Genomic DNA, 288,358 nt, shown 5'->3' on the forward strand with positions numbered 1-288,358 from the left:
GGTGATCGAGCAGGCCACTCCACAGGTCCACCTCGACCTAACCACCGCAAAGGGAAGGTCGCGTTAAGATAATTTCGGACCGCGATGCTGAAATGTGGTGGTGCACCATCGTGCATGAACCACATTCTGTTTACCAAACCTAAGGGTACGTCTTCGAGTAGTTCCGGTAAATCGTCCCGTAAGAACTGCAAGTAAGCCACACCGTTTAACCTGGGCTCTAGGAAATATGGCCCAATTAAATTGTCACCCACAATACCACACCACACGTTTAAACTGAATTGTACTTGGTGACTTCTAACGCAAGTTGCGTGGGGGTTTAGCTGGGACCATTGATGTTTATTATGTAAGTTAATAATACCATCCCGTGAAAAGTTAGCTTCGTCAGTAACCAACAAATCCCGTGGGAAATCGATATCGTTTACTTTAGCCAGAAACCACTGACAAAACGCCGTGCGTCGTGGGTAGTCCGCTGGATTCAAACCTTGAACTTTTTGAACATGGAAAGGATGAAACCGGTGGCTTCTGAGGATTTTCCACACGAGCGTGTGGTTTACGCCTAATCGGCGACCAACTTGGCGGGTACTTGATTCAGGCTCGTCCTCGAAAATGGTGAGAACTTCGTCTTCTACGGCCTCTGGGATGGCTCTCGCTCTAGGTTGAGGTCCAGCCGGTTGGATTCGTCCATCTTGCCTCAAACGTCTGTCCACAGCCTCGAACGTCAGTCGATTTGGTAGTCGCCTCTGCGGAAATCTTTCCTGATACAAGCGTACAGCTGCAGCGGCATTCCCCTCGGCTAGTCCATACATTAGGTGCATATCCGCATATTCGGCATTTGTGAAGAAAGGCATTGTAACAGACTTCGTTGAATTATGAGTTTAATAAAACAAACACATGTACGTGAAACCTCTTTTATTCCTTTCTTAAAAAACATAGTGCTCTGTTTTAGTGCTCTGTTTTTTAAGAATAGGCGAAGTTCTCACTATTTTCGAGGACGATCCAAAAACAAGCAGCCGCCAATTGGTTTGCTGATTAAGAAAAAACCACACGCAACTTGCGTTAGAATTCACAAAGTACAATTCAGCTTAAACGTGTGGTGTAGTATTGTGGGTGACAATTTAATTGGGCCATATTTCCTAGAGCCCAGGTTAAACGGTGTGGCTTACTTGTAGTTCTTACGGGACGATTTACCAGAACTACTCGAAGACGTACCCTTAGGTTTAATAAACAGAATGTGGTTCATGCACGATGGTGCACCACCACATTTCAGCATCGCGGTCCGAAAACTTGTCAATAACATTTTCTTCGTGCATTAATCATGGCGTTTTATCTATGACACATGAAACACTTACTGAACGAAACAAATTAAAGTTTGTTCTTGTTTTTGGGACCACCTTTGTGGGCCATTAACGCCGAAACGTGGCTCTGCATTGTAATTGTTCTCTGGGCGAGTTTACTCTGTTGGAAACAAACAACACGCCCCTTAATTGGAGATGGGTTTTTCAAATACATTCGAGATGTCCTTTTAGGTTTTCTCAAGGTCATACCTAACGTACAAGAGTGTTGTCCGTGATGATGAAGATTTGCGTAGCTTTTTACGGTTTGAGATAACAGGAACAAGCCAGGGATCTTCCAACATGTCCAAGTATCATTCGAAAGACTGCCTCGTTTTTGTAATGCCGCCCGTGGACATTTGGACTAATTCCTGAAAATAACGTTGTTTACGCTGTGCTAATAAAAGTCCCTTCAATCAGAACCATTTTACTTGGTGCTGGGAAGATCTTGAAACATCATGTCACTTGGGATTAATTTTACATTACCACCGTAGGCATACTTCTACTCATTTATACGCTTCTGATTAGTAAAGGTAGAAATCAATTGTTCGATTAAAGGCTATTGAAATTGTCTAGTAATTTTAAACAAGCTGGTTAGTCGGTCTTAAGTGTTACTCCTCATTTTTGGATATTTCCTTGTTTTAGGGGCGAATGTTTGGAAGGCCATATCTCCGTAACAAAATGTTGTACACCCCATGTTCTTTGGTACTTTCCGCTCAGTTTGGTCCCATAAACACGCCCCTTAATTTGTGATGGACTTTTCAGAAACACCCTGTATAAGGTGTTATGATGAGAAAGAGAGGAAGTACGTACCATCAAAAACAAAAAGTTATATCGCGCTATTCACCTGCGCTACAACTAGAGCCGTTCATCTCGAACTTGTGTCAAATTTAAGCGCCGAAAATTTTATACTCGCGTTAAAACGGTTCGTGGGTCGTCGCGGTGTTAGCAGACTTTTTCTGTCGGACAATGCAAAAACTTTCCAAAGAACTCAGAAGGAATTATCGAAATTATGGAGCACTGTTCTGACTCCGGAAACAAAACAGTATTTTGGAAAGAATAAGATTGTTTGGAAATTTATAGTGGATTATGCTCCCTGGTGGGGAGGTATGTGGGAAAGAATGGTGCGAACGGTGAAAGATTGTTTAACAAGACGGCCCAAGGGCTCGTAATAGTAGCCATATCGTACGAGTGAATAGCCCCTCTATACCCTACCCTAATGAGTGGATAACCCCTCTATACCTTACCCTAATGAGTGAATAGCGCTATCTTTTTCAATGCTTAAATGATCTACCGTGCATAAAATCAGAGTGAATAGCCCCTCGATTCCCTACTCTCTAAACAGTGATTAAATTATAACCGTATAAATTTACTTATGGTTTAATTCTAATATTCCGGCGAATCGAAGAACAGATAGTTTTTAGTGATAATCCCCTCGATGAGCTTACAACATAGACTTATGCCGAATTTGCCGATGCACACTTATCGCATCTTATAAATTTCTAACAAGGACTTATGCCCAGAAACTTTTGAAAGAGAAAGTTTAGTTATAGTGATTACGCATTTTAGTGATTATCCCCTCGAATTACCTTTAGTAATGCTAAATGATCAAACGCATAACGCTCATTTAGCACTATGTTAGCTCTATCTAAACCCACATTTGAATTAACCGCCAAAACGTTCCAGTCAAACATAACATAGATGACGATAGCTACTGAACGAGAACGAAACACATGAGCGCGGTAGGAAACGGGGAAAATCGTTATCTATTTAATTAGCACATACATAAAAAGAAAATAAATATAAAAACCCCAAACATACAAATTCATAAGTATCCGACCCCACAGATAAAAATTCAAAAGTATCCGACCCCACAGATTATGAGGTACCCCACCCCACATCACCCCGACATTTTAGAGATAAAAATAGATAATAAAAAACTCGAGGTTTCTATCAAGTCTCTATGGTTTAGTGGTTAGAATGTTTGTCTACTGTGCCAGCGTCCCGGGTTCGAATCCCGGGTCTGACCTGAAAAAATTTTAATTGAAATTAAATCTCTAACCGAGCCCAGTAACCCCTATGGGTGGGTTGTGGTAATATAAAGTTCCTTTTAAGCTAAAATCTGACGATAACGAAGCGACAACCCCGGCCACTACTACTACTACTACTACTACTACTACTACTACTACTACTACTACTACTACGGACGGCTCGGGTCAAACTAAGAGCCTATCGTATACTACGATATGGCTAAAAAGGGTACTAGGCAGAGCGTTATTGTCTTATGAAGAACTAGAAACTATTCTCATAGAAGTCGAATCCGTAGTGAATTCGCGGCCTATTACTTTCACTAGCAACGACAGTAACGAATCTTCGCCCCTAACACCTTCGCACTTTCTTATTGGAAAAAGACTTGATACCCTTCCTCCGAGAAAATTTAAGATGAGTGAAATAGAATTACATAGGCCCGACTTGAGTAAAAGATGGAAACACCGCCAAGAACTTTTAAATAGGTTCTGGGTGCGATGGCGAAAGGAATACCTATTGGAATTAAGGACTGCCCAAAAAGTAAAGAGCATAAAATCAGGTTCCCCCTTAATCAACGAAAACGATGTAGTTTTGGTACGGGATGATAAATTACCACGACACCTTTGGAAAGTGGGGCGTATCTTGGAACTCCACTCAGGACGAGATGGAATTAGTCGGTCAGCTACCATAAAAACGAATCAAAAAATAATTAAGCGTCCATTACAATTGCTATATCCTCTTGAAGTTTAAAAAAAAAATAACTAAATTAATTGATTAAATTTTATTAAAAAAAAATGTGATTTCTTTGAACTCTCATTTTTGAGGGGAATGTAACGAAATATTAGACCAAAATTTTAGACATAGCAAAAAATATATTTTAATTGTCGTGTTAAAGATTATATTGTGTAAAAAATAAGAATGAGAATAAGGAATTTTAAAAAAAAGTAGACTATTGATAAGCATTTTCTTTTTTTATTATAGTTAACATTTTAGATCTAAGCGGGGAATGCTTATCAGTTGTACCGAATTTGTTAAACGAGACAGTCACTGTACTTAACAGTAGCATTAAAAATAAATTGTTGATTTTTAACTGTTAATAATGGTTTTCCGCTTGTGTTGATTTCAATCCGCCAAACATAAATAGATTTCAGTTGTTAGACTTTCTAAGTGTTCGATTAGAAAAAATAACATTACTATAATTTCTTAAGTATAGCTGTTGAAACATCTTATCTGTTCTTAGCTTATCAACAATTAACAACTACTGCTCTACGATTCATGTAGTAGGTAAACACTTAATACCTATTAATTATAACTTTACTTGACCAAAAATTTGACATTTTCTCTTCTCGTATTGAGAATATACGATAAATTGATCAGTACTACTTCAATTTTAACAATATATTTCGAAAGCTACACAAATAGAGACTACTTCTAATGTAACAGGTTGTCGCCTTTTTGCTAGGTGTGGTTATATAACCAGACCTAGCTTGATGATTTGTGTGTGTGTGGGTGTGTCTGAATGTATGTGGCCGTTATACCATGAATTTATTTATTAACATGAATATATATCTGCATTGACTAGTTAAACTACATATTCAGGGATGGGAGGGGCTTAGTTTGAGTGACGTCAGAGGATTTCTGTCGGTTTGTTTTTAAAGCTAAAGCTCTTGTCACGCGGAAGGCTAATTATGCTTGTAAATTGATCAACTACCGCATTAATTTAACTCCAACAGCAGAGAAAACCCAGCATCATCAATTCTCACGATTTAAAATGTTAGTAGTTTACTTTCAACCGTTACATCAATTTTCTTAATGGCCAAGGCTTAGCACTTTACCAACAGTTTTCAGTTTCAGATTAGGAAAAACATTGCAGGCACTTAATATAATTTCCTCTAAAAGATCACTATCACTTTCGGACATCGTGTTGAGATATTTATTCACGTATTGGCGATCATTTTTAATATTCAGTGGACGCAGTTTGGTAAACCTAACCGAAAATTGTATCCCTCATACAATTTTGTTAAACTGGTCGTCTGCTGTTCGAATTTCCAGGTGTCTCGATTTTGATTGGCTACCGCGATGACGTTAAACGCGTATGTAATAGAAGGGTCCCTCCCATCCCTGAATAACATGATAGAAAGGCTAATGATACACATATATATTCATGTTAATAAATAAATTCATGGTTATACGCCATGAACAAGTGTGGCTAGAAACCGATTAAGACAAAATCCGTTCTTGTAAATATCACTCTGGTATTGTTTATAAAGTCGGTTTAACATTAAGCCTTGGCTAAAAAATATTCCGAACCACTACAGACAAATTTAACGGGACATTTGGCGACAAATTGCGGTCGGTAGACGAGTGAGGGCGCGTGCTACGCATTGCCATTTGATAACGCGGGTTTAACACGGCTTTGCCTGTCCTTGGGTTAGGTGGTCTGAGGTTTAACAGAGTTTTAAGCCCTTTCCCATGCATGCAATCAGATATAAGTATGGGTTCTCTGGCCTATTAAAGATTCCAAGAATTTGATCAATAAATCTATGTATCCCTGCTCAACTTCATACTCCGTAGGTGGCAATTGAAAACATTCTAGTTATGTTAACATCTTCTGGTCGAAAGTATTTGACCAGAAACGTGTAGTAAGCGTAGAATGTGGGCGGTGCCAGTTGATAACTAGTATTGTACTCTTTGTTGTAAAGAATATCCTCCCAAGTACTAACCAAGTTATATCTCAAATCCGCATTCTAAAATTAGATGATTTAATAATTCACAAAAATATTTTTATCTATATAAATCAAAGTCCTGACTGATAACCAACGCCCAGCCCAAACTACTTGCCCTAGAAGGCTGAAAATTTGCAGGAACGTTACTCATAAGTAGAAGGCGCGTATTAAAAATGATTTCCCAATCCGCCGCCCAGAAATGTAAAAAATCTTCTCTATGCAACAAAGTTCGCGCGTTTCAACCGATTTCACAAGTATTTAGTATGTTCTAAGTTCAACTAGCTAATTGGACCAAGTCATCTTGCGACTTATTGCCACTTATCTAACGCCTTTACAATGCATAGAGGGGTGGTGCTGGCTAGCCCCTATGCCACAGCTAACCGACAGCGCCCTATACTAACTATTACCGTTAACCTCTGCAAGTTTTGATGGAAAGGAGAAACCGGGTTAGACCGCGGAGGAAAACTCCTTTGACAAGCGGGGAGAGAACTTGCAAACTCTACGCAGAAGGATTTCTTCCCACCTTAACCTATACACGTGCTGAATGGTCTTTTGGGTTCGATTTGGTGCCATCTTTTTAAATGGCGGCCAAAAACCTTTAAACCCTTCTTTTTGGAATAATGTCCCCAAAAGTAATCTGACGGGCAACGCCGAGTGCCGTCGCTCCTAGGGTGCTACAAAAATATTGGGCATCAGTAAAATCTACTCATTCTGTATACTATTTTGATGGGATTTCTTATTACACGCGAGCGGAAAAACTGAACTTCGAAGTAAGTTATGCGAATTTTTATGGCAAACCTAAGTTTTATTCAAAACTTTCTTTGCCAAAATTTGGAAATGGTATGGTAAATTACCATTGTAAAAATACGTTATGACCTCAATCGGTAATCAGTGAGCCGACTCGCATCTTTAAGAGAGACTTTTTTATTAGCCACATTGTAGTATAAGATAGGCTATTAGTTTGACTTGAGCCGTAATAGTAGTAGTTGTTGTGGCCCGAGTTTTTGCTTCGTTCTCGTCATATTTTAGCTTAAAAGGACCTCTATAATACATTGACCTTCCAACTGGGGTCGATTAGTGATTTTATTTTAAATAATATTTTTTCACATCGCACCCGGTATTTGAACCCGGTTCGCTGGGCAGCAGTAAGACACCCTAACACCAGGGAGGAGGAATGTTGTAAAGGAGTGGCTGAAGGTATTACGGAGAGGTCTCCATTTAGCGGTCTGGAGAGAGAGATCTACCCGAGGACGACTAGTAGCTACTACGCATCAGCGGTGCGCAAGTACGTCATCACTGACGTTAGAGAGAGAAAAAACCAAGTTTCAAATTTCTAAGCCTAACGACTCGCGCCGTCGCGACTCACGCGAGAGTAAATTTTAGCGGCCGACGGTCCGGAGAAAAAAATCGCGCATGCGCCTGAAAAAAAAAGATCCTCGGTTAGGTCTCAGAGCTCTAACCCGGAATCTGCGAGAATTCTCTCTCTTTTTACAACGTGCGTAGACCACTCCTTTACAACATTCCTCCTCCCTGCTAACACCGCACCTTAGAGACTCGGTAGGAAGTCCGAGTTTTCATCCTTTAGTTTATCTCTAAAGTGTCGGGGGTCTTCATATTTATTTTCTTTTTATTTAAGCGCTAATTAAATAGATGACGATGTAGCTACTATTTTGGCCCAGCCCTTGGGTCAACTTGTTTATTTAAAACTAGCTGTTATCCGCGGCGTCGCTCGCGAGTAATAAGAACTTTCATCAAAATGATATAAAGAATGGGTAGATTTTACTGATGACTAATATTTTGGTAACACCCTTGGAGCGGATTGCACTCAGCGTTGCCCGTCAGCCCGTCGGGACATATTTTGTTACTTTTCATGTGGGCATTATTCCAAGGATTTTAAACTTCTGTCCGCCATTTAAAAAGATGGCAACAAATCGAACCCAAAAGACCATTCAGCCCGTCTATATTTTAAATTAAACCAGTGTACTGTAAATTTGAGAAATCGGTTGAAACGCGCGGGCTTTGTTGCATAGAGAAGTTTTTTTACATTTCTAGGCTCCATTTATTAAGATGCAGCATTTTGGAAAAATCTTTCTTAATACGCGCTTACTAGTTATGGGTATCGCTCGAGGGGTCGGACGTTTAGGAAAAAGTGTACGGGATTTCGAAATCCAATTTGATTTCGTCGGATTTCGTTTGATTTCGTCGGATTTCGTTTGATTTCGTCGGATTTCATTTGATTTCATCGGATTTCGTTTGATTTCGTCGGATTTTGTTTGATTTCAGAATTCGATAAAATCCAATGGATTTCATCGAATTTTGAGATTTTTCCCGTGATTCCGTCGGATTTTGTGATTTCTTTTGATTTTGGATTTCGTGAATTTTGTAATAGATTTCACGATTTCTTTACTGATTTTGCTTCTGATTTCGTGATTTCTTTGTTGATTTCGTGATTTCTTTGTTGATTTCGTGATTTCTTTGTTGATTTTGTGATTTCTTTACTGATTTTATGATTTCTTTACTGATTTTGTGATTTCGTTGCTGATTTCGGATTGTTTATTTGATTTCGAAATCAGCATTGATTTCGGATTTCTTAAATTGGATTTCACGGGTAGCGTACGGGATTTCATGAATGACGGACCCCTCGGTATCGCTCCTGCAAATTTTCAGCCTACTAGGGCAAGCGCTTTGGGCTGAGCGTTGGTTATCAGTCAGTCAGTCCTTTGATTTATATAGATATCGATTGCATTTTTACTTACGAGATCTCTACGGTCGGGAATCAACTGAAGCTTATTTCTAAAATTCGACGAAATTAAAATGAGATAAATTATATAATTATAGTACTTGTAGTTACGTTTTGAATTTGGTTAGAAATTCCGTTGAAAGAGCGAGATGGGATGGAGCGGAGGATAAGTTGAATTCGCCCGTTTTTGCGATAATGTGTGACTGGAAGTGGAGAAATTTTTAATTTAAATCATAAAAGTAATCGCTGAATTTTATTTCTCTAGTGTGTTTTCGAAACTATCAATATTTCCAGAGAATATATTTGAAATCTTACCCTTGTCAGTGCCATCCTAAGGGTAACGTTCGAGAATAACATGATGCAAAGACTTGCTAGATAACTCGTTATTATTTGGAAAACTCAGACGCTTTAAGAAAATTTAGTCTTTAGAAGACTGCGAGTATTCTAAATTTAGGAGAAGTTCGCCGGCGCTTGCTTTCGATGGACACTCGAATACCAAATGTCATTTAAGACTATGAGTTTCGCACAAAGACGATCGTTATTTCATTTTAAAGAGACTCAACATTTACCAAATGAACTGCACTAAAACGATAGCTTTTAGACAAAGCTTACGTGTAGTTTAGAGAATGCTCCGGGGTATTGAGACACAATGTTAAATGGCGTAATAATGAAAGTAGTCCATATCAAGTGCGCTTGAAACGGCACGATTATAGATTGCTATTAACGTTACTATTTTCAGAAATTTCAACAAACACGCGATCTGACTTTAATCTTCTCGACTTACCACAAAATGCAGGGAAAATTAGAATTTGTTTGTTCTCGAAAAACATGAGATTAACGTTGAGCCCAATAATAATGTTCACATCAACGCATTTTTATTAGCAGTTTAGCACAGAAATCAACACTTTACATTAAAAGCCTCTCGTGTATTGACGATTAATTAATTGTGTTTGTCAAATTTGACCCGTGATGATTATTTCTAACTATATTAAGAACATTGTTACTATATTTATTTTTTGCAACATCAGAGACTTTTGCAATTATTATTAGCTATTAATACTAAAATATTAACATTGATCAATTTTTAAAGATTTACTAAACATCTACAAAATGTATTCGTAAATGTTAAAAATTTGTTCCTTGGTAAAATATTCATTAAAAACAGCTACTTCATGGATTTTCTATTTTTTAATTTTTAATTGGTGTCTATTTACAAATAAGATTTTAAAGTACTATCATAAAATCCGTGTGATTTCTTACAAGTTTTTAATTGTACTTAATATAAATGGTTATACGTGAATCATGTATGGTGCTTTACTACGAATCTATGACCTACTTCAATCACTTCATGATAAGCTCTCTCCAGTTTGTAACCAGTGAGAAACTTATGGGATGAACATATCATTTATGAACTTGTGGTGAATGTTAATAACAACAATTAAAGTTACTTAAGTTCGTAGTACGAGGTGTAAAATTTTATCATCTTAGTTATAGGCCTCAATCAACTATCATAGTTACCATAATTACCATAATTACCCCTGATATGTAAACAGGCCCGTCGGGACTAATGTAAACGACATGTTCATCCGCGACCTATGCGACGCAGCGCTGCCTTTTTTGTCACAACTTTTTTTAGCCAATGGGAGATGTTTCCCAGAAGTTTGACTCTGAAGCTCGGTAAGAAGATGAATTTATTAGTGTCTCAGTAAGACTTCTGAGTAAGTGGACGTAGGGTCTGCTACTCTAGTGATGTTTAGGGCTGTGAGTCCACGTGTACTTTATCATGTATATAAAAAAAGAATCACAAAACTCCGAATGGCCTTGACTGTTCCCAAATTCTCAGCCCCCATCCCTTCCCCCGATGCTATGCTAGAGAGAACTTGGTTTGAACAGTGTGAGGCGGGCGTTTTCCGGTCCCTCTAGAGATCCAGCGTTCATTTTCAGCCAATAGCTGTTTCTCTCCCAATAGGGCAAATTTTGGCGTACGAGTCGCACCTAAACCGAAGGTCTGAGAAAAGGCATCGCGAGGTGGCGAATGTGACGCCCTTCTTCAGAATTGCTTCACAAGAGAGGGGAATCCCAAACCCTTCTTTTCGATACTTTTTAGGCTAATTTAATGGACTTCAGGTCTAAGCTACAAATGTTAATGTTAATGATTACTCTTAATTGACCTAAACATAATCTAATATAGTTTCTTCCTAATGAATTAAACTATGAGCTGTCTCTACATTCCAAGGCTTAGTGATTTAACACAAATTATCATGATATTACAATAGATAAATAGTAAAACATTAGCATACATGTTACAATCGTGCCAATGTTTGTTATACCATATTGTAGTGTTTGGTGATGATTAGTTGATTAAATAAAGACACATTATCGCAGAACGTAGGAAAACATTTATTGCGTAGTTCGCTCCGCGAATCTCTCTTAGCTCTATATTTGGACTAGCCTAGATGGCGTTACAAACAATGTAAGTTGTGGCGGCAAATATAACAGATAGAAAACAAATAATAAAAGATAGAACATAACATCTCCCTTTTCTTTAGAAAAATGTACATAACGTTTATAAGAACTAAATCTCATCGATGAGGCGTTTCGGAGCAAATCGATGAGAGCGAAGATTATACCGGGGTTGAGGTTGAGGTACCGGTGGGTTATCTTCGTTAGGCACTGACGGTGAGGTAGCAACTGCTAATGCTTCCGTTTGGAGGTGCGGTGGTGTGTTAGTGAGATCAGAATTATCACATGGTATGAGAGGTGTGTGAGTTGGTAACAGTTTATAGTACGACGCGTTTCGTGTGACTGATTGTCCATTCCGTTCTGCGGTTATCATTGATCCTTTGATTGCTGTGATGGAATAGGGTTCAGGGTCAAAATACGGTGACATTTTGTTGGTGCGAGACGCTTTAACTAGAACTTGGTCGTGCAGCTTGAATTGATGGGGTCGTGCGTTCTTTTTGATATCATGATAAACCTTCATTTTGGTTTTCTCGCAACGATCGGAATCGGCAACCTTCATTGAGCGAGGTGTAGGTTGACCTGGGGATGGTAGTTTTGTTCGTAGAGAACGTCCAAACATGAGCTCTGATGGTGGTACTCCGGTCGTGCTGTGAGGGGTATTGCGATAGTTGAACAGGAAACGTTGGAGTTCATCGCGCCAATCGGTGCCTGCAACATCAGCAGCACGGATCGTTTTGTTAAGTGAGGCCATGAATCTTTCGGCCGTGCCATTGGCTTGAGGCCAATATGGTGTGATCTTTCGATGGTGTTCTCCAAGTATTGACAAATAATCAGCGAATACGTGCGAGTTGAACGGCGGGCCGTTATCCGTTTTAATAACATCTGGTAACCCGAATATGGCGAATATTCTAGACAGAATCTTGACGTTGGCTTCCGCCGAGGTAGACGATACAATTTCTGCTAGAGGATAACGAGAATGTTCATCCATTATGACGAGTAGGTAATGTCCTTTAAAAGGACCTAGATGATCCAATGCAATTTGTGACCAAGGTTTGGCTGGAAGTGTGGTCATTTGTAGTGGTTCCTTCACGGAGTGTGGAACAGAAGACAAACAAGGTACACAAGCTCGAATCACTTGCTCCACTAGTACATCCATTCTCGGAAACCATACTTTCGTACGAAGAAGTTGCTTGGTTTTAACCAGGCCAAGGTGTCCTTCGTGGGCTATCGCGATGACGCGGTTCTGTAGAGCGTGTGGTATATAAATACGATGATGTTTTAAGAGTATGCCGTCCACGACAGCGAGTTCCGATTTGATGGATTCAAAAACCTTTAAGTGGTCGCTGCGATCGGCATCAATAGATGAGCTTCGCCATTGGTTGGTACTAAGACAGTGGATTACTGCTTGAACGAGTTTATCTTCATTGGAAGCTGCTTTGATTTCTTCGTAAGTTACTGCCTTTGGTACTGCGTGATGAGCGATATGACGAATGTGAGCTTCGGTCGTTACGGACAAACACTTGTTTGGTTCTGACGTGTTTCGCGCTGGATGTCGCGACAGATAGTCTGCAGGATTGAATTTTCCTGGTTGGAATTCTAACTTCATGTCATATGGTGCAAGGCGGAGATTCCATCGTTCGATTCTTGCAGATGTTCTTGCCTTGGGATTTCCCAGTAATGTTAGCAGTGGTGAGTGATCAGCAATGACGGTGAACTGAGATCCATAGATGTACAAGTGATAGTGCTCGCAACTCCAAACAACGGCTAACGCTTCCCTTTCAGTTTGCGAGTAACGAGTTTCCACATCTGTTAGAGCTTTGCTAGCAAAAGCGATAATGTGGATTGTGTCTTTATCCTTTTGCGTCAAAATAGCTCCGAGCCCGGTCGGACTAGCATCAACGTAAATGGTTGTGCATTTGGTTGGGTCAAAATATGACAGAATCGAGGCATTGGCAAGATGTTGACGTAAGACGTGTAAGGCAGTGTCCTGTTCGTCGGTCCAATTCCAGGTTGCTTCTTTTTTCGTGAGTTGGCGCAAAGGACGTGTAACATCTGAGAAGTTGGGTATGAAACGAGAACAATACGTTGCCAAACCCAAGAGACTACGGATCTGTGTCAATGGTTTGAAGTGACTGGATTTTCGACTGATGGACGGAAACACCATACCGTCCGAAAACATGACCATAAAAGTCTATTTCCGACTGGCGGAAAGCGCATTTTTCTGAGTTAAGCGTGACCGTCCGTGATCTATGTGATATTAAAAGCACTTAACCGCAAGCAACTAATAAAACGTTTTGTAAAACTGAAAAATATTGACCAGCATATTTCGCAAACGGAAAACGTTAAAGCATTGAAAAAATTTGTCACACTTAAAAAAGGAAAACAAATTTCTATGTCGACGCACATAACCTTTATTTAGTAATAAATCGGTCCAACTATCCCCGCTAAAAACCTTTAAATAGGGGGAAAGCTTAGCTCAGTGCTGTACAAGGGATACATTAAAAATATTCTAGCATGATGAACGCTATTTTCATAACTTGAATTCATATTAATTTCCTTTTCAACACAAGCGTTTAAAAAATACCTATAGACCGCCAATTATTTTTTAAAATCGGAAAAATAAAGTGGACTTCTACTATTATATTCACAACCCAACACTTTGTATGGAACAACTTGTTTCCTTCCACGCTCTTCTCCCTCAAACCTTTCCCCATTGGCTACTAGCCTACCACTTACTTCCGTTTGCTTCGCCCACTTATTAAAAATTTCTTTCGCGCCAAAATCACTCCTCTGGTTTAGTTCACAAATTCGCCCCTGCGTTTCGCATAAACCGTTTCCTCTTCAGTGCTAGGAGACAATGCTGATGCACGGCGATGTTATATCGTCCAGTACTTCTAGGGAGCTGTAATATGATCGGACGCATTGTTGAATATGTGCGTGACTGGAAACAGAACTTCTGGCCAGCCCCACGGGTACACAGACGCAGCCTGTAGATTATACGGAGCCAGAACCTACGGGAGACGTAGATATTAGTGAGGCCTTTGACATTTCAGAGCTTCTTCAAGGAGTCGCTCAATTGAAGTCAGGCAAGGCCGCAGGTCCTGACCACATCTATACAGAACCGCTGAAGGCCCTTGGGCCTAAGGCAAATCTCGCTCTTGTTACCATCATGAATAATCAAAGGACCCAACATATAGTACCCGCAACATGGCTGCATTCCCGAGTGTCTTTAGTTTACAAAGGCAACTCAAAAGAAGAAACGGACCTAGCTTCTTACCGCCCTATCGCCGTATCATCTATTATGTACAAACTGTACGCCATCATGCTTAAAAACCGGCCTAGCCCGTTTCTGGAATGTGGCAACCGCCTACACATGGCACAGGGTGGTTTTCGCAATGGTCGACGTCTCGGTGATTGTCTATTTGTTATAACCCAACTGATCGACATAGCACAGCGTTCGCGTTCTCCGCTAGAAGTAGTGTTCCTGGACATACAAAAGGCGTACGATTCTGTTGACAGGAATAGGCTATGGTCCCTACTCAATGAAAAAGGGGTTCCCACTGCTTTTACCGCCGAACTACAACGTTTATATACAGGGTGTACCTATGAATATATCTTAAATAATTGCAACACACCTCCAATTCCGAGCCACGTTGGTCTTCGACAGGGATGCCCTCTTTCACCGGTTCTCTTTCTCGTGTATATCGATATACTGGCCGTCCACCTATTATTATTATTGTTGCTGAGGAGGGTACGCGCCCTAGCACCGATGCCAAAGGCATATTGTGCATCCTCGTATTCAGGCCTTGAATAGGCCCGTAGCTACAGCGTAGCGAAGAATTCGCTCCACCGTAATAGAGGAGACCCTTGAGGGCTCCACAGTGTGTGAATCAAAATGTTCTAGTCTAAGCGAGGCGAAGCAGTCGCACTCGCAAAGTACGTGAGCGGATGTTTCATCCTTCTCCCGCCACGACCTGCAGAGAGGGTCGTCAGCAAAACCCATCAGATGGAGGTGTCTATTAAGCCGACAGTGTCCGGTCAGAAGACCGGTGGCCAGCCTAATACCCCATCTGCTGAGCGAAATTAGGTCTCTAGCGCGAGACCTGCAGGGACCATTGACTAACTGGTTTGTCTGTCTCTGGCCCTCCATGTTATGCCAGAGCTGGTTTTGTATGACAGTCAACCTGTCATGCAGACTCCGTTTGACGTGCCCGTAGGGGATGGGGACGGCCGGCTCCGGCCCCAAGAGCTTGGCCTCCGAGCCCCTTTTCGCAAAACTATCGTCTTGCTCATTGCCATAATACCCGCTATGCCCTGGCACCCAATACAACAGAACCCTGTTGCAGGACGCCAGTCGTGCTAGCAGATCAAGGCAGCTGCGCACCAGTTGAGAGGTAATCTCACACTGGTTCAGCGCATTCAAGGTGGCCTGACTGTCAGAGTAAATTCTCACAGTCCGTCCGGTATACCCTTTGTTAATACAGTAATCTGCGCAATAACAGATCGCGGCAATTTCCGCCTGGAACACACTAGCAAAGGTGCCCAGGCATGCAGAAAAACCGACCCTTGTGGTTTGGCAGTAATAGCCGGCGCCAGCGCCGGAGTCAGTCTTAGAACCATCGGTGAACCCAGGAGCAGATGACAAAGGAGTCTCGGACGCTAGCTTCCATAATGTAGAGGGCAATGGGATCGGCGAACGTCACGGTTATTAACCAAAATCATTACGCCAGTGCCACCTCTCGTAGGAAATTTGAGCATTATTTTCATACCAATAGCGTTGCTGCAGAGTCTCGAAAGGAGATCTGGGAAATCGCGTCTGGAGCCTCTCTTTAAAAATACGTATCGTCTGCTTATAATTAGCCTAGGCTTAACGAGTATTAGAGTTAAAAAATGGATTTCAACGACTTTTTAATCTTTTTTTTTAGACTAAAATTGATAATGAAAAGCCCAGCGGGTAACGTATGTACACTATTAAAAAACTAAAATGTGTTTCAGTGCCAAATTTTTCTAAATTTCTTCTTGAATTAAATGATAGCTACAAGAGGTTGGGAAAAGAAATCACTCACGTATTTTTTAAAACCCAAAAAGTAAGAGACAGTGATTTCGTTTCCAACCTCTTGTAGCCGTCAATTAATTCCTACCCTTAAGGTCACAAAATGTAGTCTTATCTTTTATCTTAATACCAACGATTACAGCTGTTTGAATAATGTAATTATATTGTGTATATTTATGTCGCGATCGGGTAAGTAGCCACCCGTTAGTCCGTTATTACAAAAATAAATTCCCAGCAGACTTTGGTGCCAGATATAATCCACCAAAAGCATCGTCTGCTATAATGTCTGATAGCGCCTCTATGGCAAACGATACCGCTACAGCTGTGACGTACGCGGGTCCCATTGCCCTCTATATTGTGGAAGCTAGCGTCCGAGACTCCTTTGTCATCTGCTCCTGGTGAACCAAATAGTTTCACCTCCAGTGCCAAGAGGCAGCAGGTTAGTCCACTCGGCCCGACTGGGAAAGTGGATGCTGAATGGCTTAGTGAAGTCAAAACTGGTAACGGTTTTGTCAGAGCACATCGTAAGCGACGGCTCGAGTGCGGCGTACTCCCGGAAGAGCTTCGTATGACTGTAATCCCAGAGTCTTGGGACCCAACAGCCATTAATGTGGAGCCTGTAGGCCCCCATGATAGCCTCCTCCTCAATAAAAAGATGAAGTGGAAGCATGTCAAGGAGCACCTCCAGGGAAGCAGTTGGGGTTGATCTCATGGCCCCCGTAACACCGATGCAGGCAAGCCTTTGAAGCTTGCGCAGGGCAGCCTGAACCGTCTTAAGCCGGACCCTTGTCCACCAGACAAGTGCCCCGTAGGATAATATGGGTCTGATGATTCCAGTATAGAGCCAGTGTACACCTAAGTTCCCTAAACAGTTGCGCCACTCTCCCGGCGGTAGGTACTGGCGATGCAGTAATGATTTCATGTATATTATACGCCGACGACATTGTGCGCTTTGAAAACACCACAAGAGAGATACAATCACTACTAGACGTGTGTAGCGAGTATGCCAATGATATGGGCCTTAAATTCAGCCCGGAGAAGTCAAACTCCTTGGCCTATCATCGAGCTGCACCACCACCCAGATACCGTCTCGGGGAGTTCATCATCCCAGAAGTCACAACCTATACGTACCTGGGGGTCAGCCTTACCAATATAGACGGCTATCTATCCAGCGCCGCTTCTGACCTCGCAAAGAGATGTAATCGTCTTCGTTGGGCCGTTAGAAATCTAGCGAACGGCTCCTACAACCAGTATACGGTCGGCAGAACTTTATGGAAGGCGGTGGCAGTTCCTGCGCTCACGCACGGGAATGACGTATTGTGCTTCCCTACTACCCTGATATCCACCCTGGATAGAACACAGAACATGGTTGGCCGCACTGCTCTAAACGCTGGTCCGATGGCGGCTTATGCCGCAATACAAGGTGAAATGGGCTGGAGCACCATGGAGGCCAGGGAGGCTAAATCGAAGCTAAGGTACTTAGGTCGCCTAAAGTTCTTGCCGCCAACGCACTTAGCGAAGCAAGTATACGAATCGATTCGCGCTAATGGCCTGACCACGGCCTGGACCCTACGCGTTGCAAATCTAGACCGGAAGTTTGGCAGGGGTACGATACGTGGTAGCGCTACATCGTATAACGAGTGGGAACATATAGTAGACGGGGAGACGAGGGAACACGCACTAAGGATTTGGAAGGAGGCAGTCGCGAAAAAGACCAGTCTACGTCACTATAGCGCTAAACCAAACCCGGCCCCAGAACGTTTCTACGACGGTTCGCACGCCAGTGGCCTCCTATTTCAAGCAAGGTCGGGTTCCCTACTCACTGGGATACGACAAGCTGAGATAGGAGATTGCCCATCCATTTGTCGCTTATGTGGACAGGCCGAGGAAGACACGGAGCATGTCCTATTAGAGTGCCCGGCGACTATTTCCGGCCCGGACGTATTAGCATGGCGGTCACTAAACCGCGGTAAATCCAAAGTCGATATACTTGGTCTCAATGGTACACCCTAGAGCTATCAAGTGGCTAGTCGAAGCCTTTCTGTGTGGTGGGCCAAAAAGCAAGCTTGGCGAAGGGATAACCCGCAGGAACAAAACGCTGGTTTTGACGGATGGGTGTTCTTTCGTCCGTAAGACCACAAGTCTAACTTTAAAACCCGAACATATGCCTCCGTTCCATTTGGATATTTTTAATTTTTTAAAGTCTACAATAGCAGTGTTCCTAATTTTATCTTATATAATTTGTAATATTTTGCACTTGTCTTTTTTAAATATTTTGCTGAGCTCCTCTGATTTTTAGGGAAGCCGCCCCGTTTTAAAGGGGTGTACTATGTACAGCTATCATAATAAACCTATAAACCTATAAACCTATGTCGCTTTACCTCCAATCTATGACCTACTTCAATTACTTCATGACAAGCTCCAGTTTTTAACCAGTGACCAACTTATGGAAGGAACATACCTTATGAATTTATGCTAAAGGAAATGGTACAACAAGTTGGGAAACCAAAATAAACCTCTCCGAGTCGAGACGCAATTAAGAGGTTTTCCATAAATAATTAATTAAATATAATTGATATTAATTATTTTAATCACCAGTGATTTACCTTAATTCTAGTTAAATCGTTTTAAGAAACTTTATTCCTAAAATGATTTTAAACGTAACTATTGTTGACGTTTGAATGTTGACTGGTCAATTCACGCATTGGCCCGGGCCGAGCAGAGCTTGGTCAATGCATGAAACGGGCCGGACCGACCTTGGTCAATGCATGCAACGGGCTGGCCCGGGCCTGGTCAAATAATGCAAAGGAGCCGGGCCGAGCTTGGTCAATGCTTGTAATGGGCCGGGCCGAGGTTGGTAAATTCATATAAAAGGGCTGGCCCGGACCTGGTCAAATCATCCAAAGGAGCCGGGCCGAGCTTGGTCATTGCTTGTAACGGGCCGGGCCGAGCTTGGTCATTGCTTGTGACGGGCCGGGCCGAGCTTGGTCAATTCATGTAACGGGCCGGGCCGAGCTTGGTCAATTCATGTAACGGGCCGGGCCGAGCTTGGTCAATTCATGTAACAGGCCGGGACGAGCTTGGTCAATTCATCCCCAGTAGCACAAGCCTTCCGCATAACAGTCGGTTAAAGGTCGAATAGTCGGTTTACGGTCCAGTCAGCTGTACCATGCTTATTCCGACACTATTCCGACTCATGAAGCCGACTACTTCTTTAAGTTGGCAATGCCGACATCTATCTGACAGTTGGAACAGAGATGGTTTAAAGTAGGCTTGCCTACCATCTAGAAAATTCCAACTTATTTTTTGCCAATTGATTACCGACTCTCTCGCGCTAGTCGGTATTGTGACGTTTAAGAAGAGTAAAATTAAAAGCAAAGTTGTGCTTAGGCCGTTTAGTAACCGACATTTATCCGACAGTTGGAACTGAGATGGTTTAAAGTAGGCTTGCCTACCGTCTAGAAAATTCCAACACATTTTTTGCCAATTGATTACCAACTCCCTCGCGCTAGTCGTTATTGTGACGTTTAAGAAGAGTAAAATTAAAAGCAAAGTTATTCTTAGGCCGTTTAGTAACCGACATTTATCCGACAGTTGGAACTGTGGTGGTTTGAAGTAGGCTTGCCTACCGTCCAAAACATGTAACCCATTTTTGCCAATTGATTACCAACTCCTTCCCGCTAGTCGGTATGGTCACGTTTTAAAAGAGTAAAATGAAACCATGCACGTCATCATCGAAGAGGGCGCTGCTAGTGCGAAAGCAAGTTAGCCTTTCCAGTTTCTCTGACGCGGCTGAGTCGTTAGAATGTTTAAACGAGATTTTTGTGGTCGAAAATGATTAGTTATAGGCTTGCTAGCTTTTAATTTCATCGCTAAGGTTCTTTGTCACACTAAATAAACTAGAAACGTCTTCGCTTGTCAGGTAAGGTTTGCATTTTGTTATTGAATTATCAATTTATCTTAGAGCCAGTTTTATGCACTTGCCTTTGCTTTTTTACCTAGCTTCTCATCTGCTGGGAACCACACCCTAGAAAGTGAAACCAAAACTTAAACGTTTATGTAAACCTTCAGTTTCTTTGATTGAATATAAAAGAAGCAAGTGTTTTGGGGCGCTTGGAGTTCAAAAACCTTATATATTAAGTATTTTAAAGATTTTTGGTTGTGAAAATATTACTGAATTCCAAAATAGATCTCAATTTGTTTTAATTTGAGAATTTTTATGCGGTTTCAAACATTTTAAGAGAAAAATGTGTCAAGTAATACCCTTTAGAATTGTATGTTTTTCTTTTCCTTAAAAAATCTGTAAGTGTATATTTTTCATTAAGATTTTTGTAATTTAAGAGATAGTAATTGGCCACATCGAAGATATTAACAATGAATATTAATAAATGCTTTAATTGATGTAAATATTATACTCGCCCTGAAAAATTTTACTTTTTGTTAAAACCAATTAGCTAGGCAGCTAATATTTTCATTCGACTAGTCGTGTCATATAGAATACATTGTTTAATATTTGAAATTGTTATAATTGACCTGCATGTTACTTGAAACATTCAAAGTACAAATTCTTAAGTGATGTTCGTTGAAAATGTATTAAAGAAATTTCAATACTAGGTATCAGTATTCTTTACTATAAGCGAATGAAGCCTCGAGTTAAGGCTTGATCGTCGCAAAACCGTCGGGCCTCGAGTTAAGGTTTGATCGTCGCAAAAGCGTCGGACCTCTTGCTGACATGCCGTTAAGTCGACTCTCAAACGTGTTGGATGAGGGTCGTATTTCATTCGTGTCGTAACAGTCGGTAAACCAGTGGGCCGTAGTCCCACCGGGCGGACATTTCGACTCTCAAACCCTTACTCTACCAGCCCTTTACCGACGATTTACCGTTCCTATGCTAAAAAGCCGCGAAATCGTCGGATTGAGCGCGGCTTTAGGTAGGCATAATGACGCCGACATATAGTCGGCCAACAGTCGTTTTATAGTAGCCTCAAAACAGTAGGAAAACCGGCGGGCCATCGTCCCTCCAGGCGGACATTTCGACTTTCAAACCATTACTCTCCCGACTTATTAGTGACTTTTTACCAACTCGTCGGTAACACACAAAGCCGACCATGTAGGCCCTACGTCGGCAGTGCTACTGGGGATGTAACAGGCCGGGACGAGTTTGGTCAATTCATGTAACGGGCCAGGCCGAGTTTGATCAATGCATGTAACGGGCCGGGCCGAGCTTGGTCAATGCAAGTAACGGACCTGGCCGGGTTTCGGACTTTATCAAATGTTAAAAATCGGGCCTGAAAAATCGGGCAGTGCAGGTCTCTCATTTGAATGACATTGTCGTTGCTGCAAATTCATACCCCGTAAGATGCAATCGAAAACATTTTAGTTAAGTTAACATCTTCTGGTCGAATATACTTGAAGGCAAACGTGTAATAAACGAAACTTGTGGGCGGTGCCAGTTGATAATAACTAGTATTGTATTCGTTGGGAAATTCCGACCAAGTATCAACCAATTCGTATCTCAAGTCGGCATTCTAAAAATAGAGGATTTCATTATTCAAAATTTATATTTATTAAAGTAAATTCTTTAATTAGAAATGAAAAGGAAGCTGTCTGCCTGAGATGTGAAAACACTTTTAACTTTTTAACAAGTTGGGAAACCAAAATAAACCTCTCCCAGTAGAGACGCAATTAAGAGGTTTATCTTAAATAATTAAATAAATATAATTGATAATAAATTTTATAATCGGCAGTAATTTACCTTAAATTCTAGTTAAATCGTTTCAGGAAACGTTATTCCTAAAATCATTTTAAACATAGCTATTGTTGACGTTTGAATTCAAGCGTATGCCTCTTTAACACTTTTTACCTCTCCGAGTGACCTATGTCACGGAGAGGTTCTGTAACGATCGTGTGTGTCTGTCTGTGTGTATGTCTGTTGTTACACCCACGTGACCGCGTTCGCAGTTTCCAAATCGGAGCAAATGTGTTCGCCATTTCCGAACTGCATTCACAGTCACGGAAATGGCTCCTCTACTTGAGTTCTCACACCACCATCTTCTGGTCTTCGTCCATTCCACACGTACACCAGTCTGTACATACTGGCTTCTAATCACCATCATCTTCTGGTCTTCGTCCATTCCACTTGGACACCAGTCTGTACATACTGGCTTCTAATCACCACCATCTTCTGGTCTTTGTCCATCCCACTTGGACACCATTTTGATATTCCAAAGATATTTTTTAATATTATTATTTGAATTGGCTGTTTATATATTCCTTAAGCTATAGTACATCTGTATATAGAATAATCCTTGGTTTATTGATTTCATGAAGAAAGCAAAGGACTGGACTCTGTCGGGTAAATCATGTAGTATCTGCAATAGGCTTAGTGAAAAAAAGAAAAGCGAGAACACTCAAAATGCCTTGCCAAAGCCGCTAGCTTCAACTCCCCCTCTTTCTACCCTCTTTGATTAAACTATGGGTTTTGATTTTCGTGGCTGTATTGAAGAGACAACGGTTGAGAGTGAGCCGAAAGTTAAATACACGTTTAAATAATCAGGTTTTGATATTATAATAGAAGAAAAGTTCATGGTGGCAATTAGACCAGTGAAAGAGCTATTGGTAAACCAAAGAGGGTAGAAAGAGGGGGAGTTGAAGCTAGCGGCTTTGGCAAGGCATTTTGAGTGTTCTCGCTTTTCTTTTTTATTTATTTGTTATATTTTCCTTCTAATATTAGGTTCACCGTATTTCAACCAATAAGAGGGCAGAGAATTTCTCTGCCCTCTTATTGGTTGAAATACGGTGAAGAGAGAAAGATGCGCGCGCACACCGGAAGCTTAGAGGTAAACTATGAGAGCGAGAACACTCCAGCCAAGCCTTCTACTCCCCCTCTTTCTACCCTCTTTGGGTAAACGGGTATTAGCTACGGAGTTTTCATTCTTTTTATGGTGCGCAAGACTTTCAGTGCGTCTAGCCACAAATCAGCTTTGGTGTTATTTAACCTTAACACGCATGTTGGCAAACTAAGAACATTGTTGAGGTGAGACAAGACGATAGTGTTTACACTGCAAACCAGTTGTGAATGTTGCTATGAGTATATAGGGTAAACGGCTGAAGCGTAGACAATTGGGCCTTTACAAACACATAAAGGTTATATCTCTCCAAAATTTATACACTTCATTTCCTGTTCTTTTCCCCACTGACTGATTTCCATGTGTCCAAGATTTTTCCTCATTGGATGTAAAAAGTCCTCTGCTTTACTGTATATTCGTAATGCTTGGAATACTGCTTCAATAATTCGTAAATTTTTACTTCATAAAAAGAGAAATAATTCCATATCTAGGTAAATAAGTTTGTAGTAGTAGACCTCTTGACTCGGAGAGGTAATATTTTGGTTTTTCCAACTTGTTGGAAATTATATGGCGACTGATTCACTGTTATTGATAAGACAACCCGCAATTGCGTGAACCTTTGGTGGAAGCCCTAACTATCAATGGGAGGCTAGACGTTTCTCGTAACCCTAGCCGATTGCCGCGTACTTCTTAACCCTAATGATCGAAATGAGGTGTAATCAATATTGTTTTTATGAATTGCGAAGGCGGTCCGGGTATTGCATATACTTTTGCTCCGATTTGGCTATTGTGAACGCGGTTCAAGAACACACACATAGACACGTCTAATATATAAACTCTCCGTGACGTCATCGTCACTCGGAGACGTAAAACAGTTATTTACCAATACAAATTTTTGAGGAAAAAATACCGTTCTGCAATTTAGGGTAATTTAATTTTCCACGCGTATATCGTCTATTAAACTGCTCTGAATTGTGAGCACCTTATACGGAGCACAGATGGGCGAGGTAATGGAAAACTGAACTTCAAAGTAAATTAAGCGATTTTTTTTTTGTCTCTGGAAGTTTAGTAAACTTAAGTTTTACCAGAAGTCCATTAAATTAGCCTTTGAAGTGAACAATTTCAATAGTTGGTATAGTGCACGTCTCTGTTGGGGTTTGGTTTCTTCCCCCTTTCCTAAGCCCATTAGAAATATCGAGCTCCTCTCTTGGAAATCTTTCATCACGTGAGCGGGGCGTGACTTCTTCAGCCCATGAACTCTGCATTTCTAAAGGGACCGGAAAACGGGGTAGATTCCTTGTTTTAGTAAAAAAGAAAGACAAAAAAAACGAATGGCCTTGACTTTTCCCAAATTCACAGCCCCATCCCTTCCCCCGATGCTATGCTTGAGAGAAGGTCTGAGAAACGTTATCACGAGGTGGCGAATGTGTCGCCCTTCAAAGAATTGCTACACAGGAGAGGGGAGTTCCAAACTCCGCTATTGGTTACTCGTAGGCTAATTTAATGGGCTTCTAGTTATACTCAAAACTGTTTTGCCCCTAAGAGCCAAAATTTGGAAACGATATGCTAAATTACCATTGTAATATTACGGTATGACTACGGTAGCTCCCTTAGATAAGGCCTGATGACGGCTCGAATGTATAAGGAAGGTTTTATATTGGATTTAACTTTTTTCGTATTAAGTTTATTGTTTTGAAATTTTTCTACTGAACTAAAATCCGGGCCCTTAATATGTGGTAAAAATTTCAAGATGATCCATCCAATAGTTTATTTTATAAAGCATAAAGTTGCTAAGGGTGGTTTTCATTTCCATAAATTTAATCACAGATTTTGGCGAAAAACTAGAGGATCTCCATAGAAATAACATGGGAAAATTTCCAAACTTACCCATTTTGTAACTACCCTTACAAAAATAACTATACGTTTGATAGATTTGAAAATGGTCTTAAATGAAAGCCCTGTTTTTAAAGTGGGCGCCAATTTTTGTTTCATTAAGAAAAACAAAGTTTAAGTATTGTTTTTAATAGTTTTAAGTACCTGCTCTGAATTACGTGGTTTACCTTTAAACTGTGGAACTTAAGACTTTTTTGCTTGGGTTAAGTAATAAAGAAAGTCATTCTAGGACTTACGTTGTTTTACTGCGGATAATCAAATTGGTAGGGCAATTAGCTAGCTTAATTGTCATTATAACTTTTGCGCGTCCAACTAATTTAGTTGCGAAGTACAGATTAAATTTAATTAAACAAAATAAGCAATTAAAGATAATTATAGGTAAATAAATTTTTACACGAGTCTAAACTATAACATCTGTTTGTGTACAAGTCTACGGAATCTGTTTAAGCGCAGACCTACAGAATATTTTTGTGCAAAGGGGTATAAAATCTCTTTGTGCAGAGGCCTATGCAATCTTTTTGTGCACGGGTCAGTGGAATATTTTTGTTTCCAGGTCTATGGAATCTTTTCGTGCACAGGCCTATGGAATATTGTTTTACACAGGTCTACGGAATGTTTTTGTGCAAATCTGCATGGAATCCTTTTGAGTATAGGAGTATGGAATCTTCTGTGCACAGGTCTATGGAATTTTTTGTTCATGGGTCTATGGTATATTTATGTGCACAAGTTTGAAGAATCTTTATGTGCACAAGTTTGAAGAATCTTTATGTGCACACAAGTCTGACGAATCTTTATGTGCACACAAGTCTGAAGAATCTTTATGTGCACACAAGTCTGAAGAATCTTTATGTACACACAAGTCTGAAGAATCTTTATGTGCACACAAGTCTGAAGAATCTTTACGTGCCCAAGTGAAAAATCTTTATTTGCACAGGTCTACGACTACTGTTTGTGCACAGAATTTTTGTGCACAGGCCTACTGAATCGGTTTGTGCAGAGGCCTAAGGAATCTGTTTTTGCAAAGGCCACTGCATCTGTTTTTGCACAGGTCTAAAGAACATTTTTCTGCAAATGGATACGGGATATTTTTGTGCATATGGATATGCAGTATTTTTGTGCACTGGTGTACGAGATATTCTTGAGCATATTTTTGAGCATAGGGGTATGGAATTTTTTTCTGCAGAGGTCCATGGAATCTTTTTGTGTACAGGTATATAACATCTCTTTTTGCACAAGTCTATGACATCATTTTGTGCGCAAGTCTATTACATCAGTTTGTGCTCAATTCTAAGGGATCTGTTTGTGCACAATTCTAAGGGATCTGTTTGTGCACAAGTCTACCACAAATAACCTTGAAATAGTTATAGGAAAATAGGAAATTTACAATTGATTTACAGGAAATTATAGGAAACTAGGTGTTACCCGCGGCATCGCTTCAGTGTAGTAAGAACTTCCATCAAGTATGGGTACATTTTACTGATTCGACTAATATTTTTGTAGCTTCTAAGGAGCGAAGGCACTCGGCGTCGCCCATCAGCTCGTCGGGACATTTTTTATTACTTTACGCGCAGACATTCTATAAAGAAAGGTTTTTAAATATCTGGCCGCCATTTAAAATGATGGCAACAAATCGATCCCGAAAGACCATTCAGCCCGTCTATAGGTTAAAGGAATCCAGTGTACTAAATATTTGTGAAATCGGTTGAAACTCGCGGACTTTCTTACAAAGAGAAGATTTGTTACATTTCTGGGCGCCATTTATGAAGATGGCGGCGGATTGGAAAAATCGTTCTTAGTACGCGCCTACTATTTACGAGTAACGTTCCTCCAAATTTTCAGCCTTCTGGGGCCAGCGGTTTGGGCTGGGCGATGATTATCAGTCAGTCTGTCAGTCAGTCAGGACTTTGATTTATATAGATATGTATAATTAAAAAAAACAGGAAAAGACAAGAGAACTACTCTTGAAAAAATAGCAAAATATAGGTTGCAAATGCTTTGAAAGTAATAAAACAAGATTTACAAAGGAGCTTTGGTTTAATTATAACCATAAGTTCGTAAGATATGTTACATAAATTTGTCACTGTTAACTGAGAGCTTGTCTCGAAGTGACGTAAATGAAACGTCATAGATTCTCGTAAAGCGACGCCTGATGAGGCCCTGTCAAAGGCTTAGTACAGACTAAATAGGAAGATGGAGTAGAAAATCGCGTGTAGTCAATTCTCGCGTCGTTCTCGAACTAGCTCTCATTAAGTCTCTAGCATTTTGAAATATAGGAAGTGTCATACTTATGGAACGTAATCTTAGAAACATATGCTATAAATTTAAAACATCACTGACTTCCGTGACAAATATTTTTAGAGGCTTCCATAGCTTTGGTGATATATAACAAAACCAAAAGTGAGAGCGCACAAAATATCTACAATTTCAAAAAATAGGAAGATATAGGAAAATTATCGAAATTATAGGAACTAATAGGAAGACATCCGAAAATAGGAAAAATTATAAAATTTAGGAAATGTGGTCACCCAGCTCAGGTCTATGGAATATGTTTGTGCACAGGTGTATAGATTGTTTTTGTACACAGGTCTACGTAATAATTTTTTAGCCTAAGTCTTCGGAATCTATTTGTATTATTGCATCCACTGTGCTTTGCACGTGAAAACGACGGGAAGGCAATTTGAGTTGGACTAGGCGTTGAAGCAATCAAGTTCAAACGCGGTAACTAATAAACGAGCAACACCACAGACTTAAATGGAGCGCCTGCTTTTCAGTATACGATTTAAAATACTAGTTTCTAAACAGTTTTAATTCATATTAAGACTGAAGTTACAGATATTAATAAAAACTGTCTTTGTACACAAAGACGCGAAAAAGTAAGAGATAAGTGTAGAAAATTAATTGTTTGAAGTAACAGATATTCAAATTTTTATTTTTGAAGACGTGATTATAAAACATCAATTATTTGAAAAAATTTCTTATCTTAGTTTTTTTCACAAAAATTTCAGAGAAACCACCTTGATACTACTGTTTATTTTCGAGAAACATTTGCTTCGAGGAAGTTCAAATACTCGGATATCTGAAAAATAGAGCTAGAAATATTTATTTTTATATTTTAAAATTGAAAATATTGCGAACCGCAAATTACATTCGCCCTTTGACTGTGATGTAGTTATTAGAGTCAAAAGGATCTGTAGCTTGATTGTGATCTCTTGAGAGATATTCAACACGTCAATTTTTGAAACCTCGAAAAATTCAAAATAAACGAACACGTTTTGTTAAGTTTTCATGCTTGTTTTATTCTGTCTGCTATCAACAATTTTCTGCCCATTTTATTCTCCTTATAGGCCCGAATACTCAAACTAACTCTAAATTTTAAAAAGAAAATAAAATGCATACGTTTTCTACTTTTAAAATGATGCACATAATTAAGGATAAAATATTTTACTTAAGGAATTTTGGTGAAAAAAACTAAGATAAGAATTTTTTTCAAATAATTGATGTTTTATAATCACGTCTTCAAAAATGAAAATTTGAATATCTGTACTTTCTACACTTATCTCTTACTTTTTCGCGTCTTTGTGTACAAAGACAGTTTTTATTAATTGCATAATGGGTTCATTGGAAAATGTGTAGACCTTTAAAACTATCCGTAAATTTGTGTCAACGTGAAATTATTCGTATTTTAAAGATATACAACCTTTCATTGATAAAGACTGATACGGAACCGATTATGAAGGATTTTCACTCGTCTTAGGTTCATTTTTAGCTTTGGTTAGCTTTTAGTCCACACTATTGGGACTCCCTTCGAAAGAACATGAAACATTTTACTTGTCTCCATCTGTTCTTTTCTTCAAAATTGTACAGTATGAAACTTAATGAATCTATCATTATAATTTTTTATATATTGCTACAGAATTTTAGGTTGCTAACAGCAATTTTTGGTAGGGTTTACGGACTATTTTGGGGGGGGGGCTAAGTTTGGAATTTGGGGGGGGGGCTAAGTTTGGAATTTGGGGCAGGCTATAGCCCCCCCCCCCAAAAAAAGGCCTAGCGACGCCACTGCTTCAATCGGTAATTTAAGGCTGTTACGAACTGTGAAAGACTTTTTACCTCTCCGAGTGACGATGACGTCACGGAGAGGTTTTACACTGGACGTGTCTGTGTGTGTGTCTGTCTGTCTGTCTGTCTGTATGTCTGTGTGTGTGTCTGTCACCGCGTTCGCAGTTGGCAAGTCGGAGCAAACGTGTTCGCAATTTCCGGACCGCGTTCGCAGTACACAGAAATTCCGAAAAACTTCATCTATCTTATTTAACGCCAATCATTGACTAGTCGTTACGCCTTCATCTGCTGACTAACCGCCGGTTCTTTCACTCAACACCCTCTGTATTTATTGGCTTCTAACAACAACACCATGCGCTAGTCTTTCGTGTATCCCACGAATCTATCCTTATTGGCTTCTAACTCCACCATCTACTGGTCTTCCGTCTATACCACATAGACACCAATCTGTAACATTGGCTTCTACTCCATCATCGTCGTTAGGCTTAAGATGTACGCGGCGAGCGGCTAGGGCTACGAGAAACGTCTAGCCTCCCTAAGGTGGGATGGCCACCAAAGGTTCACGCAATTGCGCATTTTCATACCACTTAATGTGAATCAATCGCCTTATATACCCTAAATTTACAAAAGTTCTGATATAGGTGTTCCCTAGAGGTATAACGTTAAAGATAGCTATGTTTAAAATTATTTTAGGAATTAAGTTTCTTAAACCGACTTAACCATAATTAACGTAAAAAACTGACGATTAAAATAATTAATTTCAGTTATATTTAATTAATTATTTAAGATGAACTTCTTTCTATGTAATGACACAAGGGAGAGTTTATATAGAACGAGTAATGAAGATTGCATCCGAATCGAAACACTACACGCTTATCAAAGTTAATATAAAGCGAGTAGGATGAAAAGATCTTTTACAAAACGATAACATTTCCTTTTTGCAGAATATTAAATGGAAATATTTTAAATATTTTTCGACATTACGATTCTTTTAGTAGTTGTGTAGCTATAAAGCTGGTTTTTTTTGACGCGTGTCAGTTTTCAGTGGGTGAAAAACGAGAAAATAAACCCGCAAAGTATGAGAACATTGCGGCGATTGAAGTCATTCTGTTGTCTTTTATCCCAAAAGATATGGATACTTCATAATTTTTCCTATTGGCAATTTCGTCGTATAAATATCACAAAGCCACGTGGTTCTAATTTGTATAATTTCGAAATCACAAGAAAGTACCAACCAAGGCTTACCACATACGCTCAGCGAATGTAGATCATAAAATGGCAACACAAATCAAAACCTTTACCCATGTGTTCAATGACGTCAAAACAAGAAAGCATATGATTGGTCGGTTAGTGCGGAAGAAAGAACGAAAAATAGAAATAGAGCCTTCGACGGCAAAACGCGTATTTCCCAAAAAAATGGTAAATTTTTTTACATTTACGCAAAATTTTGGGAAAAACGCCCACTGAAAACCGAGCGTGAGCTTCTAACGGTATTTTCGTGTTTACCCTTTTTGAATTTCCCTCTGTGCGCCGAGGTAGGTGCGCGTGAGAGCCAAGTTGACCGGCCGTTAAAGTTACCTTCCCCTGGCCCCTTCTCTCTTTGACTCTCCTTTCTATTTGTGCTCACTGTCAAAACGAAGTTTAAGTGAGGCAATGAGAAAATTTTAATTTTTCATTACGTGTTGAAGTGAGATACTCTAGTCTGAACTATGAGTCGGACTGAAGTAAATAATAACCGTTCTCTATTCCCACTTTTAAAATTACACAGAAAACTGTAGTTACGTTTTGAATTTGGTTTGAAATTCCGTTGAAAGAGTGCTTAAGTAATTAGCGGATGATAAATTGAATTGGCCCGTTTTTGCGATAATGTGTGACTGAAAGAGCAGACATTTTAAATTTGAATCATAAAAGTCATCGTTGAAATTTGTGAGCCATCAACGTTTCCAGAGAATATTTTTGAAATCTTACCTTATGCAGTGCCATCCTAAGGGTTACGTTTGAAAATAACATGTTTGCGTAGATACCTCAAACGTTTTCGGAAAATTTGGGGGTTTAGATTGTGGGTATTTGAACATGAAATTTGCCGGTTCTTACTTTCGATGGACACCCGAATACCAAATGTCATTTAAGACTATGAGTTTCGCACAAAGACGATCGTTATTTCATTTTAAATGGATTCAACATTTACCAAATGAACTGCACTAAAAATATAGCTTTTAAACAAAGATTAGGCGTACTTTAGAGAATGCTGCGGCGTACTGAGACAATATGTTAAATAGCGTGAGAATGAAAGTAGTCCATATCAAGTGCGGTTGAAACGTCACGATTATAGATTGCTATTAACGTTACTATTTTCAGCAATTTAAGCCAAAGAGTACTGACACGCGATCTGACTTTAATCATCTCGACTTACACGTGTATTACCACAAAATGCAGGGAAAATTAGAATTTGTTTGTTCTCGAAAAACATTGCGATTAACGTTGAGACCAATAATAATGTTCACATCAATGCAATTTTGCTATTTGTTGTTGCGCTGATGATGCGTGTGCTTGTGTGTGTGTGTCTGTATGTGTATTTGTGGTCGGGGTACGCCATGAACAAGTGTGGCTAGAAACCGATTAAGACAAGATCCGCTACCACGTTGGAGCTCGTAATGTGAAAAAAGTGCGAAACGAAATGCATTAGTTCTATGGTATGGGTTAACAGCAATTTTCCGACTTCTGATGGACGTAAAACATGTTTGTCTGGACCCTAGTTAAGAAAAGATCCTCTTCCAGTTCTTGGGAAGTATGGGGAAAGAAACAACATTTGTATCGTCAAAGAATTCACCCGGTTATATTGCGGTAACCCTCAAATTTTGGGTTAGTTTGATGGACGGCTGTGTCGAAGCCCATTTATCGAAAGCGTTTCAAATTAAAATATTTTCTCTTTACTCTGGTTTTAGGGGTTAGCGAGGAGGAATGGGGAATACGTGCAAGGTAGCTAGAATGAGAGATTCAGTTTCAGGCGGAAAAGGCACTATGTGTAAAGGCTGGGTTGCTGTTATTTATAGTTGTCGTTGAAAAATTTAATATATAGTTGTAATAGGTTTTAGCTACGAGTTTGAAAGACTTTCGTTTACGATGTGTGAGTGTGTTTGTTTGTGGTTTGTATGTGGATATTGGATAGATGCAAAGACCTTTTTAGCAAGGCGTGGTAAGAACTTAATTTACCCCAACTGTTACGCCATCTGGAATATTACCTTTGCGACTTAGAAAACATAAATATTGTTAGTACATTAGCGCATACGAAACTAACAAGCCCTCACCACACCAACCACACTTGGCTAATACGTAATTTTTTTGCGTAACTTGTTATTAGTCGTTTCACACAGAAATCAACACTTCAGATAATAAACTATTCTTAATTTTTTTGGTGTTTGCCAAATTTAATTTTCTTATTAAATTTTGATTTTTAATAAAATTTTGAATTTTTATTATTAATAAATTTTTTAATCTAATTAATTTTCTAATTATATTAAGTAATTTCCGCCGCATTGCAATCATTATAAGGGTTAACTTTTTACCTCTCAGAGTGACGATGACGTCACGGAGAGGTATTACAATGGACTTATCTGTGTCTGTCACCGCGTTCGCAGTTGCTAAATCAGAACAAACGTGTTCGCAGAAAGCAATATTGGCTTCTACTCCATTATCATCGCTAGGCTTAAGAAGTACGCGGCAATCGGTTAGGGCTTCCAAAGGTTCACGCAATGGCGGCTCTTCTAATCATCTAATTTGAATCAATCGCCTTATATAGGCCTAAGCCTACTCTAAGTTTCCAAAAATTGTTATAGAGGCATACACTTGAATTCAAACGTCAACAATAGCTAGTTTTAAAATTATTTTATGAATAACGCTTCTTTAAACGACTTAACCAGAATTAGGCTAAATTTATGATGATGAAAATATTTAATATCAATAAATATAAGATCCACTTGTAATCCCGAACAGGTTATATGGTAGCTGGGAAAAATAGAGAATCTGTTACCCTTTAATCAAGAAAGGTGATTTGGCGTCTTTTGTCTTATTTACTTACATCTGAGCACGGAGCTTCTATTTACAGAGAGAGGAAACTCGGACTTTGCCCGTAGCCCTTAGCGTACCTCGGTTCTGCGCAACGCTTTCGCTCCTCGCGCGCACCCCGAGCCCATGTCTGACGTACGTCATTTTCTTGGTGGAACTTCAATTCTTTGCCATTAAATGATGATTTGTACCGTGAATCGCTTCTGCAGCTACGCTATACACATTTCTCCTCCTTCCCCCTTGTGCTAACTATTAGACTGGAATCGCAGTCCATTTAAAAATTAATCCTTTAAAACACCAAGGCTTATGCCTTTCAACGAACGAGTGAAGGCGGCCATCTTTGTTGTTTACACAGGCTCCCTTTTTTGCCAGCGAAAACCGAGGGGGGTTAAAATACGTGCCCCATTTTATGGACAAATAGTGTCTACGTTTCCTAAGAGCGTTTACAGTACTAAAGAGGGAAGAAGTTTCCTCTCCCTCTAAATAGAAGCTCCGTGATCTGAGAGAGAGAGTTTGAAGCGCAATGCTAAGCTATATAAAGTAACTAGGGATGTGGATGACCGCTTTGCTTTATCGATTTTCCTGATGTGACCGGACTAGGCTTAAGGCGCAACGCGACTGTCTTAATGGTTTCTTGAAGTTGTGGTTAATGAATTTGAAGAGTAATAAAGAATATTCGTTTTGGAGTAAATTAGTTATTGCTGAGCTTGGTTTACCTCGATCATTTCTACTTTTATTATCACTATTGGACCACTAGTTAAATGTGTCTAGAGATGTGAAATTGCCGTAATTTTTAAAAGTGGTAATTTAGCGTTTGAAATTACCGGGTAAATTACCGATTAAAGTTTACGAAGTAAATTTACCGATTAAAATTGACCGGGCAAATTACCGATTAATATTACCGGGTAAATACCGATTAATATTACCGGGTAAATACCGATTAATATTACCGGGTAAATTTACCGATTAAAAAAATTACCGAGTAAATTTACGATTTACCGATTAATAAAAATTACCGAGTAAATTTACGATTTACCGATTAAAAAAATTGCGGGGTAAATTTACCGATTAAAATTACGGGGTAAAATTACCGATTAAAATTACCGGATAATTTACCGATTAAAATTACCGGATAATTTACCGATTAAAATTACCGGGTAAATTTACTGGAAAAAATCCTTGTGTCCCATTCGGCCGAATCCCATTCGACCGAACGCGTTTCCCATTCAACCGAAAACAGCCCAAATGTGCGGTTTTGGGAAGATATATATCAAAATTTAAAAAGAAAACGTTTTCACTTTTTTTAAGGAATATTTTTACCCTACAGTTTTCGTTGTATATATATATTGATGTTTGAAATGCAAAATTTAATTTTAAGAGTGATTGATAATGGAGAGAATTGCATTGTTTTGGAAAAGGTGGCAGCTAACTATTAGGAGAATATTTTGGAAAAGGTGGCAGCTAACTATTAGGAGAATGTTTTGGGAAAGGTGGCAGCTAATTAGTAGGAGAATATTTAGGAAAAGGTGGCAACTAATTAATAGGAGAATATTTTGGAGAAGGTGGCAGCTAATTAGTAGGAGAATATTTAGGAAATGGTGGCAACTAATTAATAGGAGAACATTTTGGAAAAGGTGGCAAAGAATTATTGGAACCATTGTTTTGGAAAAGGTGGCAGCTAACTATTAGGAGAATATTTTGGAAAAGGTGGCAGCTAATTAGTAGGAGAATGTTTCGGAAAAGGTGGCAACTAATTAATAGGAGAATATTTTGGAAAAGGTGGCAACTAATTAATAGGAGAATATTTTGGAAAAGGTGGCAACGAATTATTGGAACCATTGTTTTGGAAAAGGTGGCAGCTAACTATTAGGAGAATATTTTGGAAAAGGTAGCAGCTAATTAGTAGGAGAATTTTTTGGAAAAGGTGGCAGCTAATTAATAGAAGAATATTTATGAAAAGGTGGCAACTAATTAATAGGAGAATATTTTGGAAATGGTGCCAACGAATTATTGGAAGCATTGTTTTGGAAAAGGTGGCAGCTAACTATTAGGAGAATATTTTGGAAAAGGTGGCAGCTAATTAGTAGGAGAATGGTTTGGAAAAGGTGGCAGCTAACTATTAGGAGAATATTTTGGAAAAAGTGGCAGCTAACTATTAGGAGAAAATTTTGGAAAAGGTGGCAGCTAATTAATAGGAGAAAGTTGTGGAAAAGATGGCAGCTAATTAATATGATAATAACCTAACCTAACCTAACCTGAAATAACCTAACCAAACCAAACCTAACCTAACCAAACTTACAATTTCCTTCTCTGGGTTTGAACCCGAGCCCCTGAATTAAAAGCCTGATATTCTACCATGCTGCTGTGGTGATTCGAAATCCTCACAGACATTTAATTAACTAATTCTTTCAAATAAATTCCCATTCAGCAGAAACCCGCCATTGGGTTGGAAATTTAAATATATTCTCCTTAAAAAACCAAAAAGCGGTTTCGGTCCAATGGGATTCGGTCCAATGGGACTATACCGAAAAAATTACCGGGTAAATTAAAAAAATTGTTAAAGAGCCATATGCTGGAATTGAAACGTCAACAATATATGTTTAAAATGATTTTAGTAATAACGTTTCTTAAAACGATTTAACTAGAATTAACTTAAATTACTGCCGATTAAAATAATTAATATCAATTATATTTATTTAATTATTTAAGAAAACCATCTTAATTGCTTCTAGACTCGGAGAGGTTTGTTTTGGTTTACCAACTTATTTTCTCTTTACGTTATTTTCTTGTCCTACTGATTTTAAGATATGTTTACATCTTCACTCGGCTACCGCAGAGCAAAAATTAAATAAAAATAATAACATTTCGAACTTACATACATACCCTCGAATAGGCTGCGATAGTCAAGTGACGCTATTTTTTATGTAAACTTCATATACATGGGATTTCAGATATTTTAACGGTTTAGCAGTTCCAAAGCTTGGCATATTTTCACGTGTTAATGATTTTGTTAGGATCAACCTTACCCTCTTAAAGGGAGGGTGAAGTGGAAAATCAAGTGATTTTTTGGTCGATTCTTTGTCAAGTTATAAGACCAGTCTGCATAGTGAAACATCCAGGAAATACAGAAATAATCACATTTACTAGTAATATTTGTAATCACCTTGGTAATCACGCATTTCGTGAAATAATCACACATAATCAATCGAGGAATCCGAAAATCCAAAATAAAAATTGTAATCAGTTGAAATAGAAATAATCACAGCATTCATCGTAATTCACGAAGAATCCAGTGGTAATCGGGGCATATACCAAAAAATCACCGGAATTCATTTGAATTCAAACAGGAATCTCAAGTAATCTGCGGCAATAACGGGAACTCAGTGTAAAGATTATGGAAATCACCTAAAAAATCGTAATCACAGAAACCAAATGAATTCGTTCAGTAATCAACGGAAGTCACATAAATATTCAGAAACCAAGTACAAAATCTTGGCAAATGATTTAGCCTCTGGGATGTTTCACTATTCAGAATGATTTTAAAATTAGTAGAATAATCGATTAAAAAAATTCACTTGGTTTTCCACTTTAACCTCCCTTTAAGTGCGTGACATTCTGATAGAATTTACAAACTAAAGGCAAAAATCCATTAAGGGCTACTAACAGTAAATTGTTGTACGCTGTATGTTGCGCGAACCATTTACTTTTCTATACAAAATAAATATTATTATAACCAAGTGTAAAGTAACTAGCAATATGGAGCCCTGACGTAAAAGTTAAGGCCTGTCCAGACTCACACACTTTGCGCGTTCGCATCTTGGCTTTGCAAACATGTTTGCAAGATCGCACTAATGATATCCACATTTGGTTTCCCATAGAGAAACAAGAGCAACAGTTGAATTTTCACGTTGAGTCCGGCTCAATGGAAGCACCCTATTGGCGCTATACACGCGGCGAGGTAAACTAAAATATTGCTTACACCATCCATGTTAAGACACGAAGCTAAGCAGCATCGAGCGCGGTCAGCACTTGGGAGGGAGACAACGCGGGTTCGAATCCGGCCGGGGACGTTTTATATTTAATTAATTTTTATTAATTTGCGTATTATCAGAAAATGAGATGAGACCGGAAGTACTGAGCTAACCAAATTCTTCACTCGGCGATAGTGAATATTCTTGATAACACACCAACTGTTGGTCCTCTGGTAGCGGTTTCTGAATTTTCCCTCCAAAACGTGAGACGCTCGTGGCGGTAGACGGCCGAACTAGATTCCAGCACCCGCGTCAGTCCGTGCGTCGTTAGGTTGAGGGGAAGGGGGTAGGAATTGTTTTTGGAACTCGACCAATTTTTTTTTCTCTAGTTTTAGCGCGTGGGAAGCGGCATAAAATCCTCAAATTTGTTCACTAGTGCCAGGATCTACTATCAATGCTAGAGCCCTTCACTTCTAGTCTCATCTCACTTCTGGTATTATTTAATGGAAGGAAAAGTGTTTGTAGGATGTAGAGATGTTTATTAATAGAGAATTAAAACTATTCAAGATGAAAAATTACGGTATTTGTTTAATGTTCAAATTTCATAGCTCCTTCGTTCGTCGATAGGGACGCCAAGTATCAAAAACCCTATCTCACACGGGAAAGGGGTGGGATTGTAATGTTCGCCTCAGAATATCGCGGGGCCCGCCTCGTAATAATTTATCTAGGTTCTTAATAGTGTTCTAATGTCAATGGGGTTTTCACTACCTTATGTCCTCACATCGCCAAGATACAAATTTCTCGCTACTAGGCCAAGAATTTCGCGATTTCGCGGGTAAAACACCAATCATTGACGAGATTAAGGGTAGAGCGTGGATAGCGTCGATTAGTTTCGTTTTGAAAATTTTTCATAATGGCGGAAGCAGCGTGACTTAATGCCCTTTCAGACGATACAACTTACCATGGTAATTTACCGATTTAGAACCCTAGGCAGGAGACGTTCCAACATTGACCTAATATGGACAGTTAAAGTTATTAAAACAGCTATAACACAAAATGACCAACGAAACTGAGGCGAGATGGTATTTATTTTACTCCTTTTAAAGGGTATGAGAAGCGTCGTTTGAAAAACCTCTGATTTATGTAACAAAAGATAGAATTAATTTCAAAAATATCAAGCTTTTAATTCTCCAATTTTTCCGCAATGTACATTTGAAAATGCTTTGTATGAAATTATTTGAAATCCACTTTTTATCAAAAGCTAAAACGTTTCCCGTACTCCGACGTGACAGATATATTTTTCACGTGAGATGGAGCCACTCTCTCCGCTATCAGTACCAGAGTTTAGACTGGTGAGAAGCTCGAGACGCGTATACGATTCCCGCGCTTTTTTTCCTTACGTCATACTGATGTCACCAAACGGGCGAACAAGCTCGACAAGACAAAATTGTTGATATATCGAAACTGAGTTTTCGTTTTTTTTCAATGGATTTTAAAAATAGAAACTTTGGTTCAATTATATTGAAAACTTAATATTTTGAAAGTAGAGACTTGAAAGTGTAACGTACCACTTTCGTGGTAAAATAGGACATGAAATTGTAAATTCGCATTCCCTTTAAAATAATCGTTGTAATAGGCGACGGGCTATACTGGAACGCAATACGAGAAAGTTTTCGTTTTACTGGGTGCCTTAAGTGAAACTTCATGTAACTTTCGCGCGACATAAAAGAACAAGAATTCGATACGCTTAAAGCGACGCTTAAAACGGAAAAAGTCGATGTTTGTTTCTGAGCAGCACGGAACGTCATTTAGTCTTGGGAAGGCTTTCCTTTCCAACAATGCCTTCAATCCTACTCGTTTTAACTTCAATATTAAGGTAAATTGTTCTTATTGAAAAATTTTCTATTTTGACAAAAGAGGTTTTCAGCCCTAGCTGTTTGTAAGCATTATTTATATCTGAGAATTTTCGGACTTTAATGCGGGGTTAACCAGTAATAATTTGCCTGTACATTGATTACGTAATCATTGAGTACATTAGCGAGTACGTCATGAGTAAAAGTGATTACATTTTTTACAATTGATTACGAAACGCGTACGAAACGAGTTCGAAACCATCGCGAACGGCGAAACGAGTACCAAACGAGCGCAAAACGAGTACGAATCGAGCGCGAAACGAGTACCAAACGAGCGCAAAAACGAGTACGAATCGAGCGCGAAACGAGTACCAAACGAGCGCAAAACGAGTACGAATCGAGCGCGAAACGAGTACCAAACGAGCGCAAAACGAGTACGAATCGAGCGCGAAACGAGTACCAAACGAGCGCAAAACGAGTACGAATCGAGCGCGAAACGAGTACGAAACGATCGCGACGCGCGAGTACGAAACGATCGCGACGCGCGAGTACGAAACGATCGCGACGCGCGAGTACGAAACGATCGCGACGCGAGTACGAAACGAGCGGGGCACGAGCACGAAACGATCGCGACGCGAGTACGAAATGATCACAATGAATAGGGTATTGTACAGTAATGAATTATAGATGGCTAAACTTTAGGTAAAATAAAGGTGAAGTCAAGTAATTACATTTTGATTACGGATTATTTCGTGTGATAACACATGATTACCAATGATTAAGGATTATTTCATGCGATTACACATGATTACCAATGATTAAGGATTATTTCGTGTGATTGCACATGATAAAGGATTACTTTGTGCAATAACACATGATTAAGGATTACTTTGTGCAATAACACATGATTAAGGATTACTTTGTGCAATAACACATGATTAAGGATTACTTTGTGCAATAACACATGATTACCAATGATTAAGGATTACTTTGTGTAATAACACATGATTACCAATGAATAAGGATTATATCCTACGATTACACATGATTACCAATGAATAAGGATTATATCCTACGATTACACATGATTACCAATGAATAAGGATTATATCCTACGATTACACATGATTTAATTGATTGCGACCCTTTTTATGAAAACCACAAAATATTACAACTTCAATCGAGATATCAAAATGACACATCATCTTGATGGGATTCAGAAAAACCAGTTGAGACCTGTCGTAGGCCTTCACTTCTGCGCATAATATTGTCAGCTTGCGACAGAACTATAATCACAAATGTTCTTTACTTTTGCAGTTTTTCGTGGTCATTGGAAGCCTTAAATTCTAGCAGGACTGTTTATTTTACCGAAGAACGCAAAGGGCCGCCTTTCGAATCATCTGACGGTAAAATCTTTCATACTTTTATTGCGAATTATTACTTAAAAATGAGTTTAAACATCACTAGATCCACCTCTTGAATTGAAATCTGAAGTTTATGTCGAAGATGTGAATTCCTTCAATGCTCTTAATATGGTATTATTCGAATAACAAACACATGACCTCACTAGAGATATGAGAGACGGTAATTTACCGTCCGTAAATACCGGTAATTTGCCAAATACCGCGTAAATTATCGATCAATACCGTAAATTTAAAATGGTAATTTACCAGTAAGTTACGAAAATTACCGCGATAATAAGCCTGTGAAAACATAAAATACCATAAATTACGGTAATTTTTGTTATTCCAAAATTTTAATGGGTTTACCAGCAATTCTAATCGGTAATTGACCAGCAATTTTAATCGGTAATTGACCAGCAATTTTAATCGGTAATTGACCCGCAAATTTAATCGGTAATTTATCAGCAGTTTTTATCGGTAATTTATCAGTAATTTTAATCGGTAATTTATCAGCAATTTTTATCTTTAATTTACCAGCAATTTTAATCGATAATTTACCAGCAATTTTAATCGGTAATTTACCAGCAATTTTAATCGGTAATTTACCAGTAATTTTAATCGGTAATTTACCAGTAATTTTAATGGTTAACTTACCAGTAATTTTAATCGGTAACTTACCAGTAATTTTAATCGGTAACTTACCAGTAATTTTAATAGGTAACTTACCAGTAATTTTAATCGGTAACTTACCAGTAATTTTAATCGGTAACTTACCAGTAATTTTAATCGGTAACTTACCAGTAATTTTAATCGGTAACTTACCAGTAATTTTAATCGGTAACTTACCAGTAATTTTAATCGGTAACTTACCAGTAATTTTAATCGGTAACTTACCAGTAATTTTAATCGGTAACTTACCAGTAATTTTAATCGGTAACTTACCAGTAATTTTAATCGGTAATTAACCCGCTAAATTACCATTTTTAAAAACTACGGAAATTTCACATCTCTAGGCCTCACGCTGTTTTCAGGAATTGTCTTTACAACAATTTTCACTGTCATCATAAGTTTATGAGTGATACGTTCCTTCCATAAGTATGACACTACCTATACTTCGTAATTCTTACTGAGAGACTTACAGCTCGAGATAAGTAGTTCGAGAACGACGCAAGCGAGTCAATTGAAGCTCAACACTCGGTGCTGTTCATTAATTTCGCAGGACTTCCATGTAGCTTCTATTTAGTCTGCATTACTATGCCTTTGACTGCAGCGCCCCAATCACCAGGCGTATGTCGCTTTACCTCGAATCTATGACCTACTTCAATCACTTCATGTAAAACTGCAGTTTGAAACTAGCGACAAACTTATGGATGGAACATATCTTATGAACTTGTGAACCTATTTTAAGTCAAGGGCTGTTTCAATGGCAGGACTTTAGAGTAGACTACTACCTGTACCACGAATGGACTGTAAAAGGGGCTACGTGCGAAAAGTACCGTGATTATGACGAGCAGTTATCAGCGGACAAAATGAACTACTCGGGAGAAGTGCTGGTCAACAGTGTAAATCACAGCCTTTTCTGGATTCCCGATAGCTTCTTGACCAACGCCAAAATGATCGAATCGACCAGCAAGACGCAAGAGCTTCGAAAACTCAAAATGAAAAAAGTCAACAGTACTTGCGAGATGGTTTTCTCGACAAGGCGATACGCAACCGTCGCTTGCCAAATGGCCTTCGAGAAACATCCATTCGACACGCAACATTGTCCTATGACTTTCAGAAGTTGTGAGTAGTACCCGAAGGAGATAATTGATGAAGTGTGACACTCTGTATCCTCTTAACCCTTTAGTTATGTAACATGATTCTTCCCAGGCGAGGGAGCCCTTTCTGTTTGTTCTCCATCTCAACAAACTTCAGATGGGTAACCATCGCACCTTGGGCTGAATTCTAAAATTGTTCGGTATTTTTAAATCAAGTAGACATAAACCATGATTGTCTTGACGTGGGACAAAAACGCACAATCGTATGCGCCTTGGCAAATAGTTACGCAGCGCTAATAGAGTAATGATGAGGGAACTATTTACATGATGTATGTGCATGATTCGGTTTAGTAACCTTGTGCACTACAAATGTTAATTCTGATGCTGGGAAGAATCCTGTTACAATTACCCCGCCCACTTTGTGGTTGTATACTTCTCTCAAAGAGGAGTATCATATACTTCTGGTAGTACCCTTTTCATTAAACAGAGGATAAAATGGAAGATCAAGTGATTTTTATCGATTCTGCTATTAATTACGTTGTGGGTATAAGTCGCGGACTTCAATAATGATTCTGAGCTTTAATAATTAACTTAGTAAAATGGTGCAATTCTCTAACTTTTTAAACAAGTTATCGCAAATGATAACTATGGTCTAAAGGGTTGGTGTCAACCTAGTTCTGTCTATGAGAGCGCGATACATAAATAGGTGATTAGTCATAGGTGTCATCAAACCTTGAACGAAAATCGGCGGATGTCTCGTGAATTATCCGAAATCAGTAACGAAATCACAAAATCAGTAAAGAAATCATAAAATCAGTAAATTGGATTTCAAAACCCTGTACACTTTTTCAAAAACGCCCAACCGCTCGGTATTGCCTGAATATTTCACTATCCAGATTTGACTTATAATTAGTAGAAGAACATTTTAAAAAAAATCACTTTATTTTCCACTTCACCCTCCCTTTGACACTATTAATTCATGATTATTGTCACATTCAGACGCGTATAACAGCAAATTGGTCAGTTACGTCTGGATTGACAAGAAAAAAAGCGCTTTAAATCCGGATCTTAAATTGTTGCGTCATACTTTAATTGGAATTAAAAAAGTTGGCAACGTCACCATTCTAAAAGGTTAGTATCGGCTCCATTTAAACGAAACTTATCCTAACCTTAAAAATTGGGGCAGAGTGGGTCTTGTACGATCCTAATGCGGCCTTTACACGCTCAATATTTTGAACAAATTAAATGGGGAACATCTACAAAATTCATCAACTTATTGGGGCTCCCACGCCTATTTTGATGCTGTCAATGAAATCGGAATCTTCCGAATGGCGTTTAGAAGGTACATAGATACGAGCTTTCTTCATCCAGTTCGATTTTCCAAAAGGCACTTTGAGCATCTAAGACGGTAAATATCTCGACGCCATGCAGGTTCGAGAAACTTTCCTGAGCAGTTGGTGTTGGGTAGGGTTCTAGACATATTGCCTTGTTGAGATTCCATGGGTCCAGGCAGATGCGTACGGGAAATGGCTTGTGCTCTTGTACACCCGATGGTCGTAATCAGTTACGACCATCGGGTGTACCCAATCTGTTGGCTCTGTTACTGGGACTATTATTCCAAGGGCTTGAAGACGCTCTAGTTCTTTGCTAATCCCGGCTTGGGTTTAGGTTGCGCGAAATGGGGCCGAGATCCACTGAAGCTCTAACTCCCAGAATAGGCATGGTTTTCCGTGGAGTAAAGTAAAAACACTGGTCGGATCCGGCGGCAAACGTAGAACATCGGACGTAGATCACTCCAATGACACCGATGCTGTGGCCAGAGTACGCTCGTACTGTGTATGGTGGCTTGTATAATCTTGGTTTAATTGGGAATGAATCTAAGGGCGTGCTCATATCGTGGCAGTGGAGTGTGAGCGCATTGCAATATAATGTTCTATCGGTTTCTTGTTGAAATAGTTCACTTTCGTCTGGGTATGAGCTCGAATAAGGGTCATCGTAGTAGTCTGGATCGCTGAATGTGGTTATGTCATTGACTCCTCGTGAACGGCAGTGTGACGCCCAATGAACACTGCCATTCACACTGGTAGCACTGAGAATTGTATGCTGGACCACGATGCTAAGGATGGTGTCCATTTCCACAATTGGTGCATCGTCTTTGTCGGGTTGTATGCGGGTTTTTCGACGGTTGATAGATGTTGACGGTGCATTTCTGGATGTTCAGTCGGTGCAAGCTGGGTGGAAAAAGGTCGTTGATTGTATGTGGCTATGTGGTGTTGGTCAATATTACGATTACGTTACTGAGGCCGCTCCGGTCGTCTTCCCGATCACAACTTGCGTGCGTATTAGGGAAGACGTCAAGTCGCCAAATTCGCACTGGCGGGCTTTGGTTTTTATGTCGGTGATAAAAGCATCGAATGGCTGATTGAGTCCTTGTTTTGTCGCGAGGAACGTGTAGCGGGAAGCGTTTAGGTTCTTGTGCGGTGCGTAGTAGGCGGTGAACGCTGCGTAGATTCTGTCTATGGTGAGGACCGGCGGTGTTGGAATGTTGAGTGTGTCGTATATACGTCGTCCAGCTGGACCGAGGATATGTAGGAAGATGGCAATTTGAGATATACCGCCCATGATGCGGCAGGATTACTTGCATCTGGGTTGAATGGCTTCGGGCTCTTCAAAGACGTTGATGATATTGTCACGACTGTGTTTTGGAATTGGCTGGTTTAGAGGACGCACAGTACAACTTCTGACACCATTTTATGTTAGCGAGTTAGACAATGATAGAAATTCGGCTTTGGTCGCATTGAACCGAATTCCCATTCGACAGAAGGGGTTTTTTGTGGTGTCCCATTTGACCGAACGTAGCCAAAAGGTGAGATTTTATTTATAAAATAGTCCCATTGGACCGAAATTTTATTGAACTGGAAGAAGACCTAGTGTGTGGTTTTGCATTAAATATATTGTTATCCTCATCACGGCTTATTTTTGTTGAAATGAATGAGAGTTGAAAATGTGTTATTGCACTTATTTTAACTACGTTTTACCTACGGTGAACCTAACCTTACCTCGCGTAACCTAACCTAACCTATACGAAACCAAAATATTAATATTTTAATTAAAAACTTAAAGACATTGTTGAAACTACCATTAAGACTATCCTTCATTGTATGCACAATTTGCTTTTTATTTCTAAATATCCCTTGCCTTGAAAGGAATGAAAGTGGGCGGTTTAATTAGTATCACGAAATATTTACTTTTAATATTATTAACACACCTTCGGAGATTCGAACCAACAATCTATCACTACGCAGTCCAACACCGTATCCACTACACCACCGAATCGCTGACGACATGAGTGTTTCAAGTTATATTGATGTATTTTTTACGGGCATATTCGGACGAATGGGATTTCGGTCCATCGGGAATATAGCCATTTGGGCTAGAAATATAAAAATCATTGCGGGATATTCGGTCGACTGGGATTTCGGTCCATTGGGATTTCGGTTGAAAGGGAACATACCGAAATGCTATGGGTTTAGACAAATTTTATTCGTTCATGGTGAATTACATGACTAACTCTGAAGCGCTTACCATCCATGTGTTGTTTGACTGTTTGTTATCTTATCAAACTGGGTGCCTTGATCTACTTTAGCTCTACTATGAATTTTTTAATATACCTCTCCTTGCGGGAGGTTTACATTTTCATAATCCTATATTATAACATCTATGACCTATGTCACTTCATTTATGACAAGCTCCAGTTTTGTAACCAGTAACATATCTTATGAACTTACGATATAGACCATTCTTTAATTAGCTCAGTGGACAATGTCCTTTAAATTTCACAGTCACAGGGCGAGTCACTGGACACATGTCCTGTAAGAAAATTTTCTTATTTCTGGCCCTGTATTTCTGGCCAACTCGTGTTCCCTCTAGCGTTGCTTCTAGATGCGAGGGGAATAACCCGAATAAGTGGTTTTTCCGAGGGGTAGTCACTTGAATAATCAGGCGTAAAAAACCGTAGAAATCAATTACTTAATTTCTCGAATTCTCAGAAAATCATCAGTAATCACAATAATTTTTGTAAATAATCAAAAGTAATCAGAAATCTTCCATAATCACATAAAATCACGTGAAATAATCACATGATTTACTAGTAATGTCTTCCGTAATCACACATTTCATGAAACAATCACACATAATCAATCGAGGAATTCCAAAAACCAAAATGAAAATCATAATCAGTTGAAATAGAAATAATCACTGCATTCATCGTAATTCACGAAGAATGCAGTGGTAATTACGGCTTTCACCAAAAAACACCGGAATTCATTGAAGTTCAAACAGAAATCACACGTAATCTCCGGCAATAACGGGAAATCAGTGTAAAGATTATGGATTCGGAATTCTCTTAAAAATTCACAAATCAAGTGTACAAAATTTTTGCGAATGACTAGCCACTCGGGTGTTTCAGACTATTATTTTACCTCTCCGAGTGACGATGACGTCACGGAGAGGTATATTGAAGGTGTCTGTGTATGTGTATCTGTCACCGCGGTCGCAGTTGGTAAATTGGGGCAAACGTGTTCGCAGAAAGCACTTTTTGACTTCTACTCCCATCGTTAGGGTGCAGAAGTAGGCGACGATCAGCTAGGGTTACGAGAAAGGTCTAGCCTCCCAATGGCAACTAGAATGCCGTGATTACCACTGGATTCTTCGTGAATTACGATGAATGCGATTATTTCTATTTCAACTGATTATGATTTTTATTTTGGGATTTTCGAATTCCTCGATTGATTGTTTGTGATTGTTTCACAAAATGTGTGATTACCGATTACATTACAAGTAAATCATGTGATTATTTCACGTGATTTCATGTGATTATCGGAGATTTCTGATTACTTTTGATTATTCCCAAAAATAACTGTGATTACTGATGATTTTCTGAGAATTCGAGAATTTCGGCTTTTCTCATCATTTATTGTAAATCAATCGCCTTATATACCCTAAATTATCAAAAATTCTTAAAGAGGCATACTCTTCAATTCAAACGACAAAAATAGCTATGTTTAAAATGATTTTACGATTAAAGTTTCTTAAACTACTTAACTAGAATTAAGGTAAATTACTGGCGATTAAAATAGTTTATATCAATTATATTTATTTAATTACTTAAGAAAAACCTCTTAATTGCTTCTCGACTCGGAGAGGTTTAGTTTGGTTTCCCAACTTGTTTAAAATAACCCTAGATCAGTGTACTATTCTCCAATAATGATATTATACTGAGCTGATGAAGTTAAAGGCGCTATAACCTTTGAAATGATTAACCTTGACGCCTTGGGGCTCTGTTCTTTCAGACACCTACTCCAGCATCGAAGTTTTGTTCTTGTTTGAACGGCACTTGGCCCATTACGTTATGCAAGTCTTCGCTCCTAGTACATTCATCGTCGCCATTTCATGGTTCTCATTCTGGTTGGGTTACGAGAACACCAGTGTCACCGACCGAATAACGCTCTCCATCACGGGTCTCTTGACCCTCGTGACACAGTTCGCCGGATTTCGAACTGAACTGCCACCCGCTTCATACATAACGGTAATAAATACTCTAGATGATTACTCCCAAAGTAATACAGGCAGGGTTAAAAAAATCCGGGTTTTATTTAAAAAAAAACCCAGTCCACCGGGTTTTATTGGGTTTAAACTGTTTTTTTTCTGGATTTTATTGCTTTTCTTTGGGTTTTATTGCTTTTTTCTGGGTTTTATAGTTTTTTCTGGGTTTTATTGGTTTTTTCTGGGTTTCATTAGTTTTTTTCTGAGTTTCATTGGATTTTTGGTTCGTTTTATTGGGGGTTTTTTCATTGTTTTATTGTTTTTTTTCTGGGTTTTATTGGTTTTTCTGGGGTTTATTGATTTTTTCATGGTTTTATTGCTTTTTTCTAGGTTTTATTGGTTTTTCTGGGGTTTATTGATTTTTTCCGGGTTTTATTGGTTTTTTATGAGTTTTTTTGGTTTTTTCTGGGTTTTATTAGTTTTTTCTGGGTTCCATTGGATTTTTTGGATCGTTTTATTGGGGTTTTTTTATGGTTTTTATTGTTTTTTTCTGGCTTTTATTGTTTTTTTCTGGGTTTTATTGGTTTTTCTGGGGTTTATTGATTCTTTCTGGGTTTTATTGGTTTTTTCTGGGTTTTATTGGTTTTTTCTGGGTTTTATTGCTTTTTTTGGTTCGTTTTATTGGGGGTTTTTTCATGGTTTTATTGGGTTTTTTTCTGGTTTTTATTGGTATTTTTTCTGGATTTTATCATTTTCTTTGTGAGATTTACTGTTTTTTTTTTGGGGTTTTATTGTTTTTTTCTGGGTTTTATGGGGTTTTTTCTGGGGTTTATTGGGTTTTTGGTTTTTTATCTTTAGCAGTTGCGTGCATGGTAGAAATTGTCATTCAAAAGTAACTACTCAATAAAAAAAGTCTTAAAATATTTCATAATTATTCTTGCATTCAAATCCATCATCAAAATTGACGATCTTAGTGATTAGGGTTTTATTAAGTGGGTTTTTTATGGTGGGTAAAACCCAATAAAACCCGTGTGATTTTTTAATTCGAACCCTGCTCTTACCCCACACAACGCAGCATAGGGTATATGCGCCTTTGTTAATTCCTAGTAGTGGTTTTAATTCGAGGGGTCGGACGTTTTGGAAAACGTTTAAGGGATTTCGAAATCCAATTTCATTTCTTCGGATTTCGTTGGATTTCGTCGGATTTTGGTATTTTTTCCGTGATTTTGAGATTTTTATTTTGATTTTGGATTTCGCGATTTGTTTACTGATTTTGTGATTTCGTTGCTAATGTTTCTATTTCTTTACTGATTTTTTGATTTTTTTTACTGATTTTGTGATTTTGTTACTGATTTTTTTATTTCTTTACTAACGTTTTGATTTTATTACTGATTTTGTAATTTCGTTACTGATTTTTTGATTTCTTTACTAGTTTTTTGATTTTTTTACTGATTTTGTGATTTCGTTACTGATTTTTTTGATTTCTTTACTGATTTTTTGATTTAGTTACTGATTTTTTTGATTTCTTTACTGATTTTTTGATTTTTTTACTTATTTTTGATTTTTTTTTACTTATTTTTTGATTTCTTTACTGATTTTTTGATTTCTTTACTGATTTTGTGATTTATTTACTGATTTTGTGATTTCTTTACTGATTTTGTGATTTCTTTACTGATTTTGTGATTTCGTTACTGATTTTGTGATTTCGTTACTGATTTCGGATTTTTTATGGGATTTCAAAATCAGCAAAAATGCGTGTCATTTCTTTCCGGATTGCTCATTTTGTTATTGATTTCGGATTTCTTAAGTTGGACTTCACGGGTAGCTACGGGATTTCGCAAATGACCGACCCCTCGCGCAGAATTCTTGTTACCACAAGTACAACTGCTTATATTATTTACTGAAATTTCATTACGTACTTATGACACCAAAAGGGGCTTTAAGAATAATGATTAAATGTAGTCTACTTTTTAGGGCATTGATATTTGGATGTCAACCTGCTTAATATTCATCTTCGTCGTACTGCTAGAAACTGTAATAGGCGGGGTTTTAAATCGCCGCTGGAAAGATGAAGTCCCCAAAATGATCCCTTTTCCACCAGCGACAGCACATGAAAGCGTTCAAGACAACGAAACTTTCATGGAAAATATGCAGAATTTGAACAGAAAACCCTTCAATAATCGAAAACATCATACTCCAAATGTAAGTATACCATCAGAAGTCCATTAAATTAGCCTAAGAAGTAACCAAAAGCGGGGTTTGGGACTCCCCTCTCTTGTGTAACAATACTGAAGAAGGGCGACACATTCGCCACCTCGGGATAACTTTTCTCAGATCTCCGGATTAGGTGCGACTCGTACGCCAAAATTTGCCCTATTGGGAGAGAAACAGCTATTGGCTGAACATGAACTCTGGATCTCTAAAGGGACCGGAAAACGTCCGCCTCCCACTGTACAAACCGAGTTCTCTCTAGCATTGTATCAGGGGAAGGGATGGGGGCTGTGAATTTGGAAACAGTCAAGGTCATTCGGTCTTTCGTGACTCTTTTTTATTAAAAGCAAACATGCTATAGAGAGGAATCTACCCCGTTTTCCGGTTCCTTAAGAGATGCAACATTCGTGGGCTGAAGAAGTCACGCCCCGCTCACGTGAAGAAAGATTTCCAGAAAGGAGCTCGAGATTTCAAACATGCTTATTAAAGGGGGAGAAACTAAACCCCCATCCATGGAGTTCTTACCCCAGCAGAGCGTAATTGTTTACTTCCTAGGCTAATTTAATGGACTTCTGGTAATGTTTGTCTATACAGGAACAATACCGCTAGTAGTAGGATTTTGACAGTTAGACCTGTGGGGGAACCGGGGGATCTGAGTTGGCGCTTGGCGCTTGGTGCTGTTGGAGCCACTGCCGCCGTCGAGATAGTTGGCACCCAAGGGTATCTTATCATAACTGATAAGGAGAAATGTTTTCGATGGCACCCTCTTATTGACTTTGTCAATGTGATGGTGGAAATATATCTAAGTATATTGGCTCGAATGTTTTTCAACGCCATGTTGACTTTTGGTAACGTGGTGGAACCATATGTTAGGCTTAGGTTATATTGTCATTGTGACGTAGGAAAGGCGCCATATTTACAATGTGGCGGGGAAATACGTACGGGAAAATACGTGTGGGGAATTATTTGCTTTCGATGGCGCCCTCTTATTGTCTTTGCCAATGCGGGGGTGAAATATATTTGTGTTTAAATATATCTACCAAACGCCATATTGACTTATTACAACGTGGGGGAAATATTTCTATAGTAAACTTCACCTAAAACTAGAATTGATCATTATTTTGTGGCGCCTTCTAAAGCCAACATGATTAGAGTATAAAGATCCCCCAAAGATTAGAGCATACTTTATTCTGTTCCTGACTTCAGACTTGGATGTTTCTGAGCTATTATCCCTAGCTTTTTCTTAGTAAAATTGTGCAGAGGGTAAGATTTTACTTTCTTTTACAAGTCTTGGGAAGAGAGATTACAAGTTTAATTTCAGATAATATAAATTTTGAGAATGTTTGAATGCAAAGTTTGCAAGCGTCAGTATACTACGAATAAGCTTCTCACGAGGCATCTGTTTAAAGCTACGCACATTTGCAGGCTGGCCGAGTGCCTCTACGACAACCATAGATATATATACGGGTCTAGATAGAATGTAGGACATAATCCCCCCCTGGACATAATCCCCCGGACATAATCCCCCCTGGACATAATCCCCCGGACATAATCCCCCCATTAGAGAAGAAAAGGACATAATCCCCTCAGGTAGGAGACAAAATCCCCCGGACAATTTCCCCCGAATGGATGATGAAGACAAAATACCCCCAGCCCTAGGACAAATTCCCCCCAGCCCCAAGACAAATTCCCCCCAGCCCCAGGACAAATTCCCCCCAACAAATGTAAAAAATAACATTTTGGAAAAGGCATACCCTTGTTGGTCGCTAATATATTTTGGAAAAGGTGGCAGCTAATTAATAGGAGAATATTTTGGAAAAGGTGCCAGCTAATTAATAGGAGAATATTTTGGAAAAGGTGCCAGCTAATTAATAGGAGAATATTTTGGAAAAGGTGCCAGCTAATTAATAGGAGAATATTTTGGAAAAGGTGCCAGCTAATTAATAGGAGAATATTTTGGAAAAGGTGCCAGCTAATTAATAGGAAAATATTTTGGAAAAGGTGCCAGCTAATTAATTAACTACGCCACCAGATCGCTGAGGCTTCCAGTGTTTTAGATAATATTGATAGATAATATTTTTTATTGTCGGGGGATTATGACCGGGGAATTTGTCTAGAGCGTGGGGGATTTTGTCTAGAGGGTGGGTAGATTTTGTCTAGAGGGTGGGGGGATTTTGTCTAGAGGGTGGGGGGATTTTGTACTCTTAACTACGATGGGGGGAAAATGACCGGGGGATTTTGTCTTGAGAGAGGGGGGATTTTGTACGTTATTAAAAATGGGGGGATTATGACCGGGGGTCTTTTGTCTTGGGGGTATTTAGTCCGTATACCGTCTAGATACACTTCCCCTCTGTTAGGCCCTTTAAAAAATGCGGAGGTGAGAACTAGCAGTCGACGCTTTACGGCGGGGGAATTAGATCCAAACGCCATCTATTGAGAGTTTCAAGAAACAAAAAAACGAAAAATTCGAATATGGAAAGCGCGGGAAATTCAAATTAGGCTTAACTTTTCAAATAGCTTTACGTATTTCTGATCTCCTTTATACGTGTAATTATGTTCTTAAGTGAAATAAATAGTTTTTATGTAAAAGAAGTAGTGTTTTTAATGAAATGTTAGTGAAATAAGGCATTAAAGATGGTTAACAGTTGTTCTTATTTACAAAATGATTTGCTTACGAACAGAATAAGAGGACCTCCCCTTCAGATTAGGAAATAGTTTTACTTTGAACAAACATTCGCTTAAATCTCTTTAAATATCAGCTGTTATTGCAAAGCATCAGCACGCCCGCTGGCAAAAGTTATTTGTCGAATTTTTTAGCTTTCAAAATTCAGCGATAGATGGCGCACTAGGTATCTTCCCCCGGGAAAATCGCGTCGACTGCTAGCTGTCATCTCCGTATTTTCCCCGATTCAGTAGGGTATCTAGACCCGTATATATATCTATGACGACAACACCCATAGTTTAATGTTTCGCGAGATTCATCACCACATGAGATCCAATAAGACATACACTTATTTTGCAGACTTTCTGTAGGTGCCCCCGCTTGTTCGAATTGTACGTTAAATGATTAAAAATAATTGTTAACTCCAATTTAAAGAGCTGTTTTTATTTGTTGGTAGGCCTATCTTATCAAATTATAAAGCAGTGAAATAAATTAAAATCGCCCTTATCAAAATATATCACTATTTTGAAGGTTTCAAGTGATGTTAAAGTTCAAAGTGTAATTAAACATATATTTTTACACTAACAATTACTACAAGAGGGGCTAAAGATTCGGTTCTAGACCATTATCAGTTTGAATTGCTGCAGATGAACTTTGATAAGTGCAAAGTGTAATGGCAGGGAAAATGATAAGGCTAAACGGGGACCAGTTTATTCACAGTTTCGTTGTCACTAATTCCCTTAGAACCACATACTAACAAGTTGCATCACGTCAAAAATATGTTTTGAAACGCATCAAAAAACATACAAGATAACAAAAGCGTGCTTAATGAACTAAGTCTGTTCAAACTTATTGTTTGTTTAAACGTTTTAAACTAAATAAGAATATTAGCCTGGTGTGTGTGTGTGTGTGCGTGCGTGTGTGTGTAAATTATCTTAACGTATTGAAAATCCACTTTTAATTAACCTTCATTTAGTATTATTATATCCGTTAAATGTCTAATAAAAACCACACTATTGTAACCACGCTTGCGATATTCGTAAACTCGCCCCACGTGGCCATAAAAGCCTTGGCTAATACTAAGAATAACTACACTGTTCCTTAGGTTCAATCATACTTTATTAAACTAACTAAATTATATTTAAATGCCGACTTGCATGTAGTACAACGTAAAGAACTTTTTAAACATAATTACTAATTGGGGATGAAGTCCAATACTAGGGCAAAGCCCTTCGCTCGAGCGAACTACTACATCTTAGTAGTGAAGAAATGCTTACTTAATAATGATAAGCAGTCGATGCTTATATAGTACGGGAAAGGTCAGAGGTAACACAGGATGCTAATCCTCTATGTAACCTTACACCCCTGGAGTAGAAACTCAGGAGGTCCCTTAATTACTATGGAAGGTTACACTATTTGACTTAAATGTGTTCGATATTGTTAATATATTACTGAAATAAAACTGATAATGAAGTTGAATGTCCAAAAAAGTGACCGAAAGTGTTGTTAATTTACTAAAATATGGTTGAAAACGACGTGAAAGGAAAACATTCGATTGAAAAGCAGATAAAAGTGTTGTTAGTCTATGAGAATGCCTACCACGTTCGCTCCTACAAATCATGAAATTTTATACACCAACCTCAATATACATAGTTTATTTTTTAATATATATATATATATAATATTTTAAGTTCAGTTTTAATTATTGGTAAGCCTATTTTAAATCGGTTTAGTTATTGGTATGTCTATTTTAAAACCTTATCTACTGCGTTCATATTCCCTCTCAAACCGATAAAAGAACCGATTATAGTTTTAACTCATAAGAGATTGAATTTCCGTTTTCAACAACGAGGGGTGAACAAATTTGTTTAGAAAGGCAAATATTCCGTACTAGCACCGTTTATAAAAAAGATATCACTACCCCTCCATGTGGTGGTGGTGGGGTAAAGTCCCATAGTAAAAGACAGCCGATAACGAAACTTCAACTAGAAATGATTGTATCATTACATATCGAAATTATAAAAAAATGTCTTGGTTTGGACCAAGGCCGAAAAAACAAACGATATGTGTGAGGTTTATCAATTGACTGAAGTTTCAGATATTGAAATATTTTTCTAGTTATTTCTATCCACTCAATCTTTAATCAATATTTAATTCAATCAACTGATTTTACTGTTAATCGATCTAGTCCCTCTAAATTAATTGAAAAAATTACATATCTACGCTTTTTCAAGAACAATTACATTTTCCGAAAACATTTTATCATGAAATTAATTATTTTGAAGGGAGTACGTGTTGAGGGATTAGTATTGAATATTTGAAATGTTCTACTGGATGTCTAAAAAGAGCAAGCGAACTTTGGTATAACTCGAATGGAAAATGTAAATATTTAATAGATGCCAAAGCAGGGTGTTGCGCGAATTTATACATTTAATTTCGTATATAGAAATTCTTCATTTCTATTGCCGCCTCTATGAAGGTAAAGTTGCACTGGAACTTCCATTTCCGTACTTTAGAATTTCTTGGTCATAACTCAGTCTTCATTTGAAACGTCACCACCCCTTTCTACATTGTTGGCGCTACTTTTACACCGGTTACGTATTACGCGTAATCATTTTAGCAAGCGCAAAGATCAGGGGCGAGGTGTATTCTCCCTCGCACCAAGGGTCATCGCCAGACGGTGCCAAAGTTCACTACGGGCAGGAGGCTAGTCAACTAGCACTGCCTATAGCGGTGTTTCTAAGCGAGCGAGAGAATGAGAGAAAACACCCCAATGGCGGGATCACACCTGTGTTTTAGTTTCTCTGTATGTAATTTCCAAAATGGTCTACTCACTTACAAATGTACACCGATTACACTGAGTGATCGGTCGTTCGGGCGCTAGCGAGTGTCAAGCCATAACCATAATCATTCATGTACACGAATGTTTTATAGTGTTGGGTTAATAAGGTTGGTGGGCAAGTCCGGAGTGTCATGTACCGTTTACTAATGTGAAAAGGTTTCGATCTATTGGCTGAGTGTGTTGCGACGGCTCAGATGACCCATACACTGGAACCACTGGTTATTATAAAACGCCATATGTTGGGAAAATAGAGGAAGGGAAGGGGTGTCGGAGTTAAATGTGACCTTCTTGGCATAACTAGTAGTGAATGATGTGTTTAACCATATTATTTCCGCGGGAAATGAATATAACAAGTCATTGGTACTGAGAAGTATATCTGTTTATGTGATCTTTACCCTTTACCACACAGCATAAACTTTTGCTTTGCCTTAAGTAGACGACATTCACTGTAAACGACAGTTATCAACAATTTAAAACATTTAAACTTCTTTTGGTGCAAACTTGAAAATTTGTCAAGCCAGCAACAATTAAAACTATGTCGGTCAAGGTGCTTACAAGTTAGTGATCATCGACACGAAATCCCTTCAAAATAATTAATTTCATGATAAAATGTTTTCGGAAAATGTAATTGTTCTTGAAAAAGCGTAGATATGTAATTTTTTCAATTAATTTAGAGGGACTAGATCGATTAACAGTAAAATCAGTTGATTGAATTAAATATTGATTAAAGATTGAGTGGATAGAAATAACTAGAAAAATATTTCAATATCTGAAACTTCAGTCAATTGATAAACCTCACACATATCGTTTGTTTTTTCGGCCTTGGTCCAAACCAAGACATTTTTTTATAATATCTGTCACTTCAGTCTTAATGTAATTAAATTTTGAATAATTATGTTTGCTTTACCGTCATACCATTGCACTCTAAAATATAACGGTGCATTCAAACACCATTTATGCTGTTTTTTCCGGTGCCAAAAAAGACATCATTTATGGTGTACTTTAACCCCATTTTTATGATCAATTGACGCCATTTTCTAATATTATTTGCAAGTATTAAGGAAATATTAGGCATTTATGCACCATTTACAGTGGTTTTTAACATCTTTTTTAGGCAATCTGTTGAACTTCTAATATTACTAAGTTTAATGGTGTTAAAAGTAGGGAAAAAGTACGCTACCTATAACACATTATTAAACCAAGTGAAGTGAAAAACTGTGAAATAGTTGTTAAATATTTTTTTTCCATATTTAGCACCACGTTTATGGTGTAAAACAAACCCGTTAATACAACATTTCAAGTCCCTGTTTACCCATTTAAAGACCCTATTTCCCCCGTTTTAAGGCCCTATTGACCCATTTAGGTCTGATTAATTTATAAAGATTGAGTGGTTGTGTAAAATGAGCAAAAATCCCATCTATTTTGTAAAACATTAAGCAAAATTTATAGTTTAGAAGAATGAAAAATTTTTAAGTCGCAGAAATGGACCGTTATAAAGCGATTCGCTTATTTTAATTTTTAAGTCAAATTACGTAACACTGTAACGAACTTAAACGAAGTTTGAACATAGAATGAGTTCCCAAAAATAATTTTCTAACGTAATATAGTGCCTATATTATTACATATTATTAAAAGCAAATATTTTTATTTTTAAACGCTGTCAACGATAAAACGTTTGTTATTATTGAACTATTTTTTTATTAAATTTATAGCATTTATAGGATAAATACTTCTACTATTAAGAGGCACAATGCTTTAAATTTGTGTCTCAATGAAACGTAACCTAACTAACATATGCCTTACCTAACCCGACCTATAAAACAAGCAATATATTCAACGTTTTTAGTTGAAGGACCTTGAAAAATAAACGATTTTTTTTGGAAAAGGCCCGCGTTCACGCGTTGTTTAGTAATGACCTAATATTAAATATCGATTTGTAAAATAAAAATAAAATTTTTATGCCATGAAATATTTTCCAATAAGCAATAATTGAAAGCATGAATTTTTAAAAAATTGTGCATACAAAACTCGGAAAGGTTTTTAAGTGATGTTTTAAAAAGTAAAACATGCTCATTATTAAAACCAATCTGACTCCATTAGTTGTTGCCCAAAAGAGTTCATTTGGATAATTTTATCGGCATTAACTTATAATCGTGTTCATTCAGGATTGATTTAATAAGAAAGCCTTCAACGTGTACGTACACAATAGGAAAGGTAGTAAAGTCCCACTGAACACGACTATGAATTATCCTGTAAATCAGGCGTATGGTCCTGAAATGGGGTGAACAGGGGTTTGATATGAGATTAATAGGGGTTTTAATTTGGGACATGAAATGGAGGTAAATATGGACTTGAAATGGGGGTAAATATGGACTTGAAATGGGGGTAAATATGGACTTGAAATGGGGGTAAATATGGACTTGAATTGGGGGTAAATATGGACTTGAATTGGGGGTAAATATGGACTTGAAATGGGGGTAAATATGGACTTGAAATGGGGGTAAATATGGACTTGAAATGGGGGGTAAATATGGACTTGAAATGGGGGGTAAATATGGACTTGAAATGGGGGGAAAATATGGACTTGAAATGGGGGGTAAATATGGACTTGAAATGGGGGGTAATTATGGACTTGAAATGGGGGTAATTATGGACTTGAAATGGGGGTAAATATGGACTTGAAATGGGGTAAATATGGACTTGAAATGGGGGTAAATATGGACTTGAAATGGGGGTAAATATGGACTTGAAATGGGGGTAAATATGGACTTGAAATGGGGGTAAATATGGACTTGAAATGGGGGTAAATATGGACTTGAAATGGGGGTAAATATGGACTTGAAATGGGGGTAAATATGGACTTGAAATGGGGTAAATATGGACTTGAAATGGGGGTAAATATGGACTTGAAATGGGGGTAAATATGGACTTGAAATGGGGGGTAAATATGGACTTGAAATGGGGGGTAAATATGGACTTGAAATGGGGGGTAATTATGGACTTGAAATGGGGGTAAATATGGACTTGAAATGGGGGTAAATATGGACTTGAAATGGGGGTGAATATGGACTAGAAATGGGAGTAAATATGGACTTGAAATGGGGGTAAATATGGACTTGAAATGGGGGTAAATATGGACTTGAATTGGGGGTAAATATGGACTTGAAATGGGGGTCAATATGGACTTGAAATGGGTGTCAATATCGACTAGAAATGGGTGTCAATATCGACTAGAAATGGGTGTCAATATCGACTAGAAATGGGTGTCAATATCGACTAGAAATGGGTGTCAATATCGACTTGAAATGGGTGTCAATATCGACTTGAAATGGGTGTCAATATCGACTTGAAATGGGTGTCAATATCGACTTGAAATGGGTGTAAATATGGACTTGAAATGGGTGTAAATATCGACTTGAAATGGGTGTAAATATCGACTTGAAATGGGTGTAAATATCGACTTGAAATGGGGGTAAATATCGACTTGAAATGGGGGTAAATATGGACTTGAAATGGGGGTAAATATGGACTTGAAATGGGGGTAAATATGGACTTGAAATGGGGGTAAATATGGACTTGAAATGGGGGTAAATATGGACTTGAAATGGGTGTCAATATCGACTAGAAATGGGTGTCAATATCGACTTGAAATGGGTGTCAATATCGACTTGAATGGGTGTAAATATGGACTTGAAATGGGTGTAAATATCGACTTGAAATGGGTGTAAATATCGACTTGAAATGGGTGTAAATATCGACTTGAAATGGGTGTAAATATCGACTTGAAATGGGTGTAAATATCGACTTGTAATGGGTGTAAATATCGACTTGACATGGGTGTAAATATCGACTTGAAATGGGTGTAAATATCGATTTGAAATGGGTGTAAATATCGACTTGAAATGGGTGTAAATATCGACTTGAAATGGGTGTAAATATGGACTTGAAATGGGGGTAAATATGAACTTGAAATGGGGGTAAATATGGACTTGAAATGGGGGTAAATATGGACTTGAAATGGGGGTAAATATGGACTTGAAATGGGGGTAAATATGGACTTGAAATGGGGGTAAAAATGGACTTGAAATGGGGGTAAATATGGACTTGAAATGGGGGTAAATATGGACTTGAAATGGGGGTAAATATGGACTTGAAATGGGGGTAAATATGGACTTGAAATGGGGGTAAATATGGACTTGAAATGGGGGTAAATATGGACTTGAAATGGGGGGTAAATATGGACTTGAAATGGGGGGTAAATATGGACTTGAAATGGGGGTAATTATGGACTTGAAATGGGGGTAAATATGGACTTGAAATGGGGGTAAATATGGACTTGAAATGGGGGTAAATATGGACTTGAAATGGGTGTCAATATCGACTAGAAATGGGTGTCAATATCGACTAGAAATGGGTGTCAATATCGACTTGAAATGGGTGTCAATATCGACTTGAAATGGGTGTCAATATCGACTTGAAATGGGTGTAAATATCGACTTGAAATGGGTGTAAATATCGACTTGAAATGGGTGTAAATATCGACTTGTAATGGGTGTAAATATCGACTTGAAATGGGTGTAAATATCGACTTGACATGGGTGTAAATATCGACTTGACATGGGTGTAAATATCGACTTGAAATGGGTGTAAATATCGATTTGAAATGGGTGTAAATATCGACTTGAAATGGGTGTAAATATCGACTTGAAATGGGTGTAAATATCGACTTGAAATGGGTGTAAATATGGACTTGAAATGGGGGTAAATATGGACTTGAAATTGGGGTAAATATGGACTTGAAATGGGGGTAAATATGGACTTGAAATGGGGGTAAATATGGACTTGAAATGGGGGTGAATATGGACTTGAAATGGGGGTAAATATGGACTTGAAATGGGGGTAAATATGGACTTGAAATGGGGGGTAAATATGGACTTGAAATGGGGGGTAAATATGGACTTGAAAGGGGGGGTAAATATGGACTTGAAATGGGTGGTAAATATGGACTTGAAATGGGTGTAAATATCGACTTGAAATGGGTGTAAATATCAACTTGATATGGGTGTAAATATCGACTTGAAATGGGTGTAAATATCGACTTGAAATGGGTGTAAATATCGACTTGAAATGGGTGTAAATATCAACTTGAAATGGGTGTAAATATCGACTTGAAATGGGTGTAAATATCGACTTGAAATGGGTGTAAATATCGACTTGAAATGGGTGTAAATATCAACTTTAATTAATAATATAATAATAATCCTCATTTAATTGTAAAGATTAAAATGGAAAATTGAGACTGGGTGAAAGATAAATTTAGTTTTAATTTTAATTAAATAAGGTATCCATGAATTGAACCAAAAAAATCGTGTTTTGGGTTAGTTTCACCTTAATTTTATTTAAGTTTAAAGGTTTATCTCGATTAAGTTTAGTTTAAAGGTTTATCTCGATTAAGTTCAATTTAATTTAAAGGTATATCTCGATTAAGTTCAATTTAATTTAAGAAATATCTCGATTAAGTTCAATTTAATTTAAAGGTATATCTCGATTAAGTTCAATTTAATTTAAAGGTATATCTCGATTAAGTTCAATTTAATTTAAAGGTATATCTCGATTAAGTTCAATTTAATTTAAAGGTATATCTCGATTAAGTTCAATTTAATTTAAAGGTATATCTCGATTAAGTTCAATTTAATTTAAAGGTATATCTCGATTAAGTTTAATTTAAAGGTATATCTCGATTAAGTTTAATTTAAAGGTATATCTCGATTAAGTTTAATTTAAAGGTATATCTCGATTAAGTTTAATTTGAAGGTATATCTCGATTAAGTTTGATTTGAAGGTATATCTCGATTAAGTTTGATTTGAAGGTATATCTCGATTAAGTTTGATTTGAAGGTATATCTCGATTAAGTTTGATTTGAAGGTATATCTCGATTAAGTTTGATTTGAAGGTATATCTCGATTAAGTTCAATTTAAAGGTTTAATCTTGATTAAGTTTAATTTAAAGGTTTTAGGCTTAATTGAGTTGAAATTAATGATGGATTATGGTTTGGCAATATTGATTTAGCTTATAAATTGAGCTTGTTTAGATGAGTTTTTAATTAGTTCCAACACATAGCCCCGTGATAAATTTGCGGTAACGTGAAGATTAACAATAAAATATGTTGTACCGGGGAGCCCGTTACAACGGATCACTACAAAGGTTACAATGTTAATGAATGATGTGATTCCATAGTTTCGCTTAAATACCAGTAATTAAATCAAATACCTAAACAATTCATAGCAATTCTGACATATAAACAAACAGCAATGAGGACTGTGGAAATAGCGAACGTAACCCTCTGTTTCCCACATGGTTACGTTGACTAATTAAATTACGTAAAGACAATGTTCTCCTGGATTAACCAGCACCACTGTTACTTATATTTCTGAATTAAACAATCCTCTCTTGGTAACAAACAATTTATAAAACGAAATATCATATACGGACTGTTGCAACAGGAAAAAATTGTTTTAACGAATCATGTCGTCCTCTACATTGGTTGAGTTTCAGGAATTATACCACACACCTTCTGAATTAGTAGCATTTTAGTGAGATTAACAAATACTAAAACCCTGTATACCTCAAAGGAATGTTGAATTAACTGCTATAGAAACAGTTATTGTAACGGTTGCGGAGCTTCTGAAATTTTAATAATACTTCTAAAATAAAATAAAGATAAGTCCTTCAAGTAGCAGCTCTTTTTCTACAACATACTGTTACTATCCTAAAGAGTAAAGATCAAGAAGCATCACTATTATTAAAATTATCCAAGTCTGTAAACCAAAAACGTTGCAACATAACCTTCAGCTTAAAAACGTGACGAGAGCGTAAGCCAAACTAGACGACACTGGAGGCTCGGAAGCTGGCTAAGTGTAACTGGGTTCTCCCGAGTCCCGACTCCGAGAATCCAGAATATATACAAATACAATCAGTGGTGGGCAAATTCGCGAACTTCTGAAATGCTTGTCACTCTCACTCTATGAATGATAATTCTATTAACTGACCCTTCTCACTCTCACTCACAAACTGAGAGTGAAATCACGGGAATTTGAAAATCTCACTCCCCGAGCGAAAGTGGGCGCGAGCTTTCAATTTCCTTCATTTCCAGAGAGTGAGAGAGTAGAGAAAATATTTGTTCACTCTTTATAGAAGAATGAGAATAACCTATTGAAGTTAGGACTCTCTCCTTCAGTTTGAAAGGCTTTGAGCTAGGGATTTTTTGCCGAGCGAGTGTAGTCCCTATTTTAACATGTAATTTTTACGGGGGAAATCTGGTTTAGGAAATCTACTAGATGGAGGTGTTTGAGTAAGAAAGAATCTTTAACGAGGGAGTCGTCACTCAGCGTTATAGCGTACAACATGAGAAAGCTTATGAGATAGCTTATTTAAGTGATTTGGATGACTAGGATGATATGAATTATTTTTATTGACTTCGTTTCTTTGAATTATATTGTTGATTAAGATGATTTGAATGACTTTGTTTATTTAGATGATTTGAATTATATTGTTGATTAAGATGATTTGAATGACTTTGTTTATTTAGATGATTTGAATTATATTGTTGATTAAGATGATTTGAATGACTTTGTTTATTTAGATGATTTGAATTATATTGTTGATTAAGATGATTTGAATGACTTTGTTTATTTAGACGATTTGAATTATATTGTTGATTAAGATGATTTGAATGACTTTGTTTATTTAGACGATTTGAATTATATTGTTGATTAAGATGATTTGAATGACTTTGTTTATTTAGACGATTTGAATTATATTGTTGATTAAGATGATTTGAATGACTTCGTCGCTCCGAATGGCTTGGTTGATTTGAATTTTTTGACTTTGTTGATTAAGGTTATTTGGATGGCAGAAATGATAAGGATTATCGGGATGATTTTGTTGAATAGGATTATTTAAATGACTTTGTTGATTAGTATTTTGAGAACGACTGTTTAATGAGTTGAAATTGTTGATTCTGATTATTGAGTTGAAATTGTTGATTCCGATTATTGAGTTGAATTGTCGATTAGGATTATTGGGTTGAAATATTTCATTAGGATTATTGGGTTGAAATATTTCATTAGGATTATTGGGTTGAAATATTTCATTAGGATTATTGGGTTGAAATTTTTGATTTGGATGATTTGAATGACTATGTAGTTATTTGATTTAAGTGGCTAGGGTGATTTGAATGACAATCGTGATTTGAGTGACTAGGGTAATTTGAGTGTTTTCTGCGAGATTTTGAGGAACCGACGGTAACTTTGTTTTTAATAAAAAGGAACGTCTTTAAAAATTAAATTTCTTAAAGTGCACATTGACATATTAACGTTTCAAAATTTGTTTCAAAATATTTAATAATCTGTAACGCCTACAGTACAGTAGTTTTAGTAGGTTAATTTTTAATCATAATTGACGAAGGCAGTTATTTTCATTGAATTAAGCTTACAACCACAATTATTTGAATTAAGTGGCTATTATTTTAATAGTCTGTAGCATTTTGCATTACGTCGTCGAAGTCCAAGGTATTTCGCGTTGCGTTGATGAACTGTCTCTCTCAATTGCGATTGAAGTGATAGCGAAAGTGACGTAACCGAGTCAGTTCATTCTTTCCCAATCATCCAAAATGATCCGCTCCTATCTAGCTCCTACAAACCTTTTAATCAAATAAAAAAATTAAAAAGCTAATGCGCCATTGGCAGTGGTGCAGAAGCCTTCAGCGAGGGTCAGAATGAGCCTTCGTGAATTCTCTATTTGACCGCGAAAATAAATAGTCATGGTTAGTTCAATGTTTTTTAAATGGACGACGCTAAGTTTAGATGTGTTATTTAAGGGTAAAATCATCGAAAGTTCGGAACCCGCGGCATACTTAACTCTTCAGCAACCTATAATCGACCTCCCTAATTTTGGTGGTGAGATTCGAAATTGCTCAATTTCCAATGCGAACCAGTTATTCTATGAACCATGCTTTTCGCGCTACTCAAGGCGTGTTAAACAAGACATTTGCGAGAATGTTATTGCCCAGAACGCTAAAATGGAAAAGTGGTATGTAACCCTCCAAGAACAACGCTATGATGTCAACCTATTGTTTCCACGTCAACCCAAGAGGTACAATAGAATCGAGTTAATTTAGTCTCGAGAGTAACGTGGCGGCGTTATTTTCGAAACTAAATTTATTCGATGTATGACGCGCTTTTATTTGGTGGTATCTTAAGTTACCACCCTGGGGTTTCGCCAGTAGCCCTATTCCCCAGTTCTTGATGTTCCTGCAATGTCTGCAGCTACACAGAAAATGAATTTAAGTTGAATCAAATTGCAATTTAACTTTTAGGGTCAAAAGTGAGACGATGTCGCTTATTTTATAACCCGAGTTCAAATATTTTTTGATTGACGTTGCCCTATCCATTGCCAATTTTTCAAATCCAGATGAAATACTTCTTGAAAAAAATTTCCTAGCAATTTTTCCAAGCTCTGGGAATCGTTGCTCTTTGTCCCTCCAGTAGTCAACAACAAAGTTGTTGTTTTGTTGCGCTTCTTTAGTCGACACTAGGCGCTCTTTCAAATATTCGTCGAAACTGTTTTTTGTGGATGAAATAGAGCACATTTCTCGTGGGCTTTCCAATCCTTCAAATAGGGAGCAGCTACTCTCCTCCAACTCGTCTCCGAAATCTTGAACCATGTTGGTCAAGAGCGTATAGACAAATTCCTTGGCTTGATCCTCATTGACAGTGCAAAAATTTGGATATTCATCCCTCCATACCGGTAAACTGTAGCCTGTGACCATTCCATTTATTATTAGACAATTGGCATTGAAAATTAACATACGATTTCGGAAAAATCTAACCTTTAAAGATGAATGTTTTTTGTCTTGGATCTAGTAGAGCCGCTACCACAAACCTTTCTTCTCTTATAAGATTGGAAAACCTTTGTTCCATAGCTTTTAAAAGATTGGTTTGAAATGTTTCAAACCAAATAGATTTTATTTTTTTAAGATTATTAAACAATCCCATTAGCAAGCCGATGACTTTGGAGACAGTTGGGCCTTCGGAGCACAATGACTCTACTGTTATTCTCAAGGCCTTCCACAACTCATTTAGTTCTTTGAGTTTTTCCAAATCATCATCCTCTGGCAGAGGAATGTCGCTCTTAGCCATCAACAGAATTGATCTCAAAGATTCTATAACGTCTCCATTCTGAAAAATCAACGGTTATGCATCTTATTTCGGTGAATGGCTGTTCAATCCAGGGTGTTCCGAAAATGGTGGTAGGACCGAAGTACAATGAATTGTATGTTCGATTTTGACTCAATGTTCCATGGGATTTCACCCTAAACAGTGTTTTATGGATGACTACTTAAATATCATTATCTTTTATTCTTCTGAATGAAATTTAAGGGGTCATGTGTAAAATTCGACTCAAAATCGCTTCGGCCTTACACCACCCCCTCTGGAACACCTTGTTCAAACAACAAGGCTATTACAGATTTTCGTGAACTGAATTATATTACACAATTCTTACCTCAACTAGAGTGTTAATTCCGTGGAAAAGAGTTGTTACTCGAAAATCCTTTGATTTCAATAATTTAGCTCCATCAGGAGCATTGGTCAGAAACTTTTTGGCCCATTTTCCAGAAATTTGAAGGAACTTTATCCAGGATTCAACCTTCTCTAAGATTAAAACCACATCCTCTGATAATTCAATTTTTTCGCAAAAGGCTCTCAAAACCTCTGATGGTAGGCAAGGCGACACGTTCCAGGCATGTTCCCATTCGTTGTCGTTACAGCCAAGATTAAATAAATTTTCCATGGTTTGTGTTTCTTTGAAATTGAAATGTCAAAGTTAAATGACAAAGACAGTAGTCTCTCAAAGTTCATTTGCATTTACCATGTTCGGCTAAAAAACCACCAAAACATGGCCAAGGTCTATTTAAATTTAAACTGCGCGATGCATCTAATGCATCGAAATCCAGAGCTGCAAAAACCTGTGAACGCATGGAAATAATTTTTTGTAAAGATATTGTGTTTAAGTTTAAACTCAAAGTAAGACCCGTAACAGTAAGCAAGAAGTGTCTAAATATCAATGTTTCCAACATAATCAAATCAATAATGTTGCATGCGTTATTTCAATTCTGAAGTTGTAGATTTTCGTGTATATCATCGAAAACAAGAGATGTAAGGTATCTTCCATAACGTGAATTAGTCAGTTATCTTTTTTTTTACCCGCCTGCTATGGTTAGCTCCATGAGGAAGATCACCTATTGTCCCACAGTTCGAACTGCCTCTTCAAGAATAGACGCCATACGAGTCAAACACTTCTACAGGCATTTCGAAGTTTTTATCTATTTAAGCTATTATTTACGCTATAGAAGATACATTTTCAAAAATCTAGTCTTATGAGATTATTTATATTAATCAACATTATTTTAACCTACAATTCCTAAATACCATCTTGGATAATAAAACTACCATAAATTGAACTAATTTCAAAATGTAATATTTCAACATTTCCAGACCTCCTTTAAATTTCTGAGATTTATTTAAAACACTTCATATTACTAAAACATTAAAATACCTCGGTGGCATTGATATGGGCATTTTGAAGCATTGTCAATAGTGTTTCTTCAAAATTGGTTTCGTCGCCGATGAAACCAAGAATGGCTGTTTTTATACACCATTTGTCGTCAATTGAATGACATGACACTTCAGTCATCCCGCCCCAACGAAGAAGTGTTATTTGGACGTGAGGGCATTTTTCGAATCCAGACTATAAATAAAGTTGACCCACATTAAAAAAATTGGGTACATTTTATGGATCAATATCCTGACATACAATTTGCGGCATGAAATCTTTCATGGTTTTATGCAAAACATTTTCTAACTCCGAAGACGTCGGCACGTGGACCTGCGGCCCGCCCCTTGCTACAACGTCTTTAAAGCCACTACCTTCTACCACACTAAAGGGTAAGCAATCAACGGCCAACATTTGAACTAATGCCATTTCAAATTGTTTTTGTTTTTGTGCCGTTGGGCTTAATTTCGCCACCTTCTTGAGTGGTACAAGTAAATTTGTAGCCGGTCTCTTTGGCTCCCTTTTCCTCAACACGCATTGGGCATGGTTAGTCTATTCGAAATAAAAGTTTGACAGTTAGGTATATTCAATGTAAATCGATAAATATTATTTTAACCTTGACGTGTCGCTCCAAATTAGAAGCTGCACTCTGATGAGTGTGTAACTTTTTTTCGCAAATTTTGCACTGGACAATAATATTTTTTGATTCCAGTCCAGTAGTGGACAATGCATGACCCAAGTAAATGAAATGATCTTGGATATTGCATACACCAACTCCTTGCCTACTAAATTTCTCAGCAAAGGAAGCCACGATTTTTAAAGTTGCGCCTTCTGAGTACGTAGCGGAGTCAGAATTATCACGTAATTCAGTTGAGGAATCCATTAACATATCTAACGAAAATATCTAATTAGTTACATTAACCATCCTTTAAAAATTCATTTTTCAGCGTATAACTGAATTGGCTTTCATTTGTGGTCACCCCCTCCCATTTTCCACTTTAAAAGATAGTTTAACACCTATGAAGCCACTCTCGGAGCCTTTCAAAAATAACTGACACTTGTAGTGAATGAAAAGCACTTCATTACACAATTTTGATAGTATTGACTTAGAATCAAATTATAAACATATTTTTAGGATAAAATCACTTAAGTTACAAAATGCTTTATTTAAAATTTGTTTAATTTCACTTACCGACCAGTAAACTAGTAGCTTTTGGTTGTACTTTTTAGAAGATAACTGCTCTGCAAGTGAAGTTGCAAAGAAATAATTAAATGTGTCTATAACGGTTTTCTAATGTCGCGAGACACGTTATTTCAAAAAATCTCATTAATTCTCGAGGCGCGTGTTTTCAAAATGTTGTTTTGGTTCCATTCCTCGAGAAAAGAAAAATTTAAGCCTCACCTAAACGCCTACGTGTAGCTACTTTCCACAGTGCATTAGACCAATGCATTGTCAAAGGTGGCTACACGTACGCGTATAGGGGATGCTTAAACTCTTGAAAGTTCAACGTGAAGTCTGTGCAGAAGCAAAAACTTATTTGCAGCTGAATTCACAAAGAAATTGAAATTAGAATGGGCCTGTATTAAATCCGGCGCAAAAAATTTACTCCTTGAAAGTTTTAACTAAAATATTTTAATCCCTAGCCACCCAAAAAAAGACAGAAATTTAGTTTTAAATACATGAATATTAAACATATTAAACAATACTAAAAAATATTAAAAATGAGTTTGTACATTCTATTTGCGGCGTTAAATATATTCTTGCGTGTCCAAGTAACACATGGGTTCGCTATCCGGGTTATAATTCCCTCTTATTGAGTACTGTGTGTCAAAGTGACTCATTGTGTCGTCACTTTGAATTTCCATTGTTTGCGTCTCTGACTCCACGCTAAATGAAGTGTGATGGCATTTCAAAACATCGCCTTCCATTTAACATATTATGATTAATAATTACAATTTTTTCTCGGCTTTTTCATTCAAAATGTTTTTCATTGCTTCATTTTTCTCTTTTAATCCCGAAATCTCTTCCTTCATATTTTGTATAGTCATTTTATACTCTATGAGAAATGAATGCATTTTTTATAGGTAAATTTTGAAGTAGATTTTTTAACCTTCAAACGATTTGAGGCTAACCAGAGACTTCTTTTTTGTGCCTTTCTTCTTCTGTATGTTTTTCGCCCATTAGTGTATTTATTTTCTTCCTCAAACGTAATATCAAATCATCATTCGCTAATAATTAGAAATCAATAAATTTGATAGATAAAGTTTTATTAGAATATTTTTCAGATGTACCTTCACGTTCTCGCTTATGCGCATTTCCTAATTTCTCTAGGAGGGTGTCCACTTCTGTTTTCCGTTTCTAAACGAGTTAAATACTTTTAAATTTCTTTCGGTGTAATTGTCAATCCATCAGAAACCCAATTTTTCATGATCATATCATCAGGTTTAAGATAACAGATTCCCAATCTTGTTTAATACGTAACCACAAATTTCTTACTTTTGCGGTTGATTTTGAAAGCCAACCATTTCCCAGTTCCTCATCCATATACGCGTTAGTGGAGTCAGACATTCAAAAATTCCTAGTTTAAGTATAAAACCTAACCCTAACGCGTTTTTAAATAAAATGAAAATTACGCGTGAATTTAATAACCTGTCACACGTTTAATGCACGCTAAAAAACAAGCATACAAACCACGTGAAGAATTAAGGGTACATTTCCTCGAAGATTAAGCTCGTGTATTTCAAAATAATTTAAAATTTATGGATATTTTATAACGGATTTTTCCATACAGTAAACAAAACAGTAATTCAGGTAAGTTTTATCATTCTATTATCAATTTTAGTTTATTGTAACTAAAATTTTACAGAACACGCCACGCTGCATCTAACATTACTCGGAGCTCTTAAGCTTTTCAACATATTTTCAAATTTGACTTCACTAAGGGCTACCGTGAAACCTTTTAAAATGGCTCTATTCACTGATGAGGATTTCAAAAACAAGTTTAATCAAGGCAACTATGGACTTTGCAACATTCAGGAACACTTTGAGTATATTGGACACGTTTCATCAGATCATGGTTCGAAAACCAAGAAAGTTAGAGCCAAGTGTCTTTTTTGCGGGATAGTCATTGCAAGTTGCCATTCATCTTCTTGCAACTTGGAACGTCATGCAAAGGTTTAAATTACCTATTATTTTTGTGTTTTTTGGTAATGCTTGGTTCTGTGGCTTATGATGGTTTGATGTGAAATTTCAATAGACTGTTCATGGCGCTTCCTTCAATTTCAAAGCGACGAGCAATAAACGTTCGATGTGGGACAAACAGCAAGACGAAGAACCTAAAAAGGTTAAACTATGGCCATTGAGGTCAATAGAAAACCAGCTGCATCGTAAAAGTCTGGTGTATATGGTAGCAAAAGACCACGCCCCATTTTCAACTGTGGAAAAAGTTGGCTTCCGCGAAGTTTGCAAAACATTGAGCGACAACCAAAACAGAGAAATATCTCGTAGAACTTTGGGTCGTGATTTAGACAAGGAATCTGCTGGTCTTCAACCGTTGTCGATGGTAATTTATTAAACTGAAATTAGTCGCAAACATTACATTGGAAATGTAAAATTCAAGTAGTTCAAAGGTTTTTTTTCCAACGTTATAGAATGTTTTAAGACAAGTTGGATATAAGGAAATTCACCAAACGTTAGATATTTGGAGTAGTAGGACGCGTGATTCAGTCTTAGGAGTTAGATGCCAATTTATCGACGACAAGTGGTATTTCCATAATTCCTTGGTTGGCTTTTCATTTTTTCCTGGGAAGCATGATGGCGAAGCCATTTTAGGAAAGTTTAAAGAGATGACGGAGGCAGCTGGAATTGAATACAAGAAGGTTATATCTCCCGTTTTCAAATTTCACGTTTAAAACTTTATTAGAACTTCCTTTATCGCTTTTAGATTTATAGCGTTTGTGCCGACAACGCAGCCAATATAAGTCGGGCGTTTAACATGAACGACTTATTCGAAGATCCATGGCCAGCTAGACTGGCGCTAGTAAGGGCAGAAGATGTACCATCCGAAAGTGATGAGGAAGTAATTGAACTTCAAGGAGGTAAAATATTAATAACTATGTTAATGTCTCTTCTGCATTAAATTTTTTAAATGCTACAAATAAATGATAGGATGGAACAGCATGGAAGACATCTTTTTAAATGGCCCAACTGGCATCAGAGATTCTGAAGATTCATCTGAACAATCTTCGGATCAATCTTTTGACGAACTTGGAGGAACCGAAGATCTTGATGATTCCGGCTTTAACCATTCTCCCTTTAGAAAGAGGTGTGTGGCTCATTCCTTACAACTTGTTATAAACGGAGCAATCAAGAAATGTAAGAGAACGGAGAGAATAGCCAAGAAAATAAACGGCTGGATTACGTTTCTACGTCAATCGCCGAAATGGACCCATGTCTTTAAAACCTTGTCGCCTGGAGGGAAAGATTTGAAACAGGATGGAGGAGTAAGGTGGAATTCCCTATTCATGGCAATAGAACGTTTAACTGAGGTGAAACATTTTCAATTATTCTAGCTCTTCGTTTCATTTACGTTTGTTTCAATTTAATTATAGCCAGGTATGATTGAGGCTTTAAGGCAAACCGTCATCAGTGCCAAGAAAGACCGTAGTACGCAGTCAAAAAGCCTTAAAACTCCATGTGAAAATGACCTTCACATACTGAAGGAGTTACTTGAAATCCTGCGCCCCTTCAAATTGTCAACGGATCTTTTTCAGTCCCAAGCTCCCATTGCTTCCAAAGTAATACCAACACTACTGAGGACATTTCAAGAAGTGTATTCTGCCAAATGTCCCTACCTCAAAACACTACGATCAACTTTGTTGGAATTGATGGCAAATAGATTTAAAGGAGAGCTTAATGATGAAGACTATGTCTTAGCAACTCTTCTTGATCCAACAATCAAGGTTTCTATATTCGATGGTAGTGGTATTATTTACGAAAAAGAAACACAATATTACAGTTTCGTGTTAACCAGTCTGAAATATTTATGTTATCCCCACAAAAGTAGCGTTTCAAAACCCACAATGGGGTTCAGAGTTTCCAGGGGTAAAATGCTGGCTAAAAGATAGGGCCATTGCATCATTAAAGCAACAAATGGATTTATTAGTCGAAAATGATATACAACCGGAAATTAATCCAATTGACATGTTTCCCGGATTGGATAAACCAGAGCCCAGCCCTACATTCAATCACGTCGAAAGCCAACTTAATGATTACTTCCGAGAAAATTTGATCAAGGATCCTGACAATTTCGCTCCGCTAGAGTATTGGAGAAGCAAAGAAGATAGGTTTCCGACTCTGGCAAAATTGGCGAAAAGGTTCTTATCAATCCCAGCTTGCTCGGCTGATGTTGAAAGAATGTTTTCGATTGCGGGCTACATTTTGAGAGCGAGAAGGTCTCGTATTTCACTGGAACGCGTGGCACATTTGTTGACTCTTCGTGAGTATGGCTATTTAAAGCACGAAAGCGAGGCAAATAAGTAACTTGTAAGTACATAATTAATCAACTAAAATTTGATTTAACTTAAATTCATTTTCTGTGTAGCTGCAGACATTGCAGGAACATCAAGAACTGGGGAATAGGGCTACTGGCGAAACCCCAGGGTGGTAACTTAAGATACCACCAAATAAAAGCGCGTCATACATCGAATAAATTTAGTTTCGAAAATAACGCCGCCACGTTACTCTCGAGACTAAATTAACTCGATTCTATTGTACCTCTTGGGTTGACGTGGAAACAATAGGTTGACATCATAGCGTTGTTCTTGGAGGGTTACATACCACTTTTCCATTTTAGCGTTCTGGGCAATAACATTCTCGCAAATGTCTTGTTTAACACGCCTTGAGTAGCGCGAAAAGCATGGTTCATAGAATAACTGGTTCGCATTGGAAATTGAGCAATTTCGAATCTCACCACCAAAATTAGGGAGGTCGATTATAGGTTGCTGAAGAGTTAAGTATGCCGCGGGTTCCGAACTTTCGATGATTTTACCCTTAAATAACACATCTAAACTTAGCGTCGTCCATTTAAAAAACATTGAACTAACCATGACTATTTATTTTCGCGGTCAAATAGAGAATTCACGAAGGCTCATTCTGACCCTCGCTGAAGGCTTCTGCACCACTGCCAATGGCGCATTAGCTTTTTAATTTTTTTATTTGATTAAAAGGTTTGTAGGAGCTAGATAGGAGCGGATCATTTTGGATGATTGGGAAAGAATGAACTGACTCGGTTACGTCACTTTCGCTATCACTTCAATCGCAATTGAGAGAGACAGTTCATCAACGCAACGCGAAATACCTTGGACTTCGACGACGTAATGCAAAATGCTACAGACTATTAAAATAATAGCCACTTAATTCAAATAATTGTGGTTGTAAGCTTAATTCAATGAAAATAACTGCCTTCGTCAATTATGATTAAAAATTAACCTACTAAAACTACTGTACTGTAGGCGTTACAGATTATTAAATATTTTGAAACAAATTTTGAAACGTTAATATGTCAATGTGCACTTTAAGAAATTTAATTTTTAAAGACGTTCCTTTTTATTAAAAACAAAGTTACCGTCGGTTCCTCAAAATCTCGCAGAAAACACTCAAATTACCCTAGTCACTCAAATCACGATTGTCATTCAAATCACCCTAGCCACTTAAATCAAATAACTACATAGTCATTCAAATCATCCAAATCAAAAATTTCAACCCAATAATCCTAATGAAATATTTCAACCCAATAATCCTAATGAAATATTTCAACCCAATAATCCTAATGAAATATTTCAACCCAATAATCCTAATCGACAATTCAACTCAATAATCGGAATCAACAATTTCAACTCAATAATCAGAATCAACAATTTCAACTCATTAAACAGTCGTTCTCAAAATACTAATCAACAAAGTCATTTAAATAATCCTATTCAACAAAATCATCCCGATAATCCTTATCATTTCTGCCATCCAAATAACCTTAATCAACAAAGTCAAAAAATTCAAATCAACCAAGCCATTCGGAGCGACGAAGTCATTCAAATCATCTTAATCAACAATATAATTCAAATCGTCTAAATAAACAAAGTCATTCAAATCATCTTAATCAACAATATAATTCAAATCGTCTAAATAAACAAAGTCATTCAAATCATCTTAATCAACAATATAATTCAAATCGTCTAAATAAACAAAGTCATTCAAATCATCTTAATCAACAATATAATTCAAATCATCTAAATAAACAAAGTCATTCAAATCATCTTAATCAACAATATAATTCAAATCATCTAAATAAACAAAGTCATTCAAATCATCTTAATCAACAATATAATTCAAATCATCTAAATAAACAAAGTCATTCAAATCATCTTAATCAACAATATAATTCAAATCATCTAAATAAACAAAGTCATTCAAATCATCTTAATCAACAATATAATTCAAAGAAACGAAGTCAATAAAAATAATTCATATCATCCTAGTCATCCAAATCACTTAAATAAGCTATCTCATAAGCTTTCTCATGTTGTACGCTATAACGCTGAGTGACGACTCCCTCGTTAAAGATTCTTTCTTACTCAAACACCTCCATCTAGTAGATTTCCTAAACCAGATTTCCCCCGTAAAAATTACATGTTAAAATAGGGACTACACTCGCTCGGCAAAAAATCTCTTTCAAACTACTATAATTTTCATTCTCTGAGTGAGAGTGAAGTTCTCGAATTTTTAATATTTATAAGTCCTTAAGAGTGATTTCGTCTCGATTTATGAAAGTCACTCCCGACAATAGAAAGAGGCATTGGTGAAAGAAACCTTATCACTCTTTTGGAAAAACATTACTTCGCGAGAGTGAGATATTGTAATTCGCGTGTATGAAACTCTCAAGCCACGAGTGATTACAAGTCACTCATTCTTGTCTCACTCTTTCGGCGCGAGAGACTTCTTTAAGAGAGACGAAAAATCTTTCGCAATGCGAGTGACACTCGCGATTTGCCCACCACTGAATACAATACATAAGCAACCTAAGCCTTGGTCTTAAATAACATCCAAAAACCAATATCTTATAATATAATGAAATCAATTACCTTTAGTTTTATACCTGGATTGCTTTATTAAACAAAATTTCGACCTGATAGCAAAGTGTTTCTTAGCAAGAGTGTTACAGAAAATTTATAAAATGAAATAAATATTTTAAGCCGGTAAAATACTAAACAAGCGTCGACTGCTCAAAAACAAGTTAAACCATGGAGCCTGTATCTCTTTAAGATTCAGGCTCCATGGTTCAACTTCCACAGAATGAATCAAACTGAAAATGTCAACTTAACTTGTTATTAGGCACAAAGCTAGGCCCTCCCTTGTTCTCAATATGCTTGATAATTGAAGAAATGGGTATCAGCGCGCTAACAGGTTAACCTGACGTTTAACTCAAGAGCTGTATTTCCGTAATTAACTAAAATTAACATACTTAGACTTAATTGTTTCTGATAATACTAGCGGATCGCACACCCTGAATACTTAATTGTTAAATTAAGAGTATTCCGAAAAGTAACTTCGCTCTAGTTTTTCGGTTAGTGGTGGCTAAATATCACGAAAAACCCCATGTTAATCTCCATAGGAAAATTGGCAAAAGCATGTGAATTTTGCTTTAACGTTACAAAAGAGTATCAAGTCATATCTACAAGGGCCTACCGGCCCTGTAGAATTATTTGTAGAAATCCTTATCAACTCAAATCTTGGCAGAGTTCCATATCATCGTGATAAATACAACGTTCACTGACAGGAAAATTTGGTGGGAAATAATATCGAAAGTGATGTAAAAGTAATAAGACATAATTAAAATACGATTAAAGATGGTGGAAAATGATTGAAAACAAGAAGAAAATAAGATTGAAAGTGACGTTAATGATTGAAAACATATACAAAATATGATTGAATGTAGTGTTAAATGATTTAGACAACACAAATATACGTTTGAAATTATTGAAAACATACTACGAAAGGTGACCAAGAGTGTTTTTTAAATGACTACAACATGGTCGAACAGACTGTTAAATTACTTTTATTACTTATTTGCTTTAAAAATATATTTACTTTTATCCACCATTTAATATTAATTTTTAAAACATTTGAATAGAGGGTTTATCACCCACCCACGGCCCCTTACAAACACCTCCCATTTGGATGGTTGTAGTGCTGGAGGGACGGCATATCCATCCTCCCCTCTACTCCACTTGACGATGAACTCCGCAGCATCCTCCCCACTCCTCCTCCTCCGCTTACTTCCGACAACGTCACCGTCCAGCTCCCGGTTCCCGAACAGGTATCCAATCGTGTGGTCTGTAGCCCTCGGTTGCACCATCACACCTTCAAGTTCACCACCCGGGATTACTTCCAGGGTGTCGTAGTAAATCTCCGGGCGGGGAACATCCATTACGGGGAGTCCATTTCGAATTCTGGTAATACAAATAAACGGAAATTTATGTTAGAAAATGTGAAGTATTATTACTTTATATGCAATTATATCATAACCAAGTTCACCACCTTATGCTGTATGTTCTTATAAACTCTAACTTAAAATTAGTTATACTCGGGATATAGAAACTTTACGCACCTCTTAACCACAACACGACCAATCATCTTTTCGCGGCTTCGTAAATTTGTTCTTGGGGAAGGATGATACTATAAGAATAATATAATTATTTGTTATTACTATGTATGTCTATACAAATCTTGAATTTTATTCTCCCCTTATATCCACACATTTATATGATATAATCGTATTATATTCATGTAAATCATACAAATTTAATAGTAAAGAATAGTGAAACCTCAGGGATAATAACTAGAACTTAGAAATATATACAATCAGGTACTTACATGAGAGGTGGTGTCCATTTTCCCTCGTGGTCGTTTTCCGATCAAAAATACCTTTCGAGGGGCTCCAAACCCCTTTTATACACAACTAGCCATGAGCATACGTCATCAACTCGACTGTCCATTGGCTACAGGTATACGTCATCAGCCTGATTGTTCATTGGCTATTGACCCAGCCCTTATCTCTCAGTATACTACCGCTGGAATCATGGTAAAATCCCGTATTGATAAGATAAATACAATTAAGGTCCACTCCCGGGAAAATTTCGCAATGGTTATCCCTCACGTGGATCACTTTCTTCGGCGGGAAGATTTGAAAATCTTAACCATATGTCAATAACGCCGCTAAAAATACAACAACATGTAAATGTGTTTGATATTGTTAACTTATTACTGAAATAAAACTGAAAATGTGGTTGAATGTCCAAAAATTGAAACTAAAAAGCGGTTGAAAGTGTCATGAAATGTCTATAATTCAATTAAAAACACTAAAAATTGGTGAAACTTTAACCAATTTCTAGTTGAAGTTTCGTTATCGGCTGTGTTTTACTATGGGACTTTACCCCACCACCACCACCACATGGAGGGGTAGTGATATCTTTTCGATAAACGGTGCTAGTACGGAATATTTGCCTTTCTAAACAAATTTGTTCACCCCTCGTTGTTGAAAATGGAAATTCAATCTCTTATGAGTTAAAACTATAATCGGTTCTTTTATCGGTTTGAGAGGGAATATGAACGCAGTAGATAAGGTTTTAAAATAGACATACCAATAACTAAACCGATTTAAAATAGGCTTACCAATAATTAAAACTGAACTTAAAATATTATATATATATATATTAAAAAATAAACTATTTATATTGAGGTTGGTGTATAAAATTTCATGAAATGTAGGAGCGAACGTGGTAGGCATTCTCATAGACTAACAACACTTTTATCTGCTTTTCAATCGAATGTTTTCCTTTCACGTCGTTTTCAACCATATTTTAGTAAATTAACAACACTTTCGGTCACTTTTTTGGACATTCAACTTCATTATCAGTTTTATTTCAGTAATATATTAACAATATCGAACACATTTAAGTCAAATAGTGTAACCTTCCATAGTAATTAAGGGACCTCCTGAGTTTCTACTCCAGGGGTGTAAGGTTACATAGAGGATTAGCATCCTGTGTTACCTCTGACCTTTCCCGTACTATATAAGCATCGACTGCTTATCATTATTAAGTAAGCATTTCTTCACTACTAAGATGTAGTAGTTCGCTCGAGCGAAGGGCTTTGTCCTAGTATTGGACTTCATCCCCAATTAGTAATTATGTTTAAAAAGTTCTTTACGTTGTACTACATGCAAGTCGGCATTTAAATATAATTTAGTTAGTTTAATAAAGTATGATTGAACCTAAGGAACAGTGTAGTTATTCTTAGTATTAGTCAAGGCTTTTATGGCCACGTGGAGCGAGTTTACGAATATCGCAAGCGTGGTTACAATAGTGTGGTTTTTATTAGACATTTAACGGATATAATAATACTAAATGAAGGTTAATTAAAAGTGGATTTTCAATACGTTAAGATAATTTACACACACACGCACGCACACACACACACCAGGCTAATATTCTTATTTAGTTTAAAACGTTTAAACAAAAAAGTTTGAACAGACTTAGTTTATTAAGCACGCTTTTGTTATCTTGTATGTTTTTTGATGCGTTTCAAAACATATTTTTGACGAGATGCAACTTGTTAGTATGTGGTTCTAAGGGAATTAGTGACAACGAAACTGTGAATAAACTGGTCCCCGTTTAGCCTTATCATTTTCCCTGCCATTACACTTTGCACTTATCAAAGTTCATCTGCAGCGATTCAAACTGATAATGGTATAGAACCGAATCTTTAGCCCCTCTTGTAGTAATTGTTAGTGTAAAAATATATGTTTAATTACACTTTGAACTTTAACATCACTCGAAACCTTCAAAATAGTGATATATTTTGATAAGGGCGATTTTAATTTATTTCACTGCTTTATAATTTGATAAGATAGGCCTACCAACAAATAAAAACAGCTCTTTAAATTGGAGTTAACAATTATTTTTAATCATTTAACGTACAATTCGAACAAGCGGGGGCACCTACAGAAAGTCTGCAAAATAAGTGTAGGTCTTATTGGATCTCATGTGGTGATGAATCTCGCAAAACATTAAACTATGGGTGTTGTCGTAGAGGCACTCGGCCAGCCTGCAAATGTGCGTAGCTTTAAACAGATGCCTCGTGAGAAGCTTATTCGTAGTATACTGACGCTTGCAAACTTTGCATTCAAACATTCTCAAAATTTATATTATCTGAAATTAAACTTGTAATCTCTCTTCCCAAGACTTGTAAAAGAAAGTAAAATCTTACCCTCTGCACAATTTTACTAAGAAAAAGCTAGGGATAATAGCTCAGAAACATCCAAGTCTGAAGTCAGGAACAGAATAAAGTATGCTCTAATCTTTGGGGGATCTTTATACTCTAATCATGTTGGCTTTAGAAGGCGCCACAAAATAATGATCAATTCTAGTTTTAGGTGAAGTTTACTATAGAAATATTTCCCCCACGTTGTAATAAGTCAATATGGCGTTTGGTAGATATATTTAAACACAAATATATTTCACCCCCGCATTGGCAAAGACAATAAGAGGGCGCCATCGAAAGCAAATAATTCCCCACACGTATTTTCCCGTACGTATTTCCCCGCCACATTGTAAATATGGCGCCTTTCCTACGTCACAATGACAATATAACCTAAGCCTAACATATGGTTCCACCACGTTACCAAAAGTCAACATGGCGTTGAAAAACATTCGAGCCAATATACTTAGATATATTTCCACCATCACATTGACAAAGTCAATAAGAGGGTGCCATCGAAAACATTTCTCCTTATCAGTTATGATAAGATACCCTTGGGTGCCAACTATCTCGACGGCGGCAGTGGCTCCAACAGCGCCAAGCGCCAAGCGCCAACTCAGATCCCCCGGTTCCCCCACAGGTCTAACTGTCAAAATCCTATTACTACCGCTTTAAAAAGCCACGTTCGACTTTTGCCCGGTTTATTTGAAACGTGAAAACATCAGCTTAAGGGGTACCGCGTGTTTTGGCAATAAAACACAGATTGACGGTTGGTTCTAGCGATAAAAATAGAGACAGGAATTAAACGAGAGCAAAAATCATTTTGCATTACTCCGTGTGGTTTCCAATGTGCTAAGGTTGTACAGCAGCCAAGAACGATCTAAGGCTAGACTATACAGTGGTTCGCATATACTATTAAGTGACGAAGACTGCCATATAAACTTAAGAAATGCCTACCCAATTCAATACTCGCGAAATACATTGACCACGACACTATAATGGTCATTTCTAGTTTAGCATAAATTTTATCCTTTTCCATAAATCGTAAAAAATAAACACAATCTATATCTATTTAAATCAAAGACCTGACTGACAATCAACGCCCAGCCCAAAACCGCTTGCCCTACAATGCATAAAATTTGCAGGAACGTTACTCATAAGTGGTAGGCGCGTACTAAGAAAGATTTTTCCAATCCGCCGCCATCTTAATAAATGGCGCCCAGAAATGTAAAAAAATCTTCCTTATGCAACAAAGTCCGCGCGTTTCAACCGATTTCACAAATATTTAGTGCACTAGTTTCCTTTAACCTCTATAGACGGGATGAATGGTCTTTTGGGTTCAATTGGTTGCCATCTTTTTAAATGTGGGCCAGAAACTTAGACCCTTCTTTATGAAATAATGTCCGCGTGAAAAGTAGTAAAAAATGTTCCGACGGGCTGACGGGCAACGCTGAGTTCCTTCGCTCCTAGGGTGATACAAAAATATTAGTCATCAGTATGATGGAAGTTCTTATTACACGCGAGCGACGCCGCGGGTAACAGCTAGTCATAAACCCTTGCACTAAGAAATTTCACAATTTCGTTTGCCAAAACACTAAATCAGTGAGCACAAACGTAAAGGAGAGTGAAAGAGAGAAGGGTTTCCTATAAGAGGTGTTGCTGCAAAAATTGTATACCAAAAGGTAGGCAAGTCGATACTAGTACCGCCTGGCTACCAGCGCTAGAAGCCTAGCGTGAAAATTAATTACGGTTGATCTACGCGTCGTCTGCTAGAAGCAAAACGGTGGGTTTTTTTTCTTATGTTCAGTTACATTTTATTTTTCACGCGAGGCTTTCCAGCGCTGGTAACCAGGAGGCGCTAGTATCGACCTGTCTATTTTTAGTAGAGGGAGTTGCACATCCTATAGAGCGTCAAATGTTTTTCAAGCGCATCCTTCATCCATGACCTAAGCCGCAATACTGGCCTAAACCAGAAGGGGATAATAGAAGAAGGATGCCACTCTGTATCATCTTAATACATTTGTTATGTAACGTCATTCTTCCCAGGCTCACCCCTTTTTGCTTGCTCTCCCGCTCATCAAACTACAGATGGGCATCGCACCGTAAGGTGAATTCTATAACTGTTTGGTACTAAATCCTCAACAATCAACTCCCTAACCTCGTCTCGGGGTGAGACAAAAATCCACAAGTGCGTCTTGCCAAATAGTTCAACTCAAATATCCTAATGATGAGGGAACTATTTATCGCGTATGTGATTCGGTTTAGTAACCTTGCTCCAAATGTTCCGATGTTGGGAAGAATGGCGTTACACTTACCCGGCTTTGTGGTACACTTCTCTCGAAGAGAAGTATTATATACTTCTGCCTAAACGCAAATAAACGTCTCAGATTTTTCCCCTCTCCGTTGCGCCGGTTGCATATGTGCGGCACGCTCTTAGAGGGCCCCGGGACTGAAAACGTTTTTGAAAGCGGGGCTCTCTCCTACCCTCCTTTCTATTTGTGCTGTCTGGTCGCTCGTAGCTTAGCGGCGCTATCAGGGAAATAACAAGGCAACCCAAGGGCTCGCAATAGTAGCCACATCGTACGAGTGAATAGCCCCTCTATACCCTACCCTAATGAGTGGATAACCCCTCTATACCTTACCCTAATGAGTGAATAGCGCTATCTTTTACAATGCTTAAATAATTTACCGTGCATAAAATCAGAGTAAATAGCCCCCTCGATGCCCTACCCTAAATGGTGATAGAATTATTACCCGTTTAAATTTACTTAGGCCGTAATTGTAATATTCCGGCGAATCGAAGAACAGATAGTTTTAGTGATTATCCCCTCGATAAGTTTACAACATAGACTTATGCCGATGCACACTTATCGCTTCTTATAAATTTCTAACATGAACTTATGGTCAGAAGAGTTTGAAAGAGAAAGAATTCGGTAAAACACCCAATAATTGTAATATCCCGGTGCCTTAAGACCATTCTAAAAAGAACGTCAGTAAATACTTGCTTTTGCTTTCAAAATTTACCTCGATTTCTTTGAATGTTAAAATAGGGGAGCGTGAAACTCTTATTGTCGACGGGTAAGAGGTATTTTTAAGGGAGGGTATATGGCTTAACCTAACTATCATAATTTCCCTCCTTTTAAAATACACGAACACCACAATTCTCTCCCATTCACTCACCCTTCAATGACGATCGAAAAATTTTATACTGTCTAAGGCAGTTCTCTTTCACGACGCCACCACCACCAACAGGCCAGGTCAAACTAAGACCCACATCGTAGATGTTCATCATACGATGCGGCTAAAAATGTAGGCGCTTGATGTTAAGGTAGGGGGCAGAGGACGTCTGCCAAAGTCCTAATGATGGACACTTAAAGAAGATTATTGGCTTATGATTATACCGAATTAATTTTTAACTTGTTCATAATTTAATTGTTGCCAGGTCTTTCAACTTCCGTCAGCAAATCAATCAGAACGTCGTCACGCACCAGGAGCCGCCGTACTCATCATGTATCCGAAGTCGAATGGACCCATCCAACAATTGACATATTTCTTGGGGCAAACGATACTGGATTCGACAAAAGCTCCGGCCAATTACATCGGCGTAAATCCAAACCCAGCCGAAAAATTAGATATTTTTTGCAGATTTTTTGTACCGAGTCTTTTTGTCATATTTGCTATAGCATTTTTTGTTCAATTCGTAATCTACAGTTAATCGATAATAGACCGATAAAAATATTCACCTGTAAGCTGATTTTCCCTTAGTAGTACTTGTATTTAGAATTAATGTAAGTTCGGTTCGGTTCATATTATTCTCGACACTACTTAAAATCCTGGAGATACGTAGATTTTTATTTTATTTTTTTTCGTCGGCTTAGTAGGGATGTCAAAAATAGGGCCGGAAATAAGCACAGGACACTGCACATTGTCCAATTAAATTTTAAAATGTCCCATAAATTTTTTAAAAACTAAGGGGGTCACTGGACATTTTGACCAGTAACTTTTTCAGACGTTTTGATAGCTTGACTATGAAGACGCGACACTATTTTTGCGCACTCCAGTGGACAATGTCCCAGTCAAAGGGGGCGTCACTGAACACATGTCCTATAAGTAATTTTTCTTATTTCCGTCCCTGAACTTCGTACATTTTTATTTTATTTTTATTTGTCGTCTGCTTACAGTCCTTATTATCAACAACGCAGTTAAGACATGGGCCGGAAATAAGCACAGGACACGACGACACGTCAAGTTGTCCATTAAAATTTTAAAAAGTCCCATAATTTTTTTAAAAATTAAGGGCCCGGGGTCACTGAAAATTTTGACCAATACAATTTCCGTAGTTTTGATGGTTTGACTATGAAGATGCTGAGGTTAAAACTTCTTTTTACTCCATGGATGGGGGTTCAGTTTTTCCCCTTTCCTAACCCTGTTTGAAATCTTGAGCTCCTCTATTGGGAATATATCTTCACGTGAGCGGGGCGGGGCTTTTTCAGCCCATGAACGCTGCATCTCTAAAGGGACCAGTGGGAGGCGGGCGTTTTCGTGTCCCTTTTGAGATTCAGAGTTCATGTTCAGCCAATAGCTGTTTCTCTCTTCAATAGGGCAAATTTTAGCGTACGAGTCGCGCCTAAACCGGAGGTTTGAGAAAAGTTATCGCGAGGTGGCGAAAGTGTCGCTCATCTTAAAGTATTGCTACACAAGAGAGGGGAGTCCCAAACCTCAATTTTGGTTACTTCGTAGGCTAATTTAATGGACTTCTGATAAAACTAGTTGAAGACTAAATAAAGGTTCAGTTAAAATAAAGGGCTTGCCACTAAGCTATTAGTTAATTGTTTTGTAATTATACATATAACTGTAAATGTTCTCCTCTTTGTAGGAATAATGAAGTAGAAAAATATGTTATATTTATTTTATTAAGGGTATTAAAACATTAAGATAACTCACCAAAACTTTGTCGTTCTTTTATAATCAATTTTCAAGCTGTGATTTTAGCTCGCAAAGACCAACTATTTTGCAACAAAGTTTTTTTTTTTTCACCTACTAACACTAGTGCTTAGCCGTTAGGCCTTGAGCACCAGGAAGAATGGAGCGGGAGACCCTACGCGGCCCAGCACTGACGGGGGCCGCTAGGTCGTATGTGTAAAAGCAGGGAAGGAAATGAGGTTTACTTGGGAGGTGACGGAAGGTGAAATTGGGGTAAGTCACCTCCAGGGCCGTCTTAAGTGCTATATGGGCCCCTGGGCAGTGCAGTATATTGGGCCCCCTAATCCCCTATACAAAACAATAATCGAGAAATAAAACTATTTATTATTTCCTTCAAACTAAAGTCTACAAAATTAACAGTCAACGCAAAGTCAGAAACATTTGCACACTTTCTTCCTTGAAAATTCCTTTACAATTGGATCGAAGTCGATCATTTCTTGGATCGCCAATGTAATTCACGTTTGAACACATTTTTGACCAATATCTTGTCTTGGAATTCTAATGCTTTCTCCATCTGCTTTATACACTCGGCGTGTCTTATAAAGGTCGCTTCCATGTTTCTGACAAGATGTCGGCCCATTTCGAATCCAGCAATCAACTGAGTTAGGATTACCCATAGCCCTGCATCTGTTCCTGGAAGGAAGATTTTTAAGCACTTCCACTGGTGGAATATCCTCATCTGGATCAGTTGTAGGAACAAGTGATGACTCCACTGCAATGTCGGTTGGAACTGTGGTAGTCGTTGAGGGCTTCGGTGATACTGTTGAAAGAGTCATTTTACCAGGCTCAGCACTTCTCATAGCATTTTGATGGAAACATGATGTTAGCTTTCTCTTTCTCCTGCGCAGCTGCTTTTATCTTCTGAGCACCGCTCAAAGTATTACGTTTCATTTTTGATTTGATCACTAATAATCTCTATTTATGGTTTGTCTAACATCTCAGCCATAATTTTATTCATAACAGGCATTATATTTTAAACAGAGTTTTCTACTTTCAGCAGGGAGAGAAATAGACCACCACCTAACAGCGAGAATGATCGAGAAAATTCCAGGTTTTCTCTCTGAGCATGGGCAAAATGACAGGATAGACTGAGACTGTTTTAGAGTGAAGGTTTCAAACTAAATAAATAAGCCGATGTGCGGTTGTGAAGTCAGGCCATGGGGAGGGGGATAATGTAAAAGCCAAGGCAATGGGTGACTACTTCATAGGTCTCAGATTTTTAGTTTTACATTTTTCAAGTTCGAAGGCGAAATTTTTTATTGAAAAGACTGAATGACCGATGGAAAGTAGTTTATATTTTCTTGTGCTTTTCTTATGACAAAGGTAAAATGAGTATTATTTGACAATTATGGGGCCCCTGTTCTTAAGGGGCCCCTGGGCCAGTGCCCAACGGGCCCAATGGATAAGACGGCACTGGTCACCTCCGGCGGACACGGGACAGTCGGCACCTATAGGGTAGGATCGCCGACATGTGTCGTATTCCCTCAATCTTTGCCGCCCAGAAGCTTGGCTTACAGGAGTGCGCCACACTCCCGGCTTTGCAACAAAGTTTAGGGATTGGCCTGTCTTGACAAAAAGCGGCGCGAAAACATCGGACACCTGGTGGCGGGGAGAGATCTACGCGAGATTAAATTAAATTAACCTCTCCATGTCGAAATACAATTAAGAGGTTTTTCTTAAATATTTAGATAAATATAATTGATTTTTAATCGTCATTAATTTACCTCAATTCCAATTAAATCGTTTTAAGAAACCTTATCCCTAAAATCATTTTAATCATTGCTATTGTTGACGTTTCAATTCAAGCGTATGCCTCTTTAACAATTTTTGGAGATTTAGGTTATATAAGGCGATTGATTCAAAGTAATTTATAAGAAGAGCCGCAATCTCGCGAACCTTTGGTGGAAGCCCTAGCTAACATTGGGAGGAAGCTAAACGCTTCTCGTAACCTTAGCCGATGGTCGCCTACATATCTTTTCCTTAACGATGATAAGGGAGTAGAAGCTAATATTGCTTTCTGCGAACTCGTTTGCTCCGATTTGCCAACTTCGAACGCAGTGACACACACACAGACACTTACAGTGTAATACCTTTCCGTGACGTGTTCGTCACCTTGGAGAACGTGACGAAGTGTCTGGACGCGGGTGACCCTATCGACGTGATCTTTCTGGACTTAAGTAAGGCGTTTGACACGGTACCACACTTACTTTTCATTCGCAAGCTCGAGGAGTTAGTTGATTGGATTCAGGCATTCCTGTGCAACCGACATCAGCGAGTCGTCCTTACAGGAGTCTTTTCGTCTTGGTGCATGGTGGAAAGCGGCGTTCCTCAGGGACCAGTCTTTGGCACAGTCAAAAACAACGCACTTTCTACGACATTTTGGCAAAGGCTTAGTTTCCATGATCGATTTTTTTTATTCTAAGTGGCCCTAAACTCAAGCTTTAAAGATTTATTTTTCAAATTAAATGTGCTAAACTTCTTACTTAAACGATTTAATTGCTATGAAACTATTTAGCTTCTTTCACGCCTCTCAAAACACGTAAAAGTTAAGGCCAAGTTTATTTGTGATCCAAAAGTAAAATAGTATGAAAACTACTGTTAGTTGTAAAGCTACCAGTCGATCTCCCCTCGTCATTAAGGACTCGTTCCTCAGTCTTTGCTGATGACTCTAAGTTGGGGCGTGGTATGCGAACGCTTTCGGACTCTCAGGCCCTCCAAGCGGATGTGTATTCGCTTAACCGCTGGGTTTCCATCAATGGAATGGGCTTCAACCCCACGAAATCAGCGGTGCTACACTGTGACCTGGATAACCAACGCTTTCAGTATCGCTTAGGGGGTCGCGTTATTGAAGCCCAATCTGTCGTGCGGGACCTTGATATTATGCTGGAGGCTGGATGGTCGCCTATTAGGGACACACATAGCTGCGCTGCTAATGCCCGTGGTATGCATGCCTTGTACATGTTGCGGCGCTCGTTCTCCCTTTTTACTGCCAAATCGTTTCGTGTTCTCTATGGTGCGTATATTCGCCCTCACCTCGATTATTGCTCCGGCATCTGGTCGCCCAACCTTGTGAAAGACATTGACAATCTAGAAAGGGTTCAGCGCAAGGCAAAGAAACTTGTGCCGTGCCTTCGTGCTTGCCACCAGGTTGAAGCGTCTGGGTCTCCTGTCGCTGTCGGATCAGCGTCTCCGCACCGAGTTGGTGGAGACGTTCAAGATTATCCATGGCCACTATAATCTGCCCGCTGAATCCAACTTTAACATCGCGCCCCTACTATATTCAAGGAACGTTGTTGCACCCTGGCTCGTCGCGTCTTCTTTACCCAACGGGTGATTAACTCTTGGAACACCCTCCCTAGCGCGATTAAACAGCAGACGTTCGTGTCTGCGTTCAAATCCAGACTGGACAAATTTCGTGATTGGTGCTAACCTTTTTGAGTCTACTTGTTTTGTGTATTTTATTTAATGTGTTTTGTTTTAGTATTTTGTATAATTTTTTCTCGTTTCATTTTTTTTATCATTCTTATTCTTATTATTTGTATTTGTGCTGTGTACCATGACGTCCGTCACAATAAGCAGTTATTGCTTTGTTTTTCCGTAATAAAATCATTATTATTATATTATAATTATTATTAACAAACTAGGTGAACTTTTGGGAAAACAGCTAACAATTCTTTCCAAAACTTCGCACGATAAATTAAAACCTTCAATATAGGTACCTCTCACTAAAATTTCAAGAGATTCGAACCAGTATTTGAAAAAAACAATGTTCCTTCCATTAAAGGCAATATTAAAAGCTGACTCCTTTGATTTTCAGCATAAAATGTAAGAAGCTATAGCGTGATCGAGTGGGCTATGCTACGCGCCGAGTGAGGCGCCGCGTTCGCCATCTAGCGGATTTTAGAAGAACAAATTGGCGGGAAAATGACCGCGTCTTTAAATGAAGCCATAGGCTTGTTGTGTTGTGTAGTTAGTTGTAGGAATTATTACTGAAATTTATTACTGGTTTTTTGGGACTGCTCCGATCACTACCCCCTCCTGCGTCGATGGCCAAAACACGGTTGAAACAGTAAGGCATTTTGATTTTAAACACATTTATGTCATAAAATTCACGCGGATGGGGACTGGGGGGCTGATGACGTAGAAATTGAGGCAAACGTTTTTCTCTCGGCGCGCATGCGCGCGCGCTTTTCTAAAAATTGTTTCGCGCGCGCTATTAAAAATTAAAACTTAGGCGCCTGAAAAACTTCCACCCCCCTCTGAATTTGCCTCAAATTCTACGTCACAAACGCGCGTGCCAGGCTCCTACTAGCTCGCGCCATTTCAGACGAGGAATAAATGTTGTGCGCGTTTTAAGGCGAGTGGAATATCCAGGAAGCGTAAGCTTCTATTATAAATCCATGGTTGAAACATCTACCCTCCCCTCCATACGCTCCTCTTACTTGAAGATATGGTAGCTTTACAACTAACAGTAGTTTTCATACTATTTTACTTTTGGATCACAAATAAACTTGGCCTTAACTTTTACGTGTTTTGAGAGGCGTGAAAGAAGCTAAATAGTTTCATAGCAATTAAATCGTTTAAGTAAGAAGTTTAGCACATTTAATTTGAAAAATAAATCTTTAAAGCTTGAGTTTAGGGCCACTTAGAATAAAAAAAATCGATCATGGAAACTAAGCCTTTGCCAAAATGTCGTAGAAAGTGCGTTGTTTTTGACTGTACCAATACAGACTTGGACAAATCTCTGTCATTTCATAGTCTACCAAGTAACGAAAAGTTAAGAGAACAATGGTTAATGAACATTAATAATCCAAATTACATTTACAAAAAGTCTCATCAAATTTGCTCCGCGCATTTCACAAGTGACTCTTTTCAAAAAAGCTCGGAATATATAGCTCAGTTTGAAGCATCGTGTAGCTCTTCAACGCGTCATAGAAACGGTTTAAAAAAAGACGCGATACCAACTTTTTTTGCGCGTAGGAGAGAAGGTATGCAGCCTGAACTGCAAAATGTGATGGAAGGTACTTTGCCTTCAAATTATGGGAATTTACTAAAGAAACGAAGAACTACATCAGTTGAGGTATTGTAATTCAGGGAATATTTATTATTATTGAACATGAATTAATTATTGGAAAGTCTTACCATGGATAAAGAATGCGCGCGAGGAAATTTGTTTTCACGCTATAGGATAGGCAACTCCCTATCTCGAACGACAGTTTATTCTGTATATACAAAAAACGGATTTATGGGATAAGAACGTCGGAGTTAGCGAATTCACTCCTCATCCTCGCATACTTTATTGAGAAACTTCGTCTGCTTATATTTTGACTCCACCCATAAATTCTGTATATAGCTACTTCTAGAGATCGAATTTGTGGGTGGAGTCAAAATATAAGCAGACGAAGTTTCTCAATAAAGTATGAGAGTGTCTATTCTCACCCCCGGGTGGAAATAGCTTATACGCTATTCTCACCCCCCCCCCCCCGGGTGAAAATAGCTTATACGCTATTCTCACCCCCCCCCCCGGGTGAAAATAGCTCGTACGCTATTCTCACCCCCTCCCTTCCTACCCTACCACGTGACCGCACTCCCGCGTGACGCCATGCGGCCGAAAATATTTTGGTAATTCCTTTTACTAATTAAACAAAATGTTCATAAACATTCCCGCCTTCATAGGATTAACGTTACACCCAACTTTGAAGGCTCGTAACTCTGGTTATATTAGAGATACGGGGATGTCCTTTGAGTATGTTATAGTCATATTTAAGGATCTTTTTATGTATTCAAAAGTTCTTCCAACATGAACAGTTTCTATGGTTTAATTATAAAAGCAAGTTTTAACCGAAATGACATTAGTGTCAAAAATAATCCTAACGTGGTCTAAAGTTAACCTATGGTGTCCAAAAATAGCTTATGGTATAAGTTGTTTTAAGTTTTCTAGCGTTATTTACATGTTTTGTAAACTTCTCGTAATAATTTCCATACAGTGCGTAATCTTAAAGTATGGCGTACTTTTGGTAAATACGTAAAACAAGGGTTAGTCACATGGTAGGGTGGAAATAGCCTGGAAGCTATGTTCACCCGGGGTAGACTTCACCGGGCGGTGAAAATAGCGCCTAAGCTATTTTCACCCTCCCGCGGCCCTTACCTCAATTCTTAGTCACGTGGTAGGGTGGAAATAAAATCTACGCTATGTTCACCCGGGGTAGACTTTTCCCTTCACCGGACGGTGAAAATAGCGCCCAAGCTATTTTCACCCTACCGAGGTCCTTACCTCAATTCTTAGTCACGTGGTAGGGTGGATATAGCCTCTACGCTATTTTCACCCGGGGTAGACTTCACCGGGCGGTGAAAATAGCGCCTAAGCTATTTTCACCCTACCGAGGTCCTTACCTCAATTCTTAGTCACGTGGTAGGGTGGATATAGCCTCTACGCTATTTTCACCCGGGGTAGACTTCACCGGGCGGTGAGATAGCGCCTAAGCTATTTTCACCCTACCGAGGTCCTTACCTAAATTCTTAGTCACGTGGTAGGGTGGATATAGCCTCTACGCTATTTTCACCCGGGGTAGACTTCACCGGGCGGTGAAAATAGCGCCTAAGCTATTTTCACCCTACCGCGGCCCTTACCTCAATTCTTAGTCACGTGGTAGGGTGGATATAGCCTCTACGCTATTTTCACCTAGGGTAGGAATAGGCTTCCGCCTATTTCTACCCGGGGGGTGAGAATAGTGACACTCATAAAGTATGCGAGGATGGTACTAGAGGCTAAAGCTACGATCCGACGTTCTTATCCCATAAATCCGTTTTTGTATATACTCTGTTACAACATCGGTTGTCAGCTTTTGTTTTCACGCTATAGGATAGGCAACTCCCTATCTCGAACGACAGTTTATTCTGTATATACTCTGTTACAACATCGGTTGTCAGCTTTTGTTTTCACGCTATAGGATAGGCAACTCCCTATCTCGAACGACAGCTTATTCTGTATATACACTGTTACAACATCGGTTGTCAGCTTTTGTTTTCACGCTATAGGATAGGGAACTCCCTATCTCGAACGACAGCTTATTCTGTATATACTCTGTTACAACGTCGGTTGTCAGCACGCGTAAAGCTAGGTCTCTATGTAACCTAGCTTTGTACGTGCTGACAAGAGACAAAAAACTTCAGGATCTTCAGGATTTAAAATATCCGCGAGTTTTTTGGCTCGACTGCACGGACCTCTAGGCACGGACCTTCAAATACGTGTAGTAGGCTGTAGGCAATTTAAAACTATTTGAAACTAAGGTCCAGAGGTCCGTGCACTTGAGCTAAAAAACTCGAGGATATTTTAAATCCTGAAGATCCTGAAGTTTTTAGTCTCTTGACAGCACGTACAAAACTACGTTAAATAGAAACTTAGCTTTGAGCGTGCTGACAACCGATGTTGTAACCGAGTATATACAGTATAAGCTGTCGTTCGAGATAGGGATTTGCCTATCCTGTAGAGTGAAAACAAATTTCCTCACGCGCATTCTTTATCCATGGTCTTACAGAGCACTTGTATAGCAACTAGCAGCCAACACGTGCAAAGTATTCCTCTCAAAGTTTTGGGTTTTGTTAGAGATTCAAAAACTCGATCAAATTTAACATCAACAAAAGACTTTGGTATTATATATCATGGGTAAAACCATAAGAAAATAATATATAGCTCCCTATAAGTATGAAACGTAGTACATTTTCATACTACAGCATTTGCTTCCAAATTTTGCGCGCTTACGCTTTTACGCCCCGTGGGAGAAGTTTCGGTACTAAGAGTAAAAGGGGGGCGAAACCATCGCCTTCACCTAAGGTGCCCGCGAAAGGCACGATGGGCCGGGGAAATATCGCCGCGCCCGTAGAGACACAAGATGCTCCTTACCTCGTAATAGTGTAGGAGCTAGCCTCGGTCGTCCAAACCTCGCGCCATCTATTAATTTATTATGATAATTTTTACATGTACTTAATCAGTTATAATTATCATAATAATAACTTCTAGACATTTATCTATTTAATTGCAATATAAAATTTGAAAATTTTCCAAACAAATATTTCATCTTTTTAACGCGAAAAACTCTTAATAGGTGGCATTAGAAACTTTTTACAAATTTCAATGGAAGAAAATGCTGTTTACATGGCTTGAATGGAGAGTTTCATACTTATAGGGAGCTATATATTATTTTCTTATGGCAAAACTGAAAAATAACTTATCAAAGGGTTTTAGGTTTTATTTTCTTTTATAATAGTTGTAAGATTTTACCACGCAAATAATTAAAAGCCAGCACCTTTGGTAGTTATTTTTCAGCTTGACCTTACCATGGATAAAGAATGCGCGTGAGGAAATTTGTTTTCACGCTATAGGATAGGCAACTCCCTATCTCAAACGACAGCTTATTCTGTATATACTCTGTTACAACATCGGTTGTCAGCTTTTGTTTTCACGCTATAAGATAGGCAACTCCCTATCTCGAACGACAGCTTATTCTGTATATACTCTGTTACAACATCGGTTGTCCGCACGCGCAAAGCTAGGTCTCTATGTAACGTAGCTTTGTACGTGCTGTCAAGAGACGAAAAACTTCAGGGTATTTTAAACGATTTTAAATCCTGAAGATCCTTAAGTTTTTTGTCTCTTGTCAGCACGCACAAGGCTAGATTACATAGAAACCTAGCTTTGCGCGTGCTGACAACCAATGTTGTAACAGAGTATATACAGAATAAGCTGTCGCTCGAGATAGGGAGTTGCCGATCCTATAGCGTGAAAACTAATTTCCTTACGCGCATTCTTTATCCATGACCTTAACATGTAATCTCGTAGGTTTCATGTTAGATAAATATTTACTAGAGTGCCAAACTAAGCCCAATGTTGAAAGTAAAGGTTGTCAAACAGATTTCGCGTATTGTAAAACATCTGAACAAGTTTTTGAAATGACTGCTAGTCAAGAGGCAAAGATCTTTCAGGAAGAAGAAGATGATGATGAAGAGCATTACCATAATCCTTTGGATTTAAGCTACACGCCATCGGAGATACCAGAAGAGGATATGAAGGGGTGCGTTTCTTAAACTATAGAGCTATTTCAATTCGGGGGGAAAGGAGAGATTTTGAGGCGGGGTTTCGCTAGTCCCCGCCTAGGCGCCGTATTGTGCGGAAAATTTAGCATAGAGTTCTTCAGCGGCCCGCACGGAGGGAGGGTGAAAACCAGCTCCGTTTATTGGCAGGCCCAACTGTGACGTTTCCCCCCTTCAACTGATATAGCTCTATAGGGAGCTAACAACTGGCTAGGGGGAAGAGATAGCCTGACGTCACGCAGCCCCTCTCTGGTTGGCATTTTTGCGCGTAGAATACTGTTTCTAACCGTTAGGGGGGGATAAAACTCCAGTAAGAGATAGAAGGGTGTGACGTTTTAGGGTCAGAACTGTTAGTTCCCTATTTGATGTCTCAAAAATTGGCAAGTAGTAAAAAAAAAATGTTTTATTTTAGGGCTCGAACATTCAATTTGAAATCTAAAGATGCCATGAAAGAGAAAAAGTTTTTAGTTTTCGAGAGTGCCCTTTTACAGCTATTTCATTTCTGTTTCCAATGCTTGTTGCCCTGCACTGTTACCACTACCACCTTTGGATCAATGGTTACGGTAAAAGCTACCTGTGAAAGAGGCCATAGCAATATTTGGAAAAGTCAACCAATGTTAGGACAGAAACCTCTTGGGAATATCATTATTGCCGCTTCCATATTGTTTTCGGGTCTGAACCCTACTCAGGCACTACGAATGTTAACTTTTGCTCGTATACAGAGCATTAGTAGTGCAACATTTTTGCGAATTCAGCGGTGTTATCTAATCCAGTCTATTAGAGAAGTAAGTAGAGGTGTGCGGTTAACCGTTTCAATCGAATACCGAACCGAATAATTCGATTCGGTATTCGATAAGCCCATTTTCACTATTTGATTCGAATACCGAACCGAATAGTTCGATCGAATACCGAAGCGAATAATTCGATCGAATACCGAACCGAATAATACGATCGAATACCGAACCGAGTAATTCGATCGAATACCGAACCGAATAATTCGATCGAATACCGAACCGAATAATTCGATCGAATACCGAACCGAATAATTCGATCGAATACCGAACCGAATAATTCGATCGAATACCGAACCGAGTAATTCGATCGAATACCGAACCGAGTAATTCGATCGAATACCGAACCGAATAATTCGATTCGGTATTCGATAAGCCCATTTTCACTATTCGATTCGAATACCGAATACCGAACTGACTATTCGGTTAAAGTTCGACTACCATAAATTTAGGTCCTTGGCACTAGAGAGACCCACCTTATTTTTAAAAAATATCATCCCAATTTTATTTGTCTCCCATCAAAAACTACCAGCAAGTGAATAGGAAAATTTTAAGAAATACTTGACCACCAATGAGGAGAGGCATTTTGAAATTTAGGAGCTTCTAAAGCTAGATTTCCACTCGACCGAAAAAACCCGGCGGAAATCACGCAGTCGACGCCAGATATTTTAGCTTACGCCGGCGTCCGGCGGTAGACCGTTCACACTACAACTGAATTTTGAGTTTGGCGGTAGATATTTTTGGGTCACGTGACAGATGGGAGTGGTTTTACGGTACCTATTTCGCACTCAGAATTGGTATCTTTGTACCCCTTGTTGCTTAGATTGTACAAGAAGGGATGTTTTCTAATGTCCTAAATTAATAAAGTATTCCATATTAACATCTAATCTCTTTTTACTTCCATTAATTAAACTTAATTTTTTTTTCTTGGTGGCATGTTTCCGTTAAGCCTTGGTCAACCACAACTTGTAATAGCTCTAAAAAATGGCGGTTATAAATGCGTGCGCTCTTGAAATATATGACGTAGTCAGAGGTGTAATTTCATTGGCTGAGACACCGGCGTAACGCCGAACACAACCGAAAAAATAGAACAGAACTTACGCCCGGCCGAACGGTAATTCCGTCGGGCTCGGCGTAAAGATTTTTCGGTCGAACCCCTTTCTGCCGGGTTTCCGTCGTGTTTTCCGTCGAGTGGGAATCTAGCTTTAATGTTCTTCTCCTTGCTTTGTATTGACTATTGGCGAATATTAGGGTTACTACCCGATTAACCGCGAATAGTTGGCCTAGTATTCGCGAATATTAGGGTTAAATATTCGCGGTTACTAGGCTTAACTATTCGCGATTAATCGGGAAGGAAAAATTTCTTTAGGTTTGGAATGAGGAGCAAACCTCAATTTTGCAATCTTTAAAAAAGAAAAAGCTGAAGCTAGTAGGCGATGCAAGATCGGATTCATTTGGGTTCAGTGCAAAATATGGCACATACGTCTTTTTCGAAAGCCAAATTAAGAAAATAGTTCATTTGGTTCTTGTACAAGTAAATAGATGTTTCAGGGCCCAGGGCCGCTTTTTTGTCATCTTCATCATATAACCAAAAGTGGATGAGAGGAAAAGTATGAAAATGGCCAAAAGTCGACTCGCGAGTCATCAGAGTTTCGCCTTAGTTGACCGTTTTATTGGCGTAGCTATACTGGGCCTGTTCACTCCCTTAAAATAGGTCTTGTGTTAATTCGCGGTTACGCGGTTACCGTCGTCTGCTATTGTGTATGCTAGAACTTCCTCGATTTGTGTTTGTAGTCAGGACAGAGTAGTTGGTAATGTTTTAAAAGGCATTTGAAGGTATAATATGGATTTAAGTAAGGTTATCGAAGCAATAGAAGAGCACATAAAACTAGATACGTTTAAAACAAATCTCGGTAATTTAGCTATAGCGCGAGCAGCTTGCGTCGTGATGCGCGTGATCGAGTGGGCTATGGTTCAACCAAGGAGCATAAATGTCTGAACTACTTTCAGTCGCGAGTTTGCAAGTCCATCAGGCACTAGTAAACTAAATAGTTATTGGCGAAACTTTGATGTCCGCGTTTTTTAACACAGGCTCTATGGCCATTGTCATACTTTCCCTCTCATCCACATTTGATATATCCATTTCTGTAATTTTTATAAATAATAGAGTACTGAAGTCAAAAATAGTGTAGCTATGGAACTTGAAGGTTTGAAACGGGGACTAAAATTTCTATTGGACTCACGACTAAAAATTGCATCAATTGTCACTGATCGACACGTCCAAATACGTTCCTATTTAAAAAAATTCCATCCCAAAATAAGGCACTTATTTGATTGTTGGCACATGGTCAAATGTAATAATGACTAGGTTCATTCGCGAATTATGTACACTTGATAAACTAGAACCATATTCCAATATGTCTTAGCTTTGAAGAAAAAAATTCACGCCGCAGCCACAAAAGGTTTCGAAGTTTTGGATCAATGGAACAAAAGCGTTCAAAATCACATGTATTGGAGCGCTACTTCGAGTAAAGGGAAACCAAAACTAATCCAGGCCAAATTCGTGTCAGTACTAAGACACGTAGCTAATATTCATCATGGTCATGGTAAACTCTTTACAAAATGTACTCATGGTGATCTTGCATTGGATGGAAAAAAAAGGGATTTTCTTCTTCCTGGTAATATTATTTGGACAAGCCTTTAAAACCTTTACCTAAAACAGGGTTCATACAACTTTTGGAAAACAAATTTCCCTGAGATTTCCAGGTTTTTCCCCATATACTTCCCTGAATTTTCCAGGTTTTTCCAGTATATGGAGTATCCTCTGCAGCAAATGATATCGAAAGAGGGGGGGGGGGAATATGACTATTACATAATCAAAGGACATCCCCGTATCTCTAGTAGAACCAGAGTTATGAGCCTCCAACGTTAGTGTAATGCTATTCCTATGGAGAGGGTATGTTTGTTTACGTTTTGCTTAATTACTCGGCCCCTGTTTGTCGTAGCCCTACGTTTTTAGTATGGTTGGATGGGGGGCAAATAGAACTATAACATACTCAAAGGACATCCCCGTATCTCTAGTAGAACCAGAGTTATGAGCCTCCAAAGTATAGTGTAATGTTAATCCTATGGAGGGGATGTTTGTTTACGTTTTGCTTAATTACTCGGCCCCTGTTTGTCGTAGCCCTAAGCTTTTAGTATGGTTAGATGGGGGATAAATAGGACTATAACATACTCAAAGGACATCCCCGTATCTCTAGTAGAACCAGAGTTATGAGCCTCCAAAGTTGGGTGTAATGTTAATCCTATGGAGGGCGGTATGTTTGTTTACGTTTTGCTTAATTACTCGGCCCCTGTTTGTCGTAGCCGCAAGCTTTTAGTATGGTTGGATGGGGGGCAAATAGAACTATAACATACTCAAAGGACATCCCCGTATCTCTAGTAGAACCAGAGTTATGAGCCTCCAAAGTATAGTGTAATGTTAATCCTATGGAGGGTATGTTCACGAACATTTTGCTTAATTGCTCGGTCCCTGTTCGTCGCAAATTTCCCTGATTTCCCAGAATTTTACAAAAAATTCTAAATTTCCCTGAGTTTTCCATGAGGTTTTTGTCAACTATTTATTTCCCTGTTTTCCAGGTTTGTATGAACCCTGTAAAATAATAAATTAATTTCAAATTTTTTGTAGGAACCCCTGTATTTGAAAAATTTAAAAAAATTATTCAACTCTTTGAAAAAGATATTATGCAAATATCCCCAGACACCCAAACATCAAGCGTTGATGCTTATAATTCGGTTTTAACTCATTTTGCACCTAAAAACACCCATTATTCATATCTTGGAATGGAAGCCAGGTTTTTATAATTTTCCATAGTAGTCACGTAACCTTGGCTTAGTTATAACTAAAATCGGTTAACCTTTCTCAAAGAATGTTAGTAGCAGCCCTTCACTATAATGAAAATTCAAACAAAATTCAAGCCGCTACAAAAGACGGAAATCAGCGGTGGAATATATATTTTCCAAAGGCAAAAAAAGGGGGATATTCAGTAAAACCGATAATGGAAGCTTCAACCTATGGTAAAGTAGTTAAGGAATTTGTCTTAATCTTTCATGAAATATTTAGGATTTTTATCTGTCCGAGAGGGTCTGTTACCGCCGAATGTAGGACATAATCCCCCTGGACATAATCCCCCCTGGACATAATCCCCCGGACATAATCCCCCATTTGAGAAGAAAAGGACATAATCCCCTCAGGTAGGAGACAAAATCCCCCGGACAATTTCTCTCCGAATGGATCCCGAAGACAAAATACCCCCAGCCCCAGGACAAATTCCCCCCAAAATATGTTTACGACAAAATACCCTAGAGAACGATTTCAATTTATATGAAGATTTATAAGGAAAAAAACATCAATTCATGCGTATAATAATTATATTCTTTAATATTGAAAGTAGATTTTCTTAATTCCAAGCCAAATTATTTCCGATACAGTTCAAGAACTGTTGCATGTCAACCCAACCCAACCCAACCTAACCCAACCTAACCTAACCTAACCAAACCTAACCTAACCTAACCTAACCAAACCTAACCAAATTTAACCTAACCAAACCTAACCTAACCTAACCTAACCAAACCAAACCGGGGATTATGACTGGGGAATTTTGTCTAGAACGTAGGGGGATTTTGACTAGAGAGTAGGGGGATTTTGACTAGAGTAGGGGGATTTTGTCTTGATAGTGGGGGGATTTTGTAGTCTTAACTTGGATGGGGGGGGAAAATGACCGGGGGATTTTGTCTTGAGAGAGGGGGGATTTGTACGTTTTCAAAAATGGGGGATTATGATCGGTGGTCTTTTGTCTTGGGGGTATTTAGTCCGTATACCGTTACCGCATAGTCTTATATAAAATTTGCGTTCCCCAACTGCTTTTTAGATTATGTAGAGAAATTGTTTGAGAAGCTAATGGAGAAAAGTAACAATATGTATGAAGAAGCTTTGAATGAAACCCAAGCTAATCAAGTTCCAGTACCAAGGCCATTATCGACGCAGTATGTTCACCCAGAAAAAGAAGAAGCAATTGAAGCTTTCAAAGTAGCACGCCCCTTTTCCCATTGATAATCCCTTTTTTCATCAAAATAAATAAATATTGCATAAAAATTGGTTTTACATTGTTTTAATAAAAGCTGGTGTTTACAAACATGGATTAACTAACGCTAGGGATTGTTCACTAACTGGGTTTCCCATGTAATTCTATCGCCAACTACATGTTCCGAATTATTCCTTGATTCCCCTCTTCATTCCCCCAATTTATTGGACCAAAGCGGATGTAGATATAGCGCCATCTCTCGGCAAAATAAATCGTTTTTGCCCAATTTAGGCAGTATTTCAATTTTGACGTCATAGATCACGTGATATTTGGTCCAATTTTCTTATAACTTCCTGTTAGGGATAGTACCTGCTGCTAGGGGGCGTTTGGAACATGCATGCCTTATCTTTTTGGGGGAACGAACTATCCCTAGCGTTAGTTAATCCATGTTACAAAAATACTATATATAGTCCATTATTTTCTTAAACTGGACCAGGTTCAGTATAGCCTTGATATATATCTGATGGATATTCTCTACTTAGTCTTACTCTATTTACCGCGCAACACGGGATTGGGCGCCTTACTCTCCTACCCAAAACTCTGTATATACAAGCGATAAATTAAGAATCTATAGGTCCTATAACACAAAAGGAAAATGATTAGAATTAAATTTTATTCCGCTTATATATCACTAGGTGTTACCCGCGGCGTCGCTCGCGTGTAATAAGAACTTCCATCAAAATGTTATAAAAAATGGGTAGATTTTACTGATGACTGATATTTTTGTAGCACCCTAGGAGCGAAGGCATTTGACGTTGCCCGTCAGCCCCTAGGGATGCATTTTTTATTACTTTTCACGCGGACATTATTCCATAAAAAAAGGTTTTTAAGTTTTTGGCCGCCATTTAAAAATATGGCAACAAATCGAACCCAAAATACCATTCAGCCCGTCTATAGGTTAAAGGAAACCAGTGTACTAAATATTTGCGAAATCGTTTGAAACGCGCGGACTCTGTTGCATAGAGAAGATTTTTTACATTTCTGGTCGCCATTTTTTAAGATGGCGGCGGATTGGAAAAATCTTTCTTAGTACGCGCCTACTACTTATGAGTAATGTTCCTGCAAATTTTCAGCCTTCTAGGGCAAGCGGTTTGGGCTGGGCGTTGATTATCAGTCAGTCTGTCAGTCAGGACTTTGATTTATATAGATATAGATTTTAACTTCCACACTCATGATTTAATAGACCTTTTCACCTTTAGAGCGGGGGTGAAAAGGGGGGAAAAATTTCGAGAGGTGAGCATGTGTAGAAAGAATGTTTGGGGGCAGTGCAGTACTTTTAACCATTCCTTTTGCCTTATTTGCTACGCATTCGAGTTTATTTTTATAAAACAGTGTTGTATTACTTGTTGTAAAAGTATTAATTGAACTTCCGAGGTGAAATTTTATCGAATTCAATTGATAGACGTAAAATTAGGGCATTTAATGAAATTCTACACACTAAATTGGGCGCCCGGGCTTACGGGCATTTATACACAGCCCTTTCGGCACGGCATCGGCGGACATCGCCGTCTATTGGCCGATGAAGCGATGATCCCGTACCGTCGCCAAGGCTTAGTGAGTTATAGCGGCCTACTAATATCAATGCACCGTTTCCATTAGAACTTAAACACTTTATTTCTTAACATGGTTTTAATTGTACTATCTCGGTTTTAAATACTAGGCATTTTATTTTAATATTAAATTTCAAAAGGTCTCCCATACGTCCATCGTAGTTTGGTTTACACGTTTAACTCCATAGAAGCGCTATAACTCATGCCCCCAAACATTGCAACTTCTCATGCGAGGCCCTTAATGTGAATAGGTCTATAAGATAGAAGTTTTGTTTATCAACTTTTCGGGGGGGGGGGGGACTTACGGATTAATCTCATCATCAACTGGCACAAAATTATTTTCTCTAAATTCATCAAATAGGATATTCAAGATATTTGGTCTCATTATATCATCGAACGTGTCAGTTTCTATGATGCAATTTAAGGGACCAATTTCCTTAATTAGTCTTTCAGTTGGAGGCTCATCCCTGCAGCAAAAACTCTTCTACTAATGGCATGACGAAACAAAAACCACAGTTGCACCTAGAAAAAAGGGAACTGTATCAAAACTGAACTGTTCAACCATGGATTAACTAACGCTAGGGATTGTTCACTAACTGGGGGTTTTTTTTTTCCACCTACTAGCACTAGTGCTTAGCCGTTAGGCCTTGAGCACCAGGAAGAAGTGAGCGTGAGACCCTACGCGGCCCAACACCGACGTTGGCCGCTAGGTCGTATGTGTTGAAACAGGGAAGGAAATGAGGTTTACTTGGGAGGTGACGGAAGGTGGAATTGGGGTAAGTCACCTCCAGCGGACACGGGACAGTCGGCACCTTTAGGGTAGGATCGCCGACATGTGACGTATTCCCTCAAACTTTGCCGCCCAGAAGCTTGGCTTACAGGAGTGCGCCACACTCCCGGCCACTAACTGGGTTTCCCATGTATTTCTGTCGCCAACTACATGTTCCGAATTATTCCTTGATTCCCCTCTTCATTCGCCCAATTTATTGGACCAAAACGGATGTAGATATGGCGCCATCTCTCGGCAAAATAAATCGTTTTAGCCCAATTTAGGCAGTATTTCAATTTTGACGTCATAGACCACGCGATATTTGGTCCAATTTTCTTATAACTTCCTGTTAGGGATAGTAGCTGCTGCTAGGGGGCGTTTGGAACATGCATGCGTTAACTTTTTGGGGGAACGAACTATCCCTAGCGTTAGTTAATCCATGGTTCAACATGCCGAAACTGTACAATAACACCCACAAAAACTTAGCAATATTGAATCTTACTGATCAGTTTACTTAAAATGTAAATTGAAATTAATTACCAGTCAGTGTTATGTTATGAAGTCTGGGGTGATCAACTTCCATCGCAGGCAAGTTTTCGCCTTCCAGAGCAGGCTTAGCCAGGCCATGACCAACTTAGATTACCGGTGGTAGAAGGCCTGCCAGCTTTACCCGAGCCCCATGTTAAAAAACGACTAGCAAAAGCGCCCCTAGTTCCAACTTTCGCCGTTAGGTGCGCTGCCAACCCAGTTTTCCTCATAATGCTTTTTCTATGGGAAGAAAAATTCGGAAGTGGACTTGGTTTTGGAGCATTTTTAATATATTTACCGATTTTTTTTCGTCGCCGAATTTTAAATGAGAAGTCAAGTAAGTTTTAATTTATATTTTGAGACCAATTTCATAATTTTCCGTCCGTTATTTGACGAGTAATCAACTTTCAAAGTTGGGGTTGTTTTTAAGGCGGAGAAATGCGCCGTTTAGAGTTAAGCCTCGGTCTTCAAGGAAGTTTACATTAAAATTTAGCGGCGCCGTTGGACCAGGGCTTAGGTTTTACGAGAAATTTAATTTCCACTTCCGATTTTTTTTTCCCATAGAAAAAGCATTATGAGGAAAACTGGGTTGGTAGCGCACCTAACGGCGAAAGTTGGAACTAGGGGCGATTTTGCTAGTCGTTTTTTAACATGGGGCTCGGGTAAAGCTGGCAGGCCTTCTACCACAGGTAATCTAAGTTGGCTATGGCCAGGCTCTCCCGGAAGCAAAGGCTTAAATTGGTAAGGTTGAATACCAAATTCTTCCTGACCATCATTATCCGAATTTGAACTTTCCTCACTTGACTCACGAATTTCGAAAGATTCAACCGAGTCTAAACTATCGGATTCTACTACAGAGTCAGGCCCGTCTGATATTTCGGATTCCGAGCTACCACTCGACGTCGACGATGACATTTTCTATTTGGCTCCTGTAGCAGACGACGGAAAAAAAACCTACTATCCTCAACTTGAATTCCCCTACATTCTCCTATTTCCAAACAACCAATGAATCAAGTGACATTTTAGCAACGTCACTGTGTGAAAAACAAGTTGGGTGGTTTTCGCGGCTAGTTTGAATTTCAAAATATCTAACGTACTTTTCTTAATTTTAAATGTTTTAATTCGATTTTTTTTGGCACACATAATTTTAGGCACATTGTTTTACCTAAAACTGCCCTCATCTTGTACTAGTCGGAAAACATTGATTCTATCCCAAACCCATCTGCACAGCAACTCAAACGTCTATTTTTAAGATAGAGGGAGCGCCCTTTACAATTTCGTCTAGTACGACCCTACCTAACCGCTGAAGATGCTGGGAGGACTACGGTGCCGTAGGTGGGGTACACAGGCAACGCTATAGGTATGGGCGTTTCCACTCCATTCCTCTCTCCTTCAAGGGTCTATATCCCACTCTAACTGGACCCAAGGACTAGTTAAAAATATGTTCTTATTTCCCAGACTGGACCAGTGTGGGAAACTAAGGCGGTGGCACTTGGAGAATGACCAGTTTAAAAATTGCCAGGCCCAGTAATTAAATCGGAGGGGGTCAGTGGTCCACGGGACTAGTTCAATTTTTACATTTTTTATTTTTTTTTGTTCTGATTATTCCCTCATACTAATGTTTATTCCATTCCCTTATGTTCCTATAATTTTTATACTGTTAGTCTACTTAATCTCATTCATTATACTACACTGTTTCTTAGCCCTATATTCATTAATTAATTTGATTTTTACATCTCACTTTGTATCCGATGTTCGTACATAAGCCACTCTGCTGGCTTCACGAACAGTGTTTGATAAATAAATAAATAAATAAATAAAATAAATTTATTCCAGGCCTGGGTGTTCGCTGGCCTAATGAGCAGTTATAAAAAATTCTTTATTTCCCACCCTGGGAAATGGCACACAGCACGCTTCCAGTGGTCCAAATCCAGTTTATTAATTGCTTGAACTAGTTTTTAAATTCAAAAAGTGGGGGTTACTGGTCCTCGGAACCAGTTTACTAATTGCAAATCCATACGAGAACAAAGTCCAGAGACCAGTTTATTATTTTGGACACATCACACTTGGGAGTCATTGGTTTCAATATTAATTTAAACAATATTCTTATTTCCAAGACTGGCACGGCGTGGAGCCAGCGTGGTCCAGTGTGCTATGAGTGGTCACGTGGGTTGAGAATAGCAGACGATGAGCTTTTCAAAGGAGGGTAGGCCGACCGCCGTCAATCTAGCAGAATGGTATACCAGCAGAATGAAAAAACCGAGTCAAAAATTCTCCCGGACTCGCGACGGAAAAATTGCTTCAGACCTATGAAATAACTGATTCTGGCAGAATACCAATTCGCTCTTACCCCCCCCCCGAGACCTAACTATTGTAAATTCTACTCTTATGCTCTTCATACTCTTAATTGATACTGTAAAATGTTTCATTCGCACTCTAATTAATTAAATAATTAATTTTAAATAAAAAGGGGGAATAACTCGGCCCCCTAACGGTGAATTTCCTTGAAACTTTCACCAATTAATCTACTCAAGCTTACAAATCGAATGAGCCATGCCCCGTCACTGTAAAATGTTTCATTCGTGCGCTAATTAATTAATTAACTTTAAGTAAAAAGGGGGAATAACTCGGCCCCCCAACGGTGAATTTCCTTGAAACTTTCACCAATTAATCTACTCAAGCTTACAAATCGAATGAGCCATGCCCCGTTACTGTAAAATGTTTCATTCGTGCGCTAATTAATTAATTAACTTTAAGTAAAAAGGGGGAATAACTCGCCCCCCCCAACGGGGAATTTCCTTGAAACTTTCACCAATTAATCTACTCAAGCTTACAAATCGAATGAGCTATGCCCCGTTACTGTAAAATGTTTCATTCGTGCGCTAATTAATTAATTAACTTTAAGTAAAAAGGGGGAATAACTCGGCCCCCCAACGGTGAATTTCCTTGAAACTTTCACCAATTAATCTACTCAAGCTTACAAATCGAATGAGCCATGCCCCGTTACTGTAAAATGTTTCATTCGTGCGCTAATTAATTAATTAACTTTAAGTAAAAAGGGGGAATAACTCGGCCCCCCAACGGTGAATTTCCTTGAAACTTTCACCAATTAATCTACTCAAGCTTACAAATCGAATGAGCTATGCCTCATTACTGTAAAATGTTTCATTCGTGCGCTAATTAATTAATTAACTTTAAGTAAAAAGGGGGAATAACTCGGCCCCCCAACGGTGAATTTCCTTGAAACTTTCACCAATTAATCTACTCAAGCTTACAAATCGAATGAGCCATGCCTCATTACTGTAAAATGTTTCATGCGTGCGCTAATTAATTAATTAACTTTAAGTAAAAAGGGGGAATAACTCGGCCCCCCAACGGTGAATTTCCTTGAAACTTTCACCAATTAATCTACTCAAGCTTACAAATCGAATGAGCCATGCCCCGTTACTGTAAAATGTTTCATTCGTGCGCTAATTAATTAACTTTAAGTAAAAAGGGGGAATAACTCGGCCCCCCAACGGTGAATTTCCTTGAAACTTTCACCAATTAATCTACTCAAGCTTACAAATCGAATGAGCCATGCCCCGTTACTGTAAAATGTTTCATTCGTGCGCTAATTAATTAATTAACTTTAAGTAAAAAGGGGGAATAACTCGGCCCCCCAACGGTGAATTTCCTTGAAACTTTCACCAATTAATCTACTCAAGCTTACAAATCGAATGAGCCATGCCCCGTTACTGTAAAATGTTTCATTCGTGCGCTAATTAATTAACTTTAAGTAAAAAGGGGGAATAACTCGGCCCCCCAACGGTGAATTTCCTTGAAACTTTCACCAATTAATCTACTCAAGCTTACAAATCGAATGACCCATGCCCCGTTACTGTAAAATGTTTCATTCGTGCGCTAATTAATTAATTAACTTTAAGTAAAAAGGGGGAATAACTCGGCCCCCCAACGGTGAATTTCCTTGAAACTTTCACCAATTAGTCTACTCAAGCTTACAAATCGAATGAGCTATGCTTCATTACTGTAAAATGTTTCATTCGCACTCTAATTAATTAAATAATTTTAATCAAAGGGGGGAAATAACTCGGCCCCCCAACGGTGAATTTCCTTGAAACTTTCACCAATTAATCTACTCAAGCTTACAAATCGAATGAGCTATGCCTCATTACTGTAAAATGTTTCATTCGTGCGCTAATTAATTAATTAACTTTAAGTAAAAAGGGGGAATAACTCGGCCCCCCAACGGTGAATTTCCTTGAAACTTTCACCAATTAATCTACTCAAGCTTACAAATCGAATGAGCCATGCCTCATTACTGTAAAATGTTTCATTCGTGCGCTAATTAATTAATTAACTTTAAGTAAAAAGGGGGAATAACTCGGCCCCCCAACGGTGAATTTCCTTGAAACTTTCACCAATTAATCTACTCAAGCTTACAAATCGAATGAGCCATGCCTCATTACTGTAAAATGTTTCATTCGTGCGCTAATTAATTAATTAACTTTAAGTAAAAAGGGGGAATAACTCGGCCCCCCAACGGTGAATTTCCTTGAAACTTTCACCAATTAATCTACTCAAGCTTACAAATCGAATGAGCCATGCCCCGTTACTGTAAAATGTTTCATTCGTGCGCTAATTAATTAATTAACTTTAAGTAAAAAGGGGGAATAACTCGGCCCCCCAACGGTGAATTTCCTTGAAACTTTCACCAATTAATCTACTCAAGCTTACAAATCGAATGAGCCATGCCCCGTTACTGTAAAATGTTTCATTCGTGCGCTAATTAATTAATTATCTTTAAGTAGGGTTGGGCGTACTAGGTTGCCGGGTCTTCTTGTGGCCACGATGAATCGGGTTTTAAGGGGTTTTGGATACAAAGCTTGAATAGGCAACCAACGCAAGCCTTAAGATTGACCTTTTCAGAGGTTACCCTCGGGTTACCCCGGGAAATTAGTTATTTTCGGATTAAATATATGAAGTGTAGGACATTTTCTTAAAGGGATATTGAATTAAACAAAGGGATTTCGAATAAAACAAAGGGATTTCGAATAAAATAAAGCGATTTCGAATAAAACAAAGGGATTTCGAATAAAATAAAGCGATTTCGAATAAAATAAAGCGATTTCGAATAAAATAAAGCGATTTCGAATAAAACAAAGGGATTTCGAATAAAATAAAGCGATTTCGAATAAAATAAAGGGATATTGAATAAAATAAAGGGATATTTAATAAAAATAAAGGGATATTTAATAATATAAAGCGATAGTGGGAAAATATAAATTATTCGGAGTTTATGGTTACAAACAAAGAGCGATTAAATGTAAATAATAATAACTTTTGTTTATGGCCCGAAGCGTCTCGATTTTAAAATATAAGTAAATAAAACAAATTTTTATTTACATTTAATCGTGCCGGTTTCTGTACATAAAACTTTATTTCTCATTTACTGCCATGATAATAAATACAGCGTTGAATTAAAAACTCAAACAATATTTTAAAAAATCAGCGACAAATATTTAAAAAAAGAATCATGCTTGCTAAAAATATTAAAAAAAATTACCTCAAGTTGAATTACAAGAAGATAGCGTGAATAAATTCAGTCTTGGTTGGTCGTAAGATCAGCTCGCACACTTAATCGTTTCTAGAAGAGCGCAATAAAATCGTGGTCAACTCGCATAAGCTAATAACCAGAAAGGATTTATTCAATGGTAACGCTCAGTATTTATACCTTTCGGTAAAAACTCCTCCCTGTATCGACTGGTGGTGAAAGGCTCGGTAGGCTCGTAGTCACAGAGATAGGAAACATGGAAGGTGATTTTCGATTTCTTCTATCCAGCGGGGGGTGGGGGAGATGAAAACCTCTCATATACTGAGTAAAAAAGTCCAGAAATGCTTTAAATTTTGCACTATCCCTCCATTAAGAAAATCCCAAGATAAAGGGAGCTCAGATTTTCATGTATGAAATCGTATAGAATCTGTTCTCGTAGAAACGTATCCATGTCAAATAATTAAGGTGAACAAATTCAAAATGAGCTTTTAGCATATTAATTATTCAGGGTGGAACAGATAAGAAGAACATTTATTTTGACTAAAATGTCGCTTTGCTACTCCTAAAATGAGATCCATCATTCTTATTTGTGGCTTTAAAAGCAGTGTCGTTATCATACATTCAGGAATCAGAATAGGGGTTCTTATATGCGTGTTGTTACAGCCTGTATGAGTTTTAAACTTCAATTTGAACTCGACTCATCATTGTCCTTGAATTTAGCCGTTTGTTCCGAAACTCCACATTTATACCAGTTTTTGTTGTAAAATTTCTAATCATAACAAATTTTTGAACTACGCAATTAAAACCAAATTTCCCATATTGATTAAACTGCAATACATATAATAATTTCTAATTCCTGGCCCTTTGTGGGTTTGAAAAAGTGACCTTGTTTCGCAAAGGATTGTGTATATATGCAGTTTTTAAGGATTGCGAAGCAAAACTCGTTTTTTTATAGTTAATTGTTATTTCTCAAGCCTGGCTGAGCTAATTTCGTGTTATGAAAAGACATGACGTTCATGAACGTCAAGGTAACAACCACCAGAGCTACTTCCTTTACTTCTCCAATTAGCCATGAAAACCGTGAAAAGCAGTTTTCCCGGAAGAAACACACGTCCCGTATTTTTCTACCGTTGAGGTTTATTTGTGTAAACAACGTGTTATGATGGTGGTTCATCACTTGTAAACAAGATAAGTTCCCCAAAACTGGAGAGCCTGAAAACCTAGGTATTTTGCGAAGAACGCGCATGTAACCAACAGTAAACATGTTTTCAAAAGAGACTAGTGTTCCGTTTTTTTGCGTAGTTATCACTTTTTAGGTTAAGCCGTTTGATTACCTTAAAGAGAAAAATAGTGAAAGTTTCTGTACTTGAATAAATTTACTTACGCTATAATTATAATAGTTTTGATGAAAACATCCTGATGGTTGGCAAGAATGAATTTGTTCAAAGTTCCTTCCCAGCAATGAACCAAGTTTATAAGCTCAACCATGAATTTACTAATTAATAAGGTAAATTTTATGCTAGATGTTTTCTTTTCAATCTTTCAAATGTTAGTGTAAATGACATATAACATTGCTGGAGCTTGACTATCTTTCTTCTGGCCTTTGCTTTTCCATCACAGCTCTGTTTAAATGAGTGTCCACATTGCGAATATTACGACGACCTAAATTACCACAGCATTAATATCTTGGAGATTTGGTACCGTGCAGCTCATAGCTTGAGTACGAGCTTGGAATTGTAATGATGAGTGATGAGTATGCATGCTTCACAACATCGAAAATGGGTTCCCTCGTTGATGTAAAACAGCAAATATCTAAATAGCTTAACATGTCTGTAATATTTGCTAAAACATTTATAAATCTTTTATGTGATTGGCTTCAATTTTATAACAAAAACGGTTCATAATTAGTAACTTCAACCCCTATCAAACATACATGTATTTTGTCTCATGTATTTTCACAACAAATAATAGTTTGTTTAAAGTCAATTAATTAATTAGCGCACGAATGAAACATTTTACAGTAATGAGGCATGGCTCATTCGATTTGTAAGCTTAAGTAGATTAATTGGTGAAAGTGTCAAGGAAATTCACCGTTGGGGGGCCGAGTTATTCCCCCTTTTTACTTAAAATTAATTAATTAATTAGCGCACGAATGAAACATTTTACAGTAATGAGGCATGGCTCATTCGATTTGTAAGCTTGAGTAGATTAATTGGTGAAAGTTTCAAGGAAATTCACCGTTGGGGGGCCGAGTTATTTCCCCCCTTTGATTAAAATTATTTAATTAATTAGAGTGCGAATGAAACATTTTACAGTAACGGGGCATGGCTCATTCGATTTGTAAGCTTGAGTAGATTAATTGGTGAAAGTTTCAAGGAAATTCACCGTTGGGGGGCCGAGTTATTCCCCCTTTTTACTTAAAGTTAATTAATTAATTAGCGCACGAATGAAACATTTTACAGTAACGGGGCATGGCTCATTCGATTTGTAAGCTTGAGTAGATTAATTGGTGAAAGTTTCAAGGAAATTCACCGTTGGGGGGCCGAGTTATTTCCCCCCTTTGATTAAAATTATTTAATTAATTAGAGTGCGAATGAAACATTTTACAGTAACGGGGCATGGCTCATTCGATTTGTAAGCTTGAGTAGATTAATTGGTGAAAGTTTCAAGGAAATTCACCGTTGGGGGGCCGAGTTATTCCCCCTTTTTACTTAAAGTTAATTAATTAATTAGCGCACGAATGAAACATTTTACAGTAACGGGGCATAGCTCATTCGATTTGTAAGCTTGAGTAGATTAATTGGTGAAAGTTTCAAGGAAATTCACCGTTGGGGGGGGGCGAGTTATTCCCCCTTTTTACTTAAAGTTAATTAATTAATTAGCGCACGAATGAAACATTTTACAGTAACGGGGCATGGCTCATTCGATTTGTAAGCTTGAGTAGATTAATTGGTGAAAGTTTCAAGGAAATTCACCGTTGGGGGGCCGAGTTATTCCCCCTTTTTACTTAAAATTAATTAATTAATTAGCGCACGAATGAAACATTTTACAGTAATGAGGCATGGCTCATTCGATTTGTAAGCTTGAGTAGATTAATTGGTGAAAGTTTCAAGGAAATTCACCGTTGGGGGGCCGAGTTATTTCCCCCCTTTGATTAAAATTATTTAATTAATTAGAGTGCGAATGAAACATTTTACAGTAACGGGGCATGGCTCATTCGATTTGTAAGCTTGAGTAGATTAATTGGTGAAAGTTTCAAGGAAATTCACCGTTGGGGGGCCGAGTTATTCCCCCTTTTTACTTAAAGTTAATTAATTAATTAGCGCACGAATGAAACATTTTACAGTAACGGGGCATGGCTCATTCGATTTGTAAGCTTGAGTAGATTAATTGGTGAAAGTTTCAAGGAAATTCACCGTTGGGGGGCCGAGTTATTTCCCCCCTTTGATTAAAATTATTTAATTAATTAGAGTGCGAATGAAACATTTTACAGTAACGGGGCATGGCTCATTCGATTTGTAAGCTTGAGTAGATTAATTGGTGAAAGTTTCAAGGAAATTCACCGTTGGGGGGCCGAGTTATTCCCCCTTTTTACTTAAAGTTAATTAATTAATTAGCGCACGAATGAAACATTTTACAGTAACGGGGCCTGGCTCATTCGATTTGTAAGCTTGAGTAGATTAATTGGTGAAAGTTTCAAGGAAATTCACCGTTGGGGGGCCGAGTTATTTCCCCCCTTTGATTAAAATTATTTAATTAATTAGAGTGCGAATGAAACATTTTACAGTAACGGGGCATGGCTCATTCGATTTGTAAGCTTGAGTAGATTAATTGGTGAAAGTTTCAAGGAAATTCACCGTTGGGGGGCCGAGTTATTCCCCCTTTTTACTTAAAGTTAATTAATTAATTAGCGCACGAATGAAACATTTTACAGTAACGGGGCATGGCTCATTCGATTTGTAAGCTTGAGTAGATTAATTGGTGAAAGTTTCAAGGAAATTCACCGTTGGGGGGCCGAGTTATTCCCCCTTTTTACTTAAAGTTAATTAATTAGCGCACGAATGAAACATTTTACAGTAACGGGGCATGGCTCATTCGATTTGTAAGCTTGAGTAGATTAATTGGTGAAAGTTTCAAGGAAATTCACCGTTGGGGGGCCGAGTTATTTCCCCCCTTTGATTAAAATTATTTAATTAATTAGAGTGCGAATGAAACATTTTACAGTAACGGGGCATGGCTCATTCGATTTGTAAGCTTGAGTAGATTAATTGGTGAAAGTTTCAAGGAAATTCACCGTTGGGGGGCCGAGTTATTCCCCCTTTTTACTTAAAGTTAATTAATTAATTAGCGCACGAATGAAACATTTTACAGTAACGGGGCATAGCTCATTCGATTTGTAAGCTTGAGTAGATTAATTGGTGAAAGTTTCAAGGAAATTCACCGTTGGGGGGGGGCGAGTTATTCCCCCTTTTTACTTAAAGTTAATTAATTAATTAGCGCACGAATGAAACATTTTACAGTAACGGGGCATGGCTCATTCGATTTGTAAGCTTGAGTAGATTAATTGGTGAAAGTTTCAAGGAAATTCACCGTTGGGGGGCCGAGTTATTCCCCCTTTTTACTTAAAATTAATTAATTAATTAGCGCACGAATGAAACATTTTACAGTAATGAGGCATGGCTCATTCGATTTGTAAGCTTGAGTAGATTAATTGGTGAAAGTTTCAAGGAAATTCACCGTTGGGGGGCCGAGTTATTTCCCCCCTTTGATTAAAATTATTTAATTAATTAGAGTGCGAATGAAACATTTTACAGTAACGGGGCATGGCTCATTCGATTTGTAAGCTTGAGTAGATTAATTGGTGAAAGTTTCAAGGAAATTCACCGTTGGGGGGCCGAGTTATTCCCCCTTTTTACTTAAAGTTAATTAATTAATTAGCGCACGAATGAAACATTTTACAGTAACGGGGCATGGCTCATTCGATTTGTAAGCTTGAGTAGATTAATTGGTGAAAGTTTCAAGGAAATTCACCGTTGGGGGGCCGAGTTATTTCCCCCCTTTGATTAAAATTATTTAATTAATTAGAGTGCGAATGAAACATTTTACAGTAACGGGGCATGGCTCATTCGATTTGTAAGCTTGAGTAGATTAATTGGTGAAAGTTTCAAGGAAATTCACCGTTGGGGGGCCGAGTTATTCCCCCTTTTTACTTAAAGTTAATTAATTAATTAGCGCACGAATGAAACATTTTACAGTAACGGGGCCTGGCTCATTCGATTTGTAAGCTTGAGTAGATTAATTGGTGAAAGTTTCAAGGAAATTCACCGTTGGGGGGCCGAGTTATTTCCCCCCTTTGATTAAAATTATTTAATTAATTAGAGTGCGAATGAAACATTTTACAGTAACGGGGCATGGCTCATTCGATTTGTAAGCTTGAGTAGATTAATTGGTGAAAGTTTCAAGGAAATTCACCGTTGGGGGGCCGAGTTATTCCCCCTTTTTACTTAAAGTTAATTAATTAATTAGCGCACGAATGAAACATTTTACAGTAACGGGGCATGGCTCATTCGATTTGTAAGCTTGAGTAGATTAATTGGTGAAAGTTTCAAGGAAATTCACCGTTGGGGGGCCGAGTTATTCCCCCTTTTTACTTAAAGTTAATTAATTAGCGCACGAATGAAACATTTTACAGTAACGGGGCATGGCTCATTCGATTTGTAAGCTTGAGTAGATTAATTGGTGAAAGTTTCAAGGAAATTCACCGTTGGGGGGCCGAGTTATTCCCCCTTTTTACTTAAAGTTAATTAATTAATTAGCGCACGAATGAAACATTTTACAGTGACGGGGCATGGCTCATTCGATTTGTAAGCTTGAGTAGATTAATTGGTGAAAGTTTCAAGGAAATTCACCGTTAGGGGGCCGAGTTATTCCCCCTTTTTATTTAAAATTAATTATTTAATTAATTAGAGTGCGAATGAAACATTTTACAGTATCAATTAAGAGTATGAAGAGCATAAGAGTAGAATTTACAATAGTTAGGTCTCGGGGGGGGGGGGGGTAAGAGCGAATTGGTATTCTGCCAGAATCAGTTATTTCATAGGTCTGAAGCAATTTTTCCGTCGCGAGTCCGGGAGAATTTTTGACTCGGTTTTTTCATTCTGCTGGTATACCATTCTGCTAGATTGACGGCGGTGGCAGGCCGGCGTACATATAACGCAAAAGAAAGTCGAATAAACTTGAAATATATTTAAAATATCAAATGTTGAGACCAATTCTAATTAAATCTAAACAGTTAATTAAAGTCAGAAAATTTGAAAGTGTTCGCTGTTTTTGGGAGCCTTACCGCAAGGGTGATTTAAAATATGAAAAAGAGGACCCACGTCCTTATTTGAAACAAGTATCTGATGGACTGGGATTAATGAAAGGCGAGTTTAAATTACTGTCCCAAGAAATTGATGAGGCCTTGCATCATGATCCCAAGGTTTACATGCCTGGTGATACTGACATTATATGGACTTTTAACTCAAAGGTATATATGCTCTTGTCCCTCCCTTGGGGATTGTGGGCAACTAGAGTCTGCCTATCGAAGTTTTAACATTACATAGAGTTGCCATAGGTTAGGGAAATCCTGGAGCAGTCAGGGAATTATAAGGGTCATGGAAAAATGGGGTAGAAAAAGGGCGAGAGCTGAGAGTTTTGTGGCAATCCCAAACTCTGAATTCTTGTCAGAAGTTAGAGCTTTCAATCTTAGAAATTAAAACTAGCGTTGAACTGATTCCATTTCTGCATTTCCCAATACAATCAGAGCAATTGGTTTAAACCAATAACAGGACCCCCAGAGGTCCTATAATTCCTATAAAATCCTATATTTTTAAAACTGTCTCTATAAAATTCTATATTTTTCGCAAAAATTCTACAAAATCCTATAATTTTGAAATTTGCTCGAATTTCAAACAACCCATTGGTTAAACCAGGACCCGGGTCTAAAAAATATCGTAAAATGGAGATGGTTTATCTAATATTGTAGCGCTATATATTAGTTAAAAATGCCCCTGTGTATATTATGGTTCTGAGAACGGAACGTTCAGTGCCGACCACCATGCTGAGCTTTGCCACGTGTGGGATTAATGTTACACTCAATTTTGGAGGCTCATAACTCTGGTTCTACTGGAGATACTGGGATGTCCTCTGAGTATGTTATAGCACTATTTGTCCCCTTTCCAACGATACTAAAAACTTGGGGTTGCGTGTAACAGGGGCCGAGAAATTAAGGAAAATGTTCCCTCCATAGGATTAACATTACAGTCAACTTTGTAGGCTCATAACTCTGGTTCTACTAGAGATACAGGGATGTCCGTTAAGTACATTATGATCCTTTTTGTTCCACATCCATCGATACTAAAAACTCGGGATTGCGTCAAAGAGGGGCCGAGTAATTAAGCAAAATGTTCCCTCCATAGGATTAACATTACACTCAATTTTGGAGGCTCGTATCTCTGGTTCTGTTAGAGATCCGGGGTGAAGCGTCGTCTGCTTCACAGTAAAAAGCGACCCCCCCTGGCCTGGAATAAATAAACTGGTCCATGACCATTGATTGACCAGGGCACGTCGTCTGCTAAACCATAGCCCACTTGATCACGCACGCTGGCTGCACGCGCTCTAGCAGCGTGCAGCCAGCGTGATCAAGTGGGCTATGGCTAAACTAAAGAAGTGGATAATTAATTTTAATGTCTGAACTTTGGTTACCCTTGAATTTTCACAGTAGTCCCGTGGACCACTGACCCCCTCAGATTTAATTAGTGGACCAGGCAATTTTTAAACTGGTCATTCGCCAAGTGCCACCGCCTTATTTCCCACGCTGGTCTAGTCTGTGAAAGAAGAGAAAATTTTTAAACTAGTCCTTTAGACCCGTAACTCCCCTATTGTCCGAAATAATAAACTTGTCTTAGGACTGGTCCCCGCCTTTGTTCTCCTATAGATTTGCAATTAATAAAGTGGTCCCGAGGACCAGTAACCCCCACTTCTTGAATTTAAAACTAGTCCAAGCAATTAATAAACTGGTCCCGCGGACCAGTAACCCCCACTTCTTGAATTTAAAACTAGTCCAAGCAATTAATAAACTGGTCCCGCGGACCAGTAACCCCTACCTCTTGAATTTAAAAACTAGTCCAAGCAATTAATAAAGTGGTCCCGAGGACCAGTAACCCCCACTTCTTGAATTTAAAAACTAGTCCAAGCAATTAATAAAGTGGTCCCGCGGACCAGTAACCCCCACTTCTTGAATTTAAAAACTAGTCCAAGCAATTAATAAAGTGGTCCCGCGGACCAGTAACCCCACTTCTCGAATTTAAAAACTAGTCCAAGCAATTAATAAAGTGGTCCCGAGGACCAGTAACCCCCACTTCTCGAATTTAAAAACTAGTCCAAGCAATTAATAAAGTGGTCCCGAGGACCAGTAACCCCCACTTCTCGAATTTAAAAACTAGTCCAAGCAATTAATAAAGTGGTCCCGAGGACCAGTAACCCCCACTTCTCGAATTTAAAAACTAGTCCAAGCAATTAATAAAGTGGTCCCGAGGACCAGTAACCCCCACTTCTCGAATTTAAAAACTAGTCCAAGCAATTAATAAAGTGGTCCCGAGGACCAGTAACCCCCACTTCTCGAATTTAAAAACTAGTCCAAGCAATTAATAAAGTGGTCCCGAGGACCAGTAACCCCCACTTCTCGAATTTAAAAACTAGTCCAAGCAATTAATAAAGTGGTCCCGAGGACCAGTAACCCCCACTTCTCGAATTTAAAAACTAGTCCAAGCAATTAATAAAGTGGTCCCGAGGACCAGTAACCCCCACTTCTCGAATTTAAAAACTAGTCCAAGCAATTAATAAAGTGGTCCCGAGGACCAGTAACCCCCACTTCTCGAATTTAAAAACTAGTCCAAGCAATTAATAAAGTGGTCCCGAGGACCAGTAACCCCCACTTCTCGAATTTAAAAACTAGTCCAAGCAATTAATAAAGTGGTCCCGAGGACCAGTAACCCCCACTTCTCGAATTTAAAAACTAGTCCAAGCAATTAATAAACTGGTCTCCGGAGTGGTCCCCGCCTTTGTTCTCCTATAGATTTACAATTAATAAAGTGGTCCCTAGAACCAGTAACCCCCACTTCTTGAATTTTAAAGGTTGAGATCGAATTTGTGTTGGGATTTTTTTTTTTGGATGAGTCAAAGGGGTAGTACTACAAAATTTTAAAGAGATAGTCATACAATTTTACATCAATTTTAAAAATAATTACACACAGGGTTCATACAAACCTGGAAAACAGGGAAAACCTGCAAAAATCAGGGAAATAAATAGTTGACAAAAACCTCATGGAAAACTCAGGGAAATTTAGAATTTTTAGTAAAATTCAGGGAAATCAGGGAAATTTGCGTCAAACGGGGGCCGAGCAATTACGCAAAATGTTCGTGAACATACCGCCCTCCATAGGATTAACATTACACTATACTTTGGAGGCTCATAACTCTGGTTCTACTAGAGATACGGGGATGTCCTTAGAATTAGTGATCGTACGGGGAACCCGAACCCGACCCGGGAAGTCGGGGATCCCCGGTTTTTTCCAACCCGACCCGACCCGACCCGGCCAGTCAATTTTGAAGTCGGGTTTAAAAAAAAATCGGGGTGGGCCTGTAGTAGAGGGTAAGCTATTATTGACGGTCCCGCTTTGTGATGCAGTAGATAGGAACTCGAGCTTGAATATTTAATTTTTTTCTGTCTCGAGGCTTCGAAAGCCAGTAGAACACTGCTATATTTCGGCAATTTCATGGTCGTCCGCCAAACGCCAATGTGTTAATTGTGTGTTAAGTTGCGACCAATTGATTTCAAAATTGAAAAAGTGGAAGAAGAGTTTCACGAGTACCAGAAACCGCTTTCAGCCACTGCCAAAGACATAGGACAAGGATAATTTGGAAACTTTTTAGATGGAAGTTGCGCCTGTTCTGGGACAATTAGTTACCCCAATCCCTTCCACGACGTTCTATCAGATGGCAATGATATGGCAGATTCGCCTACTATTGGATTCACTAAAGCAATGATATGGCAGATTAGCACTAAAGCAGTGATAACTTGGAACTAAATTACAGAAAATAAATTCCTTACATTACATAGTACATAGTTACTATGTATAATTTTTTAGAATATGTTAATTACATTTATATTATTAAAAAGGAAAACCCCGACCCGACCCGATTTTCCGGGGTTTTTTTTCGCAACCCGACCCGGAACCCGACCCGACAAAAATCTCACCCCGTACGATCACTACTTAGAATATGTTATAGTCCTGTTTGCCCCCCATCCAACCATACTAAAAACTTAGGGCTACGTCAAACAGGGACCGAGTAATTAAGCAAAACGTAAACAAACATACCCCCCTCCGTAGGATTAACATTACACTATAATTTGGAGGCTCATAACTCTGGTTCTGCTAGAGATACGGGGATGTCCTTCGAGTATGTTATAGTCCAATTCGCCCCCCCCCCCTCCTTCGATAGCATTAGCTCCATAGGATACTCCATATACTGGAAAAGCCTGGAAAATTCAGGGAAATTTGTTTTCCAAAGGTTGTATGAACCCTGTGTAACACAGAATTATTTACAATCTGATTGTTTTCATGCGAAGGATAATTTGAAAAAATGGAAAGTGACAGCCGATAAGGACAACTTGGATGGATTCAGTAACTGCCAATTAGAATTGAGCAAAAACAAGAAGGGCCTTTTTCACGGCTTCCTCGACACTCAAACGCCCAAAGATGGAGTCACCTATAGATCAGGCTATTGTAATATCTCAACACACAGAGCAAGGGTTAATATTTTGCGTCATATCCGCGTTACTTTAACTTTCTTAAAGGGAGGGTGAAGTAGAAAATCTAGTGATTTTTTATCGATTCTTCTACTAATTACAAGACCAGTCTGCATAGTCAAACATTCAGGAAATACTTAATTCCGAATGATTTTAAAAATTCAAATTAGGTTCAGATTTTAAGGATAATTTTAAAGAAGGTCCTCCGGCCAATCGCGTAACGCCCTGCCTTTTTGTTAACAAAATTCTCGTGGCACGTTCCGTGTTGAATGAAATTTATCACGAGATTTGATAAAATTTGCGCGTGACGTGACAATCGTGGCGTGAGACATGGAGCGTGCCACGAGAATTTTGTTAACAAGGAGGCAGGACGTTACGCGATTGGTCGGAGGCCCTTATTTAAAATTATCCTTAAAATCTGAACCTAATTGTAATTTTAAAATCATTCAGAATTAAGTATTTCTTGAATGTATCACTATGCAGACTGGTCTTATAATTAGTGGAAGAATCGATAAAAAATCACTCGATTTTCCACTTCACCCTCCCTTTAAAGGGACTGTAAAGCGGTCGGCGAACCGTTGAATTTCATTTTTTGAAAGAGGCACCCTCCCCCCTGCAATCATTGACAGGGTTGCCACGGGTCAGGGAATTTTAAAAATTTCAGCAAAGTCAGGGAAAAGTCACAGAATTTGATATTTTAGTGGGTAAAATGTCTTGGGATAAGTCTTTATTGAAAGAGTAATGAAGGTTTCTCCTTGCATCCTCTCTTAACACAGAAAACTCTAGAGCAATCCTTAAAAATGTCTAGAATTGTTTCTATAAAGTAAATGCCTTTAAAAAATGTTCTAGACGCAATTATTTATAGTTAAAATGTTTCTTAGTCATTTTTGGTGCAACAAATACATTGAAAAACTTAATGTAGAGAGTTTATTTAATTATAAGCACTTAAAACGTGCTGTAAACATTTACACTTTCGGCCTAAAAAGGTCAGGGAAAACCTGGAAAAGTCAGGGAATTTGGTTCTGAAAATTCCGTGGCAACCCTGATTGACGTCAGCAGCTGATGTAAAACGCGTCAAAGAGGAATTATTTCGCGCTAGTAAAGCGGTTCCTTGCTTCAGGTTAATCTCTATTGTGATTGGTTGTTAGCCGCCCTGCTCTAACGTTTCTCAAGTCCCCAAACCACTCCCGAAAGTCCGAGACCTCCAATACATTTGCTAGAAATGGCGATCGTACCAATAGCAAAGCCCCTGTGATTGCCCCAATTGTATCACCAGCCAGATAAGGCTCAGTAACACAAAAATAGGATAATGCCTTAACACTATTTTCCTGAAAAGAAGGAAAGGCTTTTGCTCACCCCCTGCGGGAGGGAATTGTGACGTCAATAACGCCTTTTTATCCAAAATAAAAATTCAACGGTCCGCTGACAACTTTACAGACCCTTTAATCAATTAAAAGTAACTAACTTGCTTTTGTACTTCATTGTCCCTCTAAAGGGAGGGTGAACTGGGGTATTAAGTGATTTTTTTTTATCGATTCTTCTACTAATTATAAGACCATTCTTCATAGTGAAACATTCTGATTTCAGGAAATAGTCTCCGAATTATTTTAATATTAAAATTAGTTAAATTGGATTTCATGGATAATTTTAAATAAGGACCTCCGACCAATCGCGTAACGCCTTGCCTTCCTGTTAACAAAATTCCAGTGGCACGCAGACTCCGTGCCGATTGAAATTTATCGCGAGATTTTATAAAATTTGCTCGCGATGTGAACTACCAATCGTGGCGCGAGATGCCGCGAGAATTTTGTTAACAGGAAGGCAGGGCGTTACGCGATTGGTCGGAGGGGCTTATTTTAAATTATCCTTAAAACCTGAACCTAATTTTAATGTTACAATTATTCGGAGACTGTATTTCCTGAATGTTTCACACTATGCAGATTGGTCTTTTAATTTGTAGAAGAATCGATAAAAAATCAGTTCACCCTCCCTTTAAAGGGATAATGAAGCTCTTTTATTTTTATTATTTTTTTGGCATTAGAAGTCATTTATGAGGGACGCTTACTTGGACTGGAAAATCTTCACGCATTTAGCTATGAGGGTCAGAGGGGATGGTCGCAATTACATGGTCAATATAGCCACAGCTGGAACCTTCGACTTATCGTGGAATGATATGTACAGCTTCATTTTGTACACCAGGGGAGGCCCTTATTGGCAAAATGTCAAGGTTTGAACTCTTAATCAACTATTTTATTTATTAACATAAGCTTGGCTCCCATGGTGCCCCTAACATTGATGGTTAATCCGAGGGTTCACGTGTTTGTTCATTTGAAATCCTTGTGAAATCTCCAAATCCTAAAATCTCACTTCAAAATCTAAAAATGTTGCTTTAAAATCCAGAAATCTCGCTTCAAAATCCAGAAATCTCACTTCAAAATCTAAAAATGTCGCTTTAAAATCCCAAAATCTCACTTTAAAATCCCAATATCTCACTTCGAAATCCCGAAATCTCACTTCGAAATCCCGAAATCTCACTTCAAAATCCAGAAATCTCGCTTCAAAATCACGAAAACTCACTTTAAAATCCTAAAATTTCACTTTAAAGTCCAAAAGTCACGAAATTTCACTTAAAAAATCCAAAAATCACGAAATCTCACTTAAAAAATACAAAAATCACGAAATCTCACTTAAAAATCCCAAAATCACGAAATCTCACTTAAAAATCCCAAAATCACGAAATCTCACTTAAAAATCCCAAAATCACGAAATCTCACTTAAAAAGTACAAAAATAACGAATTAACACTTTAAATCCATACATCACGAAATCTCACTTCAAAATCCTAAAATCACAAAATGTAATTTAAAAAATACAAAATTTACGAAACCTCACTTATAAATCCAAAAATCAGGAATCTCACTTCAAAATCCAGAAATCTCACTTCAAAATCCAGAAATCTCACTTCAAAATCCAGAAATCTCACTTCAAAATCCAAAAATCACGAAGTCTCACTTCAAAAATACAAAAATCGCTAAATCTCACTTCAAAATCCTAAAATCACAAAATGTAATTTAAAAAATACAAAAATCACGAAATCTCACTTATAAATCCAAAAATAAGGAATCTCACTTAAAAGTACATATATCACTAACCTCACTTAAAAAATAAAAATCACGAAATCTCACTTGAAGGTACATAAATCACTTAACCTCACTTAAAAGTACATAAATCACTTAACCTCACTTAAAAGTACATAAATCACTTAATCTCAATTAAAAAATAAAAATCACGAAATTTTACACTAAAAATTCAACACTAAAATCTAGAAATCTAAAATTCCATAATATCAAAACCTCGAAATACCCTTTGAACCTCGGAAGTGCAATACTAAATTTAGAAATATCGTGCAAAACTACAAAATCTCATTATAAAATCTCGAAATCTCCTTTAAAATTTTAAAATCTCAGTCAAAACCTGAAAACTTGAAATCTCAAAATACCCTGCACTAAAATGCAAAACATCTCACCCCTCAGGCTAATCTTCTACACGAATGTAGGACATAATCCCCCTGGATAATCCCCCCAGGTAGGAGACAAAATCCCCCGGACAATTTCCCCCCGAATGGATGCCGAAGACAAAATACCCCCAGCCCAGGACAAATTCCCCCCAAACTGTGTTTAAGACAAAATACCCTAGAGAACGATTTCAATTTATATGAAGATAAGGGAAAAAAACCTAACCTAACCGGGGATTATGGCCGGGGAATTTTGTCTAGAGCGTAGGGGGATTTTGACTAGAGAGTAGGGGAATTTTGTCTAGAGTGGGGGGATTTTGTACTCTTAACTTGGATGGGGGGGGGGAAATGACCGGGGGATTTTGTCTTGAGAGAGGGGGGATTTTGTACGTTTTTTTAAAAATGGGGGGATTATGACCGGGGGTCTTTTGTCTTGGGGGTATTTAGTCCATATACCCTTCTACACACCATAGGTTCATAAGTGATATGTTCGTTCCATAAGTTTGTCACTGGTTACAAACTGGAGTAGCTTGACATGAAGTGATTGAAGTAGGTCATAGATTCGATGTAAAGCGAGCAACATACGCCTGGTGGTCAAGCGCTGCTGTCAAAGGCTTAGTAATGCAGACTAAAATAGGACCTAGATTGAAGTCCTGCGAAATTAATTAACCACAGAGTGTAGGAATTAAATTAGCCTTATTCCTGAGCAGCGCCACCTACCCACTGCGGCGACTTTGAGAACTACTGTAATCGGCAAGCCAACCAGATGTGCTAAAAATCTGGTGACATCACTGACGGGCACTCTCGGGGTGTGACCAAAAATTAGCCCGCTTTAAAGCTCGTTGAAGTTAATTTCAGCGTCCTTATTTGAATTAAATAATGAAATAGGGCTAAATTGGGCTCCAAACTTCTTTGTCGACGATATCCAATTCACTTTACTCGCTAAGCCTTGGTGTGCTACTTTAAATACAATAAAGCGGGCTAATTTTTGGTCAGACTCCGAGAGTGCCCGTCAGTGACGTCATCAGATTTTTCGCGACATCTGGCTGGCTTGCCGATTACAGTAGTTCTCAGAGTCGCCGCTATGGGTAAGTGGCGCTGATCAGGAATAAGGCCAATTGACTCGCTTCTGTCGTTCTGCTAGAACTAGTTATCTCGAGCTGCAAGTCTCTCAGTCAGTGTTGCCAATGTGTGGGAAATTTCCCACATGGGAAATTTTGGTGAGGTTTTAGGCTCTGTGGGAAAAAGGTAATTTTTTTTCCAAAATCGGTCAAATTTGGGAATTTTCGTGTTTAAGTGTTTATAGTGCAGACTATGCAGTTAAAAGATTGAATTTTCGAAAATTTTGCTCGGTTAAATAATTGCGAGCAACATTTTGAAATAAATTCGGTGATTTTAAATTTGGCGCTGGAAAAAAGTAGCATATTTTGAGAATTTTAAAGCTTTATAGAGTCCTGTCAGTTGTGACGTCAGATCCAAGGTTAAACGTCACGAGTCTGCCTTTAGCAATGGGCGGCCATGACAGTTACCGTTTTTTCTTTATGGGAAAACAGCATGGGTGACGTCACACTGGCGCTTCTGACAGCACTCTATAGCCTTTTGGCGCATTTGTACATATTGTCAAAGCCATGCGCAGTGATGTTCCATATTAAACCTAGTAGGAAAAAATAGTACAGATAAATATGACTGTAAGTTTTCCACCATATTTCAGCTGGGGGCGGGGCTAAAAAGGGGGTGTGGGAAATGTGGGAAATTTTTCAAATGGAAGTGAGAAAATCCACTTTCAAACATTGGCAACCTGCTCTCAGTAGAACTACGAACTTATATATATATATAGTGTCATACTTATGGAACGGAAAATATCACTTATAAACTTATACTATTGGCAGTAGTTTAAACTAGTCTGGGTAATAAGAATATTTTTAAAACTAGTACTTGGGACCAGTGTCCGAAATAATAAACTGGTCTCCGAACTGGTCCCGACTTTGTTCTATTGATTTTCAATTAATAAACTGGTCCCGAGGACCAGTAACCCCCACTTCTTGAATTTAAAAACTAGTCCAAGCAATTGATAAACTGGTTTCCGAACTGGTCCCCGCCTTTGTTCTCGTATTGATTTGCAATTATTAAACTGGTCCGGATGACCAGTAACCCCACTTCTTGAATTTAAAAACTAGTCCAAACTGGTTTTGGAGGTTTAAACCACCACAGCCCAGACTCAGCTATAATGAAGTAATAAATTTTTCCCGATTTATTTTAGATTCCATTTTCAAAGTTTTTCTTGTCAAGTAAAGGCAACATTCAAGATAAGCAAATGCCAATTCCTTTGCACATGGTGAGCAGTGTGGGGATCACGTGTTCAGCCGTTAAGGGTCCCTTTCAGTTGGAAATCGATTATATAGGAGTTCATTTTGACCCTAACCATAAAGAGGAATTTGCCTACGAAATGTACCAAACATCAAATCTTAATTTATTTTAAATAAAAAAAAAAAAAATTTGTCAAATTATTTGTAGAAATTGTACATAAATATATTAAAAAATTGAAACAATTTCTTTCATAATTCTTTCAAACTTCAGATGGGTACAGGGTGGGAAATAAGGATTTTTTTTAATAAGAAAGTGTTCACTTCAAGTATATTCCACTCGATCACGCTTGTTGCTCGAGCAGCCGGCGTGATCGAGTGGGCTATGCTTTAAGGAAATTTGCAGATTTCATTCAGGGTGGGAAATACGGATTTTTTAAACTGGACATTGGGCCAGCGAACCCTCTGGCCTGGAATAAATAAACTGGTCCATGACCACTGACCGATCGCGTCGTCTGCTAAATTGAAGAAGTGGATAATTAAAATATATTAGCTAATGTTTGGACTCTGGCTACCCTTGAATTTTCTTAGTGGTCCTGTGGACCACTGACCCCCTCCGATTTAATTTTTAAACTGGTCCAGGCAATTTTTAAACTGGTCATTTGCCCTGTGCCACGTCCTTACTTCCCACGCTGGATGGGTATTATCACATGGTGCTCAGGGCCGGAAATAAGGACAGGACACTGGAAATTGTCCAATAAAATTTTAAAATGTCCCATAATTTTTTAAAAACTAAGGGGGCACTCACTGGACATTTTGACCAACAAATTTTCCGAAGTTTTTGATAGCTTGAGACTATGAAGATGCGACACTATTTATGTACACGCCAGTGGACAATGTCCAATAAATTTTCCAGTCAATTATGGGGGGAGGTCACTGGACTCATGTCCTATAAGACCCCCCTCCGATTTCATTTTGAAACTGGTCATTTGCCCTGTGCCACGGACTTATTTCCCACGCTGGATACAATAGTGTGCTACCACGAAGCTAGGGGGGAAAAACTGTGACGTCAATATTGGGTCCCGAATTTGTATTGCCCCGCTGACGACGTCTCGCGACTGCCAAATGGTCGCCTGAAAATAAGGTAAGAGATAAGAGCATGTGACGTCCCTACAAAGTTCGTGGTAACACACTATATCCTAGCGTAGACCACTCGATCATAGGGGCTGTGCTCCAGTGACAGCAGCTTACGTGCCGCAGCATTATTTTAACTGGAAATTGGGCCAGTCACCCTCCTAGTCTAGAATAAATAAACTGGTCCGTGACGATTGACCAGGGCACGCTGTCTGCTAAGCTAAAGCAGTGGATAATTAAAATATTTGAGTTAGTATTTGGACTCTGTTGACTAATTTGTACTTGAAAACGCCAAGTTCCAAATATTCAAGAATCAAGAATATTCTGAGTATTCCAGTGGACTCCTGACCACCCTTCGATTTCATTTTTAAACTGGGCCAGTCAATCTTGAACTGGTCATTAGCCCTGTGCCACCGCTTTATTTCCCAGGCTGTTAGGCTGAGTTCATGAGCGCGGATCGAGTGGGCTATGACTTAAACTAGTCCTTGGGAGATGGGACCAGTGACCCCCCCAATGTCCGAAATAATAAACTGCTCCACTGGACTGCCAGCCCCTATGAAAAAGAAACGAATGTTGAACTTTTGATCAGGGCCAGAAATAAGCACAGGACACTGGACATTTCCAATAAAATTTTAAAAAGTCGCATAATTATTCTATAAACGAAGGGGGTCACTGGACATATTGGCCAATATTTTTTCCGTAGTTTTGATGGTTTGACTATTGAGATGTCACATCATAATATTTATTATTTTCAGCCCTGTGCAAAGTTCGAGGGCGTGGATCGAGTGGGCTATGGCTTAGGGAAATATTGACGAGTCCACGCAGCACGCACAGCCCACGGGACTGCCAGCAAAGTGGGAAATAAGGTGGTGGCACAGGGTAAATGACCAGTTTAAATATTGCCTGGACCAGTTTATTAATTAAATCGGAGGGGGTCAGTGGTCCACGGGACCACTAAGAAAATTCAAGGGTAACCAGAGTCCAGACATTATCTCAACTATTTTAATTATCCACTTCTAAAGTTTAGCAGACGACGCACCCTGGTCAATGGTCATGGACCAGTTTATTTGTTCCAGGCCAGGGGGGTTGCTGGCCCAATGTCCAGTTTTTAAAAAATCCTTATTTCCCACCCTGACTGCCAGTCTAAAAAAAATAACTTTTTGACTCGTATCGTCTGCTACCGGTAGCTGACGTGTCTTATTGCTTTAATTTCAATCTTGGACTTTATTGATGTGTAATTTATGGAAATTTAATGTTATTTGTGAAATTTTATTTACAAGATAAGGATATTAGTAACGTAAGTATCAAAATCTAATTATTATTATTATTATAGTTCGTAACGTTCTTTACCTGGGGTCACAATCACACTTGGGTATTATAAATTTGAGACCAAGGCTTACGATGTTCAATCTGTTTCTCCCCAGATTGAATTGATTACAATTTAATTTCCATATTAATTAAACTGTTTAATTTAATTTAATTAACGTAATCATAATTTTATATGAATTAGAGATTAATTTGGGAATAATGCCATCAAGGAGAAATGGCCAACTGTTGGCACGAGTTAACTTTCCTCCGTACTCGGTTCAAGCAATATCGGAGAGACATTTTTTAGTTGCTGGAGGAGGTGGACCCGCAAATACTGGCATTAAAAATATTATAGTAAGTAGATCGCTTCGTTTTTAAATCGTTTAAAGATTTAGAATAAGGGGTTTGTCAAAATTGTGTTCAGTTCATTTGAAATCTCTCTCTAAAATCTCAAAATCTGAAAAACTCGCTACAAAATTTAAATTCCTGATGTCTGAGTTCATAATTAACAATCTCTGATACCTCACTTCAAAATTTAGTCTCCTGATATCTCGCTTTAAAATTAAAAACCTTAAATCTCAACCTTAAAATCTAAAAACTGAAATCTCAACCTTAAAATCTAGAAATACCAAAATCTTGGCCTAAAATATCATAATTTCATAATTTCAAATACCATTTGAACCTCGGAAGTAGAATGCTAAATCTGGAAATCTCATGCAAATATACAAAATCTCATTGAAAATCTTGAAACCTTCAAAATCTCTCTCAAAATATCAAACTCTCTTCAAAAATATTTTAATCTTCAAAATCTGCCTCTAAGCATCAAAAACTCCCTCTTCATGTCAAAATCTCATTGAGAATCTTGAAATCTTTAAAATCTCCCTTTAAATATCAAAAACTTCTTGAAAATCTTGAAATCTCATTAGAAATCTCGAAATCTTTAAAATCTCCCTCTAAATATCAGAATATTATTGAAAATCTCGAAATATTTAAAATCTTCCTCTAAAAATCAAAATCTCTTTGAAAATCTTGAAATCTTTAAAATCTCCCTTTAAATATCAAAAACTTAAATCTTGAAATCTCATTAGAAATCTCGAAACCTTTAAAATCTCCCTCTAAATATCAGAATATTATTGAAAATCTCGAAATATTTAAAATCTTCCTCTAAAAATCAAAATCTCTTTGAAAATCTTGAAATCTTTAAAATCTCCCTTTAAATATCAAAAACTTAAATCTTGAAATCTCATTAGAAATCTCGAAACCTTTAAAATCTCCCTCTAAATATCAGAATATTATTGAAAATCTCGAAATATTTAAAATCTTCCTCTAAAAATCAAGCTCTCTTTGAAAATCTTGAAATCTTCAAAATCCCCCTCTAAATATGAAAATCTCCCTCTAAATATGAAAATCTCCCTCTAAAAATCAAAATCTCTTTGAAAATCTTGAAATCTTCAAAATCACCCTCTAAATATGAAAATCTCTTTAAATATCTTGAAATCTTCAAAATCTCCCTCTAAATATCAAAATGTCATTGAAAACCTTTATATATTCAAAATCTCACTAAAAATCTTTATATATTCAAAATCTCATTTAAATCCTCGAAATCTTCAAAATCTCATTTAAATCCTCGAAATCTTCAAAATCTCATTGAAAATCTTCAAATATTCAAAATCTCATTTAAATCCTCGAAATCTTCAAAATCTACCTCTAAATATCAAAGTCTTATTATAAATCTTGAAATCTCATTGAAAATATTTAAATATTCAAAATCTCCCGCTAAATATCTAAGCCTCGTCCAAAATCTTGAAATCTTCAAAATCTCAGTTTAAATGTCAAAATATTGAAAACGCTTAAAGGTCAAATTCCTAGTTAAACTTTCAAAATCTCAAAATCTCCGTTTACTAAAATGCCAAATGTGAAATTTTAAACCAATGGCCTACATGTTGTCTACAGTTAACCAAAGGCAGCTAGGGAAGTGTACTTTTGGTTTTTATGTCTATATACTTTTGCTTATACTTTGGACGACGCTATAGGATAGGCAACTCCCTATCTCGAACGACAGCTTATTCTGTATATACTCTGTTACAACATCGGTTGGCAGCACGCGCAAAACTATTTCTCTATGTAACGAAGCTTTGTACGTGCTGTCAAGAGACATAAAACTTCAGGATCTTCAGGATTTAAAATATCCTCGAGTTTTTTAGCTCGAGTGCATGGACCTCTAGGCCTTAGTTTCAAATACGTGTGAAATTGCCTACAGCATACTACACGTATTTGAAACTAAGGCCCAGAGGTCCGTGCACTCGAGCTACAAAAAACTCGCGGATATTTTTAATCCTGAAGTTTTTTGTCTCTTGTCTGCACGCACAAAGCTAGGTTGCATAGAGAACTAGCTTTACGCGTGCTGACAACCGATGTTGTAACAGAGTGTATACAGAATAAGCTGTCGTTCGAGATAGGGAGTTGCCTATCCTGTAGAGTGAAAACAAATTTGCTCACGCGCATTCTTTATCCATGATGAGACATCCAGGAAATACTAATTCCGAATGATTTTAAAATTAAAATTAGTTTTATAGATTTAATGGATAATTTGTAGGGATGCAACGATTCGTAATTTTTCGGAATCGGCCGATTCGATGCATCGGTCTCTAAAAAATCGGCTTCGGCCGATTAATCGGCCGAAGCCTCAAGGTTATACGTTTTAGGCATTAGTATAGGAGTACTACTTGTCAAAAATGTCTAAGGACAATAATTTATCTGGTTTGGTTTCCGAGATACCAGTTCATTTAGTTCAACACACATTTTGTCCATTCTTTCTGCTACAACTTGTTTTTGATTAGTTCTTTCTTTGCATTCCGGATAGGAAAAAATAATTTTAAGCGTGAGTTTTAAGTTTCATTTCCTAAAAAAACCCCCTTTCCTTTCTCATCCTTTTAAAAACAAGAAGTAGCATTCAAGACTTCAAGTATTATTACTTTAAGTAAACAAGGGACTGCAGGAATACACGCTAGAGACAATGACACCAAACACATTAGAGGGATAGCTGACAATAATAAAATCCAGACTGTGATAGAGCGACATTGTTTGTGAAACGGGTGGGAACAAAGAGAATATACCAAGAGGAGCAAAAAGTCTAGCCTTCCACAGGGCTTTTGAAAAGCCCGGCCACGGTTTTGGAGTAACTAGATCCGGTTGGGTTGATCTCTGGTTTGACCGTTGACGTACAAAAGGTAATTTTTAAGTAGACGACACGGTCACGTGAACAACCGGAACTTGTTTCTCAAAATCAGTCCCGGTCCCTATTTACAAAGTTACCACTCCTCTTGGTATATTCTCTTTGGTGGGAAGTAGCAGTGAGCACAAATCGAAAGGAGAGTCAAAGATAGAAGGCAAACTATAACGGCCGGGCACCATGGCTCTCCCGCGCACCTACCTCGGCGCACAGCCGAGGAGTAAGACTTCACGTGATCCGTTGAGAAGGAAATTCAAAAAGGGTAAACCCGAAAATACGGTTAGAGGCCCACACTAGACTAGAGAGTGCGCCACGCTCTTAGAGAGCGACTGGTACTGGTAACGTTTTTGAAAGGGGGGCTGACGGAGAATTTGGCTAAATTACGTTATTCATTAAATGGCAAACTTGTTAGTTCCTTTATACTAGCTCAAAAGATTAGATCTAACCAAAAAGAGTCGGCCGAAAAAAATCGGCCGATTACCTTAGAAAAATCGGCCGATTCGATTATTCGGCCAAGTGGCCGATTCTGGCCGAAGCCGATTCTTGGCCGATGCATCGTTGCATCCCTAATAATTTGAAATTAAACCTCCGACCAATCGTGTAACGCCCTGCCTTTTTATTAATAAAATTCTTGTGGCACGTTCCGTGTTGAATGAAATTTATCACGAGATTTGATAAAATTCGCGCGCGACGTGATAATCGTGGCGCGAGACACAGAACGTGCCACGAGAATTTTGTTAACAGGAAGGCAGGGCGTTACGCGATTGGTCGGAGGTCCTTCTTTAAAATTATCCTTAAAATCTGAACCTAATTTGAATTTTAAAATTACTCGGAAGTTTTTCCTGAATGTTTGACTATACAGACAGGTCTTATAATTAGTAGAAGAATCGATATGAAATCACTTGATTTTGCACTTCACCCTCCCTTTAAAGGGATAGTGAAGTGAGATTACAATCGTGTTTTTTTTTGTTTCTTTATTAAATTGCAGGAAATTTACGAATTAGTTCATGATGGATCGTTTTGTCGAGCGCAGTCAGTAACGCATTACGACACGGGGAAGCACGTCATCATGAACTGTTCTGTCATTCACAATGGCAAACATTTTGTCATAGCCGCTGGCATTGGTGGCAGTTGTCAGATTTACCAAATGAAGTACAAAATTGTCAAGGATGATGAAGAATTCCCTATCTCTAATATTCCCAAAGAAAAAGGTATTCATTGTCCCTTTATATTTTCCTAAAATTGAAGGTTTTCTCCTTTATTTTCCTATAATTGAAGGTTTTATCCTATATTTTCCTATAATTGAAGGTTTTATCCTATATTTTCCTAAAATTGAAGGTTTTCTCCTATATTTTCCTATAATTGAAGGTTTTCTCCTATATTTTTCTATAATTGAAGGTTTTATTCTATATTTTCCTATAATTGAAGGTTTTATCCTATATTTTCCTATAATTGAAGGTTTTATCCTATATTTTCCTATAATTGAAGGTTTTATCCTATATTTTCCTATAATTGATATTTTCCTATAATTGCGGGTTTTGTCCCTTATTTTCCTATAATTGCGGGTTTTCTACTTTATTTTCCTATAGTTGCGGGTTTTATCCTATATTTTCCTATAATTGAAGGTTTTATCCTATATTTTCCTATGATTTAAGGGTTTTTTTCCTATATTTTCCTATAATTGAAGGATTAAATTTCCCGTATTTTAAGAGTTAAATTAAACATATTTCAAGGGTAAATAAATCTTAGGCGAATTTGGTCAAAAATGTTGGATTATATGGGACCGCAGGGCCCCCAGAGGTCATATAATTCCTATGAAACCCTATATTTTTGTCAAAACTCTCGAAAATCTTATGAAATCCTATAAAATCCTGTATTTTTGGCAAAACTCGTCTAAAATCCTGTAATTTTGAAATTAAACCAGGACTTTAAAAAAAGAACAAAAAATTAATATTTTATTGTCCTATAAAATCCTATAATTCTGCAAAAACGTCCTGTAAAATCCCATATTTTCACTAAAAAAATACCTATAATTCCTATAAATATTTTAGAAATAAGGCTGAGGGCCCTGGGAAAGTTTTTCAATTATAGGAATTATAGGATCTCTGGGGCCCTGTTGTAAATTGAACTTGGCTTCGTAATATTTACTATTTTTAATTTTAAAAGCCCAAAATAATTAATGGAATAGCGAACTGATTTAAAAATGATCTCAAATCTAAAGAACACCTTACTCTTTTGAGAGTTTAAACTCTTCCGATTCCAAAAATATGCTTAATAAATATTTAAATATGAGGCAAAACACAGAAAAAACACTTCGAAAACTTGAAATTTGGGGGCAAAAGCAAATTTGCGGAGAAGATATTTGGCGGGTTTTTCTCCTTGATACGTCACTCACGGCATCCCGCGGAAAAGCCAAGCGCGCGCGCTCGAGACTCCCGAGGCTACTAATTCCGCGCGAATCTGAATAAAATAGGCTTAACGCGCACGCGGCGACACTAACAGTCGTCACGTGAGCGACATCAAGAGAGAAAATTTCTCCTTACTACGTCATCAAACGAAACAAAATTTAGCTAAGCCTTTTCCAAACACGTTACTTTGATTGAAATATTATAAATTTCTACGAAACCAAATAAAAAAGTAAACATATCATAATAAACTAGATTTTTCAAGGATTTTTTTCGTATTATAAGTTTGTGGATGACGAAAATTATGGCACTAACTCTTTAATAAATTTCTCCAGATAAAACAGACGCATCTGAAAATCAGACCAATTTACGTCATCGTGGTTCAAAAGCCACTAGTTCAGAGGCACAGAACTCTGAGGCATTCCAGTCAGAACCACAGGCTTCAACTACGAATGGTTCCTCTTCAAGCCATAGCAATGGATGCTCACCCGTTCCTCAGATTGGCTTCGATATCCAACCCCTGGACATGATCCAGACCGACTTCAATAGTAACGATGACCCCTTCCAAAAGATCGTTAGGTTTACCATAGACAACTCTGTTATGATTACCGCTGGTTCCGATGGATTCATTCGCACTTGGAAGGTAGGTACCTTTTACCATTTTAGAATCATTTTAATTTTACTGGGATCGAATTAAAATAACCCACAAAATAGACCCTCCATAGGATTAACATTACAGTCAAATTTGTAGGCTCATAACTCTGGTTCTACTAGAGATACAGGGATGCCCTTTGAGTATGTTATAGTCCTATATGTCCCCTTTCCAACGATACTAAAAACTTGGGGTTGGGTCAAACAGGGGCCGAGTAATTAAGCAAAATGTTCCATCCATAGGATTAACATTACACTCAATTTTGGAGGCTCATAACTCTGGTTCTATTAGAGATAGGGAAGTGTCCTTTGAGTATGTTATAGTTCTATTTGTCCCCTTTCTAACGATACTAGAAACTTGGGGTTATGGAAAAAAGGCCCGAGTATTTGAGGAAAGTGTTCCATCCATAGGACTAACATTACGCTATACTTTGGAGGCTTGTAACTCTAGTTCTGTTAGAGATCCGGGGATGTCCTTTGAGTAAGTTATAGTCCTATTTGTCCCCTTTCCAATGATACTAAAAACTTGGGGTTGGGTCAAATAGAGGCCGAGTAATTAAGCAAATTCCATAGGATTAACATTACAGTCAACTTTGGAGGCTCATAACTCTGGTTCTGTTAGAGATCCGGGGATGCCCTTTGAGTATGTTATAGAAATATGTGTCCCCTCTCCAACCATGCTAAAAACTTGGGGTTACGGCAAATAGGGGCCGAGTAATTAAGCAAATTGTTCCCTCCATAGGATTAACATTACAGTCAACTTTGTAGGCTCATAACTCTGGTTCTACTAGAGATACGGGGATGTCCTTTGAGTATGTTATAGAAATATGTGTCCCCTTTCCAACGATACTAAAAACTTGGGGTTGCGGCAAACAGGGGCCGAGTAATTAAGAAAAATGTTCCATCCATAGGATTAACATTACACTATACTTTGGAGGCTTGTAACTCTAGTTCTGTTAGAGATCCGGGGATGTTCTTTGATTATGTTATGGTCCTATTTGTCCCCTTTCCAACGATACTAAAAACTTGGGGTTGGGTCAAACAGGGGCCGAGTAATTAAGCAAATTGTTCCCTCCATTGTCAATTTTGTAGGCTCATAACTCTGGTTCTTTTAGAGATACTGGTAAGTCCTTTGAGGATGTTATGGTCCTATTTGCCCCCCATCCAACCATACTAAAAACTTGGGGTTGTTGGATCAAACAGGGGCCAAGTAATTAAGCAAAATGTTCCCTCCATAGGATAAACATTACACTCAATTTGGAGGCTCATAACTCTGGTTCTTTTAGAGATAGGGGGATGTCCTTTGAGTATGTTATAGAAATATGTGTCCCCTTTCCAACGATACTAAAAACTTGGGGTTGCGGCAAACAGGGGCCGAGTAATTAAGCAAAATGTTCCATCCATAGGATTAACATTACACTATACTTTGGAGGCTTGTAACTCTAGTTCTGTTAGAGATCCGGGGATGTCCTTTGAGTATGTTATAGAAATATGTGTCCCCTTTCCAACGATACTAAAAACTTGGGGTTCCGTCAAACAGGGGCCGGGTAGCTAAGCAAAATGTTCCATCCATAGGATTAACATTACACTCAATTTTGGAGTCTCATAACTCTGGTTCTACTATAGATACGGGGATGTCCTTTGAGTATGTTATAGCACTATTTGTCCCCTTTCTAACGCTACTTAAAACTTGGGGTTGTGTTAACATGGGCCGGGTAGCTAAGCAAAATGTTCCCTCCATAGGATAAACATTACACTCAATTTTGGAGTCTCATAACTCGGGTTCTACTAGAGATACGGGGATGTCCTTTGAGTATGTTATAGCACTATTTGTCCCCTTTCTAACGACATTAAAAACTTGGGGTTACGGCAAACAGGGGCCGAGTATTTAAGGAAAGTGGTCCATCCATAGGATTAACATTACACTCAATTTTGGAGGCTTATAACTCTGGTTCTACTAGAGTTACGGGGATGTCCTTTGAGTATGTTGTAGCATTATTTGTCCCCTTTCCAATGGCACTAAACTTGGGATTGCGTCAAACAGGGGCCGGGTAGTTAGGAAAAGTGTTTTATAACATTCGCTCCGCAGGATACTCCATATATGGTGAAAACCTGGAAATTTTTTTCCAAAAGATTTATATGAACCTTGTTATTTTAAAGAGATGCATACGTTATAAAATTGGGTTTTAAAAAGTGCATTTTAAATTATATCATCATTTTATGATTTTGGTGTTTAAATTATTATCATAAACAAAATGGCGACGTTCAATCTTTGAAACAATTCCTCTTGTATATTTGAACAGTATCCTGAATTCCAACAACTTTACGAGATTGCGGCGCACGGTAATGAAGTCGATGACCTTGACATTAGTCCATCTGGAAATAAAGTAAGATTTCACTATTTGTTCCTAGAGTTTCTTTTAATTGGAATCTTTAAAGGGAGGGTGAAGTGGAAATTCAAATTACTTTTTTATCGTTATTTCCACTAATTATAAGACCATTCTGCATAGTGAAACATTCAGGAAAGAGTCTCCGAATGATTTTAAAATTCAAATTAGGTTCAGATTTTAAGGATAATTAGAAATAAGGACGTCCGACCAATCGCGTAACGCCCTGCCTTTTTATTAACAAAATTCTCGTGGCACGTTCCGTGTTGAATGAAATTTATCGCAAGATTTGATAAAATTTGCGCGCGATGTGAATTTCCAATCGTGGCTCGAGGTGTAGAGCGTGCAACGGAATTTTTGTTAACAGGAAGGCAGGGCGTTACGCGATTGGTCAGAGGTCCTTATTTCAAATTATCCATAAAATCTGAACCTAATTTGAATTTTAAAATCATTCGGAGACTATTTTCTGGATGTTTCACTATGCAGAATGGTCTTGTAATTAGTAGAAGAATCGATTAAAAAGCACTTGATTTTACACTTCACCCTCCCTTTAAGCGGCCGTAGACTTCATACTATTCATACTAATATCTGAATGAATGTAGAGGAATTGGTTTTAAACTTTTTAGTAGCGCCAGTTACTTACTCATTGGTTATTCCATAAGTTTATAAATTATATGTTCCGTTCCATAAGTATGACATTTCCTATACTTCGTAATGCTTACTGAGAGACTTACAGCTTGAGATAACTAGTTCGAGAATTGAAGTCCTACACTCGGTGCAGTTAATTAATTTTGCAGGACTTCCATCTAGGCCCTATTTTAGTCTGCATTACTAAGCCTTTGACAGCAGCGCCTGACCACCAGGCGTATGTCGCTCGCTTTACCTCGAATCTATGACCTACTTAAATCACTTCATGGCAAGCTCCAAACCAGTTTGTAATCAGTGACTAACTTATGGAATGAACATATCACTTATGAACCTATGAACTTATGGCGAGGGGTTCGACATTCCCAAAAATTGTGTACGAGATTTCGCGATTTCGCCAATGATTTCGTGATTTTACGATTTCGCAAAGATTTTGGGATTTCTTCTTTGATTTCGCTATTCCACCAAAGATTTCCGAATTTCCTCTTTAATTTCGCGATTTCCACGAAGATTTCGTGATTTCTTCTTTAATTTCGCCAAAGATCTTCCTGGATTTCGCGATTTCCCCAAAAATTTTGCGATTTATTCTTTGATTTCGCGATTTCGCCAAACATTTCGGGATTTATTCTTTGATTTGGCGATTTCGCCAAACATTTCGGGATTTATTCTTTGATTTGGCGATTTCGCCAAAAATTTCGGGATTTCTTCCTGGATTTCGCGATTTCCCCAAAAATTTCGTAATTTATTCTTTGATTTGGCGATTTCGCCAAAAATTTCGGGATTTCTTCTTTGATTTCGCGATTTCCCCAAAAATTTCGTAATTCTTTGATTTCGCGATTTCGCCAAAAATTTCGGGATTTCTTCTTTGATTCCGCCAAAGATTTCGTGATGTATTTGATTTCGCGATTTCGCCAAAAATTTCGTGATTTTATTCTTTGATTTCGCGATTTCTTTGATTTCACCTAAGAATTTGTGATTTGTTCTTTGATTTCGCAATTTCGCCAAAGATATTCGGGATTTCTTCCTGGATTTCGCCAATGATTTCACCAAAGTTTTCGTGATTTCTTCATTCATTTCACGGTTTCGACAAAGATTTCGCAATTTCCTCTTTCATTTCGTAATTTGTTCAAAGATTTCGCGATTTTGCTTGAAGCGTACGGGATTTCGTGTAAATGTCGGACCCCTTTGATTTTCCTCGCAAAATAAACATGTTTTAGACCTAACTGTATTAAGAGCTAATTTATGTTGCAATTGCACACGCAGATAGTGAGTTGTTCCAGAGATGGACACGCCTATGTCTGGAACCTGTTAGACGGACGCAAAATATCGGAACTAAAATACACCTTGCCAAATGGGGATGAAAAATATAATTTTCGAGGATGCAGGTCAGAATGTTTCTTTTCATCTTGCAATAGTTGATAAGTAACTCATCACAGGACACATGTCCTATATGAATTTTAACTTATTTCCGGCCCTTAATAAGAAAGTGTTCACTTCAAGTATATTCCACTCGATCATGCTTGTTGCTCGAGCAGCCGGCGTGATCGAGTGGGCTATGCTTTAAGGAAATTTGCAGATTTCATTCAGGGTGGGAAATAAGGATTTTTTTTTAAACTGGACACTGGGCCAGCGACCCCTCTGGCCTGGAATAAATAAACTGGTCCATGACCACTGACCAGGGCGCGTCGTCTGCTTTATTGAAGAAGTGGATAGTTAAAATATATTAGATAATGTCTGGACTCTGGAAACCCTTGAATTTTCTTAGTGGTCCGATTTAATTTTTAAACTGATCCAGGCAATTTTTAAACTGGTCATTTGCCCTGTGCCACCGCCTTATTTCCCACGCTGACGCGAGTTGCTTTGCATTGTCGAGTGCGTGATGGAGTGGGCTATGCCCGGAGTCCCAACCCCCGCGACCAGTCTGGGAAATAAGAATATTTTTTAAACTAGTCCTTGGGACCAGTGACCACCTAGTGTCCGAAATAATTAACTGGTCTCCGGACTGGTCCCAGCCTTTGTTCTCCTATAGCTTTAAAATTAGTAAACCGGTCCCGAGGACCAGTAACCCCCACTAATTGAATTTAAAAACTAGTCCAAGCAATTAATAAACTGGTCCCGAGGACCAGTAACCCCCACTTTTTGAATTAAAAAACTAGTCCAAGCAATTAATAAACTGGTCCCGAGGACCAGTAAACCCCACTTCTTGAATTTAAAAACTAGTCCAAGCAATTAATAAACTGGTCCCGAGGACCAGTAACCCCCACTTCTTGAATTTAAAAACTAGTCCAAGCAATTAATAAACTGGTCCCGAGGACCAGTAACCCCCACTTCTGGGTTAGCTTATGGCAGAGCTGAATTGGTTAAGCCGCGTTTACACTAGACACTTTGAAACTTTATGGAAAAGTGTAACCCAGTTTAAAAAAAACTATTGAGACTCTTTGGCGTTCCCCGAGACTCTTTGGCGTTCCCCGAGACTCTTTGGCGTTCCCCCGAGACTCTTTGGCGTTCCCCCGAGACTCTTTGGCGTTCCCCCGAGACTCTTTGGCGTTCCCCCGAGACTCTTTGGCGTTCCCCCGAGACTCTTTGGCGTTCCCCCGAGACTCTTTGGCGTTCCCCCGAGACTCTTTGGCGTTCCCCGAGACTCTTTGGCGTTCCCCGAGACTCTTTGGCGTTCCCCCGAGACTCTTTGGCGTTCCCCCGAGACTCTTTGGCGTTCCCCGAGACTCTTTGGCGTTCCCCCGAGACTCTTTGGCGTTCCCCGAGACTCTTTGGCGTTCCCCCGAGACTCTTTGGCGTTCCCCCGAGACTCTTTGGCGTTCCCCGAGACTCTTTGGCGTTCCCCGAGACTCTTTGGCGTTCCCCCGAGACTCTTTGGCGTTCCCCGAGACTCTTTGGCGTTCCCCGAGACTCTTTGGCGTTCCCCCGAGACTCTTTGGCGTTCCCCCGAGACTCTTTGGCGTTCCCCCGAGACTCTTTGGCGTTCCCCCGAGACTCTTTGGCGTTCCCCCGAGACTCTTTGGCGTTCCCCGAGACTCTTTGGCGTTCCCCGAGACTCTTTGGCGTTCCCCGAGACTCTTTGGCGTTCCCCCGAGACTCTTTGGCGTTCCCCCGAGACTCTTTGGCGTTCCCCCGAGACTCTTTGGCGTTCCCCCGAGACTCTTTGGCGTTCCCCCGAGACTCTTTGGCGTTCCCCCGAGACTCTTTGGCGTTCCCCCGAGACTCTTTGGCGTTCCCCCGAGACTCTTTGGCGTTCCCCCGAGACTCTTTGGCGTTCCCCCGAGACTCTTTGGCGTTCCCCCGAGACTCTTTGGCGTTCCCCCGAGACTCTTTGGCGTTCCCCCGAGACTCTTTGGCGTTCCCCCGAGACTCTTTGGCGTTCCCCCGAGACTCTTTGGCGTTCCCCCGAGACTCTTTGGCGTTCCCCCGAGACTCTTTGGCGTTCCCCCGAGACTCTTTGGCGTTCCCCCGAGACTCTTTGGCGTTCCCCCGAGACTCTTTGGCGTTCCCCCGAGACTCTTTGGCGTTCCCCCGAGACTCTTTGGCGTTCCCCCGAGACTCTTTGGCGTTCCCCCGAGACTCTTTGGCGTTCCCCCGAGACTCTTTGGCGTTCCCCCGAGACTCTTTGGCGTTCCCCCGAGACTCTTTGGCGTTCCCCCGAGACTCTTTGGCGTTCCCCCGAGACTCTTTGGCGTTCCCCCGAGACTCTTTGGCGTTCCCCGAGACTCTTTGGCGTTCCCCGAGACTCTTTGGCGTTCCCCCGAGACTCTTTGGCGTTCCCCCGAGACTCTTTGGCGTTCCCCCGAGACTCTTTGGCGTTCCCCGAGACTCTTTGGCGTTCCCCGAGACTCTTTGGCGTTCCCCCGAGACTCTTTGGCGTTCCCCCGAGACTCTTTGGCGTTCCCCCGAGACTCTTTGGCGTTCCCCCGAGACTCTTTGGCGTTCCCCCGAGACTCTTTGGCGTTCCCCCGAGACTCTTTGGCGTTCCCCCGAGACTCTTTGGCGTTCCCCCGAGACTCTTTGGCGTTCCCCCGAGACTCTTTGGCGTTCCCCCGAGACTCTTTGGCGTTCCCCCGAGACTCTTTGGCGTTCCCCCGAGACTCTTTGGCGTTCCCCCGAGACTCTTTGGCGTTCCCCCGAGACTCTTTGGCGTTCCCCCGAGACTCTTTGGCGTTCCCCCGAGACTCTTTGGCGTTCCCCCGAGACTCTTTGGCGTTCCCCCGAGACTCTTTGGCGTTCCCCCGAGACTCTTTGGCGTTCCCCCGAGACTCTTTGGCGTTCCCCCGAGACTCTTTGGCGTTCCCCCGAGACTCTTTGGCGTTCCCCCGAGACTCTTTGGCGTTCCCCCGAGACTCTTTGGCGTTCCCCCGAGACTCTTTGGCGTTCCCCCGAGACTCTTTGGCGTTCCCCCGAGACTCTTTGGCGTTCCCCCGAGACTCTTTGGCGTTCCCCGAGACTCTTTGGCGTTCCCCGAGACTCTTTGGCGTTCCCCCGAGACTCTTTGGCGTTCCCCCGAGACTCTTTGGCGTTCCCCCGAGACTCTTTGGCGTTCCCCGAGACTCTTTGGCGTTCCCCGAGACTCTTTGGCGTTCCCCCGAGACTCTTTGGCGTTCCCCCGAGACTCTTTGGCGTTCCCCCGAGACTCTTTGGCGTTCCCCCGAGACTCTTTGGCGTTCCCCCGAGACTCTTTGGCGTTCCCCCGAGACTCTTTGGCGTTCCCCCGAGACTCTTTGGCGTTCCCCCGAGACTCTTTGGCGTTCCCCCGAGACTCTTTGGCGTTCCCCCGAGACTCTTTGGCGTTCCCCCGAGACTCTTTGGCGTTCCCCCGAGACTCTTTGGCGTTCCCCCGAGACTCTTTGGCGTTCCCCCGAGACTCTTTGGCGTTCCCCCGAGACTCTTTGGCGTTCCCCCGAGACTCTTTGGCGTTCCCCCGAGACTCTTTGGCGTTCCCCCGAGACTCTTTGGCGTTCCCCCGAGACTCTTTGGCGTTCCCCCGAGACTCTTTGGCGTTCCCCCGAGACTCTTTGGCGTTCCCCCGAGACTCTTTGGCGTTCCCCCGAGACTCTTTGGCGTTCCCCCGAGACTCTTTGGCGTTCCCCCGAGACTCTTTGGCGTTCCCCCGAGACTCTTTGGCGTTCCCCCGAGACTCTTTGGCGTTCCCCCGAGACTCTTTGGCGTTCCCCCGAGACTCTTTGGCGTTCCCCGAGACTCTTTGGCGTTCCCCGAGACTCTTTGGCGTTCCCCCGAGACTCTTTGGCGTTCCCCCGAGACTCTTTGGCGTTCCCCGAAACTCACTGAGACTGTTTTAAATTTGAATTCCGTAGGTACGGGATTGTTGAGAATGATAAAAACAATTTCCGTCTATTCACAACATTGATTCCAAAGATACGCAAGAAACCTTTGCTGCCATGTTACATTTTGAAATGGGATACGCAAAAATACGTCTTAGAAAAATTCGTTTCTACCGGCACTGATATGCTCTCGGCTTTAACTGTGAGGTAATTATATTTAAGTTGTTCATTAATGATAATATTTTTGTAAATTTGTCCTTCTTTACTACCGTAATTAAATTAAATATAAGTCTGAATCGTCTTAGTGAGGAAATTTTGCCAAAAGAAAAGGCTTTAAGTAAACAGGGTTCATACAAACCTGGAAAACCGGGGCAACCTGGAAAATCAGGGAAATAAATAGTTGACAAAAACCTCAGGGAAAACTCAGGGAAATTTAGAATTTTTAGTAAAATTCAGGGAAATTTGCGACAAACAGGGGCCGTGTAATTAAGCAAAATGTTCGTGAACATCCCCTCCATAGGATTAACATTACACTATACTTTGGAGGCTCGTAACTCTGGTTCTACTTGAGATACAAGGATGTCCTTTGAGTATGTTATAGTCCAATTCGCCCCCCATCCTCCTTCGTTAACATTTGCTCCATAGGATACTCCATATAGGGGAAAAACTCAGGGAAATTTGTTTTCCCAAAGTTGTATGAACCCTGAACTGTAAAATAATTAGGCTTAAAGGAATGGTTCACCCATAAACCTTTTTGTCTCTTAGCGTCAATAGTACTTTTATAAAGATAGTGGTACCAAGAAGTGATATCTAGTTTACTAGGGAGAAGGTATAAGATGCCTAAGTATTCGCGCGCCATAATCCCAGTCCCCCTTTCAAAATACAGGGGGGGGGGCGTAAAAGGAGGCCGGGCTATTTTGCCTCTCCTCAGTCGGAAAATATGATTGTAATTTTCGTCATTCGCGTCGCGCTGACATGAGTTTTCAAGAACCAATGAGATGCTGGTTGTAATTTAGAGGTGGCGGGGATTAACTACGGACCTACTATACGTTTGGACTGGAGATAAAGCTGCATGAAATGTGACGAATTTAAACCTACTCCCTAATAAACTAGATATCACTTCTTGGTGGTACTACTGAAATTTAATTAGTAACGATAGTTTTCATTTTATAATTAAAATAAAATTTTATATGGACATCACCATTAACCCCTATCTCTAAACCTGCGAGATGATTGGCTGGATGAGATAGGCGTTTAGCCAATGAGATTTTTGCACTCCCAAGTAGAAGATTTTAGCTTTTTTTTTTTTGCATCAAAATGGTTACGATTAATGAGATAGAATATGTGTATTAAACCTAGAGTTGCAATTCAAATCGGCTTACCGCGAAACACATTGGTTTTATCAAGCACGTTTATCAAAATATGACAGCGCCATCTCTGCGCCTCTAGCGGAACTAATTACAACTTTTACTCGCTTATTTGCAATCAGAAACATCGTTATGATTTTTATTTCATCTATTTATTACATTAAAAAGGACTAGAATTTTTATTATTTAACTTGCTTATTTTATTTAACACGTTTAATTATTAAAAATTATCTTGACAGCTTGGTACGCAGATCATAGCACTAATAATAAAGTTCTTCAAATGATTAATAGGTGGCGCCACCCATATTTGATTAAGATTCATGCTCGACAAAAAGTGTATCGCGAAACGTCGATCTCGAGATCCCACGTTACGACTCTAGCATACATATATTCTATTTCATTGGTTAAGATCTGCCACGATTCGCTAGCGTACTAGGCCTTGGCTACGGGCGCTACCAACGTAACTTGTCGCCGGTCGAGCGCTCAAACGCGTAATAGTCGAGTTTACTTTTTAGTAGAAGCTTGTCCTATAGATACCTCGGGCAATGAGATTGAGGACTGAAGTAATATATGAGAGTGACGTATCGCACTCTCTCTGGCTTTGCGGAAAAAGCACCATACAGGCGCTATAAGGTCCTCAATGCAATTAGTTTTACTGATTTTATTTAAAATATACTTAAAGTGTTAGTGACATAATTTTCGTCACCCACAAACTTAAAATGCTAAAAAAATCCTTGAAAAATCTAGTTTATTGTGATATGTTTACTTTTGTATTTGGTTTCGTAGAAATTTTTAAAATTGCAATCAAAGTTTTGTGTTTGGAAAAGGCCTAGTTAAAATTTTGTTTCGCTTGATGACGTAGTAAGGAGAAACTTTCACTCTAGATTTCACTCACGTGACGCCTATAAGTGTCTCAGCGCCGCGTTAAGCCTATTTTATTCAGATTCGCGCGGCATTAGTAGACTCGGGAGTCTCGGGCGCGGGCGCTTGGCTTTTCCGCGAGATGCCGTGAGTGACGTAGCAAGGAGAAAACCCGCCAAAAATCTTCTCCGCAAAATTTGCTTTTGCCCCCCAAATTTCAAGTTTTCAAAGTGTTTTTTTCTGTGTTTTCCCTCATATTTATATATTTATCAAGCATATTTTTGGAATCAGAAGAGTTTAAACTCTCAAAAAAGTAAGGTTTTCTTTAGATTTGAGATAATTTTTAAATCACGTCGCTATTCCTTTAATGTAAAAAATTTTTCAACTCTCGAAATCTTGGTTTTGGGTGTAATTAAAGGGATTAAAGCAAAAACGTTTATGGGTGAACCATTCCTTCTGGTTTGGCAGCCAGTCGTGATCTGCTTCTGGTTCCCACCGGTCGCGAGCTGAGCCCAGGGCCGGAATAAGCAATTTTGCACCCGGGGGCCGAGATAATGTGCGCCCCCTTAAGTCGAAATAATGAAACAGCAAATGTTGCTAAGCTGGGGAATAGTTTAACTCAATGTGCCCCCAACAAGCGTTGCGCCCGTGGGCCAGTACCCCCTCGTCCCTCTTTAATCCGGCCCTGACTATAACATACTCAAAGGGCATTTCCCTATCTCTAGTAGAACCAGAGTTATGAGCCTCCAAATTTGGGTGTAATGCTCTTCCTTTGGACGGTCTGTTTATGAACATTTTCCTCAATTACTTAGCAACTGTTTGCTCAATCCCGAAGTTTTTTTAGTATGGTTGGATGGGGGGGCAAATAGGACTATAACGTACTCAAAGGAGATCCCCGGATCTCTAGTAGAACCAGAGTTATGAGCCTCCAAAGTTGGGTGTAATGCTATTCCTATGGAGAGTATGTTTATGAACATTTTTCTCAATTACTCGGTCCCCAAGTTTTTACTATGGTTGGATGGGGGCAAATAGGACTACAACGTACTCAAAGGAGATCCCCGGATCTCTAGTAGAACCAGAGCTATGAGCCTCCAAAGATTAGTGTAATGCTATTAATATGGAGGGGGGTATGTTTGTGACACTTTCCTCAATTAATTGGCCCCTACTTACTCGATCCCAAAGATTTTAGTATGGTTGGATCAAGGAACATGGAGATGGGGAAGTTTGGTCAGTATAGGAATCTCTCTTCACGAAATGTAGCAGGTCACATGACTTATATTCGGCGTTAGTTTGAACTGCGCAGGAACCCGGTAGTTCCGCCTATCCTCAGCACGATGCGCGGGAAAAGTGTGGCGCATGCGCACATGCACATCCACGCCGAAAACGGGATTTTTGGGCGACCGGAGTTATAGCGTTACACGAAACTTCCCTATCTCCATCTTCCTTGGTTGGATTGGGAACTCAATGCGCCCCCAAGAAGCCTTGCGCCCAGGGGCCAGTGCCCCCTCGCCCCCTCCCCCTTTAATCCGGCCCTGGCTGAGCCTATGTTTATGACCCTTCATTTATTACAGCGATGATGGTAGATTTCTTGGACTGGGCACTTTGAACGGAACGGTGGATATCTACATCGCCTTCAGCCTACAGAGATTGTACCACTTACCAAACGCCCACAGTTTCTTCGTTACCGGTCTGGAATTCCTGAAGTCAGCCGAAGAAACTAAACGCATAACGGGAGATCAAGATGTCTCCCTCATTAGCGTCTCTGTTGATAATCACATCACAATTCATCATGTTCCTAAGCAAGGTAAATGAACTACGCCTACTTGCTTCATTTAGCCTAAAATTAATCTTACAAATTATGGGAAAAACTGGGTCTGCGAAATTCAATTTGAGTATATTATCAAAAGGGAATAATTCACAAAAGGGGATAATGGACAAAAAAGGGGATAATGGACAAAAAAGGGGATAATGGACAAAAAAGGGGATAATGGACAAAAAAGGGGATAATGGACAAAAAAGGGGATAATGGACAAAAGGGGATAATGGACAAAAAAGGGGATAATGGACAAAAGGGGATAATGGACAAAAGGGGATAATAGACAAAAGGGGATAATGGACAAAAGGGGATAATGGACAAAAAAGGGGATAATGGACAAAAAAGGGGATAATGGACAAAAAAGGGGATAATGGACAAAAAAGGGGATAATGGACAAAAAAGGGGATAATGGACAAAAAAGGGGATAATGGACAAAAAAGGGGATAATGGACAAAAAAGGGGATAATGGACAAAAAAGGGGATAATGGACAAAAAAGGGGATAATGGACAAAAAAGGGGATAATGGACAAAAAAGGGGATAATGGACAAAAAAGGAGATAATGGACAAAAAAGGGGATAATGGACAAAAAAGGGGATAATGGACAAAAAAGGGGATAATGGACAAAAGGGGATAATGGACAAAAGGGGATAATAGACAAAAGGGGATAATGGACAAAAGGGGATAATGGACAAAAGGGGATAATGGACAAAAAAGGGGATAATGGACAAAAAAGGGGATAATGGACAAAAAAGGGGATAATGGACAAAAAAGGGGATAATGGACAAAAAAGGGGATAATGGACCAAAAAAGGGGATAATGGACAAAAAAGGGGATAATGGACAAAAAAGGGGATAATGGACAAAAAAGGGGATAATGGACAAAAAAGGGGATAATGGACAAAAAAGGGGATAATGGACAAAAAAGGGGATAATGGACAAAAAAGGGGATAATGGACAAAAAAGGGGATAATGGACAAAAAAGGGGATAATGGACAAAAAAGGGGATAATGGACAAAAAAGGGGATAATGGACAAAAAAGGGGATAATGGACCAAAAAAGGGGATAATGGACCAAAAAAGGGGATAATGGACCAAAAAAGGGGATAATGGACAAAAAAGGGGATAATGGACAAAAAAGGGGATAATGGACAAAAAAGGGGATAATGGACAAAAAAGGGGATAATGGACCAAAAAAGGGGATAATGGACCAAAAAAGGGGATAATGGACAAAAAAGGGGATAATGGACAAAAAAGGGGATAATGGACAAAAAAGGGGATAATGGACAAAAAAGGGGATAATGGACAAAAAAGGGGATAATGGACAAAAAAGGGGATAATGGACAAAAAAGGGGATAATGGACCAAAAAGGGGATAATGGACAAAAAAGGGGATAATGGACAAAAAAGGGGATAATGGACAAAAAAGGGGATAATGGACAAAAAAGGGGATAATGGACAAAAAAGGGGATAATGGACAAAAAAGGGGATAATGGACAAAAAAGGGGATAATGGACAAAAAAGGGGATAATGGACAAAAAAGGGGATAATGGACAAAAAAGGGGATAATGGACAAAAAAGGGGATAATGGACAAAAAAGGGGATAATGGACAAAAAAGGGGATAATGGACAAAAAAGGGGATAATGGACAAAAAAGGGGATAATGGACAAAAAAGGGGATAATGGACAAAAAAGGGGATAATGGACAAAAAAGGGGATAATGGACAAAAAAGGGGATAATGGACAAAAAAGGGGATAATGGACAAAAAAGGGGATAATGGACAAAAAAAGGGGATAATGGACAAAAAAGGGGATAATGGACAAAAAAGGGGATAATGGACAAAAAAGGGGATAATGGACAAAAAAGGGGATAATGGACCAAAAAAGGGGATAATGGACCAAAAAAGGGGATAATGGACCAAAAAAGGGGATAATGGACAAAAAAGGGGATAATGGACAAAAAAGGGGATAATAGACAAAAGGAGATAATGGACAAAAGGGGATAATGGACAAAAAAGGGGATAATGGACAAAAAAGGGGATAATGGACAAAAAAGGGGATAATGGACAAAAAAGGGGATAATGGACAAAAAAGGGGATAATGGACAAAAAAGGGGATAATGGACAAAAAAGGGGATAATGGACAAAAAAGGGGATAATGGACAAAAAAGGGGATAATGGACAAAAAAGGGGATAATGGACAAAAAAGGGGATAATGGACAAAAAAGGGGATAATGGACAAAAAAGGGGATAATGGACAAAAAAGGGGATAATGGACAAAAAAGGGGATAATGGACAAAAAAGGGGATAATGGACAAAAAAGGGGATAATGGACAAAAAAGGGGATAATGGACCAAAAAAGGGGATAATGGACCAAAAAAGGGGATAATGGACCAAAAAAGGGGATAATGGACAAAAAAGGGGATAATGGACAAAAAAGGGGATAATGGACAAAAAGGGGATAATGGACCAAAAAAGGGGATAATGGACCAAAAAAGGGGATAATGGACAAAAAAGGGGATAATGGACAAAAAAGGGGATAATGGACAAAAAAGGGGATAATGGACAAAAAAGGGGATAATGGACAAAAAAGGGGATAATGGACAAAAAAGGGGATAATGGACAAAAAAGGGGATAATGGACCAAAAAGGGGATAATGGACCAAAAAGGGGATAATGGACAAAAAAGGGGATAATGGACAAAAAAGGGGATAATGGACAAAAAAGGGGATAATGGACAAAAAAGGGGATAATGGACAAAAAAGGGGATAATGGACAAAAAAGGGGATAATGGACTAAAAAGGGGATAATGGACAAAAAAGGGGATAATGGACAAAAAAGGGGATAATGGACAAAAAAGGGGATAATGGACAAAAAAGGGGATAATGGACAAAAAAGGGGATAATGGACAAAAAAGGGGATAATGGACAAAAAAGGGGATAATGGACAAAAAAGGGGATAATGGACAAAAAAGGGGATAATGGACAAAAAAGGGGATAATGGACAAAAAAGGGGATAATGGACAAAAAAGGGGATAATGGACAAAAAAGGGGATAATGGACAAAAAAGGGGATAATGGACAAAAAAGGGGATAATGGACAAAAAAGGGGATAATGGACAAAAAAGGGGATAATGGACAAAAAAGGGGATAATGGACAAAAAAGGGGATAATGGACAAAAAAGGGGATAATGGACCAAAAAAGGGGATAATGGACCAAAAAAGGGGATAATGGACCAAAAAAGGGGATAATGGACCAAAAAAGGGGATAATGGACAAAAAAGGGGATAATGGACAAAAAAGGGGATAATGGACAAAAAAGGGGATAATGGACAAAAAAGGGGATAATGGACAAAAAAGGGGATAATGGACAAAAAAGGGGATAATGGACAAAAAAGGGGATAATGGACAAAAAAGGGGATAATGGACAAAAAAGGGGATAATGGACAAAAAAGGGGATAATGGACAAAAAAGGGGATAATGGACAAAAAAGGGGATAATGGACCAAAAAAGGGGATAATGGACCAAAAAAGGGGATAATGGACCAAAAAAGGGGATAATGGACCAAAAAAGGGGATAATGGACCAAAAAAGGGGATAATGGACCAAAAAAGGGGATAATGGACCAAAAAAGGGGATAATGGACCAAAAAAGGGGATAATGGACCAAAAAAGGGGATAATGGACCAAAAAAGGGGATAATGGACCAAAAAAGGGGATAATGGACCAAAAAAGGGGATAATGGACCAAAAAAGGGGATAATGGACCAAAAAAGGGGATAATGGACCAAAAAAGGGGATAATGGACCAAAAAAGGGGATAATGGACCAAAAAAGGGGATAATGGACAAAAAAGGGGATAAAGGACAAAAAAGGGGATAAAGGACAAAAAAGGGGATAAAGGACAAAAAAGGGGATAATGGACAAAAAAGGGGATAATGGACAAAAAAGGGGATAATGGACCAAAAAAGGGGATAATGGACCAAAAAAGGGGATAATGGACCAAAAAAGGGGATAATGGACCAAAAAAGGGGATAATGGACCAAAAAAGGGGATAATGGACCAAAAAAGGGGATAATGGACCAAAAAAGGGGATAATGGACCAAAAAAGGGGATAATGGACCAAAAAAGGGGATAATGGACCAAAAAAGGGGATAATGGACCAAAAAAGGGGATAATGGACAAAAAAGGGGATAATGGACAAAAAAGGGGATAATGGACAAAAAAGGGGATAAAGGACAAAAAAGGGGATAAAGGACAAAAAAGGGGATAATGGACAAAAAAGGGGATAATGGACAAAAAAGGGGATAATGGACAAAAAAGGGGATAATGGACAAAAAAGGGGATAATAGAAGAAGGATAACACTGCATCCTCTTAATACTTAAGTTATGTAGCATGATTCTTCCCACCCGAGGGAGCCATTTTTGTTTGCTCATCAAACATCATATGGGTAGCTATCGCACCGTGCTAGGGTCAATTCTATAACTGTTTGGTATTTACTAAATCCTCAGCAATCAAGTAGGCATAAACATTGATTGTCTTGACGTGGCTGGGACAAAAACACACACAGCGCATGCGCCTTGAAAAAAAGTGAAGCAATAGTAGAGTAATGCGCGGAAGCCAAAGTGCGTTCGAGGGGTCGGACGTCTGACATTTGTGGGTACGGGGTTTTGAGATATTTAAAAAATCTTCGCATCTTATTCGAGATAGAGATTCCGGAGCCTCCGAGATGATCTAGGCCCGTGCGCGTCGATTATTATGTGGGGAAATATCCGGTTTCATAGAGGAAATATTTTTACCCTATATGTGTTCTAGATGGCGCTTTTATTACAGTTGCGAAGGGGGTCTTCCGTAAATTGGCGTTGATATTTTAGGGGCCAATTATAAAAATTTTATGAAAGAGAAAGGTTTCACCCTTAAATTAACGTTATTGTTTTAGGGGCTATTTACTTTTATTGAATCTTTTGGTTAGATTGTGTGGACAACAAAGTTATTTATGAGATTTTAACATTGTTTTTTAGTAAAACAAAACTTCTTTAAGTTGCTAATTCACTGCCTTAAATTTTCTAAAACATTTTCTTACTATCCGTGACCTCGGTTTCACCGCTCTACGCCTATGTCTGGCCCTAATAATGTAGCAGTCGACGGGGTCACGCGGCTGAACTAATTTTTATTTCACGATACTAAGAGCGCCCCCAAACGAGAAAACACGGCGAACTAAATTAGTCAAAAAAATATTCTCTCTTCGCGATAGGCACGGGCCTAGATCATTTCGGAGGCTCCGGTTTTAAGATACGTTATTCCTAATAGGCTTAAAAGTATTTTATACGTTTGAATTCTAGCTTTAACAATTTTTGGTAATTTAGGACATATAAGGCGATAGGCACGGGCCTAGATCATCTCGGAGGCTTCCGTATCTCTAATAGAACCAGAGTTATGAGCCTCCAAAATATAGTGTGAAAAATTCAGTGTTAACTTTATGGATTGAATGTTTATGAACATACTGTTTGATATTGAATTTCATCTCTACAAAGATGAAACTTTACGAATCTTTTTTTAGAAATTGCTATAAAATTTTGGAAGGGGGCTACGAGCAATTTTTGGTAGGGTTTAGGGATTATTTTCAGGGGGCAAAGTTTGAAAATGGGGAGGGGATATAGCCTCCCCTCCCCAAAGAAAAAATTGGCCTAGTGACGCCACTGCGCGTATTACACGGCGCCAGCAAGTTTCAAATTTTCAATAGGATAAAAGGCTTAGCGAATATGTATACTTAAAAAAATAAGTAAAATCATAAGTTTATAAGATATGTTAATGTTCCATAAGTATGCCACTATCTCTACTTCGTAATGCTAGAGATTTAATGAGAGCTAGTCCAAGAACGACGCGAGAATTGACTACACTCGGTTTTGCAGTCCATCCTCCTATTTAGTCTATACTAAGCCTTTGATAGCGCCTCACCAGGCGTCAATTTACGAGAATCTATGACGTTTCGCCTACGTCACTTCATGACAAGCTCTCATTAACGAGTGACTCGCCTACGTCACTTCATGACAAGCTCTCATTAACAAGTGACACACTTATGGAACATAGCTTATAAACTTATGGTAAAATCAAGAATTGATATCTAGTTTATTAGGGAGAAGGTATAAATTCGCCACATTTCCAGCTTCCTCTCCAGTCCAAACGTAGGTCCGGAGTTAATCCCCGCCTCTAAATTACAACCAGCATCTCATTGGTTCTTGAAAACTCACGTCAGCGCGACGCGAATGACGAAAATTACGTATTTTCCGACTGAGGAGAGGCGAAATAGCCCGGCCTCCTTTTACGTCCCCCCTTATATTTTGAAATGGGGACTTTGACTATGGCGCACGAATACTTAGGCATCTTATACCTTCTCCCTAATAAACTAGATATCACTGTGGGGTGGCGTAGCGGTTAGCGCTTTCGCCTCGCAGCAAGAGAATCCCGGGTTCGATCCCGGACTGTGGCACCGGGTGAACATCTGGGAACAAATCCTTCTGCGTAGAGTTTGCAAGTTCTCTCCCCGCTTGTTAAAAGGAGTTTTCCTCCGCGGTCTAACCCGGTTTCTCCTTTCCATCAAAACTTGCAGAGGTTAACGGTAATAGTTAGTATAGGGCGCTGTCGGTTAGCTGTGGCATAGGGGCTAGCCACCACCCCTCTATGCATTGTAAAGGGACCCACCTGTAAACAAGTCACAGGCTTAGTGTGGAAATCCCTTCATAGGCAAAGCTTAGATTAAAATTACGTATTTTCCGACTGAGGAGAGGCGAAATAGCTCGGCCTTCTTTTACGTCCCCCCTTATATTTTGCAAGGGGGACTGGGACTATGGCGCGCCAATACTTAGGCATCTTATACCTTCTCCCTAATAAACTAGATATCACTTCTTGTTAAAATAAATATATATTTTGTGTTTTATATCTATGTACTTTTGCTCTCACCTACTTAACGCTCCAATCATTTGACCTATACTGGTCCTTTATTTACACGTCCTTTCTTGTTTCTTTTAGGAACAACAGGCCTGGTTGGAACAGTGGTTTTCTTCGTGATATTTCTATTGTTAATTTATGTCTTATTAGATTTTCTAAATTTATAGAGTAGAATGTTATTCCAATTTTAATTAGTCTATTTATATCACAGATCACTATTAATGTATTATAAATGGTTTTACTGAATTGGGTGCGAGCAATTCTCGCATTTGCACCATCCTTAATTGTTTTCCGTTATGGGCTCATGAAATTGTAATAAAATATAAAAAAATTGTTATCAATTGCCGAACGCTTTCTCTTGTTTATCGCATTCCTTCAAAGTGTTAGTGACATAATTTTCGTCATCCACAAACTTAAGATGTGACAACAATCCTTGAAAAACCTAGTTTATTATGATATGTATACTTTTTTATTTGGTTTCGAAGCAATTTATAAAATTGCAATCAAAGTATTGTGTTTGGAAAAAGCCTAGTTAAAATTTTGTTTCGTTCGATGACGTAGAAAGTAGAAATTTTCTCTCTAGATGTCGCTCACGTGACGCCTAGCTGTTAGTGTCTCCGTGCCGCGATAAGCCTATTTTATTCAGATTCGCACGGCATTAGTAGACTCGGGAGTCTCTGGCGCTCACGCTTGGCTTTTCCGCGAGATGCCGTGAGTGACGTAGCAAGGAGAAAAACCCACCAAAAAACTTCTCCGCAAATTTGCTTTTGCCCCCCCCCCCCAAAGTTTTCAAAGTGTTTTTTCTGTGTTTTCCCTCATATTTAAATATTTATTAAGCAAATTTTTGGAATCAGAAGAGTTTAAACTCTCAAAAAAAGTAAGGTTTTCTTTAGATTTGAGATAATTTTTAAACCACGTCACTATTCCTTTAATAATGATAATCTAAGTTTTATCTACGAAGTCAAGTCTAAAACCATTGAGAACAAATAGAAGGGAGAGTCGAAGAGTCCAAATTTTCCGCGAGGGGTTAGTCACTTGAATAATCAGGTGTACAAAACCGCAGAAATCGATTACTTGATTTCTAGAACTCTTAGGAAATCATCAGTAATCAAAATCATTCTTGTGGGTAATCAACGGTTTTGAGAAATCTCCCATAATCACTGGAAATCTTGAGTAAATCAGAAATAATCACATGATTTACAAGTAATCTTGTGTAAACACCTCGGTAATCACACCTTTCGTGAAATAGTCACACATAATCAATCGAAGAATTCGAAAATCCAAAATAAAAATCGTAATCAGTTGAAACCGAAATAATCACTGCATTCATCGTAATTAACGTAGGATCCAGTGCTAAATACGGCATTCACCATAATATCACCGGAATTCATTGGAATTCAAACAGAAATCACGAGTAATCTCCGGCAATAACTTGAAATCAGTGTAAAGATTATGGAAATCACCTAAAATTATCGTAATCAGGGAAGTCAAGGAATTCGTTCAGTAATCAACGGAATTGACTTGCCTCTCGATTCTCCGTCAGCCCCTGTTGAAGACTGGACGCAATTATAGTCAACAAAAATAACGTTTATTATTACACCGCCAAAACATTTCTGCTAACGGAGAGTGAACAAATTTTAGTTTATATACATGTATTAAAAAACTGATAGTAATAAAAAACAATAACATCAAGATCTATATGTTACACAATTGATCATAAAAAATATTAAAGACCAACATAATTTTTTTAACAGCCCCCCTTTTCAAAAATGATTCCAGAGAGAGAGAGCCGCACATGCGCAATCGGCGCAACAGAGAGGGAAACAAGATGGCACAAGGGCTGGGCCTTAAAACTAATTTTACAAGGCTCACGTGACCCCCATATAGTTGATCTCCAATAAATCGTACAACTAAAAACATTTCTGAAACACAATCGTGTGTCCACTTAATTTCTAATAACGTCACATTTCAAATAATATGAATGAAACTAAATTGTGCACCCCACTAAAGTATAATCTTTAAAAACCATACGAATCAAATAATGTATCTAAAACAAAATCCTGGATCCCTAAACCAGAAAGCTCTATGACCGCAAACCGTCCCCTCTATTTTACGAAACCGAACCTAACCATCCAGCCTATTCTGATGTATCACGCGTGTACGAAATTTAATTTTCATCTTGTTTCCTTCACTCAAAAAGCCCGCGAAGTTTAAACTACCTTTCTTTCCTCTCCTCACTTATTTACCAGGCAGGCAGTTCTCTCTCTACGTTGCGATTTCCTTCGTTTCTCTCTTAGCTTCTCTCTCTCCAAATCGTGTACGCTATCTCCGTATCGTGTACGCGTCCGGGACAGGGACAGGCACTTGGGCCCTTTCTTAAATTTTACCGGAATTAAAATTCCGTGTAAAATTAAAAATGTCTGAAGGGTTTGTTTACGTTTCGGCCAGTATTACTTCTGAGGTGTTAACCTCTAACCGTATTTTCGTGTTTACCCTTTCTGAATTTCCTTCTGAAGGGATGACGTCAAGTCTTACTCCTCGGCTGTGCGCCGAGGTAGGTGCGCGTGAGAGCCATCTTGGCCCGCCGTTGTAGTTACCTTCTCTCTTTCACTCTCCTTTCTATTAATGCTCACTGGTGCTACGCATTTCCATCCATTTGTTAACGCGGGTTTAACATGGCTTTGCCTGTCCATGGGTTAGGTGGTCTGAGAGCAAACTAGAGTTTGCATTGAATACTATCAGAAGGCCATTAAATTAGCCTAGGATGTAACCAATAGCGGGGTTTGGGACTCCCTTCTCTTGTGTAGCAATACTGAAGAAGGGCGACACATTCGCCACCTTGCGATTACTTTTCTCAGCCCTCCGGTTTAAGCCCGACTCGTACGCTAAAATTTGTCCTACTGAGAGAAAAACAGCTATTGGCTGAGCATGAACGCTGGATCTCTAAAGGGACCGGAAAACGCCTGCCTTCCACTGTAAAAACCGAATTCTCTCTAGCACAGCATCGGGAGTAGGGATGGGGGCTGTGAAATTGGGAACAGTCAAGGCCATTCGGTCTTTTGCAATTCTTTTTTATATATAAAGCAAACGTGCTATAGAGAGGAATCTACCCCGTTTTCCGGTCCCTTTAGAGATGCAGCGTTCATGGGCTGAAGAAGTCACGCCCCGCTCACGTGAAGAAAGATTCCCAAGAGTTTTTTTGTTTTTAAAAGGAGATCATTTAATGTGTCAGTATGACAATATGATGATGATAATTACAATGTATGACTAAAATATTACAAAATTACAAATCAAAATAACCAATTTAAATTAAGAAATTAAAACTAAGGGGTTGGCTGTTTTTTTAAAAAATGAACAAAAGAAAAGGGGTAAAATAGTTGCTAGGGGGAAGGGTACTGGCAAATCGAAAAATCCCACGTGAGATTCCATGAATTTTTAGAAATTCAGGATCGTCACTCCCAGAGCGTAGAGCAGAAACTCTGGCAATGGTGAGGCGACGATGCCTGGAAACAAGGCGTTCAACAATATTATTAAAATCCACGGGGTTCAGGGTATTGTGCGGGATGGCGCTATAAAACTCGTAAAAAACGCGTTTTAGTAAAAGAAAGGCAAGGTTGCAAAAGTCGTGATTCTTGCCTAAGGGAAGGAACCAGATATCAGCATCATCATGAGCGTGATGTCGGACCTCGTGAACCCACAAAAGAACGCGAGAGGAGACTGTCTCATAAAGCGGGCAAGTGAGACACATGTGATCTAATGACCCAACACATGGACAGAACGGGCATGAGTTCGTGGCGTAATCAGAGCTCGAGATTTCAAACAGGCTTAGAAAAGGTGGAAAAAAACTTCTTACCCCAGCAAAGACGTACGTTATACCAGCTATTGTAATGGTTTATTTCCTAGGCTAATTTAATCGACTTCTGATACTAATCCTATTTCACCTTCTAAAAAGCATAAGCCCACTCAGTCAATGTTGACGCTTGCTTCTCCAGCTTTGGGTGCGGCGTTAAGGTTGTTTACTTGTATCACCGCTAGGGTTTTTGATATATTTATCTCGATCTTCAGTTGGTTAATTTTTTGACGTAATCCTTCAATTTCTTTGTCCCGATGAGAAACGGAACTGACCAGTTTTTCTTCCCTATGGGTCAGTTCCTGAAGTTTGTCCTCGAGGTTGCGAATGATGTCGTTTAGTCGGGCAAATTCGGCGTCTCTTTCGATGATAACCGCCTCCAAATGTTCTTTCATCCCCTTCATTTGCAGTTCGTAATTCTTTTTTTCGGCCGAGAGAGATGTAATGGTCTGATTGCGATTGTTTAAGATTTCGGTCAATTCGGCCAGGTCTCAATTTCGGAACTCTCCTCTTCTGAAGCGCCATTTTTTATTTTCGATAACTCTTTTATTCTAACTAATAATTCCGATCTTTCTAACTTGAGTCTTTCGATTTCTTCCATTTTGTCTTTGTTTAATGCTTCATTTTCTATATGAACAGAATCCAATTTCGCTCGCAATCTGTTCACTTCTTCACTCAGTTCAACACATTGTCCTTCAATTTTGAAATTTCTTCATCCTGCTCAGGGTTGGAAAAAATCCGGGTTTTATTAAAAAAACAAAAAAACAAAAAAAAAACTCAGCCCACTGTTGTTTTGGTTTTATTAAAAAAATACCCCTTAGCCCACTGGATTTTATCAGAAGTAAGATAAGGGACTAGAAGTATCGAGGTAACCAAATTCTTCACTTGGCGAAAGTGAATATTGTTCATAAAAACACCAACAGTTGGCCCTCTGGTAGCGGTTTCTGAGTTTTCCCTCCAAAAGGTGAGACGCTCGAACTAGATTCAAGCACCCGCGCCCGTGTTCCGCGGCTTTAGGTTGAGAGGAAGGGGGTAGGAAATGTTCTTGGAAGTCGACCAATTTCTCTCTAGTGTAGGCGCGATCGGAGCCTCCGAAATGAACTAGGCTCATGCATATCAAATTTTATGTGGGGAGATATCCAGTTTGTTAAGGAAAATATTTTCACCATATATGTGTACGAGATGGCGCTTATATTACCGTTGTGACAGGGGTCTTCCTTAAATTATCGTTGATATTTTAGGGGTCAGTCATAAAATTTTTATGATAGAGAAAAGTTTCATCCTAAAATTAACGTAAATGTTTTTGGGGCTATTCACTTTTTATTGAATCTTTCGGTTAGATTATATTGATGACAACAAATTATTCCAATTAAAATAATTCAGTAAGAGTAATAAAAACGTATACTTACAATCCGCGACCTTTGCCCAAATACTTCAGCAGTCGACAGGGTCACGGGGTTGAACTTTGTTTATTTTACGGTAATATCATAAGCGCCCCAAGCGTAAAACCACGGCGAACTAAATTTGTTAAAAATATATTCTCGCTTCGCGACACGCATGGGCCTAGTTCGTTTCGGAGGCTCCGGCGCGATGGAAGCGGCATAAAATCGTCCAATTTCTTCACTAGTGCCAGGGTCTATTTCCAATGCTCTTTACTTCTACTCCCTTATCCTACTTCTGATTTTATAAAAAAAAAAATCAAAAACAGCCTATCGGGTTTTATTGGGATTTTTTATCTTTGGCAGTTGCGTGGATGGTAGAAATTGTCATTAAAAAGTAAAGTTCTGCTTACTAAAAAAAGTCTTAAAATGTCTCATGAAAAATAATAAATAATATTAAATGGTACTTTTGAAGTTGAAACAACAAATATCTTAAACCATCTTTTAAATGAAATTATTCAAGCATTCAAATTCATCATCAAAATTGAAGATCTTAGTGATCAGGGTTTTATTAAGTGGGTTTTTTATGGTGGGTAAAACCCAATAAAGACCGTGGGCTTTTTCTTTAGAGCTGGGTTTTTTTAATTAGGATCCTATTTACTTCTTTGGTTGCGAATGCCTCTTGACTTTCAGAGGAAGCGATCAGGGATTTATTATGAACATGACGCAAAAGTATATTTTTAATTTTATATCCACCCATGTCTAAGGCAGTTTCATCACCATAAGAGATGTAAATATCGGCGTCGTTAGCTAGCAACAGTTGGATAATATCCAAATGTCTTTCAGTGCAAGCCGTCATTAATGGTGTTTTACCGCTCCAATCTTTCTGATTAACGTCAGCTCCCATTTTGAGAAAGACTTGTACTACATTCAAATGACCAGAAACTATAGCTAGTGTTAACGGTTCCGATAGATCTTGACTGCGCGGATCAATTGGGTCCCTGTTTTCTAACATTAATTGAACTATATCCGCGTGTCCACGCTCCAAAGCCGCGGTCAAGGGTGTCCCATAAAATTCACTTTTCCGATTAACTTGAGCTCCCTCTTCAAGCAGTAATTGAGCCACGATCGAACGTCCTTTTCTCGTAGCCATAAGTAACGGGGTACTGCCAAATCTATCTGCCAGATTAACGTCAGCTCTGCTTACAAGCAACAATTGAACGATGTCCGAATGTCCATTTTCCGCAGCCAAAATTAAAGCCGTAGTTCCATTTTTATTTGCATCATCAACTTTCGCACCTTTCTCAAGCAATAACTTAACAACATCCAAATGTCCAAACTGGGAAGCGAGCCGAATAGGAGTTTCGTCATTTTCACGCCACGCTTTGGGACTTTTAAATCTGGCCAATAAAGTCCTTACTCTCTTTATGTTACCGTCACGTGCAGCCTCGTGAATGTTCTCTAATCCTAGTGCCCGCCTAATGGCTGCCATTGATACCTTTGTCGAGTATTAGTCAATCCTGTTAGACCAATTAGCGGCGAAATTTTAACCGTAAAGTTACGCTTGATATGTTGATGTTCCTTGAGGGATAATATGAAATTAACAACATTAATTTAGGATTAAGTTGGAATTAGGAAATGAGAGCGATTTTTAAAATTTGGGTAAAATTTGATGGACAGCTGTGGCGAAGACCATTTAACGAAAGCGTTTCAAATTAAAATACTTTCTTTGTACTCCGGTTTTTAGGGTTAGCGAGAAGAGGGAGGTGGGGAAATTAGCTAGAATGAGAGATTCATTTTCAGGCGGAAAGGGCACTATTTAAAAAGGCTAGGTTGCTTTTATCAGAAGTCTATTAAATTAGCCAAGGAAGTAAACAATTATTACAATTACAATAGCTGGTATAGCGTAAGTCTCCTTCTAACTCCATGGATGGGGGGGGGGGTTAAATTTTTCCCCTGTTAGAAATCTCGATATCCTCTCTAGGAAGTCTTTCTTGACGTGAGCGGAGCGTGATTACTTTAGCCAGAAGTGGCATGAGACTAGAAGTGAAGGGCTCTAGCATTGGTAATAGATCCTGGCACTAGTGAACAAATTTGAGGATTTTATGCCGCTTCCCACGCGCTAAAACTAGAGAGAGAAAAATTGGTCGAGTTCCAAAAACATTTCCCACCCCCTTCCCCTCAACCCAAAGCCGCAGAACACGGACCCGGCTCCTTGAATCTAGTTCGGCCGTCTACCACCGCGAGCGTCTCACGTTTTGGAGGGAAAATTCTGAAACCGCCACTAGAGGGCCAACCGTTTGTGTTTTATCAAGTCTTTTCACTAATGCCGAGTGAAGAATTTGGTTAGCTCAATACTTCTAGTATCATACCACTTCTGCTTTAGCCCATAAACGCTGGAACTCTAAAGGGCAGATCGTTTGCTTTATAAGAAAAAATAAAAGGAACGGCCACGGTCGTTAAATAGTTTTTTTTTCAATAGGTTTGTGAACAGTCATAAAAAACTGAATGACCTTGTCTGTTCCAAAATTCACACCCCATCTCTTCTCCTGATTCTATGCTAAAGAGGGCTCGGTTTTACAGTGGGAGGGGGCGTTTTCCGGTCCCGTTAGAGATAAAGCAAATTTTGGCTCGTGTTTAAGGCCCCGTCAGAGAAAAAAAATCCAAAAACGAGGGTTTTCACGAACTTTTGAACGGTTTTTACACATTGAAGGATATAACACAAGAACATGGTATTTTTTACATTAAAGCAGCCAGTCTTGAACTAGAATTTAAGCTAGTGTTCGATTTGATACGTTAATTATACGTAATAATATTTAAATTCTAAAATTGTTCTATAAAGCTTGATGGGGTCCAGGTCGGAGGAGTTCATACTCATCCCCGATAGCAATTTTTTAACAATTTTGGCAACCAATTTTCAGTCATACCCTAGGCTATCCAGTGACCTATGTGAAATTATAATCAGCTTTTCCATTGAAAAGATATTTAAAGCTAATTGATTTTCCCAAAATCTAAATTTCACTATTTTCAAGGCTAGAACTTAAGTTGTTATCGCAGACAATTATAAAATAGATCACCGGACAGACCATGTGATGGCGCTATTTTTAGGTATTTTTCCACATTTTTTAATCCTAAATTTATTTAGATTAGCTCCCTAGAATGTTCAGCCCCTAATATTTCAGTGCTTTATGTTTTGGTCGCTAGTTCAGTTTTTTTCCGCAGATGGTGCTCGTTGAGTAATACGAATTTTGGCGGCTAGCGAGGGCAGAAAGAGACTTGAATATACAGGGTGCTGTGTTCATAAAAATGTTATAATTTGACAATTCTGAAAACAATTTGAATTTTCGAGTAAATTTAATCATTCTTGACAGCAATATTTAATTATACGTATATATCTGAAGTTTTTAGTCTTTCTGACGTATAGAAATACCAAACAGAATTTGTTATACACTATTGTGTAACACCCTGTATTTTGAGTTTTTTTTGTTTTTTTTTTAGCTTTGTCTACGAAGGGATTTCCACACTAAGCCTGTGGCTTATTTACAGGTGGGTCCCTTTACAATGCATAGAGGGGTGGTGGCTAGCTCCTATGCCACAGCTAACCTACAGTGCTCTATAGAGCTATTTCAGAGGGGGTAATGGCTACGTCACCAATGCTATTTGCCCATAGAGAAAACCCTCATAAAATGGCCGCCCTCTACACTCAAAGGCAGGCCCAATTTTCGTAGCAGACGAAATTTTTCCCCCACTGAAATAGCTCTATACTAACATGTTACCCCCAGGATGTTAGCCGCTTGCTTTATTGTCTGTTAGGGAAGGGGTGTTCTTTGGCGTTTTCCTTTTACTTCTCTCGTAACGCTGGCATGGAGCAATAACAAAGGATGCCCGGATTACAAATAACTATATGTAAAGGCGTTTTAAACTAGAACTCCTGTTGATACGGCACCATGGGATCGCTCGAAATTGGCAAACTAAATTCCTAGAAAAGGTTCCTACTCCTCTGTGTGGAGAAGGAAAATGTGGCGGAAGTTGTGACATTTCCCTTCTACAACAAGCAGAATGTTGTAGAAATGGGCGCTTGCGGAATTTACGATAAAATATAATTAAACCAACCCGCAGAATTTGAAACTACTTTCTTTTCTAAGATATTTCTACCTTATGTAGTCATACGCCTAAGCTTTTCTCAATCAATAACTGCGGGTATGAAAGAGTTTGTTTTCAAATGTATTGAAATGTAGTTTTCCCGAGGGGCAAGTCAAATGTGTATTCCGGTGTACACTTTACTCTGCATTACCAAATAATATCAAATTTTCGCGACATTGTATTACCAAGTGTAATGTGTACACCTTTCCAAAGAGTGATTTACGAGGTGATTTACCCCTCGAGTTTTCCTGGGTGAAAACCTAACGCGAGATCCAACTCAACACGAATACTTCTTCCATCCACAAAACGTTTCCCCTTATTTGCACTTGTACCCGAGACAGCGCAGCCCGGAGACACTCCCACTCACTTATGGAAAGGGGCTGGGAACTTTGAATAGAATAGATTCGCGTCGGATTACCGGCCCTATACTCGTTACAGATTTAGTTGTCACCAGGACCGAACACGTTGTTGCCATATTTTCTTATACATTTATAACAAGGCTACACCTTTACCTTTGCTGTAAGGCAATTGTAGTGGTATTAAAGTTGAGGAAAAAATTCGTCAAAACGAGACAAATGTACACTATTACTAAATTTTAGCCCCTATCGCAAAAATTCCGAAACCTTTTTTCTCTGACGGGGTCTTAAGAGTTTTTGTTGAATATTTGATAAATAAGTAAATTTAATTTATAACAGGAAAAATTCACTAATTAATACTTGGGCCATGACAATTATAAGATGAGGTAATACATTAAATGAAGGGTTACAAAAGTGACACGCACTTACATCGTTCAACAATAATACGACTACAGTTTTATTTATATTCTTAAATCTGAAATTAAATGAGAACTTAAATGAATAGAAAGGAGAAAATATATTTGAGATTAGAGACAAAAAAAAAAAAACCTACTGGTCATGATCGTAGTAGCTGCTCAAAATTGGATTATCCATAATATGTTAGTTAAACGACCAATTGTCTTTGTCTGCGAAATTAGAAAACCGAATGAAACTTAAAAAAGCAAAATGAAGTAAAAACGAGGTTAAAATACAATTCAAAATATTCAAAAATATTTCTTACCAAATTTTGTTTACTTCTAACATCGAGAGCGACAATTCTAAAAATCTTCTCAAAGTTTTACAAAATCCTCGGCGAATTTATGAACTGGAGACCGTACAATATTGACGTTTGAGAATTTTGCTTTATAAATTTTTGAACCATATTTTTCATAGCATTTATGTAAATATTTAAACAATCTTTTTACCGAACTTTTCTAAAATGCGGCTTTGTTTCCACGTCCAAATTCTATCGACTTAAGGGTGTATATTAAAGTGCGACGCTGTGTATCTTATTTCGCTTTCATAGGAATTTTACCTTCTGTAGGTTTTCGAAATTAAACACGCAATGGTTCATTTTAACCTCTAATATATTATTGCACTCTATTATATTAGTATTATTAAACATTAGAACCGTAAATATTATGTGTTTAATTTCTTTTGATACTTAAGTCTTTTATGGGTAACATGCTTTCACCATTTGGATATAGCCTGACGTGTTTTGACAGCAAAGCGCTTTACAAATGAATTAAAAATAACGATCTAAAGTTTCCTCAGTTTTATTTTTAATACTTCAAATATTTCTGTTTGTGAAATAAAATGGGGCACTGTCTGTACACGGGATAAGTACTACACAAAGGTTCATTTAGACTGATAACTCAAAGTGACGAAATATTTAGTGGATCCACTCAGACAGTTGAAATGCCAAACTTACAAAACATTGTTCCTATAATCTCATTTATAGTTATACCTGCATTGCAACCATATTCATTGTTCATAATCCGACCCAAAGCAACAACGCTAATATAAAATGTATACTGAAAATTTTAAACATGAACATATAAACCAAAGTCGAAGAAGTTTTATCCAGATGTTCGAACTCCAAGTACAATTCCCAACACCGATCCAAGTAGTACAGTTTAAAAATGCAGCTATCGGCCATCATTTTAATATCGGTTGTTTAGTTACAGCAACCAGAAGTTAATTTTCGCGTTGCAAAGTACATATAGCAATAATTCGAGGATGAAACTCATCAAAGCAATTAACAAACAGAAAACATATAAGAGAAAAGCGCCACTAATTGAAGTGACGTTTAAACTGTGAAATTCTTCAGGCGGGGTTTTCCATAACATGCGATCCAAGATGTAACCTTGATCCCTGTTCAGGTAGTCGAACGGTTTGGTTTCGAAAACTCTCATGATCCTGCAAATAGATCTCTAAATTCTCTTTACGCTGCATTTACGAACTTAATGCATTTATGAAATTACCCTTGAAGTATATTTTCCGTAGTATTTGAGGCGTTATCAAAGCGATGTATCTTAACTACTTCCAAGAACGTTTGGACAATGTTGGTTGATTTCCGAATTTTAACTTTAATGTTATTTTTGTCTTCATTGACAAATTTATTGACGCTTTGTTTCAAATCACTGACATGAGTAAATAATGGAATTTTTCGATATTGTAGTCCATCTAGAATTTGATTCTTTTCGTACTGGTCAACTTTAACCATTTTGTGGAACAAGGACTCTTCAAAGTCTTTGCTGCTAATTCCTGGAATTCCATCCTTAAAAAAGAAAAAACAAACATTTATCGTAGTTCATAGATTATTAATTTGACGAAAGCAAAACTCACTTTAGTCCAAAAGAACTTAGTTTCTGGGGAATACCTAACTAAAGCCGGCGTTATGTTTGGATACTTCAAAAGATCACTAGCCGTTTCTAATATTTCATATGATTTGACCGAGAAGTCGCTCTTCATGTAACTGGAAACGAAGACAGTAATGACCAATACTGCTAGCAGCCAAGATGACCACACGATACGAAATGCAAAGTTATTGGGTCGATCACCTTGAACTGCCACTGCAATTCATTAAATACAAGTCAACTGAAGATTATCACTCAGTTCCTAACTAATTTGAAGCAAAGGCAAACAGAAATAACAGGAAGCGTGCAGCAAGGAAAGCTTGGGCAACTTGAGATTCACCAACTAAAAAACACTGTTGTTTTCAAAATGTCGCTTAAGCACTAGTACGCCGGCAAACAGCATTACATAAACCAGGTTGAGGACTAAAGTAGAGCATTATCGATGTTTTTTCTATTAGCTTTACTTGGTAATTAAGCGGCATTGAACGCCTTTTGAGATCCATTAAATGAATAATAACCCTTACTTTGTTTGAGCAGCAGTCCCAATGTCTGCCATACACAATTAAACCAAGTATAAAGGTTAATCTCCCTCCTTTTAATCGAATCTATATTTTGTTCTTTCTGTAAAGCGTTTCGATGAAGTTTGAATCTTCGCTTCGTTTTTCTCTTACGACTCTGACTACTTAAAAATTTTGTTTTTAATCTTTCCAAAAATTCTTGAAATTTTCTTATTGTAAACCATGAAACGAAGCATTTTAAAGATGACACGAAAACTATTACCAATACGATGTAACCAACGAGCTAAAAATAAACTCTCTCAATGACTTGATTTGAGAAAACTCTGCAACAATTAATGTACCCGTATTTCGAAACTTAGAAAGGATAAAGATGTTACGAGTTTCATAGGTGGTTCACCGGTAAACAGATGAACTTCGAAGAATGACAATATCACTGGAGCTTCGCCCTCTTTTAATTGAGTTTGAGCGTGAAGCGAAAAAACCGATAGATCACAGCATAAAATCTGGTTTAAAAACGTAAACTTAGTCATATTATGCGGAAATCAGTATAAGAACGACACCCTTGGCAACTAAGAAGTTTTAATCAGGGAGAGATTAGAAGTAGGAATGGAGAACGGTTAGTATTTACTTCAGTCCGACTCATAGCCCAGTATAAAGCCCATCCCTCCAACACGTAACGAAAAGTTTAAATTATCTTATTGGCTGACTTTAACTACGTTTTGATGACGTTGCTGACGGGGACGGCGAAAAATGCGTAAATCCTTTTGATCTCTGTCGCTATGACCCCCCCCCCTCTTCTTTCATGCCCCTCCGTCCCGTGGAAGGGGGTCCGGGACTTTAACGCACGCCCAGATTACTCTGTTCTCCATTCCTACTTCAAAAAATAAATCCATCCCTGCGTTTTTATAAAGTAAAGGGTGACAGTGCTCTTTGAACCTTACTTCGAGACAAGCTGTTGAATGCCACTTGGCTCTCATGCTAAAAACCTCTATATTTCTGAAAACACATAACGCGAATGTTAAATTAAAATGGGCAAAAAAAAGTTTCAAGGTAATTTCTAACCGGTGTTTTAAGAATTTGTATAAGAAATGCCACAAGCCAGTAACAAAATCATTCTTGGTACCAAATCCGTGAAGTTCCTAAGCAAAATTATGAATATAAGGATTACTCAAAGGGATACTCATGGCTAGAATATTTTCTCTTATAATCGAAAGAACGTTTAAAAAATGAATTTAACAATTGGAACAATGTTTCTATCTGTGTATAGGCGTTCAATAGGGATACTTTCCAGTGCTTCGTGGAAAAACCTAACGCGTAGTGTATATTATGCGCCAATACGTAAACTTATTTGCTCGTATCATTTTTAATATTGTATTTAGAAACATGGTTCCAATTGATATTGCACTATTTTATATTCTATTTCGATTAAAAAGAAAAATTCTGTCCGGGGGTATCTCTTAAAGGCAAAACCATCCATGCATAAATAACGTTGCCAAATTCAACCAAAGCTGCTTAAATTTTTTTGTTGAACACTTGATAAATACGTAAATTAAATTAAAATCAGGAAAATGTTATTAATTAATACTTGGGCCATGACAATTATAAGATGATGTAATACCAAAAGCGCATAGATAACCAGAAAGTGAAGAACGAGAAGCCTAAACCGCAACGTGAAAAATGAGTTCCCCCATAGTCGATTCAAGATTTCCGTCCCCCTTACAGAGCGACGGGAAGAGTTGGTCTTATGCCGCGGCGGAGAGTTACTTTCGCGTAGTTTTACACAAGGTACATGCGTAAGTTGGCTCGAAAATATAGTTCACTTATTTCTTTATTTTTATGTCGTCTGCTTTAGTTTAATTCCAAGGCTTAATATAATCTAGTCATTTAGGTAGTCGGGAATCGGCACATTTGTCAAAATGTCAGATTTGAATTTAGCAAACATTTTTGAAAGCTACGAAAAGGATGACTTTTTCCTGATTGATAAAGACGGAAAACTTAAAGGTGCAATAGAATGCATGAAAAACAATATCAAAATTCAGCTTAACGAAACTTGGAAATTCCACGTCGATTGAACTGAAAGAGCGCTAAAGAACAACCGTTAAGCCTAGTTAGCAGCCGATTTCTCAATAGTATTCCCCACTATCCCCAGGAGCCGCTACCATCACGAACTACTTTCCGCTTGTCACGTGACATTAACGATGAGCTAAAATATCTCTGATTCGATTGGTAGTTGAAAACAAGGATCACCAACCACCCATTTGTGTCCCCCCCCCTTGCTTCTCATTTTACACGAATACCGTTGCTAAAGGCTGGAAAGGTTTAATGTTCTTCACTTTCTGATCTATGCGCTTTTGGTAATACATTAAATGAAGGGTTACAAAAGTGACACGCACTTACATTATTCAATAATAATACGACTACTGTTTTATTTATATTTTCAAATCTGAAATTAAATGAGAACTTAAATGAATCAAAACGTGAAAATATATTTGAAATTAGAGACGAAACGAAAAAAAACCTACTGGTCATAATTATAATAGCTCAAAACTGGTTTATCCATAATAGATTAGGTAAACGATCAATTGTTTTTGTCTGAGAAGTGAAGAAACCAATTGAAACTTAAAATCGCAAAATGAAGAAAATATAGGGTTCAAATACAATTCAAAATATTTTAAAAGTTTCTTACCGAATTTTGTTGACTCCTAACATCGACACTGAAAATGTTACCGGTATTTTTCTCCAAGTTTTACAAAATCCTCGGCGAATTTAAGAACTGGAGACCGTACTATATTGACGTTTGAGAATTTTGCTTTATAAATTTTTGAACCGCATTTTTCATAACATACTAGTAAATATTTAAACAATCTTTTTAACGAAATTTTCTAAGGCCGTTGCATTATTGAAAGCGGCTTTGTTTCCACACCCAAATTGTATCGACTTAAGGGTGTATATTAAAGTGCGACACTGTGTTTCTTATTTCACTTTCAAGGAATTTTACCTTCTGTATGGTTTTCGAAATTAAACACGCAGTGGTTTATTTTAGCCTCTAATATATTATTGCACGCTAAAATATAATTATAAAACATTAGAACCGTAATTATTATGCGCTTTATTTCTTTTCATACTTAAGTCTTTATGGGTAACGTGCTTTCACCAATTTGATATGGCCTGACTGAGGCGTGTTTTGACGACAAAGTGCTTTACAAACGAATTTAAAATAACTATCTAAACTTTTCTCTATTTTACTTATAATATTTCAAATATTTAAGTATGTGAAATAAAATGGGACACTGTCTGTACACGGTATAAGTACTACACAAAGGATCATTTAGACTGATAACTCGAAGTAACGAAATATTTAGTGGATCCACTCAGACTGTTGAAATGCCAAACTTATAAACATTGTTCGCAATCTCATTTATAGATATACCTGCATTGCAACCATATAGTATCCGACCCAAAGCAACAACGCTAATATAAAATGTATACTGAACATTTTAAACATGAATTTATAAACCAAAGAAATTTTCAAATAGAAAGAAATTTTATCCAGATGTTCGAGCCCCAAGTACAATTCCCAACTAATACGGTTAAAAATTGCAGATATCGGTAATCAAGTTAATAACGGTTGTTAGGTTACAGCAACCAGAAATTAATTTTCGCGTTGCAAAGTACAAATAGCAATAATTCAAGGATGAAACTCATCAAAGAAATTAACAAACACAAAACGTATAAGAGAAAAGCGCCACTAATTGAAGTGACGTTTAAACTGTGAAATTCTTCAGGCGGGGTTTTCCATAACATGCGATCCAAGATCCCTGTTCATGTAATCGAACGGTTTGGTTTCGAAAACTCTCATGATCCTGCAAATAAATCTCTAAATTCTCTGTACGCTGCAATTACGAAATTAATGCTTTTACGAACTTACCCTTGAAGTATATTTTCAGTAGTATTTGAGGCGTTATCAAAGCGATGTATCTTAACTACTTCCAGGAACGTTTGGACACTGTTTGTTGATTTCCGAATTTTAACTTTTAGGTTGTTTTTGTCTTTCTTGACAAATTTATTGACGCTTTGTTTCAAATCACTGACATGAGTGAGTAATGCAATTTTTCGATATTGTAGTCCATCTAGAATTTGATTCTTTTCGTACTGGTCAACTTTAACCATTTTATCGAACAACGAGTCTTGAAAGTCTTCTTTGCCAATTCCTGGAATTCCATCCTTTAGAAACCAAAAAACGAACGTTTACCGTTATTCATAGATTATTAGATTTTATGAAAGTGAAACTCACTTTCGTCCAAAAGAACTTAGTTTCTGGTGAATACTTAACTAAAGCCGGTGTTATGTTTGGATATTTCAAAAGATCACTAGCCGTTTCTAATAGGTCATATGATTTGACTGAAAAGTCGCTCTTCATGTAACTAGAAACGAAGACGGTAATAACCAAAACTGATAACAACCAAGATGACCACACGATACGAAAGGCAAAAACATTGGGTCGATCACTTTGAACTGCCACTGCAATTCATTAAATACAAGTTAAAGATTATCACTCAGTTTCTAACTAATTTGAAGCAAAGGCAAACAGAAATAGCAGGAAGTGTGCAGTAGGGAAAGCTTATAGGCAACTTGTGATTCGCCAACTAAAAACACTGTTGTTTTTATTGTATTGTTTGAATATGAGCACACACGCCGGCAAACAGCATTACATTAACCAGGTTGAGGACTGAAGTGTAGCATAATCGATGTTTTTTTTCTATTTGCGTTACTTTTTAATTAAGCGGTATTGGACGCCTTTTTGTGTTTGGCCAGAATTGAGATCCATTAAGTCTATAATAACCCTTACTTTGTTTGAGCAGCAGTCCCAAGGTCTGCCATACACAATTAAACCAAGTATAAAGGTTAATCTCCCTCCTTTTAATCGAATCTATATTTTGTTCTTTCTGTAAAGCGTTTCGATGAAGTTTGAATCTTCGCTTCGTTTTTCTCTTACGACTCTGACTACTTAAAAATTTTGTTTTTAATCTTTCCAAAAATTCTTGAAATTTTCTTATTGTAAACCATGAAACGAAGCATTTTAAAGATGACACAAAAACTATTACCAATACGATGTAACCAACAGATCAACTTCAAAGAGTGACAATATCACCGGAGTTTCGCCCACTTTTAATTGAGTTTGATCGTGAAGTGAAAAAACCGATAGATCACAGCATAAAATCTGGTTTAAAAACGTAAACTTTGTCATATTATGCGGAATTCAGTATAAGAACGACACCCTTGGCAACTAAGAATTTTTTATAAAGTAAAAGGTGACAACGCTCTTTGATCCTTACTTTGCGACAGAGTGTTGAAGGCAATGAAGGCCACTTGGCTCTCATGCTGAAAACCTCCATGTTTCTGAAAACACACACCGTGAATGTTAAATTCATAGCGGCAAAAAAAAGTTTCAAGGTACTTCCTAACCGGTGTTTCAAGAAATTGTATAAGAAATGCCGCACGCCAGTAACAAAATCATTCTTGGTACCAAATCCGTGAAGTTCCTAAGCAAAAAGAAAATATATATCAGGATTACTTAAAGGGATACCCCGGGCTATAGAATATTTTCTTTTTTAATCGAAAGAGCGTGTAAAAATAATCGAATATATCAATTGGAATCGTGTATCTATCTACAATATTAAAGAAGATACGAGCAATTAAGTTTCCATAATGAACACTACGCGTTAGGCTTTCCCGCGAAGCACTGGGAAGTACCCCTATTGGACGAATCCGTCGGGTGGTACTAGGTGTTCAATAGGAGTACTTTCCAGTGCTTCGTGGGAAAACGTAACGCATAGTGTCTATTAAGCCTGGTTTTCACTGGCCCAAAACGCAGGAAAAATAGCGTTGCGCGCCGTTTTTTCCGAGATAACTTGCCGCAAAATTTCGCGTTTTCTGAGCGGCAACCACGGAATTGGTTTTCAATTTTTCCGCAAAATTTTACGGAAAGGAGAGCGGTGGCCAACAGGAATTGACGAATGCGTGACGTCATAGGCTTGTTTTTGGTCAGCTCGCGATGTTTTTTCGACGACATTTTTTTAATTGAAGGCGTTTGTGTTGTCGAGTTAAATTTAAAAAAAAATGTATAGTTAACGATTTGTTAAAGAATTAAGTTTGGCTTAATCGTTATTTATATGATAAAAATTAACGTTTTTATGAAGACAAATTCTAAGAAAATCGATTGGTTGCTATTGGTGCATTTTCAACACAACTGGTAAGCCTTGGTCTCCACGAGCTCTCACTCTTTCATGATATTACAAGTTTTAGTGAAAACGTGTTGCCGCCGTTTTTTTAAGGAATTTTCCGCAACATTTTGCGGAATTTTTTTTTTTTACTGTTCCGTGAAATTTTTGGCAGTGAAAACCAGGCTTTACGGGCCAATACGGAAACTTATTTGCTCGTATCTTTCTTAATATTGTATTTAGAAGCATGGTTCCAATTGATATTGCACTATTTTATATTCTCTTTCGATTAAAAATAAAAATTCTATCCTGGGGTATCTCTTAAGGCTAAACCATTCACAATTTGTGCATAAATAACGTGGAGAAATGCTGCTAAGAGTTTTTGTTGAAACAATAAATACATAATGTTTTTTTATAACCGCAAAATGTTATTAATTAATGCTTGGAAATTGATAATTATGGTGTAATACTTTAAATAAAGAGTTACAAAAGTGACACGCACTTACATTGTTCAACAATAATACGACTGAAGTTTTATTTACATTTTTTAGTCTGAAATAAAATGAAAAATTATATCAATCAAAACGAGAACACATATTTGAAACTAGAAACGAAAAAAAACCTACTGGTCATGATTGTAGTAGCTCAAAACTGGTTTATCCATAATAGATTAGTTAAACAATCAATTGTTTTTGTCTGAGAAGTGAAGAAACCGATTGAAACTTAAAATCGCAAAATGAAGAAAATATAGGGTTCAAATACAATTTAAAATATTTTAAAAATTTCTTACCGAATTTTGTTGACTCCTAACATCGACAATGAAAATGCTACCGGTATTTTTCTCCAAGTTTTACAAAATCCTTCACGAATTTAAGAACTGGAAACTGTACATTGACGTTTTAGAATTTTACTTTATAAATTTTTGAACCGTATTTTTCATAGCATAACAGTAAATATTTAAACAATCTTTTTACCGAAATTTTCTAAAACCGATGCATTATTGAATGCGGCTTTGTTTCCACATCCAAACTCTATCGACGTAAGGGTGTTCATTAAAGTCCTAGTCGCTGAATCTTACTTCTTTTTCATGGAATTTTACCTTCTGTAGGTTTTCGAAATTAAGCACGCAATGGTTTATTATTAACCTCGAATATATCATTGCACGCTATATTATTATCATTAAATAGCATTAGAACCGAAAGTACAATGTGTTTTATTTGTTTTAATTGTTAAGTCTGTTGTGGGTAACATGTTTTCACCATGTGGACATGGCCTGGCAGCTGGCTGATACGTGTTTTGACAGCAAAGCACAATATAGAGAATTTAGAAATAACTACCTGAAATTTTCTCTATTTGGTTTCTAAGATTTTAGATATTTGTGTATGTGAAAGAAAATGAAACACTGTCTGCACACGGGATAAATAATAAGCAAAGGTTCCTTCATTCGGATAAATTAACGAAATATTTAATAGTTCCACTCAGACTGTTGAAATGGCAAACTAATAAAAGATTGTTTCCTATCTCGTAAATAAAAATCGATCATTTGATCGATAGTTACACCTCCATCGCAACCATATGGTATTGTTCATAATCCGACCCAAAGCCACAACGATAATGTAAAATGTATACTGAACATTTTAAACTTGCAACTATATACCAAAGTCGATGAAATTTTTAAATTGAAAGAAAATGTATCCAGATGTTCGAGCCCCAAGTACAATTCCAACTAATACGGTTAAAAAATGCAGATGTCGGTCATCATTTTAATAGCAGTTGTTCGAATACAGCAACCAGAAGTTAATTTTGGCGTTGCAAAGTACAAATAGCAATAATTCGAGGATGAAACTCATCAAATCAATTAACAAACAGAAAACATATAAGAAAAAAGCGCCACTAATTGAAGTGACGTTTAAACTGTGAAATTCTTCAGGCGGGGTTTTCCATAACATGCGATCCAAAATGTAACCTTGATCCCTGTTCATGTAGTCGAACGGTTTGGTTTCGAAAACTCTCATGATCCTGCAAATAGATCTCTAAATTCTCTTTACGCTACAATTACGAAATCAATGCTTTTACGAACATACCCTTGAAGTATATTTTCAGTAGTATTTGAGGCGTTATCAAAGCGATGTATCTCAACTACTTCCAGAAACGTTTGGACAATGTTGGTTGATTTCCGAATTTTAACTTTAATGTTATTTTTGTCTTCTTTGACAAAACTATCGACGCTTTGTCTCAAATCACTGATGTGCGTAAATAAAGCTATTTTGCGATCTTGTAATCCATCTAGAATTTGATTCTTTTCGTACTGGTCAACTTCCACCATATTGTCGTACAAGAATTCTTCAAAATCGTCCTTGCTAATTCCTGGGATTCCATCCTTTTGAAATAAAATCAAACGGTTTCCTTAATCCTATAGTTAATTAATTTGACGAAAGTGGAACTCACTTTCGTCCAAAAGAACTTAGTTTCTGGTGAATGCTTAACTAAAGCCGGTGTTATGTTTGAATATTTAAGCATATCACTAGCTGTTTCAAATATTTCATATGATTTGACCGAGAAGTCGCTCTTCATGTAACTAGAAACAAAGACAGTAATAACCAGAACTGCTAGCAACCAAGATGACCACACGATACGAAAGGCGAAAATTTTGGGACGATCACTTTGAAGTGCCACTGCAATTCATTAATAAGTTAATCATACAAAGGCCAACTTCATCTTCTGTTAAAATCGTAGCTCCATACCTTGTTTTAACAGCAATACTGACGTCTCCCACAAGTAGTTAAGCCAAATGAAGATATTAATCTTGGTTGTTTTAATTGAATATGGATTAAGTTCCTGATGTTGATGGACATTATTGTGCAGATTTTCATTTGTGAACTTGAATTTCAGTCGTTTAACCAATCCTTGAAATGTTGCTTTTGAAACCAACGAAACTAAGCATTTCAACGAAGACATGAAAATTATGACGAATGAAACGTAAGCAACGAGCTGAAATGAAAACACGCAATTGAAGACTTGATTTGGTATAATTTTGTACTTGTTAAAATACCCGTATCTCCAAGCTTAGAAAGGATAAAGAGGTTACGAGTTTCATGGGTGGTTCTCCAGTAAACAGATGAACTTCGAGGAATGACAATATCACAGGAGTTTCACCATCATATAATTGATCGTGATCGTTAAGTGAAAAAATCGATAGATCACAGCACAAAAACTTGTTTATAAAACATGTTATAATTTTATAGCCGTCAAAGTGTCGTATAGAGATTTTAACCTTACTTTGGGACAAGTGCTCTCTGCTATCTGGTCTGATCTCGCGCTGAGAACCTCAAAATTTCTGAAAACACTTGAATGTTAAATCATCGCGAGAGTGAAAAAGAACTGAATTTTCTAACCTTTGTTTCAACAACCTGTATAAGAAGTGCCACACGCCAGTAGCAAAATCATTTTCGGTATTAAATCCGTAAAGTTTCTAAGTAAAAACAGGGATAAATTTAATTTTAGAAGTAATGTGGGTGCGCGTCAAAGTCCCGGACTCCCTTCCAAGGGACGGGAAAAGATTTCGCCTCCAATTAGAATAATTTATGCTGCAAGCATAGGTGAATAGTGGAATAAGATCATATTCTTCGCCCCTCCCTCGCGCCTACCTTTGAAACTAGTTAACCTTGATATACCAGAAAGAATGATAATTTCCGTCCCCAAGCTCCTTGCTTTAAATCAGAGACAGATTTAATTTTAGAAGTAGGAATGGAGAACAGAGTAATGCGGGCGCGCGTAAGAAATACAGCGTGTTTCATAAAAACAGTAATTATAGGATCGAAGTGGGACGGTTCTATGGGCCATCCGTTTTGAGTCTAAAATGTTACTTCATTAACCGATTTTGCCACAAGGGACACTCCCTAACGCAAGCGTGTTTTACGGATGACCCCTTAAATTTAAGCAGGGATAGATTTAATTTTAGAAGTAGGAATGGAGAACAGAGTAATCTGGGTGCGCGTCAAAGTCCCGGACCCTCTTCCACGAGACGGAGGGGTATGAAAGAAGAGGCGGGTCATAGTGACAGAGCTAAAAAGGAATTACGTATTTTTCGCCGTCCCCCTCAGCAACGTCATCAAAACGTAGTTCAAGTGAGCCAATATAGACCAAGAGCCAGAGGCCTGGATCTTACCTCATAAAGTACAAAAGGTCTGACTATTGGAATGAGTTTAGTTTTGATGCTCATTAAAAGATCTGGCCGTCTTACGCATCACAGCTGGGGCATTTGAGGGGGGCGTGGCCATGTTTGACCCTAATGAGGTATGATTTCTTACCTCATGAGGTACATGAATGAAAAAGGTTGCAAATGATAGAGCTGGAAATTAGGATTACAAATATATGAAATCTGACGTCATCAAAGGGGATCATCAATAAATCAGACGGGGGATAAAATGGTCGAATGAGGTATGAATTCTTACCTCATGAGGTACATGTATGAATCCGGGGTTGTTTGCTAGATCTGGTAGTGTTAAGTAACAGAATATAAAATCTGACTGGAAAATACGCGGCTAAGGTTTAATCTGACGGCCTGATTCTTGCGTCAGGCCATGAAAGCTTCGTGCCTCATATTGCTAGATTCCCACTCGACCGAAAAAAACCGGCGCAAATCACGCAGCATACGGTAGAAATTTTAGCTTACGCCGTCGTCCGGCTGTAGACTGTTCACACAACGACTGAATTTTGAGTTTTGGCGGTAGATATTTTTGGGTCACGTGACAGATTAGAGTGGTTTCCATAACATTTATTTCGCACTCTGAATTGGTATCTCTGTCCCATTGTCGCTTAGATCGTACAAGAAAGTATATTTTCTAACCTCCTCAATAAAGACTTCCTTATTAACATCTTACCTCTATATACTTCCATTAGATACATTTTTCTTTCTTCGTGGCATGTTTCTGACCAAAAAAAAAATACATGACCTCTACCAATCTATCTAGCGTATGCGTGCACTCTTGAAATTTATGACGTAGTCAGTGGGATAATTTCATTGGTTGAGACACCGGCGTAACACCGAACACGACCGAGAAATAGAACACAACTTGCGCCCGACCGAGCGGAGATTCCGACGGGCTCGGCGTAAAGATTTTTCGGTCGAACCCCTTTCTGCTGGGTCTCCGTCGTGTTTTCCGTCGAGTGCGAGTCTAGCTTAAATGTAGCAGGTGATATATTGTAAAACCAGCCCCACTGATGTCAAGTAAATTAAACTTAACTTGTTTGAGCGAGTTGCCTCTGTTTCTATCGTGGTAATGTGGTGAAATATTTTTGACTCTGATAAATGAGATGAACTTAAATTTGCATCATTTAATAATAGAGCTATTTCAATTCGGGGGTAAGGAGAGTTTTTGAGGCGGGGTTTCACCAGTCCCCGCCTAGGTGCCTTATTGTGCGCGAAATTTAGCTTAGAGTTCTACAGTGGCCCACACGGAGGGAGGGTGACTATGACGATGAAACCGTATACATTGATTATCAGACTGATCCGGATGATGAACCAGATGACATTTAAAATGTGACATTTTTGTATCTTTATTTGCATTAAATAATAATTTAACATTAGAAGGTTTCATTGAATGAGTTTGAAATAAAATGTGCCAGCATAGAGCTATATTAGTTGAAGGGGGAAACGTCACAGTTGGGCCTGCCAATAAAGGGAGCCAGTTTTCACCCTCCCTTCGTGCGGGCCACTGTAGAACTCTAAGCTAAATTTGGCGCGCAATAAGGCACCTAGGCGGGGACTGGTGAAACCCCGCCTCAAAAACTCTCCTTACCCCCGAATGGAAATAGCTCTATTATTAAATGATGCCGATTTAAGTTAATCTCATTTATCACAGTCAAAAATATTTCACCACATTACCTCGATAGAAACAGAGGCAACTCGCTCAAACAAGTTAAGTTTAATTTACTTGATATCAGTGGGGCTGGTTTTACAATATATCACCTGCTACATTTAAGCTAGACTCGCACTCGACGGAAAACACGACGGAGACCCAGCAGAAATGGGTTCGACTGAAAAATCTTTACGCCGAGCCCGTCGGAATCTCCGCTCGGCCGGGCGCAAGTTGTGTTCTATTTTTCGGTCGCGTTCGGCGTTACGCCGGTGTCTCAACCAACGAAATTATCCCACTGACTACGTCATAAATTTCAAGAGTGCACGCATACGCTAGATAGATTGGTAGAGGTCATGTATTTTTTTTGGTCGGAAACATGCCACGAAGAATGGTAGAGGTCATGTATTTTTTTTGGTCGGAAACATGCCACGAAGAAAGAAAAATGTATCTAATGGAAGTATATAGAGGTAAGATGTTAATAAGGAAGTCTTTATTGAGGAGGTTAGAAAATATACTTTCTTGTACGATCTAAGCGACAATGGGACAGAGATACCAATTCAGAGTGCGAAATAAATGTTATGGAAACCACTCTAATCTGTCACGTGACCCAAAAATATCTACCGCCAAACTCAAAATTCAGTCGTACTGTGAACAGTCTACATCCGGACGACGGCGCAAGGTAAACTTTCTACCGTATGCTGCGTGATTTGCGCCGGTTTTTTTCGGTCGAGTGGAAATCTTGCTTTATGAGGCACGAAGTTGTCATAGTCCGACGCAAGAATCAGGCCGTCAGATTAAACCTAAGCCGAGTATTTTCCAGTCAGATTTTATATTCTGTTATTTAGCACGACGAGATCTATCAAACAACACCGGATTCATACATGTACCTCATGAGGTAAGAATTCATACCTCATTCGACCATTTTAACCCCCGTCTGATTTATTGATGGCCCCCTTTTATGACGTCAGATTTCATATATTTGGAATCGCCATTTCCAGTTCTATCATTTGCCACCTTTTTTATTCATGTACCTCATGAGGTAAGAAATCATACCTCATTAGGGTCAAACATGACCCCGCCCCCTTCAAATGCACCAGCTGTGACGCATAAGACGGCCAAATCTATTAATGAGCATCCAAATTGGACTCATTCCAATGGTCAGATCTTTTGTACTTTATGAGGTAAGATCCAGGCCACTGGCTCTTGGTCTAATAAGATAATTTAAAATTTTCTGTACGTGTTGAAGGGAGGGACTCTATACTGGGCTATGAGTGGGACTGAAGTAAATACTAACTGTTCTCCATTCCTACTTCTAAAATTAAATCTATCGCTGGTCTCAATAACTTGATAAGCTAATTTCCCGCGCTTTGTGTAATCAGCTTTATATATATAAGAGTGGTTTTGCTCCTTATTTCTGTGCTATTGATTTTAAATTTGAAACTCGCAGCCGGCGACAAAGTTTGAATTGTCGAATTTGACCCTTTAGCCAAAAAGGTTGGCCACCCCCTGACTTACGGTATTCAACAATAATAGGACTTCAGTTTTATTTAGACTTTCAATTCTGAAATGAAACAAAAATGTTCTGATTAAAAGTTATTCGTGTAAGGTACGTCTGACATGAGTGTTTAAAGTAATACTCTATCCTGGTTTAAGTTTCTGTTACATTAAGTGAACATTCTAGTATTTTTAACTTGATCTAAAAAATGAACTGATTTTACAAATATACGCCAGATACACTTACTGCTTCAATTGAAAATTGTTAATTATTATTGGCTTATCCATAACACTGAGTCCAGCTAAAGATGACCAAAGTTTCGATAAGGAAATTTACTTCAAACTATACTGAATAAAATCATTGCGAAAGAAGAAATTCGAATTTCCTTTTAATAGTTTTCTTTAACGAACGAATTCGGTTCGTATGGTGTTTACACACAACAACATTTCGAGAGCATTAAAGTAAGCTTTCTTAAAACTATTTGCATTGTTATATAATGATCAAGAACTACACGCCCTTTGCGAGTATTTCAAGGTGCTACGCAAGCAACAACAATTATATTGATTTCAGAAAACCGTGGTTTTTTCCCCCACACAATCAACCCGTTAACGCGTTCACATTTCACGTGACATCATAATTGCTAAAGTTCACTAAAAAGTGTAAAAGTTTACAAAAAGTCTAAAGTAAAACAGTTAATAATTTAATATATTCACAAAACTCGTGATATTAAACACAAAGTTTTTTTTTGTTCAAGCGCGTGGAGTTTCAAAAGTTTATACTCGTTGTATCGTAAATTTATTCACTAACATGAATAACTAACTGGCTTACCCTAGGTCGCCACTTACTCTGAGCCTATTTAGTGGTAGCATAGCCAACTCAAGAGCTGCTTCGGCCTACATTTAGCACGAACAACTTGCGTACGTGAGCGCAATATTCTAGTGGGCTTTGTCTCCTGCTACGACAAACCGAAAGCCACGAACAGATAACAAGGTTTGCTACTGGTTAAAAAATTCACGTCACAGGAGTGTCACGAAAACATGGCTCCCCTATAACTGTGGTTTCATTGGTTGTTAGTTAATGCGAGATCCTAGATGCGTGCGCATTGCGCGAAAGGTTCAACGTGCAGCTAGAGAGATTATTGGCAAAGATAGAATTCATAATGCATCACGATTAGTCTATCTGCCTAGATAAGTTGAGAAAATGGTGGTTTCACAATGAATCCTTTTAGCTGTATATATTCCTATTGATTCCTTTTAAAAGTCTTGTTTCTGCCTTCGTAACACAAACAACGGGCTTCCCTTAGGTTTTGATTTAAGTCTCTTGTACCGGTGATAGTAAAAATGCAGGACAGTCTTTAAAAATTCATAAACTGACAAAAACGAGACTCCTAACCATGCGCCCACGTAACCACCAATGCAGGAAAACAATTGAATGCTCTGAAAAATAAAAAAAATGCAATGATTGATAAATAAATCCTTTTTCAAAAGTGGGTCCGCAGTATAGGGTTAAGACGGAACTTCCGGAAGATACGTGGACGCAAGCATATTCGATAGGGTTCAAAGCTACCAGTTCTGCGCCAAATTTGGTCCGTATTGTTTGAAAGTATATCTTAATTTAAGTCTTTTTTGTCCACGTCGCCATTAATGTTCCGTCTTAAGAAATGAAATAGGTCAAACAACAAGCACTATTTTATCCCCGTTTATTGACTTCGATTTAGGTAAAGTCACGTTTTCACTAGTACGATCTAGCGTATTTGTTAACGCCAATGTGGTAAGAATATGCAGTGAGCACGCTTAAGAATGAGATCGAAGAGGGAAGCTAACTATAACGGAGCATGAACTAAGCAACAGTATTGCTTTGTCCATGAACGGAGCATCCGATATCTCTCTCGCACCGAGAGAGCCAGACGTCACGTGATCCGCACTGACGTAAACAAACTTCTCTGTTACGCCAATTGCGCATGTGCTGATACCGAGCCACTGATCGGTGCCAGTTTTGAAAAGGGGGGGGCAGGTTGCTGACGGAGAATTTGGTCTCTCCGAGTCTCCTTCTATACGTGCTCACTGGAAAATGCCAATTTGAACTCACGTCAATTTTAGGTATATATTCGTAAATTGTATGTATGTTCCTAGGATATGTCAAAACAACCAAACTTCTTGAGACCATGTCGTCATAGAAGCCTCTATATAAATCAAAATATTACGTCAGATGTTGTAATATAATATCTAAGAGAAAACAACGAATATTAGTTATTCTTGGGGCATTATTTAATCACGACTAATATCAGAGGGGAATAAGAGAGAAGGGAGACATTAGAGCCTGCTTTGGTAACGAGAGTCCGACCAACCTCAAGAAAACCGCGAAAACTTTGCGCAAGTACACAGCTTTTAACCAATTTACTGCAAATATAGTTCTTTAAGTTCCACGCGGTATCAGGCGGCCTATTTGTCTGCTAGATTTTCATTCTCCAAAGGCTTAGGGCTATCGATGTTTCGTTCTTGTGTAATTATAACTTGAAGTATGTATTTTATTGAAAATAATTTTTATTTTTTAATATTAATTCAGAATAATTAGTTTTCATCTATTTATTACCTTCAAATTATCTGATTTTGGTATGTTCTCAATTCCCGTGCATCTAAATTAATTGCACAGCTTGATTTCGTTTATCAACATGAAATTCGGCCATTTTTATCTCCTTCAATGTAAAGTTGTAAACAAAACTACTTTTTATTCGTCAACCGAGACGTCACCTTCTTATGTTACGTCACAGCTAAGACAGAAGTTAGATAGCCAATCAGTGAAGGGTAGTTGATTTGAGGTTAGTAAGACTGTTGTTACGAGTGTAAAGCATTATGGAGATATAAAGTGTGTCCCTTCTCTCTTATTCCCTTCTGCTAATATTCAGTGTTATATATATATATATATATAGTATTTAAAGGAAAGTTTAGGTCAGCGCTTCTCAAACTGTGGTCCGTGGACCGGCACCGGTCCGCGGACATGCGGCTGGTATGGTCCGTCATACATAGTTGCAAAAAAAAACCGGTCCGCAAGGTTAAAAAGTTGGAGAAGCGCTGGTTTAGGTAACATAACATTATACCTTAAAAGAACGGCCCTTTTCTAAATATAAAAAGAAAAATATTTAAAATTAAATGAATGATCTCTTACTCAGAAATAATTAGCATTTAATTATTCTTAAAACCGAGGACTTCTGTGCCGCCATTAGTTTATTGACGTCTGCTAGCCAGAAACCTACCTCACCCTTACCTCTCTCAGCCTGTGAGGATTCCACCAATCGCGTAGGGATAAGTGGTTCGATTTAGCAGTAGTCCACGTTTTTAAGACTGATTTAATTCTAATTATTTTACATTAAGAGATTTATTTTTTAATAATTTTTCTTATTTATTTAGAAAAAGGCTTGCCTTTTAAGGTATAATGTTATTTTGATACCCTTTTCCTTTAATAACCTTCGCGATGCTTACGTTTTGCGATGTGGATTTCTCCAAAATCTCTTTTTCAAAATATGTTTTGTAAACGTTTCTTCCCTAATTAAATAAGGCATGTATAAGTAAATTAATAAGTATATCAGGGGGAATTATAACCTTTAAACTTGATCAGTTTACTATCTGTTGAGATATTAAATTTCTGGTAAAAATAACTGAGATACTTTACTTGCAGTCACGTGGGCAGATGTCTTGACATTGAGCGTAAATGTTTCTAGAAGGAACCGGTTTTTCTGCCGAACATTCTAAAAGCAAATAGTCATGGTCGTCAGCCTGGGAAATAGGATACTTCCTCTGGTCCAAGCCCAGATTATTCACTGGTTGGACCAGTTTTTAATTTAAGAAGTGGGGATTACTGGTCTCGAATTGTAAATCTATGGGGAGAACTATGGAAGGACGAGTTCTAAGGACCAGTTTATTATTTTGGCCACTAGGGGTCACTGGTCCCAAGGACTATTTTAAGTAATATTCTTATTTCCCAGACTGGCCATGGTTTCAAGCACAGGCCTAACTATTTTCAAATATGTGAGAATCAACTTAATCACTGTATTTAGCCAGGGATAGATTTAATTTTAGAAGTAAGAATGGAGAACAGAGTAATGTGGGCGCGACAAAGTCCCTTGACCCCCTTCCACGGGATGAAGGGGTATGAAAGAAGAGGCGGGTCATAGCGACAGAGGTAAAAAGGAATGATTTACGTATTTTTCGTCGTCCCCGTCAGCAACGTCATCAAAACGTAGTTTAAGTGAGCCAATAAGATAATTTAAACTTTTCGTTACGTGTTGGAGGGAGGAGCTCTATACTGGGCGGGCTATGAGTCGGACTGAAGTAAATACTAACCGTTCTCCATTCCTACTTCCAAAATTAAATCTATCCCTGATTTAGTTAAATTCCATGTTAAGTTTCTTACCTCCTACGCCCATCTTTGAAGAACACTTCAGATGACTTTCTGTTTTAGGAATAACCAACATGTAAATCAGGCAACCACATTTTTCCATATAATAATCATGAAGACATTGTTGTACGCAATTCTAGAAGAAAAAAAAATTAGATATAAAAGTAACTTCCCAACATTTTTTTTTCTTTTTCAAATAATAACTCGCCTCTCTACAACTTGGTAAAGATTTGTTATTTTTCCACATTATCGAGTAGTCTGTACAATTTGTGTGATAAGGCTTTGGTAAAAGAATCGTGGTCACCTAAGGAAAATGTTTTTAAATGCTCGTTACCAGATTGTTAACGAAAAAGTGTGGCGACTAGGGAGGCTGAGTTGTAACCTATCAATTCACGCTCGTGGATTTTATAGTTAAGTACCTTTGTAAGATGAACATGGTGAGTTGTTTCTGGAAATAATTCTTCAAAATCCTCACTTACAAATGGTATGTGTAAAGTACTGTGAACCCTATATTTAAGGGCGTTGTTTTTGTTAGGTTCCAGGAAAGTTTCGTTAAATAAACGCACAGCTACTTGCAACACTGTTCCAAATATGATAAAATATAATGAAATTGAACTGAAAGTTGAAATTAGTGATGGGCACTAACCGATCTGAGATCGGTATCGGTTGCCGAAATCGCCATTTAAAAATAAATATGTTCGAGCTTTAACCGATTCCTCGCTTCGAACTCAAATTAATAATTGGTTACCTTGTTGTGTTTAAATAATGAGTTAAAATCGGTAATCGGTAAGAGTTAAACTTCGATATCGGTTCCGATATCGACATCGGTTGATTTACCTGACCACCCCCCTGAACCGATTCAAACCTAACCCTAAGTAAACCTTATCCAACACACCATGGATGCGTCCCCAATTTTTAGCCACATCGTATGATGAACATCTACGATGAGGGTCTTAGTTTGACCTGGCCTGTTGGTGGTGGTGGTGTCGTGAAAGAGAACTGCCTTAGACAGTATAAAATTTTTCGATCGTCATTGAAGGGAGAGTGAATGGGAGAGAATTGTGGTGAGGTGATATTTTTCGTTCGTGTATTTTAAAAGGAAGGAAATTATGATAGTTAGGTTAAGCCATATACCCTCCCTTAAAAATTCCTCTTACCCGTCGACAATAAGAGTTTCACGCTCCCCTCTTTCAACATTCAAAGAAATCAAGGGAAATTTTGAAAGCAAAAGCAATTATTTACTGACGTTCTTTTTAGAATGGTCTTAAGGCACCGGGATATTACAATTATTGGGTGTTTTACCGAATTCTTTCTCTTTCAAACTCTTCTGACCATAAGTTCATGTTAGAAATTTATAAGAAGCGATAAGTGTGCATCGGCATAAGTTTATGTTGTAAACTCATCGAGGGGATAATCACTAAAACTACCCGTTCTTCGATTCGCCGGAATATTACAATTACGGCATAAGTAAATTAATACGGGTAATAATTCTATCAACGTTTAGGGTAGGGCATCGAGGGGCTATTCACTCTGATTTTATGCACGGTAATTTATTTAAGCATTGTAAAAGATATCGCTATTCACTCATTAGGGTAAAGTATAGAGGGGTTATCCACTCATTAGGGTAGGGTATAGAGGGGCTATTCACTCGTACGATGTGGCTACTATTACGAGCCCTTGGGTCGCCTTGTTAAATTTACTAACATCTGCTTTTGTTAACACGGTCTTCGAGAGGGTTATTTCTGTAATTGTAGGTTTTGCAAGCAGTGTATGGTCCATTGAAAGAGTTCTTATATCTGTAAATGAAACTGAACTTAAGTTTTATTTTATTTAATTTTTCAAAATACTCACTCGCACATAACGTTTCCTCTATAAGGTCGTTCAGTACAAAGGTTATGGAAACTGTAAGATCGCGAGCTGTGCGAAGATTTTTCTATCGTCTGATAAGTGGATATTTCTAGGTACCGAAGGATTTGCCTATCCTGAGATTAAAATTCCGTTGAAAAATTATAAATTAGAGGGGTTAAGATATTATCTTGCAAAACATGTACGCAAATGAAGCGCCCTACTTGCAAGTACTTATATAGGTGTTAACCATATTTTAAATTATTAAAAGAACGCGTGAACTTACTGTTCTGTTAACATTCAAGACCTTTCCAAAAACGTTTATATGGCCGGGGGCATCTTGTTGAAATGCTCCCACCATTCGCATATTAAGCTGTGGAGCGCGTGAGGTTTTTAGTTGGGGTTCATTCCGTAATGTTAAAGGAATAAAAGCTAATTTTCTTCATCAGGCCAGGTCATGAATTTATTCATTAACGTAATAAATTCATGGTTAGGTCTTATTTTAAAAATTAAAACGGCCATTAAATTGGGGTAACTGCTCTAGAGCTGGCGGAAGAATTGAATGAATCACAAAATAGCCATCGGACCATTTTCCGTTTTAATTTTGGAAAGGCCCATCCTATAAACATGAATTACCAAGCTCCCTTTGCCACTCGGTGAACAATAGTATTCGTTGTCGGGTTTACGACAAAAGACAACCTTGATTACCTTTAAAAGTAAAGTTAACTGTAGGTAATCTTCACACAAATGAGAGATATTCTAAACTAAGTTAGTTACCTATTATTAGCGCAGATTGTAATAGCGGGAAAGCTGATATTCACGGGATATTCAGTCGATAATTGAACGTTAGTTTCGAACTTATTGTACAGGATAAAAAACTGTCGCAGTTGGTAAAGACATCCGAAAAGGCATGAAAGCGCCAAAAGGATTTTGACGACCAAGTTCATATTTAAAACTGACTATCGCATTACGAACGTAAATATCCTAATTTTTGTGAGATGGTTACGTTACAGACCGTACTGCGCCTAAATGTCATCACTGTAACGTTCTTAACGATGATGACTTCTTACTTACCTGGGAATCGCGACATTTGTTAAAACACTCGTTAGGCAGAAAATCAATGGATCAAAAGTATACGTCGCGTTCTTTAAAATATAGTATTTAAATATTTATGTATGTTTGCTCGATGACGTTATTAATGGAAGTATTTGACTTGAAATATATGTAGCTCTGAAATATTATTTCTTTATGACCATCAGTGGTAGATAAATTTATAGAGTCCATATTATGACACTAATAAAATTTGCCTATCTTTGGCCAGGGTAAATGACAATCAATAGTAGTTCAATAGCAGGGATAGATTTAATTTTAGGAGTAGGAATGGAGAACGGTTAGTATTTACTTTAGTCCGACTCATAGCCCCGTATAAATTTCCTCCATCCAACACGTAACGTAAAGTTTAAATTATCTTATTGGCTCATTTAAACTACGTTTTGATGACGTTGCCGATAGGGACGGCGAAAAATACGTAATTCCTTTTTACCTCTGCCGCTATGACGCGCCTCTTCTTCCATACCCCCCCCCCTCCGTCCCGTGGAAGGGGTCCGGGACTTTGACGCTCGCCCACATTACTCTGTTCTCCATTCCTACTTCTAAAATTAAATCTATCCCTGATAATAGGCATCGAGTTCATTTCATCAGCAATATTTTTTCCTGAGAGAGAACAGAAATTTTACATCAAATTTCTTTATTCGAGAAAAAGCGTAGTCAAAGCTAACTGTGATTGGTTTAGACTAAATTGCAACTTTGATTACATCAAAATACACTACAGGAAACATCAAAATCCGTTATTAGTGAAAAGATAGTTTAAATCAAGAGATAATTTGATATTTATGTTGTTAAAGCATGACAAACACTTTAAACTTTTAATTTATCAAATCTCTACGAGATCCTTTTTATCGCCAGTAGAAAGGAGCAATTTGTTAATTTTTCTTTTGGGTTTTCCGTAGCGATCGTAAGCCAAAAGAACGATTTTTTTGAACCAAATCAAACTTGAAAATAACGAGGCTCCAAGCCAAACTCCCGTGAATCCACCGACGTAACTGAACAACTCTATATCCTAGTAAAATATCGACATTTCACTTTGAATTCTCGTAAAATAGAAAAACGGAAAACTCACGTCAATTTTGGGTTTATATTCGTAGATGGTGTGTTCGTTTTGGGTGTAGGACAGAATTATTTTGCTTTCTTTTTCGGTCGTATTCGATCTGTGACAGTTGAGTGTTAGGTATATCGTAAGTAACGTAGTAACAAGTTTGTCAAGACAAAAATATTAGCCACATCGTATGATCGTATAGTACGCAAATTAGAACAACGAGATCAATTGGAAAAACTTCTTCCCGGTCGGTTAAAATTTATAATATATACTTTTTGCCTCTCCTACCGCGAAGTTATATCTCCTGGCCTCAAATAAGATCATGACTCCTAGTTGAAGAGATAGAGAGAGAGACGAAGGGGCCCCTGTCTCTGACAAACTCTCCGAGACCAGGCTTGGAAATAAGGTTTATTTCTGAACTAGTCCTCCGGACCAGTGACCCCTGATGTCTTAAATATGAAACTGGTCCCGGGACCTGTGACCCTTCCCCTATTTATTTTTCTACTGGTCCCAGGACTTGTGGTCGTTCTCTCTTCTAAAAATATCTCTCTCGGCTTAGGGTTGTATACACAACTGGACTCATGGAGTCGAAATTTATGTTAAAATGAAAATAATTAAAGAGGTCCCCATATCAATTTTTAATAAAAGTAGGAATTAATAAACAAGTCATTGGGACCAGTGACCCTCACGTTTTGAATAAAAAAAGTGGTCCAAGCTATTAATAAACTGGTTTTTGACCTGTAAACCTGTCTTATTTCCTAGCCTGTCCGAGACTAGTCCTCTATTCGCGAGCGTTTCTTAGCAAGCGGTTTTACGCGAGGCTGCTTAGTACTGGGCTGGCGAGCGATAGGTCCGCGGTTAGATTCTCCGTGGAGGAAGAAAATTTAAAAATTATAATCTCTTCCCTGTATCAAGTTTAAAACTCCACCTGTGAACTGTAACGTTAACTAAAAAGAAAAATATTTTCTCTCGACGTTCAAAAATGACGAACGATACTGCCAAAGGCAGGACTGTGGCACTACTACTACAACAGGGCATATCAAACTAAGAGCCTCATCGTATACTACGATGTGGGTAAAAAAAATTAGGCACTTCAAATTTCCGTAGCCCCCTTATATTTCAGTTTCTATTGGCTTCAAATTGGTAAGCTACACTGTAAAAAAATACTTACGAAGTCACGAAATCTTGACTCCACATTCGTCTTGTAGAAATTCTTGTTGTGTATGTATCCTCTCTTAAATATTTAACAAATTATTTTATATAATTTATCTTACACATTTGTGAAAGCAACCGAAATTGTTCAAACCACTTTCTTTAATTTTACGTATCCCTAAGCCCTAACCATGCGTATCAAAACCAGTTCTTATTTTAATCTTACTTGCATTCCCTGGGACACGAATCCTGACACGCTTGTACTTCATCACACAGAGCTTCCATCGATGTAACTCTTTCGCAGAAACTGTAAATGTTGTCGGTATTCAAATCAGTTCTTATGAGACATAATTCGTGCAATTATAAAACATTAATTTTACCAAAAATTGCGTTTCTTAATTGTTTTAAGTGATCGTAATTTATCTTATGTCAGTTAATTGAAACGAAAACTAAATGGTGTCACATTTTTAAACCAGCGAGAAGTAAAATGACTGACGCGATAATTTTGCAGCCGTTAAGTGCGCAAAAAAAAATAATAGAAAAATAACACAGCATTAGTTTTACCAGGCATAGATTTAATTTTAAAAGTAGGAATGGAGAACAGAGTAATGTGGACGCGCGTCAAAGTCCTGGACCCTCTTCCACGGGACGGAGTGGTATGAAAGAAGAGACGGGTCACAGCGACAGAGGTAAAAAGGAACTACGTATTTTTCTCCGTCCCCGTCGGCAACGTCATCAAAACGTAGTTTAAGTGAGCCAATAAGATAATTTAAACTTTTCGTTACGTGTTGGAGGGAGGGGGTCTATACTGGGCTATGAGTCGGACTGAAGTAAATACTAACCTTCTCCATTCCTACTTATAAAATTAAATCTAGCCATGATTTTACTTTTTAAACTTACTGTCCTTTTGGATTTGTACATTTCTGGTCGAATTTCCATTCGGGAATTACAAGCATGTAATGCAAACAATTATTGCAACGTTGGAAAGCGTTGTCGTGAATACATTTCTGAACGCAATTCTGAAAAGAAGAAAAAAATATAAATAAGTTTTTATTATTTTAGAATTTAGATAAACTTCATAACTGTTGTCTTACGTCTCGGCTAACTGGTAGTGAATTGTTCTTTTTCCATTCCAAGGCGTAGTCGTGACATTTGGTGTGAAAAGGATATGGCAACAAAATCGTTGTAACCTATAGGTTCAAATTAATTAGCGTAAATAGCAATCATAAAATAATCGAAGCAACGTACTTTTTGTAAACGAACGAGATGAGCTTCGTCTGGAAAAATTTCTACATAATCTTCGACGATGTCTGGAATATGTAAATTGTTGTGAATTGCGTATTTCGCGGCGTTGTTTTCGAAGAGTTCCGTAAAAGTTTCGGAATTAAAGCCCAAGTCGATGGTCAAACCTGAAACGCAAAAAGAAAACCTTAAAGGCCGACTTCCAGAGAAAAGGGTTCTAGCTAACTGAAAGCCGAGCAATGTAGTTCTAGCAAACTGAAGATGATCAAATGAAATCCTTTTAAATTTATTTCGTCTCGAATTTTCTCTTTCCCCTGAAAGAAATTCTCTGTTGTGTATCTTCAGTTCGCTAGAACCACATAACACGGCTTTCAGTTAGCTAGAACCCTTCAAACTTTTACCCCAGTGGGGATTCGAAAATCGGCACGGTCGCTCCATTGTTAAGTCTCGATGCTCGGTTTTCAGTTCGCTAGAACATTTTTCGATTGAAGTCGGCCTTTAATTCACTTATAAAATCATTACCAGCCTCTTTTTTATTACCTTTGCTTCTGTTGAAATGTTGTTCTATGGGATTAGTTCTGTAGTTGTAAGTTCGACAAGCCGTGTAACGTTCAGAAAATGAACTCACGTAACTAAATTTAAAAGCAGAAAAATTTATTAATCTTAAATCTTTAATAGATCCTTTTGACCTACTGGCAGTTAGACTGGCTTGTAATTGGCTCGGCCGTGCAATTTTTAAACATAACGTTTTCCCCGTAAGCTTGGTAATTGTGAGAATTTTGTAGTATCACCGAACTGTTTGCATAGTCGAGGTAACGTCCAATATTCAAGGCCTGAAAAAAGGTAATCTTTTTATTGACATACAGATGTCGCTTATCTAGTAATAAATTGGACCAGGGATGGATTTAATTTCAGAAGTAATAATGGAGAACGGTTAGTGTTTACTTCAGTCCGACTCATAGCCCAGTATAGAGACCGTCCCTCCAACACGTAATGAAAAGTTTAATTTAATTTAATTGGCTCACTTAAACTCCGTTTTGATGACGTTGCTGACGGGGACGGCGAAAAATACGTAATTCCTTCTGTCCCTATGACCCGCCTCTTCTTTCATACCCCTCCGTCCCGTGGAAGGGGGTCCGGGACTTTGACGCGCGCCCACATTACTCTGTTCTCCATTCCTACTTCTAAAATTAAATTTATCCCTGATTGGACAATATAATCACAGACTTAGAATTAAAAGTGTTTAATGTTCTATCAAATTAACGAAATAATAGTTTTATGAAAATTAAAGCGAGGACTAATCACAGGATATTTATTAGTTACCGTTGTGTCTTCTTGTTCAGGATAGCACATATCCTTGGATAATTCACAAAATCTCTGTTTGACAATCCTAAATTCACAAAAATATTTAACATTTAAACTTCTCACAATCTGGAACATACCTGTTATTTGAGCATATTGTAATTGCAGGAAAACTGATGTTTTTCGGGTATGTCGTTGAGATTTGCACGGTTGTTTCTCGTTTATAAAACAATCTCAAGAAATCGTGCAATTGGTAAACGCATCCCGCGAAACAAAGTAAACAGAAAATTATTTGTATCGCTTTCTCCATGGCTTAAATTCAGACTAGATTGTTCTTGAACAATATTAACCACTAAATATAAATTCGCTTTAGAATTTTAAAAATATTTTCTGTGGGACATCGACAGATGGCGTTCATCGTATATGACATTAGTGTACTTTAAAGTATATTAAACATCTGTTCGAATCGTTTGGTTCACGTTAGCTTCATTTATCATTCAAGTTAAATATTAAAATGAACCTTTATTGTTCGTCATAGCTATTACGACTATAATATGCCAAGAAAAACAGATGTTTAAAAATACAGAAAGTAGCCAAGGCGTATGCATTTAAAAATTCGTAATTAAACATTTTTTAATGCGGAAAATTATTTAATTTTATTCGTAATAATTTACAATGTCATTTTACATGATAACCTCAAAATTTTTGGTGAATGGGAATTAATATGAAACTGTGTTGTGGCAGAGTGAATTAAGAAAAGGAGCGGAAGAAACACAATGAAGCTCAAACGAGCGGACGTGCCTTGAATAAGTGACAAGGGTTAAATTCATATGATGACAATCAAAAGCCTTCCAACGAGGGGAGAGCAAACGTTCCAGCCAGGAAGATCAGGCAAGGGCAGTTTGGTCTTGCATTATAACTGTCCGCCAAAAATCTCCCGTCGTCGGCGCCAATGTGTTAATGCGCAATTTTCTGACGCATGTTGCTGAAGCAGACGACAATTCTGCCTCTGACGTAGGGAAATGATGTGCTACACTCCGATCATGCGTGACTAAAACTAGATACGTGACCTGCTACGCTTCGTGAATTGAGACTTCTATACCGACGAAATTTCCCTCGCTTGATCTTCCTTGGACCCTGAACACGATTTGGCCTGTTACTTCTGATCACGTAGTTTTAGAGCTAAACCTTTCCCCTAAACCGGAGGTCTAAGAAAAGTTATCGCGAGGTGGCGAATGTGTCGCCCTTCTTCAGTATTGCTACACAAGAGAGGGGAGTCCCAAACCCCGCTTTTGGTTACATCCCAGGCTAGTTTAATGGACTTCTGCTGTTATTTTAATAGTTGAATCTTACCTGATGTGGCACCAATTGAATTAGAATTTACTGCTTCAACAACGCTTACGCTGAAATAACGAAGCGTTTATGTATCTAGCGTAAATGCGAAATTTTAGTTATACAAAATCACAGTCACGGATTATATATGTTGCAAACTTTATCGACTGGAAAATAATAGTCATGTGATAATATCTCTATAGATAATTTGGACTGATAACGATTCTGCAAAGTAAACAAGGCACCAGTGAGCACAAATAGAAAGGAGAGTCAAGATGTCTCTCACGCGCACCTACCTCGGCGCACAGCCGAGAAGTAAGACGTGACGTCCATAGGCGTAGAGTTCTATAGGCCCGTGGGGCCCGAGACCCTCTAAAAAATTTAGAAGTGGCCACGGGCCCCTCCAAAAATTTGTCATCCATAATACCTAAATCATGAAGATAACAAGTTGGGAAAACCAAAATATTACCTCTCCGAGTCAAGAGGACTACTTACAAACTCATTTACCCAGATATGGAAATGTTTCTTTTTTTTATGAACAAATACTGAAGTTAAAATTTATGAAATGTTAAAGCAGTATACAAAGCATAGCAAATATACTGTAAATCAGACGACATTTTACATCCAATAAGGATATACTTGTACACATTAAAATCATCCGATGGGGGAAAAACGGGAAATGAAGAGATAAAACCTTGGAGGGATATTACCTTTACGTGTTTGTAAAGGCCCAATTTTCTACTCCTCAACTGTATGCCCTCTATGTTCAAAGCCATATTCACAACAGGGTTGCCATGTAAACACTATCCTCTCGTTTCACCTCAACGACTTTCTTAGTTTGTCAACATGACTGTTAACGTTACATAACACCAAAGCTAATTTGTGGCTACACACACTGGAAGTAAATGCGCACCATAAAAAGCATGAAAACACGAAGCTATAATCCGATTACGATCAGACCTTTCACTGGACTGGGCTGCGTTCAGCAGAGCTCACCAAAAAAGACAGCGGATTTTGGAAAACGTTTACCGGTGAGCTCTGTCGTCAAAGCTTTTCTCCGGTCATCGGTGTTTTAAAAGTGACGCTAGCGCAATAAAGCGTGCAAGGTACCAAGGCTTAGCAAAAATTGTACGATAACATATTTATAGAGATAGATAACAACAACTTTTATAATTAAAATTAGAAACTAACATGTCTCTTAAAATTCTCGCGTGATCAACTGGTTTCACGCCAATTAAATGTTTTATTCACCTAGCTGAGAACTACGCGTTTTACGTCACGTTATCCAAAAACCCGACTATTTTCTTTGAAGACCACGCTGGCTCAGTGCTGAGCACCGTGATGTCACAATTCAAAAACAATATCCCGTTCTGTAGGTCACTGCTAACAGCGCTGAGCTCTGATTAACGCGGCCCAGATTTCCACTATGATTACAAAATCTAAGCCTAACTATTTAAAGGTGTATTTAACTTTCGGCTCACTCTGAACCGTTAATGTCTCTGCATTACAGAAACGAAAACCAAACGTTTACGTTTTGCTTCACTAAGCCTATTCACAAATTAAAGTACATTTGACCAATAAAGTAGCGTTCTTCTTATAATCACTTAAGAAAGGATTATCCTATAAACAGATGTAGTATAGCTTAAGTAATATATAAACATCCATTTCAAATAATAATATTAAAAAAAATCCTTGGAATATCAAAATGAAACAGAGCTTTAAAGCTACAAAAGTACTAAATGCATCGTAATTACGAAAAAGATTTCCACATATTCACTTTATATTATGGAAAAAGTGAATATTAAGGTTCTGTAGGATTTCTTAACACATCAAAACAAAGCGAACTGCTAACTCGGCGCACTAGTGTGACAACGGACAGACACACACAGACAAAAACAAAGACTGCTTTTTAACTCTTTCCGCATTAATTTTGAATTGAGAAAAGAGATTATCTTAAATATTAAAATAAATATAATTAATATTTAATATTTTCTTCGTTAGTTGTTCGCCTTATTGTGCGTTACATCGTTTTAAAAAAGAATAATTAAACAAACTTGAGAGACTTAACTATTATTGACGTTTGAAATGAAGCATCCTCCTGTTGCTTCGCCTTACACAAATAGGTAGTATATAAAGGATTCGAATCGCTGCTGTAGATAAGAACATCGCAATTGCGTGAACCTTGGAGGAAGACCCGTCCATTGGAAGGCTAGACGTTTCTCGTAACCCTAGCCGATCGCCGCGTATGTCTTAACCTTAAGGATGATGGTGGTGTTAGAAGCCAGGTGTACAGACTGGTGTCCATGTGGGATGGACAAAAACAAAGACCAGAAGATGGTGGTGTTAGAAGCCAGGTGTACAGACTGGTGTCCATGTCGGATGGACAAAAACAAAGGCCAGAAGATGGTGGTGTTAGAAGCCAGGTGTACAGACTGGTGTCCATGTGGGATGGATAAAAGCCAAGAAGATGGTGGTGTTAGAAGCCAGGTGTATAGACTGGTATCCAAGTGGAATGGACAAAGACGAGAAGGTGGTGGTGTTTAGAAGCCAGTAAGTACAGTCTGGTGTCCATGTGGAATGGGCGAAAGACTAGAAGATGGTGGTGTTTAGAAGCCAGTAAGTTCAGACTGGTGTCCATGTAGGGTGGACAAATGAACAGAATTGTTAGATAGGCAATGGAGTAATAGCCTCTTAGTGGAATACAATTTCCGGGACTGTAAATGCTGTCTGGAAATTGATTACACGTTTGCTCCGATTTGCAAACTGCGAACGCGGTCACGTGGGTGTAACAACGGACAGACAGACACGTCGAAATTAGAACCTCTCCGTGACATACGTCACTCGGAGAGGTAAAAATAATTTTTTATACGCATAACTGAGCGCAAAAGAAGCAAAACCCACCTCAGAGGCGTGTTTACCGAACAGAATAGTTTTATTTTGTTCGGTTAGAATATAAACAAGACGACACAAGGGCAGGGCTCGTAATAGTAGCAAAGGCGCATAGATAACCAGAAAGTGAAGAACGAGAAGACCCTCCCTACGTGAAAAACCGTTCCATTATTATTTCTAAATCGAATCAAGTGTACTATACTATAACATAAGTGAATCATATTACAGTTCCCTATAAGTACTGGACGTAGGTTATGCTTTTGTAAACAGCGTTTTCTTCCAAGACATCCAAGCCCGCCATCTATAGCTCAGTTTTACAAGTATAGTTTTCCCATTAACCCGGATCTTGAGTTAGGTTAACCCACGGAAGTTCCGGTTGATGATAACGGCTGTCAGACCGCCGTCAGTGTCGTGATTAGTGTGAAGCTTATTATCGCGTTATAAATTTGATTTAGAATGGCTTATGTCGTTATAAATTTGATTTAGAATGGCTTATGTTAGGATCAATGTAACTAATTGCAATGGTTGCATACCCACATTAAAGAGACATCTGAACACGATCTATATGATATTAAAAGCACTTAACCGTAAGCAACTAAAAAAAGTTTTGTAAAACTGAAAAATATTGACCAGCATCTTTCGCAAACGGAAAACGTTAAAGCATTGAAAAAATTTGTCACACTTAAAAAAGGAAAACAAATTTCTTTGTCGACGCACATAACCTTTAATTAGTAATAAATCGGTCCAACTATCCCCGCTAAAAACCTTTAAATCGATCGGTGGAAGCTTAGCTCAGTGCTGTACTAGTGATACATTAAAAATATTCTAGCATGATGAAGGCTATTTTGATAATTTGAATTCATATTAATTTCCTTTTCAACACAAGCGTTTAAAAATACCTATAGACCGCCAATTATTTTTTAAAATCGGAAAAATAAAGTGGACTTCTACTATTATATTCACAACCCAACACTTTGTATGGAACAACTTGTTTCCTTCCGCGCTCTTCTCTCTCAAACCTTTCATCATTGGCTACCAGCCTACCACTTACTTCCGTTTGCTTCGCCCGCTTATTAAAAATTACTTTCGCGCCAAAATCATTCCTCTGTTTTAGTTGACAAATTTGCCGCTGCGTTTCGCATATACCCTTTTCTCTTCAGTGCTAGGAGACAATGCTGATGCACGGCGATGTTATATCGTCCAGTACTTCTAGGGAGCTGTAATATGATCCACTTCTGACTATAACCAAAGCTTAACGAAAAGGTAAAAGCGATAGATGGTGAAAAAATAGTAAGATAAAATATTGAGTCCCGCCCCCGTTTCCACGCCCCCCACCAAAAATAAATAGGGGAAAGTGTCGGGCTGCCATATTTTCCTGCCTTTGCCTTAGCTTGACATGCATTTCGAGACGCTCAAGCGAGCGAGAGGTTTTTAAAATGGTATCAGCCAATCAGATTTGTAGTTGATGATGTCATTCTTCCCGAGAATAACGCTCGTTCGCCACCAAACGGGAGAATTTGGCATAGGCGTATCTCAAGGAAGAGACCTCCGCGCTCCGTTCTATTTTGTTGTTTAGTGTTATTTTCGCGTTTGAACGAGGTTAAAGTTTGTTTAGAACGTTAGCACGCCGAAATTAAATTAAAATTGCCGCGGATGTTCTTGAAATCATCATTTAATTATAAAAAACACATCGTTAAAATACTTTAGAATTTCGTTTAAACTTAGGCCCTGGGTTGTCATTATAAGCTAAAACGTTTTAATATTAGTAAATAACATCAATATTAGCAAACTAAATTAATACAATCATGTACATCATCAAATTAAATTGTGGCGATAAACCGCAGTGGCCACGGTTAGCCTCAGTCAAAAGCGGCTAATGTAATATAAAACCGCGCTATTTCTTCACGCGCAATATCACAAATTATCTTAGGTACGTGGTGAATAGGCGAGGGGGATGAAACAGATTTCGCGAGTATGCATTCACCCCTCCAAATGCATGACACAGACGAAGGAGAGAGTCCGACACTTTTCCCTACACTGGACGTGTCTGTGTGCAAAGGTATATGCAATATCCTGTATGAATTTTCAGTTCCCAGAAAGCAATACTGGCTTCTACTCCGTTATCATCGTTGGGATTAAGATGTATGGGGGAATCGGGTAGGGATATGAGAAACGTCAAGCCTCCTGCCAATGGCAGCCAGTTCTTCCACCTAAGGTTCACGCAACTGCGACTTTTCATATCATTTACTGTGAATCAATCGCCTTATATACACTAAATTTCCAAAAAGTGGCATACACTTCAAACGACAACAATAGCTATGTTTTAAATGATTTTAGGAATAAAGTTTCTTGAAACGACTTAACTAAAATTTTGTTCATAAAAAGGCAGGGAGTTAGGCGATTGGTTGGAGGTACTTATTTAGAATTATCCATGAAATCTCGAAATACTAATTTTTATTTTAAAATCCTTCGGAGACTGTATTTCTTGAATTGGTCTTGCAATTAGTAGAAGAATCGAAAAAATCACTTTATTTTCCACTTCACCCTCCCTTTAACAGATTATCAGTTGCTATATTATACTGATTTATTTACACCCTGTACATATTTTAGCTGATAAACAAAAATTGCATCAACAAAGATTAGGCATATATCATTAAGTTTTATCCGTATCTCTATGGTTTTATCAGCTGTCGCAAAATTCTTTAAACAATTTATGTTGAACAATTTATGTCAGACCTTGAATTCCGGTTTTTCCTTCTAATCGTATTGTGTCAAAAAGTTTTTTTCTGGGTTAACGTAAAACGAGGCCTCACAGGCGGTTCAAACGGAGAAAAGTAAAGTTGTTAAAAATGTTTTCTCTTTTGTTAGAAGTTATCGTGTCTGGAATTATTTTATTATGCACCTCTTATTGGTAAGTATTTTTTTTTATAGATTTTTGAACTTTAAGACTCTTCTTAGTGCTCTTCTGATTTTCAAATCAAATAAAATCCACGGACGAAGGAAGAACCAGTGAGCACAAATAATGGAGAGTCGCACTGTCGGAGAGACCAAATTTTCCGTCACCCCCCCCTTTCAAAAACGTTACCAGGGCCGGAAATAAGAAAAATTTCCTATAGGACACGTGTCCAGTGACCCCCTATTTGACTGGAAAATTTATTGGACATTGTCCACTGCCGTGTGCATAAATAGTGTCGCATCTTCATAATCAAGCTATCAAAAACTTCGGAAAATTTGTTGGTCAAAATGTCCAGTGAGTGCCCCTAAGTTTTTAAAAAAATTATGGGACATTTTAATATTTTATTGGACAATTTCCAGTATCCAGTGCTTATTTCCGGCCCTGCTCTCTAGGAGCGTGCCGCACATGCGCAATCGGCGCAACGGAGAGGGAAAAAATCGGAGAAGTTTGTTTACGTTTCGGCCAGTATTACGGCCGAGGTGTCTCTAACCGTGTTTTCGGGTTTACCCTTTTGAATTTTCTTCTCAACGGAACACGTGACGTCCTATTCCTCGGCTGAGCACCGAGGTAGGTGCGCGTGAGAGCCATGTTGGCCTAATGTTATAATTACCTTCCTCCATTTATCTTTGACCCTCCTTTCTATATGTACTCACTGGTCATAGACTTTTGTAGTTTACTCTGCAGGGAGGTCTAGTATATAACAAATTATGGGTGTAAAATATAATTTAATAATACATGCTTATATTAAGGTTTTACATATGGAAATTCCATTATTGGGCTGGAAAAAACATACCGTCAGCTAAACCCATTCCCATTTTGGGTTCCTCTTCAGCTGTATTTTGGGGCACGGTATTAAATATAAATTCTATATTCCTACTGTCATAAGTTTATAAGTGATATGTTCCGTTCCATATGAATGACGCTTCCAATACTTCGTAATGCTTACTGAGAAACTTACAGCTAGAGATAACTAGTTCTAGGAGAACGACGGAAGCGAGTCAATTGAAGTCCTACACTCGGTGCAGTTAATTAATTTTGCAGGACTTCCATCTAGGTCCTATTTAGTCTGCATTACTAAACCTTTGACAGCAGCGCCTGATCACCAGGCGTATCTCGCTTTACCTCGAATCTATGACGTACGTCAATCACTTCATAACAAGCTCTCATGATAAACTTATGGATTATATCTTATGAACTTATGGTGCTGTACATTTACAACCAACTGCAAATGAAGTTGCCTTTCTTTACAGCCCGTTTATGCAATTGATGGAGAACTATGCAAAAAATACGGGAAGATTTTTGGGTAAGCCTCTGTGGAATTTTATTCGATTTCTTATTTTATTAATTTAAGCCGAAGTACGAAACTGGTTAAAAAGCCCGTAACAACAAAGTTTCGCCGTAAAGCTCAGCGGATTCATACACCGCTTAACTCCCAAAGAAATAGTTACCCCATTTTTTAGCGCCCACGCGCATTAACTTCCACACTTCCGGTTTAGCACTATTTTTATCTTGTGATTTTGGGAGCGAAAATGGCTCACGTCTGCTTCTGTCGGAACGGTGTAAATTAAGCCTTGGCCAAGAACTTGGCTTTTAGTCGGGGTTTCTAGTTTTCTACAAAACATTTAAACGCTCGTCAATGATGTTTTGTTGTGATATGTGTGAGTGAGAATTCCGTGGTTAAATTAAAACAGTTTGGACAAATTTATTCCCAGTATCTTTAATATAAGAATTGCAACGTGTTTCTACGTCCACCATATCGCCATTTTTCTTTTCGACGGAGGTCCCAGCCAACGGAAGTTTTGGAACGAAAACCAAGGAGCATAGATACCACTACGATATACTGTAAGGTTGTATTCCATAAACAGGCTAATCCTTTCTATGCGCAACGACAGAATCTTTTTGTTCGCGATTTCTACCATTAGCTCAATGGCCAGTTTCATATTTCCCCCCGAAGTGGGGTTATTATGAACTCCTGATATAATCAAAAGTTCATAGATAGAAACAAAAAGTATACTTCTTTTACAGTTCAAAGGGTTTGGCTGTAGACGTTAAATAAAATAAGTAGCAAATGACCCTCCCCTGAACATCTATACGGACCAACCAATCAGAGTAGACCTTTTATTAATTTGAGGTCAAATGTTTATAGAAAATAGTGCTCTATGGTGGAGATTCTTGGTACTATTTTGAACCTATTCTGTTCTAAGGTCGTTGCAGAGTGGGTTGATACCGAGGGGTCGGTCATTCACGAAATCCCGTACGCTACCCGCGAAATCCACCCTATCAAATCCGAAATCAGTAACAAAATCAGAAATCCGGAAAGAAATCAAAAGTATTTTTGCTTATTTCGAAATCCCATAAAAAAATCCGAAATCAGTACCAAAATCACAAAATCAGTAAAGAAATCTCAAAATCAGTAAAGAAATCTCAAAATCAGTAAAGAAATCTCAAAATCAGTAAAGAAATCACAAAATCAGTAAAGAAATCAGTAAAGAAATCTCAAAATCAGTAAAGAAATCACAAAATCAGTAAAGAAATCACAAAATCAGTAAAGAAATCACAAAATCAGTAAAGAAATCACAAAATCAGTAAAGAAATCACAAAATCAGTAAAGAAATCACAAAATCAGTAAAGAAATCACAAAATCAGTAAAGAAATCACAAAATCAGTAAAGAAATCACAAAATCAGTAAAGAAATCACATAATCAGTAAAGAAATCACATAATCAGTAAAGAAATCACAAAATCAGTAAAGAAATCACATAATCAGTAAAGAAATCACAATATCAGTATAGAAATCACAAAATGAGAAGCAAAATCACAAAATCAGTAAAAAAAATCATAAAATCAGTAAAAAAAATCACAATATCACTAAAGAAATCGCAAAATGAGAATCGAAATCACAAAATCAGTAAAGAAATCGCAAAATGAGAATCGAAATCACAAAATCAGTAAAGAAATCGCAAAATGAGAATCGAAATCACAAAATCAGTAAAGAAATCACAAAATCAGTAAAGAAATCACAAAATCAGTAAAGAAATCACAAAATCAGTAAAGAAACCTCAATATCAGTAAAGAAATCACAAAATGAGAATCGAAATCACAAAATCAGTAAAAAACATCACAATATCACTAAAGAAATCATAAAATCAGTAAAGAAATCACAATATCACTAAAGAAATTACAATATCAGTAAAGAAATCACAAAATCAGAAACAAAATTCACGAAATCCAAAATCAGAAAAATCTCAAAATCGGACGAAATTACGGGAAAACTATCAAAATCCGACGAAATCACGGGAAAACTGTCAAAATCCGACGAAATCACGTGAAAACTGTCAAAATCCGATGAAATCACGGGAAAACTGTCAAAATCCGACGAAGTCACGGGAAAAATGTCAAAATCCTGCGAAATCTCGGGAAATATCGCAAAATCCAGCGAAATGCGTTGGATTTTTTCGAACTTTCAAATCAAACAAAATCCGGCGAAATCAAACGAAATCCGAAGAATTCGAATTGGATTGCAAAATCCCGTACGCTTTTTCAAAGACGTCCGACCCCTCGATTGACACTGTTCTGAGGGTAATGATGGTTTCTCACATTGCACTGAGCGAGCTAGCTTCAATGAAGTTTAACTTTTATTTTTATTCATGACCTTTTGAAGTTTTGATATAAATCGCATCTATTTATGATTTACAATTTGCGTTGAAATGATTGTTATTAACATTTGTAGGGCATATGCTCTTGGTCAACCCGTTATTTACGTAGCAGATCCTGAATTGGTGAAACTAATTTTGGTCAAGGATTTTCCATTGTTTTCTTCTAGAAGGGTAAGTTTTTTAACAGTTAAACTAACAATAAAAATCATGGGCTTCGATGGTTTACTGACCCTTGTGTCCTAAAGGTCAGAAAACAAAAGATTTTGAGGTTAATGTCACCCTTGGGGTGAATACGTTCCATCAGGGTTCGAATTGTATTACTTAAACTGCGCCTCCCAACCACAAGCTAAGCTTAAAATGGGAGGCTTAAATGTGCACAACTATTCTTCTTTATATAGCATTTTCAATATTTTTTGAATTACAATTACATTAAAAAAAATTAGAAAAAACTAGTTGGAAAAACCAAAATATTACCTCTCTGAGTCAAGACTTATTAACCTAGATATAGAATTATTTCTCTTTTTTCGAACTAAAAATTTGCGAATTATTAAAGCAGTATTCCAAGCATAGCGAATATACAGTAAAGCAGACGACATTTTACATCCTATAAAGATATGTCTTGGACACATGTAAATCAGTCAATGGGGGAAATAACCAGAAATGAAGTGTATAACTTTAGGGAGATATAACCTTTATGTGTTCGAAAAGGCCCAATATTCTACGCATCAACTGTTAACACTATGTTTTCATATCTACATTCACAACTAGTTTGCTGTATAAACACTATGGTTTCGTTTCACCTCAACGATATTCTTAGTTCGCCAACATGAGTGTTAACGTTAAATATCACCAATACTTACTTGTGGTTAGACGCATTGATTATCGGTGATTATGGGAGATATCTGATTACCTTTGATTACCCGCACAAGAATGATTGTGATGACTGTTGATTTTCTAAGAATTCTAGAAATCAAGTAATCGATTTCTGCGGTTTTGTACACCTGATTATTCAAGTGACTAACACATTGGTTTTCTCTACGCAGAATGGTCTTATACTTAGAAGAATCGATTAAAAAAATCACTTGTTTTTCCACTTCACCCTCCCTTTAATTCGCACCATGAAATCATATTACTGAATTTCTTGCAGCTTTTCAAATTCGACGACCCAATCCTGGACAATTTCATAACAAGCATTAAAGGCGACGAGAAATGGAGAAACGTTAGAAATACTATAACACCCGCATTCTCATCTGGCAAATTGAAAAACGTGTGTTCAAATTAATACAAAACACTATAAGTTTATAAGTGATATGTCCCATTACATAAGTATGACACTCCCTATATACTTCATAATGCTTACTGAGAGACTTACATCTCGAGATAACTAATTCTAGCAGAACGGCGGAAGCATGACTTCCATCTAGGTCCTATTTAGTCTGCATTACCGAGCCATTGACAGCAGCGCTTGACCACCAGGCATATATGTCGCTTTAGCTAGAATCAATGACCTACTTCCGATGGGGTCCGGTACGCTTCTCGCAAAATCGCGAAATCTTTCACAGAAAATCACGAAATCTTTGAAGAAATCACGAAATTACGAGATAAAAGATGAAATTCCGAAATCTTTGGCGAAATCGTGAAATCAAGAAGAAATCACGAAATCATGGGTGAAATCGCGAAATAAACGAAGAAATCACGAAATCTTTGGCGAAATCCCGAAATGAAAGACAAAGTCTTTGGTGAAATCGCGAAATCAAAGAGGAAATCCAGAAATCTTTGGCGAAATCGCGAAATCAAAGAAGAAATCACGAAATTTTTGGTCAAATCGAGAAATATTTGCGAAATCACGAAATTTTTGGTCAAATCGAGAAATATTTGCAAAATCACGAAAATTTTCTCGAAATCACGAAATCCCGTACGCTTTTTTAGGAATTTCGGACCCCTCGCTTACTTCAATCACTGCATCACAACCTCCAGTTTGTAACCAGTGACAAACTTATGGAATAAAGCTATCACTTATGAACTTATGAGAAGGCTTATTATTCTGTGATTTTTGTTAAAATTTAATTTCACACTATAGATGATACCAATTATAACGGATTGCGCAAACATTTCAACTTCGAATTTTGAGAAATACGCCACGAATCAAGAATATGTTAATGCCAAAAAGTAAGAATAAAGTATTAATATCAATAGCATATCATACGCCCAGAAATCCATGAGCTAATAGCTTAAGTCAGAAGTGAGATGAGACCAGAAATACTGAGCTAACCAATTCTTCACTCGGCGAAATTGAATATTCTTGGTAACACACCAACGGTTGGCCCTCTGGTAGCGGTTTCTGAATTTTCCCTCCAAAACGTGAGACGCTCGTGGTGGTAGACGGCCGAACTAGATTCCAGCACCCGCGTCCGTGATCTGCAAATTTAGGTTGAGGGGAAGGGGGTAGGAAAGGTTTTTGGAACTCGACCAATTTTTTTCTCTCTCTAGTTTTAGCGCGTGGGAAGCGGCATAAAATCCTCAAATTTGTTCACTAGTGCCAGGATCTACTATCAATGCTAGAGCCCTTCACTTCTAGTCTCATCTCACTTCTGCTTAAGTTCATAAGACATGTTGGCCTTCACTTTGTCACTGGTTACAAACTGGAGAGAGCTTGTCATGAAATGACTGAAGTAGGTCGCTTTACCTCGAATCTAGGACCTACTTCAATCACTGTTTTGACCAGCTCTCTCCAGTTTGTAACCACTGATAAACTTATGGGACATAACTTATGAACTTATGTTAATATTAAACTAGATTGTACGGAAACTACACCTTGGATGTCATTGCTAATGTCGCCTTCGGAACGAGGCTGGATTCGCATAATGATCCTGATAATAAGTTTGTCTATCACGCTAGCAAGATTTTCAGTCAAGAATTTTCGTTAGCATCCATTATCGTCTGTAAGTATATTTATAATACCATAAGCTAATGCTCTTCTTCCTTAAAGGGAGTGCGAATTTACAATTTCATATCATATTTTCAAAATATCAAGTTTTTAATATAATTGAACCAAAGTTTCTATTTATAAAATCCATTGAAAAAGTCACGAAAACTCAGTTTCGATATATCAATAATTTTGTCTTGTCGAGCTTGTTCGCCCGTTTGATGACATCACTATGACGTGATATTTTTGAATTCACAGAAATTAATTCTATCTTTTGTTATATAAATCAGAGGTTTTTCAAACGAAGCTTCTCATTCCCTTTAAGTAGCCATTAGAGAGTTTAAGCATCCCCTAAACGCGTACGTGTAGCTACCTTCCACAGTGCATTAGACCAATGCATTGTCAAAGGTGGCTACACGTACGCGTATAGGGGATGCTTAAACTCTCTAATACCTCAGAGCCTAAGAAAAATCGGGCGCCAAAAATACGAAAGAATTTTACCTCTCCGAGTGACGATGATATCACGGAAAGGTATTACACTGGACGTGTCTGTGTTTCACAGCGTTCGCAGTTGGAAAATAGCAGCTAACGTGTTCACTGATAGCAAGTTTTGGATTCTACTCCATTATCATCGTTAGGGTTTAGAAGTAGGCAGCGATGGGCTGGGTATACGAGAAACGTCTAGCCTCCTCCTAATGGTGGCGCTTCCACCAAAGGTTCACGCATTTGCGAGTTTTCTTATCATTCATTGTGAATCAATCGATCGCCTTACCAGGGAGTAAGGAACGTTAGAGGGAGTTTTGATCTAATGCTAAAAAAACCGTCATACAGTGGCAAATGGTAAAGAAAGTGGGGGGTAGGAATTTTTATCTCCGTTCCTCAATTTTTTCTAACGCGCAGGCGCGAGTGACGTCGTTTACTACCGCCAGCAGAGAGAATTTAAAAATTCTCTCTGCAGCCAGCGCCAGCTTCCGCTTCCATCGACTGCTGCCCCACTCACTCTGTTCGACTCGCCGTCGAGTTAACCGGGAAGCCCGGAAGGCGAATTTGCGGTATCGTTCGGTAGACGTTATAAAATATTCAACGTTTTAAAGCTCAAGTTTCGAAATTTTTTGAGACATTTGCCAAGTCTTCAACTAAATATTATAACATTTTCTTTAAATTTCAACATAAATATAGCTCTGAGAATAAAATTAGACACGAAAACTACACTAAGCCTTGGTTAGATATCATCGGCTGAGGCCGAGCGGCGCATCTCGAGCCGCCGGCGGCCGGGCTTGCCGTAACGGCGAGAACAGAAAAATACCTCGTTAAAAAACAGATGCACGACGGTTTTAAAATTTGACGCATGCGCGCGGACACCGCGTTGAGTCCCCGAGTCAGCGCCAGAGAGAGACGATTTTAGCCACGAATCTAACGAACGCGCCTATTCACTTTAATACTCCCTCTAACGTTCCTTACTGGCCTTACATACCGTAAATTTCCAAAAATTGTTAAAGAGGCATACGCTTGAATTCAAACGTCGCCAATAGCTATGTTTAAAGGGATTTTAGGAATAAATATTCTTAAAACGATTTAACAGTAATTAAGGTAAATGACTGACGATTAACATAACTAATAACAATTATATTTATTTATCTCTTAATTGCGTCTCGACTCGGAGAGGTTTAATATGTTTTGCCAACTTGTTCTGTTTAGATTTGATTTGCGATACATACTTTTGTAACCCAAGCGTATAAGGCGTTGGATTTAGACGCTACTTAAAAGAAATGTAATAATTAGCTGCAAACTAATTGAATCAGAATTAGCAATATGATAAATATTTATGACTAAATAATTAGAATTACTTCTAAATTAGCAGTAAGGTAACTAAAATTCAATTACCATTTTCAATTAGTAAAAAAATCCAATCTATATCTACATAAATATTAGGCCTGTGCGAGTCCAGTTTTTTGGGCTTCGAGTCGAGTCTCGAGTCCTAAAAAATCTCTTATAGAATAGGCCTGTGCGAGTCCAGTTTTTTGGGCTTCGAGTCGAGTCTCGAGTCCTAAAAAATCTCTTATAGAATCTCGAGTCGAGTCTTTTAACTGGTATCGAGTCCTCGAGTCCTAAAGTAAGCACGGGAAAGCTAGGCCACTATGTAACGTAGATTTGTGCGTGCTGACAAGAGACGAAAGAAAAATAAATTCTTTATCCATGATAAATATTTTTGGACTTGATATGGTGTTAAACCTCGGTTCGAGTCCTCCTCGAGTCCAGTAGTGATGATTTTTGAGGACTCGAAACTGTTCTCAAGTCCTAAAATTTTGATTTTCAAGTCTCGAGTCGAGTACTCGCCTTTGATCGAGTACTCGCACAGGCCTATTATAGAATCTCGAGTCGAGTCTTTTAACTGGTATCGAGTCCTCGAGTCCTAAAGTCAGCTTCAAAACTACGTCTCAAGCCCAGTGTCGAGTCCTGATAAATTATATCAAGTCCCAGTCGAGTCTTAATAAATTATTTTATGTCAAAATCAAGGCTAAATATTTTTATCTTTAATTTTTTACTCTTCATTTGTTCAAATATCACCACTTGGATATAAAAAGTAACAAACGTCAATAAACACAATTTTAGCTTTGGTTTTGGTTTGTTCTAGCTGACGTCAAATTTTTGTCCTATCAACTGTCTTCTCTAAAATCTAAATCGGTAAAACCCCACTAGATACCGCGCTTTACTTAAAATTCCGGGTCACCGAGTTCAGGTTAAATACATGGATAAAGGATGAGCGTGAGGAAATTTGTTTTCGCGCTAGAGGGTTGGCAACTCCCTATCTATTCGATATATACTTTGATGCAGCTTCGGTTGTCAGCACGGGAAAGCTAGGCCACTATGTAACGTAGATTTGTGCGTGCTGACAAGAGACGAAAGAAAAATAAATTCTTTATCCATGATAAATATTTTTGGACTTGATATGGTGTTAAACCTCGGTTCGAGTCCTCCTCGAGTCCAGTAGTGATGATTTTTGAGGACTCGAAACTGTTCTCAAGTCCTAAAATTTTGATTTTCAAGTCTCGAGTCGAGTACTCGACTCGAGACTCGATCGAGTACTCGCCTTTGATCGAGTACTCGCACAGGCCTAATAAATATATGTAAGTCCTGACTGACTGACTGATAATCAACGCCCAGCCCAAACCGCTTGCTCTAGAAGGCTGAAAAATTGCAGGAACGTTACTCATAAGTAGCAGGCACGTACCAAGAAGTTATATCAGTATCTCAGAGAGAAGATATAAATTCGCCAGATTTCCAGCTTTATCTCCAGTCCTAACGTAGGTCCGCAGTCAATCCCCGTCTCTAAATTACAACCAGCATCTCATTGGTTCTTGAAAACTCACGTCAGCGCGATGACGCGAGTGAGGAAAATTTCCGACTGACGAGAGCGAAATAGCCCGGCGCCTCCTTTTACGTCCCCCCTTGTATTTTGAAAGGGGGACTGGGACTATGGCGCGCGAATACAAAGGCATCTTATATCTTCTCTCTGAGATACTGATATAACTTCTTGCACGTACTAAGAAAGATTTTTCCTATCCACCGCCATTTTAAGAAATGGCGCCCAGAAATGTAAAAAAATTTCTATTCAACAAAGTTCGCGCGTTTCAACCGATTTCGCAAATATTTAGCACACTGGATTCCCTTAACCTATAGACGGGATGAATGGTCTTTGGGTTCGATTTGTTGCCATCTTTTTAAATGGCGGCCAAAAACTTAAAAACCCTTCTTTATGGAGTAATGTCCGTGTGAAAAGTAATAAAAAATGTCCCGACGGGCTGACGGGCAACTCCGAGTACCTTCGCCCCTACCGTGCTACAAAAATATTAGTCATCAGTAAAATCTACCCATTCTTTACATCAATTTCATTCAAGTTCTTATTACACGCGAGCGACGCCGCGGGTAACAGCTAGTTAATTATAATGTTAATTAGCTAACTAATTATGTAGCACAGCTCTGCGCTACTACTATAAAAGTTATCTTTCTTAACAGTTGCATTTCCCAAACTGGCAAAACTTTTAGGAACTAGTTTTTTTCCACGTGACACCACGGACTTCTTTAAAGACACAACAAATAGCATCATAGACAGAAGGCTAAAAGCAAAAGAGGTACATCTGATCAGGGATTCATATAATTTTAGAAGCAGGAATGGAGAACAGAGTAATGTGGGCGCGCGTCAAGGTCCCTGACCCCGTTCCCGGGACGGGGGGTGGGTATGAAAGAAGAGGCGGGTTATAGCGACAGAAGTAAAACGGAACTACGTATTTTTTGCCGTCCACGTCAGCAACCTCATCAAAACGTAGATTAAGTGAGCCAATAAGATAAGCACGAAAGACCTTTACTGTTTCCAAATTCACAGCCCCATCCCTTCCCCCGATGCTATGCTAGAGAGAAGTCGGTTTGTACACTGGGAGACGCGCGTTTTCCGGTTCCTTTAGAGATTCAGAGTTCATGTTCAGCCAATAGCTGTTTCTCTCCCAATAGGGCAAATTTCGGCGTACGAGTCGCGCCTAAACCGGAGGTCTGAATAAAGTTATCGCGAGGTGTATTGCTACACAAGGGAGGGGAATCACAAACCCTTCTTTTCGTTTTACTTCCTAGGCTAATTTAATTGACTTCCGGTCGGACTGAAGTAAAGGCTAACCGTTCTCCATTCCTGCTTCTAAAATTACATGGATCCCTGATCTAATTCATAGTTGAAAAACTTTGCAAAAAAGTATAATTATTGGACGCATGCTCTCTTGTAGGTTCGACATGATTTTCTCCAATTAATGATGGACAGTATGCAAGCCGACACGGAGCCAGCCGAAAGTAAAGCAAACGTAGATCCAGACGGAAACACTTCACCCCTTCAGAAAGTGGAACAAATTAAACGAAAGCGTAATATTTTGATATGTGTAAAGCATGGTTTTCACTTGATTGAAAAAAAAAAACTGCTTTGCGTCTGGACGTAAAACGTAAGATTTGTATATTAAAGGGAATGCGAATTTACAATTTAATATCATATTTTACCACGAAAGAGGTATAAGTCGCCACTTTCAAAATATCAAGTTTTTAATATAATTGAACCAAAGTTTCTATTTTTAAAATGCATTGAAAAATAACGAAAACTCAGTTTCGATATATCAATAATTTTGGCTGCGTTGAATGCGCATTCGCCACTGAACGATTTTCGGAACTCCCGGTTTGACGTCACGATTGTAAGCGAAGAGGCATCGAAGTCATCGGCTGTAAGAGCCGATTACTCCGTTGAGCATCGCAATTTGTGACGTATCAGCAATGGCAGAAAGTTATATCCCTGAATGATTTCGAGAAGCTAATTTGATGGATAATTTCGAAACTATTTATAAAATCGGTGTAGCAGCGACTGAATGCGAAAGAATGTCTGATAGTATTTCATGAAATTTTTTCGATTATATCTTTGAAGTTTAAAAAGTTATTGGGTTTTAAAGCTTAAGCCTTGGCTAAGTTACTGGTCAGAGTTTTCTCTTATTTTGGTTAGCAGGCCCTCGTATATCCATTTCCATGAAGAGTAAGCAGACGACACAACGCAAAGTTTGCCAAAAAACCGTTCCCTAATACGTCACATGACGTCACGTTGATCAACGGAGCTCAACGTGTTTGATCTCCGTTGAGCGTTACTGAACGCAGTCTGTCTTGTCTAGCTTGTTCACCCGTTTGATGACATCACTATGACGTGAGGAAAAAAAGCGCCAGTCTAAACGTTGGGTCTGATAGCGGAGAGAGTGGCACCATCTGACGTGAAAAATATATCTGTGACGTCAGTCTACGGGAAACCTTTTAGCCTTTCATAAAAAGTGGATTTCAAATTTTCATATGAAGCAGAAATCGGAGTATTAAAAGCTTGATATTTTTGAATTCACAGAAAGTAATTCTAGTATAAATCAGACGTTTTTCAAACGAAGCTTCTCATTTCCTTTAAGTTATCGCTCAGCGTTATAGCGTTTTCACTTAGCGTAATTCTCGCAAATAATGGAACCAAGGCTTACCAGATAAACTGAATATTGTAACACCAATTGCGGCCCATCTATTGTCTTTGTAATCTTTGTGCTTAATAACATATAGATATGGATGTTCCGAACCTCTTTGAACAATTAAACTTTCAGCATTGAACTTCGGCATTCTAAGAGATTTCTACTAATAACTGACTCGATTAGGATTAATTAAAAAAATAAAAACATGGCGGACCGCGGACGTTCTCTTCCGAACACGGGTGGTCGAAAATGACGTCACGACTCAAACTTACTGCTGATTGGCTGGCGCAGAGCGTTAACGTTGAACACGGCCCGAAAAAAGTAATTTCTGTCCAGCGCAACTAGGTTTTTTTTTTCGGTTGTTGCTAGACGTCGGGCGAAAACGTCGTTATTTACACTTGTGAAAACCGTGCTTAAGGTGACAGCTTTTAAACACGCTTAATGTACTTTAGCATTAACAAAGGACGAAGTACTATCGCAATGTATATTGTTTTTCATCGCTGGCTACGACAGCACGGCTACAACTTTGACGATGGCATCGTACCATTTAGCCTGCAACCCGGACAAACAAAAGAAGGTTCATGAAGAGGTCGACCGCATATGGGAGAATAGGGTTAGTACGACTTATCAAAGAGAATAAAGGGAAGGAGTGGGAGCTTCCCTGCTCCACGTACCCAGGGCTCCTAGCCAAATTTCGAAAATATTTTTTTAATTATTATTGGTAATTTTCCATGAAAGCATAGGATTTTATAGGACTTTTGTCTAGGTTTATCTATCTATATCTATATAAATCAAAGTCCTGACTGACTGATAATCAACGCCCAGCCCAAACCGCTTGCCCTAGCTAGAAGGCTGAAAATTTGCAGAAACGTTACTCATAAGTAGTAGGCGCGTACTAAGAAAGAAATGTAAAAAATCTCTATGCAACAAAGTCCGCGCGTTTCCACCGATTTCACAAATTTTTAGTACACTGGTTTCCTTTAACCTATAGACGGGCTGAATGGACTTTTGGGTTCGATTTGTTGCCATCTTTTTAAATGGCGGCCAGAAATTTAAAAAACCCTTCTTTATGGAATAATGTCCGCGTGATAAGTAATAAAATATGTCCAGACGGGCTGACGGGAAAAATGTAGTAATAGCCGTCGCCGATTGGTCTGGCATTAAGGAGGTTATCTATGGTTAGGGGGCTCATGATTGGTTAAAAGCATTTTTGTTCGTCTACTTAGTTTTTATTTCGGGAATATCATGAAATCCATGGCCAAAGCTATGGAAAAGTGGGACTTACGTACTTTATGTGTGAAGCATAATCCGCTTTTGGTAGTAGTATTAGTGGTTTAATATTCTCATTATCTAGACAATTTTGGATGCAGAGGCCTTATTCGAAGCAAAATACATCGAAGCTGTAATTGATGAGACATTAAGAATATCACCTCCATTATTTAGGTATTTATACCCGTTTTTCAGACCTATTTGTGCATAATTACTTGTTTTTCTACCTCTCCGCGTGATCATGACGTGTCTGTGTGTGTCACTGCGTTCGTAGTTGGAAAATCGCAGCAAACGTGTTCCCAGAAAGCACTCCATTTTGATCATCTTTAGGATTAAGAAGTAGGCGGCGATCAGCTAGGGTTACGAGAAACGTCTAGCCTCCTCCCAATGGCAGCTAGGGCCTCCACCAAAGGTTCACTGAATTGCGGCTTTTCTTAGTTTTCTTATCATTTATTGTGAATCAATCGCTTTACATACCGTAAATTTTTAAAAAATTTTAAAGAGGCATGCGCTTGAATTCAAACGTCACCAATACCTAAGTTTAAAATTATTTTAGGAATAATGTTACTTAAAACGACTTAACTATAATTAAGCTAAATTACTGTCGATTAAAATAATTAATATAAATTAAAATTATTTAATTATTTAAGAAAAGCCTTATAATTGCGTCTCGACTCGGAGAGGTTTATTTTGGTTTCCCTTCGTGTTGCTATTAAGCTATATATGTATTTCACATTCATTGTAGGCTTGAACGAACAGCGGCGAAAGACTATGTTCTAGGAGATACGGGTGTCACAATTCCAAAGGGCATGGTAGTTGAGATACCAGCATTCGCCATGCATCACAACTCCGAGTTTTTCCCGAATCCCGAAGAGTTCCGGCCAGAAAGGTTAAGAGATTTTTGATTCATCCTTAAACCATAGTTTGAATTATAAAAACCCCCCACGGGTTTTATTGGGTTTTACTCATCATAAAAAAACCCAGTTAATAAAACCCTGATCATCAAGATTTTGATGATGAGTTGAATGCAAGAATAATTTCATTTTAAAGATATTTGTGGTTTCAACTTGAAAAGTATATACTATTTAATAATATTTATTATTTTTTAACGAATCATTTTAAGACTTTTTTACTAAGCAGTTCCTTTTAAATGAAAATTTCTACCATGCGAAACTGCTAAAGATATAAAACTCAGAAAAAACCTATTAAACCCAGAAAAATCAATAAAACCCAGGAAAAACCCAATAAAACTAAGGGAAAAACCCAATAAAACTAAGGAAAAAACCCAATAAAACCCAGAAAACCCCAATAAAACTCAGAAAAAAACCAATAAAACTCAGAAAAAACAATAAAACCCAGAAAAAATCAAATAAAACTCGTAACAAAACCAATAAAACCGAGCTAAAAACCCAATAAAACCCAGAAAGACCCCAACAAAACCAGAAAAAAATAGCTAAACCCAGAAAAAAACCAATAAAACCACAAAACCCAACAAATACAGAAAAAACTATGAAAAGCCAATAAAACCCCAGAAAAAATAATGAAACCCGGGAAAACTCGAGTTCTTTTAATAAAATCCGGGTTTTTTTAACCCTGTCTTAAACACATGGTTTAACGAGGGGTCGGATTTTTAACAAAATAATGTACAGTTCGTTGGAAATCTCTTTAAAATCTCACTTCACAATAACCAAATACCTCTTCACTATCTCACTTCAAACCAACAAAAATCTCTTTAAAATCTCACTTCAAAATCACAAAATATCTCTTTAAAATCTCACTTAAAATTGACAAAATATCACTTTAAAATCTCACTTCAAAATGACAAAATATCACTTTAAAATCTCACTTCTAAATAACAAAATATCACTTTAAAATCTCACTTCAAAATGACAAAATATCACTTTAAAATCTCACTTCTAAATAACAAAATGTCTCTTTAAAATCTCACTTCAAAATACAAAATATGGCTTTAAAATCTCACCTCAAAATAACAAAATCTTTACGAACAATCCCGAACCGCACCTTAGAATCTAAAAATTCCGATATATTAACGATAAATCACTAAACAAGATATCATTATTTCAAAATCTCGAAATACACTTTGAAACTCGAAAGTGCAATACTAGAACTGGAATCTCCTGCTCAGTTATAAAATCTCTCTCTAAATTCCGAAATCTCATTAAAAAATTTCGAGATGTCCTTAAAACTCTTAAAATCTCATTCACAATCTGGAAATCATATTATAAATCTCATAATCTCATTCTAAAACTCAAAATCTTAAAATCTCGAAAACGATGGTAAGATTTTTAAAATCTCAGTCAGAATCTCAAAATCGTGAAATCCCATAATCGCTTACAATAAAATTCAGAAATTTCGACCCCTTGTGTTTTAAATTGAATTTTAACAGAAGTATATAGAATATAAAAACAAAAAGTACACTACATTAACAATTGTCTAGCTGTCTTTGGTTAACTGTAGACGACAGGTAAAATGAAATAAGCAATTTATCTACCCTCCTCTAAAATAACAGGCAGTCTGGGAAATAGCACACTTCCTCTGGTCCAAAACCGGTTTATTAATTTCTTGGACTAGTTTTTTAATTCAAGAAGATAGGATTACTGGTCCTCGGGACCAGTTTGTTAATTGTAAATCTATAGGAAAGAAAAGGCGGGGAAGCAAACTACCCTCCTCTAAATTAACCCCCTACAGGAACTAACCAGTCAGGGAAGAGCTTCTTGACGTCATAGCCTTATAGAAAGTAGTAGCAGAAGTGAGATGAGACTAGAAGTGAAGGGCTCTAGCATTGGTAATAGATCCTGGCATTAGTGAACAAATTTGAGGAGAGAAAAAAATTGGTCGAGTTCCAAAAGTATTTCTTACCCCCTTCCCCTCAACTTAAAGCGGCGAAACACGGACGCGGGTGCTTGAATCTAGTTCGGCCGTCTACCACCGCGAGCTTCTCACGTTTTGGAGGGGAAATTCTGAAACCGCCACTAGAGGGCCAACCGTTGGTGTGTTATCAAGAATATTCACTTTCGCCGAGTGAAGAATTTGGTTAGCTCAGCACTTCTAGTCTCATCTCACTTCTGGTAGTAGATCTGGAGATCCAAACGTTTATTTTTGGTACAAGAGCTAGCATCTGCACACTACTTGACGGCTTGTTCCCTGTGCCACGCAGTGGGAAGGTAATCATACACAGAGGGGAAGGGGGTCAACACTATTCTGGTTGGGATAAAGGAGTTAGGGCTTCTTATGTTACACGGCGCCAGCAAGTTTCAATTGTACAAAGTGTAGTGTACTTTATGTTTTTATATCTATGTACTTTTGATTGTAATTAACCTACTACACAGCACACCTTCCTATTTAGGTTTTTGCCAAAAGACAACAACGAAGTGATTCCGTACAGTTATCTTCCATTTGGTTCTGGTCCTAGAAATTGCGTAGCCATGCGACTCGCTCATATGGAAGTCAAGATGTGCCTGCTACACGTTTTTAGGAACTTTGAATTTGCCACGTGTCCAAAAACCACGGTAAATGCCAGTGGAAATACGATTATTTCAACCAGAAGGGGATAATAGAAGAAGGATGACACTGTGTATCCTCTTAATACTTTAGTTATGAAACCACTTCAAAGCGACTGTGGTATTGTAACGTGATTCTTCCCAACATCAGAATTAACGTTTGGAGTGCACAAGGTTATTAAACCGAGTGATGCACATACGCCATGTAAATAGTTCCCTCATCATTACTCTATTAGCGCTGATTAACTATTTGCCAAGGCGCATGCGCTTGTGCATTTTGTCCGAGGGGGTATAAGCTCCTTCAAATCTCGTCCACTTAGGCTTTCCAATCACATAAATCACTTCCCAAATCAAGCAAATCACTAAAACCGCTATGAAATCAATCAAATCGTTCAAATCCCTGAACAAATCAGTGAAATCCCTAGTAAATCATAAAAATACTATCAAAATCAGTGAAATCCCTAGTAAATCATAAAAATACTATCAAAATCAGTGAAATCCCTAGTAAATCATAAAAATACTATCAAAATCAGTGAAATCCCTAGTAAATCATAAAAATACTATCAAAATCAGTGAAATCCCTAGTAAATCATAAAAATACTATCAAAATCAGTGAAATCCCTAGTAAATCATAAAAATACTATCAAAATCAGTGAAATCCCTAGTAAATCATAAAAATACTATCAAAATCAGTGAAATCCCTAGTAAATCATAAAAATACTATCAAAATCAGTGAAATCCCTAGTAAATCATAAAAATACTATCAAAATCAGTGAAATCCCTAGTAAATCATAAAAATACTATCAAAATCAGTGAAATCCCTAGTAAATCATAAAGCTCAGTGAAATCAATTGTAAATCAGTCGAATCACTATACAAAGTAGTCAAATCAAGAAATCATGCAATAAATCAAATCATTAGTATCACTCGAATCACTACCAAATCATTCAAATCCTCGTTAAGTCAACAGTCATTCAAATCCTCGTTAAGTCAACAGTCATTCAAATCCTCGTTAAGTCAACAGTCATTCAAATCCTCGTTAAGTCAACAGTCATTCAAATCCTCGTTAAGTCAACAGTCATTCAAATCCTCGTTAAGTCAACAGTCATTCAAATCCTCGTTAAGTCAACAATCATTCAAATCCTCGTTAAGTCAACAGTCATTCAAATCCTCGTTAAGTCAACAGTCATTCAAGTCCTCGTTAAGTCAACTGTCATTCAAATCCTCGTTAAGTCAACGGTCATTCAATCCTCTTTAAGTCAACAGTCATTCAAATCGAACAAATCATTGAAATCAATTCCAAATCATTCAAATCGAACAAATCATTGAAATCAATTCCAAATCATTCAAATCGAACAAATCATTGAAATCAACTCCAAATCATTCAAATCGAACAAATCATTGAAATCGAACAAATCATTGAACACAATTCCAAATCATTCAAATCACATAAATAGAATCAAAATCATCGTAAAATCGTGAAAATCACTCTAAAAATCATTCAAATCGGCTCCAAATCAGCAAATCAGTCAAATCATTGTTAAATCATTGAAATCATAAAAGTCGATAAAGATTTAAAATCTCGTACCCTCCAAATCCTCGTTACGTCAACAGTCATTCAAATCGAACAAATCATTGAAATCAATTCCAAATCATTGAAATCAATTCCAAATCATTCAAATTGAACAAATCATTCAAATCGAACAAATCATTGAAATCAATTCCAAATCATTCAAATCACATCAATCGAATCGAAATTATCGTAAAATCGTGAAAATCACTCTAAAAATCATTCAAATCGGCTCCAAATCAGCAAATCAGTCAAATCATTGTTAAATCATTGAAATCATAAAAATCGATAAAGATTTCAAATCTCGTACCCTCTGATGCGTAATGACGGCCCCTCGATTTTGTCCCACTTCAAGACAATCAAGGTTTGTGTCTAGTTGATTGCTACTTGGATTCAGTAGATACCAAACAATTATAGAATTCACCCTGTAGTTACCCATCTGAAGTTTGATGAGCGGGAGAGCAAAGTAAAAGGGCCTGGGTAGAATCATGTTACCAAATGTCGATGAGAGGGAAAGTATGGCAATGGCCATAGAGCCTGTGTTTAAAAACTTGAACATCAAAGTTTCGCCAGGAATGTATGGAGGGGCTGGAATGGCTAAGGGGGCTCTCGTTGTACCCTTGATAGTGGAAACATAAGGCGAATCCTTTTTTATTTTGAGAAGTGTAGCTCCTCCCCCTACGTCTGTTTAACTGTCTACCGAAGGCGAAAAATGTCATGACTTGTTAAAAAAGGTATGGCAGAAGCGACCTTTTAGATTTTTTAAAGTTAAATGCGCTGATTCGCCGCCGTTCGCGTTCATATTCGATTCTCTCATCCTAGCCAGAGGACCTAGGGTAGAGGGTGGAGAATTATAGAAAACAAGTTTTTTTGGCAGCCAATGAATGAATGAAAATAATTTAAGTGGTAAATACGATTTTTACGTCAGACTATGACGTCACTAGCATAAATTAAGCCACGCCAGTTGTTTCCAAGATCATTTCACGCCGATTTGTATTTGACCTTAGCCATTCCAACCCTTCCATACATTCCTGGTTTCGCCAATAACTATTTAGTTTACTAGTGACTGATGGACTTGCAAACTCGCGACTGAAAGTAGTTCAGACATTTATGCTCCTTGGTTTAGCCATACATTCCTGATAACATCTATATTAGCAAACTAAATTAATACAATCATGTACATCATCAAATTAAATTGTGGCGATAAACTGCAGTGGCCACGGTTGCCTATGTCAAAAGCAGCTAATGTAAAATAAAACCGCACTATTTCTTCACGCGCAATGTCACAAATTATCTTAGGTACGTGGTGAATGGGCGAGGGGGATGAAACAGATTTCGCGAGTATGCATTCACCCCTCCAAATACATGTCACAGACGAAGGAGAGAGTCCGACACTTTCCCCTATTTATTTTTGATATTATACCTTCAAATGCATTTTAAAACATTACCAGCTACTCTGTCCTGACTGCAAACACAAATCGAGGAAGTTCTAGCAGTCGACGGTAACCGCGTGACCGCGAATTAACACAAGACCTATTTTAAACGGTCAACTAGGGCGAAACTCTGATGACTCGCGACTTTTGGCCATTTTCTTACTTTTCACCTCATCCACTTTTGATGTTACATAACTAAAGTATTAAGAGGATTCAGACTGGTACACTTCCTCTATTATCCCCTTCTGATAATATGTGTTCCTCTTGGAATTTCAACTTTTAAAATGTAATCTGTTGTGAATTTCAGATTCCTATAGAATACATGAAGCGTACGGGACTTTTGCAGCCAAAAGATGTCATCCTTAGCGTAAGAAAGAGAACATAACTATTAATTATTAGTTCATTTAAACGATACAATAAATTTTAAAACGCTAATAGTTCAAATATTATAATTTGTAATTAAAAACAATTATAGAGTAGTATAAAATCTGTGTAATATTTTGAATAAATTAAATTTTTAATACTTTTTGCTTTTAAATATCAATTATTAATTGCATAAGTTCATAAGATATGTTCCATCCATAATTTGTCACTAGTTACAAACTGGTCTGGAGCTTGTCATGAAGTGATTGAAGTAAGTAAAGCGAGCGACATACGCCTGGTGACTAGGCCTTAGTAATGCAGACTAAATAAGACCTAGATGGAAGTCCAGCAAAATTAATTAACACCGAGTGTAGGACTTCAATTGACTCACTTCCGTCGTTCTGCTAGAATTAGTTATCTCGAGCTGTAAGTCTCTCAGTAGCATTACTTATGGAACATATCTTATGAACTTATGGTGATATCGAGGGGTCGGACGTTTGTCAAAATCCCGTACAGTTCGTTTGAAATCTATTAAAATCTCTCTCGAAAATCTCGGAATCCCAAAATCTTACCCTTAAAATCTCAAAATCCCGAAATCTCACGTCAAAATCTAAAAATCCCAAAATCTCACGTCAAAATCTAAAATCCCAAAATCTCACGTCAAAATCTGAAAATCCCGATATCCTTACCTTAAAATCTGGAAACCCCGAAATCTTCACCTAAAATCCCGAAATCTCACATTCAAATCTAGAAATCCCGAAATCTTAACGTAAAATCCCGAAATCTCACCCTAAAATATCAAAATCTGAAAATTCCCACCCTTACAATACACGTTTTGCATCTATTTAAGAGGGGAAGACACGGGGTAAAACTCTGCCTTCCATCTCGCTTTTTGGCGCCTGCGCTATTTAAGAGTACTGTATTACAAATTAGACTATTTTTGTCGATTTTTCTCCGGTATTCATTACGGTAAATTAAGACAAATTTATAGTCTATATTTCAAAATCTCGAAATATCCTTTGAACACCGGAAGTTAATAGTAAATTTTGATATCCCTGCAAATATCCAAAATTTCATCAAAAATCTGAAAATCTCCTTCAAAATCTGAAAATCTCCTTCAAAATCCCGAAATCTCCTTCAAAATCTGAAAATCTCCTTCAAAATCCAGAAATCTGGAAATCTTGTTCAAAATCTGAATATCTCATTGAAAATCCCGAAATCTTAAAATCTTGGACTAGATTTCAAGATTTCTAAAATCTCAGTCAGAATCTCAAAATCTGGGGAAAATCTCAAAATCTTGAAATCTCAAAATCCCGTACACTAAAATGCCGAACGTCCGACCCCTCGGGTGATATGCACAAACCGATATAATACCGGTGTCGCAGACCGATATGGCACTGAAATAGTTCGTTCGAGATTAATTTACCGATATATCAGTTCGAGCTTATTTTACATGTTGGTAATCGGTCGATATCTTTTGGTAGTCAGTCGATATCTGTAGGTAATCAGTCGATATCTTTTGGTAGTCAGTCGATATCTTTTGGTAGTCAGTCGATATCTGTAGGTAATCAGTCGATATCTGTAGGTGATCAGTCGATATATGTTGAACAACGATCGATATCGGTTTCGTTGAGTTAAATAATCGGTTAGCACAATTTAAGTTATCGGTTGATATCTATTGGTATTCGGTCGATATCTGTTGGTAGTCAGTCGACATTTGTAGGTAATCAGTCTATATCTGTTGGTAATCAGTCGATATCTGTTGGTAATCAGTCGATATCTGTTGGTAATCAGTCGATATCTGTTGGTAATCAGTCGATATATGTTGACCATCGATCGATATCGGTTTCGTTGAGTTAAATAATCGGTAAGCACAGTTTAAGTTATCGGTTGATATATATTGGTAATCAGTCAATATCTGTTGGTAATCGGTCAATATCTGTTGGTAATCAGTCGATATCTGTTGGTAATCAGTCGATATAAGATGGTAATTTGTAGATATCTGTTTTCTAACGGGTCGATATTGGTTACATTGAGTTAAATAATCGGTTAGCACAGTTTAAATTATCGGTTGATATTAGCATCGACATCGGTTAGTTTACGATATCGGCCAACACTTTTATCAAAACTAGTGAAAACACGACTGATCTACATATCGCAAGTCGGCAATCAGTCTTGGGTTGATATTGGCTTCTAAATATTCATCAACTTCTTTGACGCTGTCTTGGTCGAGCACCGGAGTTCTGGACCAAATTGCGAAGTTGTCTGCTTGGAAAAAAATACAACTGAATCAATTTATATATGATATAAGAAACATCCCATAAAAGTGTGGTCATAGATAACTACAAAAAGAATACTTTATTGAAGTTTGCGCTCGCCGTATGAGAAAGGCCCCTTAACCCTAAGAATAGTGTCGGCCCCCTCGGCCAATCTTCACGACAGGGACCACGAGTAGGGTTCGAAAATTGCGGTAATTATGGAAAATGGTAAATAACTGTTCAAGGAAATTCATCAAAATTCAAAAATAATTAATTACATTGAACATTTATAAGCTAATTATCACTTGAACCAGGAATGTATGGAAGGGTTGGAATGGCTAAGGTCAAATACAAATCGGCGTGAAATGATCTTGGAAACAACTGGCGTGGCTTAATTTATGCTAGTGACGTCATAGCCTGACGTAAAAATCGTATTTACCACTTAAATTATTTTCATTCATTCATTGGCTGCCATAAAAACTTGTTTGCTATAATTCTCCACCCTCTACCCTAGGTCCTCTGGCTAGGATGAGAGAATCGAATATGAACGCGAACGGCGGCGAATCAGCGCATTTAACTTTAAAAAATCTAAAAGGTCGCTTCTGCCATACCTTTTTTAACAAGTCATGACATTTTTCGCCTTCGGTAGACAGTTAAACAGACGTAGGGGGAGGAGCTACACTTCTCAAAATAAAAAAGGATTTGCCTTATGTTTCCACTATCAAGGGTACAACGAGAGCCCCCTTAGCCATTCCAGCCCCTCCATACATTCCTGCTTGAACTTATAAGTTTTCCTCTTCAGCCACATCGTATTATGAACATCTACGATGTGGGTCTTAGTTTAACCTGCCCTGTTGTCGGTAGGGGCGGCGGCTTTGTGAAAGTACCGCCTTTGGCAGTGTACAATTTTGGGTTCGTCATTGAAGGGAGAGTGAATGAGAGAGAATTGTGGGAGGTGATATTTTTCCTTCGTGTATTTTAAGAGGAAGGGGATTGTAATAGTAAGCATAAGCATTTAGTTGTACTAGTATGGTTAAGCATTTTGAATTGTATTTTACGTTTGCTCGATATTTTTAAAGCGAGAGACAAGATTATGCTATTGCCTTAATTTAAATGGTAGGTTTCCTACTCCCGTTAAAGTTTTGTCACCCGTATACAATGATTATTTCACGCTTTCAATCCCGCTCCCCTATTTCATCATTCAAAGAAATCGTGGGGAATTTTATAAGCAAAAGCAAGTATATACTGACGTTATGTTTAGAATGGTCTTATGGTATTGTTTACTATGAGGTTTTTGTATGAATAATCATTATAGCACTGTAAATACAGTGAATCAAGAGGCTAATCACTCTGATTTTCTTTACTTCAATAAGGGTTAGGTATGCGTTATGGTTAATCGTTTTACCACAATTATAGGCTGCGCATCGTGGGGCTACTCACTTAAGTTTTCTGTTTGCGTCATACTATTAAAATTATTGTAATAAGGATTGGGGGTAATAATTTTAGCACTGTTAAAGGCTTCCCTTCGAGGAGCTACTCTCTCATGTTTTCTGTTTGTGTTGCACTACAATTTTTAGAGTAGATAATTTATTGGAGTAAAGATCGTGGGTAATCCATTTTGAAAATTAAAGACAGCACATCGAGAAGCTATTCACTCAAAATATTCTGTACGTCTTTTAAGGGTTAGACATATGTTACGGGTAATCATTTTAGCGCTGTTAAACGCTTCGCATCGAGGGGCTACTCACTCACGTTTTCCGTTTGTGTCGCACTAACATAAATACATGGAAGAACTACGCGAGATGGAACGGCGACGAAGATAGCGGAGCCTCTACCAGAAATGAAGCGAGTGACGTAGGAGAGCTCTCCGAGATAGTGGGAACAGAAAGTTCAGTCTGCGCAATATTCGCGCGCCTCTGATTTGTTATTGGTTACAGCTGTTAACGTTGAGGTTTAAAGCCGAGGCAGCGCCAACCGTCCATCTCTCGAAACTTGGCGAGAGTACCGTAAGCCTTGTTCACTAAAATTTGAAATTGAACTGGCGCGCGCCAACCGACGCGCGCAGCCTTTCCACGTACCCACCTTTAGGAAGGGAGGAGGAATCTAAAGGGGGTATTCAAGTTTTTGGACGACAGGTTTTTCAACACTAGGGGGCTGTTCCATCTCGCGTAGTTCTTCCATGGTAAATATAACCGAAATTAATAGATTGAAGTAAGGATTACGGGTAATCATTTTAGCACAGTAAATGGTACCGCTTCGAGGGACTATTCACTAAAAATTTCAGTACTCCTGTTTATTACGGTACTATGTGACTACTATTACGAGCCCAGCCCCTGTGTCGTCTTGTTCAAATTTTTCCCATTCCCACGCTTGCAGTTCGACCTTGTATGACTTACTCATGAGGAGAAATAAGTACGCATGCGCGGGTAGAGGAAAGATTTCAAGTGTAACATGATTTAAAACATGGAGCTTTTAAACCATTTTCCAAGCGAAATAAATAAGAATTCGGTAGTGGTAAATTACCATTTTCGTAATTTACCCGAGTAAATCGTCAATTACAGTTACCCTAGTAAAATACCATGATTATTTACCGATTTAGAACCCTAACCACGAGTGAATAGTCCCAATGTAGTAGCCGATCGTAGCTCTAGTACCAAGAATTGACCTTTGGATCGTCACCTCAGATTTACAATTTTCCATTTACCCTCGTCCTCCAATGAAAGCTTAAACTCTCTCTGAAGTATACTTCCTGTTTCTATGATAAGTGCACATACATTGAAAGTTGCAGAGAGATTGTCCGTACCAATTATAAATTATTGCGTATTTATTTAATTTCTGTGTTATTATTTTAAATGGCGTTTCGTTGCAAGGTAATGCGTCTAAAATAAACAATTTAATCAAGAGAAAAATATTAAAATTGACAAATTATTAGACCCTTTTCAAATGACGGTGGTAAAGTAAGCCCACCTTGATGGAACATTGATGGGAGGGTATGTGGCAGTGTTGCCAATGTTCAAACCTTCATTTTCCCTCTGAAGAACCGGAGCTTCCGAGATGTAGATTTTTACGTGGGGAAATATCCGGTTTCATAGAGGAAATATTTTTACCCTATATGTGTACTAGGTGGCGCTTTTATTACCGCTGCGACAGGGGTCTTCCATAAATTATCGTTGATATTTTAGGGGCCAATTATAAAATATTTATGAAAGAAAAGGTTTCACCCTTAAATTAACGTTATTTTTTAGGGGATTTTTTTTAACATTGCTTCTTGCTAATTCACAGTTTTAATATATCATAAGAGGAATTTTTTACCCCTTAATAACTTTTAATTTTTTAACATTATCTTTTTTATCCTTTACTTCTTTGGCGTGATTGTTTAATAAAGGTCTTCGGAAATTTTCTAAACCATTTTCTTACTATCCGCAACCTCAGCTTCACCGCTCTACGTCTATGCCTTGCCCTAATATTGTAGCAGTCGACGGGGTCACGGGCGGGGCCGCCATTACTCATCAGAGCGTACGAGATTTGAAATCTTTATCAATTTTGATGATTTCAAAGATTTAAGAATGATTTGCTGGTTTGGAGCCAATTTGAATGATTTGGGAGTGATTTTCACGATTTTACGATGATTTCGATTCGATTTATGTGATTTGAAGGATTTGGAAATGATTTGAACGATTTGTACGATTTGACTTAACGAGAATTTGAATGATTTGTCGGGGATTGGAATGATTGTCGAGGATTTGAATGATTGTCGAGGATTTGAATGATTGTCGAGGATTTGAATGATTTGGTGCTATTTGAATGATTTGTCGAGGATTTCAATGATTTGATGGGATTTGAATGATTTGGTAGTGATTTGAATGATTTGCTAGTGATTTGAGCGATTTTCTAGTGATTCGAGTGATTTGGCGTTGATTTAATAGTGATTTTAATGATTTGATTGATTTGATGATTTTTTGATTTGACTGCTTTGTATAGTGATTTGACTGATTTACGATTGATTTCACTACTGCCAAATCGGTTCGGGTTGCCACGGAATTTTCAGAACCAAATTCCCTGACTTTTCCAGGTTTTCCCTGACCTTTTTAGGCCGAAAACGTATATGTTTACAGCACGTTTTAAGTGCTTATAATTAAATAAATTCTCTACATTAAGTTTTCCCTTGTATTTGTTGCACCAAAATGATTAAGAAACAGTCTAAGAGATTTTTTTAAGGCAAATACTTTATAAAAACAATTCTAGACATTTTTAAGGACTGCTCTAGAGTTTTCTGTGTTAAGAGAGGATGAGGAGAAATCTTCATTACTCTTTCAATAAAGACTTATCCCCAGAAGTGTTACTCACTAAAATCAAGTTCCCTGACTTTGCTGAAACTTTTAAAATTCCCTGACTTTTCCCTGACCTTTTCGGCCCATTTTTATATTCCCTGACCTTTTCAGTCCATTTTTAAATTCCCTGACTTTTCCAGGTTTTCCAGGATTTCCTGGTACTGTGGCAACCCTGGGTTGTTTTATCCAAAAATTACCTTTTCCCCTCCAAAGCCAAAATACCGCAAAACGGGAAATTTCCGCTCATTGGCAACACTGGTATGTGGATAAAAAGACGTTAAATATGACTTCAAACAAAAGGACTGTTGGTGGATTGGTAACTTAGAAGCTCTATATAACGTCTTTGGATAAAAACATCGAATGTTCCATCTTAACCATAAATAAAGCAGACGATACCGCTCCTTCTTTTGAAAAGTGACTGTTAGTCATCGTAATTTACTTGTTCTGGAATATCGTATTGTTAATTTCGTTTGCAGTCCACAGTTTCTACGCACATCACGAAAGAAGGCTTCAAAACGTCTGTGTTTATTTGACTTCCTTCAAAAAAAGAAAAAAATACCATATTTAAGCGGCTTAGAAGAAACCAAATTTAAAATATAATCAGTTCGATTCTAAATCACTCAAAACCCAATCATAATGTTTGTTCTGTCAGTGAGCACAAATAGAAAGGAGAGTTGGAGAGACCAAATTCTCCCTCAGCCCCCATTCCAAAAACGTTAACAGTGCTGGGGCTCTCTAAGATGTCACGATTAAAATATGGAGTTTTAAAATATTAATATTAAATCAATTCTTTATATACGTTATTACTATGAAAAAGTTAAATCTCTTAAACCTCTTCTTGTTATAATTAATATTAAATTTATGAATTATGTTTGTTCAAATTTAGCAACGGTTAATATTTCCCCATTCTCTCCATCAAAGTGCATTATCATTTTTTGCTCAAATTTAGCAACGTTTAATATTTCCCCATTCTCTCCATCAAAGTGCATTATCATTTTTTTGTTCAAATTTAGCAACGTTTAATATTTCCAAACATGTATTCTAGGCCATATTATCTCCGAGAAAGGAATTGAAGTAGATCCAAGTAAGGTAAAGGTTATTCGTAACTACCCCACACCCAAGTCACTCAAATACATCCGACGATTTTTGGGTATGGCATCTTATTAGCGACGCTTCATTCCCCACTTTTAGATGAATTGAAAATTTAGCTGATGAAGGAGAAATTAAGCAAATGCAAAAATAATTTTAATCCGACAGGTGGGTTTTTAAACCATATTTCTCCAGGTTGACAAAGTCGACATGGCGCCCCTATCTTATGCCTGCGTAGAAGTCCTACTTTCGGTTAATGCTAACCATGTGAAGTATTTTCCCACCTACAACATGAAAAAGTAAACAGGTTGCTTCATACTAGCACTTATTTGCATTCAAAACCAAATTATTTGCCGTAAATCATATATATATACCCATATCGGGTGTACCTCGTATCAGGAGTTCATAATAACCCGAAGTACGAAACTGGTTAAAAAGCCCGTAACAACAAAGTTTCGCCGTAAAGCTCATCGAGTCAGCGGATTCATATACCGCTTAACTCCCAAAGAAATAGTTACCCCATTTTTCAGCGCCCACGCGCATTAACTTACACACTTCCGGTTTAGCACTATTTTTACCTCTCCGAGTGACGTATGTCACGGAGAGGTATTACACCGGCCGTGTCTGTCTGTGTGTCTGTGTGTGTGTCTGTGTGTGTGTCTGTGTGTCTGTCTGTCTGTCTGTCAGACCCCACGTGACCGCGTTCGCAGTTTACAAATCGGAGCAAACAAATACCCGATTTCCGGAACGCGTTCGCGGTTCACGGAAATTTGGCCATTCATCTACCAACACCAGTCTTTACTAACTGGCTTCTAAGGACCACAATCTGCTAGTCTTTGTCCATCCCACATGGACACTAGTCTGTACTTGCTAGCTTCCAAGCACAACCATCTTCTGTTCTTCGTCAATTTCACCTTGACACCAGCTTCTATGCACCACCATCTTCTGTTCTTCGTCAATTCCACATTGACACCAGCTTCTATTCTTCGTCAATTCCACATTGACACCAGCTTCTATTCTTCGTCAATTCCACATTGACACCAGCTTCTATTCTTCGTCAATTCCACATTGACACCAGCTTCTATGCACCACCATCTTCAGGTCTTTGTCCATTCCACATGGACGCCAGTCAGTCCATTCTGGCTTCTTTTCCTTCGTCATCGTTTGGTTTCAAGATATACGCGGCGATCGGCTAGGGTTACGAGAAACGTCTAGCCTCCCAATGGCAGGGCTTCCACCATCGGTTCACGCGAATGCGTTTTTATCTATTATTGGTTTCAAGATATACGCGGCGATCGGCTAGGGTTACGAGAAACGTCTAGCCTCCCAACGGCAGGGCTTCCACCATCGGTTCATGCGAATGCGTTTTTATCTAATATTATAATGGAAACGAATCGTATATATACCCCAAAATTTGAAGAAAGCGGGCAGGAGGGGCACCCTTCACTTTAAACGTCAATATTAGCAAAGTTTCGAAAGATAATAGGAACAACTTTATTTTAAACGATTTAACTATTTTTAAAGTTATTTACTGGCGATTAAAATAATTAATATCATTTATATTTAATTAATTATTTAAGATAAACTTATTTCTACGTACTGAAACAAGTGAGAGTTAATATAGAACGAGTAATGAAGATTGCATTTGAATCGAAACACTACACGCATATCAAAGTTAATATAAAGCGAGTAGGATGAAAAGATCTCTTACAAAACGATAACATTTTCTTTTTGCAGAATATTAAATGGAAATACTTAAATATTTTTCAGCATTACGATTCATTTAGTAGTTGTGTAGGTATAAAGCTCTGTTTCATCTCAATATTCCAAGAACATCTTTTGATATTAACATTTAAAATTTGGTGTTTACTTTTTAATTCATCTTTACTACATTTATATATAGTGTAAACGTAACTTTTAGCTTCATTAAATAATAAGGATGTTAATACTTCATCTCTCCATACGTGTTGAAACAACTGGGTCTATGAGATAAGATTTTAACCAGAATTGACCTTGTTTCATGTCCTCTTATAGGAGGTCTTAACGGTTCAGAGTGAGCCGCAAGTTAAATACACATTTAAGTGATAGATATTAGGTCCTCATTAGAATTATTGAGGATACGCAGGAAATTACTAAACGCTTTAGACTTTACAAATGATCATGGCAATATCTCGCCGATTAGAACTATGTATATCCGGTGTGTCTCATTGGCTGGCGGATCTGTGTTTGGAAAGTAAATTCGTCTCGGCTCGGAGAGGTTTATTTTGGTTTCCCAACTTGTTATCTTGTGATTTTGAGAGCGAAAATGGCTCACGTCTACTTCTGTCGGAACGGTGTAAATTAAGCCTTGGCTAAGAAGTTGGCTTTTAGTCGGGGTTTCTAGTTTTCTACAAAACATTTAAACGATCGCCAATGATGTTTTGTTGTGATATGTGTGAGTGAGAATTCCGTGGTTAAACTAAAATGGTTTGGACTAATTTATTCGCAGTATCTTTAATATAAGAATTGCAACGTGTTTCTACGTCCACCATAGTCGCCATTTTTCTTTTCGACGGAGATCCCAGCCAACGGAAGTCTTGGAACGAAAACCAAGGAGCATAGATACCACTACGATATACTGTATGGTTGTATGTCCATAAACAGGCTAATCCTTTCTATGCGCAACGACAGAATCTTGTTGTTCGCGATTTTTATTAGGTTATTATGAACTCCTGCTCGTATGAACAGTTCCCGGTAGAGCAGTTCTCGAAATAGCAAACGCGATTCCAAAAAAATAGCGGCTTTGTTCAAAACTACTGTTTTAGAAAAAGCGGCTGCTATTTGGGAAATAGCAGTGGCTGTCTTTAGTTTCGAACATTTCTTAATAATACAGTTATATTCGTAATATGACCTTCTAACGGATTGTGTTTTTGAATTTTTTTAAAGTACAGCTAAATATTGTACTTTTCTTCAGGCTGTATCATACCACGATAGAAGCATAATTCGAGAAAGCTTATTATATTTCGGAAGTAGATAATTGTAAAAAGTAATTTTTTGGAAAAGGCATATTATTATTTGGGAAGTTACTGAAGATAAACAACAATATTTTGGAAAAGGCGTAACATTGTTACACTATTTCTAAAACATTACTAACCTAAGTCTAACCAAACGAAACAAAACCTAAAAAACCCAACACAGCCTAACCTAACCTGACCTGACCTAGTACTATTTAGTTGAAATAATCAACTTGGACCTAACAAAATTATCCATATCTGACCTAGTTCTATTTGAGTTCTTATAACCCAGCTGGGCCAGCTTACACTGCATGATAAACAACTATCGTTTTTCGCATATCAGTTTTTCTGCTCTTTAGAGAACTGTTGTAACGGTACGCCGCGTTTACGAGAACCGCTGTATCGATAATTGCTGTGAAGGGTAAGCTTCCATTTCTGGAAATTGCTTTTTAGAGAACTGCTGTTATGAGGACCGCTATTATAAAATCCGCTCATACGGGAACCGCTCATATGAGGGCTTCCCACCCATATCTATAGCAAAACCCCAAAATATATTGCAATAACCATTGCAATTTGCATTTTCTCACCCAAAAATAATATCTACTAATTAAATTTCATGAAAACCTTCATTATAGGTTGGATTATAGGTTCGTACCGGCACCTTATTTGCATTCTAAACCAAAGTAAATGGCGAAAATTGTAATTGATTCTGTCCTCATAGACATAGAGGATCACTTGTATCGTTACATCGGAACACTCCACTCGCCTGTGTTCCGCTATTTATAAATACATCACCACCATTTGAGAGTCAAATTGTAGTCCTCAACTAATAATGACCATTCCATTCATTGCTCACGTTTGTCATTTTCAAATTTTCAGCCATTAAACTTAGCACTTATCATAAATTTTTCCTCGCCAACCACTTTGCGGAAATTCAACACGACGCCTACATTTCTTAATCTCATTTTCACCACCGACCGTGTACTTCTTCACGTATTCCCCCATCCACGTCATGACATTTCCCATTTTCCCCTACAACTTTCCTCGCCAGTCGCAAAGTCAACATGGTGCCAATTAAGGGTCACTGCTTCCCCCCGGTTTTTCACCTCCAAAAGAATAAAATAATCTGGCGTAAAGTTTGAGGACGCCATCTTGGTGTCAGGTGTCAATTCGGCGTCAGGCGTAAACTGGGCGTCACTGCCACTCAAGACTCATTTCTATACTACTCCCGAACTTATTAAATTTGAAAACGAGAACGACCCAAATTTTTTATGGATTTTAAAAAAAGGTCTAGTAGACCTAGCAAATACTTGATTCTTCGGATGCCCAAAGAGAACGTTTGAATTTTCGCCAACAATTTACCCTTTATTTATTCCAGATATGACCATTGTCCAGGGCAAGTCGTACAACTTTGGTGCCTTGATATTGACCACAACGCAACGCATATCACCTAACATTGAATTGTCGTTCCGTCTAATTTCATACCAGTGTCCTTCCATCTGTTCAAAATTTTAATATTAAACTAAGGGTGATAGGAAAACCAAGGGATTTTATCAGGGTTCTTATTAAAAAAAAACCAAGACCTAAAAACGCAGGGGTTTTATTGGGTTTTACCCACCATAAAAAAAACCCACTTAATAAAACCCTAATCACTAAGATCTTCAATTTTGATGATGAATTTGAATGCAAGAATATCCCATTTTAAAGATATTTATTGTTTCAACTTCAAAAGGACTATTTAATAATATTTATTACTTTTTATGAATGATTTTTAAGCTAGATTTCCATTCGACCGAAAAAACCTGGCGGAAATCACGCAGCCGACGGTAGAAATTTTAACTTACGACGGCGTCCGGCGGTAGACCGTTCACACTACGACTGAATTTTGAGTTGGGCGGTAGATATTTTTGGGTCACGTGATAGATGGGAGTGGTTTCTCGGCATATATTTCGCACTCTGAATTGGTATCTTTGTACCCTTAGTTGCTCAGATTGTACAAGAAGGTTTAACGTCCTCCATAAATAAAGTATTCCTTATTAAAATCAAGAAGTGATTTTCAGAAGTTTATAATTATAATTATTAACTTCTGGTTATATCTTGCTTATTAGGGAGAGGCTTATAAGATGCTTTAGTATTCGTGCGCCATAGTCCAAGTCCCGCTTTCAAAATACAAGGGGGGGGGCGTAAAAGGTGACGGGCTTATTCGCCTCCCTCAGCCGGAAAATACGTAATTTTCGTCATTCGCATCGCATCGTGCTGACGTGAATCTTCAAGAACCAATGAGATGCTGGATGTAATTTAGATGCGGGGATTAACTCCGGACCTAGGTTTGGACTGGAGATAAAGCTGGAAATGTAGCGAATTTATACCTTCTCAATAATAAACTAGATATCACTTCTTGTAAACATCTAATCTCTTTTTACTTCCATTATTTTTTTTTTTCTTGCTGGCATGTTTCTGTTAAGCCTTGGCTAACCACTACTTGTAATAGCCCCAAAAAAATGGAGGCTATAAATACATCTCGTGTATTTAATTTATGACGTAGTCACTGGGATAATTTCATTGGCTGAGACACCGGCGTAACGCCGAACACGACCGAAAAAATAGAACACAACTTACGCCCGGCCGAACGGTAATTCCGTCGGGCTCGGCGTAAAGATTTTTCGGTCGAACCCCTTTATGCCGGGTGTCCGTCGAGTGGGAATCTAGCTTGAAACTTCTTTATTAAGCAGTTACTTTTGAATTACAATTTCTACCATGCACGCAACTGCTAAAGATAAAAAAACCCCAATAAAAACCAGGTGGGTTGGGTTTTTTTAAACCCAAATTTTTTATCGTTTCTTCTACTAATTATAAGACCAATCCACATAGTGAAACATCTAGAACATACCTCCGAATTATTATAAATTCAAATTAGTTCCAGATTTCATGGATAATTTTAAATAGGCCGCTTCGACCAATCGCGTAACGCCCTGCCTTCTTTTTAACAAAATTCCAGTGACACGCTCAACATGTTGAATAAAGTTTTGCATGAGATTTGATAAAAATTGCGCACGATGTGGCAATTCGTGCAGTGAGATATAGAGCCGTTAAGCATAAGTTCATGAGATATGTTCCTTCCATAAGTATGACATTACATATGCTTTGTGATACTACTGAGAGTCTTACAGCTCGAGATAACTAGTTCTAGTAGAACGACGGTAGCGAGTCAATTGAAGTCCTACACCCGTGTTTAATTTTGCATGTAGTCCCATTTAGTCTGCATTACTAAGCCTTTGACAGCATGTCGCTTTAACTCGAATCTATGGCAAGCTCCAGTTTGTAACCAGTGACAAACTTATTAATGGAACATATCTTAAGCGACTGGTCCGAAATGCTAATTGGAAATTATCCACGAAATCTGAAACCAATTTGAATTTTAAAATCATTCCTTCCTTAACATCTTAATACTCAATTTAGTCTTACAATAGTAGAAAATTCGACAAAAAATCACTTCATTCTCCTTTTCAAACGTGGAATCATTATTTTATGTCGCATCAGGGATAGATTTAATTTTATAAGTAGGAATGGAGAACAGAGTAATGTGGGCGCTCGTCAAAGTCCAGGACCCCCTTCCACGGGACGGCGGCCGCGGGTCAAAGGTAAAAAGGAACTACGCATTATTCGCCGTCCCCGTCAGCAACGTCATCAAAACGCAGTTTACGTGAGCCAATAAGATAATTTAAACTTTTCGTTACGTGTTCGAGGGAGGGGCTCTATACTGGGCTATGAGTCGGACTGAAATAAATACTAACCGTTCTCCATTCCTACTTTTTATATTAAATCTATCCCTGGTCTCATCAAAGGCATATCATACTTGTTTCAAACTTGAAATTTCATCTGCAAAATTACTCGCGCTGATATTTGAAAAAGGGCATGTTAAGTGGTCAAATAGCAGCAACTCGGAGAATGTGCAGCTTAAAAAACTGACTATTAATGATACGATAGCAAATTTTCTACCGAGCAACATCGCTTTGGTGTTTACGATACACGACGTTGTTTCAAAATAATGCATTCTCAAATATGTAGATGTTCAAAATGAGGTTTATTTTACTGTTTTCTGTCATGCATATTTTCAGCTGTGTTGAGTATATATTATAAGAATTAATAGAGTTATATCAGAAGGGGATAATAGAAGAAGGATGGCACTCTGTCTCTTCTTAATACTTCAGTTATGTAACATGATTCTTACCAGGCGAGGGAGCCCTTTTGGTTTGATCTCCCGCTGTCATAACTTCTCCTTCGCGTTATATTAATTGTTAATTATATGTGAATAGAAAACATCGCAAACTTGAGATTTGAATAACAAGTGAAGTTTTAATGTTAAAAAATATAATTAAGTTACATGATGAAAATTAGACTGAATAAAAAGGGTTCTTATTTTGGGTAGCGAAATACCCCGAGTAACAGATAAAACGAGAGTGATACAAAAATACCCTCCACCCTCCACACGAAGAGATTCCTGCCCATTATTTGAACAATAACTCCAAAAGACTCACTTTCATTGGACAAGTCTAAAGGTCAGGTGAGAAAAACACTTTCACTTAAGGGGAACCCCTCGAGCCAGAGGAACTCTCTCTCTCTCGACAAACATGCTTACAAAAATCTAGCATGGCCGGCCGGTGACCCGCTGCTCCTGTATTACTGGGTTTTCAGAAATTTTCCTAACCCAAGGCATTGTCCAAAACAAGTGAGGAAAAACAGATATTTAAAGAAAGATAAAAAATACCAGATTCTAAGAAAGTTTCCACAAACGCTCTTCAAACTTCAGATGGGTAACTATCGCACCTAGGGCTGAATTCTATAACTGTTTGGTATTTACTAAATCTCCAGCAATCAAGTAGGTACAAACCTTGATTGTCTGGACGTGGCTGGGAGAAAAACGCACAATCGCATGCGCATTGGCAAATAGTTAAAGGGAATGAGAAGCTTCGTTTGAAAAACTTCTGATTTATATAACAAAAGATAGAATTAATTTCTGTGAATTCAAAAATATCAAGCTTTTAATTCTCCGATTTCTGGTTATTTGGCCGCAATATGCATTTGAAATACACCTTTTATGACAGGCTGATACGTTTCCCGTAGTCCGACGTCACAGATATATTTTTTCACGTCAGATGGTGCCACTCTCTACGCTATCAGACCCAGAGTTTAGACAGGGATAAGGGAGTCAGATGGATTGGAAATGATGATGGGCGACCTGCGGCACCATATCTCTCCCAGTGTACCTCGCGCACGCCCCTACCCTTCCGTAGGCGATTGCTAAGTGCTGCCGCGTAGCGCCATTTTATTTGAATGAAGGCCCGTTTTCAATCAAGCTTTTCATGAAGCTTTTGCTTCAAAAACTAAAGCAAAACGCTAAAGCGAAATCGGAACCCATTTTCAAACGCGCTTTTTTGGGCGCTTCTGAATCAGATTCGCGTGAAATAATCGAAAAGCTGGTATCTACCTCGGGTAGATATTTGCTTTCGCTTTTATCCGAAAAACCGCTTGGCCTAGTAGTCACGTGGGTACGTTATTTCTCTCGAGCAATTTTTTTGCGCCGCGTGTTTTAAAGTGAGAATAGGCCTAATTTTCAAAAACAATATCGAGTGTTAAGGATATTTAGAAGCATCTTAATGGTGTTTTTAACTATTTTAAGGATATTTAGAAGCATTTTAATGGTGTTTTTAACTATTTTAAGGATATTTATGAGTATTTTTTAACTAGCCTAAATATTGATCAGAAGACAACTGATATAAACACGGGTCCTGACGAGCGTGGAGAGGCGAGAGAAGTGAATTTGAAAACGGGTGAAGAGTTTCGCTTTTGCTTCACCATTTGAATCGCGTTTTTGTCAGGCAAATCGCGATTTACTGTTGAAGCGAAGCTCCTAAAAAAAGCAACTAGAAAAGCTTGATTGAAAACGGGCCTTGAGAACTAGCTTCTATTTTTGAGATAGAGGGAGCGTCCTTTACAATTTCGTCCGGCACGGCCCTACCTAACCGCTGGGGATGATGGGAGGACTATGGTGCCGTAGGTGGGGGTACAAAGGCAACGCTTAAGGTATGGGGATTTCCACTCCATTACTCTCTCCTTCAAGGTTTAGACTGGCGAGAAGCTCGAGACGCGTATAGGATTCCCGCGCATTTTTTCCCCACGTCATAGTGATGTCATCAAACGGGCGAACAAGCTCGACAAGACAAAATTGTTGATGTATCGAAACTGAGTTTTCGTGATTTTTTCAATGGATTTTAAAAATAGAAACTTTGGTTCAATTATATTAAAAACTTGATATTTTGAAAGTAGAGACTTGAAAGTGTAACATAATACCACTTTCGTGGTAAAATATGATAATAGAGTAAAGATGAGGGAACTATTTACATTGCGTATGCGCATGATTCGGTTTAGTAACCTTGTGAACTCCAAATGTTAATAATATGATTTTGGGAAGAATTATGTTACAATTACCCCGCCAGATTTGAGGTGGTACACTTCTCTCGAAGAGATGTATTATATACTTCTGGACCTTCTGGTTATATATATTTCAACTTATTGAAAGGACAATCGAATTTAATAAATATTTTTTGTAGTTTATACAGCACATCACTATTTATTTTTCCAATTTAATAAAATAAATACAGTTGTAGGAGTGCAATCGTAAGATAAATTTTGAGGACTTTTGCGTTCTAATCCCATGCACCTAGAGTTCGGCATTAAATAACCGTTATCCGAAAATTAGTGATTAACCGATTATTTACAAACAAAACTGGCGGTTATAATGCGGTTTAACATGGTACTTTTGTGGATAATTCTAGATTTCGGATAAAGATAAAATAAAGCGGATAATTTATTCGATAATGCAGAGCTCTACATGCACCCATGGTACATTTATTAAGAACTGGGTTCTAAAATTAGGGTAATTTTTGAAAATGGTAAATTGGGCTGCCGTAATTTACAGTTCAAGGTAATTTCCCAAAATTCAAAAATAAATTATATTGATAGTTTTTAAAGGGTATGCGAATTTACAATTTCATATCATATTTTACCACGAAAGTGGTACAATATTACACTTTCAAGTCTCTACTTTCAAAATATCAAGTTTTTAATATAATTGAACCAAATTTTCTATTTTTAAAATTCATTGAAAAATCACGAAAACTCAGTTTCGATATATCAATAACTTCGTCTTGTCTTGTCGATCGCCCGTTTGATGATATCACTATGACGTGAGGAAAAAAATAAGCCTGGGAATCCTATACGCGTCTCGAGCTTCTCGCCTTTCTAAACTCTGGGGCTGATAGCGGAGAGAGTGGCACCATCTTACGTGAAAAATATATCTGTGACGTCAGCCTACGGGAAACGTTTAAGCCTTTCGTAAAAAGTGGATTTCAAATAATTTCATATGAAACATTTTCAAATGCATATTGCCAAATAACCAGAAATCGGAGAATTAAAAGCTTGATATTTTTGAATTCACAGAAATTAATTCTAACTTTTGCTATATAAATCAGAGGTTTTTAAAAGCTTCTCATTCCCTTAAAGCTAAATATTTAAAAATACATGCATTTTTTAAAGAATATTTTTATTTCCCATTTCGCCGATAGAGCAAAATTGTTAAGTGTATTACACGATTTAAAACATTAGACCTTTTTCCAGACGAAAGAATAAGAACTAGGTAGTGGTAAACTGCCACGGTAATCTTGACCATTTTCGTAATTTAGAATCTCAAAACAAAATCTTAAAAATTTCGTGGTACCGGAAGTTGATGTTAGTTCCCTGTGACGTAGAAGGAAACAAGTTGGGAAACCAAAAAAACCTCTCCGAGTCGAGACGCACTTAAGAGGTTTTTTTAAATAATTATAATTGATATTATTTTTTTTAATACGCAGTATTTACCTTAATTTTAGTTAAATCGTTTTATAAAACTTTATTACAAAAATCAGTTTAAGCATAGCCAAAAGGAGATGATCTAAAAGGACATAGCTTTCCAGCCTAGGAATGAGGGTATTGTGTGTCAGGTTATCTCTAACGAACGTCTCATCTCGAGTGTTCCTAAAACTTGATATCCCAAGGCTAGGCCGAATGTATTTACTGTAGAGTAAGTGGTAGTTGAACACCCAAAGTTTTTCTCTACTAACATTTTTTCTCGGCGCCAACTAACATCAGCCGCGGAAAGCTGGGTCTCACTAAAAAAATTCCACCCCCCTTAAAAAATGTACGAAACTTGTGATGAGCTTTTCGGCCAATAGAGACGTAGATCCGCTCGCGTAGATCTAAGGCGATCGGAGTTTACGTTATGGCGGAGCAAGTTAGGTTTAAATGTATTAATTTAGAAATGGATAAAGGGCTCTCAAAACAAACTCAGAGTATTTCCGTGCCAGAAAAATATAATTCCGTCGGCTTCTAATTAAGTCGAATTAATCACCCTCTTTAAAAACGTTTGCACTCCACACGATACACCGTTGCCATAAAAAACGGAAACACCGTGCACTTGGATGAACCCTCCATGCTTGAACTTACTCGGATAAAAAAATTAACCCCGCCTGTTTTACTTCACTCTCCACCGCTGTGGGGCGCTGCTTCAAAAGCTCGTTCTCGGTCGTGGCCGATATTTTAGAAATTTTATCTCTCCATTCACGCGAGCTCCGTTGGGAACTTTTAAAAGCTTAACGTCAGAACTTTCAGACACAGAGGTTACGGCAAAAAATCTTACATAGGAACTTGGTGTAAGATTATTCTACTTGTGATAGAAGCGATGGACTCGCGAAAGTTCGCACTTTAAGCAACCTCTTAAGACGTAATCAAGAAGTGATATCTAGTTTATTAGGGAGAAGGTGTAAGATCCTTAAGTATTCGCACCATAGTTCCAGTCTCCCTTCAAAATACAAGGGTGAACGTAAAAGGAGGCCAGGCTATTTCGCCTCTCCTCAGTCCGAAAATACGTATTTTTCGTCATTCGCGTCGCGCTGACGTGAGTTTTCAAGAACCAATGAGATGCTGGTTGTTATTTAGAGGCGGGGATTAACTCCGGACGTATACGTTTGGACTGAAGATAAAGCTGCAAATGTGGGGCGAATTTACACCTTCTCCCTAATAAACAAGATATCACTTCTTGACGTAATAAAGACGCAGAAGCCAAAATAAATAATTCCACCGCATTTAAAATCACATCATATTTTTGTGTGAACTAGTTTTTAAATTACTTAAATAATTGTAATTTTGTAAACATTTAACTGATTTTAACGAAACCTGTTTTATTTTACAGAGGAAAATAACCCCTTCTTCACTAAATTGCGTTTGAAAAGTGCATTTTAAATGAAACTTATCCTTTAATAACCACGAACCGAGGGTTAGTCACTTCAATAATCAGGTGGAATTCGAAAATCCCAAAATAAAAATCATGATCAGTTGAAAAAGAAATAATCACTGCGTTCTTCGTAATTCACGAAGAATCCAGTGGTAATCACGGCATCATTCACCCAAAAATCACCGGAATCAGAAGTATATAATACTTCTCTTCGAGAGAAGTGTACCACAACGCGGGGTAAGTGTAACGTCACTCTTCTCAACATCAGAACATTTAGAGCAAGGTTACTAAACCGAATCACATACACGATAAATAGTTCCCTCGTCATTACTCTATTAGCGTTTAAATATTTGGCAAGACGCGCTTGTGGATTTTTGTCCCACCCCATGACGAGGTTTGTGGGATGATTGCTGGGGATTTAGTGACAAACAGCTATAGAATTCACCTTACGGTGCGATGCCCATTTGTAATTTGATGAGCGGGAAAGCAAACTAAAAGGGTGAGCCTGGGAAGAATGACGTTACATAACTAAAGCATTAAGAGGATACAGAGTGGCATCCTTCTTCCATTATCCCCTTCTGCCGGAATTTATTGGAATTCAAACAGGAATCACAAGTAGTCTGCGGCAATAACAGGAAATCAGTGTAAATATTATAGAAATCACCTAAAATAATCGTAATCACGGAAATCAAGGAATTCATTCAGTAATCATCGGAATTCACATAAAAATTCAGAAATCAGGTGTACAAAATTTTGGCGAATGACTAGCCCCTCGCCACGAACAGGATGAATGTAAAGGATTTTGCTCCGGCTAATCGATTGAGATAATCGTCTCTAGATGGCGCTACGGAACCGTTACTACGGAAAAATTGATTCTAAAGCATGGTTTCCACTTGACCGTAAATCATTTGGTGTTTTCGCCCGACGTCTAGCAACAACCGAAAAAGAAAACATAGTTGTACTAGACAGAAATTACGTTGAGTGTGGCGATATTATCTTTCAGTTTTTTCGGCCACGTTCAACGTTAACGCTCTTCGCGAGCCAATAAGCAATAATCTTGAGTCGTGACGTCATTTGTGACCAAACGTATTCGGAAGGAGACGACTGTGTTCCGCCATGTTCTTATTTATGTAGTTCCTAACCGAGTCAGTTACTAGTGCAAATCCTTGCGAATAGCGAAGTTCAATACTTTTTTTTCAATGCTGAAGTTTTGTCAGCAGACACAAAGATAGGTTACATAGGGGCCTAGCTTTGCGCGTGCTGATAACCGATGTTGTAACAGAGTAGGCCTATATACAGAACTAACTGTTATCCGCGGCGTCGCTCGCGTGTAATAAGAACTTCCATCAAAATGTTATAAAGAATGGGTAGATTCTACCTTCGCCAACATTATTATCCAGGCCTGAGCGCGCTCCTTTTCCGAGATTTTTTCCGGTATCTTTCAATTCGCCGAATACATCCGCAAGGGGCGCTTTTCAGATACTCCTACGTCACAGACAGACGTCACAAACTGACGTCAGAGCAAAAATTTAAAAATATTTGCGTCGCTTTCGGTTATTTCTTCGTCAACATTTACGTCTTGGGAGTTGGGACGGTGGATGAATTTCGAAAGTTTCAGCAGAGTGTAAGTTAAATTTTCGTTGTAAAATAAATTAAGAAGTGCGATGTATATTAAAATTGAAAATCAGTAAATATTTTTAATGTAGAAAATTTAGTAATATTTACAAATAAGTTGTGAAGGAAATCCATAACTAGATAAGCTAAGGCTTAGCGAAATTCTTAGTCTTTTTAACTTGTTTTGGTGGTTGTTATTAACAAAATAGATAAATTGGAGCCTTTTCTATCATATTGCTGATTAGATTTGTTTTTACCCTGATACGTTTTCTAAATATTGAAACATTAACTTTAAATCGGCCTCTCTCAATTAGGAGCGCATTAATTTGTTAAGTTATTCGTGCGTGGTTCTACTTATTAGCTTGAGTAAAATAGTAATATTATTTTCTAGTGCTCGTAAGTATAGACAGGATGGCTATAAAATGCGTAGTACCCTCATGTAATGAAAGTACTGGAACGAAGAGTAAAAAGAGAAGCCAAAATGAAGATAGAGTACAATACAGTTTTCATTCATTTCCTAAAGATCCTGAGAGAAGAAAGAATTGGATTTGTGAAATATTTGAAAAAGTTCCTACAGATGATATTAGTCATTATGAAAAAAATGTTGAAAGTTACAGGATATGTAGCAAACATTTTAAAGTAGAGGACTTCAGTGTTTCAACGTCTAAAGTTAAACGATTACTCTCTTTTGCAATCCCAGTATTTTTCAATAAAGATTCGCCATCTAGGCAGTTATCACCCAAAAGAACAAAATCGGATTGTACTAGAACCCCTCTATCGTCAATTGAGAATGTGTCAAATTCCAGACATTCAATTTCAAGGACGCTTAATTTTTCAAATGAATCGGCCAACACCGAAACTTTGTCCCCTACACCAAATAGTAACATTTCTCCTGTTACAAGATGTAACGAGACCCATGACGATCTTTCTCCTGCCACAGGCCCTTGCTCTTTTGGGCACCATGAATCTCTTAGTGGTAATGAAAATCCAAAAAACCATATTAATTAAAAGTTAATTACTCCTTCATCAGCAGCACCTTTATTCACTTTAATAAAACAGCATGACAATGGATCTCTCAATTACCCATCCAGATTTTTAGTGTGCTTGTTGAGTCTTATTGTGGATTTCATGCAAGCCTCATTCCATCTTTTCCCCAGGAAAATGGCTCTCTGAAGAGTTATATGGAAACTATACTACCTCATTTTAATAGAGCATTAGATTGTAAATGTGGCAGTTCAAAACTTTCACAACTTTTACTAGAAAAGTTTCTTCGGCCCCTTTTGAGCAACTATGCGTGTGATGCGTCTGATCGTAATGAGAACAAGATGGCCCAAGGGCTGGGCCTTAATAGTAATTTTACACGGCTCACGTGACCCCCCGTATAGTTGATCTCCAATAAATCGTACAACTAAAAACATTTCTGAAACGCAATCGTGTATCCCCTTAATTTCTAATAACGTCACATTTCAAATAATATTAATGAAACTAAATTGTGCACCCCACTAAAGTATAATTTTTCAAAACCATACGAATCAAATAATGTATCTAAAACCAAATCCTGGATCCCCTAAACCAGAAATCACTATGACCGTAAACCGTCCCCTCTATTTTACGAAACCTAACCTAACCTAACCTAACCATTCAGCATAATCTCTGATGTATCACGCGCATGGTGCCGTTTCTTAAATTTTAACGGAATAAAATTCCGTGTAAAATTAAAAAAGTGCAGTAGTGCACGAAAATTATCATCTTGTTTCCCTTCACTCAAAAAAGCCCGCGAGATTTAAACTACCTTTCTTTCCTCTCTCTCCGAGCGGGATGCCCCCTCTCCCTCTTCCCCCTCTCACTAATATACCAGGCAGGCAGTTCTCTCTCTACGCGGAGCTTCGTATCGCCACCGCGTACGCTAGCGATCTCTCTCTCTCATCGTAAGCGTACGTTTCGCGGACGCGACCGGTTTCCCTCTCTCTCTCATCGTAAGCGTTCGTTTCGCGGACGCGTCCGGGACAGGGACAGGGACAGGGACAGGGACAGGGACAGGGACAGGGGTTTTGGTGCCGTTTCTTAAATTTTACCGTAATTAAAATTACGTGTAAAATTAAAAAGAAGAATCTATATAACAAACCTTTATCTAGGAAAATCTTAAAAATTTAAAGGATATTTTTTCTTAAAATGCCATTGTAGTACAAGTTTCTAATTGTGATAAATTTAAATGTGATGTTATACCAAAGTTAAAAACACTGTTTCCTAGTTTTAAATTTAAAATGTGATAAAAAAGTCTGGATGTTGTTTCAATATATGTTATGTTGTAACATTCCTATTTTTAAAATGTAACACTACTTAATTGTTTCAAAGAAGTGAAAAAAAATTATTTCCTGTTTTAACATTAATATTTTTAAAATGTGATGTGACACTGCTTAAAAATGTGATACTAGTTTAAAAGAAGTGAAAAAAATTTCATGTTTTAACATTCCTATTTATGAAATGTGATGAAAAACTTGCTACAAACATAAAAGAAATAAAAAAAAATCATTTACAAATGACTTATTTTATATTTTAAATATATTACTTAAAACCATTCCCTTAGATTTCTAATAATTCGTAGTTTTCAATTACCCAAGTTCATCCCTTTACCCACAGTTTTTCTGGGTTTTAAATTTCGCGGGAGGTAAGAGGTTCTCAAAAGCGACAACTATGCGTGGTGCCCAAATACGCCTTTACTCCCTTTCCCGAGATAGCGCGCTCAGGCCTGGATAATAATGTTGGCGAAGATTCTACTGATGACTAATATTTTTGTAGCACCATAGGAGCGAAGGCACTCGGCGTTGCCCGTCGGGACATTTTTTAGTACTTTTAACGCCGACATTATTCCATAAAGAATGGTTTTTAAATTTCTGGCCGCCATTTAAAAAGATGGCAACAAATCGAACCCGAAAGACCATTCAGCCCATCTATAGGTTAAAGGAAACCAGTGTACTAAATATTTGCGAAATCGGTTGAAACGGTCGGACTTTGTTGCCTAGAGAAGATTTACATTTCTGGGCGCCTTTTATTAAAGGGAGACTCTTAGCTGAAAATCTTAGTGCCGTGTTTTATTTCTTCCTGGTTCGTCTCAATTTTTTTCTGATTTTTCAAACAATTTTTTAAAATTTGTTAGGCTTAGCAATGGGTCTCGATTTTAGCGCACTTACCTACCGGCCAATAAAAACCTCTTTAGGGATAGAACCAAATCAGCCAATCCCGTGAGGGTTAGAAAATATTAAGTCGTATGTTGTCTGCTTCAAACAGCAAGAGTTGGGCGCGTCGTTTGCTAAAGTTTGAGGAGGATAGTAATTGTGTTGCAGTTCTACTCTGCTGAAGTGTAAAAGATGGGTTTTTAATTTTATCCATCTCGGAGGTCACAAAAAATAATAGTAACAATAATCTAAGAACACAGATCATCCCATTCCAAAGGCTAATAACTAGACACTCTAGATATACAACAAAATACGACCCGCCACATTTTAATAAAATAATATTACGAGAGTAATTTGAGTTTAAGGGAAACGTAATAGCATAAACCTGCTAATTACTACAGTTCCTAATCCGCTTATTGTTAAACGTTCGAACCCGCGTCTTTCTTCGAGTCTAGAATAGATATTTCTGAACCTAATTCAGACGACGCGAATGAGAATCACTTGAGAAAAGCTTTGGGGAATGGGGATTACCTCTTATAAATCGCGGACGCTGATTGGCCCGTAGATCGCTTTACCAAAATTCAAATGCATGTTTGGGATACAAAACTTCAATTATTGTTTAATACTATAAATAGTGCTTCAAAAAATCAGAAAAAATTCAAGGCGGCATATTTTAACATAAGGAATCACAATAAAAATACTTAATTTTTGCCAATAGTGTCCCTTTAAGATGGCGGCGGATTGGAAAAATCTTTTTTAATTACGTCCCTACTACTTATGAGTAACGTTCCTGCAAATTTTATGAATTCTAGGGCAAGCGGTTCGAAAATAGCGTTTTAACTGAGACTTTCCCTTAACAACCGCGGACATGATGAATGCTTCGGCTAATCGATTAAACTAACCTTCTCTAGGTGGCGCTACGGAACCGTTACTACTGAAAAGTCGATTCTAAAGCCTGATTTTCACTTGGCCGTAAATCACTTGGTGTTTCGCTCGACGTCAAACGACAACCGAAAAAAAAACATAGTCACGCTGGACCAAAATTACGTTGAGTGTGGCGATATTATCTTTTATTTTTTTCGACCGTGGTCAACGTTAACGCTCAACAACAAGCTTGAGACGTGACGTCATTTCCGACCACACTTGCTTGGAAGAGGACATTTTTATTTATTTATTTTCTTCCTAATCGAGTCAGTTACTAGTACAAATCCCGGAGAATGCCCGCAGTTCAATGCTGAAAGTTTTATTGTTCAAATCATATCTTTTCCATAGGTGTGGAATTGCCTGCAGCCTACTACACGATACCTATTTGAAACTAAGGCCTAGAGGTCCGTGCACTCGAGCTAAGAACTCGATACATTGAGACCTAGCTTTGCGCGTGCAGACAACCGATGTTGTAACAGAGTATATACAGAATAAGCTGTCTTTCGAGATAGGGAGTTGCCTATCCTATAGCGTGAAAACAACTTTATTCACGCGCATTCTTTATCCATTCTATAACGCTGGGCGACAACGTAAAAAACATATCTGACGTTTGACGTCCAGCTGCAAAGTAGTTTTTTTTGGGTCAAGTGAAAACCAGGCTTAACGCGCTAGCTTGTTGTTGTCACCAGGGAATACTTCGTCAAAATTTGTAAAGGATGAGAGCGACTCTTTTCTTTGAAAGTTTACATAAGCTGGATTTGAATGAACGAGTGGGATCATCTCAGTTTTGAAAACCAAGGCAATATTTTTCCAAAATGTTACAGCTTTAAAAATAGCTACGAAAGAGGGGATAAATTATCGATCCCCTCTACCGCTACGGGAAAATTTTGAATATTCAGATTTTATTATTTAAAAAAAATGCGAGTCGTGCAGATACTCCCACTAAAAATAATGCAAAATTATCGGTAAAAACTGGAGAATTTATACCGAATTTTTTTTCTAATTCATTACTTATTTCTACACGAACGTTTGGCATTTTAGTGTACGGGATTTTGAAGTTTCAAAATTTTGAGGTTTCCAGCTCAATTTTTGAGAAGTCGACTGAGATTTTAAAAACCTTGACTATTTGTTCTAGGTTTTAAGATTTTTAAGGAGATTTATGATAATATTTTTAAGGAGATTTATGACAAGATTTTTATAGAGATTTATGACAATATTTTTAAGGAGATTTATGACAAGATTTTTTAAGGAGATTTATGACAAGATTTTTTAAGGAGATTTATGACAAGATTTTAAGGAGATTAATGACAAGACTTTTAAGGAGATTTATGACAAGATTTTTAAGGAGATTTATGACAAGACTTTTAAGGAGATTTATGACAAGACTTTTAAGGAGATTTATGACAAGATTTTAAGGAGATTTTTGACAAGATTTTTAAGGAGATTTATCATAATATTTTTAAGGAGATTTATGACAAGATTTTTAAAGAGATATGAAATGAGATTTTCAAGGAAATGTAAAGTAAGATTTTTATAGAGATTTATGACAATATTTTTAAGGAGATTTATGACAAGATTTTTTAAGGAGATTTATGACAAGATTTTTTAAGGAGATTTATGACAAGATTTTAAGGAGATTAATGACAAGACTTTTAAGGAGATTTATGACAAGATTTTTAAGGAGATTTATGACAAGACTTTTAAGGAGATTTATGACAAGACTTTTAAGGAGATTTATGACAAGATTTTAAGGAGATTTTTGACAAGATTTTTAAGGAGATTTATCATAATATTTTTAAGGAGATTTATGACAAGATTTTTAAAGAGATATGAAATGAGATTTTCAAGGAAATGTAAAGTAAGATTTTTAGGGAGATATAAGATTAAATTTTTAAGGAGATTTTAGACCTGTTGATCGCGCCGTCGTCGTGAGCGGACGTGTTTCTGTGAGCTCTCGTTCGGAACGCTAACCCTTGGTCTTAACCCTAAAGTAAACGCGGTCCAGGCTTTGGATCTTAGCTTTATCTTAAGTTTTATTCATTTATTTTATCTTAATTTTGACTAGTTATTATTTAACTTTAAATAATTAATTTTAACTATGCCTAAACATTGTTGTGCGGATTGCAAATTTAACGGAGGAAATCAGAGACACGGGGCTATGATACATTGCGGTATGTGTAATGTATGGTTTCATTTGACTTGTTTGAACATTAAAGACGAGATAGCTGGAGCATTTTGGATGTGTGCGGGGTGTGTGTCAACCCTAGTTAAGCTAAAACAATTTGCTGATGAGTTTTCTCAAGCCAAAGCATCTATTGATGAAAATCTAGACATTTACGCGGAACAAATATCAACTTTGTCTTCAAAACTTGAAATACAGCAAACAAGTATCGACGACCTTAAAGAACATAAAGATGAATTCGATACTGAATCAATTAGTAACCAACTTAACATACTGGACGAAGAATTCAAAACTTTTCGTGAATCTACCAAAACACAAATGCAAACATTGGAAACTACGTTGCGTGGGGAGGCAAATAAGGAGATCCACCTGACGGGAGCTTGTCCACTTGTTCGCAATGACAATATATCAGTAAGACCAAACATTAGCAACACTTTTCAGACTCAGACTTTTCCAAAAAAACTATATACTGATTTATTCATAAATCAAAGACCCAACGCCAACAAGGATGTTGGTGTGGCACAATCTAGTCAGCCACAAATCCATAAAGGTTTCTTAAAACGAAAAGTACCCACACGGCCTGTAGGTAGAATGCCTGAAAGCAAAACTGAAAATTCACGTTTTAAAGGGGTATTGTCTCAAAATGATTACTTCGTCGGTAACTGTTCTCGATCAGCAACCGTTGAGACAATGAGAACCTTTATCACTAAAAGAAACATTAACGTTATAAACATAAAACTCTCTAGAAAATCTGAAGACCCTACATCAAAATATAACTGTTTTATATTTCAATCATCGTCAGGATGCAACGATATTCTAAAACCAGAATTATGGCCGTCTGGTATTTCCTGTCATAAACTATCTACCGTTCCTAACAACACAAGAGTATGGGGAATAAATGAAGACTCTGATGGAATCAATCTATCAAATTCACCAACATCGAAGTACGTGTTATCAAACTGCCCAGCAAATTCATCCGCAGAAGAGGTAAAATTACATCTTCAAGATCTTGATGTCACAGATGTTACAGTATCAGAATTGGCTACTGTATCACAATGGAAGAGGTCATACTTAATAGAAGGCGGGCAAAAGTACGATACTATTATTTTAAATTTGGAAAATTGGCCAAATCCATTCAGAATTCATCGGTATCGAGAAACCAATAAGTTCAACGATGACCCAGTTATGGTCTGACTTGAGAACTCGTCTTCAAACGCCTCGGTTAAAAACAATGACATTACATCCAACAGTGAAACTAAATCAACTCGTGGTGGCTTGAAAATCGCTCATATTAATATCAGGAGTGTAGTACCTCATATTGAGGATATTATTTTCTTGCTAACTACCCATGACATTGATATTCTTTCTATAAGTGAAACTTGGCTTAAAACAGATATTCCAGACAGTCTAATTAAGATCGACGGATATGACGTAATCAGACTAGATAGGAGAAATAAGCGTGGCGGAGGTGTCTGTCTCTATCATAGGGATCATCTCAACCTTTCCATTGTCGACAATATTACGCAACATACAGACAAAGATTTAGAACTATTATGGTGTTTGTTAAAAGAAACAAACACTAAACTCTTTTAATTGGAACATGTTACTGCCCCCCTTGTTTTAACTATGAAGAAACATTTGAAGAGCTAGATGCCCAACTCTTGCAGTTTCATAATATCTATCAGGATATCGAAATAATGATTTTGGGTGATTTTAACTGTAATTTCCTCCATAAACCAGTACTACCAAGAGTACGAGCGCTGAAGAAAACTCTCCTTAACTTTAAACAATTAATTGAAAGTCCCACACGTACAACCTTAACAACGCAATCGTTACTAGATCTAATTTTTACAACCCGTCCAGATAGAATCCTATACCAAGAAGTTATACAAACCGGTGCATCTGATCATGACCTAATTATGTGTATAAGGAAGAAAAAAGCTCCGCGTAAAGAAAAAGAGATTAGTTTTATACGGGACTACAGAAACTTTGATAGTGACGAGTTTGTAAAGGACTTAATCAGTAACCTCGATCACTTAGGATTAGAAAACATAGATGATGGTGTCTCTTCTTTACAAAATACTATAAAAAGCACACTTGACAAGTATGCCCCACTACTATCAAAACGCAAATTTATAAATAGCCCACCTTGGCTTTCCAATGAGATAAAACATGTTATGCACCTTAGGGATATGGCCAAAAAGAAATCTTTTAAACAACCATTATTTATTGATAAATATAAAAAATTACGTAATTTGACGAGTAACTTGGTTCAAAAAAGTAAAAAAGATTATTTTCATAAAAAATTAAAGGGTGGGGCTAACTTATGGAAATTGGTAAAGCCCTTTATGAAAGCCAAATCTAAATCTATTGTCATGATACGTAATAATGGAATAGAATATACAACTCAATTTGAGATAGCAAATAACCTAAACAGGCATTTCACGAAAAATCCATGTATAATTAATCCACAGTTAACAATCGAATTGAATGATGTATGTAATTTAAAATTAGTAGAAGTATCAGAAAGCATGATTTTTACTTATTTAAAGAATTTAAAGTCTTCGAAAGCAACAGGGTCAGACGGATTGTCGAGTGACCTGATAAGGGGTCTAGCTATAGTAATTACGCCATTCTTAACTAAGCTAATTAACTTATCCATAAACAGTCACACCTTTCCAAATCAATGGAAAGATGCCAAAGTAGTCCCTTTATATAAAAAAGGTGACCCAACGGAACCTAATAACTATAGGGGCGTTTCAGTCCTGCCAATTCTTTCAAAGATCCTTGAAAAGATCGTATACGACCAATTGCTGGCACATGTTATCGATAATAATTTATTATATGAAATGCAGGCTGGCTTCGTACCAGGTCACTCGACGACCACGTGTGTCATGAACCTTTTTGAGACTATAATACAAAGTATAGAAAAAGAGTGGTATGTTGGAATTGTCTTTGTTGACTTGTCTAAGGCCTTTGATTGCGTAAATCATGAAATATTGCTTAATGAACTTAGATCATGCGGGGCAGATACGGGCACCCTTAAAGGAAAAGTTCAGGATACCTAACATTAGACCTTAAATTAACGGCCTCGTTTAGAAGATATCGAAATGATTGATAAAAAAAATTATAATTTCCCAAATTACGATTAAAATCCAATTAATTGACCCAAAAATTGAAGAGAGCAGCCGCGCCATTTTTTAAAGTCACGTGATAAACTCGCACACACGCCGTTATTGGCCAAATGGCTAGCGAATAGGAAAGTTAGATTTCTCTACTGCAGACGACGATATTTATTGATATATTCAAGGTTGACTTTCAGCATAGCCCACTAGATCACGCACATCACGACGCAAGCTGCTCGCGCTATAGAAGCCCGTTCAATCGGCCAAAAAGTGCAACTTTTGGATTCTTGGCGATAAATTCGAAGTTAGCGAAAATTAACATTAAGTTCTATGGGATGAGGAAGGTTTTTTAGCCAGATCCTCTGTCCTATTGATCGAAATGACCTGAAATTTCAATGAGACGTGTGTTTTGACGTGTTTTATTAATCTTAAAAGGATTCAAGCTTCTAGAGTGGATAGCTTTTTTTAAAAAAAAATTATTTTCATAGACAATATGATGGGTTCAGTGCTAAGACTGAATATATCGTCAGATCTACTGGTCCAAATGTCCTGAAATCTTAATGAGAGGTGTATTACAATCGTTTCTATTATATTAAAAAGGATTCAAGCTTTTAGAGTGGATAATTATTTCAATAAAAATTAATTTCCAATGTCATAATTGTAAATTAAGAACTTAATGCACTATATCTTTGGATCTACTGGCCCAAATGTCCTGAAAATTTAATGAGAGGTGTGTTAAAATAATTTAACTTTCACTCTCTTTCCAAGATTAAACGTTTTGCTTAAACATTACTCTAAAAATCTTAGAATTAAACAAAATTATAGGCCCTAAAGCCTAAAACACACCTATTTTGGGGAAGTTCAGAAGAACCCCTGTTTTTCTGCCAAAAGCACTTTATTATTTAAACGCAATTTTAGTTCAAAAATGCATTTATTGCAAATATCACATATTTTACAAAAACCAAAAATTAAGCATAGAAAAATCATGATTAAGAAACGAACTGAAAAGTTGGTGAATAGTATCATAATGCCAGTTGCAGTTGGCAAAAAACAAAGATTTAGTGGAGAGATAGTTTTAAATTATAATTAATTGTCAAAGAGGTCCAAGAAGAAAAAGCTTCCTCGCAGCGATCCTATGCTTGTTCAAAGACATTCTGAAGCTTCTTGAGTGGTGCTTGATCTTAGTTTTGAAGCTTTGTTTTAGCATTTGTCAACTTTTCTTATTTTGACGATATACTTAATATTTTAATCGATTAATCTTTTAAATGCCCCGCCCAACAAGTAAGGATAACAATTAAAAATCGCCAAGGGTTTTCGAGACATCTGCCCCTCTGCATGTTTACAAATCATAGAAAATTGGTTCAAGAGGTCTATGATTTATAATCTATTAATCCCAAAAGGCAAGTTTTGGACAAGTAGAATGGGGCTGGTTTTTTTATCGCGGAAAAAGGTTGTAAGAACGTAACTTACAATCATGACATGGGTTATTAATTTTTTTTTTAAATATAATCGATTGTAACATACCTCTAATTAAATTTTTGGGACATTTGGGCCATTAGAAAAAAAGATATAGTGCATTAAGTACTTAGTTTAAAATTATGACATTGGAACTAAATTTTTATTAAAATAATTATCCACTATTAAAGCTTGAATCCTTTTTAATATAATAGAAACGATTGTAACACACCTTTCATTAAGATTTCAGGACATTTGGGCCAGTAGATCTGACGATATATTCAGTCTTAGCACTGAACCCATCATATTGTCTATGAAAATAATTTTTTTTTAAAAAAGCTATCCACTCTAGAAGCTTGAATCCTTTTAAGATTAATAAAACACGTCAAAACACACGTCTCATTGAAATTTCAGGTCATTTCGATCAATAGGACAGAGGATCTGGCTAAAAAACCTTCCTCATCCCATAGAACTTAATGTTAATTTTCGCTAACTTCGAATTTATCGCCAAGAATCCAAAAGTTGCACTTTTTGGCCGATTGAACGGGCTTCTATAGCGCGAGCAGCTTTCGTCGTGATGTGCGTGATCTAGTGGGCTATGCTGAAAGTCAACCTTGAATATATCAATAAATATCGTCGTCTGCAGTAGAGAAATCTAACTTTCCTATTCGCTAGCCATTTGGCCAATAACGGCGTGTGTGCGAGTTTATCACGTGACTTTAAAAAATGGCGCGGCTGCTCTCTTCAATTTTTGGGTCAATTAATTGGATTTTAATCGTAATTAGGGAAATTATAATTTTTTTTATCAATCATTTCGATATCTTCTAAACGAGGCCGTTAATTTAAGGTCTAATGTTAGGTATCCTGAACTTTTCCTTTAAATGGTTCACGTCTTATCTTAGTCAAAGAACACAATCCGTAATAATTGGTAATACAAAATCTCAATCAATGACTGTATCTACAGGTGTTCCTCAAGGTAGTATCTTGGGGCCACTATTATTTAACATATATACGAGACATAATCATAAATGCTTAAAATTTTCAAAGTCTTTTGAATACGCGGATGACGATGCCCTTCTCTCTGTATCAGATGACGCTTCTAAATTGATCACTGAATTAGAATCGGACGTAATAACTCTAAAGAAAATGTTAGCCTCACGAGGCCTTATTTTTAATGAATCTAAAACTGTTTTTATGATTATTGAACCTAAAAAATTAAGAGGTACAACGCAAGACATAATCAAACTTGGGTCCCTAGATATATCACGGGTAAAATCATATAAATATATCGGAACCATCATAGATGAAAAGTTAGATTTTATTGATCACATTGAATATGTACTAAATAAGGTAAATAAGAGACTCTGGCTCGTCCATCCACTTTATAAATGTTTGAACATTCAAAGTAAAATTACGCTACATAAATCTATGATCCAACCCATCTTTAATTACGGTAATTTATTTTACAATATTGGCCCCAAAAAATACTTACATAGACTTCAAATTATACATAATAAATGTGCCAAATTAATATTACTCCGAAATAAGAGATCATCTGCCACAGAGGCTCTTAAAAACCTAAATTGGATGACCCTATCTCAAGAATATGAATATCAGCTATTAGTACTAATGTATAAAATCTATAATAATCAAATGCCAAAGTATATCCTTGATATGTTTCATTTAGTCGATCATAACTATAATACCCGCATAAATCTTAAAACCTTTGTTCTGCCATCAAAATTAACGACAACCAACTTGAAAAGTTTAAAAAACAGGGGAATCCAATCTTGGAATAATTTACCATGTGATATAAAAAATATAGCTAACATTAATGAGTTTAAGAGAGAAGTAAAACAGCATATTTTTAATGTTTAACAATTAATTTAACTAACGGACCCCTTTGTAAACCAGTTTCGACTGAACAGGGATATCCAATAAAGCTTTAATTATTATTATTATTATTATAAGATTTTCAAGTATAGTTTGAAGGGTTTTGTTAATAAAAGGCTCGATTGGTTGGAGGTACTTATTTCAAATTATCCATGAAATGAATTGTAATTTTGAAATCATTCCGAGACAGTATTTCTTGGATATATTTCACTATGCATATTGGTCTTATAATTAGTAGAAGAATCGACCAAAAAAATCACTTTATTCTCCACTTCACCCTCCCTTTAATGACTATCTTCATAGCCAAACATCCTGGACATACCTACGAATGATTTTAAAATTCAAATTAGTTTGAGATTTCAAACATAATTTGAAATGTTCACCTCGTACAAATTGCGTAACGCCTCGCCGCCTTGTCAACAACATTTACGTGAAACGTTCAATATCGAATGAACAAGAAGGCAGCGCGCCTCGCGATTGGTCGGAGGTACTTATTAAAAATTACACATGAAATTTCAAACTAATTTTAATTTCAAAATCATATGTAGGTATGTGTTGGATGTTTCCTACGCAGATTGTTCTTATATTATGTAAAAAATTGAAAGACGATAATTTTCTCTATAGCTGAAGCCATACAAACGATACGACTCTAAACTGGCCTTGGCCATCTTGTTATCGCTTTTAATATTTATAATACTTCTTAACAGAAGTCCATTAAATTGGCCTAGGAAGTAAACAATTACAATGGCAGGTACAGCGACGTCTCTGCTTGGGTAAGAACTCCTTTTAACTCCATGGATTAGTTTTTCCCCTTTCCCAAGCCTATTAGAAATTTCCTCTCTTGGAATCTTTCTTCACGTGAGCGGGGCGTGACTCCTTCAGCCCATGAACGCTGCATCTCTAAAGGGGGGAGATTCCTCTCTATAGCACGCTTTATGTAAAAAAAATGAATCTCAAAAGACCGAATAGACCCAACCAACAAATAAACAAGTTGGCTTGGTCTAGTCTCCATATAAGAGAAAGGATCACGTGACTAACAAAGTTTACTGTAGTACCATCTGTCATTGAGCGACGAAAATAAATATCTTATTCTTATGATTGGTTTAGAGTCTGACTCTTGGGGTAAAACGGGTTCTGCGCATGGCAAAATCAAACCAATCAGGTTTTCCCTTTCTCACCTCAAAACCCGAGCTCGAGATCTGAGCCGTCATAAAAATTCAAAAGATTTGTTGGTTGGGTCTATGGCCTTGGCTGTTCCCAAAATCACAGCCCCCATCCCTACCCCCGATGTTATGCTAGAGAGAACTCGGTTTGTACAGTGGGAGGCGGGTGTTTTCCGGTCCCTTTAGAGATTTAGAGTTCATGTTTAGCCAATAGTTGTTTCTCTTCCAATAGGGCAAATTTTGGCGTACGAGTCGTGCCTAAACCGGAGGTCTGAGAGAAGTAATCGCGAGGTGACGAATGTGTCGCCCATCTTCAGTATTGCTACACAAGAGAGGCGAGTCTCAAACCCTTCTTTTGCTTACTTCCTAGGCTAATTTAATGGACTTCTGTTCTCAATAATAGTATTTCTTTTCACACCGGCGGTGTTGTTTTGCCCGCAGTATCCCATAATTATGAAAGATTCATCGTCTGCAATCTTTCTTCGCTTCGGGTGCTGCGAAAATTAGGTCCTTCAATATGCCTTAGCGTTATGTTGTAAGGCATCGCTCTATCGCGTTTTCCAATTACAAGGTCTTTGTCGGTGAAACGAATTCTCCTCTTCCAGTCAACTGAATTCTCTCGCTCCTTAAAGGGAGGTTGAAATGGAAAATCAAGTGACTTTTTAACCGATTTTTCTTCTAATTATAAGACCATTCTGCATAGTGTGAAACATCCAGGAAATACAGTCTCCGAATGATTTTAATATTACAATTAGTTTTTTAGATTTCATGGAAAATTTTAAATAAGCCCCTCCGACCAATCGCGTAACGTCTTGCTTTCTTGTTAACAAAATTCTCGCGGCACGCTCCACGCCGAATGAAATTTATCGCTAGATTTGATAAACGTTGCTCGTGGTGTGAAAAATCGTGGCGCGAGATGTAGAGCGTGCAACGGAAATTTTGTTAACAGGAAGGCAGGGCGTTACGCGATTGGTCGGAGGTCCATATTTCATATTATACATAAAATCTGAACCGAATTTGAATTTTAAAATCATTCGGAGATATTTTCTGGACGTTTCACTATGAAGAATGGTCTTAATATTATTAGAAGAATCGAGAAAAAATTCCTTTATTGTCCACTTCACCCTCCCTTTAAAAGGCGCTGGTGATATGAAGGGTCCAACACGTTACTTGATTAATGTTCACTGCCCTTAAGGCCCTTCCCATAGAGCGAAAATCCTCTCCTTATTTGAGAGAGACTTTCATGGCTCGAGATGAAGGAGAACTTCATCTCAAACAGTTTTGCAGCTTTCGAACTCATTTTCGATTGGCCAAACCTAAACGCTTCCAAAATATTAATAGACCATAAGTTTATAAGTAATAAGTTACGTTCCATAAGCATGACACTACTTACACTTCGTAATGCTTACTGAGAGACTTGCAGCTCGAGATAACTAGTTCGAGAACGACGGAAGCGTGTCAATTGAAGTCCTAACTCAGTGGTTAATTAATTATGCGGGACTTCCATCTAGGTCTTATTTAGTCTGTATTACTAAGCCTTTGCAGCAGTGCCTGACCACCAGGCAGGCGTATGTCGCTTTACCTCGAATCTATGACTTACTTCTATCACTTCGTGACAACCTGAAGTTTGTAACCAGTAACAAACTTATGGAACAAAACTTATGAACTTGTGATAGACGTTTGTCGTGAAACTGTGTAACTAATTAGGTTAATGACCATTTTTTTTGACTGAATTCGAGAAATTTCAAAGAGGTAATTTTTAAACGTAATCCCAACTTGGCCCCCTTTGCTAAAGAAGATTAAAGTGATGGAAGATTAAAGGTAGGTCAATGGATTGACACTAACTGAATATGCTCTTATTTAGTGGCTTGGAACTATTATTCTTACAGTATTTTCAAAAGAGGAAAATGAAAGTTGACATTTTTTTTAAACCGTTAAAGTAGCTGAAAGAACTACGGAAGCGGTTCTTTTGTTACGGGCAGGTCGGGTAAAACAAGTTTGGAAACCAAAATAAACCTCTCCGAGTCGAGACGCAATTAAGAGGTTTTTTCTTAAATAATTAATTAGATATTATTGATATTAATTATTTCAATCGGCAGTAATTTACACTAATTCTAGTTAAGTCCTTTTAAGAAACTTTATTAACAAAATCATTTTAAACTTAGCTATTGTTGACGTTTCAAGTCAAGCGTATGCCTCTTTAACCATTTTTGATATAAGGCGATTGATTTACAGTAAATGATAAGAAAAGCTACTATTGCATGAACCTTTGGTGGAAGCCCTAGCTGCCATTGGGAGGAGGCTAGACGTTTCCCGTTACCCGAGCCGATCGCCGCAAAAATCTTAACCCTAAAGGCCTGTCCAGACTGACACATCTTGCGAGTTCGCATCTTCGCTTTGCATGTTTGCAAGATCGCGCTACTGTTCGCATTGGGTTTTCGCTACTTTGCGTCCTCACAAAAAGATACAAATTTCTTGCGACTAGGCCAAGAATTTCGCGCCTTCGCGAGAAAAGCACCAATCACAGGCGAGAGGAAGGCTGGGGCGATTAGTTTCGTTTTTCTCTTTGGACAACGTCGATGGAGAAGGGCAGATGGCGCAATGATTGCTCAAACTTTATTGGCTCTCAGAATGGGAAAAGCAAAATTTTTGCGTTTATCAGAACAGAAGTGCAAATGTTTTTCGTGATCTGTTGCGAAGATGCGAATAGACGAAGGTGCGAACACGCGAGCACGAGTTCAATGTGGACAAAGCTTAACGGGGTCTTGAAATTTCGTGAAGGGGTCTAAGAGAGTACACCTTGGAGTCCACGAACGCACACGCGGAGAGAGAGAGAGTTTTAGGGAAGTAATTTTCCCGATGACGCGCACGGGTTGGGGAACATAACCAGCCTCAACGCGGGGAACTACCAGCCATATAAAAATATTTGAAAACACTAGAGATTGAAGGGAATAAATTCATGCTTTGCGTGTTATTGTTACAAACTTAACCCTAACGATGATAATGGAGTAGAAGCCAATATTTCTTTCTGCGAACACGTTTGCTCTGATTTGCCAACTGGGAACGAGGTGACAGACACACAGAGACGTCCAGTGTAATACCTCCCCGTGACGTCGTTGTCACTCGGAGAGGTAAAAACGCATGCAATGTTGGTCCTCTTCACCATTCATGATTATCTTTATTCATAAAAGTTTCACAGCAGTGACAGCAGGTAAGGCCACCTCCATTGCATCTTTAGAAGTAAAACTAGGTTTAACATAATCTCGAATATGCTCCTAAAAGGTCAAGTCTCATTTAAAGTTCGCATTTCAAATCCAATTTTAAGAGTAGGGAATATTCTTCTCTTTAAAATAATACGCGTTTCGTTAAAATCTGTTAGCATTTTACCCAGTTACAAATTTTTAAATAATTATAAAACCTGTTCACCCAAAATGAGCGGGAATTATTTTATTTCTGCGACATTAATTGACAACTTCTACCAGGCACACGCAACTGCCAAAGTTAAAAACCCAAAAAAACCCAGAAAACCCAATAAAATCCAGAAAAACCCAATAAAATCCAGAAAAACCCAATAAAATCCAGAAAAACCCAACGAAACCCAGAGAAATCCAATGAAACGCAGAGAAACCCAATAAAACTCGGAAAACCCCAATAAAACCAGCAAAACCCAAATGAAACCCCAATAAAACTCAGAAAACCCCCGATAAAAAACGGAAAAACCCACTAAAATACGGAAAAATCCAGTAAAACACGGATAAACCCCGAAAGAACACTGGAAAACCCCGATAGAACTCCGAAAAACCCGATAAAACCCAGAAAAACTCAATAAAACGCTAAAAAAACCAAATAAAACACAGAAAAACCCCAATAGAACACTGAAAAACCCTGATAGAACACTGGAAAACCCCGATAGAACTCCGAAAAACCCGATTGAACTCCGAAAAACCCGATAAAACCCAGAAAAGCCTAATAAAATCCAGAAAACCCCAATAATACACAGAAAAACTCAATAAAACACAGAAAACCCCGATAAAACACAGATAAACCCCGATAAAACACAGATAAACCACGATAAAACACAGAAAAACCTTGCTTCAAATTTTGCGATTTAATAGACCCTTAAAGAAAATCGTTCAAATTTCCCAACCGTCTTTTGAGGATTGACAGAGCATTCTGGGAAAAAATCCCGACTCGGCGATACAACTTGCATGATAGGAAAAAAGACAGGTTTACAGGTCAAAGACCAGTTTATTAATAGCTTGGACCACTTTTTTTATTCAAAACGCGAGGGTCACTGGTCCCAATGACTAGTTGATTAATTCCTACTTTTATGAAAAATTGATATGGGGACCTCTTTAATTATTTTCATTTTAACATAAATTTCGACTCCAGGAGTCCAGTTGTGTATACAACCCTAAGCCGAGAGAGATTTTTTTAGAAGAGAGAACGACCACAAGTCTTGGGACCAGTAGAAAAGTAAATTGCGGAAGGGTCACTGGTCCCGGGACCAGTTTCATATTTAAGACATCAGGGGTCACTGGTCCGGAGGACTAGTTCAGAAATAAACCTTATTTCCAAGCCTGAAGGTGTCCATCACGACTTGCCCTTTAAGATACCCCTTTTCTCGCTTCGTAAGCTTCTCTTTCTTCGTCATTGTTGATGAACCATATTTTATTTTTGCATCACCAAGAGAGAGACACCAGCGGCTGTGAGCCTCTGATATGAATAAAACGCCTTTATTTCACACACATTAATATATTTTGTTTTAAAATTACCTTGGGAACTGAAAGCCGTGGACAATAGCGTACTTTCGGAGACCAAGCCCAAAAATGATAAAACAATAGTGAGCTCGGAAGTCAATTATCCCGAAGGATTCATTTAATAATATCAGCAGAAGTCCATTAAATTAGCCTAGGAAGTAACCAAAGGAAGGGTTTGGGACTCCCCTCTCTTGTGCAGCAATACTGAAGAAGGGCGACACATTCGCCACCTCGCGATAACTTTTCTCAGACTTCAGGTTTAGGTGCGTCTCGTACGCCAAAATTTTCCCTAATGGGAGAGAAACAGCTATTGGCTGAACATGAACTCTGAATCTCTAAAGGGACCGGAAAACGCCCGCCTCCCACTCTACAAACGGAGTTCTCTCTAGCATAGGGAGAGGGCAAACCCATTCTTGCCACGTCATAGGCTTATATCTCTTACCTCGATTCCATCCCCCTAACGGGGGAATTTCAGTATCGCGCCTACAAACGCTCCCCTAAGTAGAGGTATAAAATGACGTCGGATGTTCTTTCCCTCCCTGACAAACGCCCTCTCCCTATAGCATCGGGGGATGGGGGCTGAAATTTTTGGAATACTCAAGGTCATTCGGTCTTTTGTGACTCTTTATTTTTTATATAAAGCAAACGTGCTATAGACAGGAATCTCCCCCGTTTTCCGGTCCCTTTAGAGATGCAGCGTTCATGGGATGAAGAAGTCACGCCCCGCTCCCGAGAAGAAATATTTCCAGGAGAGGAGCTCGAGATTTCTAATATGCTTAGGAAAGGGGGAAAACTTAATCCCCATCCATGGAGTTAAAATAAGTTCTTGCGGAATCTTGCCCCGGTAGGGACGTACGCTATACCAGCTATTGTAATATTCACTTCGTAGGCTAATTTAATGGACTTCTGGCTATGACAACTGTTGTAGTTATTAACTCCCTAGACTAAATTAATGGACTTCTGATGACACTAAGGATAACAATTAATTTAACAGGAATTAGAAAATTGATCGAACAATATCTCAACATGAAAGTTTTGTAGTACAAAAACAAATTTTCGGTACACATATCCTTCAGGACACATATCCTTTTCGTCTTGTCTCTGTCATTCCGTACGTAATTTCAGGCACCGCGGTGTACCCCCGTTTTCACAACGCATGGATCCACCCCTGCCTATCCTGATTCTCTCCGTCTCTCTCCCGCCTCTTTGGTAGAAGCAGAAGTATATATTAGTTATCTTCGAGAGAAGTGTACCACCGCAAAGCGGGGTAATTGTAACATCATTCTTCCCAAAGTCAGAATTAACATTTGGAGTGCGCAAAGTTACTAAACCGAATCACGCACATTCGCCATGTAAATAGTTCCCTTATCATTCCTCTATTAGCGCTGCTTAACTATTTGCCAAGGGGCATGCGATTGTGCATTTTTGTCCCAGCCACGTCCAGACAATCAAGGTTTGTGCCCATTTTATTGCTGAGGATTTAGTAAATACAAAACAGTTATAGAATTGACCATAGCATGGTGGGATAGTTACCCATCTGAGTTTTGATGAGCGGGAGAGCAAACAAAAATGGCTCCCTAAGAATAATCATGTTACATAACTAAAGTGTTAAGAGGATACAGAGTGTCATCCTTCTTCCATTATCCTCTTCCGGCAGAAGGCGTAGGGCTAGCCATTCTCTATATTTTTGTACACCTGATTTATGAATTTTTATGTGAATTCCGGTGATTACTAAACGAATTCCTTGATTTCTGTGAGTAAGATTATTTAAGGCGATTTCCATAATCTTTACACTGATTTCCCGTTATTGCCGCAGATTACTTATGATTTCTGTTTGAATTCCAATGAATTCCGGTGATTATTTTTCTTGAATACCGTGATTACCACTTTATTCTTCGTGAATTACGACGAATGCAGTGATTATTTTTAACTGAACTGATTACGATTTTTATTTTGGGATTTTCGAATTCCTCGATTGATTATGTGTGATCATTCCACAAAATGTGTGATTACCGAGGTGAGTATGAATATAATTGATGTTTCTTTAAATATTTTCTTTAAGTATCTCGTTTTTCTTTCTTTTTACTAAAATTATTATTGTAGTACAGACTGTTAAAAAAGTCTTAGCGCGTTGCGTTTTTCGCACATATTTTACTATATTTCAAAAACTATTCAAGCTAGCGCTCTGGAATAAAGTGCGTTATAAAAGTTTTGCATTTCTCTTTCATATTTTACCCGTTCCAAAGTTGACCTTTGCATACTTATACCGGAAACCGGAAATGTCAAAATTATCAACTTTGAAAATATTGGATTCTCGAGGATATAAATGCGATTTTCGGAATCCTTGGGGTCGATTCATATTTGAAAAGTGTTCACCAAATTCAATTCGGATGAATAGGTCACGAGTAATCAGCCTTTATTCAAAATCTGGCAAACTTTTTTAGATTGGCGATAATTCATAATCGAGTATCGAATCTTTGTCGTAATAATGCTCGTTAGATGTTATGACACTTTATGCATATATATATGATTGGTCTTTTGGCGCAATACTTTGAAACAAATCAGACGTTCATTAAAGGGATGGTGAAGTGGAAAATAAAGTAATTTTTTATTAATTCTTCTATAAGACCAATCTGCATCGTGAAACATCCAGGAAATAAAACCGATCGATTTTTAAACGACAATTAGTTTGAAATTTCATAGATAATTTTAAATAGGGATCTCCGACCAATCGCGTAGCGCCCCGCCTTTTTATCAACAATTTTCTCTTGGCACGCTCCGTATTGAATAAATTTATCGCGAGACTTGAAAAAATTTGCACGATGTGACAATTGTGGCGCAAGACATGGAGTGTGCCACGAAAATTTTGTTAACGAAAAGGCACGGCGTTACGGGATTGGTCGGAGTTCCTTTTTTGAAATTATTCTTAAAATCTTAACCTAATTTGAATATTAAAATCAATGGGAGGTATTTCCTAAATTTTTCATTATGCATACTGGTAGAAGAATCAATAAAAAAATCACTTTATTTTCCACTTCCCACTCCCTTTAAGAGAAAACTCGCGTCTTTTGAAGAGGAGAAGCGGTTTGAAAATTTTGTTATTTGGGCCATGATATCATAATATTTAGAACTCATATTAATTACGTCTAGGTCTTCAGCCCGATTCATTGCAGCCTAGAGAAAATCTCATTCATGATGGCGTATGCGCTTCACGAGATCCCTTCAAATATTCGACTATTCCAAATAAGAAACAACTTGAGAGGAGAGGGCTTCTATGCTAGGAATGTTCGCTACGCGATTGAGCTTCGCTAAACGGAGCCTGAGGTTGGCTATAGCCTCCCGCGTTTAGCGCAAATGTGAGGCCAGGGATAGATTTAATTTTAGAAGTGGGAATAGAGAATAGAGTAATCTAGGAACGCGTCAAATTCCCGGACCCCCTTCCACGGAAAGGAGGGGTATGAAAGAAGAGGCGTGTCAAAGCGACAAAGGTTAAAAGGAATAACGTATTTTTTGCCGATCCCGTCAGTAACGTCAGCAAAACGTAGTTTAATTGAGCAATACGAAAATTTAAACTTTTCATCACGCGTTAGAGGGAGGGCTCTATACTGGGCTATGAGTCGGACTGAATTAAACGCTAACCGTTCTCGAATCCTGCTTCTAAAATTAAATCTATCTCTATTGAGGCTTAATAATAAAGCCAACCACAACCAAAGCATAGGCAAAGGCGTATTTCACAACTGACGTTCAAAGCTACCGATGGAAAAACCTAAAAATTAAATAAAAAAAATGAATGCCGGTAAGAATGATCACAACTGAAAATAACAGCTAACAGCTAAAACGAACCCGAACGGTAAAGACTTGAAGTTGGCCTCTCTGCGCTGCTGGTTTGCTACTCCTTTCGTTTATTTTCTATGGCAAAAAATACTAACTTTGGGAGGTATTGGGATATTAGGCCATTTGTGTTTTAACTTTTTAAGACTTTTATTGTGTAGGAAAGAAAAAACGACCCTGTTTAAAGAAACTTTGGATAAATTTTAATATTTAGTTAAAAGTTGAAATTTTTTTATAAAATTTGGACGAAAATATTTAAATAACAAGACTTCCTTTGAGTTTCAAATTGAAGAATGTTCGTGTGCTTTATTGAACTATTTTTTTTTACAAAAAAGACAGTCACTTTCAGTTTCAATTGTTGCTTTTATTGGGCATCCCCTAGTCGTTAAAGGAAGGATGAAGAGGAAAAATAAAGTGATTTTTTGATCGATTGTTCTTATTATAAGACCATTATATGCACAGTGAAACATCCAGGAAATACAGTCTCCGAATGATTTTAAAATTCAAATTAGGTTCAGATTTTAAAGATAATTTGAAGTAAGCACCACCGACTAATAGCTTAACGCCCTGCCTTCCTGTTAACAAAATTTCCGTTGCTACGCTCTATATCTCGCGCCACGATAGTCACATCGCAAGCAACTTTTATTAAATCTCGCGATAAATTTCATTCGGCATGGAGCGTGCCACGAGAATTTTGTCAATAGGAAGGCAGGGCGTTAAGGTCCGTCCACACTATGGCTTTTTTTCGCGTCGTAAGCGCTCGCGCGCGCGGTACGTCGCTTCGCTCGGATCGTTTACACTACTGAAATTCGCGCCAAAGCCATGCTCGCAAGGTCTTGCAAACCTCGCGAAAATCTTTGGCGTGTCAAAGATTTTCGCAAGGATTGCAGCCTCGCAGCCAATCAGAGGTCTCCTGGTTGGCGCAGACGCCGTGTATTCGAGAAATTTTCACGAAAACAAATATGTCTCCGGCTATTAGGCCTAGTGTTTCTCGTAAACGAGTGGAAATCAACAACTATTTTCGTTTTTATTAATAAAGCACCTTAATAGAAACTGCACGAGAAGAAGGATATGGGTTCGCGAAGTTTTTGCAGAGAGAAAGAGTTGGTAATTACCATAATTTAATTCCAAAACTTCAGTTAAATAAAGAGCTTTATGGTGATTCCCTATATGTTCAATATTGTAGACCAACCCCCTTCTCAGTTTGATTATTTATTAAGGTCTAAAGTTAACCCGGATATAATATTCAGCCAATGAAGCTCTCTGATATGCTGCGAAGTTTGTCAAAACGAGGGCGTATACCTTAGCGAATTTCTATAATGTAAACGATCCGAGCGAAGCGACCTACCGCGCGCGCGAGCGTTACATAGCTTGCGACGCGAAAAAAAGCCATAGTGTGGACGGACCTTTACGCGATGGGTCGGAGGTCATTGTTTCAAATTTTCTGTAAAATCTGAACCTAATTGGAGTTTCAAAACCATTGGGAAATATTTTCTGGATGTTTCACTATGCAGAATGGTGTTATAATTAGTAGAAGAATCGATAAAAAATTAATTGATTTTTCATTTCACCCTCCCATTAAACACATTCTTAATCGTATTCTAAAAGACAGACATAAACTCTAATGAAATTAGGAGGTAAAGCATTGTAATATTAAAAATAGAGATGCGCCCTGTTCGCTGGTATTTTTTCTCCGTATGAGTAACCAGCCCAAGTCGTGACCGGTATTAATATTAATAACCTGATAGTTATTCTTGACTAACTTAAAGCATTGTTTTAGTGTATGGTTTCAGGCTCAGCAGGACAATTGTCCAACCCATACGTCCCGACTCGTTGCAAGATTTTTGGATAACGAAGGAATTAACGCTTTGGATTGGCCCGACTTGAACCCGATTTAGCGTTTCTGTCTGTCATTTAATAAAAGATTAAAATGTGTTTAAGGGCTACGGGAGGTTAAGTAAAATATTAAGCTACAATTGAACTGTTTGTAATAGATAGTTCAAGAACGCAGACGGTATTTCCTGGATGTTTCACTATGCAAAATGGTCTTATAATTAGAAGAAGAATCGATAAAAAAAATCACTTTATTGTCCTCTTCATCCTCCCTTTAAGGGCTAGGGGATGTCCAATAAAATATCAAGCAACAATTCAAGCTGAAAGTGACTGTCTTGTTTGTATAAAATAGTTCAATAAAGCACACGAGCATTCTTCAATTTGAAACTCGAAGGAAGTCTTGTTATTTGAAAATTTTCGTCCAAATTTTATAAATATTTTTCAACTTTTAACTAGTTATCAATAATGATATTAATAGTTATCCAAAATTTCTTTAAAAAGGCTAGTTATCTTTCCTACACAATAAAAGTCTTAAAACACAAAATAGCCTAAGTTAGTATTTTTGCCATAGAAAATAAACGAAAGGAGTAGCAGACCAGCAGCGCAGAGAGGCCAATTTCAAGTGTTTACCGTTCGGGTTCGTTTTAGCTGTAAGCTGTTATTTTCAGTTGTGATCATTCTTACCGGCATTCATTTTTTTTCATTTAATTTTTAGGTTTTTCCATCGGTAGCTTTGAACGTCAGTTGTGAAATACGCCTTTGCCCATGCTTTGGTTGTGGTCGGCTTTATTATTAAGCCTCAATAGAGATAGATTTAATTTTAGAAGCAGGATTCGAGAAGGGTTAGTGTTTAATTCAGTCCGACTCATTGCCCAGTATAGAGCCCTCCCTCTAACGCGTGATGAAAAGTTTAAATTTTCGTATTGCTCAATTAAACTACGTTTTGCTGACGTTACTGACGGGATCGGCAAAAAATACGTTATTCCTTTTAACCTTTGTCGCTTTGACACGCCTCTTCATTCATACCCCTCCTTTCCGTGGAAGGGGGTCCGGGAATTTGACGCGTTCCTAGATTACTCTATTCTCTATTCCCACTTCTAAAATTAAATCTATCCCTGGCCTCACATTTGCGCTAAACGCGGGAGGCTATAGCCAACCTCAGGCTCCGTTTAGCGAAGCTCAATCGCGTAGCGAACATTCCTAGCATAGAAGCCCTCTCCTCTCAAGTTGTTTCTTATTTGGAATAGTCGAATATTTGAAGGGATCTCGTGAAGCGCATACGCCATCATGAATGAGATTTTCTCTAGGCTGCAATGAATCGGGCTGAAGACCTAGACTTAATTAATATGAGTTCTAAATATTACGATATCATGGCCCAAATAAAAAAAATTCCAAACCGCTTCTCCTCTTCAAAAGACGCGAGGTTTCTCTTAAAGGGAGTGGGAAGTGGAAATTAAAGTGATTTTTTTATTGATTCTTCTACCAGTATGCATAATGAAAAATTCAGGAAATACCTCCCATTGATTTTAATATTCAAATTAGGTTAAGATTTTAAGAATAATTTCAAAAAAGGAACTCCGACCAATCCCGTAACGCCGTGCCTTTTCGTTAACAAAATTTTCGTGGCATACTCCATGTCTCGCGCCACAATTGTCACATCGTGCAAATTTTTTCAAGTCTCGCGATAAATTTATTCAACACGGAGCGTGCCAAGAGAAAATTGTTGATAAAAAGGCGGGGCGCTACGCGATTGGTCGGAGATCCCTATTTAAAATTATCCAATTAACTAATTGTCGTTTAAAAATCGTTCGGTGTTATTTCCTGGATGCTTCACGATGCAGATTGGTCTTATAGAAGAATTAATAAAAAATTGCTTTATTTTCCACTTCACCATCCCTTTAATGAACGTCTGATTTGTTTCAAAGTATTGCGCCAAAAGTCCAATCATATATATATGCATAAAGTGTCATAACATCTAACGAGCATTATTACGACAAAGATTCGATACTCGATTATGAATTATCGCCAATCTAACCAAGTTTGCCAGATTTTGAATAAGGGCTGATTACTCGTGACCTATTCATCCGAATTGAATTTGGTGAACACTTTTCCAATATGAATCGACCCCAAGGATTCCGAAAATCGCATTTATATCCTCGAGAATCCAATATTTTCAAAGTTGATAATTTTGACATTTCCGGTTTCCGGTATAAGTATGCAAAGGACAACTTTGGAACGGGTAAAATATGAAAGAGAAATGCAAAACTTTTATAACGCACTTTATTCCAGAGCGCTAGCTTGAATAGTTTTTGAAATATAGTAAAATATGTGCGAAAAACGCAACGCGCAAAGACTTTTTTAACAGTCTGTACATTTATAAGTTATTATTATTATTTACTTGCCTTAAGCAGTACCTATATTTAAAGCGCAAAATAAAAGAGAAAAAGGCCGATAGATGGCGAGCGCGAGTTATGAAATTATAAGCCACTCCCATAAAAACATACAAAGTAGTCGAGGATGGGTAGGGAACTTGCTACGCTCAACGTTCTTCTCACATAAATCCGTTTTGGTCCCTGTTCATTAGCGCTTGTCTTTGACGTTTATTATTGTCGGGAGTCGAGCCTCTGGTGCTTCGAAAAGCAATTAAAAGAGATTTTTACACGGACTTGTAAATGGATAGAGTACATCTTGGCACCCGAGGGGGAAATTACTCGACTTTTCAGACATTGTTTGAGTTGTTCTGTCAATTTAGGAAAAAAAAAATACCCCGTGCAAGTAAGCGCTGATTAAAGTGTAGTTTCTTGCCGTTTGCAGTTCGAAGAATCGAGACAAGTTGGGAAACCAAAATAAGCCTCTCCGAGTCGAGACGAAATTAAGACGTTTTTCTTAAATAATTAAAATAAAAATAACTGATATTTATTATTTTAATCGGTAGTAATTTACCTTAATTCTAGTTAAATCGTTTTAAGAAACTTTATTCCTAAAATCATTTTAAACATAGCTATTGTTGACGTTTCAATTCAAGCGTATGCCTCTTTAACCATTTTTGATATAAGGCGATTGATTTACAGATTAACCTGGTAATTACCGTGGTAATTTACACTGGTAAATTACCAAGATGGTAATTTACCACCGAATTCTCATTTGTTTCTCTTGGAAAATGGTCTAAAAGTTCCATATTATTTAACAATTTTTGGAAATTTAGGGTGTATAAGGCGATTGATTCACAGTAAATGATAAGAGAAGCCTTTCCGAAAAAATTTCTGAGCCCGAGCATCTTGTTTAAAACGTCGCGCGCACGCGCATATCAAGCGGATAAACATCACTTTATACGACAGCAGGCGCCATCTGTCGCTGGATTATCGGGATATAGACAGGCTTAACGGCTTTTTAAACAAGGAGAATAATCTAACATCAAGGTCATGTCTCATACTTTTTACCTAAAATATTGTCCCAGGCCGAGTACGAGCTTTCGAAGCAGCGCTCCGCAGCGGTGGAGAGTGAAGTAAAACAGGCAGGGCTAATATTAGTTGGAGTAAGTTCAAGCATGGAGGGTTCATCTATATGGACGATGTTTACGTTTTTTACGGCGACGGCGTATCGTGTAGCGTGCTAATATTTTTTAAAGACGGTATTTCTTTAAACATTATGGATAAATTATAAGTTTTAGCTAACGAGAATAGAGATAAAGCAAAATTCGAAATTCATATTGTAAAAAACCATTTAAGAAGTGAAACCTATTGGACGAGTAGCTCATCACGTGACGAAACAAACCTCCAATCCAAAAATTGAAGTCTCGTGGGGGCGAAATTTTTTTAGGGGGACCCAGCTTTCCGTGGAAAACTTTAGTTGGGGCGGAGAAATTTTGTTAGGAGAGAAAAACTTTGGTTGTTCAACTGCGGTTTACTCTACAATAAATACGTTCTGCCTCGCCTTGGGATGTTAACTTTTAAGAACACTCGAGATGAGAAGTTCGTCAGCGAGAACCTGACACACAATACCCTCATTTGTAGGCTGGAGAGATATCTCCTTGATGTTGGTTATCTCTTTGTGATAATAACTAACAAAAACTGGAAACTCGAAAGTACAAAAATACGATTTCTTAAACAGAAGGCGGCCTTTATAAGTACTGTGCGAGTAAATTTGGTTTGATAGACTGCTGCTAGTACTGAACTGACTCGAATGAACCGCATGTCGGACCTTTTACCCAGGATTCCTTTGGTTTTTTTTCGGAAAGGCCTAATTCTTGAAAATTTAGGGTATATAAGGCGATTGATTCACAGTAAATGATAAGATTTGGTGAAAGCCCTAACTGCCATTTGGCGGCTAGACATTTCTCTTAACCCTAACCGATCGCCGTGTAAAACTTAACCCTAACGATGATAATTGAGTAGAAGCTAATATTGCTTTCTGCGAACACGTTTGCTCCGATTTTCCAACTGCGAACGCGGTGACAGACACAAAGGCACGTCCAGTGTAATACCTGTCCCTCGGAAAAGTATAAAAGGCTAAGATTTAGGTGTGGAGGTTATATAAAGACTGAACTAGCCACGTGATGGAAGTTTCGCTCCCCAGTTTGAACAAGAGGCTAAGAGCCCAGACATTAGTAACTGCCGGATCTTCAGAGAAAAGGCTTAAGACTTCGCGAACAATTTTTGATTTCTTGGATAACGAAAAAAAAAAAAAAAACACCAAAAGTCACTCGCTTGTTAGATTTTTTTAAACAATTCTTTATATGTTATCGCCACCCCTGACATCATTAAATGAGGTTTTTATATGATTCTAAGCGGCTTTTTATATCAAAATCACTGCAACTCGAAACTTAAGGCCTGTCCAGACTGACAGATTTTACGCAGGGATACTAGATGTATAAAGAGGGTGAGCAACTTGATTCATTTCACGTACATGCGGCAGAGGGTTATCATTTAACGGGAGTCTAAATAGCGTGCCCTCTTTTGTTTGTTTTTTTGAAGTCGTATCCCGTCTTAGTATTCCTCCCCCATTTTGTTGCGTCCCACCGGACCTAAGCCGTTCCACAGTTAGCGCATCTCCCCCCCCCCATCATCCTTGATTTGGCCTTGAATGGTACCAGCAGTCCACAATAGGTGATTTCGCAAACTATGTCAGCACCCTCCAGCTTGTTTTAATGTTTGTGCGACGTCACTGCTACGTCATAGGTTTACTACAAGGAAAACATCATTCAGGGTCAAAAATCTATCATTTCAAGCTGTCTGCTTGGGTGTGTGAATATGGATTCAGGCCCGTAGCCAGAAAAGTTACGCAGAGGGGGCAGTATCTTTCTGTGAGGGGGCATGGCAAATGGAATTTTTTTTATAGAATAACATAAATATCAAAATGTCAGACAATAAATATTTCCGCAGGTATTTCATTATTGACACTCATTTAACACTTGAAAATCAAACTTTTTTTAAAAAGTTTAAAAAAAAAATAAATTATTAATAAACAATTCTAAATCTAAATTTCTAGTCAGATCTTTTTCGTAGGCTAGGGAGGTTAAATTTCACTTTCTTTCAAGTGACATAGCTCGTCGTTAAAGTGAAAATACGCGAGTAGGGCAGGAAAAGCTTGCCTCGCAACTTCGCAAGTCGCTGTTGAGGCGTCAAATGTAAGTCTGTACCCTGAGGGTTCGGTCATTCATGAACTCCCGTACGCTAAACGTGAAATCCAACTTAAGAAATCCGAAATCAGCAACGAAATCACAAAACATTAAAGAAATCATAAAATCAGGAAATAGAACAAAAAATCAACAAAGAAGTCACGAAATCAACGTAAAAATCACGAAATCAGAAGCGAAATCACAAAATCAGTAAAGAAATCGTGAAATCCATTACAAAATTCACGAAATCCAAAATCCAAGGAAATCACAAAATCCGACGAAATCAAGGGAAAATCTCAAAATCCGAGGAAATCACGCGAAAAACCTCAAAATCCAACGAAATCAGGGGAAATATCGCAAAATCCGTCGAAATCACGGGAAAAATAGCAAAATCCGACGGAATCACGGGAAAAATCGCAAAATCCGTCGAAATCACGGGAAAAATAGCAAAATCCGACGGAATCACGGGAAAAATCTCAAAATTTGACGAAACTCATTGGATTTTATCGAATTCTGAAATCAAACGAAACCCGACGAAATCAAACGGAATCCGAAGAAATCAAATTGGATTTCAAAATCCCGAACAATTTTTCCAAAACGTCTTACCCCTCGCAGTACCCCGACAAAATATTTTGGTCCTGGATGACAAAACCAGCGATATTTATCAAGGATAACGACAAAAAGCTATTCCAGTGTATCAGGGATACATATCAAAAGTGAATTTAAAACATACAAATGAATCAGGGATATATCAATTAAAAAAATCCAAGTGTATCAGGAATATACACAGGTAAAGACAATAAAGTCTAAAATATGTTGATATACATTCAAAATAGTTTTAATATTTGTCTACCAAATTGAAAATATTCATTACGGGGGCAAAGTTAGTTTGATTAGGGGGCATTGGAAAATTTTGAGGGGGCATTTAGGGGCAAACCGAAATCATATTTGAGGGGGCAGGATATATTTTTGAGGGGGCATTGCCCCCTGGTGCCCCCCTTGGCTACGGGCCTGTATGGATTTAACAGCTAAATGGTTTGTTTCCTGTTTAAAAATAATAATAAAATTAATATCTATTTCGTAACCAAAGTAATGAAGCAGTAAACACGTTTGTTAGCCTTTAACTTGCAGCATAGGCTTTCTAATTGTAGCAGACGACATATAACAATCGCCCTCTAGAAATACGGCAGGCCAAAACGTACCCATTTTCTTAACAGTAGTAGGACTTTGTGTGACGTCTTGAAAAACAGTTGCACGTGACCAGCCCGACTTTGCGAAATCACCTATTCCAAAGCAAATATTGCGTTCGTCTCTACTTGGGTAAAGAGCTCTTTTAACTCCATGGATGGGGGTTTAGTTATTTCCTCCTATCCTAAGCCTGTTTGAAATCTCGAGCATCCTCTCTTGGATTTCGCAATTTCATTATTTTTTTTTCCTGATTTTGCGATTTCGCTTCTGATTTTGCGATTTCTTTACTGATTCTGCTATTTCGTTTTGATTTCGGATTTTATGTGGAATTTTGAAATCAGCAAAAATGCGTTCGATTTCTTTCCGGACTTCTGATTTTGTTATTGATTTCCGATTTCTTAAGTTGGATTTCGCGGGTAGCGTACGGGATTTCGTGAGTGACCGACCCTCGAAGTGTGGAGTACGTCAATTATTTTTGTTTTTGACACTTTTTCACAATGGCGGAAGCAGCGCGCAGCTCGGTGACTTAGTAGAGTCACTATTATTAAATATGAGCAGCGTAGACGGCGCAAAATTTCATTTACTCTCTGAATATGAAAAGCAAAATATTTGCATGCGGAGCCTCCGAAATGAACTTGAGGCTCCGTTGCATGCATCTGAACAGTAGCGCAAATGTTTATCATGATGATATTGTACCATTGGGGCGAATCCCACTGGATCGAATGTCTTGTTTGGTCGAATCCCATTGGACCGTCTACCGCAATTTGGGCGGTTTTCCAATCATGAATTTATATTCCATTTCTGTTTTTTTTTAAATTGTTGTTTTTTAAGTTTAGTATTTACTGTAATGATTTAATAATTTTTATAGTTGGAAATTGTCAAACCTAACCTACCCTTACCTTTTTAAGAGGTAGCCCTCCCAAGTACTGACGGCGCTCGATGCTGTTTAACTTCCTCGATCATCAAACACACTCTATCCATCGCGCTACTGGAGCTCGGAATCTCAAGAAAAACGCTTTGATTTTATGTGTGTAAACCAATCCCATTCAGTCGAAAGCTCTTCCATAAAAATATTCCCATTCAGCAGAAAATCCCCCTTCGGGCTATAAATTGTTTTAAATTTGGCTACAAATCTGAATTCTACCCCCCAATGGGAGTATACCTATCAGCATAAGTTTATCATGCTTCTAAGTACACAAATATGGGTTACAACTGGGCATCTTCCGCAGGCTACTGTGACGTCAGAACTCGTATATTGCTAAGATCCGAAGAGAGAAAATTTTGAAATTCCCGTCGCGGTGCAGCCACCAAACGGTCGGGACGATTACAAAATGGGTCACATGAAAAAAAAATCATCCAATGGAATAAAGGAGATTTTTACGTTTCGTATAGGCAGGCATGGGGGGGGGACGAATATTACCCCAAAATCCCTCTCTCGTGAGATAGAGGTGGTTTCAGTCCTGAAACATTCTAAAAGGGATAAAAGAAACGCTAGGCTAGCCAGTACAATTTTGCATTGAAGTTGAGGTACTAAATGATACGGAGAGAGTATAGGGTTTCATTAAAGGGAGCCAGACAAACACTATTGCCATAGGAGTAGCAGCCATATCTCTACTTAGAGGCATCGATAAACTTATGCAATCAGGATATGTTACGAAGATGCGAATAGACGAACTTGGGTGGCGAACGAGCTAGCTCAGTGTAGACAAGGCTTTAGGTGTAAACACAGCCTTTTGTGAAAGACCCTTAAAGAGCTAAAAATAGCAAATGACATAGAAACGGTGCCTTCAGAGATCTTGCAACAAGTCACGTAAGTAAAGTTTACGTATTAGCTAGATGTGGTTGGGGTGGGGAGGGCGTGTTGGTTTCGTATGTGCTAATGTAGTACTGTATTCATGTTTTCTAACCCACTAAAGCAGAATTCCGTTAAATTAGCCTAGGAAGTAGACAAAAGAAGGGTTTGGGACTCCTCTCTCTTGTGTAGCAATACTGAAGAAGGCCGACACATTAGCCACCTCGCAATAACTTTTTCCAAACCTCCGGTTTAGGCGCGACTCCTACGCCAAAAATTTCCCTATTGGGAGAGAAACAGCTATTGGCTGAACATGAACTCTGAATCTCTAAAGGGACCGGAAAACGCCTGCCTCCCACTGAACAAACCGAGTTCTCTCTAGCAAAGCATCGGGGGAAGGGATGGGGGCTGTGAATTTGGGAACAGTCAAGGCCATTCGGTCTTTTGTCATTCTTTTTTTTACATAAAGCAAACGTGATGTAGAGATTTCAAACAGGCTTAGGAAAGGGGGAAAAACTAAACCCCCCATCCATGGTGTTAAAAGAGTTCTCACCCCTGCAGAGACGTACGCTATACCAGCTATTATAATTGTTTGCTTCATAAGTTAATTTAATGGACTTCTGACTGAAGTAATATTCGAGATGGCCCAACAGTTGGGGTACATTAAGTTCTTACCACGCCTCTAGCTAAAAAGGTCTTTTCGTCTATACAGCCTCCACAGACAAACTACAAACATACACAGATCATAATCGAAAAAGTCATCAAAACTCGTGGCTAAAAACCGATTACCTTTATATATATTGAAGGGTCAAGAGAAGTTTTCAACTTCAACTATAATAAATAACAGCAACTCAGCCTTTACACATAGTACCCTTTCCGTATGAAAATATATCTCTCATTCTAGCTACCTCGCACGTATTCCCCATTCCTCCTCGCTAACACCAAAAATCGGAGTAAAGAGAAAATACTTTAATTTGAAACGCTTTTAAATTAATCGGCTTCGATACATCCGTCCAACAAATTAACCCTAAACTTGAGGGTTGCCCCTGCAATCTAACCGGGTGAATTCTTTGACGATACCAATATTGTTTCATTTTCAATACTTTCAAGAGCCTGAAGCGTATCTTTTCTTAACAAGGGTCAGAACAAACTTGCTTTACCTCTATCTTAAGTCGAAAAACTGCTGTAAACTCGTATAGTAGAACTAATGCACCTTTTTTTGCATTTCTTTCACATTACGAGCTCCAAGGTGATAGCTCAGACCACCTAACCCATGGACAGGTAATTGAATAGGGAGCTAGGTTCGGTTAGAGCAACGCCTGACACTAGCGCTGTGGCGGTGGATGTTGGAAGTTTTTCACCAAACCCTTGTAAAATTCGGGCATTTTTTTTGAGGAGTAGAGGTCTCCAGTCACCGATATGGGGAGAAAATCTGACTAATTATAAAAGCTAATTGAATTTCATTATTCTCTCTCATTAAAGGGAATGAGAAGCTTCGTTTGAAAAACCTCTGATTTATATAGCAAAAGATAGAATTAATTTCTGTGAATTCTAAAATATCAAGCTTTTAATTCTCCGATTTCTGGTTATTTGGCAATATGCATTTGAAAATGCTTCACATGAAATTATTTGAAATCCACCTTTTATGAAAGGCTTAAACGTTTCCTGTTGGGTGAGGTCACATATATATTTTTCACGTGAGATTGTGTCACTCTCTCCGCTATCAGACCCAGAGTTTAGACTGGCGAGAAGCTCGAGACGCGTATAGGATTCCCGCGCTTTTTTTACTCACGTCATAGTGATGTCATCAAACGGGCGAACAAGCTCGACAAAACAAAATTAATTGATATATCGAAACTGAGTTTTCGTGATTTTTCAATGGATTTTAAAAATAGAAACTTTGGTGCAATTATATTAAAAACTTGATATTTTGAAAGTAGAGACTCGAAAATGTAACATAACACCACTTTTGTGGTAAAATATGATATGAAATTGTGAATTCGCATTCCCTTTAATGATGAATTAAAAATCTAAAAAGTTAGTTCTTGTAAATATCACTCTGGTATTGTTTATAAAATTTGTTTAACATTAACCCTTGGCTAAAAAATATCTCGAACCACTACAGAGGAATTTTCCTCTACGGGACATTTGGCGATAAATTGCGGTCGGCAGACGCGTGATGGCACGCGCTACGCATTCCCATTTCTTAACGCGGGTTTAACATGACAATGCCTGTCCATGGGTTAGGTGGTCTGAGATGAAAGTAGATCTTGTCTTAATCATGCAGTTTCTATCCACTCTTGTTTTTCGTGTACCCGGGGCCACAAACACACGCACACACACACAGAACACCATCGCAAAGCTAGGTCTGTTAACTTAACCACACCTAGCAAAAAGGTAATTATTTAGGTGGCAGCCCTCAACCAGACTCTCTCCGCTCTCGGCAAGGAGGATATATAAAAGAGGAGACTCGGAGTCAGACAAAATTCACGTAGTCTTATCCCGTTCCTAAAACGGTACTGCGCCTTTCCCCGGTTACCATGGCTACCACTACCCCCTCACGGCAATAGAGCGTATATTCTCGCGCATGCGTTCAAGCCACCTTGCTCTAGCCTCATGAGCTTGAGGGATAATTTTGAATGTCCCTCGTTTCCATAAAATCACACCGTTACCAGTGAGCACGAAAAGAAATTCTCTGTCAGCCCCCCTCCACTTCTTTCAAAACCGTTACCAGTGCTGGGGCTCTCTAAGAGCGTGCCGCACATGCGCAATCGGCGAAACGGAGGAGGGGAAATCAGAGAAGAAATGTTTACGTTTCGGCCAATAGTATTACGGCCGAGGTGTGAGCCTCTATTCGTATTATCGTGTTTACCCTTTTTGAATTTCCTTCTGAACGGATGACGTGACGTCTTACTCCTCGGCTGTGCACCGAGGTAGGTGCGCGTGAGAGCCATCTACGTATCTTCCCTCTTCCATCTTTGACTCTCCTTACTATTTGTGCTCACTGCCGTTACCAACGGCGTGCGCGTCGACGTTGTGCGCCACTGTATGCGCGCGAGATCCGCTTCATTTTCTTTACCTTATCCCTTTTCCAGAACGAGTCTCCTCTCTTACACATCCTCCTTGTTTTAGGGCTGACAAGCGAACCCTTCCATCTCGAGGATAGTAATCAAGAATGAAATTAGAAGCTGGCCCTCATCCCCGAGGACAGCCTAATATGCTACGTTCACCCTGTGTTACGTTTTCTCATTAAATCTCGAGATTGCTGTATCCTGCCTATACTGACGGTATCTTCACAACGATGGTCAGCCGCTTTTTAAGCGCCTAAAGGAACCTGTTAAATGCATCTTTTTTAATACAGAAAACAATGGTCTTTGAGATTAGTTCTAGTAATGGTGGTGGTGGTTCTTACGTATAACTAGCTGTTAACCGCGGCGTCGCTCGCGTGTAATTAGAACTTCCATCAAAATGTTATAAGGAATTTGTAGATTTTACCAAGAACGAATTCAGGATACCATAAGAACGTGGAATGGTAACATTGTCCCCTGGTACCATGAAGTCATACTTCTTTCGATAACCGTTACCGCCTTTGTTCTAGGTAACGCCTGAAAATCCGTTTTTAGCGCCATCGGTGAGTTATAAATCAGTTAAAGTGGCTAGAATCACATTCCGCTTCTCTGGCCTTAAGCCTTGGCGTTATACGGCCAAGTTTGGGAAATCCGTTGTACTGACTTTGTCCCAGATAAATCAGGCTCTCTAATAGAAATATCTAGATTCTTTATAACCACTCTTTTTAAATATATCAGTTCATCATTAACGATTTTTACAATTTTTTTCTTGACACCGATATCAACACTCCTAGACCTAGGAGACTCAATTTTCCATATTCCCAAAAATAGGCCCCTCCCTCATATTATGAAAAGTATGACTTCATGGCACCAGCATTGCCTTGTTAATTCTTATGGTATCCTGAATTCGTTCTTGATTTTACTGATGACAAATATTTTTGTGGCATCCTAGGAGCGAAGGCACTCGGCGTTGCCCGTCAGCCCGTCGGGACATTTTTTATTACTTGTCACGCGGACATTATTGCATAAAGAAGGGTTTTTAAATTTCTGGCCGCCATTTAAAAAGATGGCAACAAATCAAACCCAAAAGACTATTCAGCCCGTCTATAGGTTAAAGGAAACCAGTGTACTAAATATTTGCGAAATCGGTTGAAACGCGTGGACTTTGTTGCATAGAGAAGATTTTTTGCATTTCTGGGCGCCATTTATTAAGATGGCTGAGGATTGGAAAAATTTTTCTTAGTACGCGCCTACTACTTGAGTAACGTTCCTGTAAATTTTCAGCCTTCTAGGTCAAGCGGTTTGGGCTGGGTGTTGATTATCAGTCAATCAGTCAGTCAGGAGGACTTTGATTTATATAGATATAGATAGTTTACGCAAGTTCATAAGATATGTTCAATCCATAAGTTTGTCGCTGGTTACAAACTGGAGAGAGCTTGTCACGAAGATACTGAAGATGTGGGTCATAGATTCTAGGTAAAGCGACATACGCCTGGTGGTGAGGCGCTGCTGTTAAAGGCTCAGTAATGCAAAAATTAATTAACCACCGAGTGTAGGACTTCAATTGACTCGCTTCCGTCCTTCTGCTAGAACTACTTATCTCGAGCTGTAAGTCTCTCAGTAAGCATTGCGAAGTATATAGAGAAAGTGTCATTCTTATGGAACGGAACATATCACTTATAAACTTATGATAAATTCGCGGATATAGTTTTGAAATTGTTCAATTTAGTCGGGCAGTGTAGAGATGGCATCAGCCCTTTCTTAAGCCATGGCTGACTACATCACGCCTTACTGACCTTGATCGAGTCAGATTTCGAATTGGAGATTTTACATTTCATTTGTATTTGATTCGACCATAAGAAAATAATATAAAGCTCCCTATAAGTATGAAACGTAGTACATTTTCATACTACAGCATTTGCTCCCAAATTTGGCTCGCTTACGCTTTTACGCCCCGTGGGAGAAGTTTCGGTACTACGAGTAAAAGGGGGGCGAAACCATCGCCGCCACCTAAGGTGTCCGCGAAAGGCACGATGGGCCGGGGAAATATCGCCGCGCCCGTAGAGACACAAGATGCTCCTTACCTCGTACCAGTGTAGGCGCTAGCCTCGTTCGTCAAGATCTCGCGCCATCTATTAATTTAGTATGATAATTTTGACATTTACTTAATCAGTTATAATTATTATAATTTGAAAATTTTCTAAACCAATATTTCATCTTTTTAACGCCAAAACTCTTAATAGGTGGCATTAGAAGATTTTTACAAATTTCAATGGAAGAAAATGCTGTTTACATGGCTTAAATGGAGAGTTTTATACTTATAGGGAGCTATATATTATTTTCTTATGATTCGACTGAAAAACCATGTGAATTTTTCGCACAGACTTACAAATATCAGATTTTCAGTCACATCAGCGGGTGTTCTAGCTTCTCTAAAATTGTCCTTATTGTAAGGTTTCTTAATGATTTGGTAATTATGAGCTAATTTACTTTTGTATATTTTAATTCTTTATTTGTAATAATTAGAAAATTTACATTCGAATTATTTTGCGAACTACTTTTGACATTTTATCATAAGTTTATAAGATATGTTCCATAAGTATGACTCTACCTATACTTCATAATGCTAGTCTTGAAGTTCGAGAACAACAAGCGAGGATTGAAGTCCTACATTCGGTGGTTAATTTTGCAGGACTTCCATCTAGGTCCACTACCTCACTCACTTCATGACAGCCTCCAGTTTGTAACCAGTGACAAACTTATGGATTGAACATATCTTATATTTTATCTATTGGAGTCTGGACCAGGGCCGGATTAACCACTAGGCAAGTTAGGCAATTGCCTAGGGCCCGGATATCTGAGGGGCCCGCAATCAGCTAGTTTTCAAAAATTGAGAAAATGAAAAACCCAAAAATATATTTCCCCCTCTTTCTCTACCAAAACATAACGTCACTGACACCAAGGAAAAGCCAGGTGAGATGTAACGGCAGCCTAATGTTGAAAAACCCGTTACCCAAAAACACTATGGCAATTTATAAAGAAAGAAAGATAAAGACTAAAAGAAACATAAAAATTCAATGGAAATGTATTTTCAGAAGTCGCAATCCTCGGAGAAATAAACATCATTTTGAATTCGTTTTGTTACTGACCGTCATTAAACACTGGAGTTGCATTGTATGATTCCTTTATAAGCTTTATTCAGGTTGTTCGTCATAATTTGAAATATTTTAAATAATTGCTCAGCTACAAAATAGATATAGAAAGAACAAGGCGACCCAAGGGTTGGGCTCGTAATAGTAGCCGCATCGTACCGTACTTGACAGGCGTACACAGGAAATTTGATTGAATAGCCCTTGATGCGTAACCTTAACTGTTTTAAAATGATTACTTCATTTTTTTAATCAATAATAATAATCTAAGCTTTGTCTATGAAGGGATTTACACACTAGGCCTGTGGCTTGTTTACAGGTGGGTCCCTTTACACTGCATAGAGGGGTGGTGGCTAGCCCCTATGCCACAGCTAACCTACAGCGCCCTATACTAACTATTACCGTTAACCTCTGCAAGTTTTGATGGAAAGGAGAAACCGGGTTAGACCGCGGAGGAAAACTCCTTTTAACAAGCTAGGAGAGAACTTGCAAACTCTACGCAGAAGGATTTGTTCCCAGATTTTCACCCGGTGCCACAGTCCGGGATCGAACCCGGGATCCTCTTGCTGCGAGGCGAAAGCGCTAACCGCTACGCCACCCCACGTATATAACTTCTGTTATAATTATAATAGTGTGACACGAACAGAAAACGTGAGTATCCCCACTATGAGCATCCTTTAACAGAAATACCCGTATATGCCCATTAAAAGAAGTACAGAAAATGAGAGTGAATAACCCCTCAATGCCCTAACATAAATAATAACCCTTAATCCTTACTTCAATAAATTTACTTACGTTATAGTTGTAATATCCAGGGCAACAAGCTAGTACTTTCTTTTAAAATTCTTCTCGATTAGAGGAGAAATACACGTAACTTCTAATAACAAACATCTCCTCAAGACCATTCTAAATATAACGTCAGAATATACATTCTTTTGCTTTTAAAAAATTCACCTCGATTTCTTTGGATTTTGAAATAGGGGAGCGGGATTGAAAGTGTGAAACCCTTATTGTCGACGGGTGACAGGAATTTTAAAGGGAGTATTAAACCTTCCATTTTAATTAAGGTAACACCATAATCCTCTATCTCGCTTTAAATATGTCGAGCAATCGTAAAACACAATTCAAAATGCTTAACCTTACTGGTAAAATTAAATGCAATGCTTAAAGTTACTATTATTATCCCCATCCTCTTAAAATACACGAACGTAAAAATCACCTCACTCCCATTCACTCTCCCTTAAATTACGAAAGAAAAATTCTATACTGCCAAACGCGCTACTCTTTCACGTCTACTGGTACTAGTACTAGTACGAATACAACAGGGCAGGCCAAACTAAGAGCCTGATCGTAGATGTACATCATACGATGTGGCTAAAAACGATGATACCACACTGAGTGGACGGGACGCTTTCAAAACAAAAGGGTTTTACGTGACAATCTAATGACAAATACTAAAAACAATCTGAAGTTAACAAGGACACTGATGAAAAGTTCAAACCTATTTTAAACATTATTGCCTTCGATGAATCTTTCTCTGGAGCTTTCCAAGAATTGGCAGAAATGTATTGCAATGATTTAAATTTTGAAGAGCTTGAAAACGAACATTTCAAGCATTTCTTGAAGAATGAAGAAAGCAGAAACCCAGAATTCTTTCATTCCTTCATTCGTACCAATAATATAATTTCAACTTTTCCACACTTAGAAATTATTTTGAGAATTTACTTGTGTTTGCAATGCAAGTGGCGAAAGATACTTTTCAACTTTAAAAAGAGTGAAAAACTACTTAGGAACCATATTAGCCCAGGATAAATTAAGATCTTTATCTTTGACATATATTGAAAATGATTTACTAAACGACTTCATAGACTATGAAGAGATAAATGTTTTGAGTTAGAAAGAAATTTAACTATTGAGTTCAAAAAGAAATTTAAATATGCAGTTAAGTGTTAAATCAATTAAAGATATGAAAAATAGTATGTCTCTTAGATTCTCTTAAACTGTGGTCTGTGGGGAGCTGGGGGCCCGGAACTAATGCCTTGCCTAGGGCCCAAAAAATTGTTAATCCGGCCCTGGACTCTGGACAAACTTATGGATTGAACATATCTTATATTTTATCTATTGGCGTCTGGGGCAGTGAAACATTAGTTGAGTTTGTATTATTGTATAGTCCAATAAGAATGAAGTTGCTGTAATATATTTCATTCAAATTCAATATATTCAAAGCATCCCTTTCATAGTAGTTAAGCCGTAAGCCTTTTCTTTGAAAAGTTCGAAATTTGCTTTTCTTTCTTTCAGTTTCTTTTGATTTCACTTCTCAATTTGTTTCCAGCCCTAGGAAACACAGCCCTTTTGAATATTTTCGAGTTCCATTTTCATTAGAGTAGCATAGAGTGTTAATTAAACTATTTAAAATGACTTTTGGGTCAGCTAATGCTGTACACCCGAGGGACTAGTCACTTGAGTAATCAGGTGTACAAAACCACAGAAATCGATTACTTGATTTCTAGAATTCTTAGAAAATCATAAGTAATCACATTCATTTTTGTGGGTAATCAAAGGTAATCAGAAATCTCCGATAATCACTGGAAATCACATGAAATCTTGAGAAAATTTGAAATAATCACATGATTTACTAGTAATCTTTTCTAATCACCTCGGAAATCACACATTTCGTGAAATAACCACATATAATCAATCGAGGAATTCGAAAATCGAAAATAAAAATCCTAATCAGTAGAAATAGAAATAATCACTGCATTCATCGCAATTCACGTTCACGAAGAATTCAGTAGTTATCAAGGGATTCACTAAAAAGTCACCGGAATTCAAACAGAAATTGCAAGTAATCTGCGGAAATAACGGGAAATCAGTGTAAAAATTATGGAAATCACCTAAAACAATGGTAATCAGGGAAATCAAGGAATTCGTTCAGAAATCAGAAATCAGGTGTACAAAATTTTGGCGAATGACTAGCTCCTCGGCATGGACCGTTAATTAAACCATTTAATTTGCCACTTGGGTCAACTAAGGCAGTGCAACCAACGGTCGGGTAGAAAAGATTTGCGAGATTTATAGCGCCATCTTCAGTTCGCAGAAAGCAATATTGGCTTGTACTCCATTATTTACCATCGTTAGGGTCAAGAACTACTGCACGATCGGCTGAGATTACCAGAAACGTCTAGCCTCCTCCCAATGGCAGCAAGTGTTTCCACCAAAGGTTCACGCAATTGCGGCTTTTTCTTCACAACTGATGCGAATCTGCCGCGTCATATACCCTAAATTTCCAAAAATTCGTAAAGAGGCATAACCTTGAATTCAAACGTCAGCAATAGCTATGTTTAAAATGATTTTAGGAATAACGTTTCTTAAAACGACTTCACTATAATTAAGGTAAATAACTGATGATTAAAATAATTAATATAATTAATATCAAAAGTAATATCAATTAAATATATTTATTTAAGAAAAATCACTTAATTTCGACTCGACTCGGAGAGGTTTATTTTGATTTCCCAACTTGTTAATTTAGTCTTTGCTGAAGCTAGGCTGAAGCATCTACCACTTTTTTCTGTTATAAATAATATAAATAAAATTAGTTTCGATAAAAAACCCAAATTAAGATTAGAAAAGTTCATCTCTGTTTTAGGTCTTGCAAAGAAGATTCTCTGAGCAAGGAGAATGTATAAGAGTGGAGACACTAAGTCAGACAAAATGAACGTTGTCATATCCCGTTGCTAAAACGGTACAACTAAGACCATAAACAACCCCCGGGACTCTCAACGCAAGCTATATACTTTTCGTGGTTTTCTATTACGCGCGACCCTTGCAGTTCATTGAGGAAACTTTTAGGGGGTACCGTATTTCCGGTTTACAGGTTCCTCTTTGTTATTTATAAATGGCGGATCACGACGAGAATGAAAATATTAAGGTGTACATATTTTTTTAACTACCATATGGCAGATATGAAGCTAATTTAGCGACATATCATTTTGCTATTTTATCATAATTGTACATTAAACCGTTGCGGCCTCGGCCTTCGAATTTAGAAGAAGAAGATCTTATTTCTTTTTTAAGCGATATCCGGAACCGGAAGTTCTGTAAATCCTCTAAGTTTCTATCCGTTGCCGCTTGGTGACACCCTTGTCGCGAAAACATCCGTAACTCCTAGAGGCGTAAATTTCTATACGAGGATCTTATTGCGTTGCGAGTCCCGGGGGTTGATAATGGTCTTAGGGTACAGAGCTTTTCCCCGGTTACCATGCTTACCACTACCCCCTCACGGCAAGAGAGTGTACATTCTCGCTCATGCGTTTGTTCAAGCCTCCTTATTCTGGCCTCATGAGCTTTGTTTATAATTTTGGATATCACTCATTTCCAACAACGATCACGTGACGCGTGCCTTTAGCAACGGCTTGCGCTTCGAAGTAGCGTGCCACTGTATGTGATATCATAAGCATAAAAAAACCACCCGTAAGCGTGAATTCACAACATGACCACGGGTAATCACCATTGTACAAGGGAGCCAGAGAGAAATTTGAGGTTCTACGCCACCTAGAGGGAAAACGAAGCAATTCTCTCCTTCCCGATTTCCCCTACCACCTTATAACCCGGAAATCTAAGCAGTCGTCTGCTTCTGCAATAAATGGCAGCGGTAATCGGTTTAGTACGGGCTTTTAAGACTTAAGTTGTTTGTTTAAGATTAGGAACAGGAAATTAACTCGAATTTTAAAAGAAAATGGGAAAAACTCTTAGTGATAAGTGTACACAGTACAACGGGTTTCTTTCGAATAGGATAAGTACAAAAGATAAAAGTGTAGGTTGCCGCATGCCTTTATTACGCGAACTTCAAAATCCACGTTTTAGCCCCACTAGCAGACGACAATGTTTGTTATGATTACAAGTATTAATAGAGGTAGAGCTTATAATAGGTAAGTTTAAGGTATATATTAATCCTTGTATTTATTCCCAAGCTTCCGGTAGCATCCCTTGCGCGATTGGAATAAAGTTTCCCTTTTGTGCCACCAGGAAGACTTGTCTCCCGAGTTTTACCTTGACAATGCCTGGGGCTAATTTCCCGCCGATTCACGCTTACGGGTAGTTTGATATGCTTATGGTGATATCTACCTCGTTTTTTTTGTTGGTTTTTACCTCCCGTGTTATACATCCTCCTTGCTCTGAGCTAATTTAGCCATATTAGGAGATTGAAACACTAATGTAATTAAAATAAACTCGCAAAGTCTTTTCGGAGCATGGTTTTTCATTCGTGGAACGAGCAAGTAATTTTTTTCTTTTTCTTTAAATACTCGCGAGTCTTATCTAAGAAAGCGGTACCTCTCTCTTAGATAAGACTTCATACCGGCGTTAATCAGAAGTGCATTAAATTAGCCTAGGAAATAACCAAAAGCGGGATTTGGGATTCCCCTCTCTTGAGTAGCAATACATTCGCCACTTCGCGATAACTTTTCTCAGACCACCGGGTTAGGTGCCAAAATTTGCCCTATTGGGAGAGAAACAGCTATTGGCTGAATATGAACGCTGGATTTCTTTAGGGACCGGAAAACGCCTGCTTCCCACTATACAAACCGAGATCTCTCTAGCATAGCATCGGGGAAGGGTTGGGGCTGTGAATTTGGGAACAGTCAAGGCCATTCGACCTTTTGTAATTCTTATTTTTTTACATAAAGCAAACGTGCTATAGAGAGGAATCTATCCCGTTTTCCGGTCCCTTTAGAGATGCAGCGTTCATGGGCTTAAGGTGTCACGTGAATAAAGATTTCCAAGATAGGAGCTCGAGATTTCAAACAGGCTTAGGAAAACCAAAGAAAATATACGCTCCAGGAATGGAAGGTATGTCTCGGGGTTGGGTCCGGTCTATGCAATTTCAATGTAGCCGGAAATACCTCGGTCAACCGAGCCTGCCTTTGGAGCGTACTAGGAGGGGAGAGACAAAAATTTACACTAGAGGAAGCTACACTTTCCATTCCTGGGGCGTGTATCTTCTTTGGGAAAACCCCCATCCATGGAGTTAAAAGGAGTGTACACCGCGGTGCCTATGCGCTGCTTTCTCGCGCACAGTTGAGGTAGGGGATGACAGAGATAAGGCGAGGAGATAATGCCCCATGCGCAAAGGACTAAAACTTAACTACGAAACGTACCGAAAATTGTTTTTACTATCCCCCTATTTTCCCGTTTTTCGGCGGATTTTATAAAGCGCGTTTCTATCTCCCTCTTTCTCTCCTCTCTGCTATTGTAATTGTTTACTTCCTAGGCTAGTTTAATGGACTTCTGCTTTAATGTATAAGGATTGTTTTTTAATTGGATGATATCTTTTTATATTGCTTTTACGTTTTTTAAAAAATTCCACTAAACGTAAATCCGGGCCCTTAGTCTGTGATTAAAATTTCAACAAGTTGGGAAAACCAAAATATTACCTCTCCGTGTCAAGAGGTCTACTACTACAAACGTATTTACCTAGATATGGAATTATTTCACTTTTTTGAAGTAAAAATTTACGAAATATTGAAGCAGTATTCCAAACATAGCGAATGTACAGTAAAGCAGGCGACATTTCACATCCAATAAGGATAAATCTTGGACACATGGAAATCAGTCAATGGGGAAAAGAACAGGAAATGAAATCTACGCTTCAGCTGTTTACCCTCTATTCTGAAAGCTACATTCACAACTGGTTTGTAGGGATGTCAAAAACCGCCCGGTTTAACCGAAAACCGGTTTTTTCAATCCCGGAGCACCGGTTTTTTCCGGTTTTTTAATTCTTCGGTTTTAACCGGTTTTTAAAATGAAAACCGAAAACCGAATCGGTTTTTTTTTTCAATTCACAGAACTAAAAGTTTTCCATTTTCGTCACTTAATGTTACTTAGCCTCGGTTGGCTGCTAACAATTATTATTTTTTTTTTTTTTTTTATCTAAGCTTGGTCTAGGAAGGGATGTCCACACTAAGTCAACTCGCGACTTATTTACAGGTGGGCCCCTTTACAATGCATAGAGGGGTGGTGGCTAGCCCCTATGCCACAGCTAACCTACAGCGCCCTATACTAACTATTACCGTTAACCTCAGCAAGTTTTGATGGAAAGGAGAAACCGGGTTAGACCGCGGAGGAAAACTCCTCTTAACAAGCGGGGAGAGAACTTGCAAACTCTACGCAGAAGGATTTGTTCCCAGATTTTCACCCGGTGCCACAGTCCGGGATCGAACCCGGGATCCTCTTGCTGCGAGGCGAAAGCGCTAACCGCTACGCCACCCCACCCTCAATCTACCACCATGGAGCAATATCAAAGGAGACATAGATGCATATAATGCAATTTTAATGGAACTTTCGTTCTCACTCCAAGAAAATTACTCCATCTATCGAGTAATTACTTGTTATACGCGCCGGAGTCTAGGTCTTAGTTTGCTTCATGAAATCACTAAACCAAGGATTATTCTATATACAGATGTAGTATAGCTTAAGCAATATATAAACAGCCATTTCAAATAACAATATTAAAAAAACATCTTTGGAATATCAAAATGAAACAGAGCTTTAAAGCTACAAAAGTACTAAATGCATCATAATTACGAAAAATACTTCCACATATTCACTTTATATTATGGAAAAAGGGAATATTAAGGATCTGTATGATTTCTTAACACATCAACACAAGGCTAACTGCTAACGCGACGCACTAGTGTAACAATGGACGGACACACACAGACAACAAGAGTAACAAGGAGTATAAACCCATTAGTGGAAGCAGTATTTGTTTTCCGAAACAATCTCGCTTATGTTTATCCTCTCTAGACTTCGCTAAAAACGTATTACTACTACGTAAAATATTAATAGACAGGCAAAGATTGATACCATTAAAGAAGGAGCGCAATATTATCCATATTTTCATTTCATATACAGAGAAAAGAAATTATTATGTTTCTGAGAGGAGCTTCCCATTTTGGTTGTTGTTTTGGAAAATATATCGCAATGCACGGGCCCTGATAGATATAGGAGGCAATGAATGAAATATATCGCATGCACGGGCCTTGGTAGATATAGGAGGCGATGATAATCTCTCTCTTTGCACGAGAGGTTTATCTTTAATATTTAAATAAATATAATTATTTTTAATTATTTTAATCTTCACTAATTAACATTAATAATAGTTAAATCGTTTAAAATAACGTTATACCTATTATCATCTCAAACGTTGCTAATATTGACGTTTAAAGTGAAGGGTACCCCTCTTGCCCACTTTCTTCAAATTTTGGGGTATATATACGATTCGTTTCCATTATAATAGTAAGGAAAAAGCGCAATTGCGAAAACCTTTGGTGGCGATCCCACCTTAGGGAGGCTAGACGTTTCTCGTAACCCTAGCTGATCGCTGCGTATATCCTAAAACCAAACGATGATAATGGAGTAGAAGCCAATGATACAGATTGGTGTCTATGTGGAATAGACGGAAGACCAGTGGATGGTGGTGTTTAGGAGCCAGTATGTACAGACTGGTGTCCAAGTGGGTTGGACAAAGACCAGAAGATGGTGGTGATTAGTAGCTAGTATGTACAGACTGGTGTCCAAGTGGGTTGGACAAAGACCAGAAGATGGTGGTGATTAATAGCCAGTATGTACAGACTGGTGTCCAAGTGGAATGGACGAGGACCAGAAGATGGTGGTGTGAGAACTCAAGTAGAGGAGCCGTTTCCGTGACTGTGAATGCAGTTCGGAAATGGCGAACACGTTTGCTCCGATTTGGAAACTGCGAACGCGGTCACGTGGGTGTAACAACGGACAGACACACAGACACACAGACACACACACACAGACACGGCCGTTACAGAACCTCTCCTGGACTACGTCACACGGAGAGGTAAAAATATCCTTGGCATAGGCCTAGTTTATTTTATATATATA

General features: G+C 38.1%; 16 protein-coding genes and 7 long non-coding RNA genes across 33 annotated transcripts; 8 read left to right on the forward strand and 15 right to left on the reverse strand.

Moving 5' to 3' along the window:
* The first annotated feature begins 17,206 nt into the window (after positions 1-17,206).
* Positions 17,207-18,354, forward strand: LOC149594158 (uncharacterized). The gene has a single exon (XM_089861271.1). The coding sequence runs from the start codon at positions 17,254-17,256 to the stop codon at positions 18,352-18,354; it is 1,101 nt and encodes a 366-aa protein (XP_089717397.1). The 5' UTR covers positions 17,207-17,253.
* A 20,589-nt stretch (positions 18,355-38,943) lies between these two features.
* On the forward strand, positions 38,944-40,580 carry LOC149594159 (uncharacterized). The gene is made up of 3 exons (XR_016379340.1): positions 38,944-39,053; positions 40,348-40,436; positions 40,498-40,580. It is a non-coding gene; the product is annotated as an uncharacterized LOC149594159 (long non-coding RNA).
* Positions 40,581-41,687: 1,107 nt separating this feature from the next.
* Positions 41,688-50,172, forward strand: LOC149594160 (glycine receptor subunit alpha-2-like). Its single transcript, XM_089861289.1, has 5 exons — positions 41,688-41,720; positions 41,864-42,218; positions 43,193-43,324; positions 47,545-47,780; positions 49,712-50,172. The coding sequence occupies exons 1-5, from the start codon at positions 41,688-41,690 to the stop codon at positions 49,964-49,966; spliced, it is 1,011 nt and encodes a 336-aa protein (XP_089717415.1). The 3' UTR covers positions 49,967-50,172.
* A 10,500-nt stretch (positions 50,173-60,672) lies between these two features.
* LOC149594161 (uncharacterized) lies at positions 60,673-62,421 on the reverse strand. The gene is made up of 2 exons (XR_016379368.1): positions 61,725-62,421; positions 60,673-61,650 (listed from the first exon to the last, which is right to left on the reverse strand). It is a non-coding gene; the product is annotated as an uncharacterized LOC149594161 (long non-coding RNA).
* Positions 62,422-68,711: 6,290 nt separating this feature from the next.
* On the reverse strand, positions 68,712-75,809 carry LOC149594162 (uncharacterized). Of its 2 annotated transcripts, XM_089861339.1 has the most exons (6): positions 70,755-75,809; positions 69,565-70,643; positions 69,360-69,426; positions 69,201-69,296; positions 69,022-69,124; positions 68,712-68,955 (listed from the first exon to the last, which is right to left on the reverse strand). In XM_089861339.1, exons 2-6 carry the CDS (start codon positions 69,634-69,636, stop codon positions 68,817-68,819), a joined length of 477 nt encoding a protein of 158 aa, XP_089717465.1. In that variant the 5' UTR covers positions 69,637-70,643; positions 70,755-75,809; the 3' UTR covers positions 68,712-68,816. The 2 variants fall into 2 exon arrangements, with proteins under 2 accessions (XP_089717465.1, XP_089717464.1); XM_089861338.1 differs by having other exon boundaries at positions 69,565-75,809.
* Positions 75,810-76,164: 355 nt separating this feature from the next.
* Positions 76,165-77,842, reverse strand: LOC149594163 (uncharacterized). The gene is made up of 3 exons (XM_089861400.1): positions 76,999-77,842; positions 76,733-76,800; positions 76,165-76,574 (listed from the first exon to the last, which is right to left on the reverse strand). The coding sequence occupies exons 1-3, from the start codon at positions 77,014-77,016 to the stop codon at positions 76,232-76,234; spliced, it is 429 nt and encodes a 142-aa protein (XP_089717526.1). The 5' UTR covers positions 77,017-77,842; the 3' UTR covers positions 76,165-76,231.
* Positions 77,843-88,836: 10,994 nt separating this feature from the next.
* LOC149594164 (uncharacterized) lies at positions 88,837-99,693 on the forward strand. 2 transcript variants are annotated; one of them, XM_089861401.1, is made up of 10 exons: positions 88,837-89,446; positions 91,905-92,016; positions 93,233-93,437; positions 93,869-94,241; positions 95,617-95,781; positions 96,415-96,601; positions 96,674-96,925; positions 97,936-98,101; positions 98,176-98,324; positions 99,179-99,693. In XM_089861401.1, the coding sequence occupies exons 1-10, from the start codon at positions 89,033-89,035 to the stop codon at positions 99,358-99,360; spliced, it is 2,205 nt and encodes a 734-aa protein (XP_089717527.1). In that variant the 5' UTR covers positions 88,837-89,032; the 3' UTR covers positions 99,361-99,693. The 2 variants fall into 2 exon arrangements, with proteins under 2 accessions (XP_089717527.1, XP_089717528.1); XM_089861402.1 differs by lacking the exon at positions 88,837-89,446 and having other exon boundaries at positions 91,945-92,032; positions 99,179-99,690.
* Positions 96,029-96,435, reverse strand: LOC149594165 (uncharacterized). The gene is made up of 2 exons (XR_016379421.1): positions 96,313-96,435; positions 96,029-96,250 (listed from the first exon to the last, which is right to left on the reverse strand). It is a non-coding gene; the product is annotated as an uncharacterized LOC149594165 (long non-coding RNA).
* Positions 99,439-102,398, reverse strand: LOC149594166 (uncharacterized). Its single transcript, XR_016379420.1, has 2 exons — positions 102,251-102,398; positions 99,439-101,463 (listed from the first exon to the last, which is right to left on the reverse strand). It is a non-coding gene; the product is annotated as an uncharacterized LOC149594166 (long non-coding RNA).
* A 6,387-nt stretch (positions 102,399-108,785) lies between these two features.
* LOC149594167 (uncharacterized) lies at positions 108,786-109,805 on the reverse strand. The gene is made up of 2 exons (XR_016379456.1): positions 109,464-109,805; positions 108,786-109,414 (listed from the first exon to the last, which is right to left on the reverse strand). It is a non-coding gene; the product is annotated as an uncharacterized LOC149594167 (long non-coding RNA).
* Positions 109,806-113,974: 4,169 nt separating this feature from the next.
* On the forward strand, positions 113,975-124,651 carry CIA30 (complex I intermediate-associated protein 30). Its single transcript, XM_089861269.1, has 4 exons — positions 113,975-114,321; positions 118,465-118,647; positions 120,686-120,871; positions 124,418-124,651. The coding sequence occupies exons 1-4, from the start codon at positions 114,052-114,054 to the stop codon at positions 124,634-124,636; spliced, it is 858 nt and encodes a 285-aa protein (XP_089717395.1). The 5' UTR covers positions 113,975-114,051; the 3' UTR covers positions 124,637-124,651.
* A 2,104-nt stretch (positions 124,652-126,755) lies between these two features.
* Positions 126,756-152,839, forward strand: LOC149594169 (guanine nucleotide-exchange factor SEC12). Its single transcript, XM_089861232.1, has 9 exons — positions 126,756-126,891; positions 127,105-127,256; positions 131,123-131,345; positions 132,875-133,182; positions 135,494-135,577; positions 137,486-137,607; positions 141,544-141,717; positions 145,310-145,542; positions 152,572-152,839. The coding sequence occupies exons 2-9, from the start codon at positions 127,122-127,124 to the stop codon at positions 152,655-152,657; spliced, it is 1,365 nt and encodes a 454-aa protein (XP_089717358.1). The 5' UTR covers positions 126,756-126,891; positions 127,105-127,121; the 3' UTR covers positions 152,658-152,839.
* Positions 152,840-156,927: 4,088 nt separating this feature from the next.
* On the reverse strand, positions 156,928-159,732 carry LOC149594170 (uncharacterized). The gene is made up of 3 exons (XM_089861386.1): positions 159,605-159,732; positions 158,381-159,300; positions 156,928-157,057 (listed from the first exon to the last, which is right to left on the reverse strand). The coding sequence occupies exons 2-3, from the start codon at positions 159,209-159,211 to the stop codon at positions 157,016-157,018; spliced, it is 873 nt and encodes a 290-aa protein (XP_089717512.1). The 5' UTR covers positions 159,212-159,300; positions 159,605-159,732; the 3' UTR covers positions 156,928-157,015.
* A 3,949-nt stretch (positions 159,733-163,681) lies between these two features.
* Positions 163,682-166,256, reverse strand: LOC149594171 (uncharacterized). Its single transcript, XM_089861290.1, has 7 exons — positions 166,138-166,256; positions 166,017-166,071; positions 165,417-165,578; positions 165,082-165,358; positions 164,547-164,773; positions 164,183-164,478; positions 163,682-164,117 (listed from the first exon to the last, which is right to left on the reverse strand). Exons 2-7 carry the CDS (start codon positions 166,050-166,052, stop codon positions 163,880-163,882), a joined length of 1,236 nt encoding a protein of 411 aa, XP_089717416.1. The 5' UTR covers positions 166,053-166,071; positions 166,138-166,256; the 3' UTR covers positions 163,682-163,879.
* A 1,215-nt stretch (positions 166,257-167,471) lies between these two features.
* Positions 167,472-168,058, reverse strand: LOC149594172 (uncharacterized). The gene is made up of 3 exons (XR_016379399.1): positions 167,762-168,058; positions 167,598-167,667; positions 167,472-167,518 (listed from the first exon to the last, which is right to left on the reverse strand). It is a non-coding gene; the product is annotated as an uncharacterized LOC149594172 (long non-coding RNA).
* Positions 168,059-173,034: 4,976 nt separating this feature from the next.
* LOC149594173 (uncharacterized) lies at positions 173,035-174,573 on the reverse strand. Its single transcript, XM_089861485.1, has 5 exons — positions 174,349-174,573; positions 174,041-174,287; positions 173,745-173,971; positions 173,381-173,676; positions 173,035-173,315 (listed from the first exon to the last, which is right to left on the reverse strand). Exons 1-5 carry the CDS (start codon positions 174,391-174,393, stop codon positions 173,060-173,062), a joined length of 1,071 nt encoding a protein of 356 aa, XP_089717611.1. The 5' UTR covers positions 174,394-174,573; the 3' UTR covers positions 173,035-173,059.
* Positions 174,574-178,806: 4,233 nt separating this feature from the next.
* LOC149594174 (uncharacterized) lies at positions 178,807-183,179 on the reverse strand. 2 transcript variants are annotated; one of them, XM_089861479.1, is made up of 5 exons: positions 183,063-183,179; positions 182,322-182,397; positions 182,132-182,194; positions 180,741-180,834; positions 178,807-180,088 (listed from the first exon to the last, which is right to left on the reverse strand). In XM_089861479.1, exons 1-5 carry the CDS (start codon positions 183,148-183,150, stop codon positions 179,906-179,908), a joined length of 504 nt encoding a protein of 167 aa, XP_089717605.1. In that variant the 5' UTR covers positions 183,151-183,179; the 3' UTR covers positions 178,807-179,905. The 2 variants fall into 2 exon arrangements, with proteins under 2 accessions (XP_089717605.1, XP_089717606.1); XM_089861480.1 differs by lacking the exon at positions 178,807-180,088 and having other exon boundaries at positions 180,747-180,877.
* LOC149594175 (uncharacterized) lies at positions 183,158-186,440 on the reverse strand. Its single transcript, XM_089861291.1, has 5 exons — positions 184,899-186,440; positions 184,752-184,843; positions 183,467-183,627; positions 183,252-183,351; positions 183,158-183,183 (listed from the first exon to the last, which is right to left on the reverse strand). The coding sequence occupies exons 1-5, from the start codon at positions 184,904-184,906 to the stop codon at positions 183,158-183,160; spliced, it is 387 nt and encodes a 128-aa protein (XP_089717417.1). The 5' UTR covers positions 184,907-186,440.
* A 182-nt stretch (positions 186,441-186,622) lies between these two features.
* LOC149594176 (uncharacterized) lies at positions 186,623-188,719 on the reverse strand. Its single transcript, XM_089861481.1, has 5 exons — positions 188,580-188,719; positions 188,426-188,506; positions 188,219-188,281; positions 187,072-187,159; positions 186,623-187,011 (listed from the first exon to the last, which is right to left on the reverse strand). The coding sequence occupies exons 2-5, from the start codon at positions 188,482-188,484 to the stop codon at positions 186,826-186,828; spliced, it is 396 nt and encodes a 131-aa protein (XP_089717607.1). The 5' UTR covers positions 188,485-188,506; positions 188,580-188,719; the 3' UTR covers positions 186,623-186,825.
* Positions 188,720-189,095: 376 nt separating this feature from the next.
* Positions 189,096-195,549, reverse strand: LOC149594177 (uncharacterized). Of its 6 annotated transcripts, none has more exons than XM_089861475.1 (9): positions 192,786-195,549; positions 192,571-192,620; positions 192,372-192,502; positions 190,765-192,300; positions 190,135-190,274; positions 189,982-190,073; positions 189,448-189,608; positions 189,294-189,389; positions 189,096-189,218 (listed from the first exon to the last, which is right to left on the reverse strand). In XM_089861475.1, the coding sequence occupies exons 4-9, from the start codon at positions 190,879-190,881 to the stop codon at positions 189,096-189,098; spliced, it is 729 nt and encodes a 242-aa protein (XP_089717601.1). In that variant the 5' UTR covers positions 190,882-192,300; positions 192,372-192,502; positions 192,571-192,620; positions 192,786-195,549. The 6 variants fall into 6 exon arrangements, with proteins under 6 accessions (XP_089717601.1, XP_089717603.1, XP_089717600.1 ...); XM_089861477.1 differs by having other exon boundaries at positions 190,765-190,831; positions 192,097-192,300; positions 192,571-195,549; XM_089861474.1 differs by having other exon boundaries at positions 190,765-191,880; positions 192,097-192,300; positions 192,571-195,549.
* A 2,155-nt stretch (positions 195,550-197,704) lies between these two features.
* LOC149594178 (cytochrome P450 3A8-like) lies at positions 197,705-218,838 on the forward strand. 3 transcript variants are annotated; one of them, XM_089861470.1, is made up of 14 exons: positions 197,705-197,875; positions 198,670-198,769; positions 199,171-199,223; positions 201,650-201,746; positions 202,723-202,842; positions 203,656-203,744; positions 204,372-204,517; positions 208,519-208,634; positions 209,274-209,406; positions 210,974-211,134; positions 211,876-211,964; positions 212,536-212,679; positions 215,158-215,320; positions 218,621-218,838. In XM_089861470.1, exons 1-14 carry the CDS (start codon positions 197,814-197,816, stop codon positions 218,696-218,698), a joined length of 1,551 nt encoding a protein of 516 aa, XP_089717596.1. In that variant the 5' UTR covers positions 197,705-197,813; the 3' UTR covers positions 218,699-218,838. The 3 variants fall into 3 exon arrangements, with proteins under 3 accessions (XP_089717596.1, XP_089717597.1, XP_089717598.1); XM_089861471.1 differs by lacking the exon at positions 198,670-198,769; XM_089861472.1 differs by lacking the exons at positions 199,171-199,223; positions 201,650-201,746; positions 202,723-202,842.
* Positions 218,839-220,638: 1,800 nt separating this feature from the next.
* On the reverse strand, positions 220,639-225,805 carry LOC149594179 (uncharacterized). The gene is made up of 3 exons (XR_016379457.1): positions 225,705-225,805; positions 223,709-223,813; positions 220,639-220,941 (listed from the first exon to the last, which is right to left on the reverse strand). It is a non-coding gene; the product is annotated as an uncharacterized LOC149594179 (long non-coding RNA).
* A 14,255-nt stretch (positions 225,806-240,060) lies between these two features.
* Positions 240,061-241,602, forward strand: LOC149594180 (uncharacterized). Its single transcript, XM_089861328.1, has 3 exons — positions 240,061-240,299; positions 240,681-241,265; positions 241,323-241,602. Exons 2-3 carry the CDS (start codon positions 240,701-240,703, stop codon positions 241,460-241,462), a joined length of 705 nt encoding a protein of 234 aa, XP_089717454.1. The 5' UTR covers positions 240,061-240,299; positions 240,681-240,700; the 3' UTR covers positions 241,463-241,602.
* Positions 241,603-288,358: the final 46,756 nt, after the last annotated feature.

The sequence above is a fragment of the Phalangium opilio genome, unplaced genomic scaffold, assembly GCF_054372755.1.
Source record: "Phalangium opilio isolate 3A_F unplaced genomic scaffold, DU_Popi_V2 ptg000390l_1, whole genome shotgun sequence".
NCBI lineage: Eukaryota > Metazoa > Arthropoda > Arachnida > Opiliones > Phalangiidae > Phalangium > Phalangium opilio.

Excerpts from the sequence above, each read along its gene's own strand:
- LOC149594177 (XM_089861475.1), bottom strand. The coding sequence starts at position 190,881 with ATGTTCCAGATTGTGAGAAGTTTAAATGTTAAATATTTTTGTGAATTT. Across the intron at positions 190,275-190,764 it reads CTGAACAAGAAGACACAACG|GCCTTGAATATTGGACGTTA; the intron begins GTAACTAATAAA and ends ACCTTTTTTCAG. Across the intron at positions 189,219-189,293 it reads CACTACCAGTTAGCCGAGAC|AATTGCGTTCAGAAATGTAT; the intron begins GTAAGACAACAG and ends TCTTCTTTTCAG.
- CIA30 (XM_089861269.1), top strand. The coding sequence starts at position 114,052 with ATGTTGAGACCAATTCTAATTAAATCTAAACAGTTAATTAAAGTCAGA. Across the intron at positions 118,648-120,685 it reads TCTCAACACACAGAGCAAGG|AAGTCATTTATGAGGGACGC; the intron begins GTTAATATTTTG and ends TTTTGGCATTAG. Across the intron at positions 120,872-124,417 it reads CTTATTGGCAAAATGTCAAG|ATTCCATTTTCAAAGTTTTT; the intron begins GTTTGAACTCTT and ends GATTTATTTTAG.
- LOC149594163 (XM_089861400.1), bottom strand. Across the intron at positions 76,575-76,732 it reads GGTCGTGTTGTGGTTAAGAG|AATTCGAAATGGACTCCCCG; the intron begins GTGCGTAAAGTT and ends TTGTATTACCAG.
- LOC149594160 (XM_089861289.1), top strand. The coding sequence starts at position 41,688 with ATGCCTTTGACTGCAGCGCCCCAATCACCAGGC. Across the intron at positions 43,325-47,544 it reads CAACGTCACCATTCTAAAAG|ACACCTACTCCAGCATCGAA; the intron begins GTTAGTATCGGC and ends CTGTTCTTTCAG. Across the intron at positions 47,781-49,711 it reads CACCCGCTTCATACATAACG|GGCATTGATATTTGGATGTC; the intron begins GTAATAAATACT and ends TCTACTTTTTAG.
- LOC149594164 (XM_089861401.1), top strand. The coding sequence starts at position 89,033 with ATGGAAACTAAGCCTTTGCCAAAATGTCGTAGAAAGTGCGTTGTTTTT. Across the intron at positions 95,782-96,414 it reads TTCATTTGGTTCTTGTACAA|AGTACTGAAGTCAAAAATAG; the intron begins GTAAATAGATGT and ends TATAAATAATAG. Across the intron at positions 96,602-96,673 it reads TTGTTGGCACATGGTCAAAT|CTTTGAAGAAAAAAATTCAC; the intron begins GTAATAATGACT and ends AATATGTCTTAG.
- LOC149594173 (XM_089861485.1), bottom strand. The coding sequence starts at position 174,393 with ATGAAACTCGTAACCTCTTTATCCTTTCTAAGCTTGGAGATACGG. Across the intron at positions 174,288-174,348 it reads TTCTAAGCTTGGAGATACGG|CTCGTTGCTTACGTTTCATT; the intron begins GTATTTTAACAA and ends TTTTCATTTCAG. Across the intron at positions 173,316-173,380 it reads ACTGAAAATATACTTCAAGG|GATCATGAGAGTTTTCGAAA; the intron begins GTATGTTCGTAA and ends ATCTATTTGCAG.
- LOC149594175 (XM_089861291.1), bottom strand. Across the intron at positions 183,352-183,466 it reads ACCATGTTCATCTTACAAAG|GTGACCACGATTCTTTTACC; the intron begins GTACTTAACTAT and ends CATTTTCCTTAG. Across the intron at positions 183,184-183,251 it reads ACCAAGTTGTAGAGAGGCGA|AATTGCGTACAACAATGTCT; the intron begins GTTATTATTTGA and ends TTTTTCTTCTAG.
- LOC149594169 (XM_089861232.1), top strand. The coding sequence starts at position 127,122 with ATGCCATCAAGGAGAAATGGCCAACTGTTGGCACGAGTTAACTTTCCT. Across the intron at positions 131,346-132,874 it reads TAATATTCCCAAAGAAAAAG|ATAAAACAGACGCATCTGAA; the intron begins GTATTCATTGTC and ends AAATTTCTCCAG. Across the intron at positions 145,543-152,571 it reads TCATCATGTTCCTAAGCAAG|GAACAACAGGCCTGGTTGGA; the intron begins GTAAATGAACTA and ends TGTTTCTTTTAG.
- LOC149594158 (XM_089861271.1), top strand. The coding sequence starts at position 17,254 with ATGATTTCATGTATATTATACGCCGACGACATTGTGCGCTTTGAAAAC.
- LOC149594174 (XM_089861479.1), bottom strand. The coding sequence starts at position 183,150 with ATGGAAAAATGTGGTTGCCTGATTTACATGTTGGTTATTCCTAAAACA. Across the intron at positions 182,398-183,062 it reads TTCAAAGATGGGCGTAGGAG|AATGTTCGGCAGAAAAACCG; the intron begins GTAAGAAACTTA and ends ATTTGCTTTTAG. Across the intron at positions 180,089-180,740 it reads AATATATACCTAAAATTGAC|AGCATTCAATTGTTTTCCTG; the intron begins GTGAGTTCAAAT and ends TTTATTTTTCAG.
- LOC149594176 (XM_089861481.1), bottom strand. The coding sequence starts at position 188,484 with ATGGAAGCTCTGTGTGATGAAGTACAAGCGTGTCAGGATTCGTGTCCC. Across the intron at positions 188,282-188,425 it reads TCGTGTCCCAGGGAATGCAA|AGAGGATACATACACAACAA; the intron begins GTAAGATTAAAA and ends TAAATATTTAAG. Across the intron at positions 187,160-188,218 it reads AGTCAAGATTTCGTGACTTC|ATCGAATACGACCGAAAAAG; the intron begins GTAAGTATTTTT and ends CAACTGTCACAG.
- LOC149594171 (XM_089861290.1), bottom strand. The coding sequence starts at position 166,052 with ATGAGAGCCAAGTGGCATTCAACAGCTTGTCTCGAA. Across the intron at positions 164,479-164,546 it reads CTAAGTTCTTTTGGACTAAA|GATGGAATTCCAGGAATTAG; the intron begins GTGAGTTTTGCT and ends TTCTTTTTTAAG. Across the intron at positions 164,118-164,182 it reads ACGGAAAATATACTTCAAGG|GATCATGAGAGTTTTCGAAA; the intron begins GTAATTTCATAA and ends ATCTATTTGCAG.
- LOC149594178 (XM_089861470.1), top strand. The coding sequence starts at position 197,814 with ATGTTTTCTCTTTTGTTAGAAGTTATCGTGTCTGGAATTATTTTATTA. Across the intron at positions 211,135-211,875 it reads ACCGCATATGGGAGAATAGG|ACAATTTTGGATGCAGAGGC; the intron begins GTTAGTACGACT and ends CTCATTATCTAG. Across the intron at positions 212,680-215,157 it reads GAAGAGTTCCGGCCAGAAAG|GTTTTTGCCAAAAGACAACA; the intron begins GTTAAGAGATTT and ends CTTCCTATTTAG.
- LOC149594180 (XM_089861328.1), top strand. The coding sequence starts at position 240,701 with ATGGCTATAAAATGCGTAGTACCCTCATGTAATGAAAGTACTGGAACG. Across the intron at positions 241,266-241,322 it reads GCACCATGAATCTCTTAGTG|CACCTTTATTCACTTTAATA; the intron begins GTAATGAAAATC and ends CTTCATCAGCAG.
- LOC149594170 (XM_089861386.1), bottom strand. The coding sequence starts at position 159,211 with ATGGCAGCCATTAGGCGGGCACTAGGATTAGAGAACATTCACGAGGCT. Across the intron at positions 157,058-158,380 it reads AGGCATTCGCAACCAAAGAA|GATGAAGAAATTTCAAAATT; the intron begins GTAAATAGGATC and ends AACCCTGAGCAG.
- LOC149594162 (XM_089861339.1), bottom strand. The coding sequence starts at position 69,636 with ATGTCTGACTCCACTAACGCGTATATGGATGAGGAACTGGGAAATGGT. Across the intron at positions 69,125-69,200 it reads GCACAAAAAAGAAGTCTCTG|AGTATAAAATGACTATACAA; the intron begins GTTAGCCTCAAA and ends CATTTCTCATAG. Across the intron at positions 68,956-69,021 it reads GAAAAAGCCGAGAAAAAATT|CGTGGAGTCAGAGACGCAAA; the intron begins GTAATTATTAAT and ends CACTTCATTTAG.